Source organism: Schistocerca piceifrons, chromosome 1, assembly GCF_021461385.2.
Source record: "Schistocerca piceifrons isolate TAMUIC-IGC-003096 chromosome 1, iqSchPice1.1, whole genome shotgun sequence".
Classification (NCBI taxonomy): domain Eukaryota; kingdom Metazoa; phylum Arthropoda; class Insecta; order Orthoptera; family Acrididae; genus Schistocerca; species Schistocerca piceifrons.
Window position 1 is genome coordinate 841,278,506 of NC_060138.1, and position 288,358 is coordinate 841,566,863.

At 41.1% G+C, this 288,358-nt stretch overlaps 1 protein-coding gene across 2 annotated transcripts; it reads left to right on the forward strand.

Annotated features, from left to right (window-relative positions):
* Positions 1 to 39,906: 39,906 nt before the first annotated feature.
* LOC124715119 (DDB1- and CUL4-associated factor 6-like) lies at positions 39,907 to 225,319 on the forward strand. 2 transcript variants are annotated; one of them, XM_047243075.1, is made up of 15 exons: positions 39,907 to 40,305; positions 41,542 to 41,696; positions 48,510 to 48,627; positions 82,371 to 82,549; positions 82,789 to 82,924; positions 83,044 to 83,204; positions 103,082 to 103,244; positions 113,684 to 114,083; positions 124,670 to 124,785; positions 146,765 to 146,905; positions 146,984 to 147,065; positions 164,219 to 164,353; positions 167,284 to 167,536; positions 190,609 to 190,714; positions 224,119 to 225,319. In XM_047243075.1, exons 1-15 carry the CDS (start codon positions 40,218 to 40,220, stop codon positions 224,172 to 224,174), a joined length of 2,289 nt encoding a protein of 762 aa, XP_047099031.1. In that variant the 5' UTR covers positions 39,907 to 40,217; the 3' UTR covers positions 224,175 to 225,319. The 2 variants fall into 2 exon arrangements, with proteins under 2 accessions (XP_047099031.1, XP_047099033.1); XM_047243077.1 differs by having other exon boundaries at positions 113,687 to 114,083.
* The last annotated feature ends 63,039 nt before the right edge of the window (positions 225,320 to 288,358 follow it).

The window sequence follows — 288,358 nt, forward strand, 5'->3', positions numbered from 1 at the left end:
AACTGAGGCAGCAATACAGCATGTGCTCCACGTCGAGCAACTAGGCAACGACAAACCTTCCCAGCTCTGGAGACGGCTATGAGCCCTGGTCAGTGCCGATCTATTCTCTGACGCAGCTCTCCTCACCATCTCCTCACATCCACTTTGCTCTGGCTCAAAGGCCTCCTGAACCTGTCGAGCAAAGAATGACGATTGCTAACAAGCTACACAATGCATCACTGCTCCATTTTGCCAACCACTGCCTACCTGACAAGTCTCAGGTTCAGGCTCATCGCCCTGCCGCCGGACGCGGCTGGGGCCGTACTGTGCTGACTGTTCCACTCGCCACGGGAAGCAGTAAACAAGCAACTGGGACGTCACCAGCTCTTCCCGCGGCCACGCCCCCTCCTACAACTGAACCTGCTGCAGCCACCGAACATCAGCGACCGCCACTGGCAACAAACTTTCAGCAGAAAATGCAACTGCACTGCCCGTACTGTTACTTCCACACATGGTTTGGTGAGGCGGCACAGAGCTGCTACTTCCCAAACACCAATCGCAGGTAGGTTCGGGTGCCGCCTCCTGTGCACAACATGACAGGCACCCCCGAGTGCTCCATTCTGTCTGGGAACGACCGGATAATTGTGGACGACTTTACATTAAAGACCTTTCGTAGGGATACCTTTTCCTAGTGGACACAGTTGCCGATGTTTCACTACTGCCCACGTCCTAAGCGTTGTCGAACATCTGCCCTCATCATACTTCACTTCAAGCTGTGAATTCAACTAAACTACAATGCTCAGGATCAACCTCACACATCGTCTCACTCTCCGCAAATTATAAACTCAAGTAGACTTTTTTAGTGTGTGAAATTGACGAACCTATACTAGGCATTGATCTCTTGCGACACCACGAACTTTCACCGGACCTAGTGTGAAACACTGTGTTTCACCATCCGTCCAAGACTCACTTCCCCTGTTCTCCACTCCATCGAGCAACGCCTCCCCCCCTCCCCCCCGTTACACATCGGTCCAGGCTCATCTCATCCGTAAATGCTTGTCTCTGTCGACAATGTTACAGGAAACCATGCATAAGTGCCTTGTCGAGCTCGAACATGTCGCTCGCCTACACAAGGAAAACATCCGTGCTCTCCCTCTGGCTCCACGAAACACAGCTCCCGCTCTCCGATGCAGCAAAGGAATTACAGACACTACAGCAAGGTCAGTAAGTGCGCCGAATCTGCTTGCAATCCCAGCAATCAAGCTAACGTGTGTTTACCTCCTGCTACCCCACGCAACTGCGCTATCAAGACTGCCATAACGTGTACTGACAGTTCTGCAGGGCCACATCCTCCTAACACGGCAGCATTTGACACTCGGCCGGACACAAGTGTGCATGCGCGACAAGCATCACATGTTCCTGAACTGATAGCTCCTCCCCCGCCCCTTGTGGACAGCACCTCAAACAATGCAACTTTGGGTCTTGCGTGCCGCCGTGCGACCACCACTGCCAACACAAACAGTGCACTTGTGCCAAGCATTTCACCCACGACTGTGCTGCCACAGGCCGCACCCTTGGACAATGGACTCACTAACGCTTCATGAGCTCTACTGAGCTCACCCGACTATGGTGCCACTGCTTTGGGCCGGCGGCCATCTTGTCACGTTGACTCCTGGGACACTTGGCTGCCTCGGCTCCCGTCGGATCTGCCGAGTGGCTCTGAACACCACGACCATGGCTCGCCTGCCCCACCCGTCACACATTGTAAACAAACTGCCTTCCGTGCCGCCGGCAACATTTCCGTCGTCACCAATGGCACGGTTCACAACCTTTGCCTCACACCAGGCCCCCTGATCTCCAGTAAACCACGTCGACTTTGTTCTGAGCACCTCTCTGACCTTAAAAAACAGATTTCTGAACTACTAAGCTTCAGCGTCATTGAACCCTCTGCCAGTAGCTGGCCTATGCCCATATACATGACACCCAAGAAAGATGGGTCGTGGCGCATGTGCGGAGACTACCGTCGACTAAACACACGAACAATTATGGACACCTACCCCATACCCAACATTGCCGACTTTACCAGTTCCCTCGCAGGTGCAACCACGTTCTCTGTCATTGATTGCAAACAGGCCTACCACCAAATCCCCATGGCACCTGAAGACATCAAGAAGACAGCAGTCACCACCTCGATCAGATTATTTCAGTTTTGATTCATGCACTTCGGTCTGAAAAACGCAACCCAGACTTGGCAACGCTTCATCAATGAAGTGCTATTCGAATTAAAATTCTGCTTTGCATATATGAACACTCTCGTGACATGAGGCATTGAGACCAACCAGGACAAATTGCAGCTAGATCAAACCGCTGTCACTTTTCTTGGTTTTCGGGTCCCTGCCGACGGCATTTCACCACCCCCTGAGAAAGTACAAACAATAATAAACCTACCCAGACCTTTGTCATTCAAAGAGCTCTGGCGCTTTCTGGGGATGGTTAATTATTATCGCCGACATCTACGTCGGGCTGCGGAGATTCAAGCTCCACTGATGGACGTCATGGCAGGCACCAACACTTCTTGATCTCGGCCCATTCCATGGACCCCTGCTATGACTGCCTCTTTCACTGCCCTCAAAAATCTTCTTGCCGAGGCCTGCACCATCACGCATCCTCATCCCAATGCACAGCTTTTCATCACCACAGACATGAGCAATACTGCCATCGGTGCTGTCCTTAGCCAGACACTCGACGGCCAAACTTCGCCTCTGCAGTTCTTCTCGCACAATCTCACCAATGCACAATGGAAATATTCCGCGTTTGACAGGGAGTTGCTTGCAGTCTACGGAGCGATCAAGCATTTTAAGACTGACATTGAGGGATGCACTTTCTATGTTTGAAGAGACCATAAACCCCTGGCTGCAGCCATTACAAACCCACCAGCTGACCCCGCCTCCTCGCCACTTCAGGTACATGGACTTCATATCTCACTTCACCACTGATGTCAGACACATAAAGGGTGCTGAAAATATAGTTGCTGATTTCCTTTCATGAGTCGACGCCGTTCATTCGGTGTTAGACCTCTCTGTACTGCCTAACCTCCAACCCGGACAACGAGGACACACAAAACCTGATTTAAGACTCTACCTCTTCACTACATTTCGTCCACACCACCTTCCCTGGCATTTCTGGTGATATCTGGTGCAACGACAGTATGGGCACGTTATGCCCCCTCATCCCAACCACGCTCCGTCGAGCTGTCTTTAACGCACTGCATAATTTAGCCTACCCGGGTGTTCGTGCGTCCGCCCGCCTCATAGCGGAGTGCTTTGTGTGGAGAAAAGTCAACAAGGACTGCCAGCAATGGGCACACTCCTGCGTCGCGTGCCAACACTGCAAAGTACACAAGCACACTTCACCCCCCCTCGGTGCCTTTTCGATCCCTCCTGGGCGTTTCCAGCATATTCATATTGAAATTGTCGGCCCTCTGCCCCCCCCTCCCCCCTCTAATGACTTTCGTTATGTTCTCTCGTCTATCGACTGAACAACTCAATGGGTCGAGGCTGTCCCCCTCCCCAATATTACAGTAGAAACTGTTGCTCGAGCTTTCGTCGAGTCATGGGTATCGCGTTTCAGATGTCCAGCTATCATCACAACTGACCAGGACAGACAATTTGAGTCGGCCCTGTTCAACGAGATTTGTAACATTTGTGGCATCCAGCACATCCATACCACAGCATATCACCTACAAAGTAACGGGCTAGTTGAGCGCTGGCACCGCACTTCCAAGGCGGCTCTTCGATGCCATGACTCTCTATGGGCGGAGGCCCTTCCCCTTGTGCTACTCGGCATTCATGCGATCTATAAGGAAGACCTCATAGGCACAATAGCAGAGTTCGTATATGGCCAGAACATTGTTCTCCCTGGTGAACTTGTGAGCCCTTCCGCTTCTCTCCCTCAGTCTGACTTACCTTCCTTCGTGGACCCCACCAGACGCCACTTCACCAACCTCCATATCCCTCTGCCTGCCAGACACTTCCGCCCTAAGGTTCAAGTCCCGAAATCTCTGGACAATTGCGAATATGTCATGCTCCGAGATGACACTGTCCGTGCTCCCCTCCAACCTCCATATACCGGCCCGTACCGAGTTCTCCTGCCCTCAGCCAACACCTATGACATCCAGATAAACGATTCAGCTGTTACAGTATCTCTCAACAGACTTAAGCCAGCTCATGTCGAACCCACTTCTACTCCCCTTCAGGCCACGACCACGCAACTCACTGTCGTGGCTCACGACACTCCGACCACTCCCTCCATGTCGGACTTACACACTCGGTCGAGTGACTTCCAGCTCCAATCATCAAGCTCTTCTCCGATCTCACCCTCTACTCTGGTCTCACGCACTCCATTGAGTGATCACATGCACCCCACATCGAGTTTACCTACGATCATGCCCTCGCCGCCGGGCCCTTCACCGTTCCCTTCGACCTCTCCCCTGTCACCTGCCTCACCCTGTCGAGGTTTCTCACGCCCCCCCCCCCCCCCATCTTGAATGTGCCCTCACTCGAGTGTTTGTTCCTCTCCCCTGCGGACATAATCCACAACATCTCTATAATACTATGTGATGACACGCTGTTCGTCGTGTGTTTCCCTTCATCCGGTGCTCATGACACAACCTCCGCCATTCCCTCCTGCCTGGTGAAATGTGTTCCCCTCTCGCCTGACGTCGACCTGAACATACTTCGTGTGTTCACCACGCCCACCGGAGACATCGTCATCGCTCCGTTCCACCCGCAAACCGCCGACCTCTTTGTCGCCGCACGACCAGCACACCCAGTACAACCCCCGGCGTGCTTCAATGACTTTCAGGTTCGGTGGCCGAACCTTCCTTCAGAAATCTACCGACACAGCTCCCCGACGACGCTGTCGAGCTGACTGTGATCCGGCTCCTGTGGACCACCCCTGCCAACGCCATAGTCGCCCCCCCCCCCCCCCCCCCCAGTCTCTCAAGAGTGCTCCGTACGTGGGGGGGGGGGAGGGGGGGAGGGCTATGTGGCGCCGATGAGGTCAACACCAGCATCAATCTGAGTATTGTCTTTGAACTAAACTAAGATTATCTTTGGGGCAAAACCGCCATGTTAGTTCTCTGGAAGCCTCTGATGTGTTTAAGTGAATTAACAAACTACTGCAAAATGGGAGTGTTGTTTCGTGTAACCAACCCAAACATCTCCCTCAACATCAAATACCCTCTCAGCCCATAAAGTTTAATTTCATTTCCTCCTCCCCTTCTGGGTGATTAATGTTTTTTGTGAGGCGGTGTTAGTTAGTTGTACAGTATGTTCAGTACTCACAATGAAGAGTGCTATAACACTGTACCTTGTATCTGGATATGAGTCATGGGCATGGCCACAGGCTCACTACACTCAAACACTCTGCCAATGGCATCTGTGTGGGCCAGCCACCAAAGGCCGCCCACTACTTGTGCACACGGCATGGCACATACCATCGCATCTATCAGAGCTCTTCCTTATATAAGGGCAGTGCTGCAGGCACTTGTCCTCAGATGTGTCCTACTATTTATATGCTTGTGTGCATCTGAATATGGGTTAATAAACTCTTGTTCTTTATGGTCACGCTATTACTTGTGTCTCACATTATGACACAACTGGCGTTGAGGATGGGATTCACTTCCATGTGCTACATTTCTTTGGTTGTTTCCCCTGTTTTCTCTTCAAGAAGCAACAGGCTCTTATGGTTGCTATTACAAATTTGGTGGTCATATTGGCTATGGAGGCTTCTATACCATTGTTGTACCTGCCACCTTTCTCCTCTAACAATGATGCAACCAAAGACTGGAAAGCTTATGAGATGTGGCTTCAGCAACACTTCCTTGCTTTTGGTGCCATTGATGCTAGCATGCATAAGGCTTTGTTTCTTTCTTGGATCGCCCCCCCCCCCTGCTCTTGGATTTATCAGTTGTTGTACAAGTTAGCCATGTTCCAGGAACCAGACTCACTTTCATATGACAAAATGTGTAAGTTGTCCAATTACCGCCATAAATGCAAGCATGTCATTTCAGTGAACGTCAAGTTCTCTTGTTGTCATTAAAAGCCCGATCAGCCCCACCAGGCTTGGGTGGCTGAGCTCCATGGCCTCAGTTGCAAATGTCAGTTTGTTACCAGTGCCCATTATGATTCCTATGCTGATTCTGTGGTCTGTGACATCATCATTCAGTTGGCTTCCAACAAAGAGATGCATCAATGTGTAATACAGTGTGAAAATACATCTTTGGCTGAAGTGTTAAATATTACCCAGTCTTTTGAGATGCCTCATGCTACTGGCAATCAGAATGTGGCTTGGTGTTCTGAGTATTTGGGTATGATTTAGTTCTAGGATGAGGATGACATGGCAGTGGGGCAAAGTGCTCTTCGCACTGCACTGGGCAGCAACATGCCAAACAAACAAACAACATCAACTGCCGCAGCAGTGGCAGTGGTGGGCATTCTCATCTTGCCCGTACAGTTCTGTGCAACACAATAGGGCTGCATGCATAGCATCTGTGTGTCATTCCCAGCCTTCCCCTGCAGATATGGATTAGGATGTAAATTGTATGTCTCCAGTGCTTATACATATTAACAAAACTGTTTATTGAACTGCAAGTGATGGACACGGGTGCAGCTTGACATTGCTGAACTCACAAATTATGTGGACTTAGTATCTCCAGCATTGTTTACTGTTACTCAATGGTTGGTAAATTACAACAAGCCATATATTCCAATTCTGGGGCAACTTAGAGCCCTCACTGTGTGTAAATCAGTGGTTCATCTGCTGATATTTTGGCAGTGGGTGATGCTGGCATTGATAATTTGTTTGGTCTGGATGCTTTCAGTACTTTTGGTTTTTCTGTTGCGAATGCAGTGCACCTCATATTTACCAGGTCCCCTATCAGCAATTAGATTATCTGTGCTCTTTTTTCAGATAGGTTAAGTTGTCCATCTAATTTTACAGCCCATGTTACTCGAAACCTATGGCACATCCAGTTTTCTTCCATGTATGCCCTATTACAGTGGCATTGTCAAGTGACATCTGAGATGGACAGAGTGTCACCATTGGAGGTCATGCAGCCTATTACATCAAGTGAGTGGTCTACTCCCCTCATGACTGTTAAAAACCAAATGGTCATATTTGGCTCTGTGGTGACTTTAAAGTGTCCATTAGCAATCAATCTATCACTGACACCTATCCTTTGCCCCATCAGTACGAGTTATTGGCCAAACTCACCCAGAGGCCAGCTTTTTTTCTAAGACTGATTTATCTGAAACATATTACAGGTTCCATTGGATGAAGATGGGTCATTGTGGTTAACATGCCCTTTGGATTGTACCAACATCAATATCACCCATTTGGTGAAGAAGTGCTGCTGCAATTTTTCAGAGTTTTTTAGAACAATTGGCCATATCTGTTCTGAGGTACACCAACTATCTCAAAGACGTCCATGGACAAACACATATGCAACTTATATTTACTGTTCATGGTCTCATACATACTGCAGGGTTGAAGTGCATCTCAGCCACGTCCCAATTTTTTCAGTCATCAATTGTTTACTTGGGGTATGAAGTTTCTTGGAACACCGTAAAGCCTCTGTATCATCATGTCACAACTGTCACAGCTATGCCTCACGCAACAAATATCAAAGAACTACAAGTATTTTTCGCAAAAAATTGACTCCTATCATAAATTCATTCTGGGTGTGGGCACATTAGCCTATCCTCTCCATAAATTACTCTGCAAGGGCGCTGTCCTGTGAGCATGCATTTACAGTTTTGAAATCTAAATTATTTGCTGATCCATGTTTAGCTTCTGGTCACCACCTGGTCTTGGCTATGGGTGCCTTCCAGTATGGCTCAGGGCCATTCTTGCACATCACTATGAGGATGGCTCTGAACAACCAACAGCTTATGGATCAAGATCACTTAGCTCTGCTCAGCTCTCCCAAGTTGAAAAAGAACTGCTTGCTATCATCTATGCCCTGAAAAAGTTTCATATATTCCACCTCCTTGTGTACCACAAGCCTTTGGTTTCATTGTTGAATCCTTCTGCTTTGTTGCCCAAGGCAGCACATCATCTCCAGCACTGGTCCTTGTTTTTATCTTGCTGCAACTATGAAAAACATGTTTGCCTACCGTACAGCATGCCAAGGGCAATGCCATATCCCTACTTCTGATGGTACTGGATCCTACTTTTGATCAGGATGAGTTCCTTAGAAATCCTTAGATGTTGAGCTACAATGTACAGTGGAAGGGTTCCTATTACAGGCTCCCGGATCACAGCTGCTGTTGCTGTCACTCCAGTTTTCTGCCAAGTTGTTCACCTTGTTCAGAACGATTGGTTGGGCAGGCCTCCTGGCAGAGTTTCTGATCCTTTACTTTTTTGCACTCGGTCACCACCTTTCAGTGTTTGGAGGGTGTTGTTCTCTTAGCTGCAGACTGTGGTTGTGATGCTGGCCACCCTACAGTGGGATGCGCTTCAGCTCCTACTTCAAGATATTGGGGGAGGGGGGGGGGGGGGTCATCTGCACACGTTTAGGCACAGCATTGAAGGTTAAAGGTTACATTAAGCATCTTGGTCTTGGTGTGCTACACAATAGGTGGCACCATGGGTGTCACTCTCTGTGGTCCACAGCATAGTGTCTGTTGGAATGCATCTGTGTTGATTTTACAGGACTCTTCACCACTTCTTTTTCATTGCTGGTTGTCAATGAAATATCTAAATTTCCATATGTTGTCTGTTGTCCTATGACATCAGCTACAGCTGTGGTTCAGGCCCTTCCAAAAAGTTTGCTATTAAAAGATTGCTGTATACACTTGTGACAAATAATAGTCCGCAGTTTGTGTCTCAGACCTTCCATTATTTCTGTGCACATTGAGGCACTCCCCATGTGGCTTGCCTTCATTTCCATCCCCAATCTAACAGTGAAGCTGAATGTCTCATCCACATATTCAAGGTTCAAATGAAGAAGTACATTGTGGACTCTTCCACAGTTGACATTGTGATGTACTTATTGAGCTCCTACAGGTTACATTGATTGGAGTCTGGCTGAGATGCTCCATGGTTGCCATCATCACACCTTCCTCCACCTGTTCATGCTGCCCAACCAACATCTGTCATTGGGGCCCTTGTTGTGGTTCATTCCTGGCTCCACAGTCTGGACATGGGCGTTTGGCCATGGACCAAAACGGCTTCTTGCCAAGCTCCGTGGCTGTCGCCTCTGTAAAGTGTGCACCAGTGATGAGCTCTTGGCAAGCCACCATGATTAGCTGTGTCTTTGCATCATGGCAAGAGCCATGGCTCCAATGCTGCTGCTGCCTCTGCCTCCACCTCCCTCAGTGCCTGTCCAAGACTTGTGGGACATCCCTACTGTGGGGGTAGACCTGCCCTCCTTGTGGATGTCACCATTTCTTGCCTCTCCTCTGGGCCCTAGCCCCCTGATGTTTGCTGTCAGCCCTTCCCGCAAGGCTCCACAGCTATCTGCGCTTCCACCACAGGCTGGGCTGGCATTGTCAGCTCCCTTGACACCAGTGTCCCTGGCACCTCTGTCTGAGTGGTTGGTGCCTTTGCTGTCAGTACATTTTTACTATGATGAAGATCACAACACTGAGATGCTTCCTGCACCCTCATCACCCATCCTTTCTTCTGGTACTTCAACGTGGGATGGCTGCTACATGTGTCCATGACTATGCCATGTCCGCCTCTACTCACCAATTCAAGGTCAGAATCTTCTTCCATTCCCACTGTCATCACCTGTGACACCCGCTGCAAATATATAGATGTGTCAATGGCCATCTTGACATTTGCACTGGACCAGCCAGCAGAGGCCATCCACAACTTGTGAATGTGGCATGGCATCTGCCATGCCATCCTCCCTATATAAGGATAGTGCAGCAGGCACTTGGTTGTCAGATGTGTTCTATTGCATACTGTACTGTCTCTATACTTGTATGTATTTGAGTGTGATTTAATAAACTCTTGTTCTTTGTGGCCGCAATACTGTTTATGTCTTGCATGTATGAAGTGCTGGATTTTTTGATATGGTACTTCATTGAGTGAGATTTGCTGGTTTAGTATTGCAGAGATCACTCTGTGAAGGTGACTGCATACCTTGCTATTTCCTTTTAATTAAATAAGGACGTTTTGATTTAATGAAATGTGAATTGTGATTTGTAAAAGAATCAGTAGTTCTTGGGCCAGACTAATTGAGAATTGTGTGTGTATTGTGATTGCATATCAGTAAATTCAGGTGTTCTACATTATTTAGTTACTTACAGACATGTCCATAGTGTTTTGCTTGATTGTTTGTATTGTTTTGTTGGAGCATACACTAAGGAAATTCCAGGTACCATTACAAAGCTGTACAGTTGATAATAAAGACAACATGCACAATTTTGTAATGTGGCACAGTGGGACAACACTTACTGTATTGAATTATGCTGACGTATTTGATACCACAGTCGCCTATTTTTCTTGCACACTGTGTACGTTTACTGTTTCGTTTACCCATATTTTTGCTTTAGTTAAGATTGCATTATCACTTCTATTTCATATTTGTGTAACTATTTGCTAATTGTTTAGTGTTTTTATATAAGTTAGTAAATCACAGAAATATTTTAGCATGACTGACATGTCAATAATTCTGGAATCAAAGCTTAATTTTTCTCCACACCAGAAGTTGTCTGTTCAAGAGAACACACACTACAGACAAACACCAAAATTTTGATTGTCGTAAAATGTTCAAAGTAATTAAGTTGTAATTAAAACTTTAGTTGGAAACATTGTTAAGACATGTAACACAATATAATTTCACATGAATACTGTAATATATTCCAGATTGTAATTATGACAAAAGATAGTCAATGAGATATAGTAATTCATGATATGTGTAATTTTTTGCAAACCTGTAACTTTTAACTGTAAATCAATGAAAGCTATGTGTCCAATTATATGAAATTAATACGTGGTTATTGTAGAACTATTTAATGTGTTAGTAACCAAACAGGTCTAGGTTTGATTTTGATTTTTAAGTCATTTCATCTGTGCCAGTGAATGGGGAAGTGGAAATGGATTAATAACTGCTTGAGTAATTGGAAAAATTGATTGGAAAGAATAGATGAGAAAATTTTGAAGGCAATTTATGAATCTGTGCACAATCTTGAGTGAAGTTTAACTGCTGCCAATAACAACAGACCTTGAATATCATTACATTCAAAGTTGATAAACATAATTTTCATTATGCACTGCTGGTTCCAGTAGTGTGTGGTATCAAATAGTCATCAAACCCATTGAAATTGTTGATCTGTCTATAAGTTCTTAAACACACAAAGCACACTATTTTTAGTATAAGTAATCCAAGTTCAATAGGGGCCTATTAAGTCTGAGTCATTATCTTCACATTAATTCCATTGTGTTTAGTCTTGAGTGTGCCAATGTAAATGCAGGAACGCTCCTCCAGATATGGTGTTAATTATTCTTGTCTGCACTGAACCTCTTGATGCAGGATCTCGGAAGCAAGTGAAATGATGAACAGATAGGAATTGAACTTATAACTGTGTGAAAAAATTCCTTTTTATAATACTTTTAATGAATGGTTAAAGTACACTTTTTAACAATACTGGTACAATGGATCCAAGCATACATCTGTACGATACAACTTCCCGAAAATAAAGGGTTAAGACAGGTGAATTAATAAACTGAAGAGCACGTTTCCTACTTTGTTTCATACAGATATTTAACAATGTATCAAAACATTATCCTTGCCACAAAACAACTCGTTAATTTACTTTGGTTTATAGCTCACCCAGTTTACATGTAGCTTATATATAAGAAAAGAAAAAAATAATATGATTCAATACACCAGTCACCACAATACTTGGAAAAACTGATGTAATTATTTTGGTTTTGTTGATATATTGAAAGTTAATAAATTGTAAGTTAAAATTTAATGTTTACTTATCAAACAATGGAAAATCCAGGAAGGAATGTAACAATATTATGAAAAGGATAGTTGCTACTCACCTTATAGAGGATATGCTGAGTTGCAGATGGGCACAACAAAAATAATTATAAAAATATTGTTATGCCTGTCTGCAACTCAGCATCTTTGCTATATGGTGAGTAGTAACTATCCTTTTCATAATAATGTTTTGCATATGTTATTTTATAGTTAGAGTGCTACCTTTACATTATGACACACTAGTATTGTTTCCAGTTAAAGAAGTATCATCTGCAGCAAACTACAAAATTTGAGTTACAACCCAAAGATAATGCAGTAAAGTCTAAGTTGTGATACAAGGGGTGTTCAATAAGTAATGCAACAATTTTTTTTCTTGGCCAATTCCAGTTGAAAAAAATGTGGAGTCTGTTGTGCGGCATTATCGAATACTCCTGCTTCAGCCCCTATAATATCATGAAGTTCAGATAGGTGGCGGTGTTATACATGGCCTTCTAAGTGGCATCTGTAATGGAGATGCATTTCAAGCAGAGAGCATCACAGATATGTGATTGCAGAATGTCTACAGAGACTTGGCAGTGAACAAAACATGGTGAATCATTGGGCACATCATCTGTCTGCGTTTCTGGGAGCCAAGTTTTCTGAAGGGCAATGCAAAAAGCAGGAGAAACACATAAGAGATGTCGTAGCTCAGCCAAGGTGATAGAAAAGTCCACTGCAGTTCCACTGGAGGATCGCACTAATAGTATCCTGTGGGGGCATGTAGGGACCAAGGAGGCAGGTCATTCCTCAGGGGTGTCTGTTGCCATCAGTTGTGAGGATACTGCATCAAGAGACATTGATTCTGAACCAAGGTGTGTGTGGTGGGACTCCAGACCCATAGGGACAACCAGGGATGCCGCCTCAGAATCAGAGGCAGAGCCGAGTGGCACTGGGGCCACCAGAATCTCCTTCTCCTTGACATTCTTTTCCTTAGATGATTTTGATGTCTGCAAGGGCTTGTCTGTCCAGGTTTCTGAGACAGAGGAAGGACGCAAAGTTTTACGATCTACAACTTGTGGCTCTTTCTGCCACTAGCTGGCATCTGGTTGATAATCAGCAGATTCCTGGGAATTGAGCATCCCAAGGGACCCCTTCCTGGTAAGAGATGCTGGTGCTGGAGGAGGGCACTGTTTCTCTGGCTGGGGAATGAGGGCAGCATCCCCAAAGGGGGTATGGGGGAAGCAGTAAGAGGAGAGCCCCTAACTACCAGGGCTGGGGAGTGGATGTAGTCAAGTGGCCCCTAGGGCTTGAAGTATAAGAAATTGAGGGCAATGGTACAGTAGCTAGAGGACGAAATTTTCATGGCCATAGAATACATCATTGTTATAAGTGTAAGATGTAGAAAATCGTATTACATCTCATTGTCTTGATGTGTGAGTCAGTCAAGAGTCTTGAATTCCTGGATTTTCTTTTCTCTTTGGAAGACAGTGCATTCTGGTGAACAGTGGGAGTGGTGCTCCCTCACTTGATGAGGGTGGTGAGGAACATGGAGCATATGTGAGCAACTTACATCCACAATCCCTACAGGGGGACTGGAATTGCAATACAAAGACATGTGCCCAGGATCTCATGCATTTGTAACACTGCATGGGAGGGGGGACATAAGTCTTCACATTGCATTAATACACCACCTCAGGTGAAGAGTCACCTTCAGAGGCCAAGATGAAGGTGCCAGTATCAATCCTATTGTCATTTGGTTCCCATTGGATATAACAGGTAACGTGTACACCTCGTTGTTCCAAATTGGCAAGCAACTCATCATCAGTCAGCAAAAGGAGATCATGTTGAAAGGCCATACCCTGCACCCTATTGAGACTGGTATGGGTAATTTAGTTACAGAAACGTCACTCGAATTGTCAGAGGTAAGCAGCACCCTTGACTGAGCAAGGTTGGCCATTTACATCAGAGCAGAGCCACTTTTTATTTTTGAAATCACTGCTAGTTCCCCAAGCCTGTCCTTGAGGTGTTCAATGAACAGCAGTGGCCTTGTTGCCAAGGAAGGAAACATGCTAGGGTCATCTCTCTCCACACAATAAGTCTTACCTTAAGAAGAGGTTGCTGAGGTCATGTGGCCATGTGCAGAAAAGTTTAATTTGCTTCATGCGTAAGTCTTCTGCCATGGTGCCAGCCACTCTGAACAAGGACTCTCCCCATGGGCTCCACCAGTTCGCAGCAACGGTTACCTGGCCAGTAAACTGTTGCCCAGAGTCCTCGTGCCCTAGCTATGATGGGCACATATCCCTTGGCATGTGTGTGGAGTTTTGAGCTCAGGCACCAACAGTGCGAGCCCTGCACAGTCAGAGGGCTACCATAGAGCAGGTATTGGAGCCCCTCCCACAACTGAATGGCTACCATGTTGGGTTTTGGGCATATTATCTTTGCATGAAAGGAAGAGTGCAAAGAGAGAAAGTGACAAAAGGTGGAATATACATCACCATGGCAAACTCCCTGCATGATCTGCACTTCTGTAAATTTTGGAGAAGAGGTAGCATATCAAACCAAACAATGAGGACCACATGTTTATGAATGAAAAGTTTTAGAATGCTGGAAGGGAAGAAAACAAATATCAAAAATCACAAACCAAAGCCAAGTGCCATCATCTTCAAGAACAACATCCAATGGAAAGGCAGAAGGGAAAAAGAATAGTGCAAGGATAGACTTGCAGCATGGAAAGGGAAGTAGTGCTGCAAAGTCCAGCCCCCATGGTGGACAATTACTTACTCACTGAAGAGATGTGAAGCCCCTAGTGGGTTAATTCACAGTCTTTGGTCAATACTTACCCCATTCCTCACCTGGATGAACTCATGATGAAGCTGGCTGGAGGGCAGTATATTTCAAAACACTTATTTGTCAGAAGAATATTTACAGCTGCCACTTGAAGAATCACTTTATCTTCCTGTTGTTAATACACTGTAAGACCTCTAGAGGTGCAACTGATTGGTTTCTTGCATTGCTGGCATGCTGGTCATCACTCTGGAACAACTTACCCAATAATTCCTTGTTGCATCAGATACCTCGATGACATCAGTGTTACTGGTACCACCGCCAAGGCTCACCTTCGCAACTTTCTTCTTTTATTTCAGACCTTGTTTTATGCAGGACTTAAGTGTAATGTGGGAAAGTCATGTTTCTCCCAACCCTCTATAGAATTTCTGGGACATGTTATTTCCAATCAGGGGGTTTAGCCAACCGACAGTCACATGGCGGATATCATGGACCTCCTGCACCCTACAAAAGTGAATGAGCTCCAGGCATTCTTAGGCAAAGTTGCATATTATCACAAGTTCCTTCCACAGGCAGCTTCAGTTTCCTATCTTCTCAATGAATTACTTAAGAAAAGAACAGTGTTTGAGTGGTCCTCTACCTGCAACTACACATTCAAGATGTTGAAGGATGGTTTGTGTTTTGTACCATGTTTGGTTATGTCTCAGCTGTGGCTCCAGCTCGTGGTTGCAATGAATGGATGCAAATGGCTCTGAGCACTATGGGACTTAACATCTGAGGTCATCAGTCCCCTAGAACTTAGAAGTACTTAAACCTAACTAAGCTAAGGACATCACACACATCCATGCCCAAGGCAGGATTTGAACCTGCGACCGTAGCGGTCGCGCAGTTCCAGATTGAAGCACCTAGAACCGCTCCGCCACACCAGCCGGCGCAATGAATGGATTGCAGTATGGTACGTGGACCATGTTGTCACATCATCATGCAGAGGGTTCAGAACAGCCTATTGCTTTTGTGTCCAAGATACTTGGCGATGCACATAAGACTTACTATCAAGTAGAGGTGGCAGCTTTCACTCTTATTCATGCTGTCAAGAAGTTTTGTATGTTGCTCTATGGAATACAGTCTCATTTGATGAATGATCATAAGCCATTAGCGTTTCTCTTTAGCTTTGCAGCACACTTGCTGGACAAGATATCCAGTAGATTTCAAAGGTGGGCCATGTTCCTTAGTAGATATAATTGTGAGATTCATTTCTGCCCTATGGTTCAGCATTCAAACGTTCATGCTCTTTTGCATTTACCAATGGTCCTGACACTCATTTCAATCACGATGAAGTACTTTGTTTTTACCTCGACGAGGAAGGTGGGTGCATTCCCGATTACCAGTTCTCACATTGCTCAAGCCATAGCTGCTGACCCCATTCTCTGTTGTGTGATAGATAATGTACTCAGCAAGGGTGGTCCAAGTCACCTTCAGCTCATGCATCAGATCCTGTCTGCAATTATTTTCTAATAAGGCACAAACTCACACTCATCTATGGCTTTATTTTGTTTTCCACTGGACATGCTGCTCCACAGGTGATTATCCCACCATCTGTCTGGCGCAACATTCTTCGCCTCCTGGGATGTCTCACGCACAAAGTTGCCAGCTTGCCACCATGTCTTCTGGCCCAGAATTGTTAGTGAGATTGAATATGGAATCACTGCTTGTTCTAAATGCGCATGTCATCAGGCCATGCCCTGGCAGTGTTGTTCACCAGGTCTGAGCTCTAACAGACTCGGGAGCCTGTCCATGTTCGGCTTTGCAGGCCCTTTCTTGGATGCTTATTGGTTGGTGGTCATCGACGATTACTCACATTTTCCATATGTTGTCAATTGCTGCTCCACCATAGCATAGGTAATGGTGCAGGCTCTCATGTGGATATTCTCTATTGAAGGCCTGCTCCACAACCTGGTATCTGACAATGGCCCACAACTCATTGCTCAGATTTTTCACTATTTTTTTGCACACTATAGTATTTACCACATTCATATACATTCAGTCAAATGGAGAGGTGGAACACCTCATCTGTACTTTTAATATGCAAATAAAGAAACATATGCTGTTTTTGTTCCTACAATTCCATGCTAATTGGCAAGAAGAGCCTGTTGGAGCTACTGCACAGCTGCAAGCCACACATGGAGCTGAATCTACTCCTCCCTATGACTACATGCTAAAGCTCTAGGACCCTGTCATGGGCTCGTATGTTTGGTCGCCATGAGCACTGGATTCCGGCAGTCAACTGCAGTCAATGTATCTTCACACTGCACACGGAAGAACAGCTGGTGACCCACCACTGCGATCAACTGTGCGCTAAAGTGGAGGCCTGGTTGCCACCACCTCCTCACATGCCTACAAGATTGCCCACTCTTTCGGGTCCTCCTTCCTCACTTCTGTCCTCTGCAGCCCTTCTGTTTGTTTTGCCCCCATATGACACTGGGCCTTGCGCAAAATCCTCTGTTCTTGTTTCATCTCCTCCACAAGTTCATCAGAACCAGGGAACGGATGGCCATACACAACAGGTGTAGATCCTGAATTGGCAGCAAGTGCCACTTTGGCTGGAGCCATCTCACGCCCCTGATCCCCTGAATGCCTCCATGGATACAGTTCCAGTGTTGGTGATGCCAGCGGCTGGCATTCCACCTGTGGGCATCCACCCGCAGCAATGCCATCACTGTCCGGATCACTTCTGGCCCTACTCTCCTGTACAGGCCAACAGGGAGTTATTTGCGGCACAGAGGGCATCTGCTGACAGTACCGCAGAAGACATGGCCATCACCTTCCTGAGCACTGAATGCCATCCCACGCTACACGGGACAGATGTTGAGGTGGCACTGGCTTAGAGGCACCTTAACAGAAGGAGAGGACTGTGATAATCTGCAGTTACCTCCTCAATCACACCAGCACCTTGCTGTCTGTCAAATTTTGCAGATCCAGAGGTGCCAGCCTCTCATGTCTTATTCACTCCACCCATGCTGGAGCATGGCGGGTGACTCAGTCACCAGGCCAAGAGGTGGTACTTTCATACAGTACTGACAGACATGCATCAAGAGCGGTGCACGCAGCCATCACCTAGTGCCACTACGTGGAAACAGCAAATTTCATTCTATTTAACCCTGGAGCATTGTGGCTTCTGTCTCAGTCTGTAATGATTTATGTTCTTTTCTTACTTCACTACACTTTCAGATCATTGTACATCAAAAAGATACTGACCTGACTGTGTACAAGGGCAATGTAGAGACTGTGTATATGGATTCAACATTAGAGTGACTGCATTTTTATTTGAAATCTCAATTGTTATGTTACTACAGATGGACTGGATGTATGTAAAGTATCTAAGGATTAATATTGTTATTATTATGTAAGAAATTAAATTAGGAAAGTTTTGGTTAGAGGAATGGTGTTCCAAGTGTAGAATGGTATGTTCATCAAAGCATAATCGATTATTAATGTATGAAGTCATGAGTGAGTAGAGCTTGCCTGTCTAGAAGAATATGTTTCTGACTTCTGAAATTTTCCCGGCGTATTTCTTCTTCTAATAATTTCCGGGTATGCAGCCGGATCCCGTCGACATTCTGCCACGATATTTCGGCCCAGAGACGTCCGGCCATCATCAGGTGAGTACACAACTACTGAAGAGCCCAGGTGCAGTCGCGGTATTTATGCCGAATCTCGCGCATGTGAAATGTACTGGCATCCTACAGCGCATGCGTCAGGTGTTGACATGTGCAGCATAGCCGAGTTGTACGTGCTGCCCTCGGTGGTGGAAATAAAGGTTCATCTAGTCATTGAGTATCGAATGACACTGTCGATTCCGCTGTGATTGAATAATTTTAATAACAGGATTCCAATTTTTATCCAGCTGAAAGCCGTTGTCACGATTTATAAGATTATTGGCAAGACGTATTTCCACTGATTCCTTGATTACAGAATCCCAAAAACCGGAAACCGAGGATAAAATTTTGTTACATTGTATTCCATTGAATGTCCCAATGAAATACAGTGCTCTGCTACTGCCGATTTTGACGGTTGCCGCAGACGGGTGTATCTTTCATGTTCTATACATCGTTCATGGACAGTTCTTGTCGTCTGGCCAATATATGCAGAGCCACATTCACAGGGAATTTTGTAGACGCCTGCTTTCTTCAGTTGTAAATCGTCTTTAACGGATCCAACCAGGGCCCGGTTCTTTGCTGGTGGACGGAAGATAACCTTGATTTTATTTTTCTTCAGTGATCGGCCTATTTTCGACGACACATTCCTGGCGTATGGAAGGAACGCAGTTGATTTAAAGCCGTCATCTGCGTCCTCAGTGCGTTGCTTCTTGTTATGATAGTTGCGCATGGCCTTCCTTATTTGGCGAGAAGTGTAGCCATTCTCTTTGAAAACCTTCTCCAAGTGTTCTAATTCTGCGTGGAGGTTTACATCATCCGATATTATATGCGCTCGATGTATTAAGGTACTGAGAATACCGGCTGTTTGTGCTGGGTGATGGCAGCTTGACGCCTGGAGATACATATCTGTGTGAGTCGCTTTCCTGTACACAGAATGTCCTAATGACCCATCATTTTTACGGCGTACTAGCACGTCTAGAAATGGTAAAGTGCCCTCTTTTTCAATCTCCATCGTAAATTTGATGTTCTCATGTAATGAGTTTAAGTGATGAAGGAATTTCTCCAGTTCCTGTCTGCCATGAGGCCATACAGCAAAAGTATCATCTACGTACCGCCAGAAGACCGTAGGCTTTAAAACAGCAGACTCAAGTGCTTTCTCCTCAAAGTCCTCCATAAAGAGATTAGCTACCACAGGCGACAAAGGGCTCCCCATGGCGACGCCGTCTGTTTGTTCAAAGAATTCGTCATTGAATAAAAAGTACGTTGAGGAGAGTATATGTTCAAACAAGGCCGTCATTTCTGCACTGAATAAGTTACCAATAAGATGTAATGATTCCATTAAAGGCACTTTGGTAAAAAGTGAGACCACATCAAAGCTGACTAATAAATCCGAGCTGCTAAGCTTAACTTCCTTCAAGCGACTGACAAAATCCTCGGAATTACGTATATGGTGGCAACACTTACCCACATACGGCTTTAGTAATGAGGCCAGATATTTTGCTGTAGAATAGGTCGCAGCACCAATATTACTCACTATTAATCGTAGTGGGGCACCATCCTTGTGTATCTTCGGAAGACCGTAGAGTCTTGGTGGTACTGCATTGTGTGGTCTCAGTCTCTTGATAACGTCTTCAGGTAGAGAACAGTCGTTCAAAAGGGTAGTAGTCTTCCTTGATATTCGGCTTGTTGGGTCCTTTTCAACTCTACGGTACGTAGAATCATTTAGCTGACAATATATCTTCTCGTTGTAGGCTTCTCTTGTCAGAAGAACTGTGGCGTTACCCTTATCCGCAGGCAGTACGACTGTGCTAGTATCTTCTCTCAGGCTGCGGAGAGCAGCTCTTTCAGCTGGCGAGATGTTACTCCGTTGTGGCGCACATTTCAACAACGTTCGGCAAGATTCACGTCGAATTTCGTCTGCAGAATCCACAGGGAGACGTCTAATGGCTTCCTCAATGGAACTGATGAAATCCGTTAAAGGCAGTGAGGCAGGTGTAGGAGCGAAGTTTAAGCCTTTCGCAAGTACTGACATCGTCGCATCGTCAAAAGATTTCACCGTGAGGTTCACCACGGATCGTCCAGAGATAGCTTCTTGCGGCTTTCGTGTTACGAGTTGGCTAAACTTCGCACTTTGCCTGTTCGTACTGTCCCTGTGAGCCCAGTCTGCCTTGGCCCAGGATACACCGTCAATCCAGTCCCAACTAAGGGAAGAACATCTTGCTGCAATCTTCAGATGTAAATAATATAAATTCCTGGCGACAGCGTCTAACTCACGACGCGTAAAACGGATTCGTTCTCTTACTAAAGCCAGACTCGCCTTGCGTTTTATATTGTTGGCGGCCACACTATTAATAAAATGAACAACTCTGGCGAAAGTTGGAATCAAGTTATTGTCTGTACATTTCAGTAAAATATTTAGTGAACACAGCAACCTGGCTCTTTTCTCACGTAATTTATCCAGTACGTGGATATCCTGAACCATCTCCTCCCCGTAAAGGTATTTGATGTGACTTCTGAAACTTTCCCGGCGTATTTCCTCTTCTAATAATTTCCGAGTATGCAGCCGGATCCCGTCGACATTCTGCCACGGAGAAATCTTTTGACGATGCGACGATGTCAGTGCTTGCGAAAGGCTTAAACTTCGCTCCTACACCTGCCTCACTGCCTTTAACGGATTTCATCAGTTCCATTGAGGAAGCCATTAGACGTCTCCCTGTGGATTCTGCAGACGAAATTCGACGTGAATCTTGCCGAACGTTGTTGAAATGTGCGCCACAACGGAGTAACATCTCGCCAGCTGAAAGAGCTGCTCTCCGCAGCCTGAGAGAAGATACTAGCACAGTCGTACTGCCTGCGGATAAGGGTAACGCCACAGTTCTTCTGACAAGAGAAGCCTACAACGAGAAGATATATTGTCAGCTAAATGATTCTACGTACCGTAGAATTGAAAAGGACCCAACAAGCCAAATATCAAGGAAGACTACTACCCTTTTGAACGACTGTTCTCTACCTGAAGAAGTTATCAAGAGACTGAGACCACACAATGCAGTACCACCAAGACTCTACGGTCTTCCGAAGATACACAAGGATGGTGCCCCACTACGATTAATAGTGAGTAATATTGGTGCTGCGACCTATTCTACAGCAAAATATCTGGCCTCATTACTAAAGCCGTATGTGGGTAAGTGTTGCCACCATATACGTAATTCCGAGGATTTTGTCAGTCGCTTGAAGGAAGTTAAGCTTAGCAGCTCGGATTTATTAGTCAGCTTTGATGTGGTCTCACTTTTTACCAAAGTGCCTTTAATGGAATCATTACATCTTATTCAGTGCAGAAATGACGGCCTTGTTTGAACATATACTCTCCTCAATGTACTTTTTATTCAATGACGAATTCTTTGAACAAACAGACGGCGTCGCCATGGGGAGCCCTTTGCCGCCTGTGGTAGCTAATCACTTTATGGAGGGCCTTGAGGAGAAAGCACTTGAGTCTGCTGTTTTAAAGCCTACGGTCTTCTGGCGGTACGTAGATGATACTTTTGCTGTATGGCCTCATGGCAGACAGGAACTGGAGAAATTCCTTCATCACTTAAACTCATTACACGAGAACATCAAATTTACGATGGAGTTTGAAAAAGAGGGCACTTTACCATTTCTAGACGTGCTAGTATGCCGTAAAAATGATGGGTCATTAGGACATTCTGTGTACAGGAAAGCGAGTCACACAGATCTGCATCTCCAGGCGTCAAGCTGCCATCACCCAGCACAAACAGCCGGTGTTCTCAGTACCTTAATACATCGAGCGCATATAATATCGGATGATGAAAACCTCCATGCAGAATTAGAACACTTGGAGAAGGTTTTCAAAGAGAATGGCTACACTTCTCGCCAAATAAGGAAGGCCATGCGCAACTATCATAACAAGAAGCAACGCACTGAGGACGCAGATGACGACTTTAAATCAACTGCATTCTTTCCATACACCGGGAATGTGTCGTCGAAAATAGGCCGATCACTGAAGAAAAATAAAATCAAGGTTATCTTCCGTCCACCAGCAAAGAACCGGGCCCTGGTTGGATCCGTTAAAGACGATTTACAACTGAAGAAAGCAGGCGTCTACAAAATTCCCTGTGAATGTGGCTCTGCATATATTGGCCAGACGACAAGAACTGTCCATGAACGATGTATAGAACATGAAAGATACACCCGTCTGCGGCAACCGTCAAAATCGGCAGTAGCAGAGCACTGTATTTCATTGGGACATTCAATGGAATACAATGTAACAAAATTTTATCCTCGGTTTCCGGTTTTTGGGATTCCGTAATCAAGGAATCAGTGGAAATACGTCTTGCCAATAATCTTATAAATCGTGACAACGGCTTTCAGCTGGATAAAAATTGGAATCCTGTTATTAAAATTATTCAATCACAGCGGAATCGACAGTGTCATTCGATACTCAATGACTAGATGAACCTTTATTTCCACCACCGAGGGCAGCACGTACAACTCGGCTATGCTGCGCATGTCAACACCTGACGCATGCGCTGTAGGATGCCAGTACATTTCACATGCGCGAGATTCGGCATAAATACCGCGACTGCACCTGGGCTCTTCAGTAGTTGTGTACTCACCTGATGATGGCCGGACGTCTCTGGGCCGAAATATCGTGGCAGAATGTCGACGGGATCCGGCTGCATACCCGGAAATTATTAGAAGAAGAAATACGCCGGGAAAATTTCAGAAGTCACATCAAATACCTTTACGGGGAGGAGATGGTTCAGGATATCCACGTACTGGATAAATTACGTGAGAAAAGAGCCAGGTTGCTGTGTTCACTAAATATTTTACTGAAATGTAGAGACAATAACTTGATTCCAACTTTCGCCAGAGTTGTTCATTTTATTAATAGTGTGGCCGCCAACAATATAAAACGCAAGGCGAGTCTGGCTTTAGTAAGAGAACGAATCCGTTTTACGCGTCGTGAGTTAGACGCTGTCGCCAGGAATTTATATTATTTACATCTGAAGATTGCAGCAAGATGTTCTTCCCTTAGTTGGGACTGGATTGACGGTGTATCCTGGGCCAAGGCAGACTGGGCTCACAGGGACAGTACGAACAGGCAAAGTGCGAAGTTTAGCCAACTCGTAACACGAAAGCCGCAAGAAGCTATCTCTGGACGATCCGTGGTGAACCTCACGGTGAAATCTTTTGACGATGCGACGATGTCAGTGCTTGCGAAAGGCTTAAACTTCGCTCCTACACCTGCCTCACTGCCTTTAACGGATTTCATCAGTTCCATTGAGGAAGCCATTAGACGTCTCCCTGTGGATTCTGCAGACGAAATACGACGTGAATCTTGCCGAACGTTGTTGAAATGTGCGCCACAACAGAGTAACATCTCGCCAGCTGAAAGAGCTGCTCTCCGCAGCCTGAGAGAAGATACTAGCACAGTCGTACTGCCTGCGGATAAGGGTAACGCCACAGTTCTTCTGACAAGAGAAGCCTACAACGAGAAGATATATTGTCAGCTAAATGATTCTACGTACCGTAGAGTTGAAAAGGACCCAACAAGCCGAATATCAAGGAAGACTACTACCCTTTTGAACGACTGTTCTCTACCTGAAGACGTTATCAAGAGACTGAGACCACACAATGCAGTACCACCAAGACTCTACGGTCTTCCGAAGATACACAAGGATGGTGCCCCACTACGATTAATAGTGAGTAATATTGGTGCTGCGACCTATTCTACAGCAAAATATCTGGCCTCATTACTAAAGCCGTATGTGGGTAAGTGTTGCCACCATATACGTAATTCCGAGGATTTTGTCAGTCGCTTGAAGGAAGTTAAGCTTAGCAGCTCGGATTTATTAGTCAGCTTTGATGTGGTCTCACTTTTTACCAAAGTGCCTTTAATGGAATCATTACATCTTATTGGTAACTTATTCAGTGCAGAAATGACGGCCTTGTTTGAACATATACTCTCCTCAACGTACTTTTTATTCAATGACGAATTCTTTGAACAAACAGACGGCGTCGCCATGGGGAGCCCTTTGTCGCCTGTAGTAGCTAATCTCTTTATGGAGGACTTTGAGGAGAAAGCACTTGAGTCTGCTGTTTTAAAGCCTACGGTCTTCTGACGGTACGTAGATGATACTTTTGCTGTATGGCCTCATGGCAGACAGGAACTGGAGAAATTCCTTCATCACTTAAACTCATTACATGAGAACATCAAATTTACGATGGAGATTGAAAAAGAGGGCACTTTACCATTTCTAGACGTGCTAGTACGCCGTAAAAATGATGGGTCATTAGGACATTCTGTGTACAGGAAAGCGAGTCACACAGATCTGTATCTCCAGGCGTCAAGCTGCCATCACCCAGCACAAACAGCCGGTATTCTCAGTACCTTAATACATCGAGCGCATATAATATCGGATGATGAAAACCTCCACGCAGAATTAGAACACTTGGAGAAGGTTTTCAAAGAGAATGGCTACACTTCTCGCCAAATAAGGAAGGCCATGCGCAACTATTATAACAAGAAGCAACGCACTGAGGACGCAGATGACGACTTTAAATCAACTGCATTCCTTCCATACACCGGGAATGTGTCGTCGAAAATAGGCCGATCACTGAAGAAAAATAAAATCAAGGTTATCTTCCGTCCACCAGCAAAGAACCGGGCCCTGGTTGGATCCGTTAAAGACGATTTACAACTGAAGAAAGCAGGCGTCTACAAAATTCCCTGTGAATGTGGCTCTGCATATATAGGCCAGACGACAAGAACTGTCCATGAACGATGTATAGAACATGAAAGATACACCCGTCTGCGGCAACCGTCAAAATCGGCAGTAGCAGAGCACTGTATTTCATTGGGACATTCAATGGAATACAATGTAACAAAATTTTATCCTCGGTTTCCGGTTTTTGGGATTCCGTAATCAAGGAATCAGTGGAAATACGTCTTGCCAATAATCTTATAAATCATGACAACGGCTTTCAGCTGGATAAAAATTGGAATCCTGTTATTAAAATTATTCAATCACAGCGGAATCGACAGTGTCATTCGATACTCAATGACTAGATGAACCTTTATTTCCACCACCGAGGGCAGCACGTACAACTCGGCTATGCTGTGCATGTCAACACCTGACGCATGCGCTGTAGGATGCCAGTACATTTCACATGCGCGAGATTCGGCATAAATACCATGACTGCACCTGGGCTCTTCAGCTGCACACTGCTAGCTAGGGCATAACCACCTATGGTAAACTAACATACGCAAACAGCGACAAACGTCGGTAAGCCCCTGCATATCAGCAATACTGACTGGCAACTACCAGCTGCTATTAGAGCCGACCAACAGGCCACAGCAGGGACACCGATGAGCTCGCCCACAGACGCACGAACAATCTCCCAACACTCCCTCACACTGTGCCTCCGGTATATGAACTATCGGACACAAGACCTGTTGCAGGTTGCAGGACGCTGAACGAGGACTCTGTACCAGCACCCAGCGCCAGCCGCCGAGCAGCACAAACGCACAACGTCAAGGTTTCGACGTGCATGATACCCACTACTAACAAAGCCTATCCTTGCACAACCTATCGCAGGCAGCAAGACAACCGCTACTGCTCTTGCCGCCCGACCTAACTTTCGCAGAGGTTTTTTTCCCTTGGCTCTTTTTTTCCTCTGCCCTTCAAACCGCTACCCTTCGTCAGATTTCGACCAATCTATCTCCAGATGAGCGCGTATTAATGGTTAATCCTAACCACACGTACGCAAACATCGCAGTACCCACATCCTGCGACACCTCACTTTAGTGAATACTAACCCTTATGCAGAGATGGCAGTAGACCTTTTGTGTTGGCCATCATGCCGGTGTGGGCGTGGAGGGGCTCCACCTCATTAAAAAAAAAAAAAAAAAAAAAAAAAAAAAAAAAAAAAAAAAAAAAAAAAAAAAAAAAAAAAAATGGCTCTTCAGTAGTTGTGTACTCACCTGATGATGGCCGGACGTCTCTGGGCCGAAATATCGTGGCAGAATGTCGACGGGATCTGGCTGCATACCCGGAAATTATTAGAAGAATATGTATCTATTTCTGAAGTGTCATATCAATTGGAACTCAATGAAATACTAGTGAAATGTAAAACAATTTTCTGTCATGATTTTGGCTGAGTGCGGTAATATGATTGCAACCACTATCTACAATTAGAAATAAGTACTACAATAGATGCAGTCATAACATTTTAGTCAGAGTTAATTGTTGGAAATGAGAGGAAATATAATGAGACTTAAAGAAAAAAGAGTGTCACAAATGGATATACCCAACGAGATCCAATTAACACCGTGTACGAGGAAAAAAAAAAGTGTTATCAAAAATCTATTCATGAATCTTTTTACAAAATTCCTTCATTCACCTTCAAAGTACTCTCTATTAGATGCAATCCATTTGTCTTTTTTCCATCCGTTTGGAGCACATCCGGAAGTCTTCAAGTTAAATCATATAGTGCCCTTTGCAAAGCTGTTTTTACTGCCTCCACATCATCATAGCACTTTTCTTTAAACATTCTTTGCATTTGCAGGAATAGGAGAAAGTCGCCTGGGGTCGGTTTGACGAATACAGAGGGTGGGGAATGAGAGACCATTCCTGAGATGCCAAATAGTGGCTCACTTGTAAGGCCATGTGTGCAGGGACCTTGTTGTGATGAATTAACTAGTCACCTGATCACTAAAGCTCTGTGTATTTCCTCTGTAAATCCTCTCACAGACATCTTAAAACTTCCACTCAGAATTCACTGGCGCAAGCTCCACCTCATACCTGTCTCTGTCAAAATTTGGTCAATCATGAAACAACAGTCCCCATCGATTTTTTGGTAGATTTTTTCAAGGTTTTCCTTGTTTTGCAACATTGCAGGGCATCCGCACTGAGGCTGGTCTTTAGTGCTCATCTCAACATGTTGAAAGCACTCAAACCAGTTGAAACCTTGTGCGCAGCTCACAGCCTCAAGGATTTGGTGGATCTCCACCGCTGATTTTTTAAGCAGGAAACAAAATTTCACACACACACACTTTTTGTTCTTTTAAAAGTTGCCTTAATGCCTTCGCAAATGGAACACACCAACAGGCAGAGGAACACGATAAAAATGGCTCTGAGCACTACGGGACTTAACATCTGAGGTCATCAGTCCCCTACCACGATAGAACACCTACACACTGACATCATCTGCACACTTGTGTGTGAAGGTCTCTACTAACCCCATCTAGCAGGATAACTCTGTACTGTGTCTATGAATAGCAGCACCCTCTCAGTCCAGTTCTTTTGGTCCCACCTCGTATATAACTGCAACTTGCTATTCTACACTGATATGCAAGCAACTAGTAGATAAGTTGTTTTGCATGAACTCCATGTTCACACACAATCTGATGCCATGTGAATTTTACCTTTGAGAGTTCATAAAGGATCGTGTGTGTATGCCTCCACTACTAGCGGATCTACCCAACTTTGGAAACAGCATTGTTGCAACAATTACTCCAAACACACTGATAAAGGTTTGGGAAGAACTCACGTTTCGACTTGATGTTTGACAAGTAGTACTCACATACAACAGTTGTAAGGAAAACTGTTTGAGTTGCTCTTTCATTTTATATATTATTTATAATTGTAAATTGAATTTAATTTTTTTTTTACAAAGCCTTAAACCCTGTTTACTCATTTTGAAACAACCTGTACATTTTTGTACCATATATGTACTCGTCTGTCTTCTTTTTACTAACTTGTTCAGTGTTACTTTGCTGTCACAAAATGTCACATACTTCAATGCAAATCATAAGTATTGTGTGTACCTAAAAAGAATTCAGTACTTGTGGAAGATATAAATCTTGAATTTCAATTTATGACATAGAAAACAAACACAACTTATGTTCATAACTAGAACAACTTTTATTCTTGTCTAATAATTACAGGCAGACCACTACCTGAGCACCGACTGTTAAGTAAGTTTATTTTCTTTTATAAATGTGCTCTAGTTGTTAACTTTAGTGACAATGAACATGTATGCTATTTCAAGTATATCACGATGTGATTTGTCAAGAACCTCACAAATTGATAAAGAAATGTGACACACTAATAAGTCATGCTTTCAGTGTACATGTGATGAGGGTTAGACTCTGGTGAAGAGTGTGATGGAAAGGACTTCAGAGAAGCCAGTCATTAAAAGTCTATAACTAACCAAAGTGTTAAACATGAAGTGGAAAAAACAAAAGAGGAGTTGTGGTGGGCAAGGTGAGCTCAATGCAGGAGGGGGGGGGGGGGGGGGGGCAAAAAAGAGAAGGTGCCCTATGGGATGGAGGAGAAGACAAAAACCATGACTCCAGCAGGGAGGAAGGCTCAGGAGGTGAGTCTGGGGATAGCAGAGATGGAGGTGGTCCCCCATCCATGGGTGTAGTTGGTTGTGATGGTGGGCCACCAGTCTGTCCTCCATACGCAGCACGAAGACTCGCCAAACCTACTAGCTGTCGATGACCAGCAGAATGCAGCATTTACCATGATGAAAAGCGTGAGCCAGGATGTGGGTCCCCAGCATGCAGTGTGGTGATGGAAGTGACCTAGGCAGGTGTGAGTTAGGCAGCATGGGGTGCACCACCATGCGTGACTGGCACAACTTTCGCCAGAGTTGTTCATTTTATTAATAGTGTGGCCGCCAACAATATAAAACGCAAGGCGAGTCTGGCTTTAGTAAGAGAACGAATCCGTTTTACGCGTCGTGAGTTAGACGCTGTCGCCAGGAATTTATATTATTTACATCTGAAGATTGCAGCAAGATGTTCTTCCCTTAGTTGGGACTGGATTGACTGTGTATCCTGGGCCAAGGCAGACTGGGCTCACAGGGACAGTACGAACAGGCAAAGTGCGAAGTTTAGCCAACTCGTAACACGAAAGCCGCAAGAAGCTATCTCTGGACGATCCGTGGTGAACCTCACGGTGAAATCTTTTGACGATGCGACGATGTCAGTGCTTGCGAAAGGCTTAAACTTCGCTCCTACACCTGCCTCACTGCCTTTAACGGATTTCATCAGTTCCATTGAGGAAGCCATTAGACGTCTCCCTGTGGATTCTGCAGACGAAATTCGACGTGAATCTTGCCGAACGTTGTTGAAATGTGCGCCACAACGGAGTAACATCTCGCCAGCTGAAAGAGCTGCTCTCCGCAGCCTGAGAGAAGATACTAGCACAGTCGTACTGCCTGCGGATAAGGGTAACGCCACAGTTCTTCTGACAAGAGAAGCCTACAACGAGAAGATATATTGTCAGCTAAATGATTCTACGTACCGTAGAATTGAAAAGGACCCAACAAGCCGAATATCAAGGAAGACTACTACCCTTTTGAACGACTGTTCTCTACCTGAAGACGTTATCAAGAGACTGAGACCACACAATGCAGTACCACCAAGACTCTACGGTCTTCCGAAGATACACAAGGATGGTGCCCCACTACGATTAATAGTGAGTAATATTGGTGCTGCGACCTATTCTACAGCAAAATATCTGGCCTCATTACTAAAGCCGTATGTGGGTAAGTGTTGCCACCATATACGTAATTCCGAGGATTTTGTCAGTCGCTTGAAGGAAGTTAAGCTTAGCAGCTCGGATTTATTAGTCAGCTTTGATGTGGTCTCACTTTTTACCAAAGTGCCTTTAATGGAATCATTACATCTTATTGGTAACTTATTCAGTGCAGAAATGACGGCCTTGTTTGAACATATACTCTCCTCAACGTACTTTTTATTCAATGACGAATTCTTTGAACAAACAGACGGCGTCGCCATGGGGAGCCCTTTGTCGCCTGTGGTAGCTAATCTCTTTATGGAGGACTTTGAGGAGAAAGCACTTGAGTCTGCTGTTTTAAAGCCTACGGTCTTCTGGCGGTACGTAGATGATACTTTTGCTGTATGGCCTCATGGCAGACAGGAACTGGAGAAATTCCTTCATCACTTAAACTCATTACATGAGAACATCAAATTTACGATGGAGATTGAAAAAGAGGGCACTTTACCATTTCTAGACGTGCTAGTACGCCGTAAAAATGATGGGTCATTAGGACATTCTGTGTACAGGAAAGCGAGTCACACAGATCTGTATCTCCAGGCGTCAAGCTGCCATCACCCAGCACAAACAGCCGGTATTCTCAGTACCTTAATACATCGAGCGCATATAATATCGGATGATGAAAACCTCCACGCAGAATTAGAACACTTGGAGAAGGTTTTCAAAGAGAATGGCTACACTTCTCGCCAAATAAGGAAGGCCATGCGCAACTATCATAACAAGAAGCAACGCACTGAGGACGCAGATGACGACTTTAAATCAACTGCATTCCTTCCATACACCGGGAATGTGTCGTCGAAAATAGGCCGATCACTGAAGAAAAATAAAATCAAGGTTATCTTCCGTCCACCAGCAAAGAACCGGGCCCTGGTTGGATCCGTTAAAGACGATTTACAACTGAAGAAAGCAGGCGTCTACAAAATTCCCTGTGAATGTGGCTCTGCATATATAGGCCAGACGACAAGAACTGTCCATGAACGATGTATAGAACATGAAAGATACACCCGTCTGCGGCAACCGTCAAAATCGGCAGTAGCAGAGCACTGTATTTCATTGGGACATTCAATGGAATACAATGTAACAAAATTTTATCCTCGGTTTCCGGTTTTTGGGATTCCGTAATCAAGGAATCAGTGGAAATACGTCTTGCCAATAATCTTATAAATCATGACAACGGCTTTCAGCTGGATAAAAATTGGAATCCTGTTATTAAAATTATTCAATCACAGCGGAATCGACAGTGTCATTCGATACTCAATGACTAGATGAACCTTTATTTCCACCACCGAGGGCAGCACGTACAACTCGGCTATGCTGTGCATGTCAACACCTGACGCATGCGCTGTAGGATGCCAGTACATTTCACATGCGCGAGATTCGGCATAAATACCATGACTGCACCTGGGCTCTTCAGCTGCACACTGCTAGCTAGGGCATAACCACCTATGGTAAACTAACATACGCAAACAGCGACAAACGTCGGTAAGCCCCTGCATATCAGCAATACTGACTGGCAACTACCAGCTGCTATTAGAGCCGACCAACAGGCCACAGCAGGGACACCGATGAGCTCGCCCACAGACGCACGAACAATCTCCCAACACTCCCTCACACTGTGCCTCCGGTATATGAACTATCGGACACAAGACCTGTTGCAGGTTGCAGGACGCTGAACGAGGACTCTGTACCAGCACCCAGCGCCAGCCGCCGAACAGCACAAACGCACAACGTCAAGGTTTCGACGTGCATGATACCCACTACTAACAAAGCCTATCCTTGCACAACCTATCGCAGGCAGCAAGACAACCGCTACTGCTCTTGCCGCCCGACCTAACTTTCGCAGAGGTTTTTTTCCCTTGGCTCTTTTTTTCCTCTGCCCTTCAAACCGCTACCCTTCGTCAGATTTCGACCAATCTATCTCCAGATGAGCGCGTATTAATGGTTAATCCTAACCACACGTACGCAAACATCGCAGTACCCACATCCTGCGACACCTCACTTTAGTGAATACTAACCCTTATGCAGAGATGGCAGTAGACCTTTTGTGTTGGCCATCATGCCGGTGTGGGCGTGGAGGGGCTCCACCTCATTAAAAAAAAAAAAAAAAAAAAAAAAAAAATGGCTCTTCAGTAGTTGTGTACTCACCTGATGATGGCCGGACGTCTCTGGGCCGAAATATCGTGGCAGAATGTCGACGGGATCTGGCTGCATACCCGGAAATTATTAGAAGAATATGTATCTATTTCTGAAGTGTCATATCAATTGGAACTCAATGAAATACTAGTGAAATGTAAAACAATTTTCTGTCATGATTTTGGCTGAGTGCGGTAATATGATTGCAACCACTATCTACAATTAGAAATAAGTACTACAATAGATGCAGTCATAACATTTTAGTCAGAGTTAATTGTTGGAAATGAGAGGAAATATAATGAGACTTAAAGAAAAAAGAGTGTCATAAATGGATATACCCAACGAGATCCAATTAACACCGTGTACGAGGAAAAAAAAAAGTGTTATCAAAAATCTATTCATGAATCTTTTTACAAAATTCCTTCACTCACCTTCAAAGTACTCTCTATTAGATGCAATCCATTTGTCTTTTTTCCATCCGTTTGGAGCACATCCGGAAGTCTTCAAGTTAAATCATATAGTGCCCTTTGCAAAGCTGTTTTTACTGCCTCCACATCATCATAGCACTTTTCTTTAAACATTCTTTGCATTTGCAGGAATAGGAGAAAGTCGCCTGGGGTCGGTTTGACGAATACAGAGGGTGGGGAATGAGAGACCATTCCTGAGATGCCAAATAGTGGCTCACTTGTAAGGCCATGTGTGCAGGGACCTTGTTGTGATGAATTAACTAGTCACCTGATCACTAAAGCTCTGTGTATTTCCTCTGTAAATCCTCTCACAGACATCTTAAAACTTCCACTCAGAATTCACTGGCGCAAGCTCCACCTCATACCTGTCTCTGTCAAAATTTGGTCAATCATGAAACAACAGTCCCCATCGATTTTTTGGTAGATTTTTTCAAGGTTTTCCTTGTTTTGCAACATTGCAGGGCATCCGCACTGAGGCTGGTCTTTAGTGCTCATCTCAACATGTTGAAAGCACTCAAACCAGTTGAAACCTTGTGCGCAGCTCACAGCCTCAAGGATTTGGTGGATCTCCACCGCTGATTTTTTAAGCAGGAAACAAAATTTCACACACACACACTTTTTGTTCTTTTAAAAGTTGCCTTAATGCCTTCGCAAATGGAACACACCAACAGGCAGAGGAACACGATAGAAATGGCTCTGAGCACTACGGGACTTAACATCTGAGGTCATCAGTCCCCTACCACGATAGAACACCTACACACTGACATCATCTGCACACTTGTGTGTGAAGGTCTCTACTAACCCCATCTAGCAGGATAACTCTGTACTGTGTCTATGAATAGCAGCACCCTCTCAGTCCAGTTCTTTTGGTCCCACCTCGTATATAACTGCAACTTGCTATTCTACACTGATATGCAAGCAACTAGTAGATAAGTTGTTTTGCATGAACTCCATGTTCACACACAATCTGATGCCATGTGAATTTTACCTTTGAGAGTTCATAAAGGATCGTGTGTGTATGCCTCCACTACTAGCGGATCTACCCAACTTTGGAAACAGCATTGTTGCAACAATTACTCCAAACACACTGATAAAGGTTTGGGAAGAACTCACGTTTCGACTTGATGTTTGACAAGTAGTACTCACATACAACAGTTGTAAGGAAAACTGTTTGAGTTGCTCTTTCATTTTATATATTATTTATAATTGTAAATTGAATTTAATTTTTTTTTTACAAAGCCTTAAACCCTGTTTACTCATTTTGAAACAACCTGTACATTTTTGTACCATATATGTACTCGTCTGTCTTCTTTTTACTAACTTGTTCAGTGTTACTTTGCTGTCACAAAATGTCACATACTTCAATGCAAATCATAAGTATTGTGTGTACCTAAAAAGAATTCAGTACTTGTGGAAGATATAAATCTTGAATTTCAATTTATGACATAGAAAACAAACACAACTTATGTTCATAACTAGAACAACTTTTATTCTTGTCTAATAATTACAGGCAGACCACTACCTGAGCACCGACTGTTAAGTAAGTTTATTTTCTTTTATAAATGTGCTCTAGTTGTTAACTTTAGTGACAATGAACATGTATGCTATTTCAAGTATATCACGATGTGATTTGTCAAGAACCTCACAAATTGATAAAGAAATGTGACACACTAATAAGTCATGCTTTCAGTGTACATGTGATGAGGGTTAGACTCTGGTGAAGAGTGTGATGGAAAGGACTTCAGAGAAGCCAGTCATTAAAAGTCTATAACTAACCAAAGTGTTAAACATGAAGTGGAAAAAACAAAAGAGGAGTTGTGGTGGGCAAGGTGAGCTCAATGCAGGAGGGGGGGGGGGGGGGGGCAAAAAAGAGAAGGTGCCCTATGGGATGGAGGAGAAGACAAAAACCATGACTCCAGCAGGGAGGAAGGCTCAGGAGGTGAGTCTGGGGATAGCAGAGATGGAGGTGGTCCCCCATCCATGGGTGTAGTTGGTTGTGATGGTGGGCCACCAGTCTGTCCTCCATACGCAGCACGAAGACTCGCCAAACCTACTAGCTGTCGATGACCAGCAGAATGCAGCATTTACCATGATGAAAAGCGTGAGCCAGGATGTGGGTCCCCAGCATGCAGTGTGGTGATGGAAGTGACCTAGGCAGGTGTGAGTTAGGCAGCATGGGGTGCACCACCATGCGTGACTGGCACAAGTGCAGAAGTTCAACCAGGTTCTTCTGGCCAATCAGCATGGACCTGTAAGAACTGAAACAACACCAGTGCACCAGGCCATCTCTGATGTATTTCTTCGTTTGGGGTTTGAAAGCCCTTATAAAGATTTCTACCTTTCATACAGCTGAAGGTGGAATAGGGCCATTCTGATGTGGTGGGTACGATGTTCCACACAAAAATCTTGAACAGTCTGTGAGATGAACTGGGGGCCATTGTCCATCACCAGGGCCTGGGGAAGCATTCTAGGGAGAAGATAGGGACGAGGGCCTGCATCATCAATTCCATTGTCATGAAATGGCAGTTTACAATGTGTGAAAACTGACAATAGACATCTGTTACATTCAACCAATATCCATCCAGAAAGGACTGTGGAATCTAGGTGGAAGGTTTGTATGGCTGTGATGGATCTGGACACAGTGATCAACATTGCTGTGATACAGCCTGGTGATCTACACACGAGACAAGCAGCAATTAAATGTTCAATCTCTTGATCAACCAGTGGCCATTAGATGTGTTGGCAAGCCAGCACCTTCATCCTTGAAGCCCTCTGGTGACCTTCATTGCAAGAGACAGGGGGCGTTCCTCCTGAGAGTCAGTCTATGGAGCAGCACAAAATAATTATGGATGGTATCTGATATCCGAGCTGGAAGCAATTCCAGCAACTCCCTCTGGATATACTGTTGCATCTGGTGGAGAACAGGATCTGACACGACTGAGTGAGCAATGAAGTAGTTCTTAATAAGGAATCCATTTACAACTGTAAAGCGCATGCTGGATGCTGGAAACGTCTCGCTGTCAGTGTAAATTAATATAGTTTGTGTGGAAGTGTGTGTAGTGATATAACAACTGAACATCAAAATGGAGGCACACAGATGGACACTAACCGAAAAAAGCCGCCTATACTGTCACAAGCCAGCACCTAGAATTATGCTAGCAATAATGATGTAACTTCTTGGAATCATCTGAAGATGAACCTGAAAAGGTTCGAAAACCATTTCATGGAATAAAACATAATTATTCAAAAAAGTGACTGATTGCAGTTTTGTATAATTTATTTACATGCAGTATACAGTCACAGTTCTAAAATATCTGTAATGGATAAGCATAATCCATTATATATGTAACTGTTTGCAAAACTATAACTTTCATTCATAAATCAATGACTATTGTGTGCACAATGGCCAGCACCAGCTGCTGCTGCGAGGGCCTTGGCTACTGGCTGGCATCTCAACATTCTTTGTTGTAGTGAAGAAAACTTGGCACTGGACAGATCTGACTTTGCTAAGTGGCTGTGTACCTGGCCGGTACCTCCATATAGCTCACACAGAACTGCTGAAACATCAGAATCTGATGTATAAGCACTCTTCTGCTCAGCCTCGCCTCACACTTTAGTAGTGACAAGGAAAGTGAAACTCTGGTTGGTTATGCCACAGTAGTTTGAACAAAATATTCATCACTGATTGAAAACTCACTGTTAATGATTAAAGGATAGACTGGTTACTACTATATATGGAATCACATCTTCACCGATTGATAGGTTTGGGTGACTGAAGAATCATCATATTATCACCCCCCTCCCCCAACACACACTCAACATTTTTAGTATACTTGTGAAATGTAGAAGACAATCACGTAAACCCAGAAATCTAAGCTTGACTTTTACAAGCTAACTGCAGTTAATTACTTTAGTTTTGGAGTAAGAGATTTGAGTGCTGCACTGGCAATGGTAGCCATAGATTTATCCATGGTTGATTCTAGCTGTAAACAGATGACCCTTAAATAATAACTTATTGCACTGGAGGAAAAAAAATCCCTAAGACACGAATAAGGAACTAAAAGCCCTTATAGAATTTTTTTTTTTTTACTTGATACATTACCCAATAAAATTAACTTCGCTGGCTTATATTTGTTGAGAACCTCTTGAGTTATGAACAGTCCTAAGTAACTGGAAATAAGATGTGAAGGAATTGTAAACAGGTGTTGAAGTATGCTGAATGTTGCACAAGTGTATTCATAGTTCGAACATTGTAAAACTCCTCAAGGATGTGGAATACTGGAGCAAATGGCTAATACTAGTATGAAGTAACCTCACCAAAAACACTGCAGTGGACTGAATAAGTATATAAGAAGAATTAGTTGTTTATTCTGTCTGAACATCTGCAATGTTTGAGTTGTTGAATATTAACGGGTACATACAATTGAGAATAGCTAACAAATGCCCTGTAGTACATGCTGTTTAGTTACGACAGGGTTCAGGTGTCTCAAGGTCGTTGATGTAGTGATGAGTAGCAACAGGTTGCTGTTGTCATTGTGGGAAATACATGGTATTCTCTGCTGTAAGTTTCAATTTGTGTAATGACCTGTAATGGGCTCTAGCACAGCATATACAAATTTATCACGTAAAATAAAGTCTATTACTACTTCTACACCAATACTGGACAAGCCAAGTTACAATGTGTGTGGGAGTGTTGTTAATTGCTTGTGTACCACAGTCATTTCCAACTTTCTGGTTCCAGTTAACAAACAGTGACAGAATGGATGACTGTTGGTAAGTCTCCATGTAAGTGTGAATCTAACAAATTTAATCTTCAAGGTCTTTTCCTAGGACCAAGCAAAATATTGATTGATTCTCCTATGAACATACACTCTCATTATTTCAGCCGTAAACTACATCATGATGCAAAAGTGTCTCTTGTAGTAACCACCTCCATGTTACTCTCGTGCTTACTACACAAACCCCCAACGAAACACGCAGTTCTTTTTTTAATCTTTCAGCTTACCACTTTTGCACTGGAAAAGCCAAGTGATTGGAGCAGGGATTTATTTGATATTATAAATGTCTTATCTGAAAATTACCCTGAGCAGTTAATAAGAGAACAAACTCATGACGGTAGGGTCTTAGATCAACTTACAATTTTTTGGCTGTGTTAGAAAGCTGCTCTTAAATCTGAGAGAGCTTTGCAGCAAATTTAAATATAGCCACAGCCTTGCAGACAAAAAAAACCAACTTAAATAAAAAAGAACTATGCATGAAGCATTCCCGAATCCAAAAGTAAAATTCTTTTTACCGATCTGATAGTAAATTGTAAGATGATTTGGTATTAAGTTAAATCGGTAAACAGATCACAGCCACTTGTCCATCACACAGTAACCACACTGGCAATGAAATGGAAGATGAAAGAGGGAAGCCTGAATTACTGGACCTAATGACATATCTAAACAAATCTCCATAAAGCATGAAAATCAATTTGCTCCTTCTCTAACAGCAATCTATCGTAGGTCACCAGAAGAATTAGGCATACAAAGTGATTGGAAAAATGTGAACATCATTCCTTTTCAAGAAGAGTTATCTAACAGAAGCACTCAACTATAGTCCTGTGCCACTGATGTCAGTGTGTTGTAGGATTTTGATATGATTCATGCTTGTGTATTATGACCCTTTGAAAACTGAAAATCTCCTCTGTTGGTATCAAAATGGAATCAACAAACAATGATTATGTGAAATCCAGCTCATTCCATTACAGGCCTTGTGGATTAACTTGTGGTTAACATCTAATGTGCTATTTACCTTGTCATATCATGCTCATTTACTTCAGCAGACACTATTGATATTTGCTTAAAACGTATAAGCCCTTAAGAGATTACAAAATTCATCAGCTCACTAAAAGGTAGTGATTCTGCTGGTCAGATGATTTCTAAACTGGTCCAAAACTGGCTCACAGAGATATGCAATTGTTCGTATTTTTCCCTTTCAAACACGCAAAAATGACTTGCTGTGCTGGTGCCATAAGTACTCTGGTGCTAAGGTATTCCATAAGCTTCCATCTGACATAATGAAAAAAATTAAGAATCCCAATTAAAATAAATAAATAAATACATATCACATCAGGCTCTCTACAGTTTGTATGATTATCTATACTGAAGCTTTCCATTACCTGCTTTGTAAGCAGGAGTGTTCACCGTACGCCGGCAAGACAGATAGTAGTGTATTCGTAACAGCATTCAGTATTTACAGATATAGGAAACTATTTTCTATGAAAATTACTTACATATTTAAGTAAGTATTAAGCTACAAAAAGATGATAAACCGTAGCTGTTGAATAAAGATGAGGAAAATGTAATTTTTTCAGAGTAGCAGCTTTTCTTCAATTTTTTGGGTAACTTTTAGCAAGGTTAAGGAAGAATAGTATTAAGCAGTACAGTGATAATCATTATTAATAAAGTTTACACACTAACTAACTTTCTGTGTTCTGCTTCGCTTTTGATGGCAATGCTCCTCATCAGTCAAGTTCTCATTCTTGATGGGATCTACACAACACAGTGGATGGATGAATGAATATCAATGAAAGAGTTACAACAAGAGTCACTGTACAAGTACTTATGGTCCTAGGCATTTTATAGGCTGGCCCAAGGTGTTGATACATTATGTAAATTTAATCACGCTAGCGACATGATGATATTTCCCCGTAAACGATTAAGAATGAACTATGACCTCGGTCTTCCTTTAAACAATGAATAAGCACGGCTAGGTTAATCTTTTGAACTGCCTGAGACTTCACTATCAACAGACTACAGCACAGAAATTCTGAACCTTGCAGAAGAAGCTCGCAAACTGGTGAAAAGAACAATTTTACAGTTCCTTAGTTTAAATTGGTAGGCCGTAATCGATGCGTACTGTAATTTAAAAAACTGTCTAAAACTGTGCCGCAGTCTGCACGCGACTAAAATCCTTTCTCACTATTCTATGAAACGCAGGTGCTGAAGAATTCTACATACTCTGTAGCACTTTCTTTCCGTTGACATGCATAACAGAAATGTAAACGACTTTAGGTCGTCGAAGAATTATTTCAAACTGCAAAGTAAACAATAATAAACATTGGCACAAAAACAGGCAACCCTTCCCTACAGTCAAACAGCCAAAGTTCTCACGGACTGAAGATGAATCTCTCAATCGGCGCCGGAAAGATGTGTTGATTACTTACAATGCATTCATTCAACTGCAAAACTCAACAACTGTTGTTTATTTAACAAGTGGGCTATGTTGCACACCTTGGTTGTTATCGTTGATAAAGATATTGTTGCTGTCTACAAATATTTGGCTGCAGTAAAACAAATGACGCCTGCAAAATTTGGTGTCAAGAAACAGCTGATCGTGTGTTGAACGCTGCGACGCACAGAAGCGAATTTATTTTTAGCGTAATGGTGTCGTGATGTGTTGGGAGGGAGCGTGCCAGCTAAAATCTGAGAGTAAAAACTGTTTGTTCCAAACAAAGATAATTCGCAAAGGAAATTGTTTACGGTATTCTACATGTTTGTTGCTCAGAACTTGACACTGCAGTTTTAGACAACTGAAAGTGTTTAGAGAAAACGAAAGTAGCATAATAATGAAAGGTAGGAAAAGCGTGTTTCGAGATGTTTTTCATCAGCCATACGACGATAAAACAAGAATAAAGTTATACAACAGCAGCAAAGGTTGGTGTCTAGTAAGAGGCATGTCATCATGGATTGATTGTTGATCTATTTTTACATCGCTACCTATTTGAAGAAAATGAAACAACAGTACTAGATGTAAATGCAGTGGTCTGTGTTCATTTCCTTATAGTAATTGGATTTTGAGCTTAGTAAAATGACTACGAATATAGGGATAGCAACAGGAACACCACTGTAAGATCTGACTCACTTTGGTTGCAGACAGAGCTATTTACTAAACAAAAAAAAAGTATCAAATGAAATTAGCTATCCAATGAATAGGGAAATCCCCCCCCCCCCCCCTCTTCGCAGTAACTGCTGACATTAAGTATCGGCAGCTGCTAAATAGTGAATTTCAAAGGACCCACATAAAGTTTGATGTTAGCAAACGATTAGCTGTCATGGGGACAGCAATGGAAAATGATGTATTGATCGAAAAAAAATTAAACTATCAAGTCCCTATATGAAGCAATAAAATTTCTTGACACCCTGAAAGCAAATTCAAAGCCAGTAAACGAAAGAAAGTTTACTATGAATTAACATGCTCAAAGCTGTGATATTTACATTCATTCTGATGACTATGCAGCTAGAAAGGACGTTATCTATTAATTCAAATCCTGGTGTACAAATCTAATGCGCAGAATCATTCAGTGAAGTGATATTCCTGGCTCACAGTTGTCATTCGTTCATAATGCTTTGCAGGTCCCATCAATAAGGAGAACTTGCAGGGATGTGGAAAGTAATCAAGTTAATTATAGAAAATTGAATAGTATATTGTGTCAACAACAAATAACCACTATAGGCTTACTGTTGATGCAATATGTGCTTAAGCCATTCAAATTGTCAAGTAAATTAGAACAAAACTGCTCTTTATCTCCTATTGGTAGCTTAACATTTAAAACCAACAATTACAGCGTTTCAGCGTAAGGGAAAGTATTGTTAGAAACAGAAACTTGTGGAAACTTACCAATGGTGTAAATAGATGATTGCCGTAATGTGAAATTGTTTAAGAAGTTTTTCATAAAGGACAACTGAACATCTTATCTGTGTGTAACATTTATTTGTACTTTGTTGTACTATAAATTAACTCAACATTGCTTCTGACTTGGAACTGTAAATTTTTTTGTTTTCTTCTTCTTGTGAAATGTTTCATTTTCAGTTTTGGGCATTTGTGTACATAGGGGAGGATCAGAGAAGAGTACTTTTATTGTAATACTATGGATGTTTTTTGTCTGTCAGGAAGCCTCGATTTAATACAGAGACTTCGCTTACTGAAGAGCCTGCCTGTGCATAATGGCTGTGTGAATTCAATTTGTTGGAATGAGACAGGGGAATACATCCTTTCAGGCTCAGATGATCAACATCTTGTTGTAACACATGGTTACAATTATAAGGTAATATGTTTGAAACTGTAAAGTTTAGTAGTTTTTATCTATACAGTTAGTCATATTACATTCTTAGTACACTCTTGATAATGGTTAAGAAGACTCATCTGAGTTTGAATATAGTGCAATTTATTAGTGCTCCATTGTAACTGTACCAGAGGGTCAATATCTCTCATATTGAGAAGTTGCGGTGTAATGTCAAACTTGTTGATCAACAAATATTAGTTGATAGATCAGAGTCTTCAGATCTCTCTCATAACACAGGTTAATACTGAAGGCTACAGTGTACTCCACATGCTCCTATTATTGAACGATAGAGCACCATAAAGTTAATATATTTTCGGGTTGATGAAAACTCTCTAAGTGTTCCCAGAGAAAATATTGTAAACACCTGCATGGAACGCAAATTATTCTGTTTTCTGTATCTGACACATCAGTAACCCATGTACTATTTCTACAAGTCACTCTGTCACTTTCAAGTGTTCATAGTAAACAATCACCAAAACTGACAATGGCCAGAAGAGTGATGTGCTGACTACATGCCCCTCCACATCTGAATCCAATGACGCCTGTCAGCTGCAAACAATCAGTAATGTTGGGCCCTCTGAGGCCTGTTCGTACAGAGTTAAGATTCACTGGATAGATATGTACCCGGTAGAGCAGTTCATAATGGGAATGAACCACCATGGTATACAGTCACTGTAAAGAAGAAATAAAGACTACTGCAAAATAGCAGTAAAACAAAGCATAGGGCCCTATAGATGCTGAATGAAACATGTTTGACTGTCAAGAGAGCAATGCATTGTGCCTTAAGTGACTATCGTAGCAGCATATTGGCAAGTGATCTTCTGCAGAACCCAAAGAAATTCTGGTTGTATTTGAAGGCTGTTAGGGGCACCAAAGTTAGTGTCTGGTCCCTAGGGAATGAGACAGGAATTGAAATTGAGGGTAGCAAAGCAAAAGCTGAAATACTTAACTCCATTTTCGAATGTTTTCAAAGGAAAACCCAGGAGAATTGCCCCAATTTAATCGCTGTGCCACTGAAAAGATGCATGAAATAAGTAACAGTACCAGTTGTGTCGAGAAACAGGTGAAATCATTAAAACTGAACGAAGCTCCAGGCCGCCCCCCCCCCCCCCCCCCCATGGACTGTACTAAATTTTTGCCTGAGTTAGCCCCTCTTCTAACCATAATCTTTCATAGATCCATTGAACAAAAAACAGTGTCCAGTTCTTGGAAAAAACACAGGTCACACTCGTCTACAAATAGGGTAGAAGAAGTGATCCACAACAACTATCCTTGACATCAATTTGTTGTAGAATCTTAGAAATATTCTGAGCTCAAACATAGTGAGGTATCTTGAACAGAATGACCACTGGATTTTGTAAACGCTGATCATGTGAAACTCAACTCGCCATTTCCTCACAATGACACTGAAAGCTTTAGATAAAGGCAAACAGGTAGATACAATGTTCCTTGATTTCTCAAAAGCATTTGACTCAGCACTGCACCTATGCTTATTATCAAAAGTACAATCATATGGGGGTAATTTGTGACTGGATTGAGGACTTCTTGGTAGGGAGAACACAGCATGGATGGAGAGTCATTGTCAGATGTAGAAGTAACTTTGTGTGTGCCCCAGGGAAGTGTGCTGGGGCCATTTTTGTTCGTGTTGTGTATTAATGACCTTGCAGACAATCAGGCTTTTTGCAGATGATGCAATTATCTATAATGAAGTACTACCTGAGAGAAGCTGAACAAATATTCAGTCAGATCTCTCTAAGATTTCTACACGGTGCATAGATTGGCAACTTGCTCTAAATGTTCAGAAATATAAAATTTTGCACTTCACTAAAAGAAAAGAGGAAAAAAAGTAGTATCCTATGACTATAAAATCAGTGAGTCACTTTTGGAATTGACCAATTCATTCAAATACCTGGGTGTGACACTTTGTAGGAATATGAAATGGAATGATCTCATATGTTCAGTCATGTGTAAAGCAGGTGGTAGACTTCGATTTATTGGTAGAATACTGGGGAAGTGCAATCAGTGTACAGAGGAAATTGCCTACAAATCACTCATGTAACAGATTCTAGAACATCGCTCAAGTGTGTTGGACCTGTACCAGACAGGACTAACAGGGGATATTGAACGTATGCAGAGAAGGACAGTACAAATGGTCACAGGTTTGTTAACACATACAGAGAAGGACACTATGAATGGTCACAGGTTTGTTCAATACATGATAAGAGTGTCAGAGAGATACAGAAGGAACTGAACTGGCAGCTTCTTGAAGACAGATGTAAACTCTCCCAAGAAAGTCTATTAACAAAGTTCCAAGAATTTGTTTTAAATGATTACTCTAGGGATATACAGCAACTCCCTATGTACCGCTCACATAGGGATCGTGAGGATAAGATTAGAATTATTGCTACACACACACAGAGGCATTCAGACAGTCATTCTACCAGTGCTCCATAAGTGAACGGAACAGGAAGAAACCCAAGTGACTGGTACAATGGGATGTAGGCTCTGCCATGCACCTCATGGTGGTTTTCAGAGAAGAAATGTAGGTGTAGATGAAGTTTTAGTGTAGATCTGCAGTATTAAATCAGTAAACATGATTTTAAATTAATTTAATCTACTAATAACAGTATGAATGGTAGTAGTAATAACGAAATTACCCCAGAGCTCGTGCTTTCTCCAGGTGTTAGCAGTAGAAATCTTACAAATTTCAATTTTGTAGCCAGATGATAAGGTTCCATAGTTGTAAAATTCAGTTACTTGAGCACAGACAAACAGTGGGTTCCTCTGCTCCCTGTGTTTTAATGAAGTGAAGTGAAATGATGGTATGGCATTGCTGGCCGAGATGCCCCGTCCAGGGAAGTTCGGCCGCTGAGTGCGAGTCTTATTTCAGTTGACGCCAAATAGGGCGACTCGCTTGCCAGTGATGAGGATGAAATGATGATGTGGACGACACCCAGTCCACGAGCTGAGAAAATCTTCAACGCGGCCGGGAATCGAACCCGGGCGCGCTGCGTGGGAGGCAAGCATGTAAAAACATGGTATAAACTGGGGAGTCATAACCTAAAAGTGCCCAGAAAACTAATAGTGCTGAAAAGTCATTCTGAGAACATTCTCCACAATTGTCCTCACCAAAGTGTTTTTTGCTTGATGAGCATCTCCCTAATCTAAAATTGCTCAGAAAATTTACAATGGTGAAAAATCATTATGAGAACAGTCTCCATAACTATCTTGGGCAAAGTATTGTTTGCTTAGTCAGCATCTTCTGATGTCACAAGTGTTTGTTTAGAGTTTCAAGATACTGCCTTTGATGACTAAGCAGATGGATGTAGTCTGAAAATAACACTAACAAATGATGAAAGGCTGCCAGTTTCTAGCTGAGGGTCAGTTTTAAAATACTTTGATGTTTTGATGGGGTATCATACTCATCATCTTGTGGCAAAGTAGTGAGATATTGCAGGTGTCGTGGTATTTACGTGAGATAGGCAAGCACAACCTCCCCATGGATACATGGGCTGAGGCTTGTGCGGTTGGTGGGTGAGAGGGTTGCTGGACGGGAGCTGTGGAGTGGTAGTGAACCGAGACTGGAGGCTTTGTTTGAATCTCTTTGTGGACACTGTTAATCCAACTCATACGCTTGTCATACTTTCAGCATATAGTTGCTGATGTGGGATTGATAGAAATTAGGTTCCATGAAAATCTCACCAACGGGGATATCAGCTCAATTCATTATGGAATCCTGTGTTAGCAGCTGAAGCCCATTCAGCGGTGAACAGCATGCGAAGTTGCTCAAGAATACCCATGCAAAGACGAAAAACGTTTTAAGATGTCTGAATTTCAAAACAAGGAAGCCTGGAAGGTCACAGTACTGGAACCTTTTTTTTTTTTACAGGTAGAGAAATCAACTATATTTATATTGGAATTCATTGAACATTTTGGATTAAACACTGACATGAACTGAGCATACAACTAAATACAAACTATTTCACATAGTATTCTGTGACGAGGAATGTCTTTTCTACTGTCTGTTGTAGGAAATATTTTGGTTTTGCCCGGTGATACTGAAATTAGGAGAGTTGGTACCTGTGACAGAAGGACAATTGCGAATCAATGTGTTTGCATTTCCTGTAGCTACTGTTGTTATGTGATGTGACATTGTTGTATTAGAAATGGTTGAACACTTTGGATTAAACACATGAAATGAATGGGTGTAAATGTTGAGAAAGGGTGCGCTAGTAATATTTTGTGATGGACCAGTTAAATGTCTCACATACCATTACATTGCCATCATTAGCTTTAACAGTCTTTCATTTATGGGAAATTCAATCTCATAAATCAGATCTTGAGAAATATGGTAAGGAGATTTCTGGCAGAAGGTAAATAATTTAGAAGTAAAAGAGACCACTCACCGAATAGTAGAATTAATGAGTCAACACACACACACACACACACACACACACACACACACACACACACACAAATATATGCATGACTGTGTCTCATTGCTTCGCTATTCTGTGTGTGGTCTCCTTTACTACTAAATTTTGTAAAATCTTGAAGAATTGTAAGAAAGATGCAGTGGATTAAGTCATATATTTTTCAGATGTTCATTGTTCAAAGGAAAATGTGCCAAACCAAATAAGGAAACAGACCCTGACTTGCAGTCATTATAGGCGTATAGGCATTCAGTTTGACTCCTAATGCCCGTTCCACAGGACAGATTTTGCATGGTGTTCAAGGTGGTGATCATTGCAGCTCCACCACACATCATATTTGTAGCAGAACAGCAATTGCACCAGATGATGCTTCCACTCCCCACCCCCAAAACACTATCTAGGCTTATTTAGACCATACTGCTATCAGCAGTTCATTAGTTTCACAGAAACTCAATATCCACGTAGCACTCTTAAAATGCTCATATATGAGAATTGTCCCAATTTAATACTCATACCACTGAAAAGGTGAATGCAATAAGTATTAGTGTTAATGGCATTGAGAAACAGCTGAAATTGTTAAAAAGCTCCAGGCCCCAATGGAATCCCTGTGAGATTCTACGCTGAGTTTGTGGCTGAGTTAGCCACACTTCTAATTGTAATCTAGTTTAGATTCCTTGAACAAAAGATCATGCCCATTTCTTGGAAAAAGGCACAGGTCACACCTATCTACAAGGAGGGTAATAGAAATGATCCACAACACTACCATCCAGTATCATTGACATCAATTTATTGTTGAATTTTAGAACATATTCTGAGCTCAAAAATAATGAGGTATCTTGAACAGAAAAGCTCCTCAGGGCCAACCAGCATGAGTTTCGAAAACATCAGTCATGTGAAACCCAATTTGCACTTCTCTCATGTTACATACTGAAAGCTTTGGGTCAAGGCAACCCATAGATATAGTACTTCTTGACTTCCAAAAAAAAAAAAAATTGACTCCGCACTGCGCCTACACTTATTGTCAAAAGTGTGATCATATAGTCTATCAAGAGAAATTTGCGACTGAATTGAGGACTTTTTGGTAGGGAGGACCCAGCATGTTATCTTGGATGGAGAGTCATCGTCAGATGCAGAAGTAACTTCGGGTGTGCCCCAGGCAATTGTGTTGGGGTCCTTGCTGTTCATGTTGTATGTTGATGACCTTGCACACAATCAGGCTTTTTGCAGATAAAGCACTTGTCTATAATGAAGTACTATCTGAGAAAACTGCATAAATATTCAGCCAGATTTTAATAAGATTTCAACATCATGCAGAGATTGGTAACTTGCTCTAAATGTTCAGAAATGTTAAATTTCACATTTCACAAAATGAACAAAACATAGTATCCTATGACTTTAGTATCAATGAGTCACTGTTGAAATCAGCCAATTCATGCAAATACCTGGGTGTGACACTTTCCAGGGATATGAAATGGAATGATCACATAGCAGGTGGTATCGGTTTATTGGTAGAATACTGGGAAAGTGCAGTCTACGAAAGAGATTTCTTACAAATCACTCATGTAACATATTCTAGAATATTGCTCAAGTGTGTACCAGATGGAACTACTAGAAGATATTGAATATGTACAGAGAAGGGCAGCCTGAATGGTCAGAGGTTTGGTTAGTCCATGGGAAAGTGTCACAGAGATACTGAAGGAACTGAACTGGCAGACTCTTGAAGACAGATTTAAACTCTCCTAAGAAAGTCTATTAACCAAGTTCCTAAAATGAGTTTAAATGATTACTCGAGGGATATACTACAACCCTCTATGTATCGCTCACATAGGCATCATGAGGATAAGATTAGAATAATAGCTGCGCGCGCGCGCACACACACACACACACACACACACACACACACACACACACACACACACACACACACACACACATAGGCATTCAAATAATCATTCTTTCCACACTCCATATGTGAATGGAACAGGAAGAAACCCTAAAACTGGTACAATCGCAAGATGGTTTGCAGAGCATAGATGTAGATGAAGATATGAAAGTCCTGTTTCTGTGTGTACCTCAGCTAAGGCATTGCTTGATAGTGGTCTGCTTTACTATGTCTGGGAATAAGTTTGCCCATAACAGCTTTCTTTAGTGACTGTAAAAGTACGTATAATGTAAAAATCTAAGTTCACTGGTGACACACCAGTTGTAAAATTCATTTCTTATTGCCAGTTGTCTTACACGTTCCCCCTGTGCCATACTGTGTGTGTGTGTGTGTGTGTGTGTGTGTGTGTGTGTGTGTGTGTCCTAATGTCATTTTTGTTGTATAACTTTACAATTTAAAACTTTGTAGTGCATTTTCCAGGTTCTTACTGATCTGAAAACTAGTCACCGTGCCAACATATTCAGTGCTAAGTTCCTACCAAGCAGTGGTGACACAAGTATCATCTCATGTTCTGGTGATGGCATAATACTCTACACTGGTTGGTACTCCTCTGTGATGTAGATTAGACATGGATGTATGAATTTGGAAATAATTGGCCTCATAATAGAAATATTTTCCAATAGACTATTTTATAATGTATGGTTATATTACAGTGCATTTTTTGAAGTTTTATGCAAAACCTGGAAGGAAATTACTTTTCTATGAGTGAGCTTTGAATAATATTAACTCAGAATTTGTAGTCTTCCAGCACCTCACTGAAATTTTTATTAAATCTAACAGTTCCGTTTTGTTTACTTGAATACCCCATTAATATTTAAGTCAGTGAAGAAGTTGCTTGAGTTGAGTGTTTAATAATTTGTCACTACCACAGTTTTATTGTAACAACATATTAAACAGACACAGCAGATCTGGAACAGGGAAGGATTTTGTGGCTTACATGAAAATGTGGCCTAAGGACAATGTGCACATAGAAAGTTAACTTTTTGAATAACTGTGTAGTACGTACAAAATTGTAACACATACTAACCAAATGGATGATTTGACAGCAGATTCTTTCTTAAAAGAATTTTTATCACAATTAATGTTCCTATAGCAATTGTAAAATATAGTCATGACATCAAATTTAGTTCTTAACATTTAGAGAACATTACCAGATATGAAGTTTTGTTATGGTTTTAGGACACATTTTAGGAAAGGTTTAAAGGCCATAATCACTGTACACTTAAACATAACCTCAGATATTAACACCTTTTCTGTAATTACCATGTTTCTATTTTTGGTGTTCATCAGATTTTGTTATATCAGGTAGTTACGTATTCTCTGTCAGTGACTCACAAATGTAGGCACCTTTAATGTAAAAATGTTTGTGTTAAATTAATCAACCAAAAGATATTTTGCATCATTTCTTATTTGCTTGTTTCTTCTCACACTATGAGGAAGCCAACTGCACATAATAGTAAATTTCTTTGAAGATAAGTAACCCTGGAAGTAATTTTGGGTAAATAGTTTCATTTTCACGATTTGAAATAACACAGTGTCAATGCTATTTCAGGATGCTAAAAAAACTGTATGAGGTAACCTTTTACAAATTAAAGCAAAGTCCTCCACTCTAAATGTAGCATCCTGTTGAGAGTATAATGAATTTGGTGCTCTGTCCCATGTGAAGGGAAAAATTACGATTTGTTATTGGTTTTCAGTAATCTAGCTTGAAGTTTTGATGTAGCAACATTTTATCAAACCCATTACATCACTGAACTGTATTTGTGAGGCCACTTTCATGGTACAATTTTGCGTGCGCATCATATATGTTATTTGTGTCTGTTCTGAGGTGGATAGACATTTATTTGCTTGTTTGTCATACCACTGTGACTGGAAGTAAGTCTGATAAGTTATGCCTCCCTGGGAGCTCATGTCTCCTTTATGAGTATATGCAGTGAACATGAGACCTTAAGCCACCACATAATTGTTCTCTTTCTTTCCTATGCTGCAATTCCCCCAATCTTCATCCCCCCCCCCTCTCTCTCTCTCTCTCTCTCTCTCTCTCTCTCTTTCTCTTTCTCTTTCTCTTTCCCTCCCCTTCCCCCTCCCTCTGTTGTGCCCAGTTGACCTTAGTATTGTATCTTGATGCCACTATGTCTATTCTTTAAATTGTTTCTTCAGGTTGTTTTCCTTGCTTTCTTCTCATGATTATCTTTTTGGTAAAATATTATAGTCCTTGCTTTTGGGTTTGACTCTGCACCTTTTTTTCCAAATTTTGACTGTAGTGTGGACCATATGGTGGAAAGACCTAAGTGGGACACATCCACAGGACAGTAAAATCACCTATGCATTTCCACTATTTGGATATCTACTGTTGCCAACAAGCCACCATGGTAGCCAATCCGACATGTTGGGGTCATCAGGCGTCAGGTACCTTCTCCATCATTACCATCTGACATTGCAGGATTTTGGTGGTTGATGCTCAAGCTGTTACTGCCCTATGCAAAATGTCTTTCCTTGTAGGGCATATTGAGTCTGAACTATGGCCTCAAGCAGGAGGATATAGCCATTATTGGGTGGCACCCTTGAAGAGCTTTGACGGATAGATGGCAGACATACTGCCCACAGCCTTTCCTTCCTGTCACTTGGACAAGGGAATGATTAGAAAACAAGAAATGAAATTTACTCATTGTTTAGGTCGTGCTAGGACAGATTGTCATTCCAGCACAACAATGACATTACTGTTTGTTAAGTATGTCAAAGATAATTTTGATGAACTAGTTACCCTGGAAAAGAGGTGGAATGGATCTGTGTAGAGTAAAGTAGAAACTGAAATCCCTATCTTAAGCACTCCAAACCAGAAACATTTTAGGAGATGTCCCTATCACTATTGCCCCACCCAATATCCTATGTACAACCAAAGGCATTATATTTCAAGTGTAAAACACTCCAGCTGAACAAAGAACTCAGAGCAAACATAGAACATCACAGCATGAATTTTGTACAGCATATATAGAAGGTCTCAAAGGAAAATTGGGTTGACATTGTTGCTTTCATATTGGCATTTGAAGGACACATCCTACCAGAAAACATAAGAATCGTGGCATATAGCTGTGGCACTAAGCCTTACATTCTGCTACCCACAAGGTGTTTCTCATGTTTTAGTTTTGATCATGTACCATCTTTTTGTCCTTCAGAACCCATCTCTGGCAATTGTGGCAGAACTCCATATGATGACCACCCTTGTGAAAAAACTTCGCTGTGTGCAGTCTGCCCAGACCATCATTTTCCCAGTGTTGCAAGTTGTCTCAGTTTTTAAGAAGGAAAAGTGAACACAGGAACAGAGTATACCAAAACTCGAATAAGTACGAATGTCTCCATTTAATTTATATGAAAATGAAATTTGTGAAGGCTATCGTTAGCAACTTCTCTTTTCCAAGTTGTGAACTACCTATCACATCAATAAATCATTCGAGGAAGAAGTTACTACTTCCTTTTGACATCACCTAAGCTGAGTCTTGCTGATAGCAGTCACTTCCATCCTCCACCCTTCTCCTTAGGTGTGTTCTCCTCTAGCATTTTAACTGCCTGACACGCAAGAATAACAATTGCTGGGAGGAGTGGATATGGCAGCCGGGCCATAGAACAGTCCTATTGTCTTTTTATTTGGATAAAGAAGCTGAGGAAACCTCTCAAGAATTTGTAAAGCAAAAACTACATTGAGAGTACCACTTGACTTTGAATATCCCCCATGTGAGACAGATCTGTTGATTAATTAATAAGACTTAATTACTGATGGACAAAGTTCAGAAAGTACAACAGGCTAAGAAGCAACTATGGATTTATTAATGGCTGTGTAGATGACACTTATGAAATCTGAATAATGAAATTGGATCATGAAATTCTAATAACAACTTACGTTCAAAAGTCATTCACTCTGAGACGATATTACCTTCATTCATGCTAACATTAAATATTATTCATGTACACAGCCAAATTCATATTCTGGCTCTGTTTCAACAATGTCTCTTATTGACTCTGGCCAGTTGTGTTTGACAACCATGACTATCATGCTGCCTATCCAAAACGAGTTGTAACCAGAGATTTAGCGAAGCTTTTCCGCAACTCACAGAGGCTATATTTATTCTCGTATTGACAAAGGTACGGAAGTGGTAACCCCACTTCCCCATAACTCTTATATTTTTGACCTTGGATTCCTCATGTGTTTGTCAAATCTAAGGGCAGAAACTCAAACAGGCCCTGACCAAAATATTCAAGTTATTCAAGAAAGATTATAAAAGGCAAGAAAGATCAGACACTCACTGATGTTGTGGGATGTCTATAACTAATATACAAATTGCATAATTAACATAGCCATAACTACTGTAAAGACATATAATGTCAACAAAAATAAACAATTATGAAGGCAACGTCCAAGTAGGTAATAAACAAATACGGAGAAAACTTGTTAGTGGAATACAGTCATAGAGGAAAAAGGGACCAATCTAATCTAACTTTGAAACTGTGGCCACTATTAAATAATCAAGAAGATAGCACTTTTAAAGATACTAATTAATAAACAAGATCACTTCCGTAAAAACACAGTCATTTACTTCTGTGTAAGCACTCAGTCTGTTATGTAATTAAGTAGTATGAAATCAGTGTCAAATCTTAAAAGACTTTAAAAGTAATATTTGGTTGACTGGTTGATGACTCTCTGTCAGTGCAATCATTTGATGTAACAGTTGAACTGTGAATATTTATGGAGTAAAATGCTTTTTCATAAAAGTTAGTTATGTGAAAAAGAGAGATCTAAAGACATAAAAACATCTTGCAGCAATATTCAGATCATAGTAGCCTAAGATAAATAATAGATGTCATCAAACAAGATTATTAAATCATTACATTACATAGCGTCTAGATAAAATTGTTTCATCAGAAAATTTGTGTCTAAAATTGGTAGTATAAGTTTGCTTAAAATGTTAGAGTATGATTCAGAAAGACCTTCAAAAATGGTAAATTCCCTTTTTTTTATGTAGATGCACTTTCATGATGCACTATTTAATTCACCATTTCACTATGCTCTGTTTTTAAACACTTCACTCTGACATACTCATATACTATGTGCTCAAAACATACGTTTTTGATATTAGGTGCATTGTGTTGCCACCTACTGCCAGGTACTCCATAACAGCGACCTCAGTAGTCATTAGACATCGTGAGAGACCAGACTGGGCCACTCCACAGAACTCACGGACTTCAAAAGTGGTCATGTGATTGGGTATCACTTGTGTCATACGTTTGTACGTGAGATTTCCACACACCTAAACATCCCTAGGTCCACTGTTTCCGATGTGATAGTGAAGTGGAAATGTGAAGGGACACGTACAGCACAAAAGCATACAGGCTGACCCCATCTGTTAACTGACAGAGACTGCCGATGGTTGAAGAGGGTTGTAATGTGTAATAGGCAGACATCTATCCAGACCATCACACAGGAATTCCAAACTACATCAGGATCCACTGCAAGTACTATGACAATTAGGTGGGAGGTGAGAAAACTTAGATTTCATGGTCGAGCGGCTGCTTATAAGCCACACATCATGCTGATAAATGCCAAATGATGCCTCGCTTGGTGTAAGGAGCATAAACATTGGACGATTGAACAATGGAAAAAACATTGTGTGGAGTGATGAATCACGGTAGACGGTGTAATGATCCAATGGCAAGATGTGGGTTTGGCAAATGCCTGGTAAATATCATCTGCCAGTGTGTGTAGTGCCAACAGTAAAATTTGGAACCGGTGGTGTTATGGTGTGGTCATGTTTTTCATGGAAGGGGCTTGCACCCCTTGTTGTTTTGCATGGCACTATCAGACCACAGGCCTAGAATGATGTTTTAAATACCTCCTTGCTTCCCACAGCCGAAGAGCAATTTCAGGATAGCTATTGCATCTTACAACGCGATTGAGCACCTGTTCATAATGCATGGCTTGTTGTGGCATGGTTACATGACAGTAACATCCCTGTAATGGACTGGCCTGTGCAGAGTCCTGACCTGAATCCTATAGAACACCTTTGGAATGTTTTGGAACGCCGACTTCATGCCAGGCCTCACCGACTGACATCAATACCTCTCCTCAGTGCAGCACTCTGTGAAGAATAGGCTGCCGTTCCCCAAGAAACCATCCAGCACCTGATTGAACTTAAGCCTGCGAGAGTGGAAGCTGTCTTCAAGGCTAAGGGGTTGGCCGATACCATATTGAATTCCAGCATTACTGATGGAGGACGCCATGAACTTTTCAGCCAGGTGTCTGGATACTTTTGATCATGTAGTGTAGCATGAGAATATCATAGCAAAGAGGACAAGATATAACAGGCAACAAGGGATGCCTCGTGAAGAAAATGATGCATCGTGGAATGCAATGAACTTGCATTGAAGTTGTGGGCATAGTACATATTCGGATGGCATGCAGTTTGACAGACACGCAGTGGGGAGGTAAGATGGTGGGCTTTGTAGCAGCTGCTCATGTGATGTCCTCAACTGGAAGCACCAGCAGTTGCAGTAGACAGCAGCTGGCAGTACAGTTGTCACAAAACATGCACTCCAGTGGCGGTGGCAGTGGGTGATTGGGGTCCTAGTGCACTAGTGTACCGACTGAGGCAGAGATGTTGTAACAACATTAGTTGTATGGCAAAAAAACAACCAAGCATTGTGTGTGGGCAGAGCCTACTGCACTTGTCATGAGGGCGTGATTAGTTTTAACACTCAGTGACTTCTCCATGCATATAAAGAAAGGAAAAAAAGGATAGTAGTATATATGGCATGACACTTTCTATTGTGAACTTACTGAAGATACCCAAACCAGTCTATACATTCACTGGAGATACGCAAACCAATCTGTTTACATGGAGATAATGGTGCACTACAGTGTGTAGAAAGTTCTTGAACATATGAAATGTAATTTCTATCAAATACTTGAAACCAATAAGTCTTTGTGATAACTCTTGTAAGTTTTTGGGTTGATCCGTTTGCAAAAGAATTATCCTGTTGATTGCTCTGGCATCAATACAATCCTGACTATACCATCTTGCGTCATTACTACCTGTATGGGACTAAAATACTCGCTATTTGATTGTTGGATGATTCCAGTGTCCAACATTTTGTGAATCTCCTTGTCAGTGCTGAAATTTTTGGCTGACCAAAGAGAGTAAGATTTCACAAGATTCTCTCGTTATTCTGGATTGAGACAAAATAACACTTTGTGGAACCTCAGTATCTCTCTCAGCTCTTTCCTTTCATGTTTGGCAAGTTCTGGTAATTTATTTAGTTTCACTTGAATATTTGCAGCATCATCATTTATGTCATCCCCTGACTTCATGTTGTTATCTTCGTCTTGAAATCGGAGAGTCATATCTCCCACTTTTTCTTTCACACAGACAATACTAAACTTCATGCCCAGAGCACTCTCACAACCTTCATCTTCAATTTCTGTGGAGCAAATCTTATCTCTTCTTCTTTATTCTTCATGTAAGCACATCCTTCTACAAGATGTAATCAGCATGATCTTTCTGCCACCCAGCTGGTACCGAAGGTGATTTCAGTATTAAAAAATGGAACAACAAAAACTGGCTGCTCTGAGCTTTCTACCAAAATTTGATACTTCAGCAGAACTTGATCTCTGATTGGCTTGCTCTGATACCCAAACATGTTTACAGTTCGGAGTCCATTCACTGGAAAAACTGGCATATTTACATGATCATTAAATTCTTGAAATAACTTCTCTGCAGTTGCACTCACCTCCAAACCAGAATCCAATAAGGTGAAATAACTTCTCTGCAGTACACTCACCTCCAAGCCAGAATCCAATAAGGTATCAACACCAACTCCACGTACATCATCTGTAACAATCGGTTTTAGGGTGTACTTAGTACATTGCTCATCTTTCTTTAATAAGTGTTCCATAATGTCATACCCATTGCCTATGTGCATTGTTCGTATTATAATGGGTGACCCATTTCTGTACATTCAGTTTCAGAGTGGGTTGCATCCGAAACTAATTACAGTTTTCCTGCAAATCCCGAACTGGAACCACGTTATCATTTCTTCCCTGTTGGGGGGTGATCAATTGTAAGTCTCACAATGGTCATTTCTGTGGCTTACACAATATCTCCGCCACCCATCATATGGTTGTCTAAACTTACTGTATCTCCTTGGTGTATTATGCATTCTGCCGATTTGATGCCCTAAAATTCTGTTCATTATGATACTCATTTTGTGATGTCTCTTCGTATTGCTTTTTCATGTCGAAATGATTGTCCTCACGCCTCCTTTTGTGGTTTCAAGAGCTTCTATTTGGTCTGTCATAAAATATACCTTATTTGCTTGAATAATCCGTGCACCCTAATTTTGAAGGAGGGGATTTTTTTTTTGGCATTGCTTTATTAAAAAAAAAAATCGTTTCAACATAATGATGTGCTCAAAATTACATATGATATCGATTGGTTTGAAGAAAAGCATCATAATCTTCACATACTGTTGTGTGGGTTGATAAATCGTTAAAACGCTACTGATTCAGTGGTGTGCAGCTGGCTGGGCAGTTGGCTTTATACACACATCTAGTGGTTGTAGGATGGATGTTAGGTCTCCAGGGATAATGACTAAGTAAGTTTTCCCTTTTTGTAATTTGCCTCGCACCTCCTTAGTTTTATGTCTGCGGAACATGTCCGGGACCAACATGTTATGTAAATTCGGTAACACACCAGGACGACATTGCCAAACATGTGTCACCCAGTCAATCACAAGGTCATTACCCATCCATCCTTTCAGATTCGCTCTCACTAATATGCCTTTCACTGATATTTTTGGAACAATTTCTCTTTTAAATATCACGTAAGGTGGTAGCTTTCGTCCATTGTCAGGTAAACACATCATCACTATACACCTTTGCTTCTCACTGCCGCCAGTTAATGTCGTGTGGCTGGATTCTCATTTCCTGTTCACGTTGTTGTTGAATGCCATCTCAAAATAGACTGGTATTTGATCCACGTTACCAATTTGTGATAATATACAGGACTGTTCATGTCGCAGATTTATCACGTAACAATGAAAATGCACAATTTTTTCCTAATAATCATCTGGAAGCTGTTGAGTGATGGTAGTTTCCCTTCAGAATCCTAATCCATTTCGGTTGAAAAATCTTGATAGCCAGCCCTGGCTTGCTTTGAAACTCATAATGCCTATTGATGAAGGTTTCTCGGCTCTCCAGCCGGGTGGTAGTGTCATACTACCCATCCTCATGGAGAGCGGGGTATTTATACATGCGGTCACCCCCCTCCACAAGACCTCGGGAGGCTGCGGTGGACAAGCAGCGTGTGCGTGGTGGTTGGTAGTACCAGTCGTCCGCGGTGGCTGTGTTCGGTTCTCAGTGTAAGCATTCTGTCTGCGTCCGCAGCAGAGAATGCTGACAGGCGCACTCCCGATGGATTGCAGCTATTGCAGGGTTCAATGCTGTGCTGAGTTGGTATCCCTCATCCCTGCTGACCAGGTTGTCATGAATCCTGATTCTTTGATAATACTTTCCCAGAAGCCAGATACTCGGCACAGCACCTTCGTGTTTTTGAAGTTGGAGGTGTGTTCTTCATTTATGCTGTGTTCTGCTATGGCTGATTTTTCTGTGTGATCTAGTCGCACACATCTGACATTTCCTTCGCAGCATTTAGATATACAGCACTGTTTTTGTCCAGTGTATTGTTTACCACATTCGTATGGTATGCTGTATATTCTTGGTGTGTTAAGCTTCAGCGGGTCTTTGTCAGAACCTAGGAGCTCCCTCGTCCTCGATGTTGGGTAGAGAACGATTTTGATATTGTATTTGCCCAGAAGTCCTGCAGTTTTGGATGAGAGCGGACCCACATATGGAAAAAAAACGTGAGTCATTTGTCTTCTTCTTCTTCTTCTGGGGTTGTCACTGCTTCCTTCTTCCTTTTAAGCGCACTGTTGATATGCGTTTCACTGACACAGACCCAAGAAACCTTCATCAACAGTTTATGCCGGGAAAGCCTACAGTCACATATTGTATGCCTGGTTCTTTGGCTAAAGCCAATGCTTTAAGTTGGCCCATTTCACTTGTCACTGTGCATCCGTATTGTCATTTCTCATCTACATAATCGCAGAGCCTTTTTTCGAGGTCCAAATGCTTCGCTTTTTGGCTGCGAAAGGCCTGGCGATTACTGTTGTTTTCTTGAAACCGCGTTTTGTTTTTTCGCCAATCTCGATTATAACTCTCACTCACATTGCACTTTTTTCCCCACTGCACGGTTTCCAATGTTCTTGGCTTCTTCAATAATTTTCAGTTTTTCTTTAGTAGTGTACGAGCGATAACAAGAACTTGTAACCATAATTAACAAGTTTGAAGATGTTGTTAGTGCTTCACTTCTAATGTGTTACTGACACATCACAGACAGAGGCCACAACAATGCAATAATATAATGTGATCTATTGTTGTAGGTGGAGCAGTACCAACCTAGTTTCGAATAATCTGTGCACCCAAGTTTTTCATCCTTAAATTTGGGAAAAAAACATGCGTGGATTATTCGAATATATACAGTACATCATTGATATCCTGGTATCTTGAGAGAGCACTTTCTCATGGGCAAGCAGTGGTAATTGCTGAACTACGAGTTCTGTGCTTTGACAGACTCATCCAGATATATATTACAATCTTATTACATCTGCAAAAACTCATGAATGAATGGTACTGCCCGTGCAGCCATATGATGGCGGTGTCAATAATTTTGACGTGACTGCCCACTTTTGTGCGGTAGACCAAAATTTATTCGAGGATATGGTCTGAAATTTACTGAAACTATTGTAACTATCAGCAGCTCTCATGTTTCGTGTCTGTGCACTGTCTTTCAAATAACTCATACGGATATCTATTTTTTGTTTCACAAAATGCAATGTTGTGAAAGCATGCTTAACTTGGCATGTGAAAAAATAGGATGTAGTCCTTGAGCCGGTATGAATTCATGAAATTTACATGTACCAGTACTGGTATCAGCAGTCATGCTTGGCGTTGTACTCAGTGTAAGACAACATTTCTCTTGTACCATATTTTTCTTCTAGCATACGCTCATCCAACGTGGATTGCAGCATGTTTTCGACCTAAGTGTCCAGGGTCATCGATCGTTCCTGTATGCCAACTACCATTTTAGAGAGTACCTTCTTGTGCAGTGAACAATCCTTCTTTACTGTCACAATCTCCTTATTGATTTTACTTTCCACCTGACCGAATGTGACTTTGACTCGATTGTTTGACCATAACTCCACCATGTAACCATTGTGATTTCCTGTGAACATATCAACAAATTTCCTTTGAAACTTTTTAAATCCATCTCAAAATGGCCACACTCTCTTTTTGACATGGTCCTCCATGCAATTAATAATTTGAACAGTTTGCTTCCTTAGATTAATCGGCAGTTTTCTGTTTAAGATCGTCAATTTGCTGGGCATTTTGCTATTTAAGATCATCACTATGCTGCCTAAGATCAGTCTTAATTTCCTTAATGTAAGTGAGCAATTGATTGTACCCCACTATTACTGGCCCATGGCAAACTGTTGGTTTGGTAACCTCTATTGTTGAGATGACTACCATTCCCCTAGTTCATTATTCTCATTATTTAAGGTGCTGTTACTAAACAAAATTCCCTATTCGTTTTCACAATCAACATTTATAATTGGATTGTCCTGCGTATTGATATGTCGTCTTGATGGTATCGTCACTTTGACATTCACTGTCAATCATAGCATGTGCCTTACTAGTTCTAAAAGTCACATCTTTTCCCAGTTTATAGTTAATAAATTGTCACTCTTTTCCAGTTTTGTTTTTAGCAAGAGAAAGTGCTGAAATCATAGCCCGTAACACATGTCGTCATTTGCGAGACTCCCTGTGCCCCACTTAATTGAGAATAACACCTCTCAACGACTCATTGACTAATTAACAACATTTTATTACCAGTGGATTAAGTTCAGAAAGTACAACAGACTGAGATGCAACTATTGATTGTTGAATTCCATTGTCAATGACAGTTATGAAATCAAAATAATAAAATTATGCCATGAGAACCTGATAACTAGCATTCAGAAGTCATTCATTCTAGGACGACATTCCCTACACTGGCGCCAATGTTAAATAATATTCACACATGTGGCCAAATGCATACTATGACACCACTTTAATGATGTTGCTTTTCAACTCCGAACGACAACCATGACTGCCATGGTGCACACTCAAAATGAGCAACACATATCTCATTGTTGTAACCAGAGAGGTTTAATCAAACATTTCTGCAGCTCAAAGAGGCTATATTTATTCTCAGAATGATAGAGGTGCAACAATAGTCACCTCACACCAAGATGCAGCAATAGATATTACACCCATCGCACAGGAAGCCATGGAAAAAATAGTGACTGAAATCTCCAGTTAAACTCCTCTTTTAATGAAAATTTAATGAAACACTAATGGTTATCACCTCCATGTGGTTGAAGTTTGAGCAGTTGATGCTGTATGTGTCACACTGTAAGTGTCATGGTTACTGGAACCCTCCTGCTTTCCATAGTGACTTACGATTTTTAGTAACAATACAGCTGGCACAGAGAGTGCTTGTAGGGGTGTTTGCACTCACCCACTTTTAAGGACCAAGCTCTGTTGAACACCATACTTAAGGCTGTAGCTACTAGGATCTTCCTGTCTTTGTAACTATTTGCATTTTATCTCTCCCCCACAAATATAGATATATTTTAGAAGGAGGTGGTGGAGCTATTTTGTCAATTACACTTCCACCTTCTTCCCTTTTGTCCCCTTGTCTTTATTGTTATTGTTGTGTTATTTCAAAACCTACAGTTGCCTGAGGGGCAGCATCACTACAGATTGTGTGTTCAACAGGTTGAACAGCTTTTCCTGGATTTTTAACCTTTTGTGTGATGCAAGGTATTTGTTGCAAGTAACATATCTCGATTTCCAACCAATAGCTCAGTACATAGTATCAATACTAGGAATATGAACAACCTACATAAATACCTAAAATCATTTACCTGGTCCAAAAAGGAGTCCAATATTCAGGAACATACATTTTCAATAAACTGTCAGCAACCATTAAAAACTTGGTTTCAGATAAAGCAGTGTTTAAACAGAATTTGATAGGCAACTCTTTCTACTCTATAGATGAATATCTTAACAGGGACTGTTGTGTGTGTTGTGGTGGTCTTCAGTCTTGAAACTGGTTTGATGCAGCTCTCCATGCTACTCTATCCTGTGCAAGCTTCTTCATCTCCCAGTACGTACTGCAGTCTACGTCCTTCTGAATCTGCTTAGTGTATTCATGTCTTGGTCTCCCTCTACGATTTTTACCCTCCACGCTGCCCTCCAATACTAAATTGGCGATCCCTTGATGCCTCAGAACATGTCCTACCAAGTGATCCCTTCTTCTAGTCAAGTTGTGCCACAAGCTCCTCTTCTCCCCAATCCTATTCAATACCTCCCCATTAGTTATGTGATCTACCCATCTAATATTAAGCATTCTTCTGTAACACCACATTTCGAAAGATTCTATTCTCTTCTTGTCCAAACTGTTTATCGTCCATGTTTCACTTCCATACATGGCTACACTCCACACAAATGCTTTCAGAAACGACTTCCTGACATTTAAATCTATGCTCGATGTTAACAAATTTCTCTTCTTCAGAAATGCTTTCCTTGCCATTGCCAGTCTACATTTTATATCCTCTCTACTTCGACCATCATCAGTTATTTTGCCCCCCAAATAGCAAAACTACTTTACTACTTTAAGTGTCTCATTTCCTAATCTAATTCCCTCAGCATCACCCGACTTAATTCGACTACATTCCATTATTCTCGTTTTGCTTTTGTTGATGTTCATCTTATATCCCCCCTTCAAGACACTGTCCATTCCGTTCAACTGCTCTTCCAAATCCTTTGCTGTCTCTGACAGAATTACAATGTCATCGGCGAACCTCAAAGTTTTTGTTTCTTCTCCATGGATTTTAATACCTACTCTGAATTTTTCTTTTGTTTCCTTTACTGCTTGCTCAATATACAGATTGAATAACATCGAGGAGAGGCTACAACCCTGTCCCTCTCCCTTCCCAACCACTGCTTCCCTTTTCATGTCCCTCGACTCTATAACTGCCATCTGGTTTCTGTACAAATTGTAAATAGCCTTTCGCTCCCTGTATTTTATCCCTGCCACCTTCAGAATTTGAAAGAGAGTATTCCAGTCAACATTGTCAAAAGCTTTCTCCAAGTCTACAAATGCTAGAAACGTAGGTTTCCTTTTCTTAGTCTAGCTTCTAAAATAAGTCGTAGGGTCAGTATTGCCCCCACGTGTTCCCATATTTCTACGAAATCCAAATTGATTTTTCCCGAGGTCGGCTTCTACCCAGTTTTTCCATTCATCTGTAAAGAATTCGCGTTAGTATTTTGCAGCCGTGACTTATTAAACTGATAGTTCGGTAATTTTCACATCTGTCAATGCCTGCTTTCTTTGGGATTGGAATTATTATATTCTTCTTGAAGTCTGAGGGTATTTCGCCTGTCTCATACATTTTGCTCACCAGATGGTAGAGTTTTGTCATGACTGGCTCTCCCAAGGCCGTCAGTAGTTTTAATGGAATGTTGTCTGCTCCTGGGGCCTTGTTTCGACTCAGGTCTTTCAGTGCTCTGTCAAACTCTTCACACAGTATTGTATCTCCCATTTCATGTTCATCTACATTCTCTTCCCTTTCTGTAACATTGCCCTCAAGTACATCACTCTTGTACAGTCCCTCTATATACTTCTTCCACCTTTCTGCTTTCCCTTCTTTGCTTAGAACTGGGTTTCCATCTGAGCTCTTGATATTCATACAAGTGGTTCTCTTTTCTCCAAAGGTCTCTTAATTTTTCCTGTCGGCAGTATCTCTCTTACCCTAGTGAGATAAGCCTCTACATCCTTACATTTGTTCTCTAGCCATGCCTGCTTAGCCATTTTGCACTTCCTGTCGCTCTCATTTTTGAGACGTTTGTATTCCTTTCTGCCTGCTTCAATTACTGTATTTTTATATTTTCTCCTTTCATCAATTAAATTCAGTATTTCTTCTGTCACCCAAGGATTTCTTCTAGCCCTTGTCTTTTTACCTATTTGATCCTCTGCTGCCTTCACTACTTCATCCCTCGAAGCTACCCATTCTTCTTCGACTGTATTTCTTTCCCTCATTCCTGTCAATTGTTCCTTATGCTCTCCCTGAAACTCTGTACAACCTCTGTTTTAGTCAGTTTATCCAGGTCCCATCTCCTTAAATTCCCACCTTTTTGCAGTTTCTTCAGTTTTAATCTACAGTTCATAACCAATAGATTGTGGTCAGAGTCCACATCTGCCCCTGGAAATGTCTTACAATTTGAAACCTGATTCCTAAGTCTCTGTCTTACCATTATATAATCTATCTGAAACCTGTCAGTATCTCCAGGCTTCTTCCATGTATACAATCTTCTTTTATGATTCTTGAACCAAGTGTTAGCTATGATTAGGTTGTGCTCAGTGCAAAATTCTACCAGGCGGCTTCCTCTTTCGTTTCTTACCCCCAATCCATATTCACCTACTACGTTTTCTTCTTTCCATTTTCCTACTGACGAATTCGTCACCCATGACTATTAAATTTTCGTCTCCCTTTGCTACCTGAATAATTTCTTTTATCTCATCATACATTTCTTCAATTTCTTCGTCGTCTGCAGAGTTAGTTGGCATGTAAACTTGTACTACTGTCGTAGGCGTGGGCTTCATGTCTATCTTGGGCACAATAATGCGTTCACTATGTTGTTTGTAGTAACTTATCCAAACTCCTATATGTTTATTCATTATTAAACCTACTCCTGCATTACCCCTATTTGATTTTGTATTTATAACCCTGTATTCTCCTGACCAAAAGTCTTGTTCCTCCTGCCACCGAACTTCGCTAATTAATCTATCAATTTCGCTAATTAATCTATCCATTTCCCTTTTTAAATTTTCTAATCTACCTGCCCGATTAAGGGATCTGACATTCCATGCTCCGATCCGTAGAACGCCAGTTTTCTTTCTCCTGATAACGACGTCCTCTTGAGTAGTCCCCGTCCGGAGATCCGAATGGGGGACTATTTTACCTCCAGAATATTTTACCCAAGAGGACGCCATCATCATTTATCCATACAGTAAAGCTGCATGCCCTCGGGAAAAATTACGGCCGTAGTTTCCCCTTGCTTTGAGCCATTCGCAGTACCAGCACAGCAAAGCCGTTTTGGATAGTGTTACAAGGCCAGATCAGTGAATCATCCAGACTGTTGCCCCTGCAACTACTGAAAAGGCTGCTGCCCCTCTTCAGAAACCATATGTTTGTCTGGCCTCTCAACAGATACCCCTCTGTTGTGGTTGGACCTATGGTACGGCTATCTGTATCGCTGAGGCACGCAAGCCTCCCCACCAACGGCAAGGTGTATGGTTCATGGGGGGGGGGGGGGGGGGGGACTGTTAGACAAGCTTAAATAAAAATGTCTTTTAGATTTTAGTTTTGACAGCTCTTGGTCACAACGGTCAAGATTAGGCATTTTGTGTATGATAAATTTATTAAAAGTGCAAAACCGTGTTTCATTCTGGCAGTGTATTACCGTATTTACTCTAATCTAAGCGGCACTTTTTTTCCGGTTTTTGTAATCCAAAAAACCACCTGCAGCTTAGAATCGAGTGCAAAGTAAGCGGAAGTGCTGGAAAATGTAGGTAGGTGCCGCCACAACTAACTTCTGCCATCGAATATATGTTGCGCTACACAGGCATGTTTTGCAGGCACAATGATAAATACTGGTGCCAAAACCTCTGCGTCAGTAAATAAATTTAAAAAAAAAAAAGGTGGAAGATGAGCTTTTTTCCACCCCGAGTTTTGACCACTGCATTTTCATACATTATCCAACGAAGTAAATACAAATTCCGTATTGTTCATCTTAGAATGTAGCAACATTTCAATATATTATGAAAATCCGACTGGCAAGACTGTTTGGGGTGTTTGTCAATATGGCCAACTCTACGTTCTGAATTTTTTCCTACCTGTGAGAAGAAATGGTTGCTAATAGGAACTTTCTGAATTGCGAATCACATGCAGTATTCTCTTCACCATAAGAATAATACGAATATAAACATTTTGCCATGTATTCTTTCGTGTTTGCTGCTATCTCATTTAAATCCTGTCTGCCTAATAAACTACGAAACTATCGTGAAACAACAGCAAACGCGGAAGAATATACATATCATGTCGTGTTTATATCCGTATTATTCTTATGCCTAATAGTGATACAGTCAGAAATGAAGCACGGCAATTGACTAGATTTTTAAATCTAAGATGACTCCAATTTCTGTGCAGAATGGAATGTACGAAAGACGCGTCTGCAAAGATTTTCAAACGGAGAAAAATTTTTGCTAAACTCTCCTTCAGAACATCTTCTATCATACACAATCTATTATTTAGCTCTTACTGATCATTATCAAAGAAAGCAGCAGCGCAAGTAACAACAAATAGCAGTCTCTTGCCATTGTTTCGCTAATAAGACGATTTCTTTCTCTCTTTTTTAATTGTAAGCGGCGGTAGCGCGCACAAAAGCAAGCCATGCCGCGAGCGGTGACAGGCTGTAAACACTCATTATCAGAATGTGACAAACATTGCATGACACAGTACAATAATGCATTTTCAGCTTAGAGTGACGTAAACACCTATAATAAAAAAAACCACACTTATCAAATCAAAGAAAGATAAGCAATCAATTCAAACCAGACGAAGCACGTGAAAAAGGAAGGGTACCCGTATAAATACGGATGGAGCGTCTGACGCATAGCAGTGGGTACCTAGTAAAGCTTAACTGCTAAGCTTATGTCTTGAACCAAACTACCAAATTGTGTCTCATGTTACAATGGACCAACTTTGTTTCGATTTGGAGGTGTGGCCTAAAACTTTTCTCTCCCCTTGAACTGCAAGTCTCAAATTTCAGGTGCGGCTTAGATTTGGGAATTTTTTTTTTTCCTTGATTTCGAGTCTCATTTTTCATGTGCGGCTTAGATTCGAGTGCGGCTTAGATTCGAGTAAATACGGTAATTTTGTAAATATTAGCAGTTCAAGTTTACTGTAATGTATTCACCTACTTTGACAATCTCCTGATCAATGAGCAGGGTAGTAAGTCTTACATTCAATGTTTTATGTTTTTTTATTTTATATTTTATGGCCCACAAGAATCATGTCATTTTTGGGTCTGTCAAATGAAAACTTAATCTAATCTATTGAATACAAGGACGCCCACACATTTTAATCTTTTCTGCGGCATTTGACTTAATGCTCTGCTATTCTAGTTTTAAACCTATGATACAGTGATCTCTATAATCACTTGTTTTATTGATAACACATTTAAAGAAATGAAGATAACGATTTTATATCCTGAGATGACGAGTTAGTTAAAGATTGAGTCCAATCCTGTATTGGGAATGGGTAGAGAAGGAAACTGGTCATGCCTTTTAAAAGAACCGAGCTAACATTTCCCTTAAGCTACCTAGGGAAATAGTGGGGAAACCTGAATGTGGATGCCTGAATGGGGACCATCACTCCTAATATGAATCCAGTGTCTTATAGCTGCACCACTTTGCTAGGTGATATTGTGTTTTAGACCTACTAACACTCCACAGTTGTGGAGTCTCTATAAAGACCAGTTAGGATTTCATACTTCTCTGAAGCCTGTATCACAGTGCCCAAAGAAAAGGAAAGTGATGAGATAGTGCCAAAAACAATGAATGTGATTACCCTTGAATTAATGACTGCAGAAACCTACTCTTCTACACCATCTCGATGCAAATTTGGCTCTTGGTGGTCCCAAAAAATAGCAGAGATCTTCAGAAATAGATAACGATCATCACTACAACTAAGATTATGTATTTCTGTTAATAGGATAATTTTGTAACAAATGACTATGAGCAAAGGCATATTATTTAAGAAAAAAAATTTAAGTGGGATTGCCTGGAACAATACATCATGTCAATAAACACACATACAAAATATATGAACATGTGGGCCAAACTGTGATGTATCCGCTAATATTCTTCTGAACCAAAATATGTGGAATTTTAGACCAAGGATGCACCATACCAAACTACTGACGAGCAAAATTACTGATGACACATAATGCTGAAATTTTAGCCTCGAAACAATTTGCACCCAGGTATTACTCAACACTGAATTTCATCACCCAAGGGATGGAGACCTACAGTGTCCTTTTTAAAGACTGACTGTATGCAAACACTTGGAATGGATGTGAATGAGGAACATCTTTGATGTTGGGGCAGGGGGTGAATTGTTTTCAGTATTTTGATTTGGATTTCAAAGCCTTAGATCCGCAACTGACCACCTTTTGTGATGGACGTTTGCCAACAGGGAGCCATTTGTACATAATGTGGTAGTGGTCCCCCTTGATTTACAAGGGCCATGTGATGCAACATGGTTAGACAAGATTTCGGTTGAGTCACAAGGTTGGGGCTTCCAAGACAATTTACCCACATTCATTAAGAATTTGTTATCCTATCTCTATATCCAGGACAGAGTTGATAGTACCCTTAGTAATCAATATATGCAAAAGTTGTGTTACACAGTAGTCAGTCTCAAATTTTACCCTTTTCACCATTGCTATGAATGGGGTTGAATTGGCCACGGGACTAAACTTAATTCCAAATTGCTATGCAGAAGATGCAAGTAGTTCACAATCTTGGTATTATTTTTTACCTGCAAAACTCTGGGTTATGCACTTTCACAGAATTTGGACGGCCCAAACACACCCCGATTTATATCTAGGTAACTAACTACAGAACTGCTGTAAATGCTAGACAACTTCACTTTTTAGAACTGCTGTTCGATCACAGACTGATACGGTTACCTCATATAAAGCAGTTGAAGACATCCTGCATGCAGAAATGAATGAAATCTGGCATTTTCAGATTCTAGCAAGTGTTCTGATTGAGATACACCCTTTTATTGACAACTGTCTTGATCGCATTTGTCATATATTTTGCAACCTCTTGGTAGATAAAATCATGAACTGTAATAGATTTGAACCTAAGAGCTGTGCCTTCTGCGGCTAAGTGCTCTACCGACTGAGGTATTCAAGCCCAACTGACGGCGCACCAGTTTCACTTATATTGGCATCTCATGTTCTACCTTTCAGGTTTCACAGAAGTTCTCATGTGTATCTCGAGGGACTAACACTCCCACCAGAAAGGCCTTCCTTCCTTCCTTCCTTCCTTCCTTCCATCCATCCATCCATCCATCCATACATCCATCTATCCTTCATCCTTCTTTCAGAGAGTGCTAGTTCTTCAAGGTATGCAGGAGAACTTCTGTGAAGTTTGCAAAGTGAGAGAAGAGATACTGTTGGATGTGAAACTGTGAAGGGTGGAGGGCGGCGTTGTGCTTGCATAACTCAGTCGGTGGAGTGCTTGTCTGTGAAAGACAAAGGTCCCAAGTTTTAGTTGTGGCCCAGCACACAGTTTTAATCTGCCAGAAAGTTTCAGATCAGTGCACACCCCACTGCTGACTGAAAATTCATTGTAGTTTGCTGGTTTTTATTCTAATCAGTCATCATCAGAATTAAAAATCTGGCATCTCGTTACAGAAGTAACATTTAAAGGTGTGATCAGGTGGTGTTTGTAGTCACTTAAAGTCAGTGAGTGATTGATAATGTTGTGATGCTTTACTTCTGTAACAGCATATGTGAGGTGCCGGCGTGGAGAAGAGTTTGTACCTCTTTAATTCAGACGAATTTTGCATGAGAACGAGACATGCTCTTGACCTTCTCCTTATCTACCAGCTAATTAATTATGAGTACAACAGTGACGGAAGGAAATGATGGTTGGCCCTGCTAGTTGGTAAAATAAGGAGTACACTCTCACAATAATTTAATAAAAATTGTAATCTACTCAAAAATCATAATTAACAACATAATTAACAAAAATCATAATTAACAACAGGAAATGGGAGTCTGCCTATATCTACGAAATGATGTGCAGATTAAATATTACAATTTGATTTATTATACACCAGACCATAAATGCTCATGATTGTCGACACACACAGTAAGTTAAAGGATAGGGTATACTGAAATATTATGAGAATAAGAGTTGCCTCGAGAACAAGGGGCTCCAACTATCTGTGTTGCAATAGGTTGACGATAATGACTGGAGGTCCTAATGAATCAAATATTAATCTCTTGACTGTATAGCAGTATCACAATTAGTAGTGAGAGCTCAAATGAGATCACATGGAGGAACAAGCAAGGTGGACTTGTAGCAAAGTGAGTGTGCATGCTGCTGAGCGATTAAGTATAAAATTGATAAGGTCCTACAATGCCGGAGCCCCAAAATACTGTACCAGTACTGAAATCTGCAGCACGTCACCAGTAGGCAGCGTCCTGATGATGTAGGCGCCAACTTATGCTGTGCAGGGACTCTGTGTCAACCCCTGGCCACGAAGGCTGTTCGAGAATTCTAAGTTCTTCCGAAAACGAGCAACCAAGTCGCAAGACCGTCCGACTCCGAGGAACATCAGATCCGGAATCCCACTGTGATGCGATGCAAGAGCGAAGCCTGCATTGCTCAACTCCCTACTCTCCTCGAAAACCGCGAATCAGCATTCAGTGCTGATTCCAAAATTCCCCCATACTGTCTCGCAACATCATTCGCGTCAATAACGATCGTTCCCTCCAACTTCGAGCAGGGCTTTATGACGTCAACTAGCCTCAGATTAAGTTGACCAATCATGCGTCTGCTATTCAGCTGAGGGCATTGAACTTGTCGTTTGACCGGCTACGAAAACAACCTGCCTAGACCACCGGCCATTCGGCGCCAGACAGTCGCACCCAGCAGGGCACAGTCCACATGTATTCTCAGAATCAAGAGGACAATGCAGTCAGTCGGTGCCAAGAATCTTCTTTCCGGACGCATTGGAACGGTAAACACATAAACCGCAGCTCCACTAAGACATCTCGCAGGTCGTTTCACCCTGCATACAATAGGCAAAAGTCGACCGACATCAGTCGTTCTGCCAGGCGCTTAAGCCTATTGTACGAACCCCTCAGAATTCAGGGAAGTGCAGCCCCCAACCGGAAACGCAGTGTGCCGCGTCCTCAGATGCTTGCCTTGCATAGCCCACCCAGGGAAGTAAAACATGTTTAGGAATCAAGTGAAAAGTATTTTTTGAGCTCTCAGTACAAATACTCTCATTACAATAACCTCATTCGGTCTGTTGCTGCCGAGCAATGACATTAATAAAATGGACGAAAATGAAAGGAATTTTTAGTTCTGACACAACTTATTAGAGCCAAAACTGGTTAACTGTAAAATATAAGCCCAACAGGATCAAAGATGTGAAGGTCTTTTGGTGATGCAGCAGGACTGATTGTTAATTGTAGAATGAATTTTCGATGGTGTAATGTGCCATCATCATGATAATGACCGACTTCCTTGACCACTGGGTGTGATAATATATCGGTCGTATCCTCCCTCCACTGACCCCACTGCGGTCCTCAGTCCAGGAGAATTTTCATTGCCGAATTCCACACCTGACTAAATTGAAATCCATTGTCCTTGTTGATGAAGTTCTCATTCAGCCAGATTATGATAGCCTTCTTGTATACACAAGAATGTGTTGCGCAGAATTTTTGTATCTTTGTACGAGGATCATTCAGTAAGTAATACCCCACATTTTTTTACCATGCCATTAATATACTTAGAAAAACATTCTCGTTGGTGCTTCACATTTGATGTTTGTTCTGTGCGCCAGTGAAGTTCCAAACCATTCTGGCAGATGGCAGAGCCGTAGTACAGCATCAAAATGGCATTTACATAAGACTCATGTTACAAGCAACATGCTGTTATTAAGTTCTTGTTTGCTGAAAAAGAAACTGCGGTGAACATCCATAAAAATTCGTGTGCAGCGTATGCCGATGCTGCTGTTGATAGAAGCACATTTGGGCAATGGGTGAAGAAAGATATTGCCTCAGGAAATGCAGAAACAGAGCTCCATGATCAGCTAAGCTTGGGATGTCCTGTCACAGCCACTGCTCCAGACACGCTGAATCATGTGGATGCTATTATTCATGCCAACCGGCGTATCACAACTAAATTCTCTGCGGGGAACACATTTTGAAGATGACGAGAGTGTCAGTCTTGCAGTGCAAACATGGCTACGCCTACACAACAAGAGCTTTTACCAGCAGGAAATACATGCTCTTCCACAATATTGGTGTACAGCCATAGAATGTGGTGGAGACTACGTAGAAAAATAGGATGTGGGCAAGACATGTTGATGTATATTGCACACAAATTCTGACTCTTAACATTACATATGTTCTGAGGGGTGGGGGGGGGGGGGGGGGGGGGGGGAAGAAAAAAGTAGGGCATTCCTTATTGAACGACCCTCGTATTTCATTTTGTGATTGGTTTTGAGGCAGAGTTCAGCATTTGCTAATTTTGTGGGCTGCTGGATGTTGGTGTGCCATTTGTATTCTGTGTATCGTTCTTCGATTGTGCAAATGATTTGTCTGACACAGACATTTGTGCATGGAACACTGAGCACAATGGAAGGTGGAAGCACACACTGAGAACTGCAGCTCGACTCCCGTGCATGAGATATCCCCACCACTGTGGCCTGCATATCGCGTCGTCCATGCCTAGGGTCAGTAGGGGGGGAGATGACCAGTAGATTTATCACACTTACCGTTCCAGGATGGTAGTCAGCGGGAGTGACCTGATGATGATGGCATGTTACAGTAAAAAATTCCTTCTACAATAATGAATCAATCCGGCTGATGCCCGGAGACTTCAAAGCAGCATATTTTCCGGGAAAACCCAAAAACACATGTGATAAAAGATGTTTGTGAATAAAAGAATGTGGATATTAAAAGTCACTACACTTTCTCAAAAACACTTCTTGCAAGTATATTGACAGGTTCTATTGAAGTTTTAATTGTCATGGACTTTCACTAAATTAGATTAAGGATGTATTACTTATTGGCCAACAGCACCTTCCATTGAAGGCATACTGGACCCTGTGCACGACCATGGAGACCACCTAATGGCTGGAGCTTTCTGCAGAAGATTTGTGTATAGCCCTATGCATTCTTGTGGATAAGATATTCCATCTCAGAAGATACACTGCCAACTACATATTGTGTGGTTAAGATTCATTGTGGGCCAAAACATTACTGTTTTGAAATAATTTTGCAGAACGCCCATGTTGTCTCCTTTTAACCTGCTTGAAAACAGGGATCACAGCAGTAGCTAGACTTGACAAGTACTGAAAGCTCTCTCTCTCCCCGATAACATGCCCACCTACCCTGAAGGCAGAGGCTATAATACCAAGGATCACACAGGCCCAAATGTCCATTGCTAGAGGCTTTGTTCCTCCAAGACTCCGCTACTTTTAGCCTGATACATACTGATGGCTTCAATAATGATTCAAAAGTCATTTATTGCCAAAATGTTGTTTTTACAGAATTCATTTCCTCCATTATGCAGTATCTACACAATGAAATTGGTAGCAATACTCTAAGCTCTCAGACATATAGAACCTTAATCTGCCAGAAGTATTCTCTTTCTCAGTGCTTCCCTCCATAGTACAAAATGTGAACTTATTGACAATTAGTCTCTGAGTTGTCCCATCAGTCTCCACCATTCACAAACTTTTATACAATCTCCACAAACAGGGCCTTATGTTCTATTCGTCTGAACACAGAGTCACAGAGGCATCTTGGCCAAGGATGTAGTAGCTAAGGAAGACCTCAAAGTGAACCTATGGCACGAGCCTGTGACTGGACTGTTGGTCTGACTGCAGATGGAGTGAAGCCCTTCTGCTTGACATGGCATTAAGAGAGGAGGGATTGGCGAGTCCCCTACCCCAGTTGTCCTGTACCCATAGGGAAAAAGCCCTGTTCTTATTTTGATAGCAGATTGGGTGGACCTCGGGTGACCCTGCAGGGCTGGAATGACCCACTCCTACCTGGATTTGAAGTCAGAATCCCCAGGGCTGCAGTCAAATGCTATAGCCACTAAACCATCATGGCTATACAATGAACCTGCTGCCAATACAAACTCCTGAAACTGACTTACACATGAATTTCATGTGCTGTATGTTACAAAAGTGGGAAGAAGAGTGGTGATAAATTCTTGACTCAACAAACTCTGGATTACAAGATCCTCCACCAAAAAGAGGAAGGTGTCATTTTACTCCTTTTGGAGAAAAGTTGTAGCCTTATGTGTCACTTCCAAGTTGGCTATAACTACCTATATATTCTATGCCAAAAGAGCATTCCCTGGTGCATATGCAGAGTGACCCTGATGCTCCATCCCATCCTAGAGTAATATCCAGACACAGTTCAACTGTGGTGTTGAGTACATCTGGACCAGTCATTGCCACAGATACTGTCTGATGATGCAACAAAAGCAGCTCATGTTCTTATCTTCATACATGAAAATGGATATTACCACACAATTTAAAACTTCCATTTTTGCATTTGGCTTAGAGGATGAATTTGATGGGGAAAGAGGGGGGGGGGGGGGAGGGGGTCCTGCTCCAGAAGGCACTTTGCCTTCTCCAACTCAGCTGGTTCTTACCCCAGTATCCTTGAAATCTGTCATTTCTCCTTATCTCACATAATACATTAATTTGTATTTTTTATCTTTTCTGGCATTCTATCCTGGCATTGGTGCAAGTATAAGGGGAAAAGGGGTGGGGGTGCATCTCTTTCATTTTCCACCACAGTTCTTGTCCTGGGTGACCCATGCTCTCCACTCACTATGGTGTCTCCACTAGTGCATGTCTTATAACTCCTTCCATTGATATTGTGGGTTATTTATACGTACTCCATAAGCCATTTTGTGTGATGGTATCCCAGTCTGTGGATTGGCTCTATGCTATATTACGTGCAAAATTTTGCTGTTGGTTGTGAGGACATAAGTATTATATATAATCATACTGTCATGTCCCTTAGAAATCCTGTTCACCACCACCACCAAATTATAGCTTCGCATATTATTGAGAGTTTATTTTTGAGGTGTTTTATGACAGTCACTGTTAGAGCGCTAGTCCTGAGCAAGGTGGCACAGTGGTTAAGCCACTGGACTTACGTTCAGGATGTGTAAGGTTCACTCCCCACCTTGCCTTTTCCTCTCTTAATAGGTAAGGTGTACACTGTGCAAAGGAAGTAACTGCTTGGATTATGCAGTATGTGTGACATGTACATATTGTTTCTTTATGTTAGAGAAACCCTCCCTTTGTGGCAGTAACGAATTTCCTGCCAAAAATAAAGGGGTATCAGCCACATTACTCTTAAAAGAGAGTTTTTGTCATTGCAGACCAGAAAAAGAAAATGTTACAAGGATAGGCTAGATGCAATGATGATGACATATTTATTATCATAAAGAACCTATAATATGTCCGCCTGCTTAGCTGGATGGTAACATGCTTGTCTCCCTTGCACTGGGCCCGTATTTGATTCCCAGCTGGGTCAGAGATTTTCTCTGCTCGTGGACTGGGTGTTGTGTTGTCCCCATCATCATTTCATCCTCATTATCGGCCACAAGTCGCTCAATGTGGCTCCGAATGAAATAAAACTTGCACTTGGTGGCCGAACCCGAATGGGACATCCCGACCAACAATGCCATATGATCATTTAATTTTATCTATAATATCTACTGAGGTTATAATAGAATGCGAATGTGAAACAATGTAAGTAAAGGTAAGCGTCCAATGTTGGATCAGATGTAGTAATTGGATGCTTTTATGTACCACCTGCCTCAGAAGCTAAGGGCAAAACACTTCAGACAAAGTTTAGAGAGCATTCCGAACAAGTTTGCTGTTAATGCGATTATGATAGGCAAAGACTCTACGTCCCAGCTACAGGTATATGATTAAAGAGCAGCTACTCTTGGAGGTTCATTGTGGGCCGTAATTATCGTATGACAGTGAAACTAGGTAGATATGCTAATGAATTAATGCAGAACCGATTTACACTGGAAAAAAGTATTTCCAGTTTTGGCCACCAGACACAAATCTGGCATTGTACAGCGTCTTGTCGATGTCTCTGGTGCTCATATTGAACAAATTTTGTTAAGTAGAGGTTAACAATAAAATCAACATTATGTCATTCGCAGCTGTTTGCCTTTTTCTGCTCATGTCTAGTTCCTAATCCATTATATGTGGAAATATCTCTGTATTTCTTTCTTGCATTCACAGCAGTGCCAAGTTTGAACCTGGAGACCAAAATTGGAACTATTTTTTTTATTTCAACATAAATCAGTTCTGAATTAATGCTTTAGACTATCTACCAAGTTTTGCTGCAATAATTACGGTTCACACTGGATCTCATTGAGTAACACAGAATATATCATGAATTAAAACTGGTGCCAGAGATAGTGATTTGTGTGAGAGTTGTTGGCATAACTTATCTGAGAATTACTTTGACCAGTATTAGGGACCAAACGAGGTGGCACAGTAGTTAGCACATTGGACTCACGTTTGGGAGGATGATGGTTCAAGCCCATGTCCGGCCATCCTGATTAAGGTTTTCCATGATTTCCTTAAATCGCTTGGATGCTGGTATGGTTCCTTTGAAAGGGCATGACTGACTTCCTTCCCAAGCCTTTCCTAAGCCAATGGAGCCAATGTCCTCAATGTTTGATCCCCTCTCCCAAATCAACCAAGCAACCAACAACATTAGGAAAAGAATAGACTGCTACCCACCTTGTTTTATACTCATTGTCTCTTCATCATTGTCATCAGCCATTTGGCATTCAGTGTTGGATAACAGCTTGTTCTAGATCTTTCTGCAAATTACGGTCTTCAGCAATACCAATCCATACTGCTCATGCAAATTTTCTGATGTCATCAACGCACCATGCATTAGGTTTTTCTTCACTTTTCTTATCTCTTGGAATCCAGCAAAGAACTTGCTTCGTGCATCTACTTTCCATTCACTGGGCTAATGTTGTATTTACCTCCATTTTAGTTTTGTTGCAATCATAATTACATGTTCCACACAAGTCTGTTTCCTGATTCATTTGTTTGCTCCCCCCCCCCCTCCTCCCTCCATTACTTCCTAACACGCTGCTCTCCTTTGCTCGTTCAGAAATCCTCAGTTTTGTTTGTATTTAAAGTCTATCTCTCACTATCAAAAAGTTCAAAGTGATAATACACACTGGTTTTAAACTTTCCATTCTAGACATATTGGAGGTATAGTTTTGAAAACTCTTATTTAGTTTACCAAAGGCACTTCAGGTAATTTTAATTTCTTGTCCAATTCTTTAAAATCCATTTAGCTTTTCTTTTCAACTGCCCTACATAAAAAATCTAGTCAACTGATTCTTTGATTTTATTTTTTAATTTATCTTGTGTGCTTTTTAGGGTTTTGATTATAATTAGTTTTAGTCCTAATATAATTATTTTTCAGACTTACTTTCAAATTTGTTCTTAAAGTGTTCCATTCAGTCTTGAAGTTTATCTGCACCAGAGGCAAACAGCACATTGTCATCAGCAAAACAAAGGTGATCCCGATGTACTCCATTGGCACACATTCCTCCTGGCATAATCCGTATCAAGACAGGCAGGAGAGGCTACCTTCATAGTCTCAGATGTTATTGAATTTAGGATATGTTAAAATTCAGGAGTAAGTAAGAAACATATTTTTTGTTTTCTCCAAAAAATTCTTGCCCTGATATAAAGGCCTCCAAAGATGACACTACGAACACCATTTTGAAGATGTGAATTTCAGTAATTTTTAAAAAAATTTCTATAACAGTTCTAGATAGTTTGTTAGAGTTTTTTTTATTTGAAAGATAATTGTTTTATGATTACAATCGTATCCTCTGTTTGGACATATTTGTCAAGGTTCTTTTCCTGTCTGCTTTTGAATTTTTTTTATAATTTACAGTTTTTTTTTCAAAAATGCCAATGCAGGAAAGTTAATTTTTTTTTTTTTTTTTTTTTGTTGATTAGTACCATTAGTACCATATTATCTGTAAAGGAGAGCTTCCACTTTTAAATTGGACAAGTTTTATTTTAAAAAATATTTTTTTTTGCTTTCAAGGATAATGTATGTCTTCACTGTAGTTATTTATTACTAATTTGTTTGTTACAATCTTTATTTCTATTGTCTTTGTTGCAGTTATTTCTTATCACTTGCATTGTTGCAGATATTTCTTACACTTTGTTGTAGTTTCTTGTCAGTTTCTTTGTCGTGGTTGCTCATTGCAGGTTTCTGTATTGTAGTTGTTCAGTGCTAATTTGTTTACTGAAGAGGCTTGTAAGAAATCTGAGACCATCCAGTGAGTTCTGTGTTTTCATGTGGAATTTGCCAGGGGGCCACAAGAGAGAGAAGTGTGCTGTCTATTAGCATACCCATGAAAGACAAACAAAGAAACAAACTTTGTTCAGGTTAGGAGTAAGTGTTCTCATTTGAAGACTCTGTTTCAAAGTGAAGATGTTTCCAGGAACAACTTTTTTGTGTTCTAAATGTCTTGACAGAATAACAACAATGATAGTATCTGAACAAGGTGAAGCCTCCCATGGTGCAGATGATGCAGATTTGGCATCAGTAGACAAATAATTATATACCCTGAATCAAGAAACCGTGGTCAGTGAAGTTGAGTCATAAGCTCTATGCATTAAGAAAGCGCATAGAAATTACTAAAGCTATGGATGAATACACTACAGCAAAACTGACCACACTCTTCAAAGTAGAAATTCCATCTTCAGAAGAAAATGAACCAAAGCACTCTTGCACCTTTTACCAAGAATTTTTCACAGATATCAATTCAGCTGTTGAATATTGTGCATCCTACAGTGAAAAGGTGCAAGTTTTGGCTATTATTCCAGAGACATTTTCAAAGTAAACAATTTTGAACCACATTCCATCAGTATCAAAGTACATGGTAGACCAATCAAGAAATGAGAGGTCTGTAAAAGGAGTCTTTGGAAGAGCAGATCCCTATTATGGTCATCCTGTAGAAGCAGCTCAAGTTCAAATAGTGCAGGTCATTTTATCTGGAAGATAAATGGGACTGTTCTCGCCAGAGTGCCAACAAAAAAGACACTATAAGGTCAAAAGTTGTGAAAGTGCTTACTATGACTCACAGTATTAAAGAAACTTTTGCAATTTATAAGAGGAACTATACAACCTCACGTATTGTAAGATCAAAATTTTATGCACTACGACCTATGTGTGTAGTTCCACACCCACCAAGGGATGTCTGTTTATATGTGTACTGTGCGAATTTTGAACTTTGTGTGGTAACTTTGAAGAACTTACTGGTGCACATGATATCTGATTCCTTGGTTGGGCGTGTGGAGTCTTTAGTAGTCTGTGACGTAAAGCAAGACACTTGTTTTTTTCAAGAATGTTGTGACTGCCGTGGAAAGGGAGGACTGTCTTTACAGACACTTGGCCTGGAAGACGTAGCAGATAACTCTGCAGAAATTACATATGTGACGTGGGAGGAAAATAAACTAATTAAGAAAACTGTTGCCTTTGACAGTTTCATTTATGAACTTGGTAAAAGGTCAGTGAAAGCAATAACACATCTGCATCGAAGAAATTGCAACAACATCACATTGCAGAAATGAAAGAGTGTGTACTGGTTGAAGAACTATGTTTAGTGCTTCACTGTGATTTTCCTGAGAACTGGTCTGTAGTTCTTCCACAAGAAGTACAAGGGTATCATTGGAGTAATAACCAGGATCAGTTTTTACAGGAGTGGCATATTTTCAAAACAAGACCACAAGTATTGCAGTTATAAGTGAGGACACGAGACATGACTCAGCACGTGTTCCGTTAGCAATGCGCAAAATTCTTCAACTGCAAACAAGGGCAGAGAAGATCATCATTATTTCTGATGGTGCTCCTAGTCTCTTTGAATCGAGTAAGTTGCTTGTGCCAACTGACTGGGTATACAGTGTTACTGGTCACGGGAAGGGGCCTTGTGATGGTGTAGGAGGCCTGCTGAAGCACTATGCTACAAAACATAATCTTTCTAGACCAAACACAGTTGCGGTTCAGAATGCTTAGGATTTTACAAGGGTCAGGATATCTTACACGTCAACAGCCCTCATTCTTTTATCCAAAGAGGAAATCAAAGAATTCCATGAGCAGAAAAAAGAAGAATGGTCCAAACAAGCTACTCCTGTATAAAAGGAATTCACAAGACATATTTTTGGACTCAAAGTGATGGGCAAACTCATATTGAACGCACTTTTAAGAGTAAGAAAGAAGAAATTTTGTTTGTTCGGCCAACACCTCAGAAACAGCAGGATAATATTCAGATTCACAACCTGAGAAGGGGGATGTTTGTGGCATGTGTGTGTGACTGTGACTGGCGGATTGCAGAGCTTATAGACACAAGTTATGAGTTAAATGAAATTGTAGTGAACTTTATGCTACCACATGGGCCAGCTGCTGGATATAGGTTTCCAGCTGAAGGACAGCAACAATGCCATCGGTGCTCACTTCCTGTTCACGATGTTTTGAAGATTGTAAGTGCTCCAGTTCCTATTGGTTCACCAGGAAGGCATCTCTATATCAAAGGAAGATACTGAAGCAGTGGAACACATTTTTAGTTCATTGACTGGCTAATTTCAGTACAAAACAGAGTGCACAGAAGTTGTATAAATTGAAACCTTTAAGTATTTGGGTCTTTCACATACATTTTGGAACCATTTAAAATGCTTAAAAAATGAGTCTCATACTCATCTTTCAAAACTAAAATCATGTTAAATAAGGCTAGATTTTGATTTTAATGTCCCTGTCATGCGATAATGTGGTAATGAAACAGGTTTTAAGTATGGCAAAAATTACAGTTGCTTATAAAACCTGTTCAAATTAAAAGTGGAAGCTCTCCTTTTCAGGTAATGTAGAACTATATGATATTAATCAACAGAAAAAAATTAGGGATTGGCATTTTGGAAAAAAACTTTTCCATAAATTATAAAAATAGTTTAGAATGCTTTAGTAAAAGAACTTTGACAGGTAAGTCCAAATGGAGGATTTCATTGTAATTATAAAGGAATTATCATTCAAATAATAAAAAAAAAAACAACATAATATTTAGATCTGTTCCAGAGATACAGCATTTTAAATTTTTTTCCAAAATTCACATCTTCAAAATGGTATGCGCAGTGTCATCTTTGGAGTAGAAATTTTTTTGGAGAAAACAAAAAAATGTGTGTTCCTTAATTAATACTTCATTTTAACATATGCTAAATTCAGTAACATCCGAGATTATGAAGGTAAGATTTTTTCCTATTGACTGATGAAATCATTTTATATGTTGTAACAATGAAATCTGTGATTGTAAACAGAAACAAATTGCAGCGTGTACCAAGTACCCAGTGCCACCTAATGGTTTAGTCCATTTGGCTTCCAAAATTTTCACTTGGTAGCAGTTTGCACTTGTCTCATGCTCGAGAATGTTGATTTGATAAAATGTATCTAATGTTTTTATCTGACTGATACGGCACAGGTAAGTTAGGAAGCAATATTCTAGTTGTTGTAATATGTCTCTTATCAATGGTGAAATTTATCATATTGCCTAATACCAATTTGGTGTTGTATTTTTGTAGCCGTTGATAATGATGAAAAATAAAAGTGTGGTCAAGACAAAAAAGTGCATCCAGATGACCATGTTGTCTCTCAGCATTTTCATGCAAATTGCAGTTGTACATGATATAGGTAGAAGGCAACATGTTAAAGAAATACACACACACACACACACACACACACACACACACACACAAATGTTTTAACATCACAGAAAACGTAATTTTTCATTACAAGAATCAAGAGTGAGTATTACATTCTTATATTTTTCCTTATTGGTTATTAATGGTTTTCTAAATCAACATCCTCAGTGGCCCCAGACCATGGTATGATGCTTGATTAACAACACACTTGTTACTCACACAGTGATGGCACAAAATTCTCTCTCCAATGTCCAGGAGCCCCTGTAAAATGTTACGCAAGTGAAAAATAGCATTTATATAAACAATGTAGCTAAATTAATGGTCTACTTCCTGGTACACAGCCGAGTTGTTTTCATTTTATGCACAGTATTTTGAAGATAATTTGACTAGAAGAAGGGATCGGTTGGTAGGACATGTTCTGAGACATCGAGGGATCACCAATTTAGTATTGGAGGGCAGTGTGGAGGGTAAAAATTGTAGAGGGAGACTAAGAGATGAATACACTAAGCAGATTCAGAAGGATGTAGGCTGCAGTAAGTACTGGGAGATGAAGAAGCTTGCACAGGATAGAGTAGCATGGAGAGCTGCATCAAACCAGTCTCAGGACTGAAGACCACAACAACATTTTGAAGATCGAACCAGTCCTTTTCTTTAGGCGCTGTGAGTTGTACTGTTACGTGTACTCATAGCATGGAGTCCAGCTGTATACACAAAAGCATACCAGTAAACAATGTCACCGAGAAAACTTGACATATCACAAATCAACTTCAAATTTGTTAATTCCTTTTGTGTTATGACACACGTATTTATATTATAGTTTCTGGCAAGCCTGAATTATACACATCCCTGATGTCTGATTGAGTGCTGTCCCAACTGTTCACATTGTTTGTGTTCCATACAGGATTGACTAGTTACACATCCATGATATCTGATTGCATGCTGTTACAATTCTTCATGTTGGTTGTATTTCATACAGGACTGAGTAGTATAATTTTATTGGATTTTTTACTTTGTTTTTGAATATCAGTTTTATTGCATGAAAGCGGCAAACAAACAAAAAGAGCAGAATTGGCAGTCACTAACTGGCAATTGAGTGCTGGGTGTTCCATAAGCGTACTTGAAGATCAGAAAATTACACTAGGTTTTGAGCTTCAGTATTGTTATGTTATGACATACAGGATGAAATAGAATACAAGCTTAAATGCAAGTGTTACCTTCTGATCTTTAAATACGTTTATGCATCACATGTTAGGTAAGTGATGGCTTGTACTCGTAATTTATTTGCTATTTCTGACTGGAGTTCTCATTATCACAACATATGCTCAACACAGCCTTCTTGTACTAAACACATTGATTTCAGGGTTTTGTTTGTGGTAGCTAATTTGTTTCTGTTTTGTTTGGGTGTGGGAGACACCAAGAAACTAATAGAAAAAAATATTTATTTTCACTTTTCTTTAAAACTTTCAGATCTCACTAGGAAACAAGAGACATTTTACAACCAATTTAACTGCCATTCTGGCACAACATATGAAGTGGTCACTGTTCCTAATGATCCTCATTCATTTCTGAGTTGTGGAGAAGATGGCACTGTTCGGTGGTTCGATCTACGCTTGAAGGATCGATGCAATAAACCTCAATGCAAGGAGGTAAGTTTTATTTTTAAGATTCTTCTGTTTGCCTGTAATAGATATGATTTGTATAAATGTTTGTTTGTATTTGCATTCAGCTCATTTTATCACACTGCAATTTGCTCAACTTGTGGTCTTACATTCTTGGGGGAGGGGAGGGGGTTGGGTTATAACCCTATTTATTCTAATTTATGTCTTTTTTTGTCTTTTATGCTACTCTCCTTATTTCTCTTTCAAAAATACTGTTTATATTACAGGATGTTCTTATATCATGCCAGCGTGCAGTTACAGCATTGTCTGTAAATCCAGTAGCACCATACCAGCTGGCAATTGGTTGCTCAGATAGCACAGTGCGAATGTTTGATCGCCGCACACTTGGGACTAAAGCATCAGGTACATCTAATTTAAGTTGTTGAATTGATTTCAGAATTGACTTGGTTAAATTTCTAATTATTAAAATACTGTTTTTATGATGTATTTCATGACAATGTAACAGATAGGAAATGCTTTAGGTTGGACGGACACAGGATCATCATTGAGGCCCCTTTGTTCATTCACGGTACCTGGACTTGAGAATCGATCATTTCGTATTACGTCACTCTGCTTTAGTCCAGCTGGCGAAGATGTCCTTGTCAGTTACTCATCTGACCATCTCTATCTTTTTTGCGTCAAGGTAAGAAAAATTTAGCTGACTTAATTTAAAATAAAATTACAGTACAAATTGCTAATGTGAATGTGATTGTTATGTATTTATGTGGAAAGAATGAAAAATATTTTGCTAACATATATGAATGTGATTGTTGTAACTTACTTCATTATGGGCCACATAGTAGGTCACACATCACAGAACTTGAAGGTTGGCAGTTGATTACAATAAACGTAAATTAATCCATGACATTTCAGTTAAACAGGATTTTTTTTTTTTTTTTTTTAATTTTGGGAAGCAGGGCTGCATACTTGTATTAATGTAATGGGTCTCTTGAGGTGGGCAGCATAACCTCAATCTGTGTTATATCTTCCTATCAAGGCTAAAAAATTTTGAAATTCAGGTATGATAGGGACATCATGGTACTGATTCCATAACTACCATATCCTTACAGACTCTGTCTCCAGTAGTAAGAAAATTCTGGTAGAATCTAAAAGCTACACAAGTAAAAAAGACCACTCACCAGAAAGTGGAAGTGTTGAGTTGTTGAACGGCACACATGAAAAAGAAATAATTTATTCCGAAAGCTAGCAAGTTTCTTTCTTGTGCTAGAGTACACACACACACACACACACACACACACACACACACACACACACACACACACAGTATCTGCTAGAAGCACACTGCCAGGATTGCAGCTCAGTAGGCCGACTAGGGTGGAGTGGGGTTGTGTTCAGTGGGATGAGTATAGGGGGGGAGGGGGGAGAGAGAGAGAGAGAGAGAGAGAGAGAGAGAGAGAGAGAGAGAGAGAGAGAGAGAGAGGGGGGGGGGGGCGCAGAAAGAGGGATTGAGGGTGAGCAGCTTGGAGAGAGGCAGCTGGTTTTCCTGCTGGAATGTGGGATGAAGGGGTGGCAGGTGCATGGACTAGGCATTGGTGTCAGAGCTGGTGGGCAGTGGCACATGATGAAGGTGACATGAAGAGGTGAACTTGAGGAAGGAATAGGCCGGGAAATGGGATAAAGTTGGTTGATGGGTGGCGGACAGTGGGTTAAGGAGACTGAGGCCGGTTGGGTTATGAGAGTGAAGGATGTGTTGCAAGGATAACTCCCATCTATGTAATTCAAAAAACCTGGTAATGGAGGGAAGAACCCAGCCAGAAAACCAGCTGCTTCCCTCTGAGCTACTAGCTACCCATCTCCAGCCCCTCTTCCTGCCTTCCGCCTCTCTAACCCTCTACCCACATCATTTGACAATACCCCACCCCACCGTAGTCCACCTACCGATACGAAACCCTGGCAGTGTGCTTCTAGCCAATTCTGTATAGGAACATATGTGTGTGTGTGTGTGTGTGTGTGTGTGTAGAACCAATCTTAAGTCATCTACAAGGGAATAATCCATGTCGTGCTGGTTATGACCAGGAACGACAAAGAGATGGACTAGAATATGGTGTAGGTTATTGTTTGGGTGACGGCATACAACTTTGGTTTGAAAGGATAGGTTTTTGGGTAGGATATTCCTCATCTCTGGGCACCATGAGATGTAGGCAAAGCCTTGCTGAAGCATGTGGTTTAGTTTTTCAAAGTTTGTGTTATATTGGATGATAAGGGGAATGTTGGTCAGTGTCTGTTCGTAGTGGCCATAGATTTGTTGGTGACACAGGTAAAGATGCATATGAAATACATGTGGCCTCGCTAGTCAGGATATTGTGTGCCTGTGAAGATTTGGTATATTGGCAACTCTTGCTTCCCACTGCAGATGCCGCATCCACTAGACACAAGGCTGTAGGTTACAGTCTTTTTAATGTGGGGTGGATAGCAGCCTTTGTATATGTATATTATTCTTCTTTAATACGTTAAATAAGAATAGAGGTTCTTATGGAGCCACCTAAGAGGTTGAGATCAACATCTAGGAAGGCAACTCATTGCAATGGGAAGTGGTGATGAAGTATAATTAGGAGAAGATTTTGATGTTCTGGAAGAAAGAGCTGAAATATTCCTTGCCATCAGTTGATATAGTGAAGGTTTTACCAAAGAATCTAAACTGGACTATGTGTTTTTGTGTTGAGTAAGTGGAAAGTGTGAGGGTTTTCTCCTTCTTGAAGATGTCTTCTTGGTCATTTTGGAGGGGCCCCACCTTCTACCAGACTTTTTCCATGAAATGACTACTGTTACATAATAACATGTGCTGTTAGATGATTCACAAGCAGAGTTCATCATCCCGATTACATGTTGGTTTAACTTCCAATTGGTAATAAATGCCTACAAACAGTTAATAACATGCACTGACCCTTCTTGCTTTTGAGAGTCAAAAAAACGATTCTGTTTGATACATAGATCTCCTTAGTTTCTGAGTCCCATGATTATGAAACTTTGCCATGGATGGAGCTCCATGGCACACTGCAGCTTTCTGTAGACTCTGAGCCCGTGTCAGCTCTGATGCCATAAGCACCCGTCCGGCGCACATTTTTGCACTAACAAAAGGAAGGATTTACTCAAGTTGGCAAAGAATGGAACTATATGAACACATTTCACAGTATCACAGATTTGTTTGTGGATTCAGCCTTCAATGCAGAAAAAATTATGGGTTAGCACCCACAGTAAGAAGTAAGGAGTGTGATGCTAATGGGAAGGGAATTGGGAGATGTAGATGGGTGAGGAAAGTGACTGGTGTCTTAAGTGAAAGTGAGACTGCAGACAATTGGTTGAAAATTCTGCTTAATGAAGGCAGATTTTATTTTTAATAAAGGCAGAATGTTTTCCTGCTGGAGAATTTTAACCATTCACATTGGAAATGAAAGTGGTTGTGTGGAACTTGGGGAATAAATAAAAAGTAGTACTTTGATTCACGACAATTGCCCAGTGAAAACTAGATGAGGTAACAGTCGGCTTTAAGGCCATAATGAGTAGCTTTTAATTTCATGTATGTAATTATGGATTGATTGCAAAGGATTTGGGAAAGGAAGGTGAAGGGAGGTTCGTGGTGAGGAATTCCTGGAAATTTGCATGTGCCTGGGAGCCCAGAGTGACAGATCATGGTTGAAGAAAGGTTGGAACTGTGTGCGGCAAGGTTCTGTGCATGCTTTTAGTAGCATGTGGTCCATAGGGTGGGGGCTAAGGAAATACTTCTTCTGAAAGTAACAAGTAAAGTAACTCCTTTATTACTCCATTGTAACGAATCTGAATTTGGGACTAAAGGAGAGGGCATTTTGAGAGCACTAAAACTTGTGCAGAGTTCAAGTTTTTGCTGGATAGGCTGATGATAACCTTGGAATTTTCAGTAGCAGTTTCCTTTAATGAGAGGTGAAGAAATTTTCTAGCTATGTGTGAAATGGAGTAAATATGCAATGCAATGTAAGGGAGGTATGGTAGGTTGACAAAATGACTGGATGTGAGTAATAGGTTATTGTTGGGTAGAGTACTTTCTTCAGGTGCTGTTGGGAATGTTGCTCCAGCTTTTTGAGAACACTACTCTGTGTCTCAGAAATGAGATGCAAGAAACTCTTAATTTTCCTTCCAAACATTTTTTACTTTCTCTGCACCTTCCATCATTGATACTCTGCTTCACAAAAAAAGAACCTCAAAGTTGATTTCCTTATGCTCTTCTATCTTTACTCAAACACATTAAACTTGAATTCCTCATAAAGGGTACTGGAGACTTGTATTTAGCATCATAAAGGGTACTGGAGACTTAAATGACTTTATCTTCCTTATCTTCCACAGATATATTTATTATTTCTTTAGATGTTTTTAATGCATCTCCCTGAACATACAGTAATGTTAGTGAAAATTGCTACACCAGGTGAAAATACTCTAACAATTAGAATTACAGAACTGGACATAACTTCCAGCTTTGTTAAGCTCCCATGTGCTGCAGTTAAGGTCAAGAAATTTCCTGGAATTCAGTCAGCATTGGCCTTAAATGTATTACAGGATAGTCTCCCTCCATGGTATTTCTGTGAGAGTTCACAAAACAATATTATGAAAAGTAAAATTGCTACTCACCATATAGCAGAGATGCTGAGTCACAGAGAGGAACAACAAAATGACTCACAAATAGGCCTATGTCGAAAATAGATGACAGACACACACTCACGCAATCGCAACTCACACAAACGTGACTGCAGTCTCTGGCAGCTGAAGCCATACTGTGAGGAGCAGCAGCAGCAGTGTATGATAGGAGTGGCAACTTAGTGGGGATAAGGAGGAGGCTGGGGCAGGGAGGCGTAGGGACAGTGAATTGCTGCTGGGGAGTGCGCAGGGACATGGTGGAGAGAGGGTAGGGCAGCTAGGTGCAGTCGGGAGGTTAGACGGAGGGCAGGGCTGAGATGGAAAGGTTGGGGGGGGGGGGGGGTGGAGAAATGAAGAGAAGTAAAAAAACTGAGTGCGTTGGGGGAATGAGGGCTGTGTAGTGCTGAAATGAGAGCAGGGAAGGGGCTGGATGGGTGAGGACAATGACTAACGAAGGTTGTGCCCAGGAGGGTTACAGGAACATAGGATATATTGCAGGGAGAGTTCCCACTTGCGCAGTTCAGAAAAGCTGGTGTTGGTGGGAAGGATCCATATAGCACAGGCTGTGAAGCAGTCATTAAAATGAAGGATCTCATTTTGGGCAGTGTACTCAGCAACAGGGTGGTCCTCTTGTTTCTTGGCCACAGTTAGTCGGTGGTCATTCTTGTGGACAATCAGTTTGTTGGTTGTCATGTCCACATAGAATGCAGCACAGTGGTTGCAGCTTATCTTGTAGATCACATGACTGGTTTCACACAAACATCACCTTTGATGGGATAGGTGATGTTTGTTACTGGACTGAAGTAGGTGGTGGTGAGAGGATGTATGGAACAGGTAATATACCTGGATGCAAGACCTGTCCCATACATCCTCCCATCACCACCTTCTCTAGTCCGCTCACAAACATCACTTATCCCACCAAAGGCAGGGCTACCTGTGAAATCGGCCATGTGATCTACAAGCTAAGCTGCAACCACTGTGCTGCATTTTGTGTGGCTATGCCCTCCATCTAACCTCCTGACTAACCTAGCTGCCTTACTCTCTCTTTCCACCTCATCCCTGTGCACTTCCCAGCAGCACTTCACTGTCCCCCACCTTTGCCCTACTATCCCTGTCCATCTGCCCCCTCCCCCCCCCCCCCCCCCCCCCCCCCCCCCTCCCAGCCTCCTCAGTACCCCCACCCAGTTGTCACTCCCATCATGCACTGCTACTGCTGCTGCTGCTGCTGCTGCTAGCAGCGTGGTTTCAGCTGCCAGAGACTGCAGTCATGTGCGTCTGAGTTGCTTTTGCATGAGTTTGTGTCTGTCGTCTATTTTAGACAAAGGCCTCTTTGGGTGATAGCTTATTTGTGAGTCTTTTTGTTGTGCCTATCTGTAACTCAGCATCTCCACTATATGGTGAGTAGCAACTTTTCTTTCATAATATTGTTACATTCCATCGTGGATTATCCATTTTTAGAGTTCACAAAATATGGACAGTGGTTGCTAGAGAACTGTAATGATTAAGTTGTGAAGTTACCACAGCCCGAATGTGTTTAATAGGCAAGGTACAAGCAAACATACAGGCCCAGATGTAGTAGTGTCTCTCATTTTTTGGAGGGCTCCGCATATTTTGTTTCATCTGACAGAATATCATCTTGCTGAAATATGGCAGGGAGATGCATGAAAGAGCTTCCTCTTTTGATTATTGAATGTAATGAGCAATTATAAAATAATGTACACCACTGCAAAAATTAACTTTTTGTACTCTTTAACTCCCACTGATAATGAAGTCAATGACTTGGTTAATATGATTGGAGGAATCCGACAAGATGCGTTCTGTCACCTTTGTTACTGAATTTGTTCTCAGACAGTATCTTTCAGGAAGCACTTGATGATACAGAAAAAGGCATAAAGGTTGATGTGTCTTCATCAACAATGTTGCACACTGTCTTTATGACACAGTATTGATTGCTGGTAGTTTAGATGATCTACAGCAACTTGACATTATAGCAGGAGATGAAAGCAGTGATATAGGTCCGAATATCAACACAAAAAAAAAACACATTTTATGAGTGCCACATGACAGCCTGACTACTCTACAAATGCAAATCTATTATTCAGTGTCTCCTTAATACAAACTGTAGGCAAGTTTAAGTAACTGGGAACAAGACTGTATGAGTGTTGCAGTTCAGATATGGAGATAAAACGTTGCATAGAGAATGCCAATAATGCTATATTAAAATTCAAGAAAATTCTGATTAGCACAGACCTAGCTCCTAGAGCTGAATTTGTCACATACTACATCTCATTTGTATTTCTACACAGTTCTGATGGATGGACATTAAACATGCCAGAAGCAAAGAATGTGGATTCATCACAGAATGCGTAAAGTGCTGTGGGCAGTAAGAATAACGAATGCAGAGGTATTGAGATGCATACACAAACAACAAGAAATATTAACGTTTAAAACAAAAACTGCATACCTAGGACATAGTTTATGGAACACCAAATATATTCTTCTAGAGTTGGTAATAGAAAGGAAGATTGAGGGTAAAATAAATAAATAAAAATAGAAATTAACTGAAGTCTGATGAACATTTTGCACTTTTTCCAAACAGTGTGAATAATGCTGCCTTGCGTGCACAAGTGAACTCAGGGAAGATGTACAGTGAACTGAAGTGAACTCTTGATTTGTCAGTTGCAAATACTGAACTATTTATGTCTTTTTATCAACCAAAGCCAGGACTAGCATGATAATATTGAAATTTTATAGTCAACATCTACATCTACATCTACATACATACTCTACAAATTACACTTAAGTGCCTGGCAGAGAGTTCATCGAACCACCTTCACAATAATTCTCAGTCTTGAACAGTGCACGGAAAAAATGAACACCTTATCTTTCTGTGCAAGCTTACAATTACGAAAATCAATTGCAATCCCGATAGGACACTCTGTGTAGTACCTAATAAAATTCTATATTTATCTGTGTCTGTTACATTACAGGGTGATTGAAAGCTAATGACTTGTACATAGATTGTGCACTCAGCAATGATTATACACTGACTCAAAATGGACATACAATTATGATTTTGGTTTGTGAGCTGAGAGTCAATGGCCCAAAGTAACTATGCACTTTACCAGGCACAGGTTGTGGGAAGGCTGTGACATTTATCGATAGAACTAACCTAAATGTCAGGTTACGCTACAGATCAGTCTTTCACCACAACCAAGATTTCAGGAGAGGAGGGAGGGGGGCTGGGGGTGGAGGTGGTCAAATGTTTACATGCTGTACTTACAATCAATTACTAAATAACATCAGAAGCTATCTCTAAGATAAAATCTGTAGGTAGCTTATTTATCCACCAATGTCACATTTTTTAAGAGTCTACAATAACAACTCATACTAAAAGATGTGTTTTGGAAAGATCTTAAGTGTAGTGTATGTTAGCTTTGCTGCATACTTAATGTTTTTGGTATTTTCATTTCTAAACTTCAGATGTTTTGGTATTTAATTTACACCCCATGTTTGTTGTATTTATACTTGTGTATTACAGAAATATGCATTTTAAGTGATCTAGACTACAACCACTCAGCTGCATTGTACATTGCTCTGTTAAAATTGTATGTATACCCTTGCCTGGATTTACACTATTTTTGTTCTTGATTCATGTTTACATTGGGTGTGGGCACACCAAGTTCCTCCACGTTTATCCTAATCACATGTTCCAAAATTTTACATGATAAATTGCATGCTGAATTCATATTGTGCAGGTTTTGAGCTTGTGGTATGCTGTTGTTATTAGCTAGAAGGTATAACTTGCTAAACTCATGCGCAATACACTCACAAAAAGAAACTTGCTAATAATGCACTTTACCCACAGTCAGCAATAAAGGAAACTAAAGTACCAGGACATATTTTGCGGATGGGGTGTATTTCATGTACTTTTCCTCTAATGATTAGTGAAACACTCATTACTTATGCCACTGTACTATAGTGCACTCTGGGGAGACAATTGAAAACTCATTCCGGTGGTGGATAGAATAGCCAATGGCAGAAAAAAACTGTCTGAAACACTATCAAAACAATAATACTAAATGTCAATTAACGATGTGTCAGAGCGTAATAGAGATATTACAGAGACAGGAATACAATAGCAAAGTTTGAGCAACTCTGTTCATCCCCTTTTGATGTAAACAGTGAAATGTGAAAATTGTGTGCACGTTGGTAGGGCACCCTTGGGCTGAAACACAAGGCCTTCGGGACGTCCATAAGAGCTGTACTCTGAGGAAGTCATGCCCCGAGACCTCTGCTACATAGAGCTAAGCAGCGATTTAAGCTTAAATCGCTACTGTCTGTTCAATAAACAATGCTTGATATCACATTTAACAGTTTCAAAAATGCTGACCAGCATTATTTAAATCCGTTTGAGAAATATACAAAATGCTGCATTCTGATAATTTAAATTCTGTAATACTTTATTGAGAAATTTATTTTAATATATATTTTAGGTTAGCTCCACCTTAGAGCCTCTACCTATGAGCTTCACCTGCACTTTAACTATTCAATCATGACTCCATGAGGCTATGTATGAGATGCCAGTTTATAGATGCTTGTACTTGTATTACAGAAATTAAGAAACAGTAAAATACATAGCTATTGCTTTTTGGATGTTAACATGTTGTTGTTGTTGTTGTTGATGATGATGATGATGATGATGATGATGATGTTGTGGTCTTCAGTCCAGAGACTGGTTTGATGCAGTTCTCCATGCTGCTATACCCTGTGCAAGCTTCTTCATCTCCCAGTACCTACTGCAGCCTACATCCTTCTGAATCTGTTTAGTGTATTCATCTCTTGGTCTCCCTCTACGATTTTTACCCTTCATGCTGCCCTTCAATACTAAATTGGTGATCCCTTCATGCCTCAGAATATGTCCTACCAACCGATCCCTTCTTCTAGTCAAGTTGTGCCACAAACTCCTCTTGTCCCCAATTCTGTTCAATACCTCCTCATTAGTTATGTGATCTAACCATCTACTCTTCAGTATGTTAACATAAAAGATAAAAAAAATGAAATAGGCAGAGATTCAGTAAGCAATGCAATAAGTTTAACCAAAAGCTGTACGGTTAGGTGAAGGAAGTTTCCATGTGCACAGGGATTCCCAGAGTTCACCATGAATTTTCTAGAAACTGAAATTTTCTTCTTCTTTTTCTTCTTCTTCTTCTTTTTGTGCCTTTGGCCCACATTGACACAGTTCAGCATGCTTGTTAATGAATTTGGCATGGTTAGTTTAAGGGATTCCTGGATGCCCTTGTTGCCACCCCATTTACTCCCCGGAATGGAATATATGTACCCCAGCTGTCTCCAGTGTGGTTCATGTGAAAGTGGGCAAAAGTGCTCTAAATGTTTATGAATGTAACTGAGGCAGGACTTGGGTATCAGCCCCCTATTCAACTATTAGGATGGGGGAAACTTCCTAAAAACCACATCCAGGCTAGCTGGCTCAGTGATCCTTGTTGTTAGTCCGCTGGGTGGATTCAGTGTATCTCCCTGGCTCAAAAGTGGCGCTTTAACGTGCATGGCTATCTGGGTGGATAGAAAGTGAAGTTTTCTAGTTGGGATAATTAATAAACTAACATGTTATTTTAAGGAAAATATAAATTTAAAAAAACTGAATGCTAGATTAGAGAGATAATTACATTTTAAGATTGGAACATTCTGGAACGTGAAAATTTCAAATACAAATAACTTTTGAAATATTACATTTTTACATAAAGTAAAATGTTAGCTGTAAACAGGAGGACTAGGGGTTTGAAGTAAACTGCATCAACGATAAAACAAACAAATTTTAGCAGTATTGTATTTTGACATGCACATGATGTGCAGGTATCATAAAATATAAATATTCGCTAAAATAAAATGTTTCCGTATGGTCCAAATATACCATTGTCATCAGCAGATTGTAAATTATATTGTGATTAATAAAATTTAGTGAAATATTGTGTAGCATTTTTTCCTGTTGCATTTAGAGCATTAGCAAAAATACAGGTTATATCGGGTCTAGGGAGAGAGCGAAACATGCAGTGATTTGTCTCAATCACATAAGCATTTGGCATATTGATAGTAGCCGGCAATGCTGCCCTCCACCACTGACATTTGCCACTCTAAGTTATAGTTGTTGTTGTTGTTGGTGTGTGTGTGTGTGTGTGTGTGTGTGTGTGTGTGTGTGTGTGTGTGTGTGTGTGTGTGTGTTTGTACCATTTAGATTACATAACAAGCAGAACAATTGACTTCTCCTCATTATTTTAAATGCATAATGTGATGTATTGTTGCACACAACATAATGTTTCAAAGCTATAGATGACAGTAGTCTTGTAGACAGGTAACATGCCATGCTGTCATATTTCATTAGCTGAAAGACAAACATTGTCATAATATGTCAAAACAATTTGCTGGATACAGTCTTCTCTGCTTCATTTGAACATTTGAACTCACTCAGATGCTGATAGTGTGCTATTTGATGTCAGTGAGGCATGCTGAAATTTGTGTATGCTTTTCCAGTTTTGATGAAGACATTTATCTTAATGAAACATTTATATTTCCCATGTTAAAAGTCGGGGTGCCATACAGCATGCAATGTGAAACGCTTGTTGACAGTACAATGTTTAACATATTCTCAGAGTATCAGAGTAATTTAAGCCTTCTAGCAGAATTATGTATTATCATTTTTGGCTGTAATACATGTTTGGTTAACAAGGCATTATGGAGGAGAGGGACAGCACTTAAGTGAGGCAGCAGAGTATGTGACACCCCAGTCTTGCCGAGCTTTGAAATGTTATGCTGTGAGCAACAGTCTTGTTTATTTGGCTACAATACATCACATTATGCATTTAAAATAATGAGGAGAAGTCAATTGTTCTGTTTGTTATGCAATCTAAATTGTACAAAACACACACACACACACACACACACACACACACACACACACACACATATTGTATGTAACCTGTTTTGATCAATTCACTTCTAGACAACAGTCTACTTCATACATATTTTACTCCCCAATGCTGCATTAACTGTTTCATGGCTGTAGTGCCAGACACTTCTGCAGTGATTAGCATGAATTGCAGAACAGCTAATACAGCCATCATATTATCCATGATGGTTTGAGAACACAGCAGCTGTTTTCCAAATAACACTGAAGAAAGATTTGCAACTAGTCACACTTCTTGAATGAATTATTTATATCACCATAACTACACTGTTAAAGAAGGCCCAAGCACATGGAATAGGTTCATAGATACACTCAGGAACACTGAAAATAGCGCACCCAGAGGGAAGAAAGGTACAAACACGAAACTTTGCAGATAAATGCAGTGAGATCCGATATGCAAATGGTCCAAGTATGGTGTGCGTGCGCATGCCCACAGGCCCTGCAGTGGCACTGTAATTGAGTAGTGTACCCTATTTAAATGGCATGTAGTGGACGAGTCATACACGTAATGATCACATACTGACTCGAGGAGGGCATTAGTAGATGTAGAACACCAGGTAGACAAGTTAGATGACATTTCTCACAGTGAAGACTACTATGGCCGGTCCTCTCTAATTGTGGTACGTGGAACCGTAATGGTCCAGTACTATGTTGATGACATTCTTCAACCCCATACGAAACCTTTCCAACATGGCCTACCAGAACCACTTTTCCAGCAAGATAATGCTCATTCACATACAGCTTGAGTTGCTCAAGACTTCCTAGGTCGTGTTAAGACTCTTCCATGGCTGACCTGCTGCTGGAACTCGTCCACAATATGGACCACCTGAAACATCAGATGTTGCCGTGTCACTCTGTACATGATTTGGAAGTGGCTTTTCAGGATTCTTGGGCCAGTTTGCCTCAGGACAGCATCAGACAATGCCAGCATGTGTTGCAGCATGTATTGCAGCAAAAGGTGGTCCAGTGCATCATTGATGTTGCACTGCATTTGTCTGCCTGTACTCATCATACTTGTTTACTTGTCTTGATTTTGGGATCAAGCAATTATCTCATCTGTATCATTTCATTTTGATCCAATGTTCCCTTCATGGTGTACTATTTTCAGCGTTCCTGAGTGTGCATGAGTGGCTCAAAGACTTGTTAAGTAGCAGAACCCAGAACATTGTCCTAGGCAGCGAGTATTCGTTGGAGACAAGGGTATTGTCAGGAGTGCCCCAAGGAAGTGTGATAGAACTGTTTGTGTAGCCTACCCACAATGTGATGAACAGGGTGAGTGCAATCAGTGACTGTTTGTTGGTAACACCGCAGTGTAGTGTCATCTTTGAGTACAGGATGACTTCGACAGACTTTTTACTTGGTGTGATGAATGGCAGCTTGCTATAAATATAGACAGAATTTTAGTTACTGCAGATGAGTCAGAAAAACAATTCTGTAATGTCTGAATCCAGTAGTAATGAGTAGTACTTGACGCAGTTTCACTGAATAAATATCATAATGTTGCAAAGCGATATTAAATGGATTGATTGCACAATATTGGAAGTAGGGAAGGTGAATGGTGGACTTTGGGTTACTGGGATACATCTAGGAAAGAGTAGCTTTTTGTGAAAGGAGACTGCCTATAGAGCACTAGTGTGTCCCACCGTTCCTGATTACTGCTCAAGTGTTTAGGATCCCACTAGGTACTATCAAAGGAAGACAGCGAAGCAATTCAGAGACATGCTGCTGGATTTTTTACCGGTTGGTTTGATCAACATGTGAGTATCATGGAAATGCTCTGTGAATTCAAACCTGCAAACCCTGGAAGAAAGACTATGTTCTTTCCACAAAACACCTTTGAGAAAATTTAGTGATCTAGCATTTGCGGCTGACTGCAGAACAGTTCTACTGTCAACAACATACATTTTGCATATTGACAATGAAGAAAAGGTTACAGAAATAAGAAATCATAGAGACAGTCATTTTTTCCTCATTCTCCATTTGCAAGTGGATCAGGAAAAGCAATGAGGAGTAGTGTTACAAAATACCCTTTGCCATGCACCATATGGTGGTTTGCAGAGTACAGTGTAGATGTAGATGTATGTAGAATTGGTTTGGGCCTGGGCCCATTGTCAGATGGAGCAAGGATTTCTCAAATAAATTTCCTCAAATCCAAAATGTAATATTTGTAAAAGAAATCCTTGCTGCTTTCTGATGATGGGCCCAGGCCAGAAACTAATTATGGTGAATAAATCATTCATCCAAAAAGTTTGGCTGATGGCAGTTTCTTCTTTGATGAAGCATGATATTACTCAAGCAGATGGTTGTCTGGCTACTGGTCAACAACTGGCTAGAGCCATTGTGATTTTAATGTTTTTAGCCAGTATCCTGAAGAAAATTGTGAGAACAACTTCCTATTATTTTTGACATTACATTCACAATTATAAGAAATGTCAAAGCCTACTGAACTTTGTATATACATCCCTAGTCAGATAAAGGCTAACTAGTTGTCACACAACATTCTTTCAATTAATATTTATGCAAACAGCAACACAAAAATTTTTAAACCTTGAATTATGAATATTATAAACTACGTAAAATAAGGGAAACACAGCTGTTCACCTAGGGCACATCAGTGTGAGCACACATTCCCACACACAACCACACAGACAGCCAAATGCACACTCCTATGCATCGTAAAGATTAATTATTGATACTCAATTATTCATAGCAGTTGCCTGATCTGATGGAGGTGGGAAGGGGATAGGGAAGTACAAAAGGCGGGGATAACAAGAAAAGGTGGGTCTCCGGACAGATACCTCTGTGGTTCTCTTATTGCCCCCTCTCCCTCTTCCTGCATCTATTTTTGTGCAATGCTCTTTTCTCTTTTCATCTTGTTGTGCAGTCATGGAGTAATCTGTCCAAAAACCTTCCTCTTTCTTGCTATCCCTTCCTTGTGTCCTTCCCTATCCTGTCTCCACCTCCATCAGATCGGGCAACTGCTTTCAATAATCAAGTATTAATAATCAGTCTTGCTGTGGCCATGGCTGTGTGTTGTTTGGCTGTTGTGTAGATGTGTGTGTGAACATGTGTACTTTTTCCCAGAAAAAGAGTGAATACTTGAAAGCTAGTGTTAAGCTGTTTTCTGTTATGTCTTTCTGTGCTTCACGCTTCAATCCACCATAAGTGAGTTGTTCTCTTTCATATATTTTACATATTGCACCATCTAGGAATTTCCGTTACTGTTAAAAATTATAAACCACTATTATGTTAAAGCAGATGGTATGTTTTGGGTATACAGCTGAGTTGTTGATTGTTTTATTCATAACCATACACTCGAAAGCACACCATTAATCATGGAAACCTGATAGTTCACAATCAGTTCAGCACCCTTTAGTTGACTAGGTATTGCTTAAACCTTGAATTATGAATATTATAAACTACATAAAATGAGGGAAACACAGCTGTTCACCTAGGGCACATCATGTCATGAAGCTGGCCTAATAACGATAGTGAGATTCAGCCTTTGCCATTTGCAAAGAGCAGTGACTTTCCCCCATTTTAAGATTGCTGCCCATTGTCATTCTGAAAGGAGAGTCCAGGCTGCCTCAAGGCAATGTGTGTGTGGTTTGAATTTTGAAGTGCCACTGGGCTGTATCTGACTGACTTCATAGTGTGCGTGGGGTTTTTAGAAAAATGAAGGTTGGAGATATGTGGGCTTGTGTTTAATGTAAATGTTTGTGTTAGTGTTTGTTTCTGTTGATACTGCCCATAGTGCCATGGAAGTGTTAGTTTTTGACGTTTATGTGGAGTTTTGGAGGGTTCTTCGCCTAAATGGCGTATTAGGAGGTGGGACAATGTCTTTGTTTTTTCATACTAACAGAATCTTCCATCAGTTCTTGGTAGAACAACATTATAATGATAAATGAAAAGCAACAGTTTGCTTTTGTTCTACAATATTACTTTTATTGCTAACCGGTTTTCGGCTTACAAGGCCATCTTCAGACATCTTCAGACATTTTGTTTTTTCATAAAATTTTATTGATTTGTCTTTAATGATTGTGCAGATAGTGGGCTGGTTTAAAAGGTCTCTTATGTGTGTGTTTGAGAAATAGTTGAGATAATACGGAAGGCTTTATTCTCAAGATGTTGGAGGTTTAGGAGGATGGTGTCTGGCAGCATACACCACACTTCCAAGCCATACAGGATGACTGGAAGTATGAGCTGGTGCCAAAGGGGGAGTTGGAATTTCATGGTCAATCTGTCACCCTTTAAGAGAGGATAAAAACTACACAAAAGAGTGCAACCTTTATTCTGGTTTTTTAATGTGTTTCCGCTATGTGAGGCATCTGTCTGTTTCGAGGCCCAGGTATGTGATTGAGTCGTGCCAGGGCAGGTCTCATCCATTGACCGTGTGTAGCCAGTTAGGAAGCTTAAATTTTGTAGTGAAGTAAATGGCCTGGCATTTAGTGGTATTAATTTTCACCTCTCATTTATTACACCATTACATGATCTTGTCTAGGTGTTCTTGCAACTTATGCTGAATGAATGAAAGGTTACTGCTGCTCTTGTATATGGCTGTATTGTTGGTGTATAAGGCTATTCGCCACCGGTGTGCTTGGGTATGTAGTTTGTGTAAATAGTGTATAGAACAGGGCCTAAGACCGAACCTTGCGGTACTCCTACCGCAATTGGATGGGTCTGGCTAAATCATGTTCTGTTTCTTATGAAAAACTGGTGCCTCGTAAGAAACAAATCGATGATCCTGATTAAATGAAGTTTGTAAATAAGGCCATCATGCCAGACATGGTCAAATGCTTTTTCAGTGTCCAGGAATACTGCTCCTATTGATTCTCTCTTCACCCTGAGGAGACAGATGTACTCAACTAAGTGTAGAAATTGCTAGATGGTGGAGTGCTCAGTGTGGAAACCAAACTGCTCAGGCATCAGGGTACCGTTTTCGGTTAGGAATTTGTGGAGTGGGACTAGGATTATTAATTCAAGGATTTTGCCAAGGCCTGGGAGTAAGGAGATGGATCTATAGCTTTCGGGAAGGAACAGGTTTTTATTAGGTTTGGAGAGAGTGATGACTGCAGTTTTCCACACTGTGGAGGAACTATGTCAATTTTAGGTTGGCATTATATTCACTTGCTACGTATGTTATTGCAGGAGGTGGAAGGTGCTTCAGGAGTGGGATATGGATTTGGTCAGGACCTGGGGTTTTGTGGTTCCACTGGTGCTTGACTAGGGCACTAATTGTCAGCTCGGTAACAGGTGCAAATTCCGTTGTTGGGCTCGTATTTATAATCTGAGTCACTCATCTGATTACTGCTCTTGCTTTTCCATTGGGGAATTTCCTCCACATGTTCCCCCACCAGGTAGTTGTATTTGGCCCAGTTTGTTATTATCTGTGTTTTTGCCATCTTCCTGGTATCGTCTTTGGCACTGGCTGATTCCAGAATGACTGGACTGTGGTTGGAGTTCAGTTCGCTGTGTACTGTGGCTATCTCATTGAGATCCAAGTTTATTGCTACAGAAATGCCCAGAATACCTGCATTTTTGTGTGCATTTGTGGGAATTTGTGTAGGCTCATCAGGTGCAATGATGCATAGAGCAGCACACCTCTCAACGAGGCTAAACAGCCTCTTACCAATTGTGTTCTTTGTGCAACAGCCCCAGGTCCTATGCCTGAAATTTAGGTCCCCTCCTATAACCACATGCACGCCAGTACTCAGCATCACCTGAAGGCCCTATTCTTGGATGGTGGAAGAGCGGGGAGAGGTGGTATGCTGAAATAATGTGCCATAGGTGTTGCCATAGTTTAATTTCAACACCGACAGCCACTATACTTTATGTCTGTGGTGGTTCCAGTATACAGAAAAACTTTCTGCCTTTTATTAGAACTGCTGCTCGGGGCAGTCCACGCAGTCGTCTGTGTGGACAGAGTAATTTCGAATGACGAAGCGGTCTTCTGATTTGTGGTGGGTTTCTGTAAGACACACAATATCAATGGCGTGCCATTCCAGAAAGTCAAGTATTACTTTCCTGGATTTTGTGCCATTCGTGTTCCTGTTTAAAATTTTTGGATCTATGGGGATCCATTAATTGTGTCTGGCAATGTCATTGCCCCTTCTGCAAGAACCATGATTTTGCTTGGGTCATCAGGCACAGCTCTGAATTTTGCCATGGTACCCTTAAACATAGTTGTAATGTTTTTTAGGCCAAAACCCATGAACAGCAGGAGTAACTTGCAAAGTTCACCCAGTATATTGAAAAGCATCTGTGGCTGAGCATCAGTGGACGAATGCTGTTGCGGGGTGTCTGTCAGCTGGTTTTGTTCCGGGACAGTAGGCTGAAGTGGTGGTGGTGGTGGTGAAACCATGGCAGTGGCTGCAATCGGGGCATATGGAGAGGGAAGCACAGGGAATGACGCTGGCACAGGCACATTCTGTTTCCTGCTGCTGGCAGCGGCAGAGCTAGCGGCTTCTCTCGCAACTGTGGTAGCAGTGCGTGGGGGATTCCTCGCCATCAATTTATGTCTAGTGGGACATATACTGTAATTAGTTGGGTATCTGTCATTACACAGGGCGCATTTTGCCATTGTTTTAGGGGTCTTTTTACATGTGCTGAATAAGTGTGGCCCTGTACAATTGACACATTTTGCGGGTTGTGACATTGTTCAGCAGTGTGGAAGAGCTGCTGGCACTGACGGCATTGAGCAGGGCTTTCAGGCCACTATACTTCTCATGCTCAGCTTATAGTGCATGAAGTATTCAGTTTTATTTAAATCTGTTTGTTTGATTAGGGTGGAGGTTGACCTTGAAGGACATGCACTTTATGTGGCCTTCTCAGGGTCTGTGGGTTTTGTTTGCTGTTTACCTGTATAATTTTGTATAGCTTTGAATTTGTGGAAGACGAGTTCTACTTTTATTTCTTCAGGGTCTGTATCCCTTGATAGACCTTTAAAGGCTACTTTGTACATCTCTTTTTTGGTTCTGGAATATGTGTGATACGGTACTTTGTTCACTGTGAAGTAGTCACACAGGTATTTATAGTTTGGAGGGCTGGATGGTTGAAATTTTATGGGAGTGCTGCAGACGATGTGTTGAGGCTGCCTTTTAAGTATGGGGCAATTTCCTTGATGTTTTTTATCACCCCTTTGTGGATGGTGCGATGACAGATGGTATTTTGTCATGTTTCTGATTTACTTGTTGCGTACCTAATGACGAGGGCTGGGTGTTGTTTTGTAAATCCGCAGTTACTTCTGCCTTTGCATTTGCAGTGAGGGCAAAGTTCTTTGAGGTAGGGACTTTGGTGACTGTGGTTCCAACTCCTATTTCCATATTATGTCCTGCGGAACCTCTTCCTCAGCGAGCCAACTTGGGCCTAGACCCTTAGGTACCGACTTAATGTTCTTTTCCTGTGTATGTGATTTCGCTTTGGTGATGCCTGTATTGGGTTGGCTGCAGGAGCCCAGAGACTGGGTGCCACAGTAGGTTGGGGCTTTGGGTGTATCCAACGTGCATTTAGCATATTCTGAAGCCAGACTGTCACTCCCAAGGGGTGATGATTGTTCATTCGTTGAAACTGTAGATCTCCTTGAGCAGTACCAGCCCTAGCACAGACTATGCGCAGGTAACCACAAGCCACGGAGGAGCAGGGAAGATGCCCTGCGTCAGTTTCTGTCTGAAACACGATGGCAGAATTTCAGTCAATTGCAGAACAAGACAGCTTGGTCTCACAGACACTGTGCTACCAGTTGACCGGCAGCAGCTGCACCACAAAGGGACCAATCCAACTTCCTCTACATGACAGTTTACGACGCCGCGCAAAAGCCTGCTCATGTTACACACAACAGTCTTGCTGCGCCATGGAACATAGTGCAAAGAGACAATTTTGCAGCTCCACATCAAAGCATAGTGCATTCAGCAGCAGCAGCAGCAGCAGCAGCAGCAGCAGAAGAAGAAGAATCGCAGCAGTGAACGTAGCACATCCACTCACTATGAGTCCTCCCCCTCGAATGCTGTCTCAACATCAAACAGTTTTTGGTCTGTTTCTTCCAAAATTGAAACTGTCAAGGTCAGCTAGTATGTGTTATAACTCCTCAAAAAATTTCAAGTGAAAAACTGATTTATCAACACAGCCCTTGTGCTATGAAATACACAAGAATCAGCTTCTCACCAAAGAATGCAAATTACACCAGAATAATAGAAAAAGAAAAGTAAAGTAAAAATAGTTTGTGTATACTTTAATTTCAAAATTTTGGAAATCTCAAGAATTTTTAAGAAAAAGCCCTTGCGACAGACAAAATAATCCCTTATTATGTAAAAGCTTGTCTAGTTACATTGTCACTTCCACTTACTTTAAATATACTTTCACTTCTTAAAAATTGTAATATGGGTATTGTGTCATCAAACATGTTATTAGTCATCACTTAAACAGTCATCTGTGGAGTGACTCAATCTTCTTTCTCTACATGCTTTCAGGTGACCATGCCAACATTTAAAAACTTTTTAGTATAGTGGAAGATTACTTTGATTGACTTCAACAACACTACAATAACAATGATGTTAAATTTGTTTATGATATGATTTCACTTGATTAGAATTGTGAAACAGATATCACAAATTCAGTATTTGGCATCTTGAATGTATCCCTTGGAAGTAAGTGGACTGTCTGTGGTCAGTACAAAAACCCTCAAGTGGATTTTATGCCACTGTCACACATCTTCCTTCCTCCCAAACTTACTCTTTTTTTACTATAGCAGAGGAACAGTCCATTGCAGGAAGCTGAAATTTGGTTTATGTTCCTGCAAGCTATTGCCTAGGGGAAATTTTTTCTTCAGTTTTAATAGATATTATCAGTTAACATACTTTGCTTTCTAGTGACAATTTAATGTATGTTACTCTAAGGCTTTCTGTTGATTGGCACAGGAGCAGGGAGGGTCCACACTAAAATCCACCCCACCATGTTCAGAGAAGGGGAAAAAACCTATTCAGCGCTCTCCACCACCAGTACGGCGACTTCGTCTAAGAGGCGACTGGTCTGATACTGGACCAGATGCTCGACCGGAAAGAGAAGGTGGTCGCCGTGGAGGTAAACATCAGTGATACTGCATGCAGGTATAATGCTTGCATGTATCAGAAATGTATAACATAGACAGAAATCATTGAAAAAGTTTGCTTACATGTTGAATAGGTAAATAAAGGACCTTTGAGACAGCTATGTAATATCTTCGTAGACTAAATGTGGATAGTACAGATTATTGTAGATAGCTGTTTAAACATGTACTGCAATTGTGTTGTATGTAGTCAGAACTTGTACAAAATTGCAAGTCATGTTTAACTTTCTCCTGAGTATGTCAGAAGAATGACTTTGTTGCATCCTATCCAGCAGGGCAAAAAATGGATAAAATACTAGTAGTAAGGAGTGCCAGTATAATGTGTAAACAGAGGAAGACTGAAGTCAGTCGGTGGTCACTGTGATTTGTTTATGAGAACTGCATACAGGCCCAAAGAAGGTTTGTGACAATTGTACGATAAGGCAGTAACCTGTTGACAGCAGTAGTAAAGATCTGTAAAAGTGTTACAATGACTAACATATCATGAAACTGTCTTGAATACAAGATTGCTGTTGAACTGTCAGTGGTATATAAAAATCATTAGTTTATAGCTAGTGTGTTGTATCAAGAAACTCTGTGACTTAAGAAGGCTGGGCTAGTGTGTAACTGACTGGATTCAGGAATGGCAGAGAAAACAAAAGATTGAAAACAAGAGGAGGCCATGACGATTGGCTGTAATTTAATTTAGGCTGGAGATCTGTTGTCTAGTGCACAAAAGCAAACTACATTAGAATAATGATTGGAATTAATGTATGCTAAAACTGCATTAAAAAGAAAATCTGACTGTAGAAAACATAGTTATTGAAAAAGAGATAATAGACCGAATGTGAACATTTGGCAAAATGTTTGCTTCTCTTGTTATGTAATCATTCATGACTGTGTATTAAGACTATTTCTTCTTTATATTATCCTATTTGTGATGATAAAATGGTTATTATCAAGGTACCAAGAGATAAGTAGATGCATTACACCCAAGATAACCAGAGAGAGAGAGAGAGAGAGAGAGAGAGAGAGAGAGAGAGAGAGATAGATCAGCAGTTGTATATAAAAGCAAAGAATGTTGCAGTACTCCATCTTGAAATCACCATATGTGTATCATTTACATTGTTAGATATTTTCCATGACCATAATGGCGATCAGTCGGTTACTCAGATGCATAAACTGATTATTTTCTACATAGTGGCTCATTAATTTAAGTGAAGATAACCAGTTTCAGCCTCAAAGGACATCTTCTGATTTATAAAGATAGAAGCCAAGGTGATCTACTCTTTCAAATTGTACATATTATTGTTGGAGATATAAAATATAAAATTATAGATGACTTGTTGACTACAGCATAATAGATCACAAAGATTCTTTACTGAGGCCAACTGTTTCAGCATTCAAGTACTGGGCAGGGAACTCTCAAGGATAGTACCTATTTTCATATTTCATTTTATTCTGAATGTCTGTTTTTAATCCTGAATAGACATTTTAATGTAAGAAAGTCTTTAACATCTTCAGCTCATGTTCTACTGGTTAGCATTGCTGGCTCTACACCATAGGATCCCTTGGGAACTGAGTGTTTGTGTTGTCTTAATTATTTCATCTCACCTTCATCACAAAGATATACAAGTTGCCGAAGTAGTGTCAAATAGAGAGACTTGCACTGGGCAGCTGAGCAACCCCAGATGGGGTGTGGTCTCCCAGCCAATAATGCCATACGATCATTTCAGTGTCTTCATCTGAAGATTGCTGTTTTTAACTTGTGAAAAGTTGGTGTGCCAGTTTAAAACAATATGCTTATCATCTTAATCAGGTACTGAATGAATAGTCAAAGTGTGCAGTCAGCTAGCATTTGGACAAATCCTTTAACGAGCTGGAGTACACAGTCATACACTTGCATGCATACCTGCGAACAACCATGGACACGGACACAAACATGCATGCATGGGCAGGTGGGCAGGTGGACGGATGGACACACACACACACACACACACACACACACACACACACACACACACACGCACACACACACACCAGTATAACTACATTGTACCAGCTGAACACAATGCTGGAGCTGCAATTTGGCAGGTTGACTGTGGTGAGTGGTTGTGTTAGGTGGGTTATGTGGGGGGAGAAAATAGCTAAAGAGTGATCGCTCAAAGAGAGGAAGGGAGGAGGTTTGGGGGTAGGAATGCAATACACAAGCAATGGAACCAGTGAGTTCATGCAGTGAAGACTATGACATGGGGCAATGGATAGTGGTGACAGAAAGGAGGAAGGGGAGAGTGTTGACTAAGAGTGTAAGTGTGGATGCAGTGGTGTAGCAAAGGCTAAGGCCAGAATAAATACGAGACTGGAGGTTGTGTTGCAAGAATATCTCCCATCTACATGGTTCAGAAAATCTGGTGCTGGGAAGAAGCATCCAGATGGCGTAGGTTTGTGAAACAGCCATTGAACTCGAGCATGTCCTACTCAGCAATGTGTTTTGCCACTGGCTGCTCAACACTACTCTTCGCTAGAGTTTGGTGGTGGACATTTGTTCTGGTGGATAGGTAGTTGGAGGTCATGCCAACATAAAATGCTGTGCGGAAACTTCAGCAGAACTGGTATATGATATGGCTGCTGTCACAGGTGGCCCTGTCTCCAATGAGTTAGGATAAGCCAGATACAGGACTGCAGTAGGATGTGCAGGGTGCAGAATTGGGCAAGTTTGCACCTAGGTCTTCCATAGGGATATGACTTGTGTAGCAAGTGATCAGGAGTTAGAGGGGCATAGGGTGGCTGGCAGAACACCAATTTAGATAATCAAAATGCTTTTGAAGGACATGGTTCATTTGCTCCAGTCTGGGATAACATTGGGAAATCTGTAGGTGAACTAGGTTTGTAGGGCAGTTCTTTCTGGGCACGCCTTTTTGGGAACTTTAACATACTGTAGAAGGAAATTCTTTTCACTGCTTTTGGAGATGGTTATCAACAAGAGTGGAGATTCTTTCAGTGGGAGTACAGTAACCAGCTATGACATGGCCAGGGCACACAGGAGCAATTTTGTGGTGTGGCTGGGATGACAGCTGTCAAAATGCAGGTACTGTTGATTCTGTGTGGGCTTCATATGGATGGCAATGTGGAGTAAGCCATGAAAGAGGTATTCGTTGTCCATGAAGGTGACACATTGGGCTGGAGAGGACCAAGTGAAGATAATGTGAGGAAGCTGTTGAGACTGCGGAGGAGTGAGGATGTCTTGGGCCTGGGTTCAGATTGTGAAGATATCATCAATGAGCCTGAACCAGGCAAGGACTTTGGGTTGTTGGGAGGCTAGGAATATTTCTTCTATATGGGCTAAAAACAGATTGGCATAGGGGACTGCCATGCATGTCTGCCCATGGCCATGCTGCAGGTTTGTTTATATATCTTCTCCTCAAAGGAGAATCATTCATGTGTGATGATGTAATTCCTTAGGTGAGTAAGGATTGAGGTAGTGGGTTTAGAGGTGCAAGTGTGTTGGGAAAGGTAGTGTGTGATAGTGGCAAGGCCATCAGCATAGAGAATGTTGTTGTCTAAGGAGGTGGCCATGGGTAATGCTTTTGTTTGGGGACATGGCATCAGTATTGATGAGTAGGGATCCATGTGGTACGAAAGAAGTAATTCATATATTTGATATGAGAGACTAGGTTATGAGCAGTTGGCTGGAGATGGTGGTCGACAAGAGTGGAGATTCTTAAGGGGAGTACAGTATCTGGCTATAACATGGCATCCAGGATTGTTTGGTTTATGGATTTTGGGAAGCATACAGAATGTAGATAATTCCAACTTTGAACCTTCCATCTCCCAGTTCGTACCACCATCCAACTGTGACTCTCCCCCTGTCCCAACTAATTACCAGCAGCTTAGTTTCCACGAACTCATTCCCTAGAACCTGACGTAACCATCCTTCTCCATGTCCCTTCCCAAGAACACAAATATCTCAACAGAAGAAAGAACAGCCATCTGCAGTCTCAAGTCAGACCTTGATTTAATCACCCTGCCTGTGTATGAAGACACCACTGTCATGGTGAACCAATGTCTCTGTGACAGAAGGCATCAGCCAACTATCTGATTCCTACTACTACAGGCTCTACCATAGTGACCCCATTCCAGGAGTCCAGCATAACCTCCAGTCCAACAACTTCAACTCAAATCTGAACAGCTTTCCCTGGAATCCATCTTCCTCTTAATCCCCCCACCCTCACATACAGACCTACCTTCCTACCTTCTATGTATCTTCCAAAATCCATAAACCCAACAACCTTCGACACTCCATTGTAATTGGTTACCTTGTTCACACTGAAAGAAACTTTGATATTATTGACCAACACCCCGACCGATGACTGTAGCAGTCTGGTCCCTTTAATCCCACAAACCAACCAACACCATCAACCAATCTCTTGCAGCTTACCCTCTCATATTAAACATGGGAACCACTTCCTTCACTGATTCTTGCCCATTCCCAAACCCGTTACCACTTGGATCTCTTCAAATCTCTATTTATGTCATCATCCTATCTCACTTGATGCTATCATCCTATACATCAACATTCCCCATGCCCAAGGCCTTGCTGCTATGGAACACTATGTCTCTCAAAACCCTTCCTGTTATAAACCCAGTACCACATCCTTTATACATCTAACCAACTGTATCATCATGCATAACTAATTTTTGTATGAGGTAAGCTATACAAATAAATCTGTGGCACAGCCATGGGGACATCCACATGGCACCCTCCTATGCCATTCTGGTAAGTGGCAGCTAGAAGAAATGTCCCTAGTCACCAAACACTCCAGACCTCTTGTGACCTCGTCATGATCTGGACCCAGGCCCAAACAATCTTCAGCCTCAACACTTTCTCTCCTATTATCTTCACCATGTCCTCTTTCCTTGTAGTTGATCTCCATGACTCTATTGTTTCTGTCCCTACCGCTGTCCATATGAAGGCCAGTAACCATCAACAATATCCGCATTTTGACAACTTTAGTCCCATCCACACCAAAAAATCCCTCCCATGTATCCTGGCCAATTGTGTAGAGCGTATCTGCTTTGGAGAGAGTTGTTGTATTCAGTATGCTGAAGATCTTACTAAGGCCTTCACAGACAGGCATAGGAGCACTTCCCTCATTTCCCAATATAATGACAAACTGGAGAATCTGAACCATTTCCTTCACGAGGCTTCAAGGATCCTTCATCATGTATGGGACTGAAAGATATTCCACTCACAGTCCTTTCCGTCTCTCCTAAAGTGGTATTCAACCTCCCACCCCACATTGTGGTCCACTCTTCATCACAATCACACACGTTTAATATTTCCACCACCCTGTACAACCAGCTGCAGAGGAGCACCTCCCTTATCTCCCAAAACAAGTATGGACTATAGTATCTGAGCCATGTCCTTCACCAGGTCTCAGGGGATCCATGTATGGAAATGATTTTCCTGCCCACAATACTTCGTTCCCCTCCTAAAGTGGCACCCCCCCCCTCCCCCCCCCCCCCCCCCCACACACACACACACACACACACCGAATCTACCCAAGACTCTGGTCTACTCACTCCCAACTCCTTGCCACATGGACCATTTCCCTATGGAAGACCAAGGTGCAAGATCTGCCCTGTTTCATAACCCAGCACATTGTCTAGTACTATCACAGGCTTGTCCTATTCCATCATAGACAAGGCTGTGTTTGAAAGCAGCCATATGATATACCAGCTGTGCAACAATTTCTGGACAGCATTTTATGCCAACATTACCACCAACCAACTGACCACTGGAACGAGTGGCCACCACTACATAGTGGCCAAGAGCAGATTTGAGCAGACACTTGCAGAACACATTGCTGAGTACAACGTGCTCGAGTTCAGTGACTTGTTTCACAACCATGCCTTCTAGAGTCTTCTCCACAGCACCGAATTTTGTGAACTACATAGATGGAAGTTTTTCTTGCAACACTATCTTCATTCCCATAGTTCTCCTGGCCTCAGACTCGGATAACGCACCCCACACCCACACCAGCATCTTTACCCAACAATCTTCCCATCCTCTGTTCTGTCATCTCCTCCCTATCATTGCCTTTCATCGTGGTCTGCACTGCAGGAACTCCCTGGCTCCTTCTATCCTCCTAACAGAACCTTCATTCCCATAATTCTCCTGACCTCGGTATCTGTTAACTACTACACCCTCATCTTTACCCAACAGTCTCCCATTCCTCCTTTTTACCCCTCCCAACCCATCGTGCCATGTCATAGTCGTCAAACACTGCATAATTTCGTTGGCTCCAGGGCCCTCGTGTTGCATTCTTATCCCATACACCTACTGCCTTCCCCCAAGCTGTCAGCCAGTCTTCCCCAACCTTCCCTCGCACTTTCCACCTGGATTCTGCCTTCTCCTACCATACCCATTTGACCCTTCGCCCCAGTCTTAGCTGAGTAGTCAGCATGTGTGACTGCTGTGCAAAGGACCCAGGTTCAATTCCTGGTGCTACCAGGGATTTGTTTCCTTGGTGTGTGGAGTGGAACGGGGTCCTCTCAGCCTCATGATGCATATTGAGGAACTACTTAACCCTTTCACAGATCATGGGGGATATACTTCCCACTAAATTTATATGTGTTACCACTTCTGTACACTTCTGTACACTTCTGTACACTGTACACTGTACACTTCTGTACACTTCTGTACACTCCCGGCATCTAGTGGCAGTCTCCTGCACCAGCTGTTGTTTCTGCTTGTTGTGAAATATAGCCTTCAGGACTATGGGAGGTATATATCCCACCAAACAATGGTGTTTTAATGATTCTTGGGAAATATGGTCACGACCAAAGTAGTTTCTGAAAGTGGCTTGGGAAGTAGACTTACCCACAAAATTAATCTGTCATTTGTGGTCCTTGGAAAGCACATTTACCACCAACTTATGGGTATCCCAAAGCTTTTGGGAATATGTGTTACCACCTCTGTCCATGTCTGGTATCTTGTGGTAGTACACTGCACCAGGTGTTTGAAAACTGCTACAACAATCAATTTCTGTTTGATGTGGGATCACTACTGTTATCGGAATGCATTGCTTCATTATGCAGTATACATTATTGTGAATATAATAGAGGGAAACATTCCACGTGGGAAAAATATATCTAAAAAGAAAGATGATGAAACTTACCAAACAAAAGCGCTGGCAGGTCGATAGACACACAAACAAACACAAACATACACACAAAATTCTAGCTTTCGCAACCAATGGTTGCCTCGTCAGGAAATGTCAGGAAATGTCAGGAAATGTCTGCTTGTGTCTGTGTATGTGTGGATGGATATGTGTGTGTGTGCGAGTGTATACCTGTCCTTTTTTCCCCCTAAGGTAAGTCTTTCCGCTCCCGGGATTGGAATGACTCCTTACCCTCTCCCTTAAAACCCATATCCTTTTGTCTTTCCTTCTCCTTCCCTTCCTGACGAGGCAACCATTGGTTGCGAAAGCTAGAATTTTGTGTGTATGTTTGTGTTTGTTTGTGTGTCTATCGACCTGCCAGCGCTTTTGTTTGGTAAGTTTCATCATCTTTCTTTTTAGATATACATTATTGTGATGTAGATCAGCTCATACCTTTATTGCATGGTAAAGTTTCGATGATTGTTTGTACATTGTGGTAAGTAAATTTTATTATCGGTAAACAATATTTGTTAAATAAAGTAAAAGAAAACATAAAATGAAAACAAAAATCACTGTTCATTATTTCTTTACATGTAATGGCAACACAGCTGACAAAAGAGAAGTGTGAAACCCATTTACCACCATAGTTTTAATACCTCACAAAGGTGCCTTGATTATATATGTACCACCATAGTGTTTGCTCTTAAATCACAATAATAAAATTATCAAGAAACAGATATAGTCATTTGATCACAATTGTAATAGGGTAGAAAAAAATCTTTGCTGAGTTGCTACAAAAAATATGCCTGCAAAAGGGGTAAATAAGATGTGGCGACTCCAACATTTGGAAAGGTGACAGATGTTGGGTGAGTGGTGTGCTGACCCCATGCTCCTCCATACTACCTCTGAATGATGTCACATGGCAGAGGATCATACAGCAGCCAGTTGGGACTGCGTAAACCTCTGGATCTGGTTATGGAGTTACATTACTCCTAAATTACATTTCACAAAAGCTTTCCTTACCATACTGGCACTATTTTATTGAAAATTTACATGATAAGAGCATGGGTATTTAGAGGTACATGTTAATTCTTATAAAAAGTTAAAAAGAAAAAACAGCTGCCAGCCACTGTTTTTAATAAATAGCTTTTATTGCTGTGGCTAGTTATTAATTTTTAATTTTTGTAGGAACTTACCTGTCTCTAATGACTTCATAATTGATGAAACATTCTTTTACTGTGACATGCAGTGGTTTACTTGATTGTTGGGACAGTGATACATACTTTAATCTCTTTAAAACTGAGTTGTATCAGTATCTAAGGTATTTGTGTATGGGTAACCTAATTTTCATAACCTTTTCTATTATTATTCACAATCTGAAATTAATGAAATGTGTTAATTGAAACTGTTTGTACACCTTTCTATCTTTTATTTAATTTGTTAAATTCTGTTGTGCAAAGTTAGAATGCGACTAGAATGTTTACATCAGTGGCCAACACATCTTTGCCTGGTTTACTAAAGTATCATTGGAGGTCATTAACATTTATTAATAAAGGCAGATACGTAGAAATCCATCCTTGATGGAAACGATATGCAATTTTTCACATTCCTCAGTTGATATTATATTTGTGCATATTAGGACACCACTTAGGTTATTTTTATTTATAAAATAGCTTAAATACATTTTGCAAGCAATGTTTGATGTTTCGATTGGTAGATTACATTTTGTTCCTTTTGTTCTTTGCATTACTCTGATTGACAGGGGCTGGTACTCTTGAGACACATTAGTTTTTAGTCACTCCACTAAATCTAAGTTTTAAATGAAAATGTAGTTATAATTACAGTTTGTATTATAGGTGTTTCGATTAGAATGATAAATGCTTGAAATTATTGACATCAGCGTCAATACAATCATGTAGGGATCCATAAGTAACTGAATGTCTGAGGGAGGAACACCTGTGGTTATAGGTCCTCCTATTAAGTGCCTCCTGAATTAGTTAACTAACTATTGTCTGTGCAAAAACATCAGTTTGGACAGAATGCTGGTTTTTGTAAAAGCTGTTGCGTACATTTGGTAGTTCTTGTTTCACCTCTTCTGTGTGCTGATAATGCTACACCTGGCTGTTGAGCCACTTGCAGTTAATTTATTAATTAAATTAATTAATTGTTTATAACTGTTTTAAACAGAAGACTTTTACTTTAGCATGATATTCTGGCATGCAAACAGCTGCAAAATCACTTTTACGGAAATAAGCATTCCAAGGTTACTGATTCATTTGTGTGGATGTTGGTTGATAAACTGGTTCAAAACAGTGTTCAGTACAGGCATTTAGCTGGAGAACCAGTCATTACCACTTCTGTATCTGCACGAAAGAAATTTAATTACATTGTGGCCAACATTTACATTGTTGATAGCAGTTGCCAGAAGAGCAAGACAAATCCATTGCTGCTATTGCTACTACTACTACTACTACTGCTACTGCTACTGCCACCACCACCACTAATGCTGTTTCTAGAGTATTACTAGTGAAATAGCAGCAGAGGAAAACTTAATTGGATAGATTTAATCAAGCTGATGGTTTTACCAAAGTCAGTGTAAATTCAAACTAAAAAATCTCTTTGTTTTCGGTGTACAAATCAAAATCAGTGTTCTACAAAATACTTATTGAATCCACTACTCTTGAAATATGCATTTAACAAAAATCTCATACTGTGGTGAAAATTGTGTGAAAAAGAAAAGCTGTCTTCACTGAAGAATAGGTAATGGAAGAGCAGTAGGACAATGACATGGCAAAGGTACAGTGTTCGAATTCTGGTCCGGTATGTAATTTTAATCTGCCATAAAGTTTCATAGCAGTGCACACATTTCTGCAAAGTAATAATTCATTCTGGAAAGGATGGTGATTGTCAATCTTTGTAAGCAGGTAGAATCTGTTACAGTTGTTTCAAAGAAAGTAATCCAGTCTCAGTTTTCTTTGCATTATTTTATCATTTTTAACCAGACTTGTCTCTTGATTTACATACAGCCGCTAAAGACGTGGATGCCATGCACCCAAACTAATTATATCTTCTCCTCCTCTTTCTCTAGCCATAAGTGATATTTATCATGCTCAAAATTTTTATAAAGGGTATGGATTTTTACTTCTTTAAACTATTAGTTGTGCAGTATATATGTCTCCAGTACAGCTTTTGTAACTGAAGCAGTTATTCAATTTTTAGTTCTCACTTTAAGAATAATATACTTATGTAATGCTTGTGTTTTTCATACTTAGCAGAAGTAGCACAGGCACGCCCAACACTCCATGCAACTTTAATGCAGCGGATGACAGATGTCCTGTCACGCATGCTCAATGACCCTGCAACGCGGGCTGCTCTGAGTGGTGGTGGCGAAGACTCGTTGGAGGGTGGAGCTGGAGAGCCTGCTGAACGGCGCTTCTCGGCACTCTCTCTTGATCCAGCACAGCCTGATTCCAGCTCTGCTGCTGGTGCCACATCACCCACTCCGTCAGGACAAGAAGGCAGCAGCTCTGCTGCGACACCAGCAGAAACTGAAGAGCCACAGCCCAGTGACAGCACTTCATCTGAAGAAGCTCCAGATGCAGCTCTTCTACAGAATAAGATCAGCAACTTACAGGATCAGCTAACATGTATGAGAGATGGCTTCATAGAGAGGTGCATAATACTTTAGTAACAGATATTTTGTTTTCTTATTGTATTTGCTTCACTGAGAAAGTATTAGTCAAAGACTAAAGAACTGTAAAAGCATTTAATTGGTGAAAGGTGTTCTACTCCTGCCATAAAAGGTGACCATAAATCTGTGCCGAGTGGATTCAAATTTATCATATTACTGACAGTGCTGTCACATTTTGTTGCTTGATAATTATCATTACTACATTTCTTGTTGGGATTTTTTTTATGTAAAGGACTAAAACTTAAGAGAAAACAGACAAGTAGTGATCTGAAAATTAATTTAAAGATATAGGAGTCATATTTAGTGGAATCTTCAGAAATGTTACCCAAATTCGGTGGCATCTCCTCTTGCTTTTTAGATTCATTTTTAAAACTAAGCATCCATTTAGAGTGAAACTTTCAATTTGATGCAGAGTTTGTGGTGTCTGATGGATTAAAACATTGTGTTGTATAAAAGTCTCAAACATGAGATATTTGCTTTTCATAGATAACACTATCAATTGAATCAGAAGAGAATGCCTCTCAGTTACACTTGGAGCTTCACTCTGCCAGTGCTTCATTCCTACCTTCCATGTGCAAAGATCTTTCTTAGAGAACTCGTACAATACACTTTAATATAATCCATTTTTGATGTGTGAGATAGCAGTTGTTATACTTTATCTCCAATAATTACGTGCATCAGCCATTTTAATATTACTGTTTTCCATTTTAAGAGTACTGTTTTTATCAGCTTGTGACTATGTCCGAAGCAATTTGGTAATATACCTTTATTTATTTTAAATCAAGAAGATGGAACACCACCTACATGAATGGCCACAGAAATGTCAAACATTTCTGAAATCTCTGTGTGAGAGCTATACATCTATAAATTTCAAATTTACCACTTTGCAGTTGAGTAGGAGCGGAGGGGGAGTGGTGGGGGGCTGAAAGAGAGAAGGAATTCTATGATGTAATTCATGGTAGCAGATTGTGTTTGTGTGTATCAGTTAAAAAAATCCTCTCTGATCTACACTAAACTAAGGAACAAATGAAGCACAGGTTTTTGGCATCTCTTAAGGGCCAAGAAACTGGGCAACTATGTTCCTCACAAACTTGATAAACATCATGTACAAATGATATAAAACAATCTCCTCTTTCTGCTGTCCTAAGATATAAATGACTCACCTTTGCCCAGAGTTCACACATAATGGCAAATCAAACAATGGAAAATCCAGGATGGAATGTAACAATATTATGAAAAGGAAAGTTGCTACTCAGCATCTCCGCTATATGGTGAGTAGCAACTTTCCTTTTCATAATATTGTTACAATGACAAATTAGTATTATATCATAATTGCCACAGTTCTGCACAGTAATTCAACATGGCAAAAGCAACTCTTTAGCTAAGAAAAAAACCATGATTGTTTAATAGCGTGTTTCTAATGTCATCATTGTTAAGGAATTGTTAAATAACTTTGATGGATACAGTACGATTTCTGCCAGGTCGCTGTTTGAAATTTCATTTATTATGGAATTCAACATATTTAGGGCAATATATCACTCAAAAACTACATAAAATAAGAGAAAGGAAACCAATCATGTATAGTGAACTGATGTTTAGTGCGTAGAAACACACCACCGAAAACAGCATTCACACTAGCTTTTGATCTCTTGCTCTTTCTCCGGCAGGAGAAGTACACACATTCTGTCTCACTGCAGGAGTGTGTGTTTGGGCATCAATGTGGTTGTGCTTGTGAATGTGTGTACTTTAGCTAAAGAAAGAGCAAGAGCTGAAAAGCTGGAGTGAACAGTTTTTTTGTTGCTTTTTTCTACACACAACCCATCAGTCAGCTATAGGTGACTAGTTGCCTTTTCCTTATTTTATGTACTATTCTGAAAAGGAATTACCATTGTTGTTATACTCTCCAAAAATATTACTTGAGACAGTCACAGATGATTGGCTCTACAAATTTTTTGCTCACAGGAACCATTTACGGAACAAACGTATACCTTATCCTGTCACCACTGGAGGACAACTGCATGAAGTTCATTGTCTATAGTGATCTTCTTACCACATGATCTCTTTCATTGTGTCGAATAGGGCATAGTCACTAGGAGACAGATCCAGCTAATATGGAGGATGTGACAGTGCACTAAACCATAGGTCTTGCACAGTGGCAATGGTATGACAACTGGCAAGTGGCCGCACATTGTTGTATTGGACCAGAATGCCACAGCTCTTTTTTCCGTGGTGGTGGTGTTGAATGCGGTGACAGAGTCACTGCAGTGGACTGCAGTACCGATCAGTGATGAGAGCTGTAGTGGGAGGAAGCCACTCTGCCAGAATTATCCCTTCCTTATCCCAGAACATAGTCGCCATTTGTTTCTGCATGAATAGCTGTGACCATGACATAGACCGGCATTTCTTTTCTGAAGTCTGATGGAAGAACCATAATTCGCTGATGGTGAACAGGTAGTCAAGGAATTCAGCTGAATCTGCACTGCACCAGCTGTTGGCATATCTCCACACGCTTCTGTCTCTGTGCAGTTTTGAGGGAATGGGGCACCCATTGTGTGATTACCTTCTTCATCTTCAAATCATCATGGATGACAATGTGGAGGATTCCCCATGATAGACCTGTTGCCTTCTCTTGTTTATCAAATGTGATTTGGATGTCTCCTATTATGAAATTATTGACACGCTGGACATTGTTTGGTTTGTGTGCAGTTGCTGGATGCCCAGTGCTCTTGCTGTTTTCAGCAGCTACTACCATCCCTGAAATCTGAGACCCAACAAAACACAGATCTGTGACTTGGTGCTGTTTCCCTACATATGACTACTAACCTCTTGCAGATATGTGAGGCAGTCATTCATTCCCCCCAGAGAAACCACACTGTCCACTGTTGCCCGTGCTTGTCTGCTTCCGTGTTGTGTTATAGATGTTCACCAGTGTACTTGCAAGCCAGAAGAAGTGCTGTTACAGTGTGCCACCTGTGGGAAGCAGCAACACCATCTGGTGGTGGTAGATGTTACTATAGTCTATCTTCACAAATACGTCATAAATGCATAGATAAAAAATCTACTCACCAAGTGGCAACAGGAGAACAAAAACACAAAAAGGTTTAACTTTTACAATCTTTCGGAGCCAGTGGCTCCTTCTTCTGGCAGAAGAGTTGAAAGGGAAGGGTGAAGGAGAAGGACTGGAAAGGTTTAGCAAACAGGGTACAGTTCAGAAACGTCACCCAGAACCCCAGGTCAGGGAAGACTTACCGGATACGGTGTGGAGAGACTGAGTGTTGGGAACTGCACTGGATGAGATTTGAAAACTTGAGAGCTTAAAGATGGAAGACAAGATAATAAGTAAGACAGAGATTACTAATAAAACATTGTGCATGAGTTAATAAGAGTGAAGAGCTAAGTGCATTGTGTGTAAGAGAGGTGGGGGGCAGGAAGGCGAAAAATAGACAGATCAGAAAACGAGATTTAGAAAATTAAAATGGAGTGAAGAAAGGAATAGTTACTGTGAAGAAATGCTGAGACGGAAGGAATTAATGTAAATTAAGGCCAGGTGGATGGCAAGAACCAAGGACATGTAGTGCAAGTGCCCACCTGTGAAGTTCCAAGAAACTGGTGTCTCAGGGGAAGAATCCAGATGGTGTGTGTGGTGAAACAGGCACTGAGGTCATGACTGTCACATTGTAGAGCATGTGTTGCCACTATACACACTCTTCCTGTGCCCATTCATCCTGACCAATAACTGGGTCCGATGTAAAAGGCCGAACTTTGTTCACGTAACAGGTGGTACATGATGTGTTGTTTCAAATGTGGCTCTCCATTTGATAGTATATGTTTTGTCAGTTACAGGGCTGGAATGAGTGGTGGTAGGAGGGTGCATGGGGCAAGTCTTGTAGCAGGGATGGTCACAGGGGTCAGAGCCATAGGGTAGTGAGATGGGTACAGAAGGAGCATGGGGTCTGACAAGGATGTTGCGGGTATTGGGAGGACGACAAAAAGCTATTCTGTTGTGGTGGGCAACATCTCAGACAGAATGTATCTCATTTCAGGGCATTATTTTAGGAAATCATGGCCTTGTTGACGTAGCTGATTAATACGTTCAAGACCAGGATAATACTGAGTTACAAGTGGCATACTCTGAAGTTGTGTTTTGAAGGGATCAGCAGTACCAGAATTGGATGTGATGGCCTAGAAAATCTGCTTCTGAAGAAGGCTGGTGGGGTAATTATGTCCAGTGAAGGCTGATGTGAGACTGGTTGTGTGTTGCTGTAAAGAGTCTGCATCCGAACAGATATGTTTGCCTCAAATGCAAAGGCTGTTTGGAAGGGAACATCTAACATGGAAAAGATGGCAGCTATCAGAATGTAACTGCTATTGTTTATTAGTAGGTTTAATGTGGACAGAGGAGTGTAGCTGGCCTTTCCTGAAAATGAGATCAACATCAAGGAAAGTGGCATGGGATTTGCAATAAGACCGTGTGAAATTTATTTGGGAGAAGGTATTTATAGATTCCAGGAATTTTAACAAGTCATCTTCACCATGAGTTCATATGGCAAAGCTGTCATCAATGTATCTAAACTAAATCAGGGGATGAAGGCTAATGGATCCCAGGAAAGCCCTCTCCAAGTGACCCATGAAAAGGTTGGCAAAGGAAGGAGCCATCCTGGTTCCCATGGCCGTACCCCTGATCTGTTTGTATGTCTGTCCCTCAAAGGTGAAGTAATTTTTGGTAAGTGTGAAGTTGATTAAGGTGAGCAAGAAGGATGTCATGGGTTTGGAATCGGGTGGGTGTTGACTAAGGAAATGTTCATCAGCAGACAGACCATGTACGTGGGGGATGTTGGTATAGACAGAGGTGGCATCAATGCTGAAAAGCAAAGTGTGTTGTGGATGGACACAGATTTCAGACGAGCTAAGAAATGGTTGGTATCTGTAAATTAGGAATACATCGACACACATTTCAAACTGCTACTTCGCAGGAGTTAGAGGGGGAGTGTCAATCAGTATTGAAGAAACTAAATATTTTGTGGCAGTATTGCTGCATCTGGCAATAAAATTTGTGGTAAGAGTTAGGTATTTATTGAGTAGCTCTTCCCTGTTAATTAAACATCCAGTGATGATGGAGAGTGTGTGCAAGTGCAGAAGTTGTCTGTGGACTTTGCGTGTCCTTACTGAAGTTTAAACAGAACGATTACTGAATTACCATCACTCTTATGACCTGTAATTTCAGCTGTGTGGTCATGATATTTCTCTGATGGAACAGTGTGCATCTACATAATACTTAGTGACAGTGTTAATAATTTAGTATGACACAATGAAAATATTTCCAATCTTTAATAATGGACAGATTTTGGAATTTGGAGAGAAAGTGCCCCAGTCTCTTAAATGACTGCACTTGTAGGGTGTTAGAGAGCTCTTGCAGTTTGCTCAAGAGCCCCAGAGCCGAAATTGAAATTGTTAGAAATGATATATGTAAACAAATTAGTGACAGAAGAAATACGAAGGGCAGGCAGAGTTGATGGCCATGTCAAGTGCAACATTCGGGGACCAATACAACCAGTTGATGCTGCTGCAGCTCTGTAGAGCAACTGACCTCCACTATAATAATGGTCAAAGTGTCAACAGTATTTTGATGGCCATGTACTACACACTCCATAATAAATGAACTACTCCAGCAGGTACCCACTGGGTCACCTACATGTCACGGGAATCTGTCAGTGAAGTCACTTGCAAATTGCATGGTAATTGAGAGGTAGAGAGAGGTATTTTATTTGACAAGTTACGAGATTTTGTTCCATTCTGTGAATGGTTATGTGCATGCTTGGCTTGAACTACTTACTATGGTGATACTGTTATGCTTGATGTCAGCAGTCTATGTTGGTAGCAGTGGGTGTATATGGAGTGATTTATGTACATGACAGTGTCTGATACAATAATTCAGCAAATTTTTGATGACTTTTTTTTTACCTAAGATATGGTAATTGAACTCCCTGATGGAACATCTGTGTATTAACCAGACAATATATTTACTTCTGCTCTGCTATGGGGTCATCCTGTGCCAGAAATCCCTCCTTATACTGGTCTAGTCCCATAGACTGTGTAGGAGAACTGGTGAGTAATTTGTACTCTACTGACCTTTTACTGATCAGAAGGCATCTAACAGGTCAGACAGTACTCAAAAGTATGCAAGTAATGAACTTTGCTTGGTGGTATTGTACATTGGAGTCATTGATGGGGCATGGGCAAGAGAGAGAGAGAGAGAGAGAGAGAGAGAGAGAGAGAGAGAGAGAGAGAGGAGGGGCAGTAATAAAAAGAAGTTTTGAAGGATTGTGATGGTGTGGAACATGTACATGCACACAAGGGAAGTTGCTGACCCCAACACAAACATATAGAGACCATAGTAAGAGACTGTCCAGAAAATCACAGAAATTACTCTAAGGGAGAGGAGGAGGTTCCGTATTGAGAAACAGAGATAAGGTTGGGAAGATACAGTTGAGATAATCGTAGTTCAGACACATCAGATGGAGCAGGATTTTAGAACGAGATGTTAACAGGAGAATGGAGACTGAGGTGAGGAGGATTGTGGAAATGAAGGGTATGTTGCAGGATGATTCCATACACTCCAATAGAACGGTTGTTGAGGGGTGGGGATCCAAATTGCATGCATTTTGAGTAGCTGAGCAATGACCTCCACAACTGGGTTGTCTTGATTGACCCTTGGCCATAGTTTGGTATTGGTCATTTGTTAGTCTGGTGGATAATCATTTCATTGTCATACCCAAATAGAACACTGTATAATGATTGCTGTGCTGTTGGTAGCTGATTGACTGCTTTCATATTTGGCCTTTACCTTTGACATTGCAGGAAATGCGTAGCACTAGAGTTGGAGGTGGTAGATTTATGTATGGGACAGTTCCTGAACCTAGGTCTTCTGCAGGGATTATGGTCTGCTGGGTTGGGGTTGGAAGCCTTAGCCACGTAGGGATGGACAAGGATGTTATGCAAGTTCGGAAGGCAGTGAAATATTGCTTTGGTAGTTTCTCTGATTTTCTTATAGCAAGTGTTCTTTGCTTCAGGAGCACCTGTGGTCTTAGTGTGTGTGAGTACTGTTTCTTTGCCCATTTTTACCCTCTCTCCTTCCTCCATGCCTTGGTACTTTTTATACCATTCTGACTCATTCAGATCTTCCTTTCCGTATCCCTTTTTCTATCTCTGGATCTTCATGTATCTCCGTTAGTATTTTCTTGGCAGTATCCCTAATGGCTCATACCCCACTGATTTTCCCTTTGTATGTACTAGTCACCTCCCTGTGTGCATCTACATCTTTCAGATTTGTATGACTGTTCTTAACCTTTTGACTGTGCGGCTCTGCTACAGCAATTCAGTGCCCACGTGGCTGTAGTGTGATTGAATGTTGTGGAAGTTTCGAGATGTACACTCTGTTAACATTTAGCTGTGGTCAGATATGAGGTCAGCACACCTTAACATATACTCTGAGCTTGAGAGTGGCATTTCACTGTCCATTATACAACTTCATTATCAATTTGATGTTGGTGTTTTTGCAGGGATTTCACCATAATTTATAGTGTGCTTCATACCTGCACCAGTGAAACATTGCACTTGACAGTTCGCATTACATTAAGCTAGGTTGCCTATACTGCAGTAGTGATGTTGCAACTGCAGTGTTCATACACATAACAGACAATACTGTTTTCTGTTTCATTTCATAAATGTAAACTATTGAGCAATGACACTATATATAAGAAATAGTTTTGTAACAGAAGTCCTTCTTTCCAGCACAAATTTAGCAGCATTTTCCCACTCCTGAAAAGTTCACTTTCTTTTAATGACACTAGTAAGTTTGGTACTGTAGGATAGTCTTTCCTGCTGTAGTAAGCATAAGTATGCATGCCAGTTGCACCAGTCTTGACAGAATCTCAGTGACAGGGTGAGGCTGCTTTTTCTTCTTCCCATAAATCGTGAGTTGCTAAAAATATATAATGTGATCCAGACGGCTTGGGATCATTACGGCTCATGTCTACATCTTTAAACTTTTGCAAACTTTTGATGTTCGTTGCACATCTTTATTGGTAGGAACTGATGGCTGTCCATGAATACATGTATATTCTTTCTCTTGCTTGTAAGACTCATGAGCTCTCTGTAGTAACTTTAATGCCTCCCTGTCTAGTGACACACCTTGACCCAAAGAATTGTCACGAATTTTTTTTTAGTATCAGAATTTTATAAATAACAGCAAATAAAACACAGTTCAATGCAAGCACTTAATAGAATCAACATGCATTGTTTTTTGTTCAGCCCAAATAAAGCCAGCAATGCGGGAACTTTGACGTTACGACCAGCTGCGATAGTGCTGCAGGGATTGGTTCACGTCCCACACTTAGTGCTCGTGCTTCATGTTCTTCACTTGTTAACCTGTTATACTGTCAGCTTGAGATGCATATGTCAAGTGCAAAGTTTCAGCGGCCTGGGTATAAATGCAACATGTGGCATTTCAATATAGTGAGATCGCAGTATTCATCCTGTTGTTTCTGTTAGTTCTGTGTTTTGTGCTTCCTGACAGACTATGTTGCTATGAAAAACTACACTAGATAGTGCAGATATTGCAAATACCATGTGCATGCAATTACATTTCTGCTATTTATGAAGGACCAGTGTGGGCTGTAATTATCACAATGAAGCTTGGTAGATATACTAATTCATTAGTGCAGAACTGATTTATGCTAGAAAACAAATTATTTACAGTTGTGGCCACCAGATGGAAATCTGGTGCTGTATGCTGTTTGTATGATGGTGTGACATGCATGCTGTCATTTGACCACAATGTGTGAGAAAAGTATGGCTATGGAGAAGAGACCGTGCTTTGTTAATGAAACTGTTTTATGTGAACAGCAGAAGTGACAGTGCTGCATTGAGAGTATCACTGACTGAAAGGTCAAAAAACACAGGTGAGCTTGATGTGGCTCCTGGAAGAAGAAGGTGTCCTATCCTGGTGGAAGTTGTTGATGAGGTTGCTGCTGCTGTAACTGGCCATGAAGCACGTGCCTTGGGTAATGCTAGTGCACATGCAGTGTCACAAGAATTGTCCATGCCATGGTCAACAGTATTGAAAGTTTTGTGATTGATTTTACACTGGTACCCGTGCAAGAGCCAGACAGTGCAGCAACTGAGACCTCAAGATCCCCAGCAACATTCTGAATTTACTGTTCAATTTCTGGCACAAACTGAAGTTGATGACATATGCTGGGCAATATTCTGTTGAGTGATGAGAAACATTTTACACAACACAATGCAGTGAATACACTGTGCAGTGAATAAACCATATGTTGTACACAAAGAGCCACTGCTTGGCCATATGTGACAGTGCTGTGTGGATACTCAAGCATATTTATTCTCAGTTCATTCTTCTTTAAGGAGAATACACCCAGAGAGCCTGTCAGGTGTACCATGATGTCTGCATGTTATTGACACCTTTTTGTACAAGCATGTGATTCCTACAATGGAAGAGCAGAACTCTGTGGAAATCCCTGTTTTCATGCAAAATTTGGCCAACACCTCATGTCGCCCACCCAGTGAAAGATATGATTAGTGAAAACTTCCATGCGTGTGTTATCTCGAGGTTTTCCATGTGACTTTTGGTCGTCGGGATACCTAAAAGAACCCATTTACAAGACACACATTCGGTCTCTACCTGATCCGAAGGCCGGTACACAGGAATATGTTGCTCAGATTCAACGAGAACCACTGTGAGCAACTGTTGATCATGTCATTTTATGGATGCAGCATTCATCAACATCTCCGGTGCTCATATTGAACAAATTGTGTTAGTGGCAGTCAATAATAAAATTAACATTATGCCTTCCTCACTTGTTTGACTTTTTCTGCCCATATCCCGTTCCTAATTCATTACATACAGAAACATTTCTATGTGTCTTTCGTATATTCACAGTGCCAGATTTGCACCTGGTGACCAAAATTAGAACTGATTGTTATCCACTGTAAATCGGGTTTGCATTAATGCATTAGAATATTAATGGTGAGTGTATTGAAATTATTCAGCACTCATTGCATGGTGAGGTGTGTGACAAAGCAGTATATGGATTGTGACTTTGAAATCTCATAGGAAGCAGTCAAAAGGTTAACCTCCTGCCCTGCCATTTCTCTCTCACACCAAAACACTCTCTCTCTCTCTCTCTCTCTCTCTCTCACGCACACACACACACACACACACACACACACACACACACACACACAAAGACACAGATACACTCTCACTCTCTAACTTAGCTCTCATTTGCACTTGTGTGTGTGTGTGTGTGTGTGTGTGTGTGTGTGTGTGTGTGTGTGTGTGTGTAAAACATTGTGGAAGTTCTCCAAAACCTTTTCTACACACTTGAGTCATGCTATTGGTATAAATGCTCTTTTTTATCATAATGGTGTGGATACGAATGGCAAGTAATGTTATCCCTGCATGTTTTATTGCAACAGTATGTTGTCACATTTGTGTTCTCCACATTCCACTGCCATTGAAACATCTGTGGTGTGTTTATTACAGACATGGCGTTGAACCTGCTGTTCGCCTTGTGTACTCTGACAAAAGTTCGTCAAGCGGTACAATCTCATTAGGTGTGGGCGATGAACTTGCACGTGAAAGATCGCCTACCGCAATAGGTAAAATATATGCTAAGACTTTTTTTTTTACATTTGCATGTGAAAGTAATTAGAATAAGTATTTAGTTAGTGTGAAGAAGAAGATTGCTGCAAGCAAAATTTAAATAATATAATTGATTAACTGATTCAGTTCCTTAATTAAAATAAAGAGTGTTAATTTTGTAGAGATGTATTTTCAATATCTCTTAAGTTAATCTCATGATCTTATCAAATTTTCAAAGAGAGAAAGTCTACGTTTTTGCATGACTCTTAGGTGCAGTTGATGCAAGCTATAATTCCAATTGTTCCTGACATTTATGGAGCAATATAGTGGGAACCCATCATATTGGAAGATCAAGCCTTTGTTTTCTTTCTGTGCCAGGATTATCCAGTAGTTTCCAGTGCATGTTTCTGTGGCAATTCTTTCAGTGGAGAGAAAAATACACATTCCTCATAATTTATGAATGACACTGAACATGTTAATATTACAGCTGTCATGTTGGATCTTATTGACAGCAGCATATTTCTTTGATTCCCATATCTAGATATTGTATGTCTAGACTCTCTCAAAAAAATTAAATGGCATTTAATCACTTACAGTAATTCACTATGATTAAGTCCTACCTTTATTGTTAACAATCATAAAATTTATAACTTATTGCCAACCCTTTCTGTGTGTAATTGATTTACCAGTTGTAGTTTGTACAGGATTCATTGCAATCCTTCTGCAAAATTTTCTATCCTGATAATGTTTGTACTGTAACTGTTGACTGACCCCAGTACTGATTTCTGCAGCCTCCCATTAGAAACTTTCATGTTCTTTGCCAATTTGTGTGTTTGCTGACCTATAGCCTCCCACCACATTCTTCTCTGTGTGACATATGAAGCCTCTGTTGTAAAATTGTTCCTATCATCTTTTAGTTGATGTCACTAGCGGAAAGTGATGCCAAAATAGGCTGTCTGCGCAGACGGCAAGACACACGTGGGGAGAGAGGTAGTGATGAGGGTTGCAGGATGTTCTGTTGGGGAAATGCCAATTGTGTCACTGATGACAGTGCCACTAAAGCAGATTTACTAAATATGGTTTTCCAAAACTTGTTCACCAAAGAGGATGAAGAAAATAATCCAGAATTTGAATCTAGAACAAATGCCAATATCAGTAACTTAAAAGTAGATATACTCAGTGTAGCAAAGCAGCTTAAATCACTTAATAAGGGCAAGGCTTCCAGTCCAGATTACATATCAATCAGATTCCTTTCAGAGTAAGCTGATACAACAATGATACACAACTGCTCACTCATCGGAAGATCTGTATCTAAAGAGTGGAAAGTTGCACATATCACACCAGTACCAAAGAGAGGAAACAGGAGCAGTCCAGTGAATTACAGACCCATATCACTAATATCAATTTGCAGTAGAGTTTTTTAACATATTCTGTTTTATAACATAGTGAATTATCTTGAATAAAACAATTTGTTGAGTAATGGTCAACAGGGATTGAGATAAAATCGTTCTTGTGAAGCACTACTACCTCTCTATTCTCATGAAATAATGAATGCTATTGACAGGGGTTATCAAATTGATTCCGTAGTTTTGGATTTCCTGAAGGCTTTTGATACTATTCCTCACAAGTGTCTTCTAATCAACTGTTGCCCCTACACCCCCTTCCAAACAAATGAATGAATTCGCTCAGTGCTTTGAACAAAAATTGGTCACTGCACATCAGCTACCCTATCCTGCGTGGACTCTATCATCATGCATACTCAAGCCCATCCCGGCTTAGGTTGAGCAGTAACTAATCTATCTTTGATAAACAGCATTTTTTTTAAAACAACATACTTAAGGTGCATACTGATTATTTATACTTCAGCTGGTGTGCAGGGCTAGCCCATCCACAGGAACCAAACACTGGCATAAATTACTTCCAAATTGGCGTCATGTATACTACCTAACAACTATCAGTGTTTCTCTTAACAGGGAGAAAACTTGAAAAAATGTATCCATGTAAATACATGGTAACTTAAAATCATAAGTTTTCTCCAACATTTCTCACTAGGTGTCAATGAAAGCAGACACCTGTGGTGTGCTAACATAGAAATATTAATGTAGTTCTTCTTTTTGTTCTTTACCATGATGGTCTTTGGTTCTTCCCAGACTTCTGATCCTTCTGTTCTTGTGTTGCTGTTAAAAACTTCTATACCACATTTCCTAATCCCTAACAAATAACGTGCAGTATTTCAGGAGTGTTAATAACTTTCGTAGTCTCTTTCTGAAAAATACATTAACTCTTTTACATGAACATTTTCTTGACTGAACATATCATATCCGAATCAGAACCATGATCAGCAAAAATGACAAAGGTTAATAAAGAGTCTTTCTTCTTTATGAACTTCAGTTATTTCTTTCTACACTTGGGAACACATTTCCATCTCCGAGGCAGCCGGCGATCCACAGCACAATTGTTTGCAGGCCTCAGCAGGTATTTACTTGTGGGAAGTTGCTGTGATTACCATCCATGTTGAAGATGTGTTGTTGTGTGATCCTAATAAAAATAACAACCCTGGACAATACATACACTTTTATGTATGATAGCTTATTTTATAATCCTCAGTTGCAAGTATCATTTGTTGATAATATGGTCATAGGGATACAGTTTCTCTTCAGGAGAGATATGTATCACCACATGCTGTAATAGAAACTTGAAGCTTCAACCTTCCCTCTTTGAGGGGAAAAAACTTCCCTCTTTGAGGGGAAAAACTATTTAATACATTTAACATCCTGTGTTATTTGCAAATTTTGAACTTCTGCTGAATACTTTTTTTAAACATTTTCAAGAATGTTTGCACCATGTCTCCATTGAAAGAGAATTGCCCAGTTTGTTGTGGTGTTGCTGCTGTGAATGACATCATAACCATCACCACCATTACTCAGCAGCACCAACTGATCGACAACTTCTTTTTGTTTCACATATCTTATTGCTCTTCAGTTTCTTCTTTCCTCCATAGTTCATGTCTAACTGACTTTCTTAAGAAAGAAATGCCAATCCTATAATTTGTTTTCAGTGGCTTAGAAGTTTAATGAAGTACAAGTTGTCTGTATATGGATAAGATAAGAAAGAATGCAAATGCCAGCGCTGTATCTGGGCTAATAAATAGAAAAAGGCACAAAAGCCATACTGAGAACATTGAAGTTGACTCGTCTGTGATCTGTTGTGGCTTAAAGTCTCTGGTAAGTCCACTAAATGCAGTCTATGTAATGTAATCAGGGCACTATGAGTCCACATCACAGATTTCTTTTCTACCAGAATGAGTCAGTCTCCAGAATGCAGATGGATCACAATGATAGGGATTCATAAGCCTGAGGACTTTCACATTAGTTAACTGTGCTCAGATTCACAATGAGTAATATTGTTGTAAAGTGAAATCATCGAGGAAGCATCACTTTTTTAGATCTAACAAATTAAATGGTGGGATTACCAAACTTTGAAGTGGCATCTTCATCATCTCTTAACACCTGTTATTGTATGCATATGCAGTGAGAGAGAGGGAGGGGGCAGTGGGCTTCTGATGCCTAAATTTTCACATGTTTTAATCGGAAGATTTTTTGATACCTCTACATATACTGTACTAGCGAACCAGGCAGTGCTTAGCAATTGCCCCTCTCTCCCTGCAGTGCTCCATGTAAATTTTCCATTGATGGAAAGAGCACTGGAAGTTTTCCTTCGAGATACTTGGTGACGCTTGCCTCTTCTTCTTTCATTGCTTCAACTGACTGAAGTCTTGTTCCTTTTAATGCAAATTTACCTCGGGGAACAGATAAATCATAGTGTGCTAGGTCAGTCAGATAAGGGGGTAGTCTAACACTGTGATGCTGTATGTCACTAGAAACCTCTTAACAGACAGTGCGGTACAAGCTGGTGATTTGTCTTAATGCAGAACCCATGACTTGTTATTCCACAATTTGGGTCATTTCTTCCTCGTTTTCTCAGGGAGTTGAGCAAGGGCTTCAAGGTAGTAATGTTGATTAATAGTTTGACATTCAGGAACCAGTGAAGATACACAATTCCATGAATATAAAAAAAAAAAAAAAATCATCATGCTTTAAGTCTTGACTTGCTCATTCGAGATTTATTTGCTCTTGGTGAAGCTGGCCCTTTTAGTGCATGGATTGGCTCTTAGTTTCTGGACCATAACTGAAAAACCAAGATTTATCATGTCTTATCGCTCTTTCCAAGAAATTAGGATCATTTTCAATGATATTCAAAGTGTCAGTACAAATATTTTCACAGTCTTCTTTTTGTTCAGTCATGAGAATTTTTGGTATCAGTGGAATTGTCTTCAGTGACAAGTCCTACTTCGAACTAAGCACTGATGACCAGTGAAGACATGTTTGGAGATGTCCCAGACAGTGGTGGGGTACCATACTGCCCCCTGTACATCCTGGCAGTAAGGAGTGATGGCCTAGAGGTTCATTTCATTTCATAGTAAGACTCCTTTGGTTGTCATCCACGGCACACTAACGACACAACAGTATGTTGAAGATGTTCTACATCCCATTTTGTCACACCTCAGGGCAAGCCATCCTGGACTTGTATTTCAGCAAGATAATGCCTGTCCGCTTGTGATGAGAGTTTTTACTACTTATCTTCATGCCTGCCAAACCCTACCTTAGCTAGCAAAGTCACCAGATCTCTCCCCTATTGAGAACATTTGTACAATTATGGGCAGGGCCCTTCACCCACCTCAGGATTTTGATGTTCTTATCTGCCAATTGGACAGAATTTGGGATGATATCCCTCAGGAGGACATCAAACAACTCTGTCAATCAGTGTCAAGCCAAATAACTGCTTGTATAAGTGCAGAGGTGAACCAATGTGTTATTGACTTATTCAATTTGTGAAGTTTATCCTCTTCAAAAAAACATCCAAGTTTTCAGAAATTATAATCATTTGTTTGTGTGTAGGTGGACATCATCTACCAATTTCCATCTCATTCAGGTAATTCGTTTGTGGTGTGTCATTTTTTTTTGTCGTTGAGTTTACATAATGTATGTCTTAATGCCTCCCCCCATGAACCATGGACCTTGCCGTTGGTGGGGAGGCTTGCGTGCCTCAGCGATACAGATAGCCGTATCGTAGGTGCAACCACAATGGAGGGGTATCTGTTGAGAGGCCAGACAAACGTGTGGTTCCTGAATAGGGGCAGCAGCCTTTTCAGTAGTTGCAGGGGCAACAGTCTGGATGATTGACTGATCTGGCCTTGTAACATTAACCAAAACGGCCTTGCTGTCGTGGTACTGCGAACGGCTGAAAGCAAGGGGAAACTACAGCCGTAATTTTTCCCGAGGGCATGCAGCTTTACTGTATGGTTAAATGATGATGGCGTCCTCTTGGGTAAAATATTCTGGAGATAAAATAGTCCCCCATTCGGATCTCCAGGCGGGGACTACTCAAGAGGACGTCGTTATCAGGAGAAAGAAAACTGGCATTCTACGGATCGGAGCGTGGAATGTCAGATCCCTTAATCGGGCAGGTAGGTTAGAAAATTTAAAAAAGGAAATGGATAGGTTAAAGTTAGATATAGTGGGAATTAGTGAAGTTCGGTGGCAGGAGGAACAAGACTTCAGGACAGGTGAATACAGGGTTATAAATACAAAATCAGATAGGGGTAATGCAGGAGTAGGTTTAATAATGAATAAAAAAATAGGAGTGCGGGTAAGCTACTACAAACAGCATAGTGAACGTATTATAGTGGCCAAGATAGACACGAAGCCCATGCCTACTACAGTAGTACAAGTTTACATGCCAACTAGCTCTGCAGATGACGAAGAAATTGAAGAAATGTATGATGAGATAAAAGAAATTATTGAGGTAGTGAAGGGAGACGAAAATTTAATAGTCATGGGTGACTGGAATTCAAGAGTAGGAAAAGGGAGAGAAGGAAACATAGTAGGTGAATATGGATTGGGGCTAAGAAATGAAAGAGAAAGCCGTCTGTTAGAATTTTGCACAGAGCATAACTTAATCATAGCTAACATTTGGTTCAAGAATCATAAAAGAAGGTTGTATACCTGGAAGAATCCTGGACATACTAAAAGGTATCAGATAGATTATATAATGGTAAGACAGAGATTTAGGAACCAGGTTTTAAATTGTAGGACATTTCCAGGGGCAGATGTGGACTCTGACCACAATCTATTGGTTATGAACTGTAGATTAAAACTGAAGAAATTGCAAAAAGTTGGGAATTTAAGGAGATGGGACCTGGATAAACTGACTAAGCCAGAGGTTGTACAGAGTTTCAGGGACAGCATAAGGGAACAATTGACAGGAATGGGGGAAAGAAATACAGTAGAAAACGAATGGGTAGCTCTGAGGGATGAAGTAGTGAAGGCAGCAGAGGATCAGGTAGGTAAAAAGACGAGGGCTAGTAGAAATCCTTGGGTAACAGAAGAAATATTGAATTTAGTTGATGAAAGGAGAAAATATAAAAATGCAATAAATGAAGCAGGCAAAAAGGAATACAAACGTATCAAAAATGAGATCGACAGGAAGTGCAAAATGGCTAAGCAGGGATGGCTAGAGGACAAATGTAAGGATGTAGAGGCTTATCTCACTACGGGTAAGATAGATACAGCCTACAGGAAAAATTAAGAGACCTTCGGAGAAAAGAGAGCCACTTGTATGAATATCAAGAGCTCAGATGGAAACCCAGTTCTAAGCAAAGAGGGGAAAGCAGAAAGGTGGAAGGAGTATATAGAGGGTCTATACAAGGGCAATGTACTTGAGGAGAATATTATGGAAATGGAAGAGGATGTAGATGAAGATGAAATGGGAGATACGATACTGCGTGAAGAGTTTGACAGAGCACTGAAAGACCTGAGTCGAAACAAGGCCCCGGGAGTAGACAACATTCCATTAGAACTACTGACGGCCTTGGGAGAGCCAGTCCTGACAAAACTCTACCATCTGGTGAGTAAGATGTACGAGACAGGCGAAATACCCTCAGACTTCAAGAAGAATATAATAATTCCAATCCCAAAGAAAGCAGGTGTTGACAGATGTGAAAATTACTGAACTATCAGTTTAATAAGTCACAGCTGCAAAATACTAACGCGAATTATTTACAGACGAATGGAAAAACTGGTAGAAGCCGACCTCGGGGATGATCAGTTTGGATTCCGTAGAAATGTTGGAACACATGAGGCAATACTGACCTTACGACTTATCTTAGAAGAAAGATTAAGGAAAGGCAAACCTACGTTTCTAGCATTTGTAGACTTAGAGAAAGCTTTTGACAATGTTGACTGGAATACTCTCTTTCAAATTCTGAAGGTGACAGGGGTAAAATACAGGGAGCGAAAGGCTATTTACAATTTGTACAGATACCAGATGGCAGTTATAAGAGTCGAGGGGTATGAAAGGGAAGCAGTGGTTGGGAAGGGAGTGAGACAGGGTTGTAGCCTCCCCCGGTGTTATTCAGTCTGTATATTGAGCAAGCAGTAAAGGAAACAAAAGAAAAATTCGGAGTAGGTATTAAAATCCGTGGAGAAGAAATAAAAACTTTGAGGTTCGCTGATGACATTGTAATTCTGCCAGAGACAGCAAAGGATTTGGAAGAGCAGTTGAATGGAATGGACAGTGTCTTGAAAGGAGGATATAAGATGAACATCAACAAAAGCAAAACGTGGATAATGGAATGTAGTCGAATTAAGTCGGGTGATGCTGAGGGAATTAGATTAGGAAATGAGACACCTCAAGTAGTAAAGGAGTTTTGCTATTTGGGGAGCAAAATAACTGATGATGGTCGAAGTAGAGAGGATATAAAATGTAGACTGGCAATGGCAAGGAAAGCGTTTCTGAAGAAGAGAAATTTGTTAACATCGAGTATAGATTTAAGTGTCAGGAAGTCATTTCTGAAAGTATTTGTATGGAGTGTAGCCATGTATGGAAGCGAAACATGGACAGTAAATAATTTGGACAATAAGACAATAGAAGCTTTCGAAATGTGGTGCTACAGAAGAATGTTGAGGATTAGGTGGGTAGATCACGTAACTATAGAGGAGGTATTGAATAGGACTGGGGAGAAGAGAAGTTTGTGGCACAACTTGACTAGAAGAAGGGATCGGTTGGTAGGACATGTCCTGAGGCATCAAGGGATCACAAATTTAGCATTGGAGGGCAGTATGGAGGGTAAAAATCGTAGAGGGAGACCAAGAGATGAATACACTAAGCAGATTCAGAAGGATGTAGGTTGCAGTAGGTACTGGGAGATGAAGGAGCTTGCACAGGGTAGATTAGCATGGAGAGCTGCATCAAACCAGTCTCAGGACTGAAGACCACAACAACAACATGTCTTAATAGTATAATTTTGGTTATGTTCCATTACATGAATATGAATGTCAGCAAGAAATTGAATTTCTAATGTTATAGTTTGGTACTGTAATTAACTCTCAAAAGCTGTAAATTGAAGTCTTTTTAAAGAAATACCTGTAAAAAATACTAAATTTGCACATTTCTTTTTAATCACATTAACGTTATCTTCACTGCATACAATATAAAATGTACACTTCTACATTTCACAATATTAATGCATTGTTCTACGATCATTGCCTATTTACTCATCATCTTGACTGTTGTTCTTTACAGGCATTTTCAGTATTTCTCCTTGGTAATGGAGCTGTTCATTAGACATATATGTTGGAGTTCTGAAGTCCTTGATTTAACTTTTGTCTTGTGCAGCCAACAGATTACGTTGAAGGCCCAGATGGAAAGTATGACTGATCAGTCCATTGAACATTGTAGAAGCTGTAACACAACGTTTTATTGTGTTATCAAAAACAGAACACGAAAATTTGCTGATATGTATGTCACCTTCCAGTACTTATAGTTTCTTCCAAAATTCTGGTTTTCCTGTAGTACTGTTGTCACCATGATTTGAAGCCTAGTCAGGCAGTAGTAGCTGACCAAGACACACAGCAACAGGGAAGTAACTTCTTTTGTTACATTTACGAGTTCCTAACCAGGAGCGAATTTTATTGTATCATCTGTGCTCTTTAATAGTTTAGTTTCTTGAGTTTCTGCATGTGAATTTAATATCTAATAGCCACAGTTCTCACATTTTCATTTGCACCGGAAAGTAAAGTGACTTTGTGACATATTACAAGTTCCTAATCGGGAAAATTATTTAGTTTCACCTGAGTGCTTTGGTAGTTAGGTTTTTGAATATCTGTGTATTACTAGACACAGTTCATGGTGTTTTCCCTCAGGGACTACAGTAGAGTTGCGTAGCACATGCCGATAGTCTGTTTATCTGCATAGTTTAGTTTACCGTGGTCTTTAGTATGGTCAGGGACTGCAATTGTTGTGTGCGGATGTGAGCCGAGTTGGTGACACTTCACTCTCAGCTTCAGGCTGTGATGGCTTTGGTTACACAGCTTGAGGCTGCAGTGGGTGGGCACCACTGTTGTGGGCCGGCCGTGGGGATCTAATGGACGTCCAGCTCGTCAGAGTCCTCCGATCGGTCCTCACCGGTGGCCAACCCAGTTACTGCTCGCACTGAGGCTGACTCCTCACCTGTGGTCGAGTGGGATGTTGCCCCAGGGCAAAGCAGGCGGCGAAAGACTTCCCAGGCGGCCGCACGTAAGGCCTCCCCGGTTTTCCTGACTAACAAGTTCCAGGTGCTGTCTGTGGCTGACGCTGTCGCTGAGCCAGATACTGTCGCCTGTCCTGTTTGAGAAAACCACTCAGCCTGCAAGATCCAGGCAGTCATAGAGGGTGGGATTATTGGTAGTTGGCTGACAAGATGGGTAGGAAAACCAATGTGCACTCTGTGTTCTTACCAGGCGGAGTCATACCAGATGTGGAAAGGGTCCTCCCAGGTGCCATGAAGAGCACAGGGTGCAGCCAACTGCAGGTGGTTGCTCATGTCGGTACCAATGATATGTGTTACTTTGGATCAGAAGAGTTTCTCTCTGGTTTCGAGTGGCTAACAGAAGTGGTAAAGGCTGCCAATCTCGCTTGCAAGATGAAAGCAGAGCCGACCATTTGCAGCATAGTCGACAGGACCGATTGCGGACCTCTGGTACAGAGCCGAGTGGAGGGTCTGAATCAGAGGCTCAGACGGTTCTGCGACCATGTAGGCTGCAGATTCCTCGACTTGCGCCAAAGGGTGGTTGGGTTTCGTGTTCCGCTGAATAAGTCAGGTGTCCACTATACGCAGGAGGCGGCTGCATGGGTAGCAGGGGCTGTGTGGCGTGGACTGGGCTGTTTTTCTAGGTTAGAGGGTCTTGGGAAAACACAAGAAGGGCTTCAATCACAAAAGGTGCAGGCTGAACACAGGAAGAACGTAGATACAGGAACCATTGGTATAACAGTTGTAAATTGTCGTAGCTGTGTTGGGTAAGTACCAGAGCTCCAAGTGCTAATAGAAAGCACTGATGCTCAAATCGTTATAGGCACTGAAAGCTGGCTGAAGCCAGATGTAAGCTCAGCCAAAATTTTTGCGAAGAACCTAACGATGTTCCAAAAGGATAGGCTAAACACGGTTGGCAGTGGCGTGTTTGCTGCTGTCAGAAGTAGTTTAACTTGTCGCGAAATTGAAGTAGATACTTCCTGTGAGTTAGTGTGGGCAGAGGTCATTGTTGGCAACCGGAATAAAATAATAATTGGATCCTTTTACCGACCTTCCAATTCAGATGATACAGTTGCTGAAAGATTCAAAGAAAACTTGAGTTTCATTTCTAACACATACCCGACTCATATGATAATAGTTGGTGGTGACTTTAATTTACCCTCAATATGTTGGCGAAAAGACATGTTTAATTCCGGAGGTATGCATAAAATATCATCCAAAATTGTGCTAAACACATTCTCTGAAAATTATTTTGAGCTGATGGTTCATGAGCCCACGTGAAAACACACTTGACCTTGTAGCAACAAATAATTCTGAGTTAATAACGAGGATCAAAACCGATTCAGGGATTATTGAACACAGGGTTGTCGTAGTGCGATCGAATATTGTAATCCCCAAATCCTCGAAAAATAAGCGATAAATATACCTATTCAAAAAAAGCAGATAAAAATTTACTTGACGCCTTCCTGATAAACAATGTACACTCATTCCAAATTAATAATATAAGTGTAGACCAGATGTGGCTAAAATTCAAAGAAATAGTATCGGTAGCAATTGAGAGATAACAAACTACGGAGCTGATCCTCCTTGGTACACAAAACAGGTTAGAACACTGTTGCAGAAACAGCGAAACAAACACGCCAAATTTAAACAGGCGCAAAATCCCCAAGATTGGCTATCTTTTACAGAAGCTTGAAATTTAGTCCGGACTTCAATGCGAGATGCTTATAACAGTTTACACAACGAAACTTTGTCTCAAAACCTGGCAGAAAATCCAAAGAGATTCTGGTCGTGTTGAAGTATGTTAACGGCAAGAAACAATCAATGCCTTCCCTGCATGATAGTGTTGGAGATACTATCGAAGACAGCGCTGCCAAAGCAGAGCTACTAAACACAGCCTTCCGAAGTGCCTTCACAAAAGAAGACAAAGTGAATATTCCAGAATTCGAATATTGAGTGACATAGAAGTAAATACCCTCAGAGTAGTGAAGCAACTTAAATCACTTAATAAAAGCAAGTATTCTGGTCCTAACTGTATATCAATTTGGTTCCTTTCGGAGTATGCTGATGCATTAGCTCCATACTTAACAATCATATATAACCGTTTGCTCGACAAAAGATCCGTACGCAAAGACTGGAAAGCTATACAGGTCACACCAATATTCAAGAAAAGTAGTAGGAGTAATCCACTAAATTACAGGTCCATATCATTAACATCGATATGCAGCAGGATTTTGGAACATATATTGTGTTCGAACATTATGAATTATCTTGAAGAAAACGGTCTATTGACACACAGTCAGCATGGTTTGAAACACAACTAGCTCTTTATTCACATGAAGTGTTGATTGCTACTGACAAGGAATTTCAGATCGATTCCGTATTTCTGGATTCCCGGAAGGCTTTTGACACTGTACCACACAAATGGCTCGTAGTGAAATTGCGTGCTTACAGAATATTGTCTCAGTTATGTGACTAGATTTGTGATTTCCTGTCAGAGAGGTCACAGTTCATAGTAATTGATGGAAAGTCATCGAGTAAAATAGAAGTTATTTCTGGCGTTCCCCAAGGTAGTATTATAGGCCCGTTGTCGTTCCGTATCTATATAAACAAATTGAGAGACAATCTGGGCAGCCGACTTTGGTTGTTTGCAGATGACGCTGTCGTTTATCAACTAATAAAGTCATCAGAAGATCAAAACAAACTGCAAAACGATTTAGAAAAGATATCTGAATGGTGCGAAAAGTGGCTGTTGACCCTAAATAACAAAATGTGTGAGGTCATCCACATGAGTGCTAAAAGGAACTTGTTAAACTTCCATTACACGATAAATCAGTCTAATCTAAAAGCCATAAATTCAAATAAATACCTAGATATTACAATTATGAACAACTAAAGACTGTGTTTTATTTGCTGGACGCTTAGAAAATGTAATAGACCTACTAAGGAGACTGCCTACACTACGCTTGTCGTCCTCTTTAAGAATACTGCTGCGCAGTGTGGGATCCTTACCAGATAGGACTGACGGAGTACATGGAAAAAGTTCGAAGAAAGGCAGCATGTTTTGTATTATCGCAAAATATGGGGCAGAGTGTCACGGAAACAATACAGGATTTGGGCTGGACATCATTAAAAGAAAGGCGTTTCTCATTGCGACAGAATCTTGTCATGAAATTCCAATCACCAACTTTCTCCTCTGAATGCGAAAATATATTGTTGACACCGACCTACTTAGGGAGGAACGATCACCTGGATAAAATAAGGGAAATCAGAGCTCTTACGGAAAGATATAGGTGTTCATTCTTTCTGCGTGCTATACGATATTGAAATAATAGAGAATTGTGAAGGTGGTTCAATGAACCCTTTGTGAGGCACTTAAACGTGATTTGCAGAGTATCCATGCAGATTTAGATGTACTTCAGAAGCAGCAGCCACTCTAATGAGAAATTTACCTTGTTTTGATCTTGTAAGAATCACTTCTATGATATCATGCACAGTAAACACACTGTCCTGTTTCCCTAGTTTCCTTTTTTTAATACTGAAGTCCCTACTGCAGGGTAAAAAGCTGCAGCCTATGGCTGGAAATTGATATTGAATTTGTTGAATTTTCTGTTCTTGGTTAAGTACAACAGAAATCCACTAAGAGTGTGATTCTTGTTCTGAGCTCAGTAGTTGTCTGAGAATAGATGAAGTTTGGTATGTGTTTATATATACTCTTGGAAGTACTCATTGTACTACCAATAATCAGTAAACATTACTACCAGCCTAAAATGCAGTGCAGCAGTATACATCAGTCAACACAATTGCAGCATATTGTTTACCTGTGGACACTACTGGTGATGCTTTCTAGGGATGCAAGTAGAAAGCATTAAATGATTTGCACTATTGTCAGTGCTGATGTCCACAGCTCGTGGTCTAGTGGCTAGCATTGCTGCCTCTGGATCATGGGGTACTGGGTTCGATTCCCAACCGGGTTGGGGATTTTTCTCTGCCTGTGGACAGGGTGTTTGTGTTTTCCTCATCTTTTCATCATCATCAACATCATCATCATTCATGACAGTTTCTAGATTGGATTGAATGAAACATTGGACGTTGCAAAAATTGGGACTCTGTACGGGCACTGATGATCGCACAGTTGAGCACCCCACAAATCAAACATCATCAGTGCTGATATCTAAGCTTTATTTTCAAAGGGTCATGATTCATGGCTATAGAACGTGCACTAACTGATGGAACAATACACTTTTCACGTCAGTTCATGCAGTTACAAATGCTGCAGTAGCAAACTCACAGCAAGTGTCTGTTGCCCTTTTAAAAATATGTTTTTCATGTGGGGTATGGGAGAGATCCCTCTAACTGCTGGATCTGTGCAAATAGCAGCTTTAATGACACTATTTCACATAGTTTTAATCTGTGAATGGGTAACATTAAAAAGTTTTGGATGAATCAGATTGCATAGTAGTATTCATAAGCCAATAAGCAATAAATACAACTTTCGTAATATAGAGGTTTTCTGTTAAAACCAACTGCGATGGAGAAAAGAAAACATTGTTGTGTATAAAATTTTTGTTTAAGATTACATACATTGAGAAACATTATCTGTGGGAGAAACCGTTTGCCTAGTGGTTTAAATGTCCTGCTGTCATAGTTAAAACTGATTGCATGAAAGAAAATGAAACAGCACATTTTCACACCACAGCATTTTCTTTCTTGCGGTTTGTTTTAACAGAAAACGTATTCATTGGTGTTTAAAAAATATATAGCATATGTGCGTCCAAATGTTTATAATATCATAGAAAAATTTGAAATGAATTGGTCAAGAACTTCTCGAGATATTTGCTAACAATGTTTCCCCTTTTTTATCTTAGCATAGATGTGCAGCTACTTTGATCTTATTATTTAGGAATAAAGGAGACAACTAACCGAAAGGCAGAAGTGCTATGTCATCGATAAGTATGCAAACAAATGGTACAGAGTGTGGATGGTTTTCAGAATGCACTACCTTTTACAAATGTACCAAAAACGGGCACACTAACACACATACACTCACTCACATGAAAGAAGCCTGTTTCCCTACATTGTGCATGTCCACAGCCAGATCATTCATTACTCACAGTGAGTGTACTGTGGTGAGGTGGCTGTGTGGTTTGGGGTGGGGTGAGGGATGGAGAGAGGCATCAGGTAGGGATGGGGTCAGGGGGGAAGCATCTAGTAGCTCGTGGGAGAGCGGGCGCTGTTTGTGGGCTACCTAGGGATGCAGGTAGAGGGGAGCAGGTGGCAGATGGCAGGGCACTCAATTTCATAGACTAAGGCATGACATAATAACACACAACTAGCAGATGCGAGGACACAAATTGGGTGGGGGTACTGAGGCAGGGGATGATCTGTGACACACGCGCACACACACACACACACACACACACACACACACACACACACACACACACAGAAACTATTGAGTGAGGGGAGGGGGTCAGGCCAGGAAGTTTACGGAAGTGAAGGATGTGCTGTAAGGATAGCTCCCATCTGCACAACTCAGAAAAGTGGTGGTACAGGTTGTGGAGCAGCCATTGAAATCTTGCATGTTGTGTTCTGCTGCCTGTTGTGCCACTGGGTGGTGCACCTCGTTTTTGGCAACAGTTTAGCGGTGGCCATTCATTCTTGTTGAAAGCTGGTTGGTTGCCATACCAATGTAAAACGGTGTGCAGTAGTTGCAGCAAGCTGGTATATAACATGGCTGCTTTCACAGGTGGCCCGACCTCTGATGGAGTAGGATAAACCTGTGATGGTACTGGAATAGATGGTGCTGGGTGGGTGGATTGGGCAGCTCTCGCATCTGTGTCTTCCACTGGGGTATGATCCCTGTGGCAGGGAGTTGGGTGTGGTGGTTGTATAGGGATGGACGAGGATGTTGTGGAGGTTCGGTGGGCAGTGGAGCACCACTATGGGAATGGTTGGAGTATCTTGAGTAGAATGTCCCTCATTTCAGGGCATGTTGATAGGTAACCAAAGCCCTGACGAAGGACATAGTACAGTCGTTCTAATCCAGGGTAGTATAGGGTGACAAGAGGGGTGCTTCTTTGTGGTTGGCTCTTGGGTTGGATGTGAAGATCAGGTGTATGTGAGGAAGTCCTTCCACTCTGGGGTGGTATTAGCTTCTTTATGGTTGGTTCTTGGGACGGATGTGAGAATCAGGTGTGTTTGGGTAATTGGCACGGGAGACTTGTTTGTGAATTAGGTCTGGAGGGTATTGCCTATCTGCGAAGGCCTTTGTAAGGCCTTCAGAATATTGGGCGAGGGAGTTCTCATCAGTGCAGATACCTCTTACTCAGTTGGCCGGACAGTATGGGAGGGATTTTTTGGTGAGGGAGGGGTGGCAGCTTTCAAAGTGCAGGTACTGTTGGTGATTGGTGAAGTTGGTGTGGATCGAGGTGTGGATGGAGCCATCTGAGAGGAGGAGATGGACATCTAGGAGGGTGGCACAATGGGTGGAGGAGGACCAGGTGAAGTGGATGGGAGAGAAGGTGTTGAGGTTGTGAAGGAATGAGGATAAAAGTGTTCTGGCCTTGAGCCCAGATTATCAAAATGTTGCCAGTAAACCTGAGCCAGACCAGGGGTTTGGGGTTTTGGAAAGCTAAGAATGTTTCCTCTAGGTGGTCCATGAAGAGATTTACATAGGAGGATGCCGCACGGGTGCCCATGGCTGTGCCATGAATTTGTTTGTATATCTTCCCTTCAAAGGTGAAGTAGTTAAGGGTTAGACTGTAGTTGGTTAGGTAAATGAGGAATGACGTGGTGTGTTTGGAATCTGTAGGGTGTTGGGATAGATAGTGTTCAATTGTGGCAAGGCCATGGGCATGAGGGATGTTGTAGTATGGGGATGTTGCAACAACAATGACGAGCAGTGGACTGGGAGGTAAGGGTGTGCTGATGATGGAGAGCCGTTGCAGGAAGTGATTGGTATCTTTAATATGGGAAGTGCCCCCACTTGTCACCCAGAACCACACCAGACTAGAATGACTGAAACACAACCTTTGTCAGAGCTTTGATTATCTATCATCATGCCCTGAAATGAGAGACATCCTACCCGAGATACTTCCAACTACTCCCAATATTGGTGTTCCGCCTCCCACCTAAGCTCCACAACATCCTAGTCCATCCCTATGGCACTCCCACCCCCAGTCTCCTGCCACAAGTATCGTACCCTCGTGGATGACCCCAATGCAGACCTGCCCAATCCACTTACCCAGCCCATCTACTCCAGTCCCGTCACAGGCTTAATGTACATCACCACAGGCTGGGCCACAAGTATAAGCAGCACTGTTATACACCAGCTGTGCTGCAAGCACTGCACAATGTTTTACATTAGTATGACAACCAACCATCTTTCAACTAAATTAAATGGCCATCGCTAAACTGTTGCCAAAAACAAGGTGGACCACCCAGTGGCACAACATGCAGCAGAGCATAAACTGTGAGATTTCAATGGCTGCTTCACAGCCTGTGCCATCTGGATCCTCCCCACCATCAGCAGCATTTCAGAGCTGCACAGATGGGAGCTGTTCTTATAGCACATCCTTCGCTCCCAGAACCTTCCTGTTGTGTCTCCACATCAGCTAGTTGTGTGCTGTTATCTTACGCCCTAGTCCATGAAATCACATGCGCAGCTGTTTGCCACCTGCCCCCTCTATCAACACACCTATCTAGCTTACAGACAGTTCCCCACTCTCCCATGAGCCGCTATGCACCCCCCCCCCCCCCCCTCTCTCTCCTCCTCTGCCTCCCACATCTCTCCATCTGTCATCCCACCCCACACCGCCACCTAACCATAGTACACTCACAATGGGCGAGAAAAGAGCTGGCAGTTGACAGAGCACAACGTAGGGAGAAAATTGTGTACATGTGAGTGAGTGTGTATGTGTTTGTGTGTGTTTTTCCTACAAGCTTGAAAAAGGAAGAGTAATCCAAAAGCAATGTAAGCTCTGTACCTTTTGTTTGTGTACCTATTGATGACACAGCACTTCTGCCTTTCGTTGAGTCATCTTCTTTATTCCTAAATAATTTAAAATTATCAACCAGAGCTTTCCATACGTTATTCTTTTATACTTAGGCACTTTATGTGTACAATTAATTTTTTTGTACAAAAACTTGTTTGTTTATAGTATGATGAATCTCTACTACTACTACTACTACTACTACTACTCGGCTCTACAGCCCTTGGAGGGCCTTGACCTGCATCAAATATCCTGCCATTCTATCCAGTCCATGGCTTTCCGTCTCCGTCCTCTGACATCCAGATTTTCCATGTCTTCTTCAATTCTGTCCATCCCTCTCTTTCTGGGATGTAAAACAGTGTGCAGTAGTTACTGCAGGCTGGTATATAACATGGCTGCTTTCACAGATGGCCTGATCTCTGATGGAGTAGGATAAACCTGTGACGGTACTGGAATAGATGGTGCTGGGTGGGTGGATTGGGCAGCTCTCGCATCTGTGTCTTCCTCTGGGGTATGATCCCTGTGGCAGGGGATTGGGTGTATCTTCCTCCATTCTGACCATGTGTCCTGCGCATTGCAGTCTTCTTATTTTAATGGTAGTGACAGTGTCAGGTTCTTCAAAAAGTTGTTCTGATTCTGCATTTGTACGGATGCGGCAAACTTCTTGATCGTATATTGGGCCGTATATTTTATGCAGAACCTTTCTCTCCCAAATGCTAAGGATCCTTTTCTCATTTGCAGTCATGGTCCATGTTTTGGCACCATACATAACAACTGGTCTTATAATTGTTTTGTAAATGAGGATTTTAGACTTTCGTGATAGAAGTGAACTCCTAAGCATGGGTAGTGTGGCAAAGTAGCATCTGTTGCCTGCTGCTATTCCAGCTTTCATCTCGCTGCTGATGTCATTTGTCTCTGTGATAGTCAATCCAAGGTACGTGAAGTTTCTCACCCTTTCAAACTTCTTGTCAGCTATCCTCAGATTTGGTGGGTTTCACTGGTTGGTCATTGCCATATATTTGGGCTTTTCGACATTGACTACCAGTTGTTGATAGGCATCAGCCAGCACAGCCGTGTTTCTTGCGAGTAATGCCACATCATCTACGTAGGCCAGGTACTACAGTGAATGATTAAAAATGGTTCCTCCTCTATTTATCTCTATCTGACTTAAGACTTTTTCTAGGCAGAGGTTGAACAGCAGTGAGGAGATATTCTCACCCTGTCTCAGTCCCTTCTTCACTTCCACTTCTCTGGAGATTTCGCCCTGTATTTTTACTTTTCAGTTGATTTCACTGAGGGACATCACAGTAAGCTTAACGAGCTTCTTAGGTATTCCTGCCTCTTCCATCACATTCCATAATGTCACTCTTGAGATGATATTGTAGGCTTGTTTAAAATCAGTATAAAACTGATGTATGTTTATTTTATGTTCATAACGTTTTTCAGTGTGAATATTTGGTCAGTTGTTGACTCATTTCTTCTAAAGCCACTCTGATAGTCTCTAATTCTCTCTTCCACATAGGGAGTAAGCCTCCTAGTTAGGATCCTGGAGAACACTTTATTTGTAGTATTTAGCAGGGATATGCCTCGGTAATTCTGGCAGTTTAATTTATCTCCTTTTATATGTATGGGGCACATAATACCCGTTTTCCACTCCATTGGCATGCTCTCCTCTTGCCAGATGTTCAGTATTACTTTATGTATTGCTTTCCACAATGCTTCCCCACCATTTTGAGAAGTTCCACCTGGATCTGGTCTCCTCCAGGTGCCCTAATATTTTTTAAGGTCTTAATGGCTTGTATCACTTCCTCCAGAGTGGGTTCTGCTGTTAAGACCTCTGGTCCATAATAAGTTATTTCCACCAGTTCTTCTTGTTCTAGTCCTTCTACTTCTAGGTTCAGTAACTCTTGGAAGTATTCTGCCCATCTGTCAAGTATTTTATTACTCTTTCCTATCAAATCTCCTTCTTTATTTCTACATATATTTGTTCTGGCTTGAAACACAGCCTTTCTTTCTTTAATCTTTTGGTACATTTCACGTACTTGCTTCTCTTATCCTAGCTGTTCAGTTTTTTCCAATTTTTTCTTTTCTAGTGCTTTGTTTTTTCTTTCTGCAAACCCTCTTACCTACACTGTGCTTCTCATTATATTCATTCAGATTTTGTCTAGCTCTTCTCTGAAATAATCTCATTCCTGCTATGTTACGCTCCTCAGTTCTTCTCATACTTTCTTCATCAAACCAAACTGCCTTCCTTTGAGCCTGTACATGTCCCAAAACCTCCCCAGCTCCCTCGAGGGTTGCAGTCTTACATTGTTTCCGCATTATTTCTATATGTTCATTTGATGTGTCGGTATTGTTCTTAATCCCCTCTTCTATTTTTGCCTGATACATTCTCCGTATTTCTTCTGACTTTAGCTTATTAATGTCAAAACTTTTCTGTTTGTGGCCTTTTTGTTTATTCAGCGGTGAGATCCTTTGCCTGTTCTTAGGTCTCACTAGATGATGGTCTGAATTGCAGTCAGCTCCATGTTGGCTCCTAACATCCATTACGTCTGATCCATGCCTCCTGTCAATCAATATATGGTCTATCTGATTTCTAGTTTGACCATCTAGTGACATCTATGTTTCTTTGTGTATATTTTTGTGTGGAAACCATGCGCTGCTGACAGTCATGTTTTTACTTATAGTAAAATCTACAACCCGAATTCCATTGTCATTTGACATTTCATGGAGACTATGTCTTCCTATAGCTGGCTGATAATCCTCTTCTTTTTCTGTTTTTGCATTCAAGTCTCTTATTAAGATCTTAACATGTTTAGGAACCTTATCATACAACTGCTCAACTTTGCTATAAAACTTGTTCTTCTGTTGTTCATCTGCCACCTCTGTGTGTGCCCGTACATTTATAATTGTTATGTTGAAAAATTTTCCCCTTAATTTTAATATACACATCTGTTCATTGATTGGTTCGAAGCACATTACAGCATATTTGTCCTTTAGCGACCACAAAACCTGTACCATAGATATTCGTCCTCCGCCGCTATAGAAGATTGTGAAATTTCCTGAGTCCATTATGTCACTTGCTTTCCACCTAATTTCCTGGAGAGCCAATGGTTTTATACAGTAGTTGTTTACTTGCGTTAGCAGCTGCCGTAGGGCTCCACCTAGGTATAGGCTCCGCACATTCCATTTTCCTATGTACATATCTCTTATCCTTTTTTTGTTTGCTGGGGTCCTCATCAGAATATCTGTCCAGCTTGCTCCTTTGTTAGCATTCACAACAAGTGATTTTTACAGGGAAAGATTGTTACTCTTCTGCCCAACCATTTGAGGGGTTGCCTCTTGCAGCTTGCCGGGTAACTGGTTCCATTTTCAGGGGAACATCCTTAGCCTTTGTAGATCCCTCTACTGACTGCAAGGCAGCAGTTGGTGGTTGGGGGCTCCTCTGTCTTTCTTCCAAGCCATTGGCTCTCATACCTGCTGGTTTTGGTCCGTCCCAGGTATTTTTATTTCCCTGGTACCCTCCATATCTGGAGGATGTTCCCCTATCCGCTACTTGGGGAGGCGCCCAATGGGGGACCAGCAACCCTACATGGGGATGAATCTCAACGACAATTGGAAAACTTTTTTAGTTAAATACTGGCTTAACTTGTTGTGATACCTCTAGTTTTTTCTTATTATAAACCATCCTTTAATGACAGAACTATGAACAATATGTCTTGGAGTTAGTAAATGTATTTTCAACATTTGGTGATTGCAATCACAGTTTTGAATCGTGGAGCTATTATGATCTGTATATGGGCTCTAAGTATCAGTGAAACTTTATATCTAGACTAAGATATAAAGGGGAAACATTGGTAGTAAATGTCTTGAGCAGTTCATGATAAATTTACTTCAGATTTGTACATGATATTCTAATGATCATTTGGATGGACATAAGCAACATATTTTTTGACAACAGTGTGTACAAAGTGTATAGCAAAAGTTTCATTGTACATGCACTCCATTGTTTGTCTGTGTATGCCACAACTCACTCTGTGCCCATTTGTGTAACAAAACCTTTGCTGTTTGAAGAACATTAATGTTGCAGTTGCTCTTTACGGAACCACACTAACAAATTTAGTCTTGTTATTGCGTAGTTTTAATAAACTTGATTTGTTGAAATGTAAAAGTTTAAAAACTGTCAGTAGCCATTCAGAAAAATGTTTTTTAATGCACAGATGCTAACTCCTGGAGTGCAGTTGTTGAAATAATAAGCCTTTTTCATTAACAGATTACAGTTCTCTATCAAATCTTAACAAATGAGCTGTCTTTATTGTGGTGCGTTTTGTACTTTTAATGTTAATGTATTTTCCCATTTGTTATGTCCATAAGTTGAGAGCAACGGAACAGAAGAGCAGATGGACAGTACTGTTTCAGAGGCAGATAAAGATAACAGAGTTTCTGAAGGATCTACAGAACCTGATGGAGCAGTTCCTGGTCCTAGCAGGGTGCAAGACGACATCCCAGCAGATGGTAGGCTTAACTGTGAAATCAAGCCATCATAAAATGTGAGATATTGCAGCTGATGTTTAATGCAAGTGCTATTTACAGGTCAGCCACAAGCTTTTGCTGATGGTGAAGATGAGTACAATGACAGTGATGATGATGATCTCTTGCTTAATGCTAGTAGAAGGTACGGATCTGAAGTATTATATGCCTCTCCTTTTACCCTCCACTTTGAGAGATAAATTACACCTTAATAAATTATGTTGCATAAAGGTGAATCAGTGTGATGTAATTTGTTTTTGTTTGTTTCAAAAGTAGGAAAATACGCTCAGCCTTTCTTAATCAGTAAATCACTGATGTGAGCTCTGAAATTTGCTATGCTGGGCACAGTTATGATCAAAGCAAAATGAAATTTGTTTTCAAACAACGTCTGCTCAGGAATATTTGTAAAATCTACTCTGTCTAAATTGTTTTCGGCTGAAGGATCTATGGAGCAGAAAGTTCTTATTTGATCCTTCTATTGGCCATGAGATTTAGTTGTAGAAGTAACTGGTAACTTCAGAGAAAACCTTAATACATTTGCACGTGTATTTCCAATTCTGATGGAAAAGTTGAAAGAGATTTTAATCAACCTACAGTTGATTGGCAAAATTGACAACTTCATGAGTGACTGACAAGAGGAACCTTTATGTTATAAAAGCTTTCTGTGAAAATTGCATAGAATAGTTGCTTTGGAACCTACCCTTGATAGGAATATACTAGACTTGAAGGCAACAAAAAGAACCAGTATCTGAGAATGTTCGCAAAGAGACTGGGATTAGTGATCAAAGTATTGTGTAATAACTATAAGCACCAGCATGCGAAGATCTAGAAAAGTCCACAAGTTTAGTGAAATGGATGAAGGAAGTCACTTCATTTCGTAGACACAAATTAGAATAATTTGATATGGGCAGTGAACATGTGGAGCAACTGTCTCTAAGGTCAACCAAATTTTGACCAGGCTGTAGAAAACTATGTATCTACCTTAGAATAATTAGAAATGTTGGAGATCAACCAAATTTTGACCAGGCTGTAGAAAACTATGTATCTACCTTAGAATAATTAGAAATGTTGGAGATATTCCTTGATATACAGATTATACCAGGAAGAATCTTAAGAAATGGCACCTACAATACACTAAGTACAAAACAAAGCATATGTCCCCAAATAGGCAGATGTGAATTAAAATGCACTTGCCTGCTGGGAGGGCAATGTCTACCTTATTAATGTACTATAAGAATGCTTGATACGAAACCTTAAGAAATTTTAGTTGTTTGTTAATACTATAAGTGCCGCCAAAAAACAAGTGTTCAGACACTTGGATAAAACAGGTAAAAACAAAAAACTGAGTTGTGTCCTCAAAATGTTCCTTCACATAGGAAAATCAAGGAATGTTGCCATCATTCAATAGCTGTGCTGCTGTTGAGATGAGCAACCTAGTAATCATGACTAGTGGTGTTGAAACACAGCTGAAATTGCTAAAAATCAATGAGGCCCCAGTGCATGTAAATTAGAGGTCGCATCTATCTATAAAAAAGGAAATAGAACTGCTCCACATAATTATTGCCCTCTCCTCAAATGATGTCCTCCGTGCCACAGATAGAGGAAATCAAGTTGATTTAATGTTTCTAGACTTTAAAAAAAATTTTTTAAACCACTACCATAGTGACACCTTCTAAGGAAGATATGGTCCAGGTTTGCAATATTTTAAACATTTCTTGACACCAATAGGTAGCAGCATAGATCGTCATTACTGAAATATTATAATTACACTGAAGTACCAAAGAAACTGGTACAGGCATGTGTATTCAGAGATATGTAAACAGGCAGAATATGGCACTGTTGTCGGCAACTCCTATATAATACAAAAAGCGTATGGTGCAGTTGTTACATTGGTTACTGCTGCTACAATGGCTGGTTATCAAGATTTGAGTGAGTTTGAATGTGGTGTTGTAGTCATGGCATGACTGATGGGACACAGCATCTCCGAGGTAATGATGAAGCGGGGATTTTCCCATACAACCGTTTCACGAGTGTACCACGAATGTCAGGAAACCAGTAAAACATACAATCTATGACATCGCTGCAGCTGGTAAAAGATCCTGCAAGAATGGTCCAATGATGATTGAAGAGAATTGTTCAACATGTCAGAAGTGCAACCCTTCCACAAATTGCTGCGGATTTCAATGCTGGACCATCAACAAGTGTCAGCGTGTGAATCATTCAATGAGACATCATTGATATGGGCTTTCGGAGCTGATGGCTGCACAACAAAAAGCTTTACGCCTTGCCTGGGTCCATCAACACTGACATTGGACTGTTGATGACCGGACACATGTTGCCTGGTCAGATGAGACTCGTTTCAAATTGTATTGAGTGAATGGACGTGTACCTCATGAATCCGTGGACCGTGTATGTCAGCAGGGAACTGTTCAGGCTGGTGGAGGATCTATGATAATGTGGGGCATGTGCAGTTGGAGTAATATGGGACCCCTGATATGTCTAGATACGACTCTGACAGGTGACACGAATGTAGGCGCCCTGTCTGATCACCTGCATCCATTCACGTCCATTGTGCATTCTGACGAACTTTGGCAATTCCAGCATGACAATGCAACACCCCACACATCCAGAATTGCCACAGAGTGGCTCCAGGAGCACGCTTCTGAGTTTAAACACTTCCACTGGACACTAAACTCCCCAGACATGAACATTATTGATCATATCTGGAGTGCCGTGCAACATGCTGGTCAGAAAGGATGTCCACCACCTTGTGGACTTACAGATTTATGGACAGCTCTGCAGGATTAACTGTGTCAATTCCCTCCAACACTACTTCATGCCACAACATGTTGCACCACTTCTGCATGCTCACGTGGGCCCTACATGATATTAGGCAGGTGTTCCAGTTTCTTTGGCTCTTAAGTGTATATACAGGGCAGTCAAAAACAGTCCAAATGAGTTGTAACGGTATTGGAGGAGAGGTTGTGCTGAGAAATAATTGTTAAGAAAAACATTCTGTACATTGTGCCATCTGAAATTTACAGTATTTAGTGTTGAAGCTGACCAATCAGGTCATAGTGCATGCAAATTCAGGCACCTACCAGAGATGTATTCTTCGTTCAGTTTCATTGAACCAAACAAATGAAGCTTTGCTCACCTAGCTTAAATCTGTTACTTCTGAGGAAGTCACATTTTAACTGGTAATGAGCATTAGAGTAAGTGGTAACTCACGAACCCACAGATATTTGTGCATTACCGCTTTTCAGCACGTGCAGGTACTTGAATTTGCACTCATGTCTATCTGATCCACTAACTCTAAGTCTAAATAACTTGGAAACAGCTCACTGTATCGATTTTTTTCTTAACAATTGTTTCTCAGCACATCCTCCCATGCAACACCCTTGTAACCTTTTCAGACAGCAGCTGATCACCCTGTATAGTGTGTGCCAGTGACATGTAATAAGACTATTACAGCTCATGTTACTTGTCAATGACATAGGAGACCATGTAACTGTAATCTCAGACTCTGGTAGATAATGCAGTTATTCAGTAATAATTTAGTTCTCGTGCAAATTTTTTTATTTTTAATTTTTTAATTTTTATTTTTTTTTATCTTGCTGGTTCAGTGCTGCAATCTGCTGATGGCTGAGGACTGACAGAAATAGTAGTACAAATATCATTATTGTGCTGACAGTGGTGGCTGTGATTACTTTGTGAACAAGATTGTTGAGTTTTCCCTCTATCAGTATACAGTAATAGATAGCCAAGTCTTTAAGTCAGTAACACTGTTTTTTATTTTCTTGTATGTGTTGCTTACTGTTTCTGTTGTAACAAAGAAGTACCGTCTTCTCTTCATCAGTGTAAGAACAGGTAGCCATGTATAAAAGCAAAATTATAACTATATTTTCTATTATTTCATTATGTTCGTCAGTGTTAATGGTAATTTTATGCAGATTTCAGCTGCAGTATGCAGTCCCTAAAGAAGCTAGGATAGCAAACACCATACAATATGTAATACCTTAAGAGCCACATTGAAAGATTATGTGAAATCTTACCCTCAGTCATGGTATTCACAGAAGAAAATGTGCACTTACTGTACAATATATATTAATATGATGAACTATCAAAGGAAAAAATATACATACATATATACAAGTGAATAAAATATTGTGATAATGAATGTTGTCAGTTCACGTATTGCTCTGGACATTTGGAAAAAATATAGATACATAAATACAACTGAATAAAATATTGTGATAACGAATGTTGTCAGTTCGTGTATTGCTCTGGACATTTTGATGTTATACCATCATGGTTTAGCATTGATTTGCAGTATTATTATTTGATAACTAAATCCATTGCACACAAATAAATTTCATACTTTATATGTTTCCACAAAATACTTCTTCATTGATTTGTACAGATCTAAGTTTTGGTTCTTCTTATGTTGGCAAGAACCCCAAAAGAGAGAACAACACCTTGATCATATGGAATGTTTAGACAAATTTACATTTTGCGTCCATGGTTTTTGAAATCGTAGATTTTTAAGTATAAGTAAGTTAATATAGATGATCTAGGGACCCACAGGATAGGAAAGTGGTGAGAAATTTATTGTGTTTTTATTTTTACAAGAACCGCATGTTTGCCCAGTTGAAAAATAAACTTACTTCTTATACAAATAAGCTACTGAAATGAAAAGAGTTATAGCTTTGACTCCAAAAACTGCTTTTCAGGTCCGTAATTACAAATGTTCTTCAGTCCCATACGTGTTGATCATGTAAAAATGATAGAGTTTAAATTAGGGCCAGAAGAGACTACACAGAGGCATACCAATAACAGCACCTTTTCTCTGTTTTACATTGAAACTCTAATCCTATGACAGCAACTTATAGTCCTGTGACAGCACAGAAAGCTCTTCTGGGATACAGAGTGAGATAAATCTGTTTTTCATGACTTCCCTAAAGCAGTTGATGCAAATGTTGGGATGGTTTCTTAGAAGACCAATGACTGATTTACTATACTATCCTTATCAGTCAGTGTTTGTGCTTCATGTCTAGTGATTGTGCTGTCATCTCGACATTAAACTATAACCTTCCTCATCTCTTTTGAGGTATATGTCATGTTAATAAGTGTGTACTTACTTTATATTGAGCAGCATCCCAAGTAGATGCATTGTGTTTTTGACTGTGCTCAAAGTGAAGAATTTTTGTATAGTAACTATAAAGAAATTTGACTTACAGCGGTTTAATTATGCAGCGTTATGAAATAATAAAATCTTCTCGGACTTCCAGCCGCATCGGGGGTTAAAATCCCATGAGCTTTCAACCAAATTCTCCTCGGCCATTGTCAAGCAGTAAATGATTGCCATGTCGCTGTGGTCTCACGATTATATATCAGCATAGCTGGTTGTGACTTCACTGGTGCACTCTTCTTTGCCCACTGCAGTAATGTTTATGTCCTGCGTACCTTGCGCCCATTTCAGTCTCGTGATGGCTGGGTCCCCAGGCTGTGCTGAACCACAAACAATCATACTTGTTGATGGTGTTCTCAGATATTTTTATTTCAGCCACTTACCACTATCCCAAAATCCCTTAATCCTCATAATGATAGATGTTTCATTGAATAGAATCTAGTGTCGATTTTCTAAAGTGTGTTCTGCCACAGGTGATTTTTCAGGATAGCATAGGTTTAAGCATCTCTTGTGTTCTGTCTGGCATTGCTCCAGAGTGCGCACTGTTTGTCCGATAGTAGCAGCCACGCTGATGTAGTATTGTGTACACTCCAGACATTCTAAGCCCTAAATCGTCCTTCACAAGCCTCATGAGGTGTCATATTTTTGCAAGAGGTGTGAACACTGAATGGATGATGTGTCTCTTCAGGAGCCAGCTAATCTTTCCTGACACTATGCTACAGAAAGGCAAAATACAGGTTTCTTGTTCTTTTCTTTGTTTGTGTTTTTCCTGCATGTCTCACCAGGAATAGCCTGTGATACCTCGCAGTGATAGTAGCCATTTTCCAGAAAACGTTTTGGAGATGGCTTAGTGCTAGTGGCAGATTTTCAGTGTCTGAGACGACTTTAGCATGGTTGGAGGAGGGTGTTCAGAATGCTACGTTTTTGTGCCAGATGATGGTGGCTAGGAGTGTGCAGACACCAGTATGTGTATGCAGGTCTCCTCTACACTCTGTGGCTGAGATATCCACAGGTTTTCTGGCAAATGAGGATGTCAAGGGAAGGGTAATGCACCATCTATCTGTACTTTCATCAGGTGTTCTAAGAATTCTCCTAGTTTGTCATGTCAGTGGAAACAGGTGATAAAAGTGTCATCAGTGTAATGATAAAAGCGACTTGGTTTATATGGAGCCATGTCCAAAGTGATGTCTTCAGATTTCTCCATAAAAAGGTTGGCTGTGGATGGAGCTAATGAACATCTCATCGCCATGCTGTCCAACTGGTTGAAGTAGTGACCACCGTATAGGAAATACATCATGCCGTCCAACTGGTTGAAATACTGACCACCATATAGGAAGTATGATGATGTCAATGTGTGCTTAAATGATCCCACAATTGTGCTATCGAATAACTGGGAGAGAAAATCTATGCAGTCTTTGACAAAAACACATGTAAATAGGGGGACAACATCAAAACTGGCAACTATATCACCCTGCCCCACACACAGATGTTTAATATAGTTGATAAAATCATTGGTGTTCTTGAAAGGCATAAGGAGGCTGGCCATATGTTTTGCCAGTCTGTAAGTTGGTTACCCAACTGTGTCACAATGGAGCAAAGAGGATCTTTGTGGATCTTTGTTAGCCCGTAAAGCATAGTTAGTCCCTGCACCTGAGTGAGAAGATTCTTAATAACAGCCTATTCCATTGATGACTGTTTTTAGGAGCTCTGATATCTTCCTCATTATTCTTGACCTTCAGGTCCCCTGGCAATTTACGGTAGGTATCCTCCTTGAGAATCAACTGAATTTTAGCATCGTAGTCAGCTTTATTCAAAATGGTTGATGCATTGCCTAGCTCAGAGAAGTTGTCTAGCTCAGAGAAGTGTAAAGTATTAAAATAATTTGTCATGTCACCTGTCATACCAAATCTTTTTACCAGTGTCAACAGTTGTGCATTCGGTCTGCACTTTGTTGTTTAATTTTTTTAATATAAATAGGAAAATAAATAGCAAAATAATTGATAGTTAACATTCACTTTTGTACTCCTGTTTCACAGCAATGTCTCAGCTATAGTGTTCGGAAACCTCACAGCTAAATGCGACTGTAGTCCATAGTTTCTGCATTATCTTCTCACACTCCTAGTACTTCAAATGCACCACTTATCAACTTTGATGGAACACCCCTCTTATTAATCAGTTTTACCGTACAGTGGGAAAGCAGAACCTTCTCCAGTTGACTACCTTTCATCTTTTTCTGAAACAAAGAATATACATGCCAAAATGTATTATAGCTCTTCTGAAGGAGTTTACCACCATCTACTCAACCTACAAAATATCCTGGTTCATCCATTCCTGCTTCAGGCACCGTGCTGTGTGGGCCATATCCACATGAAAGACAACATTACATGACATCTTGTATGCAATTACCTGGCACTTCCCATTCCAGCTCTGTCACTGTCCCATCAGCAACAGTGCCACCTGTACAACACTGGTGCTACAGTGTTGTTTTTTATTGTGTTGTGGTAAATAATCAGCTGTCCACCCAGTGGTAGAGACAACATGCACATCTTTAATGGTTGCTTCACAATCCATGCTCTCTCTTTCTCTGTTCTACACTCACATTCAGAGGGATTATGGTTCAAACCGCTGTCCGCACATCCAGCTTTAGGTTTTCCATGATTTCCTGAAATTGCTCTGCTGGCTGCTGTGGCTGAGCGGTTCTAGGCACTTCAGTCCAGAACTGCGCTGCTGCTATGGTCGCAGGTTCGAACCCTGTCTCGGGCATGGATGTGTGTGATGTCCTTAGGTTAGTTAGATTTAAATAGTTGTAAGTCTAGGGGACTGATGACCTCAGATGTTAAGTCCCATAGTGTTTAGAGCCATTTTTGAAATTGCTCCAGGTGAATACTGGGATGTTTCCTTGGAAAACAGCATGGCTAATTTCCTTCCCCATCCTTTTGTTATCCGAGCTCATGCATCATCTCTGAACATTGCGCTATCCACGGGACATAATCTTCCTTCCTTCCTTCTTCAGTTTAACATATAGCCCATGGATCTTCTTCCATAGTTTTCCTCAGTACTGTTCCTCTCCTCCCCTTTTATGATTCTCATCCCTTCTAACCCTCTCTCTTCATCATATCACAGTGTTCAACAAACTGTTACCATTAACCTCTGCCTTCTCCTCTTCCCAGGCTCTAGCACCAGGACAGTGCAGGTCTCTCTCTCTCTCCCCCCCCCCCCCTCCCCCCCCCTCCCTCACTGTGTGTGTGTGTGTGTGTGTGTGTGTGTGTGTGTGTGTGTGTGTGTTTCAGTACATGGGCACACATACTGCAATTAGAAAAATGGTTCTCTTCAGGGTGGTTAACTTCTGGATACTGGTGAATGTCTTCCCCTGTGTACTGTCTATTTCAGTTATCTGGTAACTACCGACTTCACATATCTGGGATTTGGAGAGAGGTTGATATGAAGGGGGATGGCTGTATGGTAGACTATTGCCTGTGCTACTCTTATGGCAGACTGGAAGGCAACTCTCATTAGTGACTGGTACACAATAGCACATGGGCAGCTTGTACCCTGGGGTAGTGTTTTCGTGCAGCAAAATGTTAATGCTGCATGGCAGTTCTCTTGTGACTACTGTTTTTGCTGTTAAACTGGGTTCAGTAGATGCTTCTGGCTGATAAACACACACAGTCTGCTGGGCTGGAATTGTCGGCAGCCACACTGTAGGTAACTTGTATAGCCATTGTCCCTGTTCATGCCATAGAGGAAGACAAGGGAGAAACTTCTTAATGATCTCGCATACATGGAGAGATGCAGAGATCATGACAGTGTACCAAAATTCCTTTTCTTGCGACCACATTTTGGAACTAGAAGAAAGCAAGTAATATGTTCAGACATGCTAGTCATTCCCTACTAAGGGAAATAATCCATCATCTTTATTCCATCTTAGATTTTAACAGCAGATTGCTACTCAATAACTGTCCATAACTGGCATCCAGGTCATTGGCAACTGGCTGGGACAACATCAACAAAGTAACATACAAACAAGCCTTCACATTGAGTGAAGCAGTGAAGAGCTGCCAACAGAGGGAATTTGCGAGGCTCGCATGGGAGGAACAAAGTACGTAGCTGAAGCTGGATACATCTTGCACTGTAGTGATACGGTGATATGGGAATAGCATATACTAGCTGTGGATTTTCTGGTTAGCTTTGACATGAAATCTTTGTTTACTAACATACTATAGCTGAAACCACCAACATCCTACAGTAGCAAGGCAATTACAGATGTGCTGTACAAGAGTTTAAACTTTTCTGTGATGGACCAGTACATACCAACAGAGGACGCTATACAAGGCGTTGAAGTGTCGCTCCAGAAACTGCCTCAAGTAGAACCAGGGAAGATCCGTCAAGAAACAGTGAGATTCCTGCAGCATGCAAAGCCTTCAATGCCAAACATCTCACTTGAAGATAGAATTGTCCTAAGTGAACTCAGGAACAACAAAGATATTGTAATTTTACGGGCAGGCAAAGATAACGTCACAGTAATATTTGACTCTACATCAAATGGAGCCAAAATGAGCAAGTTGCTGAATAACCCCATGTACAAAGAACTGAATCGTGATTTCACAGTGAAAATAGTGAGACAGGTGCAAGCTCGATTCGAGTTTTAGAATCAATGTTGCCACAGCTACGGGGCTCATATTGAATGTTCCATTGTCACCAAGAATTTATGGAGTACCTAAAGTCCACTAGGAAGGCTGTCCTTTGAGGCTGGTTGTCAGTGAGATCAACTTGCCTACAACTGTCTGCCAAAATATCTGCCTCACAAATTACACATCCTGGTTGGTGACTCAGAGTCTTATGTTAAGGGTTCTATGCATTTTGTCCAGCTCATATGGGAACAGTATATACTGGCTGTGGATCTTGTGGTTAGCTATGACATAAAATCTTTGTTTGCCAATATACTATAGCTGAAACCACCAACATCCTACTATAGCAAATATCACAGACACGTTTGATATGGCGCAACTGTGCTTTCTGCAGCATATTGTAGTTGGCAGGGCAATTTTTTCTGAGTAGACAGAAGGAATGGCAATGCCCCCCCCCCCCCCCCCCCTCCCTTCACTCATAGCAGCTGACATACTCGTGGAAGCTATCGAATAGACTGCTCTAAATTGCGCGCACATACATGGATGACAAATCTGTCATATGGCCACATGGGGAAGCAGAACTACACAGATTTCATGAGCACCTCAATAGCTTGCATAAGAACATACACTTTACATAGGAAATAACACCAGCAGGTACCTGCATGCAGATTCACAGCACCATCCAGCATAAAAGAACACTCTGCTATGTACACTGACAGCCTGAGTTCACCGCATTACTGACGCTAAACACAAATGACGTGAACTGAATGAGCTCAAGTCTACTTTCTGTGTGAATGGGTACAATAACAGAGACATACAGTGACTTATGAGGTACTGTGAGGGCAAAACCAACAAAGATACAGAAGAAATCCTTCCCGTTGCTCAGCTACCTTATGTGAGAGGCGTCGGCGAATCTGTCGGCAAGGTTCTGCATTTCAGAAGACTCGGACCCATTTTCCAGAGTGGTTACAAATCTGAAATCTGTAGATCCACTAAAGGTTCTGTTGATTTTTTATTTATTTATTATTTACACATCAAGTTCCGTAGGACCAAATTGAGGAGCAAATCTCCAATGTCATGGAACGTGTCAGCTCATGAAATTACGACATAAAAGTAATAACAGATAAAAATAAAATGTTTATGAACCCAAAAAATGTCAAGCCATAAGTTTACATAAACACAATCAACAGTATAACATAAGAATCACCTTAATTTTTCAATGAACTCCTCGACAGAATAGGAGGAGTGACGCATGAGGAAACTCTTCAGTTTCGATTTGAAAGTATGTGGATTACTGCTAAGATTTTTGAATTCTTGTGGAAATTTATTGAAAATGGCTGCAGCAGTATATTTTGAGCGGCCAATATCAAAATATCCAGATTAGAGGAAAGGGGTCGACAAGAGGTTCACGAACTTACATCACTTATTTCCCGAACTGCCCATTTCTGAGCCAAAATATCCTTTTAGAATGGGAGTAGTTACCCCAAAATATACTACTATATGACACAAGCAAATGAAAATACGCAAAGTAGACTAATTTTTGTGTTGAACAATCACTTACTTCAGATACCATTCGAATAGTAAAAATAACAGCGTTAAGTCTTTGAACAAGATTCTAAATGTGGGCTTCCCATGACAGTTTACTGTCTATCTGAACACCTAGAAATTTTAATTATTCAGCTTCACTAATCGTATGCCCATTCAGTGAAATTACAATGTCGGGTTTTGTTGAATAGTGTAGTGAACTTATGTCATGAACTACACTATTTGTAACCAAGCCAATGTTGCAAACAACATCCTACCGAGCCATTGTCATCAGCAAACAGAAATATTTTGGAGTTACCCATAATACTACATGGCATATCATTTATATAAAGGTATCCATCATCTGACTGTACCTCACTTAGACTCCACATCACAACCACTATCAACACTGTGAATAATGATGTTTTGCTGTCTGTTGTTAAAGTAAGAGGTGAACCAATTGTGAGCTACTCCCCGTACTCTGTAATGGTCCACCTTCTGGAGCAATATTTTGTGGTCAACGCAATCTAACACCTTAGTTAAATGAAAAAAATATGCCTAGCATTTGAAACCTATTGTTTAACCCATCCAGTACCTCACAGAGAAAAGAGAATATTGCATTTTCATTTGTTAAATGACTTCTGAAGCTGAACTGTACATTCAATAGCAAATTATGTGATATAAAATTATCAATTATCCTTACATACTACACAGCTTTTTCAATAACTTTAACAAAGACTGATGGCGTAGAAATAGGTCTAAAATTGTCTACATTATCCACTTCTCCCTTTTTATAAAGTGGCTTTACTACTGAGTACTTTAATCATTCAGGAAACTGAACATTCCTAAAGGAAAATTTACAAATATGGCTAAGTACAGGGCTAACATATGCAGCACAGTCTTTAATATTCTGCCAGGTATTCCATCATATCCATGAGAGTCCTTAGTCTTCAGTGATTTAATTGTTGACTGAATCTCCCCCTGTATCACAGAGGAGTATTTCAGACCAATCTCCGAAAGGCATTTGCCAAGAGAGTTATATGATTCCCTGTAGAAACTAATTTTTTATTTAATTCACAAGCAATGGTCAGAAAACCATTGTTAAGTACTGTACAGATATATGACTTATCAGTAAAAGAAATATTTTTACTACAAACTGACTTTATATTGTCGACCATTTGCTGCTGACCAGACACTTCCTTCACAACTGACCACCTGGTTCTAATTTTATCCTGTGAATTAGCTATTCTGTTTGTGTACCCCATACTCTTTGCCTTCCTAATAACATGTTTAAGCACCTTACAGTACTTTTTATAAAGGGCTACTGTAGCTTGATTATGACTACTTCTAACATTTTCATATAATTCCTGCTTTGTTCTACATGATATCCTTATCCCACTAGTCAGCCACCCAGGCTGCCTTTTAGTGCTAGTACCCTGTTTAGAATGTTCTAATGGAAAGTAACTGTCAAAGAGCATGAGAAATGTGTTAAGGAAAGCATTATATTTGCCATCTATGTTATTGGCACTATAAACATCCTGCCATTCTTGTTCCTTGATGAGGTTTAAAAAACTCTCTATTGCCATTGGATTAACTTTCCTACATAGTTTGTAATTATATGTGACATTTGTTTGAGCACAAAAGCCTTTTACTGTTAAAATTTGTGTGCCATGGTCTGAAAGGCTGTTCACCTTTTTACCGACAGAATGCTCATCTAGTAATGAAGACTGAATGAAAATATTGTCTATGACTGTGCTACAGTTCCCCAGCACCCTAGTTGGATAAAACATGGTCTGCAACAGATCATTAGGAGATCTACCAACATCCTTTTTCTTGCACAATCATATACAAAATTAATATTGAAGTCACCACATATAACTAATTTCTGGTACTTCCTATAAAGTGACTTAAGAACTCTCTCTAGCTTGAGCAGAAATGCTCTGAAGTCAGAGTTAGGGGACCTAGAAACAACAACAGTTAGAAGTTTAGTTCCACGAAATTCAACTGCCCCTGCACAACATTCAAATATCTGTTCAGTGCAGTGCCATGATACATCTATGGAATCAAATGGAATACTGTTTTTTTACGTACATGGCCACTCCCCCACTCTGCAAGAAACTCCTTGAAAAACAGCCAGCTAATCTGATGCTCTCCACACACTAGCTGTCTATGAACTTTGGTATGAATGCGGTGTAGTCTGTGCTGGTGAAACCATGAGCCCCATTAGCACTTGTGAATGTCAGATCATGACAGTTACTTATGACTGAGGCAGAACAAGTCACTTGTAGCTGAACTCCACCAGGAATGTGGCCATTCTACCAATTTGCTAGAACCCTACTTGCTTGCTCAGCTGCCATGATTGCAGCAGTGAAAAAATAAGAGCGGCTATTGAAGTAACCAAACATTTTAACGGCATGAACAGGGAGAATAGCTACAAATTACCTACGGCCAGCGATTCAATCCCGGTAGACCACGTGTGTTCACTAGCCAGCAGCACCACTTGACCCAGGTTTAACTGCATAAATTGCAGTCATGAGAGAACTGCTGTGCAGCCTTAACACTTCACTACAGGACAACACTGTCCCAGGGTACAAGCTGCTGACTTGTTATTGCCTACCAGTCACCAGCAAGAGCTTTCAACCAGTGACTTACTAGAGTGGCACAGGCAGTAGCCTGCCTATACATTATTTCCAGCCAATCACCTACTAGAATTGCCTTCCAATTAGCCACCAGAGTAGCACAGGCAATAGCCTACCGTACAGCTGTCCCCCTCCGTAGTCCCCCCCCCCCCCCCCCCCCCCCTGCCCACACACACCCTCCCTGACCCTTCACACTGTCTGAAGACATCCCAGATATGTGTAATCAGTTGCCACCATATATTAAAAGTAGACAGTATGTAAGGGAACACATTCACCAGTAAATAGCAGCTAACTGCCCTGAAGAGGCAATGTAGGTGCTTTAATTTTGATATACAACAGTATGACAAACAGTACTGTATAATTTTAAAACACACCTCTTAACAGAAAATTGTTAAATATGAGACACATGGTAATCCCTAAAAAGTTAGGCACCTTGTGATCTTTCTGCTCGCCAATATTATTTCTGCTGGTCACAAAATTCTACAGAATGCCTTGTTGGAACTACAGCTGCTTGCCTTGCATTTCTGGGAATCTGAATCTCTTCGGTTCCAAATGTGATTTAAATTTTGGCACTATGCAATTGACTCCCAATTATCAGAGCTGGGTCCATTAATATTGTATCTTGCATCCAGCAGTACATGAACAATCTGTACTCATTAGGGACCATTTGGCTTCATCGGTCAGAAAAACACAGTTAAATGAACTCTCCCTAGCTGCTAGTTTATCATGATTTCTTATAAAATTTCAGAATATGTGTCTGCTATTATAACAGGTATTTCTTCTCATTAGTTTTTGAAATATATAGCCTCTTTTTGTGAACTTTCAGCAATCTTTGTTCACTGCAATTTACAAATGTATAATCTTTTTTCCAATGAGTCACTCATTGCTATTCATTCAGAATGTAGAGTACTTTCATTTTACTACCTTTTCTATTTGTATAATACCATAATTTGTAACAACGAATAACTCCTCATCCTGTACAGTAAGTCTCCCCCGATCCGTGGTTCTGGGTGACTTTCCCGAAATCTACCCCTTTTTCTAGACCTCACCAGTCCTTTTCCCTTCTGCCTGAAGAAGGAGCCACTGGCTCCGAAAGCTTGCCAATTACAACCTTCTTTTATGTGTGTGTTCTGCCACAGCTTGGTGAGTTGATTTTTTATCTAATTAAATAAACCATTGTGTGTGTGTGTGTGTGTGTGTGTGTGTGTGTGTGTGTGTGTCTTTCTTGTGGTGAGTAAATGGTACAAATTATTTGTGATTTGTGGTTGGCTCTTTGTTAATTTTCTGCTTACAGAACATTCTTTTATTGATGTGTACATTTTTGCACTGTCTTTGTTGAAATATGATTAATGAGTTCATCTCAAAGGTGAAATCTACATTGTGAAGACAAACTGTAGGCTGGGGACTGGGATAGATTTGAAGGTGACAGTTTGGTTGTGAATTGGTGAAGCAAGCAAAAGTGAAAGTGAAATCTTGATCTAGGTGACAGACTGATATTTAGAGTAGCCAGAGTTCTGTGTTAGGATGGGAGGTGATAATTGTGGCAGTTAAAAGCAAAGGGGTGTTGGGTGTAAGTGGCAAAATTATGATTCTGAGAAAAATCTTCAATGTTTGTATCAAATTAAAATTGTATGTTCTTTTGTTATATTGTCTACAGTAACAGTCATATGCAGTGGTTATTAATGAAGCTAATTCACAAAATATGAGTGAATTTTACTCAGAATGCTCTGCTCACTAATATTTTCATCAATAATCTATTTAGCAGCTACATCTTGTTTCTCCAAGGATGTCACTATACATACTTTGACTCATTAATATCACATTTGAAATGACCCACAACAATCTAATACAATATTTTGTCCCATTTTCCCATTTTACATTAATCCATACATATAACTTTTATTGATTATGCATGTAATGGACTGGTTAAGCCACAAAAATTTCCAAGAAGACTCTTAAGACATGCACATACAAATATTCCTAATCGTTATTATTATGGAAAATGTCTGTTCAGAGTCTCACAAATCATCACCAAAAGGCATCACATCATTAGCAGATTGTGTGCTGGGCCCTACACTTTGACAAAGACATGTATTTTTGCTTGCGTCTTTTTGCATTCAAAGGCAAAACACTTCTTGTTAAGTAGTTCTTCAAATAACTGCTAGGAAACAAATCACGTCTCCCAATCCACCTGTATCCATTTGCCATGAAACAGATTGGTTCTTCCACTAGAATATGATGAATTTTTGTCATTGTTTCTGTGGATGAAAGTCAGAATTGCAGCTTGTTCACAATGTGGTTTACTTTTAATACTTTTCCTGCCTTTTTCTAATTGTATTAAACCATAATTTGTGCTGTGCTCACTGAACTGCTCCATAAAATACTAATTTTTTGTTGGTGGATGTTGAAATAGCAATTTTCAAACAAATCTTTATGCTTAGTTTGATCAGTCATTGCAAAAGTGATAATATAATTCATTACGCAAGGTGACTTACTGGTGTGTGATTGTCAATCGTGGTAAGCAAAACAATCCTCCTTCACAAATTTGCAGTGCAGCCCATTAATATCAGCTACCAAAGTATGTTGAAGCCATACAGATGCTTCTCGCTGTGTTAGTATTAGTTATACCTCTCCAGGGGAAACCTTCTGTAGTACTGTCTTAAGTAATTCTAAGGTGGATACTGCTGTAATCCTTACTTCAGGCCATTGAACGTAAGTCATTTTTGTAACGCAACCTGAACCAAACAGTAATAGCTCTTGGTAAAAGATTCATCTAAGGGACAAATAGAAATTATCATGAAACCTTCCAGTATTTTAGGTAAATTCCAAGCATGACTTAACCAGATACCATGTATTTTGTAATCAAAGTTTCATATTGGGAAGTGGTGGTGGAAACCACAAATTCAGGATTTGTAGCAGTATACAAACAGCAAACAACTGCAGTGTTGCAGAATCAGTAGGCATAGGTGAAACAGATAATAGTAACTGAGGGAGAGACTGCCTCTGGCCAGCTTTATATTTGGACAGCTATGGAAGTTTGTGTAATTGGCCTGCAATATCAGCCTTGTTTGTTTCGCAAGTGCTCTTGCTGGACATGTGTGACATTACACGTGTTGATGTATCTGTGTATCCTGAAAGGGTTACTAAAGCTACTCTCTGAGCAAATATTTTTTTCTCCATTTTCCATTGTATTTTAAGAAATGTTGTTTGTTTAGCCAGTTATTTAATGCAGCGCTTTGTTTTGTATATTGTACAAAAGAACCTCATACCTCTATGGAATTTTTGGGATTATTATTGTGAATTTTTGACTGTTTAGGTTTGTTCATCCTATTGAGGATCACATGGATGAGGCAGTTAATGCAATCAGGAATGCAAAAGAAGATGCATTTGATGAGTGCAGTATACCACAGCCTTCTATAAAAAAGAAATTTACTGGACACAGAAATGCCAGGTATGTACTCAAACACATAAAATTTTTTATTGGTTATTTTAGAAATTTATTTTCTTGCAGTGTATGTGAACTCATTTCTCACATTACTTTTTGTGCATATGATCTGCAAATTTAAGTTTACCATTCTGTATGTATCAATTACTTTTCTGTGCTATTTTTGTTTTAGGAAATTAGGAATGGAGTAAAAATAACAGAACAGAATACTGAGCCAGATTGATTAATGTTACCCTTAACAAAACATAGTGATGTAGTGGTACATAATGAACTCAAAACAAATGAAGTAAACATTGAACACACATGTTTTATGGTTAAAAAAAGGAGGAAACAAGATGTTGTGGATAGTAGTGAAAGATAAACTGATTCTACTGTGTTCTTACATACTTTCTGTGCATCACACTGCTATTTGGCATGACTGTGCTCTCAGGCAGCTGAAACTGAGTGTGGTTTCAGTTGCCTGAGACTGCAGTTTTTGTGTGTGTGTGTGTGTGTGTGTGTGTGTGTGTGTGTGTGTGTGTGTGTGTGTGTGTGTATGTGTGTGTGTGTGGGCGCGCGCGTGTGTGTGGGCGCATGCGTGTGCGCATGTCTGTCTATTGTTGACAAAGACCTTGACAGCCAAAAGCTATAATTGTGAGAGTCTTTTTGTTGTGCCTATCTGTGACTCAGCATCTCTGTTATATGGTGAATAGCAACTTTCCTTCTCATAATATTGTTACATTCCGTCCTGGATTTTCCATTGTTGGAAAATAAATGAAGACATAAGAACAATAACAGGAGTTGATGAGTTTGTGGAAGGACATGAAAAATGACAGATGGACAAAGACTGTACCGTAGTGAAGTCCCAGAGAAAGACAAAGAGCACAAGACAGATTACTACCATTGATGGGATAAAGAACTGAAGAAATTCACATGCTTCAGCTGTAAATGGACAACAGGAGACAGAGAGACATGGGAACAGTGACAGAAATTGTATTTGTTAGCTTGATATTGAAGAAGCTACAATTTTTTAAAGATTGGATTAACTGAACACTAAATAAATAAATGAATGCAAGGCTGTTTGGATGAGGAAATTTCTTCATTTTTACTTCACCACTACTGCCGCTGCCACCGCCACTGCCGCCACCACCACCACCACCACCACCACGTCTACTACTGCTTACTTCTTCCTCTTCTACTGCAACTGTTCCTTAGGACGTTTAGTAGTTACAGCTAAATATTCTTGGTATAGTTCCTTGGAACTCAACTCAGCAGGGACTAGTTAACAGGGCACACTGGAAAGCAATTAATGCAGTGCAGCAAACAAGATTTAAGCTTCATAAAATCAGGGATACACAGGGTCTAATTACAGGACATTAGTCAGAGTTACTCATGTGGGGAAGTACAGATTTGGTCACAAGAATTATGCTCTTGGAATTGGAGAGGATTCCTCAAATTTATGTGAATGCATGAATGTAAGTGCAAGTACACGTGCAAATCTCTTTGTGCATGAGCTTGCTTGAAAAAATACAAATGGACATGTGTGAGATGGATGTTAGTGGTATGAAGACCTCTGGTGAAATTTACAAACTGTCTGAAATTTAATTTCTGATAATGTATTATCTCGTAGAAATCAGGGAGAAAACTTGTTCTCCTTTAATCAAGATTACAAATACTGAAAATTGTATCCAAGCTTAATAAGAGTTGTGGCAGTAGCAGTACTTCGGAATGCAACAAATCGAAGTGTTTTTGCCGAAGGGCCTTATCCTCTTCATCTGACCATATTCTTGCACTTTCGCCACATCTAACATTAAGCGATAAAGTTGTTAGTGAAAACTACGTGTGAGGTGCCACGTATATGTTTCAGAGTGCCCTCTGAAGTTGACTGTTATTTTGAGATGTGTTCTTTATCACACATTTCAGTTTGTGTTGCTGTCCTGCTTGCTGTAATGGTACTGCATTTGTCATTAATTAAATAGTGAGTTGATATTCTTCTTCAAGCAAAACCATGTTTTACCTTTGTGGTTGCTTATATGAGCCGTAATCCCCTCCCCCTCTCTTCCACAAACACCATGGTTGGAAAGGGGGTGGGGAGAGAGAGAAGAAAAGAAAGAGAAAAAAATATTGAGGATATTTTTAATTTGAAAAATTATGAAGAGAGTGTGGGTGAAAAATGGAGTGGTGGCTTAATCTGATGTTTGGCAGAGATGCTCATCCTTTTCCATCTCTTTTGGCCTCTCTTCTGTTTTTTTACACTTTAGAATTCCTCCCTTCCCCTTTTCAGCTTTTGAAGAGGAATCCCAATAATTGAGGTTTTATCATTTTGCTTTCAACTTCACATTGGCTGTTACAAACTTTTGGTGAGTTCATTCCTGTCATTGTCCTTTTTCATAGTTTCAATTTTTTAGTATTTCCACCTCATTCATTTCACACATATGAAGTGAAATTTTCAAAATAAAATGGTGTAAATTGAGCAGTGAGAACACAGGAGCCTATATTTGTCGAGCTTAAAGAAGGTGCTGACTGAAGGCCATCTCACTGTGATTGATTTTTTGGTCTTGTGCATACAGATTATTTTCTTTGTGTGTCTGTTAATTTACTATCAGTTAGTACCAATCCTGAGTGAACATTATTAATAAAATTTCATATTTTATTTAAAACCTTGTAATGACACAGTCTGAACTTGTAATAAAGGATGTACTTTCTGACAGATTAAAACTTTGTGCTAAATTGTAACTAGACCTCATCTTTAGATTTTGCAGGCAAGCTCTCATTTAATCCCATGAGAAATGATGGGTCGCTTTTGACTGTAGAGTCTTGCCTTTGTGAGACAAGTAACCAAATTTGTGTTCAAATGGAACACATGCTTTCAATCTGTCGGGAATAATATTTCAGCAGACATTATGCCACAGAGTAAAGTTTGTGCTTTTGTATTTTCCTTTTTCATTCTTTTTCAGAACAATGATAAAAGAGGCAACTTTTTGGGGTGAAGATTATGTGCTTTCAGGATCAGATTGTGGCCATGTTTTTATTTGGGACCGTTTGACTGGCTCATTGGTCATGCTTTTGGAAGCTGATCATCATGTTGTCAATTGTCTCCAGCCACATCCTGTTCTACCAGTGCTAGCAACCTCTGGTATTGACTATGATGTGAAGCTTTGGGCTCCACTTCGTGAGGAAGCCAGTTTTGATGCCGAACTGGCGGAAACAGTAAGTTAGTTTTTTGATTATGAGATATGGTGCATATGTTATGAGGGTACAGATGGTTCATCGTATGTTGTGTGGAGGGAAGGGGTCATAGTATTATGTACAGTGTATCGGTGATAACAACAACAACAACAACAACAACAATAATGATGATGATGATCTGTTCAACATAAATTGCTTTTGTGCTTGCCTGAAAACAGAAAGTACAACATCACTCTTATGTATACCTCATTGTCCCTACTGAAGTGTTAGGATAAATCATTTACCTGCAGAACTTTTTCTTTTTGTTCTCTGGTAATTCATGGCAATTTTTATGTTAAGTCTTGGTAACAAATCATTTTTAAAGTATTTCATTGAACTTATTAGCAGTGATACATGTTCATCTGCCTGAAATTATAGTATTTGTGAATAGGTAGAAGTGCTTAGTAATAAGCAGATCTTTGAAATAATGTTAGGTTCAGTCAGTGAACACGTAGAACAATATAGAGCAGTCCATATCCTAATTTAATGCCTAAAGGTACTGGATCCTTTTTCAAATAGTCCTTTTGTGTGAGTAATAATATTGTTTTTATATTTAGTTATAAATTAATTTTGTAGTGACTAGAATTTGCATTTGTTTGCAGTTTTATGAACAACAGAAATTACATATTAATCATGGTTCAAGCACGATGTGAAGGTTGGCTACAACCTTTGGCTTTAACCCCACCAATGATTCAAATAGCCCTTTTTTTTTTTTTTGCAGGACCAGTAGCATTTTTAATTGAAGATGAGTGGGCATGACTTATATTTTTGTTCTGTAACATACTTCCAAGGAAATGAATCATAGTATGCAACCTTCAGTGTAAAACACTTTTCCAGCATTAACACAATAATTATGAATTATGAATATTGGTTAGTTTTATTGTCTAAGTATTTTCTTGATGATCCCACTTCTGATGTTGCCTTGAATTGTTATAATCAGATATTGTATGCTTGATTATTTCTAATTCACAGTTTTATTGTCGTGTGTTGTTCCACAGCAATGCTATTAAGCCTTTTTGTATTAAATTCCATGACTGGTGTTGTTTTGCTAGTACCTAAAGTGGCTTGGATTTCACTGAAATACTATACTGTTTCTTTTAAAAGAAGAGTAAAGCAGTTCTCTCAACTTCCTCATAAACTTTCTGTACAACAATACAACTTTGCAGGCAGACAACAAATTGGAGAAATAGGCATAAAATACACTCCTGGAAATTGAAATAAGAACACCGTGAATTCATTGTCCCAAGAAGGGGAAACTTTATTGACACATTCCTGGGGTCAGATACATCACATGATCACACTGACAGAACCACAGGCACATAGACACAGGCAACAGAGCATGCACAATGTCGGCACTAGTACAGTGTATATCCACCTTTCGCAGCAATGCAGGCTGCTATTCTCCCATGGAGACGATCGTAGAGATGCTGGATGTAGTCCTGTGGAATGGCTTGCCATGCCATTTCCACCTGGCGCCTCAGTTGGACCAGCGTTCGTGCTGGACGTGCAGACCGCGTGAGACGACGCTTCATCCAGTCCCAAACATGCTCAATGGGGGACAGATCCGGAGATCTTGCTGGCCAGGGTAGTTGACTTACACCTTCTAGAGCACGTTGGGTGGCACGGGATACATGCGGACGTGCATTGTCCTGTTGGAACAGCAAGTTCCCTTGCCGGTCTAGGAATGGTAGAACGATGGGTTCGATGACGGTTTGGATGTACCGTGCACTATTCAGTGTCCCCTCGACGATCACCAGTGGTGTACAGCCAGTGTAGGAGATCGCTCCCCACACCATGATGCCGGGTGTTGGCCCTGTGTGCCTCGGTCGTATGCAGTCCTGATTGTGGCGCTCACCTGCACGGCGCCAAACACGCATACGACCATCATTGGCACCAAGGCAGAAGCGACTCTCATTGCTGAAGACGACACGTCTCCATTCGTCCCTCCATTCACGCCTGTCGCGACACCACTGGAGGCGGGCTGCACGATGTTGGGGCGTGAGCGGAAGACGGCCTAACGGTGTACGGGACCGTAGCCCAGCTTCATGGAGACGGTTGCGAATGGTCCTCGCCGATACCCCAGGAGCAACAGTGTCCCTAATTTGCTGGGAAGTGGCGGTGCGGTCCCCTATGGCACTGCGTAGGATCCTACGGTCTTGGCCTGCATCCGTGCGTCGCTGCGGTCCGGTCCCAGGTCGACGGGCACGTGCACCTTCCGCCGACCACTGGCAACAACATCGATGTACTGTGGAGACCTCACGCCCCACGTGTTGAGCAATTCGGCGGTACGTCCACCCGGCGTCCCGCATGCCCACTATACGCCCTCGCTCAAAGTCCGTCAACTGCACATACGGCTTACGTCCACGCTGTCGCGGCATGCTACCAGTGTTAAAGACTGCGATGGAGCTCCGTATGCCACGGCAAACTGGCTGACACTGACGGCGGCGGTGCACAAATGCTGCGCAGCTAGCGCCATTCGATGGCCAACACCGCGGTTCCTGGTGTGTCCGCTGTGCCGTGCGTGTGATCATTGCTTGTACAGCCCTCTCGCAGTGTCCGGAGCAATTATGGTGGGTCTGACACACCGGTGTCAATGTGTTCTTTTTTCCATTTCCAGGAGTGTACAAAGAAAGACCACAGTTCTGTGTTCTACAATATTATCATGTAATCAGGGGGTGTAAGATAGAGCAGGTTGTAATAAAATTAGGAAACACTGTACATGCACCAGAAGTTAACGTGCTAATTCTAAGTTCATGACAGCAGCAGGTTCTTTTATGTTACGTTCTACTGTGTGATGATACATTTTGATCTGTAAAAGTAGGTTGCCCATGTAGGGATTATTGGTTTTTAGATTTCTACATGAATTAGGTGACATTGTTTAGGGTGCTGTACAATTAAAAAACAGAATTGAATGTATGACAGTGAAGTATATTTCAGGAGGAGAAAGAATATTGAGTAAACTATGGTAACTGCCAGATGTTTTTTACTCCAGTCTCTGATCACAATATCAATTCTTTAGACGATGACCGGTTCATAGGTGAGATGTTTTCTGGTACATCCAGTGCCAGATTAGGCACGTAGCAGTAGTTAGCAAATGCTATGGTCCCCGTGCCTGGTCGCAAAAACTCTTGTCAATTTAGAGGTTTTTTTTTCTTTTTCTTTTTTTCTTTTTTTTTTTTTTTTTGACAGTCATTTCAGGTATAGAATTTATTTGTTGCAAATAGACTAGTGAAAAAGGTGAATTATGTTACCATTTGGTTAAGTTAGCAACATTCTGCCGGCTGATTAATAACGTTTCTGGTGTCACGATGAAGAATAGGGTAGTCGGTGTGTTGGAGCTAACATTGATGGCCAACAATAGCTTCTTAGGGACATTTAGTTCATGCAACAAACCCCTTGCATACAACCAATGCCACACAGCACAACAATTAGAAATGTAAAAGCACGGGAGTGTTGACATTGGGAACAGCGATCCAAAAAGGGCAGTTGACACAAGTCCCGAGACGTACAGACATGTAACAATCGGTTCTTGGAGGCCAATCATCAACTTCTTTTACAAAGTAGAACATTATTAAGTGGGTGTCATTTATTTTATATAGTGATTCCAAAGTTGCTGACTGAAAAGAGGGAACTACTGAAGCATAAGGTAAGGTCCTTGTTTGTTCATATATACCCCAAAGTTTAAACAGTAAAAAAGTATGTTGGTTCTCAGTATGTAACTAAGAAGGAATAAGCTATTTGTGTTTGATATTATCATAAAACACTGTAGTTTTTATTTGGATGATTCTGAATACAGTAGACATTTATTTATCGCTCAGAATTTGTTCACCCTTGGTACTGGCATATACTTTAGAGTTTTTAATACCATAATGACTTGAAGTCATATTTTAAAGTGGAAAACAGAACACTGGTGAAATAATAACCTTGCAATTGATTTTGCATCAAAATTTGAGCAATAATTTTGATAGTGCACGGCTTTGACCACCTGTGATGCATATTTTAAGCATTAGCACTTAGCAGTACCCCACTCCACTCTATCCTCTGAATGGTAAAACATGAAGCACGAACACAGGTAATTGGTTAAACAATTATTTCAATAACAGGTTAATAATTTTCAGTTTACAAATCCATGGCATTGGAGCATGGTGTAGCTCTTGAATCTTACTTCATTTAATATTGTCAGCTTTACAATTCAAAGGAAGTGTTCCCTTAACGGTATCTCTAACAATTTTTCAAATGATGGTGATCTGGAGAGACATCCACTCAGCTACTCAAGACATTGGCAGTGAAAATCATTCAGTGTTGGACATAGCTCTGCTGCATATAACCCCGTACTCTTTGAATAATACGCTCAGTGGTTTCCACTGCATTGAGAATTTACACATACACTCCTGGAAATGGAAAAAAAGAACACATTGACACCGGTGTGTAAGACCCACCATACTTGCTCCGGACACTGCGAGAGGGCTGTACAAGCAATGATCACACGCACGGCACAGCGGACACACCAGGAACCGCGGTGTTGGCCGTCGAATGGCGCTAGCTGCGCAGCATTTGTGCACCGCCGCCGTCAGTGTCAGCCAGTTTACCGTGGCATACGGAGCTCCATCGCAGTCTTTAACACTGGTAGCATGCCGCGACAGCGTGGGCGTGAACCGTATGTGCAGTTGACGGACTTTGAGCGAGGGCGTACAGTGGGCATGCGGGAGGCAGGGTGGACGTGCCGCCGAATTGCTCAACACGAGGGGCATGAGGTCTCCACAGTACATCGATGTTGTCGCCAGTGGTCGGCGGAAGGTGCACGTGCCCGTCGACCTGGGACCGGACCGCAGCGACGCACGGATGCACGCCAAGACCGTAGGATCCTACGCAGTGCCGTAGGGGACCGCACCGCCACTTCCCAGCAAATTAGGGACACTGTTGCTCCTGGGGTATCGGCGAGGACCATTCGCAACCGTCTCCATGAAGCTGGGCTACGGTCCCGCACACCGTTAGGCCGTCTTCCGCTCACGCCCCAACATCGTGCAGCCCGCCTCCAGTGGTGTCGCGACAGGCGTGAATGGAGGGACGAATGGAGACGTGTCGTCTTCAGCGATGAGAGTCGCTTCTGCCTTGGTGCAAATGATGGTCGTATGTGTGTTTGGCGCCGTGCAGGTGAGCACCACAATCAGGACTGCATACGACCGAGGCACACAGGGCCACACCCGGCATCATGGTGTGGGGAGCGATCTCCTACACTGGCCGTACACCACTGGTGATCGTCGAGGGGACACTGAATAGTGCACGGTACATCCAAACCGTCATTGAACCCATCGTTCTACCATTCCTAGACCGGCAAGGGAACTTGCTGTTCCAACAGGACAATGCACGTCCGCATGTATCCCGTGCCATCCAACGTGCTCTAGAAGGTGTAAGTCAACTACCCTGGCCAGCAAGATCTCCGGATCTGTCCCCCATTGAGCATGTTTGGGACTGGATGAAGCGTCGTCTCACGCGGTCTGCACGTCCAGCACGAACGCTGGTCCAACTGAGGCGCCAGGTGGAAATGGCATGGCAAGCCGTTCCACAGGACTACATCCAGCATCTCTACGATCGTCTCCATGGGAGAATAGCAGCCTGCATTGCTGCGAAAGGTGGATATACACTGTACTAGTGCCGACATTGTGGATGCTCTGTTGCCTGTGTCTATGTGCCTGTGGTTCTGTCAGTGTGATCATGTGATGTATCTGACCCCAGGAATGTGTCAATAAAGTTTCCCCTTCCTGGGACAATGAATTCACGGTGTTCTTATTTCAATTTCCAGGAGTGTATAATAAAATTGTAACTTGAAGATGTCTGTACATAGGAGATATTTAAAAAAAAAAACTGAATTTGAGGGTGTTTATTTAACGGCTATCAAAGCAAAAAAATTATTTTCAGGATTTTTGTGTGTATGTATGTGCACCACGCAAAAACTAATGCATGAAATTGGATGTGATTTTCAGTTGTATTTTTGTACATCTAATTTAAAATGTGATACAGCTTTCACTTTGACATGCCGGGTAGAATCAAAGTTCTCATAGTTTTGCCATAAAAGCATGTGCCATAGGGCATTGTTGTTTGCTGCAAACAATCAAATGTGCCGGCAGGATGGCAAAGCTTTGTGAGCCGCCAGCCGCACCGGCACCTTTAATGTGCGGACAAAGTCACAGGTAAAACCTAGTCACATTATAAAAATGTACAAAGCAAAGATGTCTCTGGCACCAGTTACAGACTAATAAAGCAAGTGAACAGACTCAAAACTACACTCCTGGCCATTAAAATTGCTACACCGAGAAGAAATGCAGATGATAAAACGGGTATTCATTGGACAAATATATTATACTAGAACTGACATATGATTACATTTTCACGCAATTTGGGTGCATAGATCCTGAGAAATCAGTACCCAGAACAACCACCTCTGGCCGTAATAATGGCCTTGATACGCCTGGTCATTGAGTCAAACAGAGCTTGGATGGCATGTTCAGGTACAGCTGCCCATGCAGCTTCAACACGATACCACAGTTCATCAAGAGTAGTGACTGGCATATTGTGACAAGCCAATCGCTCGGCCACCATTAACCAGACGTTTTGAATTGGTGAGAGGTCTGGAGAAAGTGCTGGCCAGGGCAGCAGTCGAACATTTTCTGTATCCAGAACGGCCCGTACAGGACCTGCAACATGCGGTCATGCATTATATTGCTGAAATGTAGGGTTTCACAGGGATCGAATGAAGGGTAGAGCCACCGGCCGGAGTGGCTGTGCGGTTTGGGGGGACAGCGAGCTAGGTTTAGACCAGGGAGGTACGGGGGCAATGGATGTGCTGTAGGGACAGCCCCCATCTGCATAGTTCAGAAAAGCTGGTGGTGGTGGGAATCCAGATGGTATGTGCTGTGAAGCAGCCGTTGAAATCTCGCATGCTGCCCTCTGCTGCATGTTGTGCCACTGGCTGGTCCACCTTGTTTTTGGCAACAGTTCGGCGGTGGCCATTCATTCTGTTTTTTTGAGTCATCAGTCTTTTGATTGGTTTGATGTAGTCTGCCACGAATTTCACTCCTGTGCCAACCTCTTCATCTCAGAATAGCACTTGCAACCTACATCCTCAATTATTTGCTGGATGTTTTCCAATCTCTGTCTTCGTCTACAGTTTTTGCCCTCTACAGCTCCCTCTAGCACCATGGAAGTCATTCCTTGATGTCTTAACAGATGTCCTATCATCGTGTCCCTTCTCTTTGTCAGTATTTTCCACATGTTGCCTTCCTCTCCGATTCTGTGCAGAATCACCTCTCTGGTTTTCCCACAGTCTGTGTTTCACTACCATACAATGCTGTGCTCCAGACACACTTTTTTCTCAGAAATTTCTTCCTCAAATTAAGGCCTATGTTTGATACTAGTAGGTTTCTCTTGGCCAGGAATGCTCATTTTCCCAGTGCTAGTCTGCTTTTGATGTCCTCCTTGCTCCATCCGTCATTGGTTATTTTGCTGCCTAGGTAGCAGAATTCCAACTTCATCTACTTTATGACCATCAATACTCATTTCTGCTACTTCTCATTACTTTCATCTTTCTTCGATTTACTCTCAGTCCATATTCTGTACCCATTAGACTGTTCATTCCATTTAGCAGATCATGTAATCCTTCTTCACGTTCACTGAGGATAGCAATGTCATCAACAAATCGTATCATGATATCCTTTCACCCCCAATTGTAATTCCACTCCAGAACCTTTCCTTTATTTCCATCATTGCTTCTTTGATATACAGATGGAACTGTAGGGCTGAAAGACTATACCAAGTAACTATTACAACCTACATCCTTCTGAATCTGCTTAGTCTATTCACCTCTTGGTCTCCCTCTACGATTTTTACCCTCCACACTGCCCTCCAATACTAAATTGGTGATCCCTTGATGCCTCAGAACATGTCCTACCAACTGATCCCTTCTTCTAGTCAAGTTGTGCCACAAATTCCTCTTCTCCCTAATTTTATTCAGTACCTCCTCATTAGTTACATGATCTACCCATCTAATCTTCAACGTTCTTCTGTAGCACCGCATTTCAAAAGCTTCTATTCTGTTCTTGTCTGAATTGTTTGTCATCCATGTTTTACTTTCACACAGGGCTACACTCCATACAAATACTTTCAGAAAGACTTCTGGACACTTAAATCTATAGTTGATGTTGACACATATCTCTTCTTTAGAAACACTTCTCTTGCCATCACCAGTCTACATTTTATATTCTCTATAATCAGTTATTTTACTGCCCAGATAGCAAAACTCCTTTACTACTTTAAGTTTCTCATTTCTTAATCTAGTTCCCTCAGCATCATCTGATTTAATTCGACTACATTCCATTATTGTTGTTTTGCTTTTGTAGATGTTCATCTTATATCTTCCTTTCAAAACACTGTCCATTCCCTTCAACTGCTCATCCAAGTCCTTCGCTGTCTCTGATAGAATTACAATGTCACCGACAAACCTCAAAGTTTTTATTTTTTCTCCCTGGACTTTAATTCCTACTCAAAATTTTTCTTTTGTTTCCTTTACTGCTTGTTCCATATACAGATTGAATACCATCAGGGATAGTCTAAAACCCTCTCTCACTCCCTTCTCAACCATTGCATCCCTTTTCTACCCCTGGACTCTTTATCACTGCCATCTGGTTTCTGTAAAATTGTAAATAAATTGTAAATAGCCTTTTGCTCCCCATATGTTACCACTGCCTTATGATAAGGTCTACATAACCAGCATCTTGTGACAACGGATGTAAATACACTGCCCGACAAAAAGAATGAAGTACCCAGAAGAAATGGTCAGATATCAATGTAACTTAGTACACATACACACCATTGTCAGGTATGTAAATAATTAGAGTTGCAATCCGCTGTGAAAGGTAAAACATCCACCAGAGTGCATTAGTGTCATTCATGTTTTGTGTTGTTACCAGGTCTGGTAGGTTATATAAAAGGTGTGAACAACAGTAGGTGTTGAATGATCACTGTGAAGAATACAGGGATGCTGCTTGCTCATGTGAAGCAACATAATCAACAGACGGAGTTTGAAAGGGACCTCATTGTGAGTCTCCATTTGGCCAGCTGGCCGAATTCTGGAATAATCATGTTTGTGGAGCATTTGAATGTGACAGTGGTATAGTACTGTACTGCCTTGAAATGTTCGGGCAAGTATTATCATCATCAGGGTTATGGTCGGCCACATCTGATCACCAAAAAGGAGGATCACTGTTTGTGGGCAAAACACATTGTAAACCTTGACATCTGTGCCTGCAATCTGAGGATGAGTATGGACTCCATGTGTCAATCCACACCATTGATTGGAGACAAGCGACAGCCACACTAGCAAGTTACTGTCCCATGCGTAGACTGCTGTCAACACACAACTCAAACAGTTGTATTTGGAGTGGTGCCGTGATCCATATGCATGGATTACTTATGAATAGTGTTGCGTTGTGTTCAGCAGTGAATTGTGGTTCTGCACTACTTTGGATAACTATTGTTGATGAGTACTGCGATGACTTGGGGAAGGCCTCATTCTTCCAGTGTTTTGGAGAGGCACAGCCGTGTTACTTGTGGTGCCATGGTGTGGGGAGCTATCAGGTATGACTTTAGGTCACAGCTGGAAGTGATTGAGGGAACTCAGATTGCACAACAATATGGCAACAATATCCTTTGTCCTAATGCGACACCTCTTATGTGACAATATCGTGGTGCCACTTTTCAAAAGGACAGCGCTTGTCCACTTATGGCATGTTGGTATGTATATACAGTTCTGTGTGATGCTGAGCTATTTGTGTGGCTGCAGAAATACCCATATCTGTCCCTGATAGAACATGTGTGGGACTAGCTTGGGTGTAAAATCCATCCCAGTGCCAGTACCTAGGATATTGGGGACCATTTGCAACAGTTGTGGGCCAGTGTACCTCAGGAGAGGATGAAATGGCTTTATGGCAGCTCCCCAATGGAATGAGTGTATGGCAGCTCCCCAACGGAATGAGTGCTTGCATCCATGCCAGAAGATTTATAATGTCGTACTGACAAGTGGGCTCATGCTGCCAAGTTTCTTGTAAATCTGACTCAGTTTTTTAATCATTGATATAACACAGGATAGCCTCACAACACTTTGTTTCCTTCTCCACTTCTGGGTACTCCACTTTGTCGGACGGTGTAAAACAGGACTCTGTCCCTCCAGGTGACATCTGACACTTGAGGCACAATTTCAGTGCTGCTCTCTAATTAGAGGAGGCCATACAAGACACTCAAGTTATTGTCCAAGACAATCTGTTCATAAGTATTTGAACTTGTTATTGTGATCATGTACAGTTACAACATGTGTAATATATGAATAATTTGATTTATATCAACCAGGTGCTTCAGGGTGTCCATTTTCCCATTTAACACTATTGAATTTAAAGTAAGAACTAATAAAAATAGGCAAGACGACAAGTGAATAGTTTGTTCAGTTTCAACAGGCACATGTTGTATAGAGATTAGCTAATTGGGAATGAAGCTGTAATCAGTTCATAGTTGAGTGAAAGACAGTATCTCTAACAAGATAAACAATAGAGAACCACTGCTAATTGATGTAAGAAAAGAATTATTTTAGTGTGGAAGAAAGAGCTGTCTGACATGAGGGGATGTAGTTGTATGTAATATAAGAAAAAGACTGAGTTTCAATGAAAATTCCGAAGGACTGAAATTTAATGGAATTAGGGATGGTGGAAGAGGGGGTAGTCAGTTAATATCAAAATAAATAAAGAACATAAAAATTCACTTTGTTGCATTTATTGATTAGAGCTACATTTGTATTTTTGTCACCATTTGTATATATGCATTTGTATATATGTATTTGCCTAAGTTTGTTAGATGAACATTTTCTCTCTGTCACTTCCTGAATGAGGTGAAGCAATCCACAAGGTGATGAATTCTGTTTTGGAGGAGCAGAATTGAAATCTAAGTGGCCATCCTCATTCTGTCATGGTTTTCCAAAATTCCTTCAGTTGAATATTAGTCTGTCCTGATTTCTATTTTGCTTGTGTTTCCAAATCAGATAAGATTAGTGTCGAATGATGCCAAAAGCATGGTCATGTCCGGTTCTCTTCCATATTCTTCCTATATTCGAGCTTGTAGTCAGTCTCCAATGACCTCATCATCAATAGGACATTAAATCTTAATCTTCCTTCATAAATTTTTAATTCTTTCTTTCCTTTTCAATACAACAGAAGTGTCCTAGCATGCTTAATTGGCATCATTCAATCTTTAAAGTTTTAGAGGCAAAAGGTTTTATTTTTGGGAGTTAAAAGATGGAGTAGTAGGTAAATTGTAAATCTGTATAGTACTCTTGATACGGATTTCAGAGTAAAAATTTCTTGGGGCTTATGTTCGCCCAGTCATACATTTTCCATTTTTGTTGCCTTTTTGTTGTTGTTGTTGATGTTGTTGTTGGTGGTGGTCATTTTCTTGTTATTAGTAATTATCTATTTGTTTTTTCGCTTCATTATTTGATTATTATGTTTGAATTTTGTTAGTTGCATTGTAGAAGGAAGAGAACAACGTATGTGGTAGTTATATTTTTATTCTTATAATTTTTATAATTGTATGTAATTTTTGATGCACAAATACAAGTTACTATTTCTTTACTTCTCTTGAGACACTTCTTCCAAATATAATCCTAACATACACCACCAACGTAAAATCACCAAATATATCATGGTGACATGGTGTTGAAACAATCATCATTTGGATGTCAGTCCTCTTCTTTCTGTGCTTGATGACAAAAATTAGAGAGATATTCCCCTATGCAAGACACTATTCATTTGTTTTACTTTTCCCAAGCACGTTTCAGCTCTTCCTGTGCCATCTTCAGTGGATTTTTTGTATTTTTCAGTCTTAAAATTATTATAGTGTGGTAATGTTCAAATTTGAACTTATTTATGTGCATATACAGAAGTGGTAATAAAGTGTCAAATTTTGCATTGTTTTACATATGTAGTGAATAACACGTGTCGCCTAACTGATCCAGAATATTGCACATTTTTGTTGCGGCGAAAATTAGGCCTAGAATACTGGTTTAGAGAAATATTTTATACAGTTTTGGAAGTATCTTACATACTGCTGATAAATTAAGGAAAAAATACACACACATTTAGACAAGCAAGCACACCTCCTGCACACATGACTGCCATCTCTGGGAGTTCAGACCGGAATGCTTTATCCGAAAGCTAATGCGTAAGTGTCCTTTTGTTGTGCATGTCTGCAGCTCAAGGTGTCACCTTCAGAGTGTGTAGCAATCTATTATTTGCTTATATTCCAGGTACTGGAGTGGCTATATATATCTATATATATACTGTGTTAAGCACCTGTAATTTTGTATGTTTCCCACCTGTTTAGTGGTTTTGTTTTTGTATATCATTATGTTCAGTTTGCTGCTTACTGTCTTCCTCGTGTGTGTGTTGTGTGTGTGTGTGTGTGTGTGTGTGTGTGTGTGTGTGTTTTACCTCACACAATGTTCAGCATATGGCCAGATATCTATGAGAATATCTTATGCCCACAAAGGGAAGTTCATGACAAAATTATTAGAATTTTCAATAATTTTATATTTTAAATGAAACTCAAATTGTTCTTTCCATTTCTTCTTACATCTTGCTGTTATGGTCTTCAGTCTGAAGACTGTTTTTATGCAGCTCTCAATGGAAGCCTCTTCCTCTCTACAGAATTCCTACACTCAACATCCATTTATAGCTGCTTACTGTATTCAAGTCTTGGTTACCCTCTACACTTCCTTCCATTACCAAATTTACAGTTTGTTGATACCTCAGGGTCTCTCTCATTAAGCAATCCCTTCTTTTAGTCAAATTGTGCCATAAAGTTCTTTTTTCTCCAACTCATTTTATTACCTCCTCATTTGTTATTTGATCTTCCCATCTAATCTTCTAGTTCATTACATCCTCATTTGCTGTTTGATGTACCCATCTAATCTTCGGCGTTCTTCTATAGCATGACATTTCAAAAGCTTCTGTCTTCTTCTTGTCCTAAATGCCTAATGTCCATGTTTCACTTACACACATGGCTACACTCCAGTCAAATACCTTCAGGAAAGGCTTCCTAACACTTAACTTTATGTTAGATGTTAACAAACTCTTTTTTAAGAAATGCTTTTCTTCCCATTGCGAGTCTGCATTTTCTCTCTCCCCTGCTTCGGCCATCATTAATTTTGATGCTCAAATAACAGAAATTATTTTTTAGTGTTGGTGTCATATTTCCTAATCTAATTCTCTCAAGAACACATGATTTACTTTAACTACATTCCATTACCCTTTTTTTACTTTTATTGGTGTTGATCTTATAATTTCTTTCCAAGACACTTATCCATTCCATTCAACTACACTTCTTAGTCCTTAGTTGCTCTGACACAATTGTGTCATTGACAGACTGCAAAGTATTTATTCTGCTTTCTTGACTTTAATTTCATTTCAAAATTTCTCCTTGGTTTCCTTGACAACTTGCTCAGTGTACATATTAAATAATATTGGAGACAAGTGACAACCCTGTCTCACTCTTATCAACTACTGCATACCTTTCATGTCCTTTGACACATATAGCTAAGTATGGTTTCTGTACAAGTTGTACATAACTTTTCAGTCCTTGTATTTTATCCCTGTGACAATCAGAATTTCAGAGAGTGTAGTCCAGTCCAAATTGTCACAAGTTTTCTCTAAACCTACAAATGCTATATAAACATACATTTGCCTTTTTTCAACCTATCTTCTAAGATAAGTCGTAGGATTTGTACATTTCTCTGGAATCCAAACTGATCTTTGCTGAGATTGGCCTCCGCCAGTTTTTCCATTCATCTGAAAAAAAATTCATATCAGATTTTGTAACCATGACATATTAAACGGATGATTTGGTAGTATTCACATCTGTCAATGCGTGTCTTCTTTGGAATTGGAATTGTTTTATTCTTCTTTAAGTCTGAAGGTATTTCACTTGTCTCACATATCTTACACACCAGGTGGAATTTTGTCATGGCTAGCTTTTCCAGGATCTCAGTGTTTCTGAGGGAATGCCATCTACCCAAGGGGCCTTGTTTCCATGTTGGTCTTTCATTCTTTCAAATTATTCTTGTATATCATAATTCTCATCTCAACAATGTAGAAAAGAACAGATTTCTACTTACCATAAAGAAGACAAATCAGGTTGCAGATGTGCACAATTAAACGACACTCACACATAGCTTCCGGCCACAGCCTTCGTCAGTAAACACCCCCCCCCCCCCCCCCCCCCCCCCCACACACACACACACACACGCACACACAAGCAACCACACCCCGTGCACACACGACCGCCAACTCCAGCATTTCGAGCCAGAATACATCATCATGTAAAGAAGGGGTAGGGAAAGTAGTCTCTCTTTTACTGACGAAGTGTCTCTCTTTTACTGACAAAGGCTGTGGCCGAGGCTATGTGTGAGTGTCCTTTAATTGTGCGTGTATACAGCTTGACATGTCTTTTTTATGGTAACTAGCAAGCTGTCTTTTCCTGCTTTATTGATATTACTACCTGGAGTTCCCATTGTTTGATAATTCTCATACCTAATTTAGCCATTTTACACTTTCTGCCAACCTCAGTTTTAGATGTTTGTTTTCCCTTTCACCTGTTTCATTTGCTGCATTTTTATATTTTCTTCTTTCATTAATTACCTAGGATTTGTATTAGGACTTAATCTGAATCCTTCTATTGAAGTCTGCACATCTCTCCCACATATACATCATTCTTTCATGATTCTTAAACCAAGTGTTAGCAATTATTAAATTATGTTCTGTGCAAGATTCTACTAGGCAGCTTCCTCTTTCATTCCTTTCCCCCCCGTCTTTATTCTCCTACTGTTTTCCTTCTCTCCATTTCTCTACTACTGAATTTCAGTCGACCATCACAATTAAATTTTTCTCTTCCTTAAGCATCTCAGTAATTTCTTTTATCTCATCATACTTTCTTTCTATATCTCGTCGTCATCTGCATTGCTAGTTGGCATATAAACTTGTACTATTGTTTTGAATGTTGACTTCATGTCTCCTTTGGCTATGATAATGCATTCATTATGCTGTTCATAGTAGCTTACCTGCATTCATATTTTCTTATTCATTATTAGATCCACTCCTGCTTTACACCTATTTGATTTTGTATTTGTAAACCTGCACTCACCAGACTATAAGTCCTGTTCTTCCTGCCACTGCATTTCGCTAATTCCTGCTATATCTACACTACTGGCCATTAAAACTGTTACACCAAGAAGAAATGCAGATGATAAACGGGTATTCATTGGACAAATGTATTATACTAGAACCGACATGTGATTACATTTTCACACAATTAGGATGCATAGATCCTGAGAAATCAGTACCCAGAACAACCACCTCTGGCTGTAATAACCGTCGTGATACACCTGGGCATTGAGTCAAACAGAGCTTGGATGGCGTGTACAGATACAGCTGCTCATGCAGCTTCAACACGATACCATAGTTCATCAAGAGTAGTGACTGGCGTATTGTGACGAGCCAGTTGCTCAGCCACCATTGATCAGACGTTTTGAATTGGTGAGAGATCTGGAGAATGTGCTGGCCAGGGCAGCAGTCGAACATTTTCTGTATCCAGAAAGGCCTGTACAGGACCTGCAACATGCGGTCGTGCATTATCCTGCTGAAATATAGTGATTCGCAGGGATTGAATGAAGGGTAGAGCCACGGGTCGTAACACATCTGAAATGTAATGCCCACTGTTCAAAGTGCCATCAATGTGAACAAGAGGCGACCGAGATGTGTAACCAATGCCACCCCATACCATCACACCGGGTGATACGCCAGTATGGTGATGACGAATACACACTTCCAATGTGCATTCACAGTGATGTCACCAAACACGGATACGACCATCATGATGCTGTAAACAGAACCTGGATTCATCTGAAAATATGACGTTTTGCCATTCGTGCACCCAGGTTCGTCGTTGAGTACACCATCCCAGGCACTCCTGTCTGTGATGCAGCGTCAAGGGTAACAGCAGCCATGGTCATCGAGCTGATAGTCTATGCTGCTGCAAACATCGTCGAACTGTTCGTGCAGATGGTTGTTGTCTTGCAAACGTCCCCATCTGTTGACTCAGGGATCGAGACATGACTGCACGATCCGTTACAGCCGTGTGGATAAGATGCCTGTCATCTCGACTGCTAGTGATACAAGCCCATTGGGATTCAGCACGGCATTCCGCATTACCCTCCTGAACCCACCAATTCCATATTCTGCTAACAGTCATTGGATCTCGACCAACACGAGCAGCAATGTCACGATACGATAAACCGCAATCACGATAGGCTACAATTTGACCTTTATCAAAGTCGGTAACATGATGGTACGCATTTCTCCTCCTTACACGAGGCATCACAACAACGGTTCACCAGGCAACTGCTGTTTGTGTATGAGAAATCGGTTGGAAACTTTATTCATGTCAGCATGTTGTAGGTGTTGCCACCGGCGCCAACCTTGTGTGAATGCTCTGAAAAGTTAATCATTTGCATATCAAAGCATCTTCTTCCTGTCGGTAAAATTTTGCATCTGTAGCATGTCCTCTTCATGGTGTAGCAATGCTAATGGCCAGTAGTGCAACTTCAGCCTATTCATTTCCTTTTTTAAATTTTCTAACCACTCTGCCTGATTAAGTGATCTAATGTTCTGTGCTCTGACCCATAGAGTGCCAGTTTTGTTTTTTGTGTTGGCAATATTCTCTTGAGTAGTCCCTACCTGGAAATCTGAGTGTGGGCCTATTTTATCTCTGGAATATTTTATCCATTGTGATGCCATCATCATTAAGACACACAGTAGAGCTGCATACTTTCAGGAAACAAAAATCATAGTTGTAGTTTTCCCCTTGCTTTCAGTTTTTCGCAATATCTGCACTGCGGTGCCTTGTTGGCTAATGTTACGAGGTCAGATCAGAAAATCATCCAGACTGTTGGCCCTTCAACTACTGAGAAGGCTGCTGCTTTTCTTCAGGAACCATGATTTAGTGTGGTCTGTCCATAGGTACTCTCCCGTTGTTGCACCATCTTGGCAAAATCCGCGCGTGTGTGTGTGTGTGTGTGTGTGTGTGTGTGTGTGTGTGTGTGTGTGTGTGCATGTGTGTGTGTGCGTGCGTGTGCGTGCACGCAAGCGCGCGCACACAGCTTGGGGGAAAGGGGGGGGGGTGTCTTTTTACCTATACAGTGTCATTTGCACATCAGTAATAAATCAAACATTAAAATAATACAAGAAATAAATGAAACCAAAGCTTGTGAAAATGACAATGAAGACATCATTGTAAGCAGTACATTTCTGTTGATTTTTTTTTTTTTTTTAAAGGAATATGTTCAAAGTGAGAATTATTTGCATCACAATACTTTTGTACATGCTGCCTCACTGATGAAGTCACTGCTGCCAACATAATCTACTCTTATTGCTTATATACAGCAGTAATTGTGTGTCTCATGTTTCTAAGTTGGTGGAACCTCCTTACATAGCACATGCTTTATTTGGCTCCAGAGGAAGACTGCTGATAGCCTCATATCAGGTGATAATGCTAGATACTTTCTGAGTAGCACTGCCTCTTCTCACCCACTAGTACTCCAGTAAAAGAATCATGAGCAGTACATTGATCCTGTTGGCACGTTGATCATTGCCGTGCAGCTAATAATCTAGAGAAATGTGGAATGGGAGATCTTTGTATTTGTTCAGAACTGGTATATGGATTTAGCAGTAGGGGCAAGAACCATTAGTTCTGCAACTTTATTGGTAGCCATCTTCTTTCAGATAGGTTTTCTTGAGACAAAAATTTGAGGCCTGCAAAGTCATTAGTTGGCATTAACAAAAGTGGGATGAATTGGATAACATCTGGGGAGCATTCTGTATAGATTTCAGCAGTCCTTGATGCATTTTGGTGACATTCACGTAAGCTAAGAGCATGTCAACCATTCTTCATTAGTAAATGGCATTGTACTCCTGGAAATTGTATATGCATTACTAGCAATTTGATTATGTGTATATTTTACAAGCAGCACATTGTTAAATGAACTTCAACATTCCTCCTAACAAACCTGATCTATGTAGACAGTGGTTCCACTACACTTTTAACAGTTAAACTTTGTAAAGGACAGCACACAACTGATGATGTATGTATTGTCTTTACGATGCAGGTTTCCATTGAGTAGTGTGAACATCATGTACCTGTTGCCTCAGCAGCACAAGTTTCCTTGGAGAGTGTCATAATCTTCTGGGTGGTGAGATAGTCGACAGCAGTAACTCAAACATCGTTATATACGATGTAGTTCTACTAGTTGATTTCTTGTTAGATCCACAAAAGAGCTCCTATCAGTGAAATTGTGTCATCAGGCTACGCTATTCTGCAGGGAAAAATAGAATACAGCAGAGACTCGATTAACCACACTAATTATTGTCGTAAGACATTCGGGTAATCTAAAATCTGGATAAATGAGTATATGAAGAAAGGAGATTTCTGTATTATTAACTCTAGAAAGATAAGATACATCTCTCACATGTGGTTATGTTTTTAGGGTTAATGCATAACATTGTTTATCTAAGACAACAAAAACCAAATTAACTTATTAAAATCAACCAAAATCAATGTTTATTAAGAGACTAGACACATACTTTCATACGTACGTACATATTTTATATAATTACTAAATTACTGCTACCTTAATCATGAAATGCGTAGCAAAAGTCACATAGGACATTTTTTTGAAATACACACATCAAAAAAAGTTTTGCATCACCCCAGTTACCAGAACTCCAGAAGATGGACATTGACTGTGGATATTGTATCACAGACACAGTGCCTTTGACTGTTCAGAGATGCCACCAAACCCACCCAAAGATGTTAACAACTACGCTTGAGCAGTGCCTATTAGACGGAGGGGATCCAACAGCCGATCAGTTCCAGTCATTCCACCGGGAAGGAGGTACACGGCTCATGTTGTCTGTAGTTCAACCATGCCTAGTCCCTCAATATCGTGGTTTGATCACGTCCGCATTGTTGCTTTGTGCCAGGAAGGCCTCTCAGCAAGGGAAGCGTCCAGGCATGTCAGAGTGAGTCAAAGCGATGTACAGACATGGAGGAAATACGGAGAGACAGGAATGTCAATCACATGCTTCGCTCAGGCCACCCAAGGGCTATTACTGCAGTGGATGACCGCTACCTGCAGATTATGGTGCGGAGGAACCCTGATAGCAACACCACCATGTTGAATACTGCTTTTCGTGCAGCCACAGGACGCCTTGCTATGACTCAAACTGTGCGCAATAGGCTGCATGATGCGCAACTTCATTCCCGGTGTCCATGGGAAGGTCCATCTTTGCAATCACGAAACCATACAGCGCGGTAGAGATGGGCCCAACAACATGTCGAATGGACCGCTCAGGATTGGCATCACGTTCTCTTCACCAATAAGTGTTGCATATGCCTTCAACCATACAATCGTTGGAGACGTTTGGAGACAACCCGGTCAGGCTGAACACCTTAGAAACACTGTCCAGTGAGTGCAGCAAAGTGGAGGTACCCTGCTGTTATGAGGTGGCATTATGTGGGGCCAACGTATGCCCCTGGTGGTCATGGAAGGCACCGTGACGGCTGTATCGTATTTGAGTGCCATCCTCCGACCAATAGTGCAACCATATTGGCAGCATATTGGCGAGGCATTCGTCTTCATGGACGACAATTTGCGCCCCCATTGTGCACATCTTGTGAATGACTTCGTTCAGGATAACGACATCGCTCGACTAGAGTGGCCAGCATGTTCTCCAGACATGAACCCTGTTGAACATGCCTGGGATAGACTGAAAAGGGCTTTAGATGGCGACGTGACCCACCAACCGCTCTGCGGAATCTACGCCAAATTGCCGTTGAGGAGTGGGACAATCTGGACCAACAGTGCCTTGATGAACTTGTGGATAGTATGCCAAGATGAATATAGTCATGCATCAATGCAAGAGGACGTGCTATTGGGTATTAGAGGTACCGGTATGTACAGCAGTCTAGACCACCACCTATGAAGCTCTCGCTGTATCGTGGTACAACATGCAATGTGTGGTTTTCATTAGCAATAAAAAGAGCGGAAATGATGTTTATGTTGATCTCTGTTCCAATTTTCTGTAGAGGATTCTCGGAACTGAGGCAATTCAAAACTTTTTTTCATGTGTGTATTTGTCATCACACTCCTTCAAATTCACGTACTTGAAAAATGACAAAAAGACTTCTACATTATCTTCATCAACAGATAATGATATGTGTAAATATTGTTGTCTATAAAGTCATTTTGATGTTTAAAGAACACTTTGATCTCTTGGTTGTTGCAAGGAGGCAAAATTTTACTGGAAACATCAATATTTTTGCCTCTAACTATTCAGCTGAAGGATGGGTTGGCACATTATCCAGTAAAAGCAAAAACAAAAGCTTTCCTTGTTTACCATTTTTTTTTTTAAATTTCTGAGGACCAAAGACATTTTGTGGATCTTGGTAGCATTTGTGCAAACAAATTTGTCACTTTCTGTTTGCTGTTCCATATCCTGGAGGTGAACACTCTTGCTGAGAAGCTAAACAATTTGATGGTAATGATTTCTAGTTTAATCTGGTTGCATCAGTGTTGAAAGCAAAGTTTAAGACATCATAATTTTCATTCAGTTCTTTTTTAAAACCATATTTAAAAGAATTTGCTGCCTCTACATCAACTGACTTTCACCCACCCTGTATTTCCAATTCGTGAATTCCATGACAAAATTTCAGTGTGTACAGCCATTCTTTATTTGCCACCTATTTTTTAATTTAACTGTGACACCTTTCCACAGTGCAAAGGACCAGATATTGGTGACCCAGCTGATCGTTTTTGTAAAAACCAATAATACAAAGCCTTCTTCCAAAAGTTCTCTTTTTGTTGAAGTACCTACTCCGTGCTTATCAGCCAACTTACAACCAGTTTCACCTCCTCCTCCTCCTCCCCCTCCCCCTCTTCCTCTTCCTCTTCCTCTTCCTCTTCTTCTTCTTTTTTAATGAAGCCACAATGTTTGTTATCTTTGAGCGACAACAAGTCTCTCTTGTGCTTTAACATTCCTCAGCACAGATGTGACATGACACAGTGGCATAGCAATTGACAACTATCTTAACTTGAGCAATACACACACGAACTAGACTAAAAAGATATTTGTTCACAGTTGACAGTCCAGATAATATTGAATTTGTGAACTGAGGTCTATATAATCAAGTCTCCACTGCAGTGTCATTAAAAAATTAATGACTATATCTCTTGTTACTCATGTAGATGCAAGAGTACATTGCAGTTTGTTTTATGAGATCCTGGTCGCTGTTCATCTAAAAGAAAACAAATTAGAAGTTCTTTAATGGGTCAAAAGTATATATGACAAAGTGACTGATTAGTATACACCTTCAGGAGGTGAAATTCCAAGTACTCGCCAAATGAAAGAACCCTTCAGAATTAGAAAAAAATGTATTTCTTCTTTCTTTTGGAAAGTACTTAGAATTCTATCTCCTGAAGGGAAGTGGTGGTCATCAAATCTGTTTTATTGTAATTTTACTGTTTCCTCAAGAAAATTTTTCTTTTGATATGTAATTTCATTCCCAAAACTAACAATGCTCATCCTTTTACAAGGTATCTGACACCACTGAAGGAGGCACAGCATTCTGTTTGGGAAAAAGTTAGTTGCTTCCACATCATTTATTGAATTTCAAATTTCCAAAGTTTTAATTCCCATCAGGCCATCCAGATTCAGGTTTTCTGTGTTTGACCTTAATCGGTTAAGGCAAATGCTTGGATGTTTTTTGAAAAATAAACAGCTGATTCCTTGAATTTTCATTACAAATGATAATTTTGTACAAATATTCGTTGTGTCAAGAATCATTTCTGAAATTTTATAGGTATTCAGTTTACAGTGGATACAAACTGTACAGCAGACTGTTGCAGCTGGAGTGGCTGCCCACAGACTGGCAGATGACTCTGGAACAAATGTGCATGAGTGAGCAAAGAGCTGACATGCAGGCAAGGCATCCAGACCTTAGCTTATGCAGTTGTACTGCCCCGGCCAAGTGCCCATGTCGGGGGTGGCTGAGTGGTCTGTGTATGTGCAGAACGCACATACAACGAGACGGGCAGCCTATACTACTTACACCTGCCGGCAAGGAAGTGGGCATACCTGTAGTTTTATTCATTTGGAATCCTGGCTTGAGCATAAGCAAACTTGGTTCTTCTAATCGTCCTGACATATCAAATATTGTGAGTTACCTTTATTCACCATTAAAGTCTCCTTTTTTCATAAAGCAGGAAATATCTTCCTTCAGAAACTTGTCTCAGCAAATTGCTGGAGTACTGAACTGCGTATATCTTTTCTTCCTGTATAACCAGTAACATGACACAGTATGTGCAGTAAAGGGACAGTAGTAAGCAGTTTTGCACTGCTTTCTCATAACAACATTGTTACAGAAATTACGAGATGATCCCACCCAAACAGCAAAAAATTGTATATTGTGTGCCCTAGTTGAAGTCGAATAAATAAGAAAAATACTTCAGTCAATATGTTAATGGTTATGAAAATAATTTAAGGAGTCATTATTTCCCTTGTGTCAGGACTCTCTGTTCCCATATTAATACTTATGGCATGCTTTCTGGAAGTAATGTGTGAAATTTAACTGTCAAACAAAATTTTTCCACAGAATGGAGACATTCAAAAATTTGATTGCAATTAAAAGCGATTAACTAGAAAATATGAGTAGTTTTTTAACTGGACAGTGTAAAGTACAGGTTTGTATTAAAAGATGAGATATTGTGGAATTTTTTCAAGTGAATGTTTAAATACAATGTGGAAAAAGATGTATAAAGAACACTTATTTTCAGACTTGATATCAGCCTGTTGCTGCCCAATGTTGTTTTAGCTCTTTCTGCCACTATTTATGAATCTTGGTTATAGCTAACAAAGCGGAACGAAATCATGCTGGAAGAGACAAAGGATACAATCACCGTGCCAGCTTCCTTCATGATCCGTATGCTTGCCTGCCTTAATCAGATCCGTCGAGGTGAGTAGGAAGTGAAATGTCAGTAATAAGTATGTGTGACATCTGTATACTGTCAGTGTTTCATTGATGGTTTCATCTAATGTGTGTAGAGACCCATAATATTTCAGGAGAGAAAGTTACATTGGAAACATGGTGCCTGTTCACTGCTTAGCACTGCCCCTATTTGATGCGTAGTGACTCATCCTCTGATACATATTATTTCCCATCATGGATTTCCCACTGTAATGTAAGTCAGAAAAGCAGTTGCTACCATTTGCTGAGGTAGAGAAGCTGTAGCAGGGCTTACACAAAGTCTTAATTGAACGTCACGCACATGCAACGTAAAGATGAAGACTGACATGAAAGTTAAATATCAAAACATATTGATTGGGGGAGGGTTGAGGCAGATGAACCAAGCAGCGGGAAAGAGAAAAATAACCAATGGGATGGTTCTAATTTTAAACCTTTTCCATCGTCCCTCTCCCTCCCCCTACACCTCCCCCTTTGCCTTCTCCTCCTCTTCCCCGTCCCCTGCTCTCCTCCTCCCCCTCTCCTGCCCTCCCTCCTCCTCCTCCTCCTCCTCCTACTCCTCCACCTCCTCCCCCCTCCACCCCCTCCCATGCCATCCCTCTTTCTCCTCCCCCCTGTCCCCCTCTCCCTCTACTTCTGGCTCTCTGTCTCCCTCCCCCTCCCCCTCCCCCTCCCTTCCTCCTCCTACATAGTTTGCAATGACTCTTTTCTCCATTTCATCTGTATTTTCTTTGTGGAAGATTTTCTTATCTCCTGTTTGCCAACCCTCCTAACAAAGGAATTAAAAATTGTAAAAGCTTGTGACTCAGTGGATGCTCTTCAGTATTCACATGTCTTGTAGCTCTCACGTGGTTATTCTTGTCTTCATAATAGATATTTAGGTGCTGCTTTTCTGTGTCATATGATGCAATCTTAAAATTTTATGATGGGATTATTCTCTAGATAGAAATGGTTTCTACCACTGCAGTAAATTATAGGCAGTTATCTACTACTTCAAAGCATAAAGCTGTCCTGGAACACTACGCAGAGAGCTGAAGAGCTTCTTCTAATACTTCAACTTATCTAAGTTAATGCAATACTTGCAACACACCTTAGAACATTAGACTTAAACAACTGATGGTGTAATGAGAAACACAGTTTTAATGTAATTTTGGCACATATAAGCCACAGAATTTGATGTTACATTATGATAATACATTATTTGGCTGTTTGGAGGGAATACTGAGATTCAATACCAAGTCGGTCTTAGGAATATTTTTGTCACTTGTCTCCTCTGTTACCTCTGACAGTGATTGTTTTTAACTGTGAAAAGATGTGAAGATGCACTGCGATTCATAGTCAACATTAACTGCAGATCTCCTTCAACTGATTAGTTTGTCAGTTGAAAAAACTGGAGGAGGGCAAGGGCATACCACATCCAATTCCAAAGCACTTTGGTGTTCTAACTAACATTCAGGTTTAGAACAGTCTTGCTTTACTTACAATCTGCATCAGTTCTTAAATGCCAACAGTTCCACGTGTTAATTATTGAATGTATAAATAAAGAACTGCATAAAGACAGGACTTGTTGGTTTGCTCTGTGCTGACATGCATGAAATAGGAATTGAACATTCTATCTCGGCTTTGATATTTTCATTCTTCAGAGCACACTGATATACATCAGCTCATAATAACATTTCCCAGGCACTTCGTGCCCTCTGAAGAAGACCAGAAGTTTGAATGCTGAGCTACAAAGATCTGTTTCTTATTTTTTCTGGTCCTATGCACTTCAACTATACAGGTGGTCAGAAACAGTCTGAAGAGCTTGTAAGGGTGTTGCAGGGTAAGTTGAGTCGCAAAATAATTATAAGAAAAAAATTGATAATATATTTTAAATAAATTGCAACATCAGTCATAAATACTGAAATTCTTTATTTTACAGATTAATTTTGTTCACTGTGTGGCCATCTTCAGTGCAAATTATTCTAACCTTGTAGGCCCATATAGTAACAGCACATTTCCTATGAGGTGTAACATGTACTATGGTGATTACTTTCAACAGATATTTTCAATTTTATTGGTGGGGAGGCTTGCGTGCCTCAGCGATACAGATAGCCGTACCGTAGGTGCAACCACAACGGAGGGGTATCTGTTGAGAGGCCAGACAAATGTGTGGTTCCTGAAGAGGGGCAGCAGCCTTTTCAGTAGTTGCAGGGGCAACAGTCTGGATGATTGACTGATCTGGCCTTGTAACAATAACCAAAACGGCCTTGCTGTGCTGGTACTGCGAACGGCTGAAAGCAAGGGGAAACTACAGCCGTAATTTTTCCCGAGGGCATGCAGCTTTACTGTATGATTACATGATGATGGCGTCCTCTTGGGTAAAATATTCCAGAGGTAAAATAGTCCCCCATTCGGATCTCTGGGCGGGGACTACTCAAGAGGATGTCGTTATCAGGAGAAAGAAAACTGGCGTTCTACGGATCGGAGCGTGGAATGTCAGATCCCTTAATCGGGCAGGTAGGTTAGAAAATTTAAAAAGGGAAATGGATAGGTTGAAGTTAGATATAGTGGGAATTAGTGAAGTTCGGTGGCAGGAGGAACAAGACTTCTGGTCAGGTGACTACAGGGTTATAAACACAAAATCAAATAGGGGTAATGCAGGAGTAGGTTTAATAATGAATAGGAAAATAGGAATGCGGGTAAGCTACTACAAACAGCATAGTGAACGCATTATTGTGGCCAAGATAGATACGAAGCCCACACCTACTACAGTAGTACAGGTTTATATGCCAACTAGCTCTGCAGATGACGAAGAAATTGAAGAAATGTATGATGAAATAAAAGAAATTATTCAGATTGTGAAGGGAGACGAAAATTTAATAGTCATGGGTGACTGGAATTCGAGTGTAGGAAAAGGGAGAGAAGGAAACATAGTAGGTGAATATGGATTGGGGGACAGAAATGAAAGAGGAAGCCGCCTGGTAGAATTTTGCACTGAGCACAACATAATCATAACTAACACTTGGTTTAAGAATCATGAAAGAAGGTTGTATACATGGAAGAACCCTGGAGATACTAAAAGGTATCAGATAGATTATATAATGGTAAGACAGAGATTTAGGAACCAGGGTTTAAATTGTAAGACATTTCCAGGGGCAGATGTGGACTCTGACCACAATCTATTGGTTATGACCTGTAGATTAAAACTGAAGAAACTGCAAAAAGGTGGGAATTTAAGGAGATGGGACCTGGATAAACTAAAAGAACCAGAGGTTGTACAGAGATTCAGGGAGAGCATAAGGGAGCAATTGACAGGAATGGGGGAAATAAATACAGTAGAAGAAGAATGGGTAGCTTTGAGGGATGAAGTAGTGAAGGCAGCAGAGGATCAAGTAGGTAAAAAGACAAGGGCTAGTAGAAATCCTTGGGTAACAGAAGAAATATTGAATTTAATTGATGAAAGGAGAAAATATAAAAATGCAGTAAGTGAAACAGGCAAAAAGGAATACAAACGTCTCAAAAATGAGATCGACAGGAAGTGCAAAATGGCTAAGCAGGGATGGCTAGAGGACAAATGTAAGGATGTAGAGGCCTATCTCACTAGGGGTAAGATAGATACCGCCTACAGGAAAATTAAAGAGACCTTTGGAGATAAGAGAACGACTTGTATGAATATCAAGAGCTCAGATGGAAACCCAGTTCTAAGCAAAGAAGGGAAAGCAGAAAGGTGGAAGGAGTATATAGAGGGTCTATACAAGGGCGATGTACTTGAGGACAATATTATGGAAATGGAAGAGGATGTAGATGAAGATGAAATGGGAGATATGATACTGCGTGAAGAGTTTGACAGAGCACTGAAAGACCTGAGTCGAAACAAGGCCCCCGGAGTAGACAATATTCCATTGGAACTACTGACGGCTGTGGGAGAGCCAGTCCTGACAAAACTCTACCATCTGGTGAGCAAGATGTATGAAACAGGCGAAATACCCTCAGACTTCAAGAAGAATATAATAATTCCAATCCCAAAGAAAGCATGTGTTGACAGATGTGAAAATTACCGAACTATCAGCTTAATAAGTCACAGCTGCAAAATACTGACACGAATTCTTTACAGACGAATGGAAAAACTAGTAGAAGCCAACCTCGGGGAAGATCAGTTTGGATTCCGTAGAAACACTGGAACACGTGAGGCAATACTGACCTTACGACTTATCTTAGAAGAAAGATTAAGGAAAGGCAAACCTACGTTTCTAGCATTTGTAGACTTAGAGAAAGCTTTTGACAATGTTGACTGGAATACTCTCTTTCAAATTCTAAAGGTGGCAGGGGTAAAATACAGGGAGCGAAAGGCTATTTACAATTTGTACAGAAACCAGATGGCAGTTATAAGAGTCGAGGGACATGAAAGGGAAGCAGTGGTTGGGAAGGGAGTAAGACAGGGTTGTAGCCTCTCCCCAATGTTGTTCAATCTGTATATTGAGCAAGCAGTAAAGGAAACAAAAGAAAAATTCAGAGTAGGTATTAAAATTCATGGAGAAGAAATAAAAACTTTGAGGTTCGCTGATGACATTGTAATTCTGTCAGAGACAGCAAAGGACTTGGAAGAGCAGTTGAAGGGAATGGACAGTGTCTTGAAAGGAGGATATAAGATGAACATCAACAAAAGCAAAACAAGGATAATGGAATGTAGTCTAATTAAGTCGGGTGATGCTGAGGGAATTAGATTAGGAAATGAGGCACTTAAAGTAGTAAAGGAGTTTTGCTATTTGGGGAGCAAAATAACTGATGATGGTCGAAGTAGAGAGGATATAAAATGTAGGCTGGCAATGGCAAGGAAAGCGTTTCTGAAGAAGAGAAATTTGTTAACCTCCAGTATTGATTTAAGTGTCAGGAAGTCATTTCTGAAAGTATTCGTATGGAGTGTAGCCCTGTATGGAAGTGAAACATGGACGATAAATAGTTTGGACAAGAAGAGAATAGAAGCTTTCAAAATGTGGTGCTACAGAAGAATGCTGAAGATTAGATGGGTAGATCACATAACTAATGAGGAAGTATTGAATAGGATTGGGGAGAAGAGAAGTTTGTGGCACAACTTGACCAGAAGAAGGGATCGGTTGGTAGGACATGTTCTGAGGCATCAAGGGATCACCAAGTTAGTATTGGAGGGCAGCGTGGAGGGTAAAAATCGTAGAGGGAGACCAAGAGATGAATACACTAAGCAGATTCAGAAGTATGTAGGTTGCAGTAGGTACTGGGAGATGAAAAAGCTTGCACAGGATAGAGTAGCATGGAGAGCTGCATCAAACCAGTCTCAAAACTGAAGACCACAACAACAACATTGCATACATTAATTAGCATTTAAATTAATTAATCAGGTCGCTGCATGGACAAATTCAGGTGGCATACCACATACAATTAATGTCAGTTGTTCTCATAGTGTAGATGATAGTGCATGAGACTGCTCAGTCTTTGGCTCAGATTTGATTCTTATGATTGTCCCATGTCCATTTTTGTACTGCTCTGTTGCTCGGTTTTAGGAAACCAAATGAAGAATATGTTTGATGACACCACCTCTGGCTGCATGTGCAATGGTCTGATTGGCAACTTCACTACTAATTAACTCAGAAATGGCAGATTGTATTGAATTTTTTTCTTCACAATTATTTGTCAGCACGGCATACTGTGCAACACCCTTACAAGCTTTTCAGACTGTTTCTGACTGCCCTGTATATTGATTTTTAGAATTTCAACAGTGCATTGACAGAAGGACAAGCACCCTTATTTAATATTACTATTTCTCTATATTTCTGTGTTAGTGTTCACATTTGAGTTAGCTGGTAACCAGTTTCGAATGTGCTTGATAGGTTCCTGGGAATTACGCTGGATAATATTGTAAAAACCGCACAATATTTCAGCAAGACAACTGCCCGCCATCTTCAGGAGCTACTGTCGTGTCGCTGAGAAGCTCGCCAATTTATATGTTGGCTTTCTATAACAGTGCAGGCACCAGCGGGTGCATAACGTCATCGAAGACCAATTGTAGACTCCTCTTCAGAGTTTAAGAGAACGAGCACCAGTTCCGCCACTACTTTATGGCCTGCCAAAGATACATAAAGAGAATGTTCCGCTACGCCCTATCGTTAGTAATACAGGTTCCCCAACATACCACCTAGCTAAACATCTGGCTTCTCTTTGAGTCCCATGGTGGGGAAATGTGAACACCATATTTGAAACTCAGAAGATTTTATACGACGACTGAAGGACCTGCGCCTTGAATCTACCGATTTTCTAGCAAGTTTCGATGTGGTTTCTTTGTCCACACAAGTGCCTCTGATGAACTCATTACAACTCATAGGAGCTAAGCTGGAAGAGGACATCTTACACCTTTTCAAACATGTGCTTACCTCGACTTACTTTTTATTCAGTGACCAGTATTTTGAGCAGACTGATGGTGTTGCTATGGGTAGCCCTCTGTCTCCCATAGTAGCTAATCTTTTTATGGAAGATTGTGAGGACAAAGCACTTCAGACGTTTTGAAACCCAAATGGTTTTGGAAATATGTAGATGATACGTTTGTGGTATGGCCGCATGGGACAGCAACGCTGCCTTCTTTTCTGGAACATCTGAACTCCCTCCAGCCAAGCATCTGTTCCACCATGGAGGTAGAGAAAGATGGTGAGCTCCCATTTCTGAATGTTTTGGTTCGTAGAAAAGGAGACGGCTCCTTGGGTCACAGTGTGTTCCGGAAGCCTACACACACCCACTTGTATTTACAAGCTACAAGCTGTCATCATCCCTCACAGCACAGCGGTGTATTACAGACGCTAGTGTATAGAGCTAGAGCCATCTCAGATCAGGACAGCTTATCGGCAGAGCGTAGCCATCTCCGCTCTGTGTTTGCCCAGAATGTGTACTCCGAGAAGCAGATCTGGAATGCATTTCGACCAGCACGCTCCAAACCTCAAGAATAGCCTGAAGAAGCAGAGAACACCACAGAGTTGGTTTTTCTACCGTATGTCGGTGGCGTGTCTTTCAAGATGGGCAGAATTTTCAAGAAATACCAGATTAAATGTGTTTTTCGCCCTCCAGCACCAGTGCAATCAATGCTGGGCTCTGTTAAAGACAACCTCAGCCTGAGGAGACCAGGAATATATGAAATCCCGTGCCACTGTGGGAAGTCTTATATTGGCCAGACATGTCGTACGGTTAAAGACAGATGCGACGAACATAAACGTCACACGAGGTTGGGTCAGCCAGAGAAATCTGTGGTTGCTGAACACTTCCTTGAGATGGGACACAGCATGAACTATGAAGAAAGAAAGATCCTCTCATATGCTTCCACATACTGGGACTCCATCATCAAAGAGGCGGTCGAAATATGTATAAACAGTGACATAATAAACAGAGACACGGGGTTTCACCTGAGCAAAGCCTGGCAGCCAGCCTTGGCGGCACTAAGGAATCGTCAGCTGCTGATTAGCAACTGCACCGAGTCAACGCAGATGGGAAACCTTAGTGCGGATGCTTAAATCGCGCGCCAACACCTCGCGTATGCGAACAGGGTCCGTCGCTCCCGGCCACATTTTCCCACACCGCGGCACGCTTCCGCAGACCGCAACCCATTTCTCCAGCAGAGGGTTCTGGTATTTGACGCCATCTACTATTGGACTTCGATGACGTTATGCCCACACTGGCGCCTGTGTTGTTCTAGAAAGCCAACATATAAATTGGCGAGCTTCTCAGCGACGTGACAGTAGCACCTGAAGACGGTGGGCAATTGTCTCGTTGAAATATTGTGTGGTTCTTACAATATTATCCGGCATAATTCGTGGGACCTATCAAGCAGATGCAGCGCCGGGAAAGCCTCAAACAGCACATCAGTTTCAAATGTGTTTGTTCATTTTCAGAGCAGTATCTTAGTTGTTGTTACTTGCATAATGAAGCAGTTTCGTGGTATAATGTTTATACATTTTGAGCTGTTGTCAACTTTTCACATTTGAATATTACATGTACATGATGCTTCTATGTACTGTACACTGAGCCATCTTTTAGTGAAATATATACTGAATGTTTTGAAAGAAATAAGTTTCCTCCAGTGACTGTTATTTATTTCCACTTTATTGTTAGATTGCGTACTAAGACATTTTAGCTTTGTATCCAGTCCCAAGCAAAATATTTAACTCATTAACTCCATATGTTTTGGGTTAGTCATTTTCGTGGGCAGTATGTGGTTGGCCTGACTTGAAATTTGTACCCATGATATCTGGTGCAGTACAGAGAGTAGCACACAGCCATTCCATTTGCTGTTGTCAGAGAGGACTGACTGGAACCCGAAACATATGTGTTTGATGGACTGGACTAAGCATTTTGCTTGCGAATTGCTACTCAGCCAAAACATCTTCATATACAAAATAAAAATAAAATAAAATAAAATGGAAATGAATAACTACCAGTGCAGGAAATTTATTTCCTTCAAGAAGTTAATCACTGTTATGTTTGCAACTAAAATACATTGAATGATTGTCTTTGTTTGTTCTATTCTTTACACTTTAGTAATTGACATATGGTGTAGTTAAAAAATTATGATTGTAACAAAACTAACAAGAATCTGTGCAAGCTGTACTGAAAGTTGTCATCACAGCTGTACTCATTTCCTTGTCGATATTACACCCTGGATTTCTTTTACCTTCCATGTCCTATTTTCATGTTAAGGGAATAAATTTGAACAAGGTTTTTGCCTCTAGTCCAGATAAATTTCAACATTGAATGGAAGTACTTAATAGAGGAAGTTCGCAAGCAAGCCTGAAAATCAATTATAAAAGTCTAAAATAATGTATGCATAATGTATACTAAGCTCATCAAATGTGATATAACACAAATGCACAGTGGAGTCTTAGAATCAGTTGATGTGTTTAGTGCAATTGAAGACAATATCTGGGCCGACAAGGAAAGCAATTAACAGAAGAGTAAAAATAGCTTAATGCTTTTAGTAAATTAAGTAGTTTGGAAATAAAGAATCCGATGTGCTATAAATTTTACTGTCAGTTTTGAGTTCTGGGAAAACCATTCAAATACTGAGAGGCACTGAGCAAGCATGGGAGAGAGACATGTTGGGAATATCATTAAGAGGGACAAAAGCTAATAAGTTTATCAGGGTAGAGGGCAGAGTAGAAGGTGCAGTAGTGGTGACAACAGTTATTGAACTTTTGTCACAGTAGTAGAAACATAAATGCTTGCTGTCATCTTTGTTTCAGCTGTGTATACTTTAAGTCTGAGAAGTTATATTCTTTAATTGTGTGCTTCCGGGTGTTCTGCCAAGTAGTTGTTTCCATGGAAACAACAGTCCTCCAGAGATGCACCATTAATCAGTCGCACTGAGTAAAAGTGAGAGATCACAGTTTTTTTTTTTTTTTTTTGGCATGGGTACCCCACACTTTTACTTTCTCCATATCATCCAGTTCCAAAGCTGCCATGAAAGTTATACTGTATGTTTATTTAAAAGTATTTTCTGGTCAGATTCTTCAGCACTGTTCCCATTTGCATTGGACGGATTTGTGACTATTGTGAAAGTCAACACTGTTCTTTAACTCTAAATACTAAAACTGTTTATAATTATTAATGTTGCACATGTGGATGGTGATAGGGAGTAAGTTTCACTAATGATACAAGGAATAGTATCTGTGAGGAATGTAAATTTATTTTGAAGGTAGAGAGAGAAGTTATAAAAATTTAAAAGTTCATTTGCCCTTTTTTGGTATTATTATGTAAGTTACTGGTAATCGTGGACTTAATAGCAAGGGTGTGGAGTCTACAGTGTGATTGTGGTGAAAGCAAAGATTCCATTATTCATAGATGTACATTCTGTATAGAATAAGCAATATGGTGCAAGAAATGAAATTCATGCAAAGAATGTTATGTGCAACACTTAAAGTTTTTCACACTTTCAGTTTTCAGATTGTTTATCGTCATTTGCCTTACACTGGAAGAATCCTTTTTTCTTGAATCCAATAGACAGTCACCTGATAGGAAGTAACATTTAGCCAGAAATAGCACTTATTCTCCCAACTATGTTCAATACTGTGCTTAATGCTACCATTAACTCTGCTGTACTATACGAGAAAGAGAGACAAACAATATCTCCCATACATTATCACATGAATGTTTTAATGTTAATCTTTATGTCAAATAAAGCTGAATTGTTTTTACAGAGAGAAAGGGTGCTAAAATTTAATCAGTGACAATTAGCAGGTCTTGCTAAGATTAGATTATCTTATTAATTAAAAATTCGTTGAAACACAGTACCCCTGCAACTATACGGTTTATATAGTGATAGCTGTAAACAAGAGGTTGAACACAGTTATCTCAAAAATTCATCTTGTGAATAAACTTTATTAAACTTTAAATTAGGCAAATCCAGATCCACAGTATTGAGCAATTTTTCTTGTATTATCAGAAGCTCAGAAACAGACAAAGGTGAGAAATATTAAATGAGAGTACTTTAAGGTTCACAGGTCCCAGCCACTGGTAGTGTCTAAGGTCAGCTGAGACAACATCCCCGTCCCCATCCCCGTCCCTGTCCCTGTCCCTGTCCCTGTCCCCGTCCTCATCCTCATCTCCTTACAGCATCTACTGTCAGTTTGGTCAATTGTAACATATGATTTTTCCATATGATAGGTGGGTCCATTTCCAGGAAAAGGTGTCGCTACTCCTGACATACCACATCAGAATTTTTTTTATAATAATAATGCAGACAGTCATTTTTCTGTGGGCTCACCTTTGTCTTACCAGGTGAAGTCTCATGCAGTGAGATTGACTTTTTGAAATCACCTATATGATGATGTAGGTTAAGGTCCCAGGTATCATATCTTGCAGCCATTCACCCCTGTGAGCCTTCATTTGCGAGAAATCAGTAAAAAAAATTGGAATTTTGTGTTATGCTCTACAGCTTTAAAAAGATATTGTTATATAGACTGGCTGTGTGGTGTTGGTTAAGAAATTGTGCTCACATGCAAAAAGCTGTGGTTTTGAATCCTGTCAAGTGCTTTAGCTTACTATTTTTTAATTCTTTATTGAAACATCTTTGATCATTATTTTTATTCAATTAATTGGTTTAAGTGTAAGTTTTTTTAATTCCTTTTTCATATCATTTTAATCTTCATATTAACTTTTTCATGTGCTCTCATTTTTCCTCTTATCATCTTTTTGCCCATTTGGAATCTTTGTTCATGTGGTTGGCACACCTGGGACCTTAAGCTACTACACTGTGTAGGTGGTTTAAAAAAGTTGATCCCTCTGCTGGAGGACCTCTCCTTGTTAGATGTTAAGTGAAACTAATGTGGTTACTGGAGACTGAAAAATATCAAATCATGCATTCAATAAAGTACTGATATATTTTTTATGAACTGTTGTTAGAAAACTTTATAAATTGTAAGTTATGCTTGGCTTTCTGTAGAATTTTATCATCATTTTGTATTTTGTTTGAGATTAGCCACAATAGCTGACAAATTCTTTGTCCGTGCATATGTGTGTGTGTGTGTGTGTGTGTGTGTGTGTGTGTGTGTGTGTAAAAATATTGTTGTTGTTTATACAATAAAAGTTGCTGTTGTCAGCGCCTTGAAATACTTTTAGTAACACTTTTTGAAGTCAGAATTATCTGTAAGTAAATCAGTACAGTGTCATGATGAATTAAGTACTTTTTGTTGCAACTTTTAACTATCAATGTATGTAGAACTGTACAAAGCCTGTCTAATACTGTTTGGGGCTTGAGATGTTCTATAACATCTAGTCTGTAAGCAACTTTAGCCTGCAGAAGCCTTTTGAGCAGTTATTTTGTATTATATTCATTAAAATCTAAATTTGTAACCAGTATGAAACACTCAAATGATGGTTTCATGCAACAGTTTGTCACACCCTTTGAGAACTCAGAAAGTCTTGGCTACCAATGCTGAAGCTTTAACACTCTCACATTATTCCTGTGACCTCTACTGTGTTGAAAGTTCATCATACAGTGTTAGCCAGGGTATTAAGCACACTTTGAGCCAACAGAAGGAAATTAAAATATCTTTTTTCTAAAAGTATACACTGAATCGCCAAAGAAATTGGTATAGGTGTGCATGTTCAAATACAGAGGTATGTAAACAGACAGAATACAGCACTGCAGTTGGCAATGCCTGTATAAGACAACGAGTGTCTGGTGCAGTTGTTAGATAGGTTACTGCTGCTAAAATGGCAGATTATCAAGATTTAAGTGAGTCTGAATATGGTGTTATAGTTGGCGCATGAGCTATGGAACACAGGGTCTCCGAGGTACTGATGAAGTGTGGATTTTCCCATATGGACAGCCCTGCAGGATTCATGGTGTCAGTTCCCTCCAGCACTACTTCAGAAGTTAGTCGAGTCCATACCACGCCATGTTGCGGCACTTCAGTGTGCTGACGGTGGTCCTACACGATATTAGGCAGGTGTACCAGTTTATTTAGCTCTTCAGTGTACCGTGAATATCAGGAATCCAATAAAACATTAAATCTCTGACATCACTGCAGTCGGAAAAAGATCCTGCAGGAACAGAACCAATGACGACTGAAGAGAATCGTTCAAAGTGACTGAAGTGCAACTCTTCCACAAATGGCTGTGGATTGCAATGCTGGGTCATCAACAAGTGTCAGTGTGTGAACCATTCAACAAAACATCGTCGATATGGGCTTTTGGAGCTGAAGGCCCACTTGTGTACCCTTGATGATGGTACGACACAAAGCTTTACACCTCCCCTTGGCCCATCAGCACTGACATTGGACTGTTGATGACCATAAACAAGTTGCCTGGTCACACGAGTCTCGTATCAAGTTGTATTGAGTGGATGTACGTGAACAGGTATGGAGACAACCTCATGAATCCATGCACCCTGTATGTCAGCAGGGGACTGTTCAAGCTGGTGGAGGCTCTGTAATGGTGTGGGACGTGTGCAGTTGGAGTAATATGGGACACCTGGTATGTCTAGATACGACTCTGACATGTTACATGAACAGAAGCATCCTATCTGATCACCTGCATCCATTCATGTCCATTGTGCATTGCAACGGACTTGGACAATTTCAGCAGGACAGTGCGACACCCCACACATCCAGAATTGCTATAGAGTGGCTCCAGGAACACACTTACGAGTTTAAACACTTCCACTGGCCACATAACTCCCCAGACATGAACATTACTGAGCATATTTGTTCAGAAGAGGTCGTCATCACCTCGTACTCTTATTGATTTATGGACAGCCCTGCAGGATTCATGGTATCAGTTCCCTCCAGCACTACTTCAGACATTAGCCAAGTCCATACGACATCATGTTGGGGCACTTCTGCATGTTGGCGGTGCTCCTACACGATATGAGGCAGGTGTACCAGTTTATTTGGCTCTGCAGTGTATATATGGTTTTTTTACTTTTCTGAGATGTTCCACACCCTTGAGAATCTTCTTGCTAAGAATTGATAGAATGAACAGTGTATCCAATCTAACCTCACTACCTTTGTACTGTTGCTGTTAAGATAAACTATAAATGTAGGGAAATTAAAAAGAAGTTATTTATTTGCAGAAGGTCAAGAGCTATTAGTGTAGTGGCTTCATGTGTTATTACTTCTTCTTCTTCTTCTTCTTCTTCTTCAGCGTTACAGCTCTTGATGGGCCTTGACCTGCATAACGATCTGTCTCCATATTGCACATCCATCGTGCTGTTGAGTGGCTCTTCCTTCCGACAGCATACAAGCTTCTGTCATTTCTCTCTTGGGCATTTGGTTACTTTCTATCCTTTGTGTCCTAACCAGCATATTCTCTTTGGTTTGATAAATTTAACTATTTTTTCCTTATATAAGATGATGTAAATTATAGTGGTATCTTAGTCCAATCCTCTGATCATAGATCGTTGATTTTTTTTGTTGAAATATTCTTTGTTTATATCTGCTTCTGTTGTTCTCCAAATTTTAACTGTACTGTTTGTTATAATTAGAGAGAACTGAAATGCATGTAACTTTGAAGAATAGGATATATTTTCTGCTTCTGTCTTTCCTGTAATACACTGTGTGATACTTAGTTGGGTGCATGGTAAGTTGTTCAATGTTTCACGAGTTGTTGAGTCTGTTGGACCTTTTGAGTTTCATCCATTCATGTGTTACTCCTTGTCATTGTTGACAGTTTGGAGGGGCAATATTGGTGAGTACTGACAGCCATGGTGTTGGTGTGGATTTAAGAGTTCCTGTCATGATCCTTATCACATCATTTACATGGATATCAATTTTGTTGACATGGCTGCTTCTCCAAACAGGAGAACAGTATTCTTCATCAGGGTCTGGTACCGAGTGCTGCGGGTTTCGAATCTGTGCCAGACGGCATCGACCTCGATTACCACGAGAGGTCTCTGCAGCCGTTGTGCCATAATCCTTGGCTGCGCATGCTCCTTGCACGTGTATAGTGTGAGGGCACCACGGTGGAGCACATGATCCCAGTGGCCAATATCGATATACCCTATCATGTATTTAAGCACCTGCCTCTTGCTCAGCGAGGCAGTCTGATAATCGCATGAGTCTATCGACATCTCACCTACAGACAGCGCATTTACTTTGCTTGTTACCGTGTACGAGTGAACATTGTTGATTCGTGAGGTTTTTCGGTTGTGACCCTCTTGCTTGTTGCATGTTGTTGTTCGTAGGGTCTTGCTTGGTCGTCAGTCATTGTTCATACCCATCCTGTCCTGTTCGTCCGTTTTGTTTGTTCGCGGGCCGCTCCCGTTCGGTCTCATCGTGCTTTCACTCTCGGCAACCAGAACGGTTGTGGTTACAACATTTTGGCTATGACGTAAAGGGTGGTAGTTGTTATCATGGAAGCGAAGTTGGTCTGTCTCCTGGAGCAACAGCAGCAGCTCATGCAGCAGCAGCAGCTCCAGTTAGACATCTTACAGCAGTCGTTACGGTTGCTAACGGACAAAGTTGATGCAACGGACACACTACCACAACAGCTTCTGAATCCTCGGGTGTCCGATGCTTTTTCACGTTCGCCGTCGTTTCCCCCGTTTAATGACACTAAAGAAGACTGGGGAACATACTTACATCAGCTGAAACAACATTTCACGGTTCTTCAAGTCACGGATGACTCCTTCCAGCGGTGGTTATTTTTGTCTTGGGCCTCCCCAGATACGTTCTTTCTTCTCCACAAGTTGGCACCGTTGTCCGATCCTGTGGCTCTCTCTTTCCAGGAGATATGCCTTTTGCTGACCAAACCATTATTCCCAACACTACCATGTGGTCTCCTCTCGGTTGGAGTTCCACCAGTACCATAAACAGCCTGGTCAGTCGTATTGTTCTTGGGTCATGGACTTGCAGGGTCTCAGCTGTTGATGCGATTTTATGTGCACCAGTCAGCAGTGTAAGGCTTCGTATGCGGACTCCCTGATCTGGGATGTGGTGGTTCAGCTGGCTCCAGATCCTGAGGTCTGCACTGTGGCATTGAAAATCGATAACCCTTCCTTGGAAGAGATTCTCCACATTGCCCACTCATTTGAAATTGCTCAGGCGGCTAACGAGCGTCTCGTGGTGCAGCCACAAGTGGCGGCAGTCAATGTGTCTGGGTGGTTTCCCTCCTCATGGCCTGGCCGACAGAGGCCAATGCCATCGGGACTCCTCTTTGTCCACTGTCTTTATGGCAACCTCCGGTCGCTGCTTGTCGCCGGTCACACGGTCCACTTCCATCTTGCCCACAGTGCTTTACTGCACATTCTTGAGCTGTTGTTCCCACCACTGGAAAACGTGCACGCTGTGTGACAAGGAGGGCCACATCCGATCAGTTTGTTGTAGTCGCTCGACTTGCTCCAGTCCTGCCCCTCCTGGATCTCATGATACTGTAAATACTCTGCAATTGGTTGTCCCGCTGAATGACCCATCAGTGCGGAAGCTTTCCTCATGCTCCATCTTTTCACTGAGGACATCAGTATTCAGGTCGACAGTGGGGCCACCATCTCCCTGCCTGATTAATATGGCGATATATACTCGTTTGAGCTCTCCTGCGTTGTCACCTCCCTCTCAGTGTTTGGTCACCTATGGAGATGGTTCTATTCCCCTTCATGGGCAGTTCGTCACCCAGGCAATGTACAAGTGTGTTCCCCGGCTCCTTACCCTATTTGACATCGACCATCCGTCGGCTTCGAATATTTTTGGCCTGGATGCCTTCCAGCTGTTTGGCTTTTCAATTTCTGATGAAGTTAAGGTCGTTTCCAGGGCTGTTCCTTTTCAGGACTTGTACAATCTGTGCTCCTATTCTGCGCCGTTGTTTGCAATGGATCTCAGATGTGCTTCAGATTTTCAGGCGCACATCACACTTTGGCCGCTTTTTCCGGGCCTGACCCCTTACAGTGGCCTTACAGCCGGCTGTGAAGCAGGAGCTTGATCAACTCCAGGCTGTTGGCGTTCTGGAGCCTGTGACATACAGTGCCTTGGTGACACCATTGGTGGTCATACGGAAACCCAGTGGGTCCCTTCGGCTGTGTGAGTACTTCGGCGCTACTGTTAAAGCTCAGTCCCTCGTAGACACTTACCCCATTCCTGACAGGAAGACCTTCTCACCAAGCTGGCCGGGGGAGATTACTTTTCAAAGATCGACGTGGCTCAGGCATACCACCATTTACACTTGGATGCTGATTCCCAGGAAATCTTGGTTATCAGTACTCCTTTCGGATTGTACAGGTACAAGTGCCTTCCATTTGGTATCTCTTTGGCGCCAGCCATTTACCAGCAGTTCCTGGAGCAGCTTACATAGTCTATACGTGCCTGCATGCATTATCTGGATGACATCTTGGTCACTGGATGTTCCCGCCAGGAACATTTGCAAAACCTCATCGCCTTATTTCACACTCTGCAAGCTGTCGGTTTATGCTGTTGGCTGGACAAGTTTTTTTTTTTTTTTTCCCAACCGGAAGTGGAATACTTAGCCACTGGTTTAGCAAAGATGGCATTCACCCTTCAGGTCATAATGTTGCGGCCATGAAGGCCCTTCCTCATCCCAAGGACTTATCTGAACTCCAGGTGTTTCTGGGCAAGGTTACTTATTACATAAAGTTCTTACCCCAGGCTGCCTCTGTTGCTCAACCTCTCAATCACTTGCATCGCAAAGGGGTGCCTTTTGATTGGATTCCTGCCTGTGACCAGGCTTTTCTCCATTTAAAGGTGATGCTGAAGTCCGCCCCTTGCCTTACTCCCTTATCTCTGGACCGCCCCTTGGGTGTGGCGGCTGATGTGTTGGCATAAGGTGTTGGGGCCGTCCTTGCACATCGGAATGCTGATGTCTCAGAACAGCCCATCGCTTATGCATCTAAGATGTTGACCCCAGCCCAATGGAACTACTCCCAGATTGAAAGGGAGGCCCCGGCAGTAGTGTTCGCCATCCAAAAATTTCACACCTTTCTCTTTGGGGCAAAGTTGACCCTCCTGACGGACCATAAACCCTTAGTTACGCTTTTTGGACCCCACTCTCACCTATCAGAGCGGATGACTCAGCGTCTCCAGTGCTGGGCATTATTTAATATGAAATTATCCTTACACCATCCGGTATAAGCCCACCACACTAATGCAGACGCTTCGTCATGTCTCCCATCAGGCCCTTATCCTGTGTTTGGCCAACAGGTGGTCTTCTGCTTTCACAATGATTCTGCCCTCCAGGATGCACTGGACGGTCTGCCTCTAATGGCTGCTCACATTGACACAGCTACATGCCAGGACCCTATCTTATGGCTGGTTCTCTGCTACATGGTCCACGGGTGGCCCTCCTATGTTACTTGTCGGATGCGGGCAGACTTCTGCCCCTGGTGCCACCTGTCCCACAGGATCTCCGTGGTTGATGATGTCCTTATGTTGGCCACAGAGTCGGATGCCCCTCGGGTGGTCATCCCTTCAAATTTGCGATTTGCGGCATCAAGTGCTCAGTTTGTTGCACCGCGGGCACTGGGGTATGTCCTGCATGAAAGTTTTGGCTCGCTGGCATGTGTATTGGCCCGGCACGATGGTGATATTGACCGCCTGGTCCACGGGTGCACTGTGTGTGCGCGTCACCAGGCAAACCCCCCTCAGTTGTTCACACCCTGACCTGTGCCTCACCAGCACTGGGTTCGCATCCATCTCGTTTTTGTGGGGCCGTTTTTGGGGTCCATGTGCTTACTTATTGTTGAGGCCTGTTCCAAATACCCATATGTCGTCTGCATGGTGTCCACCACCTCGGAGGCCACATTCACAGCCCTGGCCCAGGTTCTCGCCATTGAGGCATGCCTCACAACATTGATCTCTGATAATGGCACCCAATTCATGGCCTCCTCCTTCCACAACTTGCGTAGCCTGCCTTTCCACCCTTCCTCCAATGGCGTGGCGGAGAGGCTTGTCTACGTATTTAAACACCAGTCGACAAAGGCAGTCGAAACATCTCCAACCACTTTGGCCCTCACCCTGTTTTTGAGCACCTATCGCACCACGCCAGTTAACGGACATAGTCTGGCAGAGCTCCGCCATGGGCGACAGCCGCAGACCCTGCTGCATTTGCTGATGCCATCCCCCTCCTGCCCCCATTCCCAGCCCTCTCAGCATTACACCTGTGGCATGGTCGTGTGGGCCCATGTGTACGGGAGCAAGGCGGGTTAGATACCCTCCACGGTTGTTGCGGCCCATGGGCGGCATGTGATGTCGGTGTAGACGTCGAAAGGGTTGGAGCGCCGCCATCATAACCAGTTCTGCCCGCGTACCCCCCGGGACTCTCACCACTGCCTCCTCCTCCTCCACTACCTTCTTCGGGTACAGACATGGTCCTCAATTTGCCGCCACTGCCCCTGGTTACTTTCTCCCCGCGGGCGGACACCTCGGATGTCCCTTCCTCCCCGCCAACGACTTTTGGCGAGAACGGTTCTTCTCCCATCTGTCAACCAACGCGGCACTGTCCGTGGCGTTTCCGCCCCTACACGCAAGTTTCAGGAGGGAGGGATCTGGTACCAAGCACTGCGGGTTTCAAATCCGCGCCAGTTGGCATGGACCTCGATTTCTACTAGAGGTCTCTGCAGCCGTCATGCCATAAGCCACGGCTGCACGCGCTCCTGGCCCACGTATAATGTGGAGCACATGGTCCCAGCAGCCAATAGCGATGTACCCTATCATGTATTTAAGCGTCTGCCACTTGCTCAGCAAGGCAGTCTGATATTTGCGTGAGTCTATCTACATCTCACCTGCAGACAGCGCATTTACTTTGCTTGTTTCCGTGCACAAGTGGACATTGTTGATTCGTGAGGTTTTTCGCTTGTGACCCCATTGCTTCTTGTGTGTTGCTGTTCGTAGGGTCTTGCTCGGTCATCAGTTGTTGTTCATGTCTGTCCTTTCCTGTTCATCCATTTTGTTTGTTCGCGGGCCACTCCCGTTTGGTCCCGCTGCACTTTTGTTCTCTGCAACCCCGCAACCATTCCGGTGGCGGTTACAACACAGGGTGCATGAGTACTTTTTTGCTAAGTTCTTAAGCTGTTTGAAGTTGATCCCCAGCTAGGACCAGCCAGTTTCCTTCATCTGTTATTTTTTGATTTTAGCTTCTATCCTGTTAGTTATAGGTGTTTCCTACACGTCAGCGACCTGTTAGGAGTCACACCCAAATATTTGGGGTGTCAATTATGTCGTAATTTTTTGCTGTGGAAGATTACATTTATTCCTCTGTCAGTCTGACTATAATCTAGAGAACCAGTGTGGGTAAACAATATTCAACTCACCCCAGAAAGCTATAATGTAAGAGGTGAATGGAGAAATCAGTGGACACCTTTCTCTGGTCATAAGAGTAAAATAGATCCAACCATCCAAACCCCAGGATTGAACCAGTGAAGAAAAATATGGAGCTCCCTCAACTGTATCAGAACTGGCCACACTATGACCAAAGCACAGTACATTAGTGGTGAATTACCGATGGTGACCGATATGACTGCAGTACATTGGAACTCTGAAATGCAAAGAAAATTCATGGCTAACTGGAAAGACTTCATTGACTTAACACCTGCAGCAGTTAACTGGCTGGAGTCTTTGGATATCGAACTATGATGGAAAATGGGAATCTCAACTTATTTTTGCTACTGTTTGCATTATTACCTATACACACACATACATTAATGTATCTGCTTGTATTGATTCATATCGTTTTATGGTATCTTGTATCAGCTTAGTTGTATGTACTTGTAAAATATAATTCAGTAAGCTGTACACTAAATAAATAAACTTTATGATACCAACTGGTACAAAGCATACCTAGATAATTGACGCATCTGACATTTAACAGTGAACCCAATTTCTGGTTCTAAGGTGTTTACACTGATGGGTCAAAGCATCATGACGACCTGTGTAACACTTTGAAGTTCAACCAGTTAGAAGAATTTTGGGCATAGAAAACCAGTCATTTCTGCCATTATTTAAAGTATTACTAGCACGTATATGCTTGATGTACCTTGTAGGGTAACACATAAAGAGAGAGAGGGAGAGAGAGAGACTAAGTTTCGAGATTTATTTTTTATTTTTTTTATATTTACTTCAAATCTTCAGTAGATCACAAATTTTTAAATAGTGATGACAGGAAGTATAACTATCCTTCCAAAAAAAGTGTTAGGTGAATTAATGAGCAATTTCACACTTAATTTCTTCTGTATGGAAATGTCTGAAGTATTATGGCGTTAAGAGATGTATGTTGCAGTCATGCCATTACTAGTTCATTTCTTTCTGGCTGGTTTTGTGAGTGAGCCAATAAAAAAGAACTAAATTGCAACTACAGCAGCAGTATCTGTAGGAACAGTATTAGTGATGAAAAATTACAGAAAACTGTTTATCTGAATGTGAATCTTCTTCAGGTATTTCACATATTTCTCCCTCTGATCCCTTCAAAAATTTGTTACTCATTCAACAAGTGACATATTTGTAACAGAATTACAGCAAACTGCGAAAGCTAACGAGTACATGCACAAAACTAATGAGAACGCTATCAAATACTGGCTCAGACACTTGCAACAGCTGGCATTACGTTTGTTACCACTTATTTTGAAATAATTCTAGAAATTGACAACAGAAGGCAGTACCTGTCAAGGGAAGGATAGTGAGACATCTATACATTGTTTCCATACAAAATGAGTCCAATTTTTGAATGATAGGTGGCCGAGTTATACTTGGGTATAGTCTTTTGAACACAGCATTGTAGCCTGAGTTATGCTCTGGCTTGGTTGCCAAAGTGTTAATAGCATTTAGGTGCACCTGACAGTAGCTTCAACACATGCTTGACAGGGAAGTATGTAAAACTAGATGTCTACGCACACATCACACTGTTCCCATAAATAGTGGGCCTCTGGTTTTTTGGTACGGAGGTAGTGCCTGATAGGCAATAACATACCAGATGTGTTCCATTGGGTTTAAATTGGACTAATTTGGTGGCCAAGATGTCACAGTGAATTCACTGTCATACTCCTCAAACCATTGCAGCACAATTCTGGTCTTCCGACGTTGTCTGTTGTCCTGCTGGTAGATGCCATCTTGTCAGGGAAGACATCTGATATGAATGGATAAAGTTGTTCTGCAATAATGTTCACATAGTCCATAACTGCTGCCACAGATCCCATGGAAGCCCAGGTGCATGTACCCCATCGGTGTATGTTTTTTGCAGGCGTTCATTTGGATGGCAGTGTGTCCGGACGCAACCATCAACCCATTGTAACAAGTAATGTAGTTCATCTGACCAGGTGACAGGGTCCAATCTCAATGAGTCTGTGCCCACTGCAATCGTAATTGTTGATGTCGTTGGTCAACATGGAAACACATCGGAGACATTTGTTGCGGAGACCCATGTCCAACAGTGTGTGCTATATGATGGCTCCAGAACACTTGTATCTGCACCAGCATTATACCTTGTCATCAGATCTGCTGCCAGCCACTGCCTGTCATGCTTTACAGAGGGAGCAAGCCTCCAGCCTATACTTTCTGTGATGAGGCGTGTATGTCCTACACCTTGTCGCTTATTTGTGGTGTCACCATCCTTCAGCCACTTTTCACAGATGTTGATGACAGTAGTATGTGAACAGCCAACCAAGTTTGCAGTTTCTGAGAATTCTCAGTCATTGCAGGGTATCAGTCTGCCCTTTGTCACTGTTGCTTATTTCTGTATATTTATTCACTTGCAGATTGTGCCACTGCTAAAATATTTTCCCATTCATCTTTGTACTGCTTACATATTTTTCTTACGACATCACATGCCTGCAACAGCACCAAGCTGCATTTAATCTCATGGTGGACAGTGCACATAACTTTTTGGCTCATTAGTGTGAATCTTTTGCTGTAATTGCAATGTCATCTGTGTATGCACACATTGGACTGAATTTCATCATTATTGTACTTATTTGGTATATTGTTCACATCCTGTTATGCGGTGCTAAGTTAAATGGGGCTCTGGAGAGATGATCATTCTGTTTTACTCCAGCTGCCACTTAAAGAAAATTAAAGAATCCTTTTAAAAAAAGAGAAGCAGGTGTTTGAACATAAAGAGCACAGATGGAAACCCAGAAGTAAACAAAGAAAAGAAGTCTGAAAGGTGGAAGGAATATATAGCAGGACTGCATAAAGGAAAGAAACTTAAAAAAAATATTATGGAAAGGAAGAGACATTCGATGAATATAACATAAGTGATGCAATATTGCGGAAGAATTTGACAGAGTACTATAATTACCAAAATCAAAACAAAGCACCTGGACTAGATGACTTTTCCTGAGAACTGTAGGACCCTTAGGAGAACCATTCTTCACTAAACTGTTCCACCTAGTATTCAGAATATATGAGATAGGTGAAATACCCCCCAGACTTCAAGAATACTGTAATAATCTCAGTACCAAAGAAGCTAAGTTATGTCTGCTGTGTCGTCAGTCCATTGCTTTAACAAGCCAAAATACTAACACAAAATATCTACAGAAGACTGGGACAGCTTATTGAAGCCAGCTCAGGGGGAGATAAGTTCGAGTTCCAAAGAAATGTAGGAAAAAGCAAGGCAATACTGACCCTGTGACCTATCTTAGAAAATAGGTTGTAGAAGGACAAACACAAATTTATAACATTTGTAGGTGTAGACAAAGCTTTTGACAATACTGACTGCAAGATACCATGTGAAATTCGAAAATCAGGGATGAAACCTAGGAAGCTTAAGGTTATCTATTACTTATACAAAACCAGACGGCAATCATTAAAGTCAAAGGACATTAAAGGAAGGTAGTAATGGAGAACAGTGTGAGACTAGGTGGTTGCCTCATGCAGTTGAACTTGTACAAAGAAAAATCGAGAAAGAAAACTATGAATCAAGTTGGAAAATGAACTAAAATTCAGCCAGAGGAAATAGAAACTTTAAGGTTTGCTGACAACATTGTGATTATGTTAAAGATAGCAAAGGACTTGGAATAAAAGGGTAGTAAAAAGAGGCTATACAATGAACATCAATAAAAGTAAAAAAGGGTAATGAAATTATGTTTGGTGATACTAAAGGAATTACGAGGATGAGCTAAGAAGTAATGCCTGCAAATTTTTTTTGTGAAAACTTTTTAAGTGTTTTAAATAAAACAGATTTTATATGTAGTGTGTGTGCTTTTGGACATACATAATTAAGGCAAAGATGATCAATTGATCACTTATAATTAAGGCAAAGATGACCAATTGATCACTTTATTGTGTATGCACACTACACTTCAACTCTTATGGGAATCAATGAAATGCCACAAGTAATGAGGATAATGGTCAAGGAGAACTACATCAGTAGTGTGTGGATAGGTTGAGAATTTGGATCTGGCGGGAGGCATGCTAGGGTAGTCCGTGCAGTTGCAGTGAACACTGTGTCTGGATGACACAGTGGTCAGCAAATCTGCCTAGTGAGCTAGAGACCTGGGTTTGAATCCCGGTCTAGCACAAATTTTCAACATCCTCCATCGATTTAAATAAGTGCCCACTGGCAGGTAATGTCATTAATTCCTTTGTGTCTTAAAAGAAATTTTGTTAACATTCTACATCTCAGTTCTTCGGGTCTACATATTTATTTCTCAACAGTCACCATGGTGACAAACACATTTCTCCCCCATCGAGTGAGGTGGCGCAGTGGTTAGCACACTGGACTCGCATTCGGGAGGACGACAGTTCAATCCCTCGTCCGGTCATCCTGATTTAGGTTTTCCGTGATTTTCCTAAATCGCTTCAGGCAAATGCCGGGATGGTTCCTTTGAAAGGGCACGGCCGACTTCCATCTCCGTCCTTCCCTAATCCAATGAGACCAATGACCTCGCTGTTTGGTCTTTTCCCCCAAAACAGCCCAACCCAACCCAACATTTCTTCCAACGAGAGACCAGTTTGTTGATACTGTCACTGTAGGATGTTTCACATAATTTACTACCTCACCTCTGCTTCCACCGCTTAATCACTATCAAAGCGAGGTCCTCGAAGGTGTTCTTTCTTTTGGAAACAAATGAAAATTGGCTGGGACCAAGTTGGGACTGTATGGAGGATTATCAATGAAAGTGAACCCAAAGCATCCGATTGTTGCAGATGTCGCAGCACTCGTGTGTGGTCTGACATTGTCATGCAGAAGGAGTGAGTGCTTCATATGTGGATAAAGACTTTGAATTTGCACTTTCAGTTTTGTGAGGGTCTTGCAATACACCAGCATAGTTACGTTACACATGATTACATCACATTCTACAATTCAGAGCTGTCTAGTGGCATAAGATTGCAACATTCATCAGTGAAGTGGAAAAGCTGACTGAGTAATTTGCATCACATATTGTAATTTGGAGGTATTACTTTTCAGTATGCCCTCAAAGATTAGAAAATGAGAGACAAAAAGCAGTAAGTGTATAGCAGTTTGGGAATCAAAATAACTAACAGTATCAGAAGTAAAGAGGATGTAAAATAAAGACAAGCAATAGGGTCATTCCATGTCAAGTGGCCTAAGGGTCCCCACTCGACCATCTCCAATTTTGATGAAATTTTTACAGGATGTACATATAGACCTTACATGAAGCACTGCCAAATTACAGCTTCATAAGTAGTATGGTGGGGCCACTAGCCACCTTTTCATAAAGGCTTGTTTTTTGACATGGCGACTGAAATGAATAAATGATCAACTTTGTTTTGCCATTGTTCAGTATCTAAGGGACCTCTTGTGGTGAAACTTCATGATTCTGTTCAACTTTTTGGGTACAATATCTTATCTGTAAAACAAAAGATCAAACTATGGCAAATTCAACATGGTGTGCTATCAAAGTGGCTCATAAATCTTGTCGTACCAAATTTTGACTATACTTTATTGCATTGTATCTACTGAAAGAATAACTTTCTGAAACTGATACTTTGGTTATCTGCAACCTGTCAGCATGTCATAAAGCTCTGCAAGTGGCATCTAGATTACTCAAATCATAACTGAGTTATCTGAGCTCACCTTGTGTGATCAGAAAAAGTTGTTTTTATTTTGGAGGCAGGCCAGTTTAGCGTCAGCAAAGTTTAGTGTCAACAATGGAGTTTGGTAACATGCTTCAACAATCAGTCTGAAGCACACTGCTGTGTAGTGAAGAGTTTCCAGATGTTGTGTTTGCCTCTTTAAATGATGTAAAAAAACATAAACATCTTTTTTCGGTTAGTAAAAATTATTTCTAGGTACAGGGTGACTCTTTAGGAATGTTTATCAGGTTATTTAATTTTTTTCTGTTGTATTCTCAAGGAAGTTCCCATTATTTATGATTGTTTAATATTTTTCAGTTGGAAATATACACCACTTCCACTTTATCTAATATTGTAACAAATGGCAATTGGAAGCATAAATTTAATTGTAGTGTAATGGATATCAACGAGGTTTCAGTACCATGTGTCATTGGCCGTGCAGATAATTCTGCATGTCATCTGAAAACGTACACACAGCTACAAGGCTTCATTCCAATCAAAGAATTTTCAGTAGAGCAACAGGAATTAATAAACCAAAGAAGTGAGATACGTCTTACTAAATGCACAAATATGTTTTCATCACAAAGCAATACTTGCGGACAGATATGACTTTCTACAGAGATCTTGTTGTAATCTGTTTGGTGCAAAGAACCATTCTGTTAGAGAGGGTTTATGGGTTATCATTGTGGAAACAGCAAAACAATTGCAAGCCATGACTAAGAGCAATGTGAAACCTGGTCAGAAGTTGGACAACTTGCAGAAAACAATTTTTAGCAAAGAAAGCAGAATAATCACAATCACCTTCAAACCAGTCTGAAGATGAAGCATATCCAGAAGTATCAGTCGATTCAAGTCTAACTGCTTTTGGGGTCTCCTCTCTAAAATTTCAGAGTGTATCAAAAAGGGATGTGAAAGGTTATGCAAAACTAAAAACAAACGAAGCTCAAGAGGCAATTGCGAATAACATTGCTGCTGCTGGAGGATTCGCCCCAAAAGATCTTCAGACACCTAGTACAAGCAAGACATGTCCTAATTGTGAAGATTATAAGCAGCTGATTAAAGTATTGAAAGAGAAGTAGCAATTGTCGAGGCAGCCCCAAAAATTGCAAAAACTGGACTATAAAAGAGACAATGCAAAAATTTGGTGTTTCAGAGAGGTGGTAAAAGCAGCTAGGAAGTTACAGACAGAAAATGGTGTATTAGCTCTGCCAAAGAACATTCCAGATGCCATAAAAGAAAGAGTGCTAACATTTTTTCAGAATGAGGAATTTAGCCAAATTTGTCCACATAAAAAGGAGTGTGTATCAATCAGAATAGAAGGAAAGAAAGTTTTGACTCAAAAATACCTTCTTCTGAATAATTTGGAAGACATGTTTGCTGCATATTGACTTCAGCATGGGTCTGAAATTGAATTTTCCAAATTTTGCGAATTGAGGCCAAAATGGTGCATCACTGTGGGTGCTGCAGGAACCCACTCAGTCTGTGTTTGCACTTTATGCCAAAATGTGAAACTGATGCTTGCAAGCACTCCGGTTAAAGAAAATTATAAGAGTCTGATTCACTAAAACAGTGTGTGATTTGGAATCCAAAGACTGCATGCTTCATCGCCTTGAAATCTGCCTGGGAAAAGAACTACAGTAACAGTTTTTAGAAAGTAGTTTTGAAGACAGTGATCCAGAAGATACCACTGAGTTCAAACAGTGGGTGTACACTGATAGAGATACATTAGAAACCAAGCAGATGACCACTGAGGATTTTATTGAAGATCTGATTCCAAAAATTGACAAACTTTTCACTCATCATTATGTTGCAAAGCACCAGAGCAAGCACCTAAAATGCATAAAAGAAAGCTGTAGGCTAACTGAACTGATCATATTAAGGGACTTTGCTGAAAATTATTCCTTCATTGTCCAGGATGCAGCTCAAGGTGTTCACTGGAATAACAGCCAAGCAACTTTACACTCATTTGTTGTGCACTTCAGAAATAACTTGGACATCAGCAGCATCAGCTACTGTATAATAAGCAACAGCCTGAAACATGATGCAATCGCTGTACATGCTTTTATAGTGAAATTAATAGAAGATTGAAAGTGAAACTTCCTGGCAGATTAAAACTGTGTGCCCGACCGAGACTCAAACTTGGGACCTTTGCCTTTCGCGGGCAAGTGCTCTACCATCTGAGCTACCGAAGCACGACTCACGCCCGGTCCTCACAGCTTTACTTCTGCCAGTATCTCAGATGGTAGAGCACTTGCCCGCGGAAGGCAAAGGTCCCGAGTTCGAGTCTCGGTCGGGCACACAGTTTTAATCTGCCAGGAAGTTTCATATCAGCGCACACTCCGCTGCAGAGTGAAAATCTCATTCTGGAAGATATAAAGTGTTTCCTTGGAATAATCACAAACATTTACTACTTCAGTGATGGGTCAGCAGTGCAGTACAAAAACTTTAAAAATTTTCTGAATCTCTGCCACCATCAAAATGACTTTGGAATCTCAGCTGAATGGAACTTTTTTGCTACAAGCCATGGAAAATTTCCATGTGATGGAATTTGAGGAACTGTAAAGTGCCTGGCTAAAAGAGCAAGCCTTCAAAGACCAACTGAGGACCAGATTTTGACACCAACTGATTTGTTTAAATACTGTACAAAGAATATCAGAGGAATCCAGTAAATTTTTGTTTCAAAAGAAGAAATTGAAACATTAAAAACTGAGAAGGAAGCAAGGTTCAAAAATGGCTGCACAGTATCAGGTACAAGAGAGAATCACCATTTTGTGCCATTAAATGAAAAGCAAGTTTGTATTAGAAGAGTATCCAATGATACAATTTTTTTGTGGCGAATGTTTACCAAAGTCAAGCATCAGTTCCATTCAGAAATATTACAGCCTTAAAACCAGGCTAATACATTGCCTGTATCATGGAAACTGATGGATTGGTTATGTGTCCGACGTTTCAGAAGAAGAAAATTATGTTTTAGTCAGTTTCATGCACCCCAATGGACCTCCACATTCATTCTATTGACCAGCTAGGCAGGATGCCTGTTGGATTCCAAACCAACACATTATTTCTGTAATTCCAGCTCCATCAGCAACAAGAATGGGCCGGCATTATAACTTGTTAGAATCAACTGTGATTGCTATTTGTAAAAAAATTCAGAAAATGAATTAATAAGAACTGAAATACTTGGCTTGGGAACCATAAAGAGTACGACTGGTACCTGTATTTTTTAATGTAATTGCAGAGCTTTATGACATGCTGGCAGGTTGCAAAGAACTAAAGTATTAGCTTCAGAAAGTTACTCTTTCAGTAGATACAAGGCAATAAATTATAATCAAAATTTGGTACGACAAGATTTATGAGCCACTTTGAGAGCACACTATGATGAATTTACCATAGTTTGACCTTTTGTACCAAAACTAAGCTATTGTGCCCAAAAAGTTGAACAAGATCACAAAGTTTCAGCACAACAGGTCTCTTAGATACTGAACAATGGTAAAACAAAGTTGAGCATTTGTTCATTTCAGTCGCAATGTTAAAAAATGAGTCTTTACGAAAAGGTGGCTAGTGGCCCTACTATACTACCTATGAAGCTGTAATTTGGCAGTGTTCCATGTAAGGTCTGTATGTACATCCTATAAAAATTTCATCAAAATTGGAGATGATCGAGTGGGGAGCTTGTCTAAATTCAGGCCACTTGACATGGAATGACCCAATAACAAGGAAGCCTGTTTCGATGGTGTACGTGGGGAGTGAAGTGTTGTGTGGAAGTGAAATATGGAGAACAAACAGAACTAACAGCAAGAGAACAAAAGCTTTTGAAATGTGTTGTGAAAGAAGAATGCTGAACATTAACTAGAGGGACCAGATAGTTTTATGTTATAATTTGACAACAAAAGTCATGATCTGTTCTTTTAATATCATCCCTCCATTGCTTATACTCTGCATAGCACCTTCCAGGATCATGTTTTTCGTGTTTTAGCTTCCACACATTACTTTCTGTTCTGTGTACTCGTCTCATCCATTTTTACCCTGTTCTCATGTTGCATACATATTACAGTGTGTTTCAAAGGGCTGTTATTCCTACAACACTGTAATAATGTCCAGAAAGTCATTGATACAATTCCCTGTTCAACCATCCAGAGCTATGTTTCCTTTGCTTTCCTACAGTTTCTTAAGGCAAATGCCAGAATTTTTTAAGGCATAGCAGAATAGCTGATTAATAATGTTCTTTTTTATTCCCACAGGCTCACAAAACATATCACATTAGTTTTTTTTTTTTTTGCAATTATAGTTGTTGATCTTATTGTTTGAGGTGACATCTTATGCGTAGTCATTCGCAAAATCTTTTTCTTGCCAAGAAAGTTTCAGCAATAATCCTACCTTATAACCAAAGTCTTATGAATTATCAAATTATACATATAATTTCTGCAATTTAATAGCACACTATAGAAACCTGTAAATCTGCCCTGTTTTCACTTAAATGAGATCAACAATTTGAAGTCAAAACAGTTTTTTCTTATTAATAGCAATAATAATGATGATGATGATCCAAAAGGAGAATGAAATGTAATCTGGAAAATTTTGGGTCCAAATTATACTGAAGAAGGAAGAAAGAGCCTAAGGGCAAATAAAGAAATTCATAAGTGTACCAGCATATTTTTGGATATGAAAAAACTCTTGCTACAATTCTGTTAATACATTAAAAGAATATAACCAACAAGTTTAACTAGAAAGTTTGTAGGATTCTGTGAAATTCGCAGTAAAACTAAAATTAAAATGATGAAATGAATTGTGGCAGTAAAAAAGATTGAAGGAGGCAGGAATAACACAACAGGTCAGTTTTATGATAAGCAAAACTCAAGAAGACTAGAACACCTTTGCTTGGTAAGCAGAAAATACCCATTCTGAGAGAATGAAACTTACACTATTCAGCCAGAACATTATGAACACTGACCTACTATCGATATAAATCCATCCAGGTGATAGCAGCTTCACCTGGTGAGGAATGACTGCTGGTCAGTCACACGCATAGTGTATGTAGTATCAGTGAGCATGCTGTCTGTGTGTAGAATAGGGAAGATGCACAATCTATCTAAGTTTGGCTGAGGGCAGATTATGATGGCCCAGACATTTGGCATGAGCATTTTGGAAACTGAACGTCTTCTGGAGTGTTCAAGGAATGCTGTGGTGAGTGTCTTGAACACGTGGTAAAACCGAGGTGAAAGCACACCAGGCATCGTGAGGTTGGGCGGCCAACTCTAATTGCAGAAACAGGGCGGCATAGGCTGGGCAGAGTGGCAAAACAAGCAAACTTTAGTGCTGGGCAGAGTACAAGTGTGTCTGAATACAGAAATGAGCATGTGACCATTGGCACTGGACATTGGCACAGTGGCAGAGCTTTGCATGGTCTGGTGAATTCTGATACCTTCTTGATCATGCCGACGGGAGTGAGTGAATCTGTCATCTTCCAATGGAACAGCTTCTTGACATTTGTATTGCGGGATGGAGACAAGATCCATTATGTCCTGGGGAATATTCACATGGGCATCCATGCACCCAGTGGAATTCTTGCAAGACGCCGTGATGGCCAAGCAGTGTCATATACTGGTTGCAAGACACGTACACCCCTTCAAGGCCATCATGTTTCCCGATGGCAGTGGCATTTTTCAACAAGATAATGCACCATTTCACGACACCATGCATTTGATGGAGTTGTTCAAGGAACACAGTGGCAAGTTCCAACTGATGCACTGGCCCCCCCAACTCGCCAGATCTGAACCTGATCAAACACAACTGGAATATGATTGAACGTGGCATCACAGCTCATCTACCATCCCCGGATTTACAGGAATTTAGTGACTTGTATGTGCAGTGTGGTGCCAACTCCCTCCAGTGACCTAGCAAGGCCCAACACGTCACTGTTGCTATCTGTGCTAAAAGTCAACATAATTTACCCCATGGGAAACTGCCTTATACACTCGAATCCCTCACAGTTGCAGTAATCCTTACAAGCCTCCCCTGGGAAAGGTGAGTGCTAGTTGTTCCTCATTGCAGTGATAATACTGTTTTTCACTTGTGCAATTCCTTATTTGTCGTCAACAATATACCTATCCAACCATGTGTCATAAGATAATGAGTCATTACTTTTCTTTCTACTTTGACTGATTTCTTTTTCATGTGCATAGTATTCATCTTTTACCTCACCAAATTCTAAATTTTTTTCTAGAGTATTTTTCATAAACTATGTAAACAGGAAGTAGGTCAGTAGTTAGCAAAGAGCAAGAAGTAAGTGTAAGGACTAAGAGGAGTTTAAAACAGTTAAAGATGATTCACATATTTTAAGAACTAGTGATAAAGAGAGTAGTTACAAGAAGCAACTGAGGGGAACATAAGTTGCAAAGAACTTCAGAGAGAGAGAGAGAGAGAGAGAGAGAGAGAGAGAGAGGGAGAGAGATTGATTACAGGGGGACAACAGAGTTCACAAAGTAGTCTGTAACTCTATATTCTATGCCTTCTGTGCACAGTTTAAGAATACAAATGTAATAGAATACTGCATTTCCAGTGACTTTTCTCTGTTCAGGTACTGTTGTTTCCAAAATGTCATTAATGAAGCACGCAAACAAAATGAAATTTACAACCAATCAAAGTAAGAACCTTAATGATTAAATTTACAGAATGATACGTCGTAATTATGTCATCTTCAAATTATTGTATACAGCTTTATCAAAGAAAGTTGAACATTCCCCGCAAGTGGTGAACAGAGCATGAAAAATCACTTATTACCTAGCACCTAAGAGTACCTTTTGATATAATTACAAATTAAGTGGCTTCACCATGAACGTGTCATGTCATGAAGTTGTAACCCATATGTGATCCTGTGCATGCATGAAAAGATGAACCGAAGGGAACTAGGCGTGTTGTAAATTTAGAAGTGAGCATGACATTGATATTGTATGGGATGACGTTTGTCTTCCACATCAGTATGGAGAACATAACTGTTTTTTGATTGTTGATACGATGCTGGAACACAGCTACAAATGTGCTGTTGTATTTTCTCAAAAGTAGGTGGTGACTGCAATGGTGTGGATTGTGTGCACATAACACATCACATCTTTGATATTAAATAAAATGTTTGTTTGGATACAGTGGGATTGTCAATGTGAATCTTGTTATAACGGTAAGTCAGATTTCGGTTTTGACTACCGTGACGGTTCAATAACTGTGACATACTGTACATGTGACCAGTCCTCCAAAGGAAATGCTCTAGTGTCTTTAACTGCCTCAGATCAAGATCTTGTATGCTATTGAACTTTATGGAAAATCCAGACTGCTCTCTATAGCTGATCACATTATTATGTAAACTGTATGGTCTGAATATGTGTCTCTGCTTCAGTACATACAAACAAATGAATTTTTACAGAACTGCATGTCTGCATATTGTAAAGAATGTTTGTTACTACTTCTCTTCATGATAGGTAGAATTTTTTCTTTGACCTTTTCATTCAAGTTAAGTAGTATCCCTTAAATATTCAAGTTAAGTATTATCTCTGAAATGTATCTGACAATTTGTTAAGCTGTTGCTGTAACCAGAGTAACTGAACTTTAGCATGTAAAAGTTCTATGACATACTGCATTGATTTAGTCATTTTGTTGTGTCATTACAGATCATGTATGAACTAAATGTCATTCCATGATGAAGAAAAATTTTTTGCAAAAAAAATTGTATGTTATGAAAAATGCATAGAATTGTCAAATTAATACAAGTCCCTAAATCATAGCAGTGACCTTATGTGCTTTAAAAGTGACAAGCAGACACTGTATGAAGCATGTGTTGAAAATGCTACTGGGTAATACTAGATAAGATTTCATCATTAGGTCATTTATCATATTTTCAAGAAATTTATTGTGTACATGAAAATTCCTTATTTGCAGGTGGCCGAAATCGTGCCCGTTCACGAAGAAATAATGGAGACGATAACACCAATTGATATCTCAGTGGCTTATCTGCAGCAGTGTTTATAGATTTTTTTATGTGTAATTTGATTCAGTTTGAACTTCCTGGCAGCTCAACTCTACAAAATAAAACCATTTCCATAATTTATTTTTCATTTTATCTTAAATTTACTGATTGCAGAACAGCAACCAGTAGTCCAAACATTGTTTCTTTTGCCATCGTTGTATGTCTTACATTTTACTTTGGATTTTATCTCACAGTGATTTCTGTTTGCATGTAATGATATTTTTTTGTTTCTGTGTAGTAGTAAAATGTTTTTGCTACTGTTTTGTCCTTGTTTCATTATTCCTAATTTGTCAGTAAGAGTTTCCATATTGTATACAATGGCATAGCAACTAGTACGTGAAAAATAGGAAACATCATATCGAAGGGTCAAATCTCAGAAGTGATAACATAAATATTCAGTAATTCACTAAGCCATTATCTTGCATATTTTGTGAATATTTTCAGAAGCTACTTTCAGTTATGCTTTTATTCTTTTTGTAGTTGTTTTTTGTGTGGTAAAGATCTAAACAACATTCCTTTTTTAAATTTTGACAGACACAATATGCATTCTGGTACTACCTTTTGTCCTTTACTTTGATGAGTTATTTGTAGTTAAGAAGTTTTGCTCAATACTAGTCATAGAGCTGCACAGGAAGGTAGAATAATTGTCAGATTCATGAAATATTTTTGGTGAATGAACAATACCAAACTGTACATAAAGTTTAATTTTTTGTAAGGTAATTTAAATACAATACCTTTTCCACCAAATTTCAGAATTAAATTACTGAATGTGGTGGTTATTAATAGAAAATTTATGTTTTGTTGTTGGAATGTTGAAATACAACTAAAATTACACCATTTGGTTGCCTGATATTGTAATTCTTAATACACTGTTGAAGGTATGAAGTTTTGTGTACATTGTGTACCACATTTCCCCATCCCGAATTAAAATGAGGTATTAAAATGAAACTCTTAACATAATTGATATAAGAATTTTGAAAATTGTTGTTTCAGAGGCACTTATTGTGAGGAATACGACTGTGGTGGGTTAAAAGATAGGCACTGGATAGGGTGTGTCGAATATTATGAGGAGCAGTCTAATTAAAATGAGACAGTCGGCAAAAAAAAAAAAAAGTAAAGTATCTGTTATTTCAAAAGTAATTGCCATAACTGGTAATGTTTGTATCCCAATGCCACCATGTAAAAATATTTGCAGTTACCTGTGGAACTGTGAATATACCCAAGTGTGCACCTCTTTGTCCGAAGCAAGTTGATGGCTGTGAATGCCTTTCTTCAGAGCATCAAAATATGGAAATCACATAGGGACTGTATGGATGATGTGTAAGGTCTTCCAGCAAAACTTTTACAGTGTAGCAAAAACAACTTGGCACCATGTGGGTGGTACCTAGACTAGATTTTGCCCATAAGAACAGTAGATCAGACAATGATGTGGGTGATCCACTTTCATAAATGGACAGGAGATAATGCACATTCTACATAGAGGGCCATCTAATCATCAAGTATCAGGTAACTTCATTCATTTAATTTTTAATCATCTAAACTGTGGTGTCAATGGCACAGGGTAATAGAATATTTCATAATGCATCAAGAATTTAGTATATTTTTAATTTGTGGAATTACAGCATGGCTGATACATGTGTAACATTGATTGTAGTGTTTAATAAGCTACAGACACCATTGGTGTCTTACCAAATGCCTAGCAACTGAGGAAACTAGGTCAGCATTGCGAGAGTGTTGGTGGGCAAAAAAAAGAGTTCTCAAATTAGTGGCTGGCCAGTGCCACCAGTCCTTTAATACCATAACCTTTGCACATGTTCTGATTATTCCCAGCCTGTTAATGCCATAACTTTTTGCATGTTCATGTGGCAGTAACTGAATATGATAGTGCAACATTCTACCTCACAGGGATCTGGGCTTGATTGCTCAGATCAATAGGATTGTGCAAATTTTTATAACAGCCCATCAGCCTCAAGGTGTGCTACGTACAGTTGAACTTAATGGCTTTTGAAGCAGCCCCAGTTGCATTAGAGACTGTCATGTAGGAACAGGAAGTTGTCTCACTCAAGAAGCTCAAGAAAAATATCCAAATTTTAGAGAATCTCAGAAATATCTTGAGAAATTTCCAACTGTGCTACCCAACTTGGTTTTCAAATGAATGTACTGTTAGTGTAATAACTATTCTGTAGGAGTGTGGCTGTTGGTTATGTTGCATACTAACCAACCACAGCTGTTGTGGTTTCAAATGTGGTTGCTACATATGCAAACTGAATAATCGCATGTATCTGTTGTGGGTTTTGACACCCAAATTTAAACTGGCACTTTTGGTTGATCTGCAGGAACATATGCTCTTAAGTTAATATGTAAGAAATAGTTTATTTACAAAAAGGAATGATATAGGACTAAACTCAGTTTGTATGGTATTAGGAAACGAAATCATTTCATTGTTTGCCATTGAATAAAGCTTAGTTCTTTTATTGAATTAGAGCCCTTTTAATATGTGATCATTAAGGCTAGGTTTACTATATAGTTTGCACTGATTTTTTTGTTTTTCTTTTATCAAATTTGTTTATATTTACACCCATTTCTCATGTGTAAATCTACACACTGTATTGCAAATAAACACTCCTATACATGGAGTCGCATTTAAACGCGGTACTGTATCTATTTTGTCATCGCTGATGATTAGTTTGCATTAATAACTGCATCAAAAATAATTTTATAAAAATACATAAGTCATACTCAAAAGTAATGCATTAAAGATCTGTTTCTTTTTCTATGCAATTCTGACAAAGCTGATTTGTTGTGGTGACTGTTAAATAGGTTTCCTCGATTTAGTTCACAAATTGCAACACCTCAACTTTTCATGATAATTAAGACCATAGAGGCATGGTGTTTTTTGGATGTACCTCTGACTAGAAAGCAATTCTGGTAGCTGAAATCAGAGGTTTTTGTTAATCCTGCCTATTGATATTTTCATAGAGACTTTCATCCCCAACACGTTTTTTTTTAATTTCAAACTGAGAAGTCAAATACCAATTTTCATAGATGCAGCTTTAAAAATGTTGTAGTATTTCTTTAATAACAAATTATTAAAAAAACTTTCAGTCTCTTGGGGGCTGCATAAACACTGAAACACACAATTCTTTTTATTTTTTAATTTCTGACTGAAACCAAATACCAATTTTTGTAGTCCTAGCTTTAAAATTGCCTTTGTGACATATTTTCAAAAAACCTTTCATCCCCTATTTCACCCCCTCAGGGATGAAATTTCCAAAAATCCCATTTTATATTATGCCTACAGTATAAGATCAACACCCTTTCCAAATTTCAGCCTACAGTATAAGATAAACACCCTCTCCAAATTTCAAGTTTCTATCCTTAGCAGTTTGGGTTGGGTGATGAGTCAGTGAATAAGTCAAGACATTTCCATTTATACATGGGAACGAAAATAATCAGTTTTTGAAAACATAATACGAGGGTCGGTCAAAAAGTAATGCCTCCCATTTTTTTTCTACTTAAAGAAATTAAGTTAAGTGAAAAATTTGAATTTGGCGCCATTCCTCAAACCTTCTTCTGCAATCCACTGCAGTAGTAACTTTCTGTGTCAACAGGTGGCAGCACAGCAGAAGTTTGTAAGATGGCCGACATCGATGTTCGTTTGAGACAGCGTTGTGTGATTGAATTCTTGAATGCAGAAGGTGAAACGCCCATACGCATTCATGAAAGACTGAAGAAGGTGTATGGTGTTGTGACAGTGGATGTCAGCACTGTTAGACGATGGGTTCGTCGTTGTAAGGAAGCTGAAGGGCAAACACCATTGACTGACGAAAAGCGGAGCGGCAGGCCGGTGAGTGCAGTGACTCCACACAACATTCAGCAAGTTGATGACATCATTCGTGGTGACCGTCGGGTGACTGCAGATGAAGTGTGTCGCATTATTTCTCTTAGTACAGGCAGTGTGATCATGAATATTAAACAATTGGGGTACTCAAAAGTTTGTGCACGGTGGGTTCCAAGAATGTTAACCGATCAGAATAAAGAGGCAAGGAAAACAATAGCCTCCCAACACTTGCAGCGCTTCCGTTTGGAGGGAGATGAGTTTCTGAAAAAAATTGTGACCGGGGACGAAACATGGGTGCACTTTTTTGAACCCGAATCAAAGAGGCAGTCAATGGAGTGGCGTCACACAAGCTCGCCGAGGAAGAAAAAATTCAAAACTGTGCGATCGGCAGGGAAAGTTATGGCAACAGTTTTCTGGGATACAGAGGGTGTGATTCTGGTTGATTTTTTGGAGCAGGGATGCACAATAAATTCTGTTCAATACGTCACAACCCTCAACAAACTTAAAGCACGTCTTCAGCGAGTTCGCCCAACAAAATCAATGGCAGATGTTCTTCTTTTGCATGACAATGCAAGACCACACACCAGTCGTCACACCTCTGACGAGATTGTCAAAATTGGATGGGAAGTTTTGCCTCATCCCCCATACAGCCCTGACCTGGCACCATCAGACTTCCATCTGTTCGGGCCACTAAAAGAAGCTCATCGTGGGATTCATTTTGAAGATGAGGAGGCCGTCAAAACATCCGTGCGTCAATGGCTTAGGAAGCAGAGCTGTGATTTTTACCGTGCTGGGATACATGCCCTTGTTCAAAGATGGACCAAAACTGTAGAGATGGGCGGAGATTACATTGAAAAATGACAAAATGATCCTCAATGTTGTGGTTTTCAACCTATTAATTGCATTTAAATTTCCTGACAATTAAACGTAGAAAAAAAAATAGGAGGCATTACTTTTTGACTGACCCTCGTATTTTAAAATCTTGTCCAGTGGAGTCCCCAACAATCAGTCTTTCATTCTTATCCCATCCAGTAAGTCTTCCCTGACCCAGGGTTCTCTGCATTATTTCCAAACTCCCCCATTTCCTAAGCCTCACTAGTCCTTTTCCTTCACCACTCTTCCTTCCACCAGCAGAGGGAGCCACTGGCTCCAAAGGCTTGCAGATGTAAATACTGTTATGTTTATATTCTCCTGCTGCTGCTTGGTGAGTACATCTATTATCTGTCCAATTACATGACTTTATATATATAGAGAGAGATTGTTATTGTTTTTGATGAGAAACAGTATTTTTTGTATGTCAAAAATATTATTTTGTTTGCTGTTTCCCCTTATACTTTTAATTTTGCATCTAGCAGATACAGAATTACAGAAATAATGGCTAACATGAGGCATAGATATAATAAAGACAAACATGCTTAAGAAAGGAAAGGTTTATATTGGAAATTGGTACATGAAGTAGGTTCTGCCAGACATTGTACACTCCTGGAAATTGAAATAAGAACACCGTGAATTCATTGTCCCAGGAAGGGGAAACTTTATTGACACATTCCTGGGGTCAGATACATCACATGATCACACTGACAGAACCACAGGCACATAGACACAGGCAACAGAGCATGCACAATGTCGGCACTAGTACAGTGTATATCCACCTTTCACAGCAATGCAGGCTGCTATTCTCCCATGGAGACGATCGTAGAGATGCTGGATGTAGTCCTGTGGAACGGCTTGCCATGCCATTTCCACCTGGCGCCTAAGTTGGACCAGCGTTCGTGCTGGACGTGCAGACCGCGTGAGACGACGCTTCATCCAGTCCCAAACATGCTCAATGGGGGACAGATCCGGAGAGCTTGCTGGCCAGGGTAGTTGACTTACACCTTCTAGAGCACGTTGGGTGGCACGGGATACATGCGGACGTGCATTGTCCTGTTGGGACAGCAAGTTCCCTTGCCGGTCTAGGAATGGTAGAACGATGGGTTCGATGACGGTTTGGATGTACCGTGCACTATTCAGTGTCCCCTCAACGATCACCAGTGGTGTACGGCCAGTGTAGGAGATCGCTCCCCACACCATGATGCCAGGTGTTGGCCCTGTGTGCCTCGGTCGTATGCAGTCCTGATTGTGGCGCTCACCTGCACGGCGCCAAACACGCATACGACCATCGTTGGCACCAAGGCAGAAGCGACTCTCATCGCTGAAGACGACACGTCTCCATTCGTCCCTCCATTCACGCCTGTCGCGACACCACTGGAGGCGGGCTGCACGATGTTGGGGCGTGAGCGGAAGACGGCCTAACGGTGTGCGGGACCGTAGCCCAGCTTCATGGAGACGGTTGCGAATGGTCCTCGCCGATACCCCAGGAGCAACAGTGTCCCTAATTTGCTGGGAAGTGGCGGTGTGGTCCCCTACGGCACTGCGTAGGATCCTACGGTCTTGGCGTGCATCCGTGCGTCGCTGCGGTCCGGTCCCAGGTCGACGGGCACGTGCACCTTCCGCCGACCACTGGCGACAACATCGATGCACTGTGGAGACCTCATGCCCCACGTGTTGAGCAATTCGGCGGTACGTCCACCCGGCCTCCCGCATGCCCACTATACGCCCTCGCTCAAAGTCCGTCAACTGCACATACGGTTCACGTCCACGCTGTCGCGGCATGCTACCAGTGTTAAAGACTGCGATGGAGCTCCGTATGCCACGGCAAACTGGCTGACACTGACGGCGGCGGTGCACAAATGCTGCGCAGCTAGCGCCATTCGACGGCCAACACCGCGGTTCCTGGTGTGTCCGCTGTGCCGTGCGTGTGATCATTGCTTGTACAGCCCTCTCGCAGTGTCCGGAGCAAGTATGGTGGGTCTGACACACCGGTGTCAGTGTGTTCTTTTTTCCATTTCCAGGAGTGTATATTGGCTTATGGAGAAGACATGTTTTAGGTTCCAACTGGAGAGCTGTACTTAGCATGCTGCTACAAATATTAGGGTGTAGGCCTTGTACAACATTCCAAAACAGCTGAGGACAATTCCTGGTTTACATACTTTAAAAGGTCTTAAAATCCATCATGAGAAGCAGTCATATTGCAATTAAAAGCAGTGCGACGAAGCCAGTCCCAGGAGTCTGAGGCAATGGAGATATGGAAATAGATAAAACCAATTCCAAAGAATACTTGTGCAGAAGAAACATGACATCTGTTTACAGTGGCACTTAGTACGACACAGTGTATGCTACATAATTCCCCCTCCCTGTGGGTCTGGGGGTTAGAATAGGCCTGAGGAATTCCTGCCTGTTGTAAGAGGTGTCTAAAAAGTCTCTCTCACCTTTTGGCCTTTATGTGATGGTCCCCTGTAGGGTTTGACCTCAATTTTTCAAAATTTTCCTGAAGAGCAAGCCAATTGGGGAAGGGCGCCTTACATGGTGCATCGTGTCCATTGTGCATTGAGATCTTTAGCTCACTTTCTCGTTGTGGCATTGCAATCCTACTCATCCTCCATCTCTTGAGTGAAGACACCTTCCTAGGTGCATTTTCCTCCACCCACTATGCAGTGTCGTTTTCTGTGCCGATGATGACCATGGAATTCTTTTCACCTTTTATCCAGCACGGTAGCCAGTCTGTTGTGGTGGGGCCGCCATGTACCCTGTTGGTTGTAGCCCCCTGACTACACAAGGATCGCTCTGCTGATGTCTGTGCCATTAACTCTCCATGTATGCCAAGGAGTAGATGCCCATCACCCTGGGGCATTGGGACTCCCAGCAATGGCCGTCGTGCCAGGTGGCCTATGCTGCAGCTGGGTGGTGCCCGTGGGGAGGGCCCGTGGTCGGAATGGGTGGCATCAGGGCGGATGATGTGTGATGAAGTGTACCACATCATCACTTGTTGGTGATCAAACGCCAACAGTCTCTAAGCATTCCAAGCATCAGTACAATGCAAGGAAGTATGATTCTATATCGTTCCCCTCCCTGGCCACACCATGGGAGGAATGCCAGGCTAAGGATGACAGTGAACCTTATTTGCCCCAGTACCTTATATGTAGGAGAGCTGATGGGAACTCCTTTGTCTCGATGAAGCCTCAGTTTTTTGAAGAGCATTTAGAGGACAAGTTTGGGGAAGTGGAGGGCTTGTCCAAAATGTGGTCAGGCTCAGTCTTGATAAAAACGGCATCCTCTGCCCAGTCATGGGTATTACTTGCTTGTGACAAGCTGGGGGATGTTTCCGTTACCATCATGCCTCGTAAGAGCTTAACTATGGTCCTGGGTATTATATTCCACAGGATCTTCTTTTGCAGTCTGACAACGAGCTGTGCGCCAATTTAGAGTGGCAAGGACTTCATTTCGTCTGGCACAGCCATCGGGGTCTAGGAGTGTAATTTCGCTTAGTCTCCTTCCGCCGCCGAGCAGTGTCAGCAGTGCGCAAGTAGCAGCATTACTACATTTACTAGGCAATCTTGTATTTTAATAACCATGTAAATTTTGTCGATTTGTTTGTGCTCTCTGTAGATTCGTTCAGACGTTCTTTGCAAAACAGTTTTTAGCATGGATAGGGACTGCAACTGCTGTGTTCGGATGCAGGCTGAGTTGGCATCCCTTCGCTCCCAGCTTCAGGCAGTGTTGGCTTCGGTCACACAGCTTGAGGCTGTTGCCAATGGGCATCACTGTGGGGGTCGGGATGGGGGTTTGTCGGGGACGGCCAGCTCGTCCCACGCATCCCCTGATCGGACTACGACTGTGGTTGCCCGGGATACTGCCCGCATTGAGGCTGATCCCTCACCTGTGGTAGAGTGGGAGGTCGTTTCAAGGTGTGGCAGGGGGCGAAAGACATTCCGGAGGGCTGAACGGAAAGCCTCTCCAGTTTGTCTGACGAACCGGTTTCAGGCTCTGTCTCAGGCTGATACTGATCTTCGGCCTGACATGGCTGCTTGTCCTGTTCCAGAGGTTGCCCCTCAGTCTGCAAGATCCGGGCAGTCGCAGAGGGTGGGCTTACTGGTAGTTGGGAGCTCCAACGTCAGGCGCGTAATGGGGCCCCTTAGGGAAATGGCAGCAAGAAAGGGGAAGAAAACCAATGTGCACTCCGTGTGCATACCGGGGGGAGTCATTCCAGATGTGGAAAGGGTCCTTCCGGATGCCATGAAGGGTACAGGGTGTACCCATCTGCAGGTGGTCGCTCATATCGGCACCAATGATGTGTGTCGCTATGGATCGGAGGAAATCCTCTCTGGCTTTGGGCAGCTATCTGATTTGGTGAAGACTGCCAGTCTCGCTAGCGGGATGAAAGCAGAGCTCACCATCTGCAGCATCGTCGACAGGACTGACTGCGGACCTTTGGTACAGAGCCGAGTGGAGGGTCTGAATCAGAGGCTGAGACGGTTCTGCGACCGTGTGGGCTGCAGATTCCTCGACTTGCGCCATAGGGTGGTGGGGTTTCGGGTTCCGCTGGATAGGTCAGGAGTCCACTACACGCAACAAGCGGCTACACGGGTAGCAGGGGTTGTGTGGCGTGGGCTGGGCGGTTTTTTAGGTTAGATGGCCTTGGGCAAGTACAGAAAGGGCAACAGCCTCAACGGGTGCGGGGCAAAGTCAGGACATGCGGGGACCAAGCAGCAATCGGTATTGTAATTGTCAACTGTCGAAGCTGCGTTGGTAAAGTACCGGAACTTCAAGCGCTGATAGAAAGCACCGAAGCTGAAATCGTTATAGGTACAGAAAGCTGGCTTAAGCCAGAGATAAATTCTGCCGAAATTTTTACAAAGGTACAGACGGTGTTTAGAAAGGATAGATTGCATGCAACCGGTGGTGGAGTGTTCATCGCTGTTAGTAGTAGTTTATCCTGTAGTGAAGTAGAAGTGGATAGTTCCTGTGAATTATTATGGGTGGAGGTTACACTAAACAACCGAACTAGGTTAATAATTGGCTCCTTTTACCGACCTCCCGACTCAGCAGCGTTAGTGGCAGAACAACTGAGAGAAAATTTGGAATACATTTCACATAAATTTTCTCAGCATGTTATAGTCTTAGGTGGAGACTTCAATTTACCAGATATAGACTGGGACACTCAGATGTTTAGGACGGGTGGTAGGGACAGAGCATCGAGTGACATTATACTGAGTGCACTATCCGAAAATTACCTCGAGCAATTAAACAGAGAACCGACTCGTGGAGATAACATATTGGACCTACTGATAACAAACAGACCCAAACTTTTCGAATCTGTATGTACAGAACAGGGAATCAGTGATCATAAGGCCGTTGCAGCATCCCTGAATATGGAAGTTAATAGGAATATAAAAAAAGGGAGGAAGGTTTATCTGTTTAGCAAGAGTAATAGAAGGCAGATTTCAGACTACCTAACAGATCAAAACGAAAATTTCTGTTCCGACACTGACAATGTTGAGTGTTTATGGAAAAAGTTCAAGGCAATCGTAAAATGCGTTTTAGACAGGTACGTGCCGAGTAAAACTGTGAGGGACGGGAAAAACCCACCGTGGTACAACAACAAAGTTAGGAAACTACTGCGAAAGCAAAGAGAGCTCCACTCCAAGTTTAAACGCAGCCAAAACCTCTCAGACAAACAGAAGCTAATCGATGTCAAAGTTAGCGTAAGGAGGGCTATGCGTGAAGCGTTCATTGAATTCGAAAGTAAAATTCTATGTACCGACTTGACAGAAAATCCTAGGAAGTTCTGGTCTTACGTTAAATCAGTAAGTGGCTCGAAACAGCATATCCAGACACTACGGGATGATGATGACATTGAAACAGAGGATGACACGCGTAAAGCTGAAATACTAAACACCTTTTTCCAAAGCTGTTTCACAGAGGAAGACCGCACTGCAGTTCCTTCTCTAAATCCTCGCACAAACGAAAAAATGGCTGACATCGAAATAAGTGTCCAAGGAATAGAAAAGCAACTGGAATCACTCAATAGAGGAAAGTCCACTGGACCTGACGGGATACCAATTCGATTCTACACAGAGTACGCGAAAGAACTTGCCCCCCTTCTAACAGCCGTGTACCGCAAGTCTCTAGAGGAACGGAGGGTTCCAAATGATTGGAAAAGAGCACAGATAGTCCCAGTCTTCAAGAAGGGTCGTCGAGCAGATGCGCAAAACTATAGACCTATATCTCTTACGTCGATCTCTTGTAGAATTTTAGAACATGTTTTTTGCTCGCGTATCATGTCATTTCTGGAAACCCAGAATCTACTATGTAGGAATCAACATGGATTCCGGAAACAGCGATCGTGTGAGACCCAACTCGCCTTATTTGTTCATGAGACCCAGAAAATATTAGATACAGGCTCCCAGGTAGATGCTATTTTTCTTGACTTCCGGAAGGCGTTCGATACAGTTCCGCACTGTCGCCTGATAAACAAAGTAAGAGCCTACGGAATATCAGACCAGCTGTGTGGCTGGATTGAAGAGTTTTTAGCAAACAGAACACAGCATGTTGTTATCAATGGAGAGACGTCTACAGACGTTAAAGTAACCTCTGGCGTGCCACAGGGGAGTGTTATGGGACCATTGCTTTTCACAATATATATAAATGACTTAGTAGATAGTGTCGGAAGTTCCATGCGGCTTTTCGCGGATGATGCTGTAGTATACAGAGAAGTTGCTGCATTAGAAAATTGTAGCGAAATACAGGAAGATCTGCAGCGGATAGGCACTTGGTGCAGGGAGTGGCAACTGACCCTTAACATAGACAAATGTAATGTATTGCGAATACATAGAAAGAAGGATCCTTTATTGTATGATTATATGATAGCGGAGCAAACACTGGTAGCAGTTGCTTCTGTAAAATATCTGGGAGTATGCGTACGGAACGATTTGAAGTGGAATGATCATATAAAATTAATTGTTGGTAAGGCGGGTACCAGGTTGAGATTCATTGGGAGAGTGCTTAGAAAATGTACTCCATCAACAAAGGAGGTGGCTTACAAAACACTCGTTCGACCTATACTAGAGTATTGCTCATCAGTGTGGGATCCGTACCAGGTCGGGTTGACGGAGGAGATAGAGAAGATCCAAAGAAGAGCGGCGCGTTTCGTCACTGGGTTATTTGGTAACCGTGATAGCGTTACGGAGATGTTTAATAAACTCAAGTGGCAGACTCTGCAAGAGAGGCGCTCTGCATCGCGGTGTAGCTTGCTCGCCAGGTTTCGAGAGGGTGCGTTTCTGGATGAGGTATCGAATATATTGCTTCCCCCTACTTATACTTCCCGAGGAGATCACGAATGTAAAATTAGAGAGATTAGAGCGCGCACGGAGGCTTTCAGACAGTCGTTCTTCCCGCGAACCATACGCGACTGGAACAGGAAAGGGAGGTAATGACAGTGGCACGTAAAGTGCCCTCCGCCACACACCGTTGGGTGGCTTGCGGAGTATCAATGTAGATGTAGATGTAGAGATGATCAGGTTGCCACTGGAGCCTTCATCTTGGCCTTCGAGGGTGACACATTACCTGCTGTGATGTCAAGCCATATATCCTTCCCCCAAGGTGGTTCTCTAGGTACTGGAAGTTTGGCCATATGTCTTCCCGCTGTACTTCCATCATCACATGTTAAGATAGTGTACATCCATCCCATCCCAATACTCCACGTGCCCCGCCTCCCGTCTGTGTCAACTGCGGAGAGCACCATTCCCCTTGCTCACCAGACTGCAGGATTTTACAGTGAGAAACGAAAATCATGGAATACAAGACCCTGGACCAACTAACCTACACTGAGGCCAAGAGGAAATTTGAACGCGTACACCCTGTGGCTATGAACTCCTCTTATGCCGCCGCTCCAGAAACAGTTGTAGCACCATCAGTTTCGCAAGTTCCAGTCACCTCTCAGAGCCCGAAGACTACACCTGCCCCCTTGATGGTGGGGGCACTTCCCTCCCTGTTGATTCCACACCACCTACCTCGGGAGCACTGCCCCTCCCCCCCCCCCCCCAACCATTGGGGACACCAGTCCCCACTACTCAGCTGGAGAAGCGTAAGTCTTCTTTGGCACCTATCACTAGGAAAGGGGTCCCTTCGGTCACTGCCTTCCCAGGTTTCTGCTAGTGGGAAAGATTACACCTGCTAGTGGCTGAAGTGTCCAAAAGCAGCTGGTCATAGGGCTTCATGATCATCCTCAGTCCCGGAGACTGAATCAGCTAGAGTAACCCAATTATCAGCGAGAGAAATCCAGAAAGAAGACCCCCAACATCAAGGGAATTGCGGTAGCACCGCTGCCTAAAAGCTCTGTGTCTGAGGATGAGGTGAAGATTCTGGCATCCGCTGAGGACCTAGATCTCGCCAGACCCTCAGACACAATGGATATAGCCTGTTTAGGAAATAAGTCAGTGGCAGCAGGTGACTCTGAGGCACAGACTGCCTCATTGAGTGTTTCATGCCTTCCCAGTCTAAGATCATGCCATCCTCCAGTGGAATTGCAGCGGTTTTTTCCACCGCCTGGCTGATTGAGTTACGGCAACTGTTAAGCTTTACACCTGCTTTCTGCATTGCCCTCCAGGAAAACTGGTTCCAAGCAATGCAGACCGCTGCCCTTCATGGCTACAGGGGATATTACAAGAACCATAGTGAATATAATAGTGTGTCAGGTGGAGTTTGTGTTTATGTCCTGAACTCGGTATGTAGTGAACCTGTGCCCCTTCAAACTCCTCTTGAAGCTGTGGCTGTCAGGATACGGACGACGCAGGAAATAACTGTCTGCAATGTATATATCCCTCCAGATGGTGCAGTACCCCTGCACTGACTGATCAACTCCCTAAACCTTTCCTACTTTAGGGAGATTTTAACACCCATAATCCATTGTCGGGTAGCACCATGCTTACTGCCCATGGCAGAGATGTCGAAAATTTACTGTCCCAACTCGACCTCTGCCTCTTAAATACTGGGACCACCACACATTTCAGTGTGGCTCATGGCAGTTACTCAGCCATTGATTTATCAATTTGCAGCCCAGGACTTTCCCATCTATCCACTGAAGAGCACATGACGACCTGTGTGGCGGTGACCACTTCCCCATCTCCCTGTTACTCCCCCGGCGTCATGCCCATGGACGCCTACCCAGATGGGCTTTAGACAAAGCAGACTGGGTAGCCTTCACCCCTACTGTCACCGCTGAATCTCCCCCAGGTGGTGCCATCAATGTTGTGATTGTTCAGGTCACTATAACTGTAATTTCTGACGGAAAATGCAATCCCTCATTCTCTAGGGTGCCCCGGCGAAAGACAATCCCTTGGTGGTCACCAGAAATCGCTAAGGCAATTAAAGAGCGTCAGCAAGCTCTATAGTGACATAAGCAGCACCCTTCCCTATAGCACGTAATAGCCATTAAGTGGCTCCGTGCCCACGTTGGCCTGCTTAAAAAACGGTGGAAACAGGAGTGTTGGAAGAGGTATGTGTCGACCATTGGGTGCCATAAGTCACCTTCTGAAGTCTGGACAAAGATCAGGTGTCTTTTTAGGTACCAGACCCCCTGGCATTAACATCAATGGCGTGTTATGTACCGACGCAAATGCGATTGCCGAGCACTTTGCTGAGCACTACGCTCGAGCCTCTGCGTCGGAGAACTACCCCCCAGCCTTTCACACCTTCAAACAGCGGATGGAAAGGAAAGTCCTCTCGTTCACTACACACCACAGTGAACCCTATAATGCACCATTTACAGAGTGGGAGCTCCTCAGCACCCCTGCACACTGCCCCAACACAGTTCCCGGGCCGGACAGATCCACAGTCAGATGATTAAACATCTCTCTTCTGACTATGAGTGATATCTCCTCGTCATCTTCAACTGGATCTGGTGTGATGGCGTCTTTCCATCGCAATGGTGAGAGAGCACCATCATTATGGTGCTAAATCCTGGTAAAAATCTGCTTGATGCGGATAGCTGTCGGCCCGTCAGCCTCACCAGTGTTCTCTGTAAGCTGCTGGAACGTATGGTGTGTCGGCGGTAGGTTGGGTCCTGGAGTCACGTGACCTACTGGCTCCATGTTAGGGTGGCTTCCACCAGGTTCGCTCTACCGCCGATAATCTTGTGTCCCTTGAGTCTGCCATCCTTACAGCCTTTTACAGACACCAATACCTGATTGCTGTCTTTTTTGACTTGCGTAGAGCATGCGACACGACCTCTGACATATCCTTGCCACATTGTATGAGTGGGGTCTCTGGTGCCTGCTCCTGATTTTTATCCAAAACTTCCTGTCCCTCCATACTTTCCGTGTCCAAGTTGGTGCCTCCCATAGTTCCCCCTGCATTTCGCATGACTCCGTATTGAGGGTATCTCTATTTTTAGTGGCCATTAACTGCCTAGCATCAGCTGCAGGACCATCGGTTTCCCCTTCTCTGTATGAAGATGAACTTCTCTGTATGCAGATGACTTCTGCCTTTCGTATTGCTCCTCCAGTACTAGTGTTGCTGAGCGGCGCCTACAGGGAGCCATTCACAAGATGCAGTCATGGGCTCTAGCCCACAGCTTCCAGTTTTCAGCCATGAAGTCATGCGTAATGCACTCTGTCAGGATTGTACTGTTCATCTGGAACCTGAACTTTATCTTAACGATGATCCACTTACTGTATTGGAGACGCATCGATTCTTAGGACTGGTTTTTGATGTCCAATTGACTTGGCTACCTCACCTTCGTCAACTTAAATGGAAGTGCTGGCCGCACCTCAATGCTCTCCTCTGCCTGAGCAACACCAACTGGGGTGCAGATTGCTCTAAGCTGTTGCAGCTCTACATAGCCCTTGTTCAATCCTGCCTTGACTATAGGAGTCTGGTTTATGGCTCGGCAGCGCCCTCAGTGTTGCATTTACTTGTCCCAGTGCACCTCTGTGGCGTTTGCCTAGCGATGGGAGCTTTTAGAACGGGTCCGGTGACCGGTGTCATGGTAAAGGCTGGAGTCCCTCCATTGTGGATCTGACATTCACAACTGATCACCATTTATGTTGCACACATTTGTAGTTCTCCTGAGCATCGGAATTACTGTCTCCTTTTCCCACTTGCAGCAGTTCATCTCCCGCATGGTAGCCCAGGTCTGGGCTCACGATTGAGGTTCGTGTGCGATCCCTTCTCTCTGAACAGGAGTCCTTTCCTTTACCCCCTCCACTTTAGGTCCATTCATGTACACCTCCATGGAGTACACCTTGGCCGAAGCTTCGTCTGGACCTTTTACATGGCCCTAAGGACTTGTTAACCCTGCTGCTCTCCACTGTCACTTCCTCTTAATTCTTGACGTGTTCCGGGGCTCTGAAGTTGTTTACACTGACGGCTTGATGGCTGATGGTAATGTTAGCCTCGCCTATGTCCACAGAGGCCATATTGAACAGCATTCCTTGCCCACTGGCTGCAACATATTCACTGCAGAGCTTGTGCCCATATCTCGTGCACTTCAGTACATCTGTTCCTGTTCTGGTGAGTTGGTGCTACCCTTGGCATCCTTAGATAGCAAACATCCAGGAGTCCATCTTTGCCCTGGAACTGTCCATTCATTCAGTGGTGTTTGTGTGGACTCCAGGACATATTGGAATCCCGGGCAGTGAACTCGCTGATGGGCTGGCCAAACAGGCTATTTGGAAACTGCTCCTGAAGATGGGCATCTCTAAAACTGAACTGCGTTCTGTCTTAAGCCACAAGGTTTTTCAGCTTTGGGAGATGGAGTGGCATAGTAGTATGCACGACAAATTGCCTGTCATTAAGGAGACTGCAAATGTATGGAAACCTATCCTATAGGCTTCTCGCAGGGAATAAGTTGTTCTTTGTCGGCTCGACATTGGCCATACGTGGCTCACAAATGATTACATCCTCCATCGCAAGGACCCAGGACCCACCTCAGTGTTGCCGTGGCTCCCAAATGACAGTCATCCCCCTCTTGCTGGACTGCCCACTTTTAGCCAGTCTGCGGCGGACTTTTAACTTTCCCAGCGGCACACTACCTTCAGTGTTGGGCGACAATGCCTCAACAGCAGCTTTAGATTTTAGTTTTATGTTTTATTCGTGAGGCTGGGTTTTATCATTTGATCTGAGCTTTAGCCCATGTCCTTTGTCCCCCTTTGTTCTCCACCCTAGGGCTTTTAGGGTGGAGGTTTTAATGTGTTGCAGAGTGGCTGGCTTCTTCTTTTTTATTCTCATGGTCACCCAGCCATGTTAATCTGCTTTCTTGTTTTTAATCCCTTCTCTTTGTTTCTTGCATCTCTCTGTGGCTTTCTTGTCCTGTTTTATCCATTGTAGGGTTTGTTGTCCTTCTGTTGTTCTTCTGGTTCTTCTTTTCTCCTGTTATTGTGCCATACGTCTTCTTTGTTTTCTTCTTTCCCTTGAGTAATTGTTCTACCGGGAACAAGGGACCGAGGACCTCACAGTTTGGTCTCTTCTCCCCCCCCCCCCCCACCCCCCCACCCCCACCCCCCCTTTTAAACCAACCAACATAATTTTTTATGCTTTCTCTGCCAGTTTTAGTAAATAAATCACAATTTCATATTTTCAGCCTTCTCTCTGTGTTGTTAATGTTACAGTAATTCATATCTCCACAACCTTCAACACCAAATAGCCTTCATACTAGAACACTTAAAAAAACTTGTAGTTCAATGTTAAAATATAATGAAAAGAACAGTTGCTATTGAGCATAAAGCGGAGATACTGAGTTGCAGAAAGGCAACATCTGATGGATTCCAAACCAACCACCTCCTTCTTAGTTGCTAAGACCAACTATATGCTTACCAACAATTACTTCTCCTTTGAAGGCATTAACTAAAACAAATCCAGGGTTCAGCTATGGGCACTGGCATGGCACCATCCTACGCCAACCTATTCATGGGCCATCAAGAGGAATCCTTCCTAAACACCAAGAATCCCAAACCCTTCACCTGGTTCAGATTCACTGATGACATCATCATGATCTGGATCAAGGGTGAGAACATCCTATCCACATTCCTCCAGAACCTCAACACCTTCTCCCCCATTGGCTTCACCCAGTGCTACACAACCCATTAAGCCACCTTCCTCGATGTTGACCTCCACCTCAAAGATGGCTATATCAGTATCTCTGTCCACATCAAACTTACCAACCATCAGTAATATTTCAACTTTGATAGCTGCCACCCATTCCGTACCAAGATGTCCCTTCCATACAGCCTAGCCACCCATGGCCATCGCATCTGTAGTGATGAGTGGTCCCTCTCAAATATACCGAGTGTCTGAGTGTCTCACTGAGGCCTTTACTGATCGTAATTACCCTTCCAACCTTGTACAAAAATAAATCTCCCATGCCTTATCTTTCCAGTCACCAACATCTCCCAAAGCCCCACTTTGTTGTCACAGAGGAGCATTCTCCTCATGACTCAGTACCACCCAGAACTGGAGCAACTGAATTACATTCTCCGCAAGGCCCTGAAATGAGAAATGTCCTACTCTTTATCCTTCCACCCTTCCCACAGTGGTATTCTGTCACCCACCAAACCCGCATGATATTCTCTTCCATCCCTACATAAACCTTGCTCCCAACCTCTTACCTCATGGCTCAAATCCCTGTAATAGACCAAGCTGGAAGACCTGTCCCATACAACCTCCCACCACCAGCTATTCCAGTCTGGTCACAAACATTACCTATTCCATGAAAGCAAGGCTGCCTGTGAAACCAGCCATGTGATTTACAAGTTAAGCTGCAATCACTGTGGTGCACTCTATGTGGGCATGACAACCAACAAGCTGTCTGTCTGCGTGAGTGGCCACCGACAAACAGTGGCCAAGAAACAGCTGGACCACTCTGTTGCTGAACATGCCACCCAACATGACATCCTTCATTTCAATGACTGCTTCAAAGCCTGTGCCATCTGGATCCCAGGTGGCTCAACCAGCATTAGTAATTGTCCTTACCGATCTAGCCCCTTTCCTGTTCACATTCCAGCACTACAAAGCCCTCTATTCCATGAATGCACCCGTATTTTCACTTCTCTCCTTTTTCTACTACCCCCCCCCCTCCCTTCTGCCCTCCATCTAACCTTCCAACTGCACCTAGCTGCCCCACTCTGTTGGCTCTAGCTGCCAGAGACTGTGGTCGTATAAATAAGGAAGCAATTATATACGGTTACTAAAAAGCAAACCGGTGTGCTGCATGCAGTACTTATGGTGAAGCAATCAAAGAGTTTTATCCCTAACATGCATATTTTAGGCACTTTTATTTTCACCAGTCTGTCGTCTTGATCACACAGATTTCTTTGCACTTTATTACCGGTTTCAGCTTACCACCATCTTCAGATCTTTAAAATATTCTGATAAATATCATCGTCAAGTTAAACATGTGAGTACATGGTAGAGCACATACCATGTGCTCACATGTTTAACTTGACGATGATTTTTATCAGAATATTTTAACGATCTGAAGATGGCAGTCAGCCGAAACCAGTAATAAAGTGTAAAGAAATCTGTGTGATCAAGACGGAGTGGTGAAAATAAAAGTGCCAAAAATAAAATGATTGCGGACTCATGTACAGACTTCATGTCTTCAATTGATGCATATTTTAAGAAATGTTTCCCAGAAAATGAGTAATGTGCTGTTATTAGTTATACTGTCATTAGTAACTCACAAGAGGAAAAGTCACTAGTTGGTATGCTTGCCTTAGAATACTTTAAGGTTCTTAAAATGGTGATTTCTGAATGGTGTTTTTGTATTGTGGCTTTTGAAAGCAATATTTTGTCATGACATTGCACCTTTTTTTCTGGGCCATCTCTGGAAGAGCAGTTGAACGGAATGGACAGTGTCTTGAAAGGAGGATATAAGATGAACGTCAACAAAAGCAAAACGAGGATAATGGAATGTAGTCAAATTAAATCGGGTGATGCTGAGGGAATTAGATTAGGAAATGAGACACTTAAAGTAGTAAAGGAGTTTTGCTATTTAGGGAGTAAAATAACTGATGATGGTCGAAGTAGAGAGGATATAAAATGTAGACTGGCAATGGCAAGGAAATCGTTTGTGAAGAAGAGAAATTTGTTAACATCGAGTATAGATTTAAGTGTCAGGAAGTCGTTTCTGAAAGTATTTGTATGGAGTGTAGCCATGTATGGAAGTGAAACATGGACGATAACTAGTTTGGACAAGAAGAGAATAGAAGCTTTCGAAATGTGGTGCTACAGAAGAATGCTGAAGATAAGGTGGGTAGATCACATAACTAATGAGGAGGTACTGAATAGGATTGGGGAGAAGAGAAGTTTGTGGCACAACTTGACTAGAAGAAGGGATCGGTTGGTAGGACATGTTTTGAGGCATCAAGGGATCACAAATTTAGCATTGGAGGGCAGCGTGGAGGGTAAAAATCGTAGAGGGAGACCAAGAGATGAATACACTAAGCAGATTCAGAAGGATGTAGGTTGCAGTAGGTACTGGGAGATGAAGAAGCTTGCACATGATAGAGTAGCATGGAGAGCTGCATCAAACCAGTCTCAGGACTGAAGACCACAACAACAACAACATCTCTGAAATATTCTGAGGCCCATGATTTCTTATTCATTGCCATCAATATTCGCAAGTATTACTTTTGGTACAGATATTTCTTACTACTACCACCGAATAAATGATACAACTCAAGTGAAATGACCAAATTTTCCATGTCTGGTGTTTGGCATTGAATAAAGACCACACTTCTCTTTATGACTCTGCTTGTTGGCTCATTCGATCAAACTCCAATGTCTGTTGTTGTCCTCAGACTTTGAGAGTGCAATGGACTCACTACAGCAGAACCATACTTACAATTCCAAGTGTCTTATGAGGCAAGGTTTCTGAGGAATGGGTCGAGCCAATTCTTGGACATCTCAAGATACATGTTCTCATTTCCAGTCCCTCCTCCAAGGTGAAGGTGGTTATTGGGGGAGGTGGAGGGGAAAAGGAGGAGAAGGAGAACAGTCTGAGACAGAATTTCTAGATTCCAGTGTCTGCCTATTATTATGAACCAAGGTTGATCAATTCAACCTTAGTTGCAATTTGTCACATAACAGTAACTAGGTTCGAGTGTGTAGTGATCATCTTCAGATCTTCTTAATAACAAGTCGTAAAAAGTCAAATATTTTTGTAAAAGAACACAGACATTAGCAGTAAAATAAAAGAAACAACTCACAATCTGTCTTAACTGAAGGTTATCATTTTGTGGCAAATTGTGACTAGGAATGTTACAATAAATATTTTAAAAATTTATGCAGTTTTGACATCTGTCATGAGATATTGTCAGCCATTATCAAAAAGTACTGTTTCCTATTGCGGATCAATTTGACATTGAAAGCACTTGAAATCAGGATGAGAACTGTTATTGACTTGTAAAATTTCTTAGCAATATGTTCTCTTCTGTTTAGCCCCTAATGTAGAGGTAGATGTAGATATAGATGTAATGCCCATAATACGAAAATTTCATGAAGTGTTTTTACTTGAATAATGCATTGAAGGTGGTATTGTAAATAAATTATATTGGATCAAGCATACTTTGCTTTTCATGAAAATAGCCACCTAGAATCCATACATATTATAAAAATGTATGTCTTTATGTATGTATGTATGTATGTATGTATGTTCCATATCTCCTCCTAAACCACTGGACCGATTTCAACCAGATGTGGTACACAAACCACTTACTGTCTGGATATAATTACTGCATGTGTGCATATTGGGGGGGGGGAGGGGGGGGGGGGGAGAAGAACCACCTACATGTCAGAGGGGTGGGGGTGCAAGTGAAAAAGGATTGTAGCTACAACCCATGAATAACCATAATTTTTCATCAACTATTTGAGAGTGAGAACATGTAGTGCCTTGCAACAAACTTTACACATAATTTCAAACCTTTACGAAACTTTTTATCATTGACAACCCCTACAAAATGAGAAAATGAAAAAAGTTTATTTTTGCTGTTCATGCAGTAAAACTGCCTCATTAAGCATAACATTTTAATTTCTTCATTTCTACTAAATCTATTTCCAACAAGTTTTGCAGAAAGTATTCACATATGCTACTGAACGCACCAACAGAATTGTATAATTTTATGACGTGTAGTTCAGGAGCTATGAAGTGATAAACACAGAGATGCATGAAAAACATGTCACATCATGTGTAATGTTTAAATTTATTACTACTTTACTGCTTCACTATTCGGAACACATTTCAGAGACAGTATCCACATATGTCCCTTAATGTATTTACAAAATAATATCATTGTACAGCACACAGTTCAGGAGATATGAAATCACAAACATTGAGCTTAGTCAAAACGAAACTGCAGAGCAAAATTTGCAAGAGGTACAGGTGAAATATGTGTGATGTGGGTACGTTGGCAAAGCCACAAGTAGAAAACTCCTCCTAATGATGTGGATTGATTTCAGTCAAACTTGGTCCATATGTTACTTTCTGTAAGGAAAGGAATACTGTGGGGGTAAGACCCTGCAACCTCCTAGAGAGTGGGGGATGATAACTGGGAGAGAGGAGTGGGGTGGAAGAAATGGACGGACAGTCAGGGGGGAAGAGGACATGGACACAGATATGAGGTAGAAGAAGATGGACAAGGAGAGAGGAAGGTGTGATGGAAAGAGAGAGGGGAGGAGAAGATGGGCAGAGAGAGGGGATAATAGCAGATGGACAGAGTGTGGGGATGGAGGAGGTGGACAGAAAGGTGGGCAAAATAGATGGACATAGAGAGGAGGAAGGAGGGGATGGCCTAATATAACGGGAATAAATACATACCCTGGCAATATTGGGTATTCAGCCAGTTTTATTATAAATTGTTTCATTAACATTTTAAAAAATCAAGTACATTATCACAAGATGATAAACCTTGTAATCAAATTCTAATGAAATATGACTGATTAGGATTCAATGTAATACTAGAGTGAAGTTCTCAAAAAGTCCTTAACCAATGTTGCAGGATAAAATTGTATGGTTAGTTTTAATACAAATAGTAGTCAATAAAATCGTAACTTACAGAATTAACATTAGCTGTAATAGAACGGTCAAAAAATTCTGCGAGTTTATGAGGCGAGGTGGGCAGAGTGCGTAGCCACTTTTGTGATAAAATGTCATAACAAAAACTTCCTGTACCTAAGTTCTCAACATTTCAGATAATGATTGGGGCACCTATTCTAATTGGGAAACATAATTGCAGAATTACTTATGTTGAGGAAAGGATATGCCTCATAGAGGACTCTTATTCATGAAATAGTGCAAACAGTATTGCCTCTGCCTCACTAAAAACACTTTCTTGCAGCAGGCATGCAGAAATGGTTTATTTCTTCTAGTCCATCATTGTTTTAAAATGTATGGTCTGTAGTAGTTGCAAATTAAACAAACAGTAATAAATAGTGTTTCAAAAAGAATGAACTCTGCTTACAGTCCAGTGCTAATGTAATGAATCTCCACCAAAGAGTGAATCTCATTATAAAGCTTTGAATCATTAACAGCTTTTTCCTGACATTTAAATGTTGTTTCACAATTTTTTTGTTATTCCAGAAAAACAGACTGTGTTAGCTGGTAGCCGAACATTTGGCCATTCACTGGCGGAGGAAGCTTCCCCTCCCGACCATCTTACCTTGGTGGCCAATGAACCTATTGAAAAAATGGACGATGACTCTCCGCCTATTGATAGTGGCAGCAGTGATCGCTCAAAGCCAGGCCCTCAGCGGCCTTCGAGGTGACCCCTTCTTGCTTCTCCTTTTTCTTTTTCTTCTCATGATGGCACTTCTTCATTGGAATATTCGTGGCATTCGCACCAACTGAGAGGACTTAAAGTTGCTGCTATGTTTGCACTGTCCGCTCGTAGTAGCTCTCCGGGAAACGAAGCTACGCCCATGCTATCGTATTGACTTGGCACACTATACCTCTGTGTGTTTTGACCTACCCCCTGTGGCAGGTATACCGGCTCATGGATGGGTTATGTTGCTGGTCCAGGATGATATCTACTATGATCCCATCACATTGCACACCGATCTGAAGGCAGTTGCCGTCCGAATTACTCTCCCCACTTTCACATTTTCCATTTGTACTGTTTACACTCCATCGTCATCTGCCATTACTAGGGCAGACATGATGCAAATTATTGCTCAGCTACCTGCACCATTTTTGTTGACTGGAGACTTCAATGCCCACCATCCCCTTTGGGGCTCTCCAGCATCCTGCCTGAGAGGCTCTCTGTTAGCAGACATTTTCGACCACCTCAATCTTGTCTGCCTCAATACTGGCGCCCCTACTTTTCTTTTGGACACAACTCACACCTATTCCCATTTAGACCTCTCTATATGTACTACACAACTTGCACGTCGGTTTGAGTGATCAAAACACTTCCTATATCTAACATAAACACAAATAATTAATGTTCAAATATCAAATAACACTAAACAAAAAAGCATATACTTCAGCTGTACTAGCAAGCTTTAATAATAAAAATATACATTTTCTGATATGTATTCGAGCGACCACTTCCCTTGTGTTATCCATCTCCTGCATCATACCCCGTCTCCATGCTCAACTAGTTGGAACATCTCCAAAGCAGACTGGGGGATCTTCTCTTCCAGGGCGACATTTCAGGATCAAAACTGCGCAAGCTGCGATAGTCAGGTCACACACCTCACGAAAGCCATTCTCACTGCTGCTGAATATTCCAGCCCTCATACTACTTCTTCTCCACATCACGTACCGGTCCCCTGGTGGACCGCGGCATGTAGAGATGCTATACGTGCTCGTCGACATGCCTTAAGCACCTTTAAACATCACCCTATGATGGCGAATTGTATTAATTATAAACGAGTACGGGCACAGTGTCGTCATGTTATTAAAGAAAGCAAGAAAGCCAGCTGGGCTGCTTTCACATCTGGACTGAGGGTCATGTTCCCGCATGCTGGCGCGAATCTATTGTTGTCCCAATTCCTAAGCCGGCGAAGGACAAACACTTGCCTTCCAGTTATCGACCCATTTCCCTTACCAGCTGTGTCTGTAAGGTGATGGAATGAATGGTTAACTCTCGTTTGGTTTGGCTGCTCGAATCTCGATGTCTACTTACCAATGTACAATGTGGATTTTGTGGGTGCCGCTCTGCTGTTGGCCATCTGGATACCTTGTCGACCTTCATTATGAATAACTTCTTGCGGGAGTGCCAGACAGTGGCTGTGTGTTTTGATTTGGAGAAGGCTTATGACACCTGTTGGAGGGCGGGCATTCTCCGCACCATGCATACATGGGACCTTCGCGGTCGCCTCCCTATTTTTATTTGTGCATTTTTAATGGATCAAAAGTTCAGGGTACGTGTGGGTTCTGTCCTGTCCGACGCCTTTCGCCAGGAGAATGGGGTGCCTCAGGGCTCAGTTTTGAGCGTCGCTCTCTTTGCCATAGCAATCAATCCAATAATGGATTGCCTCCCAGCTGATGTATCATGCTCCCTTTTCGTGGATGATTTTACCATCTACTGCAGCGTGCAGCGTACATGTTTCCTGGAGCACTGCCTTCAGCATTGTCTTGACCGTCTTTACTCCTGGAGTGTAACCAGTGGCTTCTGTTTTCCTGCCGAGAAGACGGTCTGTATTAACTTCTGGCACTACACAGAGTTTCTCCCACCGTCCTTACGTCTTGGTCCCGTTGCTCTCCCATTCGTGGAGACAACAAAATTTTTGGGTCTTACATTTGACAGGAAACTTAACTGGTCTCCACATGTGTCATATTTGGCTGCCCATTGTACCCGTTCCATAAATGTCCTCCGTGTTCTCAGTGGTATGTCGTGGGGAGCGGCTCGAACCGTCCTACTTTGTCTATATCGGTTGATCGTCCACTCAAAGGTGGATTATGGGAGCTTTGTATACTCCTCTGCACAGCCGTCCATCTTACACCGCCTCAACACTATACAACATTGGGGGTTACGTCTTGCGATTGGAGCATTCTATACAAGTCCTGTCGAGAGTCTTTATGCTGAAGCCGGTGAATTGCCACTAACCTACCGGTGCGATATACTGCTTTGTCGGTATGCCTGTCGGCCATTATCAATGCCCGACCACCCATCTTATCGTTCCTTTTTTAACGACTCTCTCGACCGTCAATATGGGTTGTATGTATCTACCCTGCTACCCCCTGGAGTTCGCTTTCGTTGCCTCCTTCAGGAACTTGATTTTCCACTCCGTGCAACCTTTAGAGGGGGCGAGAGCCATACGCCACCTTGGCTCCAGGCTCAGGTTCGCGTTCACCTTGACCTGAGCTCACTCCCAAAGGAAGTTACCCCAGCTTCGGTATACTGCTAACGGTTTGTCGAACTTCGTTTGAAGTTCATTAATATGATCTTCATTTATACAGATGACTCTTAAGACCAGTGACGGTGTCGGGTGTTCTTTTATTGTTGGGGCACACAGTTTCAAATACCGGCTCCATGGCCATTGTTCGGTCTTCACAGCTGAGCTATTTGCCCTCTATCAGGCTGTTCTTTACATCCGCCGCCACCGATATTCTGCTTATGTCATCTGCTCTGATTCCCTGAGCGCCATCCAGGCCCTCAGTGATCCGTATCCGGTTCACCCTTTCGTGCACCAGATCCAACGCTCTCTTCAGCAGCTGGCGGACGACGGTTCTCCAGTTACCTTTATGTGGGTTCCTGCCCATGTCGGTATCCCTGGGAACGAAGCTGCAGATGCCGCAGCCAAGGCTGCGGTTCTCCAGCCTCGGACAGCTTCTTGTTTTGTGCCTTCATCTGATTTTAACAGGGTCATTTGTCAGCGCATTTTATCGCTGTGGCATGCCGATTGGTCTACACTTACTGAAAACAAGCTTTGGGCCTTGAAACCTCTCCCCACGGCTTGGACGGCCTCTTCCCGCCCTTCTCGGTGGGAGGAGGTCTTTTGGCCTGGTTACGGATTGGACACTGCCAGTTCAGCCACTGCCATCTCCTAATTGATGCACCGGCGCCGTTCTGCCCATGTGGGCAATTGCTGATGGTACGCCACATTTTAACGTCCTGTTCGAATTTTAATACACTGTGCATTGATCTTGGCCTGCCATGTACTCTGGATGAAATTTTAGCGGTTGACCCAGGAGCAGCTGCTCGCATTCTTCATTTTATCCACTTGACATACCTGTCTAAGGACATTTGATTATGCTGTTTTCTCTTAATCCCTTGCCTGTTAATGTGCCTTTTATAGTGTTGTCCTTTTTAGTTGCTGTTTTAACATTGTGCCTCGCAGTGCATTCATAATTTAGTCTGGGCGCTAATGACCACTGTAGTTGTGCGCCCTAAAAAAAAAAAAAAAAAGAGAGAGGGGGGGGGGGGGGGGGAGCCTGCTGACAAAGGAAAACCTTATTTATAAATTATGCGTATCATTCTCTTCCTCACCATCAACAAACAAGCTGAACATTAGTGCGACACATGGTTTGAGTGTGTGAGATCCCCACCAGTTTGGATTAAAGGAAGATGTCGAAGCAATTCAAAGGTGTACTGCTAGAATTGATACTGGTAGGTTTGGTCTGCACTCAAGTATTACCAATGTGCTTTGTGAACTCAAATGGAAATCCCAGGTGCAAAGACTACATTCTTTTGGTGAGGTGGTATTGAGAAAATTCTGATTGCAGAATTACTGTACTGCCCCCAATGTACATTACAGAAAAGAACCACAGAGATAAGGTGAAAGGGCTCATATGGAAACATGGGGTGGTCATTTTTTCCTCACTTCATTTCTGAGTAGAACAGCAAAGGAAATGGTTAGTAGTGATACCTTCTGCCAAGCACCGTACAGTGACTTGCGAAGTATTGTGTAGAAGTAAACACAACCTCAGTGGCAAGAGGACAACTCTCACTCCATTGACCACTTTCTGCATTTACATCTGTTAGGCAGAGGAGTACATGAAAGAAAACTGCCTCGATAAATCTTCAGTAATACACACGGGACACTGTACAGTCAGCTGACCACGTTTGTACATAAATAATGCAACTAGGAATGGATGGATCACGTCACCAGTGGAACTCATTATGCCACTGGTGTGATCATGCCAGAGTTTTCATAGTAGCTTATTAGGCAGACTGCTTCCTGGTGATTGCATAGTTTCTCACCCTACAATCCACAGCATGCACATTAATTGGTGAAGTTTTAAGTCCTAAAAATCTACCATGTGGACAAAATGTTAAAAAATTAACAAGAGCAAGAAGAGTTTGTGGCAGCACTTGTTGCCCTTGATAAATAGTTGCAATAAACCACCACGTATGATGGGCTGGATGGAGACTTTCAGGGAGAAGTGGGAGCTGTAATGAGTCATGACAATGTTCTGACCAACCAAGGGCACTTTGCATACACCATGGTGGAATATTTCACTCAAATTGTTGCCACCATTGGCCATCTTCCAGGGACTTTGAGTCCATCAGTAATGAAGTTCACAACTGCTCCTGTGTGTGAAAGCTGGATTCAGGACTGTCTATGTCACTGGACACGTTGTGTCAGGAAACATTATAGTAGCACTAAATCTGAGGGGGGTGCAATGGGGAGTTTCCCTTGTTAGAGGCTTTCGGTGTGGGTTAGTGAGATATCACCCAGCCACTGCTAAAATGAACCTACTGCAAGCAGCTGTGCAACAGGCTTTATGTTGAGGAATAATGTAATAATTGATTTAGTCAGCCCTGAGAAGACTTGGATAGCTCTTCCTGTCTTTTGTCAATCGTTCTTTTCCCAACTTTATTTTAGATATATAGTTACTGATATTCTGCATTAATGCTCAAAAACTTTTTAACAGAATACTAAATGCAAAATTGTACTGACAAAATAGACAAATGTGCAAACTGTTGCAGAATCATCAGGATTGGAAATAAATGTAAGGATATCAGCTTCAGTTTCATGTGGAATGTTGTAACACAATGTACGACATTAAAGGCGCTGGCCACTGTAAGGAATGCTGCTATCTCTGATGTCATAACATATCAGTTTTGTACTTGTTACTTGACGCTGGCTCCTAGAACTTTTAGGAGCCAAGCATCCTTAATGTGTGAGAGCATTGTCTTAGTTCATACTGACAACAATGCTCAAGCGCAAGTGGTCACACGCTGTCTAGCGTGCTGCGTGCTGCGTAAGCGGAGGAGTCGGTTTTGAGCTTCTATACGGAGTGGTGACACAGTGCAGCACTGTGGAAAAGTAATGTGCAGAATTTGGTAGAAAGTGGGTTAAAAGTGGTACATGGTTTGTAAAAGAAAAGTATTTCAGTTACTTTCAGAAAAGGCGCACAGAATTAATTAAGTGGATGATGTTTGATACAGTGTCGTGTCTGAGAGTCAGTAATTATCATGGAGAAATATGTGAATATTAGAATGTAAATTGAAAAGGCTTCTATGATCAGTGATTACCTATTTAATTAATGTGGGAATGCAGTGTAGTGATGGTTGCTTCACTGTAAATGTGAATGAAACATAACTGTTAAAGGAGACTGGTGACATTTTCTACATAATATTTTTAATTGCTGGCAAGCGGAGCCAGATTTCCATGTTTTTACAAGAAGGCAAAAAACACTGCTCTGGCTGTAGAAAGTATTTTACTAAAATCACAGCTGGTTTCACAACAATTTAGGTGCTTCCTGAGGTGTTCTAAACAGGGATTAGAAAGGAAATATTTTACATTGGCTTAGTAAATACTGGTATATGAAGTAGAAAAATCCTGTACATTAGGTACTTACACGAAGCTGTGTATACAATATTATTTTACGCTGTCCTGAAGCCTCTCCCCCATCTTTCACGTTCCTTATAATTGAAACCGAGTAGAAGTGTTTGTCAAACTGATAAAGAGAGATGTCCCTAAAACAAAATGTGTGTTTGGTGTGGAGAGAATGAAATAAGCCCTACAAAGCCTTCTTATGAAAATGCAGATATTTTGCTGCGGTTGCCCCCAATTCGAAATAATACGAACAAAATCGCCCTGCATGCCTAAGCAGTTTTTTTTTTTTTTTTGTAAATATCTGAATTAGAAGAAAAATATTGTAAGGATATCCAAAAACGTCCAGTTTAACAATTCTTGCCTAAGGGAAAAGATTATCCCGAATTATGAGAGAACCTATTTTACAGATGTGCAAGTAACACAGGTAAAAATACGAAGAGTATAACGTTATTCTGAATTCGAAATGAAATTTGCTCCTTTTATACGTAGAAGGATAAGATAGTGAATTTTATCTCACTCATCTGCATTTATCTGGAATGTTATTTGACCAGCAGTTCAAGCGGGTCTCGCTGCATATTAATGTGTGTATCAGTAATTTCAAGTAGTGTGTCTAACGGCCATGATAGGAAATTTCAGAATCTACAGGAGTTTTCAACATGCAGGTCTAATATTGCATTACCATAAAGTGAATTTCTGTGCTTTCTAAAGACTAGTAATTTTACAGTCATTGTTTTTGACCAAAAGGAAAAAGTTTTTGGATAAGGACCTGCCTTATAACACTCAGCAGGTACCATCACAACAGTAGTTCGACAAACTGATTCCTCGTACTATTTTGGGCCTAGACGGGACTTTACTTACTACATCCCAGCGCAGCAAAGATTCCATAGGCGTAAACAGAGTAATAGAAAAATACTTGACTGATACCGATGTTCCTACTTACCCACCTTCTTGTAGACATAAAGGAAACATCATCTTACAGAAAATAAATAAAAAGCGTAAAGACAATAAGGTCGTTGTCAAAAAGGCAGGCAAATCAAAATATGCCATAATCGTACACGAAGATCAATACACTGATAGAATTAAAGTTTACTGAGGTAAATAACATAGAGGAAAGTAGATAAATATTCGCGCCGTCCCTATGCGGCAAAGATATTGTAGGAAGGTATCCTTTGTAATTAAAAACATCTGCTCCAGCATCCCAACTGATCATTTGTACCAAATAAGAAGTAGGAATCATATTGAGCATAACAGAATACTCCCTAACGAAATCAATGAAGTACTCCAATTCCTCAGACTAGTTTTTATCTTCATTATCCTACTGGCTTACCAAAATATTCATGACTATGTTTGAACATAAGATGACGGAAAATCTTAAATTATTAAAAAAAAAATAGATTTGGGCAAGGTATGTTGATGACAACATTCTGTTATATAGAAGCCCTTGTCAGGAGTGTGATAACTTTTTGGAGGAATTAAAATACTACACAATATTCAATTTACCATCAAATGGAGTGAAAAAGGAATCCTCTCATTTTTAGGTTTTTGTATAAACATTAAAGCCAACAAGTTCTGACATGGTTGTACATACCACATCCAATCACCCATATACAACATAATACGGTAGCATTTAGAACACTTCTGCACAGGTTGCATAGTTTCCTGTTATCTACTGAAGCTTTTGAATGAGAGTTTCAGGCAAAACTATTTTTAGCAGCCCCAAATGATTTCAACGTTTTTGTGCATAATGGGGGGGATAGTACAAAGGGCTAAATGTGTATTGCAATGTGGGAACCAAAGACTGTCAGCACTCTTATCACCATAGACAATATAGATTCTACTAGAAAAAGGTAACATAGGATTCGTTTTTTTAGATACTTCTGACAGAATAGGCGAATGCTTGGCTTCAAACAACGCAACCCTGACTTATTATACTCCTAAGAGCAATGCCAAAAAATTTAGACACAAGGAAAATATACTTCATCATAGATTTAAGTTATCCAGTGTCTACTGCAACAATTATCAGCAGTGTGACGCCACAGATATAGGGCAAACTGGCAGAAGTTTTTCAACTCTACCAACTGCACGAATTTAGGATCAGCAGTAAGTGTGCATTTAAGTGACACAGGACATAGGATCACAGACATACACGAGGCTGTCCAAATCGTATATTTGGAGAATAAGGGTAACAACCTTGATATTTTAGAAGAGATAGTGATTTTCTGAGCTTTTAAACACCCAGACAGAACTGAGACATAGAATAGTTTAGGAAATTTTGACTACCTAACCGGATAGTCCAATTTTCGACGCATATTTTGTTGCACGTAGAAACGGTTAGCATTTACAAATTCTCCATAGATTTTCAAATTGCGTGGAATAAAATTATTTATTACAAATATTAGTACCAGTAGTCTGCATCATTCCAGATTTACCGTATTAGATTTCTATCCTTGAATTGTCCATGTTTTATATTACTTTTGTTTTTATGTAGAATGCTTCCCTCTCCTTCAGGCTTCACCATTCAGTGCACTGGCCCCACTTTCTATAGCTCCATGTCACTGGGTTTTCGGATACCACAGCCAATGCAGTTTGCTGAAGGCTGCTTGCATAGGGCTCTAGCTAGTTAAACACCTCCAGCTGATAATATGGTATTTTTTATTGGTGCTTATATTCATCCTCGCATATCTTTGTAGGGCTTCTTTTATTCTCTCTGGCCCAAATAATTGTTTTATTTTGTTTTAGGGACACTCCTTTTTATCAATTTGACAAACGCTACTAGTGCGTTTTACTTCATCAGTGGCGTGAAAGATGGGGAGAGGCTTCAGGACGATGTGGTAGACACAATTTATTAATTACATAATGTACAGGAATTTCCTGTTTGATATAGCAGTATTTACTATGCAAATCTGTGAAAAAACTGTAAAATACTTCCTTTCTAATCCTTGTTTAGATCACCTGAAAATACTCCTAAACTGGCGTGAGACCTGTCGTAGTTTTAACGAAAAAACTTCCTACAGCCAGAACGGTGTTTTTTACCTTCTTATAAAAATGGTGAGAAAAGAGTTTAGCATGCGAATGGAACAATAAACCAAAGTAATTTTACTGGTACTGTTATAATTTCAAAGTAACATATTCATTATTTAATTAAATAACTTCGATATTGGAAAAGTGTAAGAGAAACATATTTGTATTAGGCACATGGTCAGATTTATTTTCGTAAAAAAGAGTGATCTCTCAGCATAGACACCAAACTAGAGTCCGATAGCTGCAAAATATGTGTTGTCAGAACTAGAGAGACAAGGGCAGACTTACTACACTTGGCTCTGTGACAGGACACTGTTTATATTACATCATCAGAATGCCACATAATGCAGATACAATGATGCCAGTGATCTGCAGAATATTGTGTAAAGTTACTGCAGGGAATGTGTGTAAATGTAATTGTTTAAAACTGCTGAATAGTAATGTTGACTTTCGAATTTCTCTGAGTAGTCTCACCAAAAATTAATAATAAAGGTACCAAACATGACGTGCTTATACCGAAAATTTGAGCTGAATCTAGTGCCAATGAAGTTCTTAGGCGATATAAGCTCAACAGTAGAATTTAATACTCAGTTTTTTGATTTTCGTATCCGATGTCTGTTATATGTTGCTGCAAGAAAATGTGGCAATCTTGCCACATCGTGCAAAATCATGAAAGTTCAGGAGTTTCAATGAAGTCTCTCACTACAGCATAGGTGGTGTATCAGCAGTGAACAATTGGCCTTACAAATAGACTATATCTTACCACACTCAAAACCGACTGTAATCTGTTTAATAACAGTGCTGTTGCACATCTAGTTATAAGTTTGGTAAAAATCAGTAGTATTGTTTACGATGCAAATTTGTAAAATTACAATAGAAAATTAATACACATAGATAAACTGTGGACAGAGTAATTTAGGTACTTTATTTCTTGATTAGTACATGTAGGTAGTTTGTGAAATAAACAATTTAGAGGCGTGAAGCAAGAGAATATACGGAAATTAACAATGCGAATTACTTTTGATTAATTTATAAGCAGAATACAAGTTATGTCATTTTCATAACGTAAATTGATGTTACAAATTAAATATTTTTACATTTGTAGTAAAGGACAGCATAATTTCTTCTTAATCACAAACAATATTGCAAGTATTTGACATTGTCGACCTATTACACTGCAAACTTTGACGAAATAATGTACACAATGCGAACAGAATATGAGGCAAATATAAATCCTGGTGAACATTGGTAGTCATTAAAGAATTTATATAATTAGTGGCTTGAATGTTAAAAAAATATTCGTACCAATTAACAGAGTATACTTAAATCTGATGTAACATGAATATGTCTTTCTTCATAAACCTCTGAACAATAATGGAAATAAGTTGCTCATGACTTCATACATTACAAAACAAAATAATTATACAGAAGGTGCAACATAAGTGATACACTGAACATCTGGTGTGAGAGGTACAAACTAAAAGAACATAGTGAGAGTGAGTCGGCGCTGTTTTGCCCGTATGTAGGTACATGGCCGTGACCGTGGCATATGAACAGTTCCTATAGGTAGCCTCTACTGGCCGTCCTATTCCATCACACACAGAGTTGTGGCAGTCGATGCCAACTGCAGGGGCGGAATGGATGCTGTGTAGGCACTGGTACGTAGGGCAGGAATGCTGGGAGACATGAGCACACCTGAGGGCAGTGGACCTGTTTGGTGCACAACGACAGCACCAGGAACAAGGGTGCAATCACCATCTCTGCATCATCATCAGCAAGCGGCCCAAATGTGGAGGAGATGGGGTTGGATCTGCTGGCATAGATGGCTGAGGCGATGGTGAGCGGGCCAGTGGAGGCGCCCCAGCTGGAACAACAGGCTATGGCAGCAGACCTGAGGCTGGAGACAGAATGGCACCTGGAAGCTGGAACCCCAACACACGTGTGGAGGAAGCAAGCAGCCAATGCGACGGAGGCCTGGCGACAACGACCTTGAGGCAGAAGGCAGCTGCGGTGACAGTTGGCACAACCATGAACCAAAAGCTTTCGGCAGGCAGGGGCATATCTGGTCAAAGTGTCGTGCCACTAGAGCATTGGCCGTATGGTTGTCACAAAGATGGCATACCCGGGAGTGGACAACAGTGGCCCATATCCACTTGTTCCAGCAACCAAACCCTCATGCTGAATAGATGTGTGGAAATGGATTAGTAATTACTTGAATGATTGGAAAAATTGATTGGAAAGAATAGTTGAGAAAACTTTAAAGATAATTTATGAATCTGTGCAGAATCTTGGGTGAACTTTAAGTTACACTAATATCAACAGACCTTGAATATCATTACATTCAAGGTCAATAAACAGCATTTACGTTACATACTGCTGCTTCCAGTTGTGTGCGGTACCAAATAATCACTGCAGCCATTGAAAGTGTCGCTCTGTGTATAAGTTTTAAACACACGAAACACAATATTTTTAGTATAAGTAAAGAAAGTTTAATCGGTGTCTATCAAGTCTGAGTCATCACCATCACATTAATTCCATTGTGCCTAATCTTAACTGTGACAATGTCAATGCAGGAAAGCTCCTCCAGATACTGCATTAATTATTTATGTCTGCACCTAACCTCTTGATGCAGGAGGCTAGTGAAATGACGAACAGATAGGAATTGAACTTATAACTCTGCGAATAAATATTCCTTTTCTAATAACTTTTTAAAATACTTTCAATGAACAGTTAAAATACACATTTTTAACAATGCTCGTATGACGGGTCCAAGTATACGTCCGTACGATACCATTTCCCGAAAAAAAAGGACGACGATACATGAATTAATAAAATTGAAGGGCGTATTTCTTACTTTGTTTCATACAGATATTTGAAATGTTTAGCTTCCGAAGTATGCGTGTGCACCCCAACGTCCGTTATCGTCACAGTTCTCACTCACATGTCCAGTATGAGGCCTGAGTGTCCATGTCGTACATTTACAGTGGCTTACACTGCACAAATTCGTGAAGCTCGTGTTCAGCGGCGTGATCCTCCGTGAAAACTTCGATGCGGTGACATATCAGTGGCCCGAGAAATTTATTTCACCTCGTAGCTCTCACTTATTCAGTGGGGAGACCAGCCGTGCACCCAACATCTGTCGACAAGGTAAGTTCCTTGCTGCTTTTACGAAGTTGTCAAACACGGAAAATTCATGTTACACGAAGTATTCCCATTTATAGTTTACCACACTCACACCCACGTGTCGTTTTAACACACGTACACCTAAAGCTTTGTTGCCAAGTTTTGTATGTTTTTGCGCTTTGTTTTTTGAGCGCCTTTCATACAGTTACATTACATAACGCTTCTGTAACGTCCTTTCCACATACTGTACAGGTGCCATAATAAAATACAATTACAAAATACACTTATGCTACACATTTGCTGACATGCCATCATCATTGCTCATATACATTATAGTCTGTAACATATTCTCTCACCTTTTTATATACAGGTTTTAGTACATTTTGTCAGATTTCATTTTCGTAACATTATTCGATTCCAATTATATGGGTACACATCTTACTTTCGTGTGGTTATACATGCTTCATGTAACACTTATACAATAATAGATTCTGTTTTCATTTATGCCATATGATGACATACATATCATGTCAGTTTACAGTGACCTCTTTTCAGAGCATATTGATAAATTCAAAAAGAATCAAAGCAGTAAACAATAGTCGCTACAATAGATACTATGCGCCGCTTAGACAACTATGCATGGCCTCGCCTCTCTAGCATTCTCCAAGAAGGATCTACACACTACAGGGTTGTAGAAATTCCATGAAAAGGCATTTATGTGGTCAGTTACGTCTCGTTAATATACTTAACTGTGACCCCAAGAACATAATAGTTTGTTGTTTCTAAGTACAACTCAAAACTGACGATACCAATCGTATCAAATACTTAACTCAGTGTTTAAAAGTGCAGCTCAGTATTTACTTGTTATGATCATTGTATAAAGGAGAACCATTTCCTGTGCTGGTTTACAGAGCTGTATCATACGATATGTTACGTATAATGAGCGTAAAACAATGTTTACACAAGTAACCAACGTGCATAAAAATTTCATTTTAATTCAGGTGTTCGACGCTTCCATGGGTAGTCGACGCTCATAGCAGTTAGGTTTCGACCCCTTGATTATTTGGTAGACTCAACGTTAATTCAGCATCGTAATATGTGACATACTGCAACTGATTTCTTCATCAGATATTTTCACACTACGACATTCATACATACCATAAATTTACAACCATATTCAACTTGCGGTGCGGTCTTTTCTAATGTTTATATGGTACCTAAAACTCTACAAGCATTTATCTTTCTTTGCTTTAGGACATGTCGATGCATCGTTCCCTGGAAGAAAAACGTAATACTAACTTAAAACTAAATCTTCATAGGTAAGTGTATATTGGCTCGATGGCTACTAATACCTTCTTCATATATTTAACTATGTATTCATTCGCTTCAGTGTGCACTCGTGTTATCAGAAAACTTATTTCGTGTCATGTGTGCGACTCTATTTACCTTATAAATCTGAAAGATAAAGTGTGTTAGAGGTGTGGTGCGACCTCTTATTGAGTTTGCACTTATACTGTACTCTCTTGATTACCTTCAGCAGGACTTTTCTCGTCTATTAAATATTATTAGTACGTGTACTTTCAACACTTAAATTTGTAAATATTATACATACATAGATATAATGTACATAGTAGCGTAGCTCAAGTAAATATCTCGTAGTTTAGCGTCTCTTCCCTGTGTATATAGTCCCTTATCTTATTTTTGTGTGTGTGTATTGTGTAGATAGTCGTAGTTGTAGTATAGACTCTCTCTTAATTTTCTATCTCCGTTTAATCGACAGGTTTTACAAATGCTAGTGTGGGCTGCAGCTCCAACACTTCCAGCTGTGCTTGTCTGACGCACACGCACTTGACAGTTTGTTGACTAGCTTGCTCCCCAATGTGCATGAACTGCGTCGCTCTGATTCCACTTCTATCGCGCTAAGTTGTGTATTGCATTGCATGCTAACGTGCGTTTTACAAGTTCTTTTATTTGTTTACAACTGGGCTAAGCGCAAGGCGAAGCATTTTATTTAGAGTATCATCGTCTCTAAACGCATAAAACTAAAATTCTTCCTTGTTTCAACTTCTCACCGTTTACACATTTGATATATAAGAAAAAATACAAACAAAAATTTTCCTTAATAACTAACAACGTAAATCCTGAAATGTGAATTTCCAGCAGCCTAAATCTAATATTATTATACATATACACAACTTAGAGGGTATACAGCCCTGCTTTGAATATATAAACGCTTGCAAGTCTGTGTGTGGACAAAGGGTCTTGTCTTTAACTGTGTTCAGGTGTTCCAATCTGTATGCTACTGGGTAGGAGATTTTAGTAATTATGTGTGGTTCAGTGTGTAGAAGTTGCCACCTATGGTTCAGTTTTCCAATTTTTGCGGATTTAGGATGTGTTCTAAGTAACACCTTTTGTTTTGTACGGTTCAGCTTTCTATTATAAATTCCCTTCCTATATTTAGCCCTGGTTTCAAGGTTGATTACTGCTTGTTATATTTTATCATCAGGTGATAATTCCTGTATTGGTAACTCGGGCAAAGGCTTCTCCCACTCGTCTACTTCCTTGCAATTGAACATTAGCTCATTTAGCGTAAATCCAGTTGATGTATGGGGAAGGTTGTTAAAAACGTGTAACAAGGGAGTGACATATTCAATCCACTTGGTATGTTTACGAGGAAAGAGGTATTTATTTATTTATTGTATTTTTTGCATGGAGACACCAACTGGTGTCTTTTGCAAACGTCCTAGCATTTTTTACAATTTTAGTATAGTCATATATACATATATGATTACATATACATGATACAAATGTACCATTGTACCTAATATGGCACACTATTGGGTGTGACATCATACCTATAACAAATATTCAGATTTTACTTCACTTTGAATAAGTTCCCTTTGTGACACCTTATAGAGCTCGGTAATCTGTTGTACCATATTTGACCACTAATGCATGGACTATGGTCTGTTGTTTTTAATTTTGTTCTTTGTCTGTAGTAGCAGTCTTTATTTTTTGTATTATAGGCATGCATATCAGAGCACTTTGTTGCTTTGCTTTGATGTGTCACAAAAAATATAATTAATTTGTAAAGATACAGTGAGTAGACTGTGAGGTATTTATGATGGACAAAGATTTCCCTGCATGAATCTCTATACCCTAATCCATGGATAATTCTGATTGCTCTTTTCTGTAGGATCAATATTCCGTTCATATGTATGTCGGCAGCACAACCCCATATCTCTATCCCGTAATTAATCTGTGCAAAAATGGTTCCGTAATAAATTGTTTTTAATGTTTGATGTGGGACTATTTTTGATAACTGGCTGATTAGATGTAATGAACTGCTGATTTTATTACATAAAAATTTGATATAGTTTACCCATCTTAGATTTTCATCTGGGTGAATACCTAGAAATCTGCTGCCTTCTGTGTCCACTATTTCAATTCCACCTATGTTACTGATAGAAGTTTGATGTGAGTTTGTAAGTTTAAATGGCAATAACTGAGATTTACTGATATTAACTTTCAAACCTTGATCTTGGAAATAAGTAGTTATTTGACGTAGTCCCTCAGTTGCTACCAATGTTAACTCATCTTTTTGTTTACCAAGAAATAACAGTGAGGTATCGTCTGCATAGGTTACCAATTGAGAGTTGAAAGGTTGCTCTATATCATTTATGTACACTAGGAAAAGGAAAGGGCCCCCTTTCTATGGGGGATGCTTTGGGGTGAAATGTGGATACTAAAATGTGCTTGATTTGGTTACAATCTACAAACTGTTTCCATTTACATCCAACAAAATATGAGGAATTATCTGTAAATATGACTTCTGGTTTTACTACTCTTACAAAACAATACTCTTTGATTCTTCTTACAATTGAACTGGCTGTAGTGTTCTGTACAGCATACAATTTTATGTATTTGGTGAAAATATCACACAGAGCTACTATATACTTTATGCCATCCTTTCCTTTGGGATAAGGTTCAGCTACATCCAAAGATACCTTTTATAGAGGTTTTTTTAACAGCATTGGTATGTAGTTCAGTCTGTTCGGAGATGTTAGAATGTTTTGTTTTCTGGCAGTCAATACCCTTTCTTACCACCTGTAGTATTCTTTGTCTAAGGTTGGGGAAATAACTTTACCTAACTATTTTGCCAGTGCACTTTGCAGTGCTATAATGGCCCCAAGTATTGTGTGTGTATAACATAAAATCATCCTCATATTCCTCTGACAAACGCATGCGCCATTGTTCTTGTTCAGGAAGGTTCCTATGGAACAGAACATCTTTGTGAATAGTGAAAAACTGTTTTAACTTTTCATCACCGCTTTGCATAAGGTCTGTCTTCCTGCTGTAATTGTTCCATGTGTTTGCACAAGTGGACATAGTGTGGTCTGAGTTCAAATGGTTCAAATGGGTCTGAGCACTATGGGACTTAACTTCTGTGGTCATCAGTCCCCTAGAACTTAGAACTACTTAAACCTAACTAACCTAAGGACATCACACACATCCATGCCCGAGGCAGGATTCGAACCCGCGACCATAGCAGTCACGCAGTTCCAGACTGAAGCGCCTTTAACCGCACGGCCACACCACCGGCTGTGGTCTGAGTGTTTTGTCTTCCATCAACATAGTTCTTATTTCACCTTCCTGCTCTAAAATACCGTTAAATTCCTCTAAGCCTTCTGGTAATCGAGAAAGAGCATCAGCTATTGTGTTCCGATTTCTGTTCACATATACTATTTCAAAATCGAATTCTTGAAGATACATACACCATCTGGCTATCCGTTGGTGCAGCAATTTACAAGTCAACAAAGAAGATAGGGACTGATGGTCACAGTATACTTTTTTGTGTGTACCCCAAACGAAATATTCAGACTTTTTAAAGGACCAAATTACTGCCTAACTCTCCAACTCCATAACTGAATATGAACTTTCAGCTTTGGATAAGGTGCGGCTGGCGAAGCTAATTATTTTAGGGATGAGTTTTCCCTCTTCTACCATTTGAAAGTGGCATGCACCCAAACTTTGAGACGATGTGTCAGTGCATAAGCAAAAATCCTTCTTCATGTCTGGTTGAGATAAAATATTAGCATTTAATGAGGCTTGCATAATGTTCTCGAAATCAGTTTGACGTTTCTTGTTCCATAACGAAGGTCCGTTTTCCAGAGAAGATTGAGTAAAGCATCAGTGTTCATAAGTTGGTTAGGGATGAATTTCCTGAAAAATGAGTCAAGACCTCAGTATACCTTTAATGCGTCTTGGTTTGAGGAACAGGACAATTTCTAATGACATCAAGTTTTTTAGTATCTGGCAGTATGACTGCTGAAGATATTATGTGTCCTAATAATTCTACCCTTTCTTTTCTAAAATTAGATTTCTTGAGTTTTGCTGTTACTCCATGTTCAGAAAAGTGGTTCAATACTTGTTCAATTACTCTTAAGTGTTCTACCCAAGTGGGTGTGGCGACTAGAAGGTCATCCATGTATACTGTTAGCTTACTCAAAAGTTCAGGTCCTAGCATTTTGTCCAGAGCAGAGATAAACACACCTGTACTTACATTCAAATCAAATGGTAATACTTGAAATTCGAAGCTCTTGCCCTGACATATGAAGGTGGTATAGTTCTGACTTTCTTCATGTAGTTTTATTTGCGAATAAGAGGACTGGAAATTGATTATAGTAAGAAATTTAGCATAATGGAATTCCATAAGCTGTTCCTCTAAATTGTCTGGATGTATTTGTACTGATACAATGTTCTTATTAATGTTATTTACGTCGAGGATGAAGCACCCCTTGCCATCTGGCTTACGCATGGCCAGAATAGGACTACAATAAGGAGAAGATGATGGTTGTATTACGCCCCATTGTAGCATCCTGTTAATCTCTTTTATTGCTTCCCTTTTTGTCCATGATATAGGGTATGAAATAGAACAAAAGTTTCGTGAGGATATACTTCCATTTTGTACACAAAATCGTTAATGATACCTGGTCTTTTTTCAAATACATGTATTTAAGCAAGTATCAGTTCTCTAAGTTCCTCCTGCTGTTCTTGAGACAAGCACCTTGATTCACTTACCTTCATGTTTATTGCGTCGATGTTTACCACTTCTTCTGCCAACTGATTGTTGTCGTACATGTTGATAAACATGACTATGGGATTTAGCAATTGAACTTCAAGGTCGTGAGTAGCTTCATTTTTGCGTCTATCAGTACTTTCCCTGATTGGATCTATTGCAAATAATTGTTTATTTACTGTGAAATGACACTGGCCCCTGCCTATATCAATTTGTACTTGGTATTTCCTAAATGTATCCATACCGATTAAACAATCAACTATTAATTTCTCTACTATCAAAAAATTGCATCGTATCGTACAGAAAACTGTCGTATTTGGATGGGAATTAAAGCTTGTATTTTAACTTCTTTCGATTTCTGACCAGTCGCAGTTTGTACCTTGCAATTTTGCACTGGCAGTGTGGGTATTCGCCCACATTTCTTCAGTTCTTGAAAGAATCCCTGTGACATCAAATTAGTCGTAGCACCTGTGTCAAGCACAATGGGTACATAAAGGTCAAATATTTTGGCTTTAATAGTGGCTTGTAGCTTGCCATCTGTCAAGTTTTCCTGTGTATCCTCATTACTTCTAAACAGATCATCTGTCACATCATTACCTTGATCGTATCTGATGAAGCAAGCGTCGATCAGGTTCGTACTCTCACTCTCCTCCCAGGTCACAGAACAAGGGTCTACCGTGACCGGTTCAAATTTTCCAGCGTCGTGGTGGCATTGGTCTCTTTGCCTTTGCGTGTTACTTGGTATATATGCATTACTTTGCGGACCGAATTCCACTGTCTGTGGATTATTCGGCTGTCTGGTATTATTTTGTGTTTGCCAAGCGATTGGCTGATTACTGCCGGTAGCTTGTGCCTGTACATATTGTACAGGTGGGCCATATGCTACTTGCCCGTTGCAGTTGTCTTTGTTAAATTTTTGCCCATTTCTTTCCTATCCGCCCTTTAATTTACGGCTTTTGCCATTGCCGTTGTGATTAACGTTACCTTTACCATAGGTCTGTGTGGGGTAAGATTGCCACCTGTGTTGTACTACGAATCCGTTGTTCACTTGTTGGCCCGTAAATCCCTGTGGCACTATCTGTGTATTAAAGTATTGGGTTGTACTAGTCTCTCTTTGCATATCGAATCTATTGAGTTCAGTGCACATAGAAAGTATTCCGTGTCGTGTTCCGGAATGGTAATGAGTTTTTCTCTAATGTGGGCAAGTAGACGGCTGTTAAAAATTTTCAGCACGTCTACTTGAGATACCGGGTTCGTCCAGTATCTGGTTTTATTCAAATATTTTTCTAAATAGCTCCTTAAGCTTCCATGTTTGCTATTGAATGGAGCTGGGTTGAATATTTCATATCCTGTGTGTATCCGACAACAAATATAATTTTCTGAGCTTCGGTCCAGGTACGAGGTAAAACATTTCGAAATGCTCTGATAAAGACCATGGGGTTTGTTCTTTTCCCTTCAAAGGTAAGTACCGAGAATTGTCTAAGTAATCCTTCTTCTGCAAGTAATGTTGACAAACGCCGCGCTGTCAGTGACAGGCGTGTGTAAAAGTTCGTGTTAGGCGCAGCGCGTGGCAATTGCGCTTGCTCAACAGTACAGCTGCCGGCAACTGTTGTTGCATTCTGCAACCTTCGCTATTTCCCTTCGACAAGCTAGCCACATATTGTGGGTAACCAGTGAAAGTATCTAACTTCTCTAAAAGCGTGGGTTGTTTTCTGTCAAATGTTGTTTTGGAATGTCAGTACTTTTAGCAATACTGCCTCGTAACCTGAATCTTTTTTTTTTACCTGTGACTCTCTTTCTCTTTTAGAGCTTCTTCTACTGTATCAACTTAAATCTTGCGCTCTGACACTACCTTTTCAGCAAGGGTGCTTCCCTTATCCAGCACCATTGGCTTCAGCTTTTTCAGTTATTTCCTTTACATCGGGACATATTTAGTCTCTCTCTTTTTTGGCAAATTATGGCTCTAAACTTAACTGGTCCACTCTTAGATTTGACTTTTGTACCTCTGTAGGTAAGTTGTTGCACACGTCTTACAGCTCGCTGACTGCATTCGTCACGTTTTTTGCCGACGCATCCACTGTTGGTGCTTCGGGCATGCATTCGTCTGTGTGTGCACCAGACATCAGAATGTCAAGTTCATGTTGCAAAGTGCTGATATTAAAGATGACTGCAAAATGCTAATAGAAAAGCCAGTGTGTGGTGTGAGTGCCAAGGTCTGTGTGCTGCATCGTTGTCAAAGCTGCCCTGGGGAATATGCAGTCAAACCAAGCCTGGGATGAAAATGAATCAATTGTATTCGAACAGAGGGTTCAAGCTGACCACGAAGCACTAAAAACTACATCTACATCTACATACATACTCCGCAATCCACCATACGATGCCTGGCGGAGGGTACCTCGCACCACAACTATCATCTTCTCTCCCTGTTCCACTCCCAAAGAGAACGAGGGAAAAAGAACTGCCTATATGCCTCTGTACGAGCCCTAATCTCTCTTATCTTATCTTTGTGGTCTTTCCGCGAAATACAAGTTGGTGGCAACAAAATTGTAGTGCAGTCAGCCTCAAATGCTGGTTCTCTAAATTTCCTTAGTAGCGATTCACGAAAAGAACGCCTCCTTTCCTCCAGAGACTCCCACCCGAGTTCCTGAAGCATTTCCGTAACACTCGCGGGATGATCAAACCTACCAGTAACAAATCTAGCAGCCCGCCTCTGAGTTGATCCTATGTCCTCCCTCAATCCGACCTGATAGGGATCCCAAACGCTCGAGCAGTACTCAAGAATAGGTCGTATTAGTGTTTTATAAGCGGTTTCCTTTACAGATGAACCACATCTTGCCAAATGAACCGAAGACGACTATCCGCCTTCCCCACAACTGCGATTACATGCTTGTCCCACTTCATATCGCTCTGAAATGTTATGCCCAAATATTTAATCGACGTGACTGTGTCAAGCGCTACACTACTAATGGAGAATTCAAACATTACGGGATTCTTTTTCCTATTCATCTGCATTAATTTACATTTATCTATATTTAGAGTTAGCTGCCATTCTTTACACCAATCACAAATCCTGTCCAAGTCATCTTGTATCCTCCTACAGTCACTCAACGACACGGCATCATCAGCAAACAGCCACACATTGCTATCCACACTATCCAAAAGATCATTTATGTAGATAGAAAACAACAGCGGACCTACCACACTTCCCTGGGGCACTCCAGATGATACCCTCATCTCCGATGAACACTCACCATCGAGGACAACGTACTGGGTTCTATTACTTAAGAACCCAGTACGTTGTCCTCGATAGTGAGTGCTCATCGGAGGTGAGGGTATCATCTGTAGTGCCCCAGGGAAGTGGAGAACTTTACTGCAAATCTCTCAAGCTAGATTTGAAAGCTAACAGGCCGTCATTTCGTTACAAAACATCAAAATGAATACCAGAAGTCATTGAAGACTGACATAAAAGGAACAGAATTGATAGTTCTTACGGACTTCGCAGAAAGCTACTCATTTGTGGTCCAAAATGCTGCCCAGAGCTTTCACTGGGACAATTCACAGGCCACAGTACATCCATTTGCTGCTTATTATGTCAATAACGTGGGCAACTTGCAAGTTGTTACGTTGTTGCATGATTTCAGGTAAATTGCGACGTGATACAGTGTCCATACATTTGTTTATTCAAAAGTGTATTGAATTTTTGGTGACTCGAACCAATGTTACCAAAAAATGCTATTTCAGTGATGTCTCAGCGGCACAATATAAAAACTACAAAGACTTTGTGAATTTATACAACCGTAAGGATGATTTCAATGTTGAGGCTGAATTGAACTTCTTTGGTACAAGCCATGGGAAATCTCCCTGCGATGGAGTTGGTGACACTACTAAATGGTTGGCTGCATGGTGAAGCCTCCAGAGACCTTCATCTGAACAAATATTGACGCCAAAGGATCTCTTCAACTTTTGTGATCAAAATATAATGGAATTAAATATATTTTTGTCACAGAAGCTGCAACTGAAGAAAGCAGAAAGTTCCAATAAGAAAGATAGCGAAAAAGCAGCAGAATAGTTGGTACTAGAGAGCGTTACCACTTTGTACCAGTTGATTAAAATACAATTTGTGTCCGCAAAATTTCCAATGACATGATATATTTCGTTGCTGGAATTTCTGACACCACTATTCTGTATTTGAAATTACACGAGCTGTCACCTGGTTGCTACGTGCCTGTGTTTATGACAACAAATTGTGGATTGGCAATGTTGCTGAAATTTAAGTCGAAGAAAATGATGCACAGACAAAATTTATACAGCAGCCAGGTCCTGTTCATTCATTTTATTAGCCAAGAAGGTAAGATATATGTTGGATTCCGGAGCAACACCTGATTTGCATGCTCCCTGCTCCTTCAGCCACATCGTCTGGCTGGCAACACCAATTTCCAGAAACTGTGCTGGAGGAAGTGGCGTGTTAATGTAACAGAATGTGAAGAAAGATTACTATCAATTAAAATCAGGCTGTGGACACTGGCTTGGGAACCATATAAGATACCCAGTTTAGGCTTCAGAACTCAAGATAAGATGCTCTATCATTGGCGTAGGGACCTGGCAGACACCCACGTAAGGATTTGGAACCTCAGGTAAGAAGTTAGATTACAAGCATGGGAACGTGGACTAAGAAACCCACCTGTGGCTGGTGCTGCACGGCTGTCGAACGTAACCCTACGGCGATGGGGTTGCAGTTCAGTTTCTTGAACTGATAGTGACAATGTCACCATGGACCAGCGCAACAAAAAACTGCTAATTTCTCAATTAAAAAAGTATTAAAAGTTGTCTGAACCAAACAAAAGACAGAATTTGAGTACTAAAATAAAAGCTGTTCTTCAGAAATTCTTCTTACTTTGACCCTTTTCTTAGGACACTGTACGCCAGTGTTAGTCAATCGGCCGGCCGGAGTGGCCGTGCGGTTCTCGGCGCTACAGTCTGGAGTCGAGCGACCGCTCCGGTCGCAGGTTCGAATCCTGCCTTGGGCATGGATGTGTGTGATGTCCTTAGGTTAGTTAGGTTTAATTAGTTCTATGTTCTAGGCGACTGATGACCTCAGAAGTTAAGTGGCATAGTGCTCAGAGCCATTTGAACCATTTCGTTAGTCAATCAAACCCACTTTTCTAGGATAATCAAAACATGTTCTTTCTAATGAGAGTAGTTTTAAAACGTTTCTAGAAGGTACCTTTGTGCAACATGTGATTGAAAATACCCTTTTTACAAAAATCATCAACTTCACACTAAATTTGTAAAGTAACAAAAAGAACCAGCAATAGCAATTTATAAATTATGAAAGAACAACTTGTCGACAAACTATGCATCAAATTTGACATCTATTACTTAATGATTTAATTAGCTATTTAACTCTGAACTTTTTAATTGTTTAGAATGCCAATTTTTTTGACCCACTTTGACATTATTTATCTACTTACGCAAGAAATTTAAGAATCAAACTAGGAAGAAAACAGAGAAAAAGCTAAATATGTAACTTGTTGCTCTTCTGGTGTGTAACTGGCCAGAGATGAAGCCTGACATGTCATGACACTGGATTACAATCAAGCTTTCCAAATTGGTGAAATGTTGTAAGAGACAATGCAACTTTCATTATAGCTATTTCTAATAGCTTCACTGTTTTAGAGTCCTTGGACAAAACCATACAACATCCCAACATGTTAAGAAGTAATCTGACAGTATAGGGTAGGAGGTTTAGGCTAAGACAAGGGAGGGAAATGTTATAAGGCCAAAGAGTATTACTGGATATTAATTATGGGAGTAGTAGAGAACTATTTGACAGATGATTTCAGGTAACTATCTGAAACCCAAAACAAAAGCTTTGAAATATTTAGCGAGTAATGGAACATATATCAAAAAGATAGATTAGACACCACAGGAGGGGGAATCGACAGTGTCCTGAAAGGAGGATATAAGATGAACATCAATAAAAGCAAAACAAAGACAATGTAACGTAGTCGAATTAAATCAGGCGATGCTGAGAGAATTAGATAAGGAAATGAGACACTGGATGAGTTTTATTATTTGGGATGGTCGAAGTAGAGAGGATATAAAATGTAGACTGGCAATGACGAGGAAAGCGTTTCTGAAGAAGAAATTGTTAACATTGAGTATAAATTTAAGTGTCAGGAAGTCGTTTCTGAAATTATTTGTATGGAGTGTACCATGTATGGAAGTGAAACAGTGACGATAAACATTTTAGACAAGAAGAGAATAGAGGCTATCTAAATGTGGTGCTACAGAAGAATGCTGAAGAATAGATGGATAGATTACGTAACTAATGGGGAGATACTGAATAGAATTGAGGAGAGGAGGAATTTGTGGCACAACTTGACTAGATGAAGGGATCGATTGGTAGGACACGTTCTGAGGCATCAAGAGATCACCAATTCAGTATTGGAGGGCGGTGTGGAGGGTAAAAGCATAGAGCGAGACCAAGAGATGAATAGACTAAGCAGATTCAGAAGGATGTAGGTTGCAGTATGTACTTTGAGATGAAGAAGCTTGCACAGGATAGGGTAGCATGGACAGCTGCATCAAACCAGTCTCTGGACTGAAGATCACAACAACAACAACAACAGTTGGTTGCTGGGCTTGATAGATTGGAAGTTCCAAGTTGGTGGAAATTCTTTTGCACACTCTCCACACTAGTCCGTAACTGCTGAATCATTGGTAACAATGTGCTCATTTCCACTAAAACTTCTTTGTTACGTGGCCAGGGCCATGTGAACAGTATATCAGGTTATTTTGCTTTGCATTTCTGATATGCTGAGTGTTATAGGTTAAGTAGTAATGGTTTCAGAATGGTCCATTGTGGTAGCCCTGTTTTGGTTTATGCTTATAGGTAGTTCTTTCGCTGGGAATTATCGGAACTTTCTATTATAGCACTCATTGTTTATTTGCATAAGGAATTTGGCAGAGAACTACTTTTAGTAGTTTTTATCATATGCCTTCTCTCCAAATTTTATAAGAACAGCAGAAAGATTTTCAGCTTTTCCTGATAACCTGCCTCAGTGTGTGTTGTGAGAAAGAATACTTGGTCACTGCAGCTGTGATTGGATCTGAAGTTTGCCTCACTAATCAGCACCTGATAAGGGATGAAACTGAATATCATGTTGTAATTTAATATATCTTAGATCTTAAGGAGGAGATGAGCAGGGCTATAAGTCTGTCGCTTTCTGGATGGTCACTTGGTTTACTAAGGTTTGGGATTGAAGTAACTTACATGATTGAAACACGAGGAAGATTACCTGTTTCCTCCAAGCTTGTGAAGACTTGAACTAGCCATTTTTTTACTTCTGGTCTTGCATGAGTAATCATGTCAGTATGAATACAGTCAATCCATACACAAAAAATGATAGAAATAAAAGAAATGTACAAGAGGAGAATTAAAATTCAGAATGAAAATATATTGATGATAAGTTTCGGTGATGGTATTGTTATCCTCAGTTGGAAATGAAAAATTACAGGATATATTGAATGGAGTGAACAGTCTAATGAGCACGCATTGTGGATTGAGGCTAAACCAAAGAAAGATGAAAGTAATGATGAGTAGCAGAAATGAGATTAGTCGTTAACTTAAAATCAAAATTGGTGTCCATAACGTGGATGAGGTTAAGGAATTCTGCTACCTTGGAAGCAAAATAACACATGATGGACAAAGCAAGGAGGGCATAAAAAGCAGACTAGTACACCAAAAGAGGGCATTCATGGCCAAAGGAAGTCTACTAGTTTAAACATAGGCCTTAATTTGAGGAAGAAATTTCAGGGATGTACATTTGAAGCATGGCAGGGTGTAGCCAGCTGCAGGTGGTGGCTCATGTCGGCACTAAAGACGCGTGTTGCTATGGATCGGATGAGATTGCCTCTGGTTTCCGGCGGCTATCTGAGTTGGTGAAGACTGCCAGTCTTGCTAGCGAGATGAAGGCAGAGCTCACCATCTGCAGCATCGTCGACAGGACCGATTGTGGACCTTTGGTACAGAGCCGAGTGGAGGTTCTGAATCAGAGGCTCAGACGGTTCTGCGACCGTGTAGGCTGCAGATTCCTCGACTTGCGCCATAGGGCGGTGGTGTTTCGGATTCCGCTAAATAGGTCAGGTGTCCACTACACACAGGAGGCGGCCACACGGGTAGCAGGGGCTGTGTGGCGTCGACTGGGCAGTTTTTTTAGGTTATACAGTCTTGGGAAAGGTCAAACAGTGCTCCAGTCTCAAATGGTACAGGGCAAAGAAACGACGAGAATAGTCTAAGCAACAGTCGGTATTGTAGTTGTAAATTGTCATAGCTGTGTAGGAAAAGTACCAGAGCTTCAAGCGCTGACAGAAAGCACTGAAGCTGTAATCGTTATAGGAACAGAAAGCTGGCTAAAGCCAGAGATAAATTCTGCAGAAATTTTTACAGAGGCACAAACCGTGTTCAGACAGGATAGATTAAGTGAAGTAGGTGGTGGTGTGTTTGTGTCTGTTAGTAGTAGTTTATCTTGTAGTGAAGTTGAAATAGATAGTTCCTGCGAATTACTATGGGTAGAGGTCATACTCAACATCTGTACCAAAATAATAATTGGCTCCTTCTACCGACACCCCGACTCAGGTGATATAATAGCCGAAAGGTTCACAGAAAAGCTTGAATCTCATTACAAATAAGTACCCCACCCATACAGTTATAATTGGTAGAGACTTCAATCTACCCTCGATTTGTTGGCGAAAATATGTGTTCAAAGCCGCTGGTAGACGAAAACGTCTTCTGAAATTGTACTAAATACTTTCTCTGAGAATTACTTTGAACAATTAGTTCATGAGCCCACACGAATTGTAAATGGTTGCGAAAACACACTTGACCTCTTAGCCACAAATAATCTGATCTAATAGAGAGCGTCATGACAGATACAAGGATTAGTGGACACAAGGTTATTGTAGGGAGGCTAAAAAACATATCAACTAAAACCACTAAAATAAACGCAAAATATATCTATTTAAAACAGAGAGAGTCTCCATTCCTTCCAAGCTAATTATGTAAGTGTAGACCAGATATGGCTCAAATTCAAAGATACAGTATCGACAGCAATAGATAGATTCATACCGAATAAGTTAATCAGAGACGGGACTGATCCACCATGGCACACAAAACACGTCAGAACACTGTTGCAGAAGCAACGTAAAAAGCATGCCAAATGCAGAAGAACGCAAAATCCCCAAGACTGGCTAAGTTTCACGAAAGCTCGAAATTTAGTGCGGACGTCAATGATATGTGCTTTTAATAGTTTCCACAATGAAACACTGTCTCAAAATATGGTAGAATACCCAAAGAGAATCTGGTCGTATGTGAAGTACACCAGTGGCAAAAAACAGTCAATACCATCACTGCGCGGTAGCGATGGAAATGTTACCGATGATGATGCCACTAAAGCGGAGTTGCTAAATACAGTTTTCCATAATTTCTTCACGAAAGAAGACGAAGTAAATATTCCAGAATTCGAAACCAGAACAGCTGTTAGCACGAGTGACATAAAAGTAGATATCTTAGGTGTTGCGAAACAACTCAAATCACTTAAGAAAGGCAAGTCTTCCAGTCAGATGGTATACCAATCAGGTTCCTTTCAGAGTATGCAGACACAATAGAGCCTTTCTTAGCAATCACATACAACCGCTCATTTAACGAAAGATCTGTTCCTAAAGACTGGAAAGTAGCACAGGTCACACCAATATTCAAGAAGGAAATAGGAGTAACTCATTGAATTACAGACCCATATCCCTGACCTCAATTTGCAGTAGGATTTTGGAGCATTATGAATCACCTTGAAGAAAATGACTTATTGATACATACCCAAGACGGATTCAGAAAATATCGTTCTTGTGCAACACAGCTAGCTCTTTATTCCCATGAAGTAATGAGTGCTGTCGACAAGGGATCTCAGATCGATTCCATATTCCTAGATTTCCAGAAGGCTTTTGATACTGTTCCTCACAAGCGACTATTAATCATATTGCGTGCATGTAGAGTAATGTCTCAGTTGTGTGACTGGATTCTTGATTTCTTCTTAGAGTGGTCACAGTTCGTAGTGATAGACAGTAAATCGTCGAGTAGAACAGAAGTGATATCTGGCTTTCCACAAGGTAGTGTCATAGCCTCTCTGCTGTTCCTGATTTACGTAAATGATCTAGGTGATAATCTGAGTAGCCCCCTTAGATGACGCCGTAATTTACCGTCTACTAAAATCATCAGACGATCAATTCCAATTACAAAATGATCTAGAGAGAATTTCTGTATGGTGCGAAAAGTGGCAATTGGCACTAAACAAAGAAACGTGCGAGGTCATCCACATGGGTACTAAACGAAATCCGATACCTTTTTGGTATACGAGAAATCGCATAAATCTAAGGGCTGTCATTCGACTAAATACCTAGGATTGGGTTGTTGTTGGGTTGTTTTTGGGGGAGGAGACCAGACAGCGAAGTCATCGGTCTCATCGGATTAGGGAAGGATGGGGAAGGATGTCTGCCGTGCCCTTTCAAAGGAACCATCCCGGCATTTGCCTGGAGTGATTTAGGGAAATTACGGAAAACCTAAATCAGGATGGCCGGACGCGGGATTGAACCGTCGTCCTCCCGAATGCGAGTCCAGTGTGCTAACCACTGCGCCACCTAAATACCTAGGAATTACAATTACGAGCAACTTAAATTGGAAAGACCACATAGATAATATTGTGGGGAAGGCGAAACAAAGACTGCACTTTGTTGGCAGAACACTTAGAAGATGCGACAAACCCACTAAAGAGACAGCCTACATTACACTTGTCCGTCCTCTGCTGGAATATTACTGCGTGGTGTAGGATCCATACCTGGTAGGATTGACGGAGGACATCGAAAAAGTACAAAGAAGGGCAGCTCGCTTCGTGTTGTCGCGCAATGGAGGTGAGAGTGTCACTAATATGATACACGAGTTGGGGTGGCAGTCACTGAAACAAAGGCTGTTTCCTTTGAGGCGAGGTCTATTTACGAAATTTCAATCACCAACTTTCTGTTCCGAATGTGTAAATATTTTGTTGACACCTACCTACATAGGGAGAAATGATCATCACAATAAAATAATACAAATCAGAGCTCGAACAGAAAGATTTAAGTGTTCCTTTTTCCCACGCGCCATTCGAGAGTGGAATGGTGGAGAAGTAGTATGAAAATGGATCGATGAACCCTCTGCCAGGCACTTAAGTGTGAATTGCAGAGTAACCATACAGATATAGATGTAGATGGCACTGTATGGAAGTGAATTGTGGGCTATGGGAAAATCAGAAAGGAAGAGAATTAAAGCATCTGAGATTTAATGCTACAGAAGTATGTTAAAAATTAGGTAGACTGATAAAATAATAAATGAGGAGGTTCTCAGCAGAACTGGGAAAGGAAGGAACACATGGTAAACAGTGTTGAAGAAAGGACAGGTTGATAGGACATGTGTTAAGAGGTCTGTCATGGTTTATTCATGTCATGAGATACATCTGCAGTTAATTTGGTTTGCATGCAGGAGACTTGTCAAAAATTTACTATACAATTTTTACACTAACAAATAATAATATAGCACTAAAATAATATTTATTGGGATGTGAAACACATTGTATCCATTAAAAAAGGGGAACGGGCTAAATGCAGTATAAGTCAATGCTGTTCTTTAATGAAATACTTAATCATAATACTCAAACCTAACCCAAGTCCTACAAATGATTCTCGGGCAACACGGGCTTAGTAATACTAGAGCCCGTGTTGTTGCCCGTTCCCCTTTTTTAAGTCATCATTAACTTAAGCACAAGGATGTGTACTGTGCGGCTGCCGCAAGTGAAATGAGCCAGCAGCAGCCAGCGCACCAAGGCCAGCTGATAATACGTCACGCGCTCCTTATCGTGACGTCACTTCCGCTGATAAGTTTGATTTTCCAGCAACACGGGCTAAGTAATATATAGCAGCGCGCTGCTATACATTACTCTTGGCGCGCTGGCTGCTGCTGGCTCATTTCACTCGCTGCAGCCGCACAGAGCTCGAACGGAAAGATTTAAGTGTTCCTTTTTCCCACGCGCCATTCGAGAGTGGAATGGTGGAGAAGTAGTATGAAAATGGATCGATGAACCCTCTGCCAGGCACTTAAGTGTGAATTGCAGAGTAACCATACAGATATAGATGTAGATGGCACTGTATGGAAGTGAATTGTGGGCTATGGGAAAATCAAAAAAGAAGAGAATTAAAGCATCTGAGATTTAATGCTACAGAAGTATGTTAAAAATTAGGTAGACTGATAAAATAATAAATGAGGAGGTTCTCAGCAGAACTGGGAAAGGAAGGAACACATGGTAAACAGTATTGAAGAAAGGACAGGTTGATAGGACATGTGTTAAGAGGTCTGTCATGGTTTATTCATGTCATGAGATACATCTGCAGTTAATTTGGTTTGCATGCAGGAGACTTGTCAAAAATTTACTATACAATTCTTACACTAACAAATAATAATATAGCACTAAAATAATATTTATTGGGATGTGAAACACATTGTATCCAGCTCAAATTTGCAGTTCATCCTGCGTTAAATCATCCACTGAGTAACATTATTTCATTGACAGTGCCTTGTATAGTTTTCTTTTAAGTGAACCTGAATTCATCTGCATTAAGCTGCACCACTTTAATTTATTATAATTTGCCTTTCTACGGCATTGAGGTCCCTGGGCACACAGTTTGAAGCAGTGGGCAGTGGGCAAGCGTAAAATTTTCTTTGTTTATTGTATCATATGAGTGAGCAAAATCATTTCCCTCAAATTATTCATTTCTGTTGCACAGAAAGATAAGTTTTCTAAATAATAAAAGACATGGGACTTTATATTTTGAATGATTTTTTTCTGTATTTTCAGTATCTACACTATGTTCATCGAGTCAGCCCAAAAAACAGTACCATATCTAATAATGGATTCAAAGTAGTTTTTATATGCTACTTTTCGTTTGCCTGCGCCGGTTGCAGTTTAAAATATTTGCACTGCAAATATGAAGTTGCTTAATTTATTTATCGAGTACCCAATGGGTGTCTGCCAACTCAAATTTTTATTCAGATTTAATCCTAAGGATTTGACTGAGTCAACTTCTTCTATATCTTGGCTGCTGTGAATGACCTTAATATGCTCACATTTTGACTGTTTGGTTTTAAATTGCATCACGTGTGTCTTAGGTATGTTAAGATTCAACACAGTTAATTGAAACCAGATTTCTAAGGTACTGAGGGTACTGATCAAAGATTTGGGAATATTTTCTGAGTCCTGTGTTTCAACTGCCACAGAAGTATCACTTTCAAACAGAACAGATGGGGAGCTGATATTAAATGGTAAGTCATTAACATAGAAGGGAAACAGGACTCAATTTAATAGAACAGCATGAGATATTTTTACCAGTCAGAGTATTAGTTTGCCCCATTTAAAGAAATCCTAATTCTTTCCTTTCTGTTTGATAAGTAAGATTTAAGTCTTGTAGGGCACTGTCCTAATACTATCATTTTCCAGTTTGTAAATAAGCAATGCATGGTTTACAGAATCAAGTGCCTTTCTGAAGTCACAGAAGATTCCTGACACCTTATTGCACTTGTCTAATTTCTCAGTGAAACTGTTTACTGCATCTATGGTGTTTTTTCCTTGCAGAAAACCAAATTGATTATTTGGGATAACAGAGAATTTTGCAATGGAGTTTTCGATTTGGGTAATAGCAACTTTTTCGTATAGTTTAGAAGTGATTGGAAGAATTGAGACAGAATGATAATTTCCCATAACCTCTCTTGATCCCTTTTTGAAAAATGGCTTAACTTTGACATATTTCAATGCCTCTGGGAAGCAGCCTTCTTCAAAACAATGATTTATTATTTGAGCTAGTGGGTTTGCAATTGTATTATGTACTGCTTTAATAACTTTGGCTCGTATTCCATCCCACCCTGCAGAGTTTTTGTTTTATAATGCTAGGGTTACATTTTCTACATACTTCAGGGAAATTTTTGAAAATTTTGTAGGGTGTTCAATCTTTTCATTGGGGCCAAACGGATATACTTTGGTGTAATAATCTGTGACATTGACATCAGGCTTTGCTAAATTTATAAAGAATTTATTGAAACACTCTTGTATTTGAGTTGGAGTTACAGTAGCTTTCCTTTCAATATTAATTTTTGTAATCTCTTGGTTAGAGATTTTAACAACTGGTTCAGATTTAATGCCTGATCACAAAGCTTTATCTTATTTTTAACAGTTTTTGAAAACTCTTTCAGTACAGTTTTATAGAGTCTAGCACATTCAATGAAATCACTATCTGACTTATCATTTAATAGTCAGTGCAGCTGCGTTTTCCTTACACTGTGTGGTACAATTTAATTTATTTGACACTTTATTACTACAGAGTCTAGATGAAAATATTTCATTAAAACACCTAGAACACTGTTTATGTAGGAGTTTAAAAAGTTTTCATCACTCACAGTACAATGATCAAAAGGCTATTTTGTTCATTTACCTTCTTACTAAACATTACAAAGGTTTCTTTTCTTAAGTCCCTTGTCATATGTGTTTTTACACTTGAAATGTTCCTTCCTGTCTGTGGCAGCTCAGTAAATAACGCACAATGATCTGAGATACCCGATCTAGTCAAAATTTACACAAATCTTCATATAGAAGGGGTACTAAAAACAAGGAATTATTTTTTAAAAGCAATGTATTTTCATATTGCTTACAAAACAACCTTATCCCATTAAAAATATTCTCCATTGCAACTAATACATTTGTCCCTCATTTTTTTCTTGACTTCTTCTGGTTTGACAAATCGGCGTCCTTTCATGCCCCTTTTCATGCATGAAAATAAGAAAAAGTCGCATCGAGCCAGGTTTGGCGAATAAGTTGCATGATGCAGAGGAACCATGCCATTTTTTGCCAAAGACTAACAGAGATGACTGTGGGTGCAGGTGCATTGTCATGGTAGAATAACCAGTCTGCCACTAATCGGGTCTTTTTTGGCAAATACTGTTGCACAATCTTCTTAAAACTTCTTAAAATAGTCTGTGAACACAAGCTCTCGAATTTTTTCAATATACACTCTTGGAAATTGAAATAAGAACACCATGAATTCATTGTCCCAGGAAGGGGAAACTTTATTGACACATTCCTGGGGTCAGATACATCACATGATCACACTGACAGAACCACAGGCACATAGACACAGGCAACAGAGCATGCACAATGTCGGCACTAGTACAGTGTATATCCACCTTTCGCAGCAATGCAGGCTGCTATTCTCCCATGGAGACGATCGTAGAGATGCTGGATGTAGTCCTGTGGAACGGCTTGCCATGCCATTTCCACCTGGCGCCTCAGTTGGACCAGTGTTCGTGCTGGACGTGCAGACCACGTGAGACGACGCTTCATCCAGTCCCAAACATGCTCAATGGGGGACAGATCCGGAGATGTTGCTGGCCAGGGTAGTTGACTTACACCTTCTAGAGCACGTTGGGTGGCACGGGATACATGCGGACGTGCATTGTCCTGTTGGAACAGCAAGTTCCCTTGCCGGTCTAGGAATGGTAGAACGATGGGTTCGATGACGGTTTGGATGTACCGTGCACTATTCAGTGTCCCCTCGACGATCACCAGTGGTGTACGGCCAGTGTAGGAGATCGCTCCCCACACCTTGATGCCGGGTGTTGGCCCTGTGTGCCTCGGTCGTATGCAGTCCTGATTGTGGCGTTCACCTGCACGGCGCCAAACACGCATACGACCATCATTGGCACCAAGGCAGAAGCGACTCTCATCGCTGAAGACGACACGTCTCCATTCGTCCCTCCATTCACGCCTGTCGCGACACCACTGGAGGCGGGCTGCACGATGTTGGGGCGTGAGCGGAAGATGGCCTAAGGGTGTGCGGGACCGTAGCCCAGCTTCATGGAGACGGTTGCGAATGGTCCTCGCCGATACCCCAGGAGCAACAGTGTCCCTAATTTGCTGGGAAGTGGCGGTGCGGTCCCCTACGGCACTGCGTAGGATCCTACGGTCTTGGCGTGCATCCGTGCGTCGCTGCAGTCCGGTCCCAGGTCGACGGGCACGTGCACCTTCCGCCGACCACTGGCGACAACATCGATGCACTGTGGAGACCTCACGCCCCACGTGTTGAGCAATTCGGCGGTACGTCCACCCGGCCTCCTGCATGCCCACTATACGCCCTCGCTCAAAGTCCGCCAACTGCACATACGGTACACGTCCACGCTGTCGCGGCATGCTACCAGTGTTAAAGAGTGCGATGGAGCTCCGTATGCCACGGCAAACGGGCTGACACTGACGGCGGCGGTGCACAAATGCTGCGCAGCTAGCGCCATTCGACGGCCAACACCGCGGTTCCTGGTGTGTCCGCTGTGCCGTGCGTGTGATCATTGCTTGTACAGCCCTCTCGCAGTGTCCGGAGCAAGTATGGTGGGTCTGACACACCGGTGTCAATGTGTTCTTTTTTCCATTTCCGGGAGTGTATTCGTCGATTTGGGAAGTTGATGGACGTCCAAAACACGGTTTGTCATCAATCGACATGTCGCCATTTTTAAATCGAGCAAACCACTAATGCCCTTGAGATTTTGCCATAGCGTCTTCTTGGTAAGCTGTTTTCAACATTGAAACAGTTTCAGTAGTATTTTTACCTAGAAGAAAACAAAATTTCACAGCTGCACATTGTTCACTTAAACATGCCATCATAAAAAACGAATCAAGAACAAAACAGCGTTAGCAAAAATAATTCTTCATATGAACAGAACAAGCCAGATCAACAACACAGGCAGCACTGAACTGGCAATGAGTTTTGATATACACATTTAGCAACAGAAATACGCACTACACAAGCTCTGCCCATAGCAATGTTATTCTGGTTTTTTTGGGGTGTCATCTTGTATATAATTAGATGGAGCATTATCAGTACAGTTTGCTGGTTGGCCATTGGAATAACTTCCATGAAACTGTAGGGAATTGTAGAGTCTAAAAACTATAGAGAAAGACATAGACTAGAACACAGCTAATAAATAATTGAGGATATATACGAAGCTGTAAAATTGAAATGAATAGGCTGTCACGAGAGAGCAGTCCTTGGTGGGCTACATCAAACCAGTCAGATAACTGATGACTCAAAAAGATAACTAAGAAACTGTGGAGCTTTATCTGGAACCAAGGTGTAATTGTCTTCATTGACATACTCTGTTGAATACTGATACATCTCTGTCATCTGATAGTGAGGTCAATACCTCGCAATTTCCGCTTTCAGTGACTCTTCCAGCGGCTGGTAAGAGGCACTAGCGTGCTGTCATGTGAACCAGGCCACTAACATCAAGATAGAAATAAAATCTGGCTGAGCAGCTACTTCAAATCCTTCAGTGCTTAAGTCTTTATTTCACTTACACTGTATTTCTGTGACCTGGCTGTTTAGTGGATTTCCAGTAGATTATGTTTTGGATTGCAGTTGTGCAGGTTGTTAATGGATTTTCTTGACCCTGGACTATCGGGTTTATTCTCTCGGTGTGTTTTACAAATTACTACAATCTGGCATGCCCTGGAATTATGAACAAGCAAATGATACAGCATATTCACATTTTTTGTCTTATAAAGAGTGTGTTGCACTGTAGCTGGTGTAATGCTGGTGAAGAGGGCTTGAACTTAGTGTGATATGTGAGGGCAACAGACTAAGCTCAGTGGTCAATGAGCCAGAATTCATGAAACTGTTCCAGCATCAGCTTATACTACAGCAGCTTATCAAGCAAGAATAGTATCCACCACCACCAGTTGCACCATTCATCCAGGAGACAGAGTCTGGGTCTGATACTACAGACATCCGCAGATCCACTTTCACACAAATAAAATAATCAGTGTTGCTAAACAGAATGGGTTTCTGCTATCTACTGAGCCTCAAATACCCTGTCATCTGCAACAATTATGATCTCCTGATAAACCTGTTTGTTTTGATTTGTCTGAAACCCATAGTTGGCCTCTAGCATTATGATCAGAAAACATGTTGTAGCAGCTGGGCTCACTCTGTTTCAATGTCAGAAAAGATCACATCAGTCATATGATACAGGGGCAGTTGATATGAAAGGGCTGAAACATAAGTGTTGATTTTTGTGAGGATAGTAATAAAAGATTCATATTTTTTCAATCCTCACTTTAATAATTTACTAAAGAAAAAAATGTATATATCTGAATACAAGGTGTACAACTTTGCTTCCGCCGTTTGCTGACGGTGGCGTCATCGCTAAGTAGACGTGCGTCTCGCGGGCCCCGAGGAATCACTTCATGGCGTCATTAGAAAGGCTGAAAGCGTGACAGCGCTCCCTGGTGACTAGACCTGTAAACAACTCTGTTGACGTAAGTGACATCACACGTTGGCCACAGCATTTATAGAGACTTGCCTTCAGCTATTGTTTTGGAACGTCAAATCAATCCAGATTGTTTGAATGAAGCTACCGATAACAGAATTAAATGCAGAAAGAAGGTTTGAATGCGAATAATCTGGGTTATGATGACATAATAAACCGCAGCATAATCAAAGTTACATATTAGAGTCTTACGTGATTGATTGAAGCCAACTGATTACAAATTATTGGTCGCAAGGCAGAGTGATTTATAGCATAACACACATTACGCATTGAGGACAATGTGTGTAAATGTTTTTAACGCATTAATTGCAGCTTACTAATGTAGGCTAACTACCACTGAGACGTATGCAGCACGAATTTGTGTTTGAACCCATACCAGAAGTAGCAAATGCGGAAAAACGAATCAAATATGGTAAAGGATACGTAGTGGAACGCCCATTGCATTTTTCCAATTTGTGTACGATATCTGTATGTAATATGCATCCAAACACGTCGGATGCTTGTTCATTTTCTAATATTTGTTTTTTGGGGATGACCTAGTATGCCGCAAACAAATATTAGGCAAAGCCACACGTCTGTCTGTTACCACAACCAGTATTTCTCATTCGCTGTGTTCCACAACTGTCAACGAAATTATCGCTTTTCAACCTAATGTAAACCTCAGGCTATGCTACAAATAAATTTATAACTCCAGCCAACGTTTCTAGGGAAAAGGGGGGGGGGGCAGCCAACGTTTCTAGGGAGGGGGCGAAATCCAGTATAGTGCTCTAGCCCAGATACGTGCTATTGCCCAGTGTGTGTTTGTGTGTTATATGCTTAAATTTTGATCGTTGTTTTTCTGTTAACAAACGGGTATATGCCAATCACATCTTCCTGTATGTAGTTTCTCAAAAATCCAGTTTATGTGATCTTTCGATAAAAAGAGTTCAATGAGGGAATTTTAATAGATCGAAGCAATACTGACATCTCCAAATTGTAAGACTGCTATAGATGCAAGGTACTGATTGCCAAAGTATATCAGTTGGACAAAACATTTGAAGTGAATCACGAAGCTTTAGGTTAGTTCAACTATTACTTCTTAATGTAGTAGGCAGTCACAATTTTCTTCCGTATTTTGATGTATGTACATACTACACAAGCAACCAAATGGTACCTGGTGGAGGGTATCTACCTTGTACCACTACAAATCGTTTTCTTTCCTGTTCCACTCGCAAATAGAGAGAGGGAAGATAGGCTATCTACCATATGAGCCCTCATTTCTCATGCCTTCTAAATTTTCTCAATAGTGTTAAACAAAAAGAACATTGTTTTCCCTCTAGGGATTCTCACATGAGTTTGCCAAGCATCTTCATAATACTCAGACATAGTCTGAAACTACTGGTAACCTATCTAGCATCCAGCCTCTGAGTTGTTTCAATGTGTTGCTTACATCTGACCTGGATCTCAAACATTTGAGCAGTGAAATGGTTTTTTTTATTCAAGTGCTGTTTCTCTCTCATACTTCATACAAAGCATTTCATAATTTTACAATGAGTATTTCAACCCTACATATAACGGTAACATTAAAATCCTGTTAATTTGAACCTTAGTGTTAACCAGCATATTCATCCTTGAGTTGAAACATTTCGTTTAATTATAATTATAGAAGGAGAGGCTGGTAAAATAATTTTTTTACTTTGTATTTTTTTATATCTTAGGATTTTCAGTTTTCTGCCTGATGTCTAGCAGCAACCTGGAAAGACTTTCGATCAGAATGTGAAATTCCATTCTGAATTGTAGGCAGGGATGTATAGTCTACATCGACATTGTTTTTACTTCCAGTATTTTGCAAGTTCATTTCACTGAACAGAGTAAAATTGCCCCTATTACAAACAACAAATACTATTATGGAGTAAATATGTTGACATGTAAGTGAAAGACTCCGACGGGCCCTGAAGAGTCTTCTGTAAGAAGCTGCACTATTGATTTTACACAATAATTTTACTCACATGGATAAAAAGTTCTGTTAACTTGCTACATCAGATTTGAATAAAATTGTAAGCTTTTCATAACAGCCTCCATCACCATCACTAGTAATGGTACTGGTATGTAATGGTATGGTGTACTGTAGCAGCACATTAAAAGTGTTTCAATTGAATTGATTCTGCATTATTTCTCTTCCTCGTGTCCTTTCCTTTGATGACAGTATCAGTTCCAGTGCACAACTGAATTTCAAAATCTGTCTTGTGGGGTTAAAATCCGTCACTGCTGCTATCTTGTGCTGACAATGAGATGACTTTCATTGAAATACTGAATTATTTCATTTGTAATACAGTTTCATAGTTTTTATAGTTGCTCATGACCTTTACACTTGCATGCAAGTGCATACAGAACTATGCTTGAATTTGGGGAGCAGTATTTTGTCATTTACACAAATCAACAAAAGAAAGTATCCCAGTACAAAGTCCTGGGCACGCTGTATTACATATCAGTAATGTCAGATCTGTGTGTGCCACTCGCCATAGTGAAAACTCATTTGTGTTAGATAAGGTTTTATTAAACTGTGAACAATTATCAGCATAATGACCCAGCCATTTTCCCAGAGTATCTACTATCTCTCTCTACAAGCAATTGATAGAGATTAGCTAAAAAAAATATCTGTACTTTCAGGTGGAGGTCTGTCTATATCTAAAATTATGTTTCCTTTCCCATCTATAGCTTACTGCAGAAAGTTCAGTAACACCTTCAACATGTAAGCAATTACATCTTTGAGCACCAATTATTGCCACTTTTTGCAAGATCACCATAAGGTTTGATATCCCTACTGAAAGATGAGCAGAAATTCTTTGTTAATGCGTGCATAATAAGATTCTTTTTTGGTATACCATTGCTCAGTAATAACATATGGTTTATTAAAACAAGCTATTATTTCCAAATCATTGTGCTTATTTCCTAGGCTCATAAAGTTTTGGAGGATGATCTTGGTTTGCAGGTTGCATTGTCACCACATTTTTTTCTTTTTTTTTGTTTGTAACCATAAATACCCTCAATCAGATGTACTTGTCAGACTGGGAAGAGGACACAAAAAGGCCATACATGTACAAAATAATAATAAAAGGAAAGATTCCAAAAGAGTTCCTGACAGCAAAATGTAAAACTTAATTGTTTTTGGATATATTACTTACATATATCCTTCATTCAAAAACTTAAGAAGGCTGTTAGTTTAGTGTCTTCAAGGCATAATACTGTTTCATTGAGCATCGCAACAATCAAGCCTGAGATAGTAGTGTACTATGATACTACCTATGAAGAAATTGATGCACTGGGTGTGAAGTGCACAGTTTAGCCTACCCAGCAGGTGTTCCAGTACATGGCCCTGCACTGTTCTATACCATCATGAATATTTGTGTGGTACATACATTAGTGATATATTCATCACTGACAGAAAATTAAATTATCACATTTTTGCTTCAAGTTTCTGAAATGGCAGTTGATGAGATCATATCTGAAGAGCCAGCTATCAACCCACACTTTCAGCATGAGGTAGGGCTAGCAATTACCAGAATTCTGAAATGTGGATCTTGTAAACCTAGATCTGCTCTAGGAAAACAAATGAGATGTGACACGTGTCCCAGATCAAAGATGAAAAAATAAAAGGTTGCTGTATCAGTCATAGCACACAAATGTGCACTGACTAAGAAGTGTGAAATGACTGTGTTCAAAGCTATGTAGACTTGTTTAATTCCTGGTTTAAGTAATTCACATTATTTCATTGCTGTGTTTCCTGCTGTCATCCATTAATACCACAATGTCAACAACTACTTTGTTACTTTAAAATCTTCAACATGTTCACTGTGGCTGACACAAAGGTCAATAAGAGCTATTAACCCTGTGCTTTTAAGTGTCAGCCGCAGTGAATGTGCAAAGCAAGAAAATTTTTGCAGTTTAATTGAAAGTCCTAATTCAGCTTCCTTTTTCATGCGTGTTTATTTTTAAATATTAAAACTGATGAGAGTTTCATTACTAGACCCCTAATTTTGTAATCTGGATGACATCATCCCT

What these genes read in the sequence shown, in the direction of transcription:
- LOC124715119 (XM_047243075.1), top strand. Translation starts at nt 40,218, where the DNA reads ATGAAAGGTAGGAAAAGCGTGTTTCGAGATGTTTTTCATCAGCCATAC. An exon ending in GTTATACAACAGCAGCAAAG is followed by an intron (nt 40,306 to 41,541) that starts GTTGGTGTCTAG and finishes TTTGTCTGTCAG; the next exon opens with GAAGCCTCGATTTAATACAG. An exon ending in AGAAGGTGGTCGCCGTGGAG is followed by an intron (nt 103,245 to 113,683) that starts GTAAACATCAGT and finishes TTTCATACTTAG; the next exon opens with CAGAAGTAGCACAGGCACGC.